At 33.1% G+C, this 288,358-nt stretch overlaps 3 protein-coding genes and 1 long non-coding RNA gene across 4 annotated transcripts; 1 reads left to right on the top strand and 3 right to left on the bottom strand.

The window, feature by feature from the left end:
* The first annotated feature begins 52,524 nt into the window (after positions 1 to 52,524).
* On the top strand, positions 52,525 to 65,563 carry LOC129231595 (uncharacterized). The gene is made up of 2 exons (XR_008581273.1): positions 52,525 to 52,651; positions 65,290 to 65,563. It is a non-coding gene; the product is annotated as an uncharacterized LOC129231595 (long non-coding RNA).
* Positions 65,564 to 72,435: 6,872 nt separating this feature from the next.
* Positions 72,436 to 74,119, bottom strand: LOC129231168 (nicotinamidase-like). Its single transcript, XM_054865416.1, has one exon. It carries the CDS (start codon positions 74,117 to 74,119, stop codon positions 73,064 to 73,066), a length of 1,056 nt encoding a protein of 351 aa, XP_054721391.1. The 3' UTR covers positions 72,436 to 73,063.
* A 16,864-nt stretch (positions 74,120 to 90,983) lies between these two features.
* LOC129231167 (organic cation transporter protein-like) lies at positions 90,984 to 126,900 on the bottom strand. The gene is made up of 10 exons (XM_054865415.1): positions 126,561 to 126,900; positions 126,150 to 126,253; positions 118,086 to 118,240; positions 111,056 to 111,224; positions 110,089 to 110,224; positions 108,226 to 108,395; positions 99,100 to 99,311; positions 95,277 to 95,455; positions 92,751 to 92,920; positions 90,984 to 91,198 (listed from the first exon to the last, which is right to left on the bottom strand). The coding sequence occupies exons 1-10, from the start codon at positions 126,879 to 126,881 to the stop codon at positions 91,093 to 91,095; spliced, it is 1,722 nt and encodes a 573-aa protein (XP_054721390.1). The 5' UTR covers positions 126,882 to 126,900; the 3' UTR covers positions 90,984 to 91,092.
* A 17,401-nt stretch (positions 126,901 to 144,301) lies between these two features.
* LOC129231556 (solute carrier family 22 member 13-like) lies at positions 144,302 to 267,594 on the bottom strand. Its single transcript, XM_054865909.1, has 9 exons — positions 267,495 to 267,594; positions 229,410 to 229,564; positions 221,222 to 221,390; positions 206,877 to 207,003; positions 174,549 to 174,673; positions 167,984 to 168,198; positions 160,022 to 160,203; positions 152,910 to 153,091; positions 144,302 to 144,508 (listed from the first exon to the last, which is right to left on the bottom strand). The coding sequence occupies exons 2-9, from the start codon at positions 229,480 to 229,482 to the stop codon at positions 144,379 to 144,381; spliced, it is 1,203 nt and encodes a 400-aa protein (XP_054721884.1). The 5' UTR covers positions 229,483 to 229,564; positions 267,495 to 267,594; the 3' UTR covers positions 144,302 to 144,378.
* Between the last annotated feature and the right edge of the window lie 20,764 nt (positions 267,595 to 288,358).

Genomic DNA, 288,358 nt, shown 5'->3' with positions numbered 1-288,358 from the left:
AGACAAACCATGCCATTATGTTTTATAATATTTTTATGTAATTTTGTTTGCTTAACTTATTAGAAAACTCGATGACGGCAGGTCAAACTAAATTTGACCTCATACACAAACCTTGTCGAAGAAGTATTTTACAACTTTATTCAACGAAAAACAAACAACTTCTTGACCCACAAAGTGTATTGGGATTGGGACATGAAGGGCTTCAAACTTATTTCGGCACATACAGCTCTTTACCTTCCCACGCCAGTACTGGATTGAAGGATCGATTTGACTGAATTAAAGAAATTATTTTTACAAAAATTGTAAAAAAAAAAACATAACTTCTACTGATTGAAACTGCCTATATATTTTGTAATAGTAAAAGCAACTGTGGGCAAGAGAAATTTTTCATTTTCGAGTCTCAAACCTTTTTTTTGGGGGGGGAGGGGGGAGGGGGCTTTTTTTTTGGGTTATTTATTTATTTTTTGCGATTTTTTTTTGTGTGTGTGCCGTATATGAAAATTCCAATCAAAATTGGGACTCAACTGACGACGTTATTTATAAAACGAGTGCGAGGTAGTATCTTCAAGTGATGACAGGGGCAACCAGTTGCGAAGTCACTGTGACCTCCCAAAAATTTCCGAATTCGGGAAATTTTGTTTGACTATTCGGCAAAATTATGAGCACTTGGTTTATTTTGATTTCGAGAAGCAATTCCTAGTTATTTCGTAAGTTTTTGGGTTTATTTTCTACCTGAGACTTTTATTTTATGCGATCCCTATCCACAATAAAAAAATATTTTTTAAAACTATGTTGCGAAAACTATTTTTTATAGCTACTCGTGAAGTTTCAAACTTTCTTTTTTAATGCGATTTTTCTCATGCGGTCCCTAATACCGCACGAAAACAGGTTTGAGTGTACAAGAAAAAATTCATGATTCTGTAGAAACCTCCTAAGATAACTTAAGTTCTGATGCAATAATTAATGATTTACAGCAGAAATACCATTTGTTGGCAGAAAGATCGACTATGGGCAGTGTAGGCATTAAAAGAAAAAATGAAGTTTTGTTATTTAAAAAGATTTTTACCCGACTGCGCGTGCGCGACGCAAAGGAGGGTAATGTGTTTATCAGTCTACTATGTATGTATGTCCGTTTCTATGTGGCGTTCTACAGGCTAAACGCCTTGGTCAATTTTGGTAATCTTACGTCAATCAATTTGTTTTAACCTTGGGAGTGTCACTAAACACATGACAGTAATCAAAAGTACCATTTGAAAAACCAATTGCCATTTTGTCAGTTTGGGACTGGCGCACGCTGGGTGTCGCACACTGTGTCGCATGCTACCTGCGTGCGACAAATGCAGGTAGTTTTCACAGCCTGAATTTTTTGTTTACTAAGTCTATTAATTGGGATCTCAGTGGGCGAGTGGTCTAAGCGATTGCTGCTCCCACTTAAGGCGGTGGGTCAAGACACCCTCGATCCGTATGTACTTTCCCCTCTATGTGATGTAAATTCTTTCATGTGTTCTTTCTATGTATTCTGTACTGTAATAAAAAATATATCATGCGTAATGAAGGCAAGACATTCAGATTGTAGTCCTCATCACAATGAACCCATGCAACAAGCACCAAAAAACAAAAAATTAACTAATTCGATTTTCATCGCTATCATATGTTGCATTTGTTTTTGCCTCGATTCAAAGGATTGAGTTTCGCGACGTGTACTTTATTGAGAGGCTTTTTTAGTTTTGCGAGATAGATTTGAGTGACGGGGGGGGGGGGGGAGGGGACGTCATCATGAGTTATACAGACTGTTTATATAGCTGTGCTGTGGTTGATTTAAGTTCGCGCATTTTTGCGGAAGGTCAAGCACTTGTAGCTTTAAGCCTATTTAGGTCCCTAGAGGAACTAATTATCAGTAGTTTAGACCGCCGCAAGTTACTTAATAAACCTCATGATACAAACTCTCAATGAAATGACAAGGTTACGAAATGTACCGTCTTATAATCATAATAACTAAGTCAATGAAAATTAACTAAAAAGTGTAAAATAAAAAATTATCAAATAAAAACAAAAAACCCGACTGCGTAAAAACCAAAAAAACTAAAAAGAAAAATGTATAAGCACAGTAGTTTAAAATGTAATAAGTACTACTGAATAACTACACCGTTGAAATAGTTTTATAACCGTACACAGATAAGACAAATCATAAATTCAAAAGCAGAATAGAAGAATCAACAGTCGGGGCCCATTCCTTTCTGATTCAAGGAACCCCGTAAAATTTGAATGGGCCCCGACTGTTGATCCTTATATTCTGCTTTTGAATTTATGATTTGTCTTATCTGTGTACGGTTATAAAACTATTTCAACGGTGTAGTTATTCAGTAGTACTTATTACATTTTAAACTACTGGGCTTATACATTTTTCTTTTTAGTTTTTTTGGTTTTTACGCAGCCTGGTTTTTTGTTTTCATTTAATAATTTTTTTTTACAAATACATATTTATATAAATTTCTTTTGACATCCTCGTATACCACATAGTTAAGTCCAATTAAAAAAGTAATGATGATAATTAATTTCAGTTGCGAAATGGAACAAAATTTAAGGTGAAATAATGATTCTGCTCATGGCTAGATTAGGCATAAAAATTCTTGAAGAATTTCATTCATTTATGGATGAAATAACCACTTTTAGTTGAATTCTGAAGAGTTTCATTAGTGGACTAAGCCCTTTCTAAAACAATGGATTCATTTTTTAATGCATTTATAAATACGGTTTTATTTTTATTTCTTTTTGCTTTAAAATGTCATCTCTTTGTGATTACTGCATTTCGATGAGCAAGAAAAAGATTATTATTCATTTGCTGAGTCTATATGCATATAGAATTATATGTGTTTAAGCTTATTATTCCTTAATATGCTTATTCTTAAGAACTTAATAAACACCTAAGTAATGAAAACCAAAAGATAATAAAGCACAAGGAAGCTCTTTTTCCATGAAAAACAAGCGAGTTTATGGAAGAGAGAAAACATGACTTTTATGGAATGATTTCTCATCCATAAGCTCAGTTCGTTTGAATTGAAAATGGCGCTATTTGTAAGCCCGAAACGCGTGTCTGCAGTTTTCTGAAACTTTGCGCACACAATCGTTGTTGAGTCATTTCAAAAAAAAGGCCGGCATTTTGTCCTGCACGTGACAGCTCATATGTATTTTACTCAGCTCATATGTATCTAGGGAATGCAATACCGGACCAAAAAATTCAATACCGGTATTCGGTATTTTTAAAACGTAATACCGGAATACCGGTATTTGAAATTTCTTAAAAGATGTTTCAAAACATTTCGTTTCGTTTGCCAAATTTTATAATTTTGTACAAAAATTGTATTATTTATCAAAACGTATTGTGGACAAATATAAAATGAAGGAACAAATGTCATAATGAAAAATCAATAATAGTAAAAAATATAGTGCATCTATTGAAATATCTCTAAGCATGGAACTCATTTTAGTGCTCAACTTTCCTACAGTTGAAAATACTCTTTCAGAATTCACTCAGGTCGATGGTACTGTTAACAGTGCGTGATACAGGGGTGCCCACAGGGGGGGGGGGGGATTGCGCCATCAAAATTTTCGGGGGGTGGGGATTTTTTTTCCAGAAGCTTTTTTTTCTTTAGAAAATGAAATTTTTGAACTTTGGAAAGAAAAAAATATTTAAACTCATTCAACAAGAAATTGACGCATTAATAATACTTTTTTCATGTACTCTTCAGGGCCTTCACCGTAGCATCTCCCCCCCCCCCCACCCGTTTTACAGAAGTGGCGCCATTAATTTCATTTTAGCGATGCAACTAACGAAGAAAAAGGGAAACTCTTCGTTGTTTTCCAAAATTAAAATAGTTATTATAAATGAACAATTAAAATAAGTGACAAAAAGTCTTTTTGTAAAATTTGAATAGAAAATGTAATCTTAAAATACAGTTTAGGAACATCCATGATTCTCTTTTTTTAAGAGTAAGTAAGGACCGCGGAAATGTACGCTTCAAACACTTTTATTAACTTTTATTTTAAAAACAAAAACATAAATAAATAGCACAGCTTCATTAGGACAGCCTATAGGATAGGGGTCGCCGAAACATTCCCATACGTATCTTTTTTTTTTTTTTTAAATGTTGTTCTGAAAATCATTGCTAAGTGGAGAAAAATGTATGGGTCGCCGAAATAAATTTGAGATAGAGAGAGAGAGAAACAGTTAAAAAATGCAAAGAGAGATTCAAAATATTTTGTAATGAAGACTCACATCAAAAGTTCTAAATGTTTGAACGTAAAAATCGTAAGTAAATCAAAGCTTGATTAAGAGATGCAGGTGGCATATTTAAAATAAAATGAAGTGGAATAGAGACCCAAGGTATCGCAGAAAATTACCATATCTGTTAAAAATGTTTAAAGTCCTTTTTCTAAGGCCGCAAACGCTTGTATTTGCAAGAAAACAAAAATATTAGGTGGGAAATTGAAAACTTTAATATGGAAAATCCAAGCAAATAACCGTGTTTGGCAAAGGAAAACTGGAAGAAAATATTACCACAATATATTTATTAATAACTAAAATTTACAATGAAGATAGGTGGGACGAAGCCAAACTGAAAGGAAGAGTGGGGAACTCCAAACCCTTTTTTATGCGTCCCCAAAGCAGGCCTGGAAGTGAGTTTTTAAAACTCAGGTTTTGAAAAAATCCCAGGAAAACGTTCTCAAACCCCATCCCTTACCCTAACGTCATTAAAGATGGCCTACACCTGAGTATTTAGGACTGCAATTTTGAAAAACCTGAGAGTGCTTGCTCCCAACGTAACCTTCGAGAAACGCCCTCTCAATTAATCATCATTCAATGCCGAATGAATTTCGTCTTTGTACTTTTATGTTAAAAAAATTCCCTGAGGTGTCCCGAAACTGTCGTCCTCCAAATTTTACCGAAAATCCTCAAAAACTTCATTGTTAAGGCTTCAATTCATAAAATTTTTCGGGGGAGATCTCCAAAACCTTCTACAGTATTTAAAATCGCCCACGATTGCGTTAATTAAATTTCACTTTGTAAAATTTGACAGGGGAGGATTCTAAACTCTCCACCCGTTAACATTACCAAAAATCTTCTAAAACTGCGGTTTCAACAGATTGAAATTTTTTCGAGAGAATGCTCCCGCCTCCCTCTCCCTCTCGCCAACATCATCGAAAAATGTCTTAAATCTGGCTTTTAGTGCTTCAATTACGAAACATTTCTGGTCTTGAGCCCCTTCACCCCCCCCCCTTCATCGATGGTTGGCTTAAATTACGTTTTCGAAGCTTTACTTATAAAAAAAACAGGTGGTGCAGTAAATTTTAACAAAAAAAGTCTACAATTTTTCCAGGGGGAGAGCTCTTGGAACCCCCTTTACTTGGCACAATGAGAAATAATTCACAATTGGGAATACGAGCTTGAACTTTGCATTTTGAAAAATTATAGATCGATGACCCCTAGTTTCTCCCATCCTTAACATCACCATAGATCGTCTAAAACAATGTTTCAAATAAAAATCTTGAAAATTCGCGGGAAACTGCTCCCGGACCCCTCTTCTGAACATAATTAAATACAACGCACGATTGTATTGTGAACTTAAATGTGGAAAAAATATCGGGAGAGGCTATCCTGAACCTCCTTTCTACTTCCTCCCACACTTAAAATATAGTCTAAAACTGCGTTTTTATGTCTTCAGTTTCAAAATAATGAAAGAAGGTAGCCCTCCGACACCCCCTAATTTTAACTGAATATTATCCTTACGATTAAATTTATATTGCTAGTCCTAAAAGGTCTAGTAATATGACTATCTCTGCTAAACCAGAAGCCAAATCTTCTCTCTCTCTGCATATTGGAACATGCGTTTGAATCAACTAAGGGGCCGCCAAAAGCGTACCCCCCCTCCCCAGTTTTTTTTTCACTTAGCGACGGCTCTGGTACTCTTTCCAAAATTTAATGACCGTGTCTCTTTTGCATTGAAGGGAACATCACAGACGGCATGGAGTTGATGTCCGTTTCAAAGCTGAATCAGACAATTTGATTTTTTTTTCAATTTTTCATAAATTTTCTGGAAGAAGCACAATTTCGCATGATGAATACGTGTGACAATGATGAGAGGGAGAGAGGTTAAAAATGTTTTATTGTTTGTAATATTTCAGATCAGTATGCTCTACTCTTTCACTGATTCATTTGACAGTTGTTAAGATCTACCTATAGTTTTGAAGTTGGCGAATAACATATTTTTCATCCCTCCAATCGACAATCAATATATTTTCTTCATTAACTAGCTTAAGCTTATGAAGAATTTTTTATTTCACTTTTACCCGCATCTTCTCTACCATTTTTAAACTGATTGTCTTAATTTATCATAGATGATTTTTGTTAAAACTTTCAGTGATGTTGGTTTTTGCTAATGGAAGTACAACAGTCTGTTCTGAAGGTGTTTAAATTATTTTTCGTAAATCATATTTAGTTTTTTTCTATATATGATATGTGTAGAAGGATATTTGATTCGTTAAAATTCTCGAGTTCTGATTTTCGATGTATGCTTAATAGCTGAATCCATTTTTGAGAATTTCCGAAAAATATCTGTCATGGTGTGTGTGATTCATCTTTTTTGGCTGTGCGACTTCAGTTTTGGAAAACTCGCATAAAACTGCGTTTCTAGTACTGCAATTTTTAAAAAATTATAAGAGAGAGCCCCTGATTCCCCCCCTTTTTCCTTAACACGATCAAAGAGAAGTCTAGAAATGCGTTTTTGGAGTATCAATTTCAAAAAAATTGCCGGGGGAATGGCACCGAAATTCACCTTCCACTAACATTATCAAGATATATCAAAACTGCGTTTTTAAAGCTACAAGTTCGAACATTTAGGTGGAGCGCCCCTCCCCCCCCCCCTCCGCAATCTCGTCAACTTTATTAAAAATTTGTTTTAAAACTGGTTTTCAGGTTTTCAATTTCGAGAAAACTTTGGGAGAGCTTCCGAAATCTCATTTTTTAACGTCACATAGGTCAGCTACAATTGCGATTTTAGAGCTTCAATTTCAGAAAACTGCTTTTCCCCCAACTATAGATAACGTTTTTAAGACTTAAATTTTGAAAATTTCCCTGGGGCGAGCCCTAGTATATCTTCTTGCCCTAACATTATCACAGATAGCCTAAAACTGCGTTTTAAGAACTTCAATTGTGAAAACAAAGGAGGAGCTCTCCTTAACACAATGTTAGACTATCTACAATTGCGCTTTTTCAAGTTTCAATATTGAAAAATTACCGGGAAGGGGGCACTAAACCATTTATCCCCCTAACATCACCAGAGATCGTCTGAAACTGTAGTTTTAAAACTACAAATTCGAAAATTTTCGGGGGAAAAACCCCCGGATCCCCTATCTAAATGAAAGTAAATTTCCGTTTCAAGATTCATATTGTATACATCTAGTAATGATTCCATCCCAAGCCAGAATGTTTAATCCACTCTCCCTGTAAAACTATTCACACGTTCGAAAAAAAAAATAAAAAAGTAAGGTGTAGCAACATTCAGGGGTAACCAAAACTTGTTTAATCAAGGTCCTCGTTATAAAATTTGGGAGGGCAAGGTGGGGTCAACAATCCAACAATATTTCAGTTCAAAAAGGTATTTGTTAGCGCTCCCCCCCCCCCCCGTGAATCTGACTGGAAATTAAACACTCTAAAAACTGCTATGTTTCATCCGATTCGAAAGCGAGAAAGTTTTTTTTTTTTTGGGGGGGGGGGGGGAATTTGTGCCATTGAGCATGGGGGGGGGAGGGATGGGCACCCCTGGCGTGATATACCTACTCTTCCTCTAATTGTCTAGAAGTCAATCTTCAAGTAATTTGGTCTCTTTCGTGTTATTTTTAGATAAACCCTTTTTGCGTGTGTGTTTCTTTTGTATCATACATATTATTATTTTTAAAAAATGTATAGCTAGCTTTAATTTCTTTCCGAGAGACGACACTAAATATACTAAATATTCCAATTTTAACATCATTTTCTCTTGAGGAGGTGAGGTTTCTGTTCGCTTTTTATTAGCTCTTTGGTTTGAAATTTACAGTAAACTTGACTAAATCTGATCTTGTTAGTTTCTCTTTTTCTTTTTCGCTTTCTTTTCAAAATTCTTTGTATTTATAATTATGTCTGAAAATATGTTTCAATTGATTATGCTATCATCTAGGCAAATTTTCAAGGCACTACATAATTCCTAAATATTATATTGCCAAGTATAAAGCCAAATAGTGAGACAAGACAATAAACCAATGCTGGCGCCAACAAATAAGCATTTGTTATGCTAATAAAAACAAAGTTTCTCAAAATTTAGTACAGTTGAGACAAATTAAAAAAGAAATCATAAAGTATCACTACAATTGATGGTTCGAATAAATTGCTCATAAGACATAGGACAAATGCATTCAAAATTACACTCGAAATTAACTTTCACAATAGGGAAAGTGAGTGATCAGGGAAATGTAAAAAATAAAAACATGGTGCACAAAAGAGCACGAGAATGTGATTCATCTCACCATCTAGTAATGACAATATCATTTTGCAATCTTTCGCTACTTTGGGTTAATGATATTCTATTAGTTTCTGCTTTTGAAGCCTATTTTTTACTTCATTAGATTGATTTTGGATCTGTAGCATTGAAAAAGAAACGCACATTAAAAAATATAAGTAGATATTTAATAAGTTAAATTGAACATTCTTTAATTGAAACTATTTATTAATGTTACAAATTCTGTAAGTAGTAATTATTTTTGTGATTAATTTGTCGTAATCTAGCTAAATTTGGCGTTTATTAAATTATCTTTCATCTAAAATTATTGTAGTAACGTAACCTGTAAATAGTTTCTTCTAATGAATATACAGCCCCCGTACATTCGGCTGAAGTATACGGTCCCCTCATTTCTGAATGATAAAATTTGTGAATGAAAGAAATAAAATAACGGTCTACGATTTTCGGGAATCTTTTGGAATATTGTGGAAACTTTTCGATGCGTATAAATAGCGGCCCGCATGATAAAAAGTCAGTTTCGAGTTAGTTTTTGCTTGTGAATCGTTGCAGCGGTGCGCTGGAGAACATTTATTGCTCGGTTTTGTGAAGCCTTTTGAGCTGTATTTTTGCTTATTTGGATGTAAATACGTGTGTAACCGTTGAGTTTACGGTGTTGATTGTTATTTGCTTAATTGCTGATGATTTATTTAGCAGTTGTCAACGATCTTTCCTGTACATAGTGTAAATAAATCCCCTGTGTTTCTCTCAAGAACTGTGTCGTCCTTTCAAAAAAGTTGGAAGTCGCACCGGACCCGTTACATTATTTTCAGCTAAAACCGAAAATGCCGGTAACCTCAGCAATACCGGTATTTCGAAATTGCAAAGTTGCTTGAAATACCGGTATTTGGTATTCCGGTACACCGGTATTGCAATCACTATATGTATCCTTAAAAAGTAATAATTGAAAAGTCATGAACAACTTTTTCAACAATCACAAACGTATTTGTGATATCTTAAGAAACAAATTTTTTTTCATTATCCCTTTGATCTATTATTTTTAATGCAATATATGTGCCGTCACCTGTGGGGCAAAATGTCTATTTTTCCGTGGAATGGCCCTGTACTATTACCTTTTACCGTGCTTAACCTTATCATTACTGTCATTTTGTAGAGATGAAGACAGTCGGGAAAAAAAACGGAAAATTTCTGAAAAACGAAAAAAAAAACTTTTTTTCCCGAAGGGATTTATTTCCACGTCGGAAAAATTGAAAAAATGAATTTTTTTCAACTTTTCAGGAAGTTTTAATTGAAATTTTCAGCAAAAAGTGATTAGAAGTTTCTCTTACTTAAATTATGATGCAATTTCCTCCCCCCACCCCCTCCTTGTAGGTTAAAATAATGTCTAACTTTGATTCTGCAAGTTGGTATGATAATATAATTTGCATATAGATCAAAAAATATTTAATACTTTTCGCAAAAAAATTAAACCAATAACCTTAGTGAAGAATTTATTTTCATTCTTCATTCAATAAACAAGCATAATAACTTTAAGCAAGAACTATGTTTTTGCGGACTGTGCAAACCAAATGTACAGGGTGAGCCAAAAAAAAAAAAAAAAACAGGGAAACCAATTTTCCGTGTAACTTTATTAAAAATAAATAAATTAACAAAACACGAAAAATAATAATATGAGATGACCTTCAGCAAGGAATAAATTGATTGGTTTCAAACTAGCCGCCTTTTGAAGCAAAACAAAGGAGCAACTGATTGAAAATTTTCATTCAAGTGCCGCAAGTTCTTTAATCAATCCTATTCCCGATAAAGCAATTGGTTTAGACAGTTCAAACTTATGTCTAGTTTAGGGTAGATTTTTGACTCTAAAACAGGTCATGCAGTGTAATATATGTGATTGAGGTCTAGCGAGTAGCGCGCCCACTCTAAAGATGATATCATGTCGAAAACAATGCGCCTTGCACCACTCATGCCTTTTTGGCAGTATGAACTGGTGTGGAGTCAAATTGAAATGTCCAGTCTACATTGCTGTGCTGAAGTGCTCTAAGGTCCACAAAAGTACAACAGCTTCTAAAATGTCTTTCTGGTACACTTTTTATTTCATTTTACGGCCCTGATCCACCAAAAAGAAAAAAAAAAAACAAAACAGATTTTTCGTCGCTTGTGCTGATTCCATCAGACAAGGCCTGACTTCGGATTTTGGCGATGTTTTACTGGAATGTTCACTGTTCGTTTTTGTACACTTTCCGGACATCGACTATAATTTCTAAGCCACTTGAAGCAGCATACCGCATCAAATACTGCTTGTGGAGGCACAACAAGTAAACGAACTGTCATTCTATTAAACAACTTTAAAATAGCAGGTCTTTTGCTTAAAATTGTAAGAAAACCGAAAAGCAATACATAAACTAGAAGATATATTGAAAATTATTTTCTAATAATGTGAGAAACAAAAATAAATAAGACACTCAATACAATTAAATTACTTTACTTCCATTTGATGATGCTATCTTTGTCCGAGGTTTTTTTTTTTTGCCGCCTCCTGTTTACTGCTGTGCTAAGCACAAAAGTGGAATCTGCAGTTGAGCTCAAGCAGAGAGATTGTTTTAAAGTTTGGCTCTTCCATATGTCATTCAGATGTCTTTTTTTTTTTTTTTTCAGAATTTATTAAAAAAAATAGTTCTTGATACTCACACACACAATGACCCTAAAACGTTTTATTTAATAAGTAAAATACGAAACAGAGAAAAACTTCATTATAATAACTCAGTTTTGTTCAAAAGTGTAGGTATGACTACTTTTACTACTGTGCTTAGCACGACTGTATGAATAAACTCTAGTTTAAGTTCTAGTTCAGCTTTAGAAACCATTACGCAGTTTTGGTTTGGGGTTTCTGTTGGAAAGGAAAAGAAGAACCAACTTAGTTTTGATTTAAACTTAGATTGGATGATTGGAAAAAGTCGAAACTCAATAGCTTTCATTTTCAGACAGTAAAGTTATATAGTAAGGAAGGGAAATCATACTTATTTTTCTTTCAAACAATATCAATCACGTTCGATAGTCAAAAATTACAATTATTATTTCAAGTTTCAAAGGCAATCTAAAATAGAAAATGTAATTGTTATGATTACATACATATTTCCCAATATTATTGGTTGAACGACGACTTGACTTATTTCTGGTGTTTGACCAAGAAAGCTCTCAGTTATAAAACAAAAAGGTATTTTTTTCCTAATTAAACTTACTGTTATGTGTATTTCTGTCAATCAGAAAAAGAAGATGAGTGGATTGCATATATTTTTTAATGCTTAACCTTTCATATGTTCCAAGAAACACAGAGCTATAAAGAAAAATCCTAATTTTATTAATAAAAAAAAAATCAATTTTTCCATTTTTTCCAATTTCTCCCGAAATAAAAAACAGGCAAAAAACCGGTTTTTTTCCACCACTTCAAAATTTCCGGAAATTTTACATCTCTACCCGCGCGTGACGGCTCATATATTTCTTTTAAAAAACAATAACTTTAATGCTAATGAGCTTTTTTTTTTTTGCTTTAAGAAATCACAAACACGTTAGTGATTTCTTACGTAACAGAATATTGTTCACACACCACACATTACCCATTTGCTTTATTATTTTTAATAAAATATGTGAGCCGTCACCTGCGGAACAAAATTCTTTCTGACTCTTCAATATTGTCTTTTATTATTGTTAACATTATTCTAGCATAACATGCGTAAAATTGTAAAACAAATAATACCTATACAGCCGAGTAACTATTTCAATTCGTGCAACATAATCATAAAAATAGGAAATATAAATCATTATAAAAAAAATAACAAATTTTGTTTCAAGGGGTGGTGCATTTACTTCCTTCAATAAAATAGATTACCAAACAAAAATGCTTTTAAAAAATTTGATGCCATAAACTGATTAACTCCAAAATGACTGGAAACAAAACTTTCTATAGAACAAGACTTTTGAAATTTTCCTCAAATCCTTCCTCCAGAGTAATATGCATAAGCCATTAAATTAATCTTTAAAGACAATAGAAAAATGTTTCTGTCGCCTCTAACATCGTTATCATAAAAAGCGTACTTGTCAGTGTTTGGTAATTAATGAAATTTCATAGAACAGTTTTTTACTGGACATGTGCCTTTTTTGAAATGCTAAGCTATTGTCCTTTCCTAAAGTATAAACACGTAATACAACCCGTCGCTTTCGAGAAGTTAAGTGTTTGTCGCAACAATAAGGGACTGTTTTCCCTCTAAACGAATTACCCTTAATTGAATCTACAGAGTGTTGGTTTCTTCCTCATTACCCAAAGGATCTATGACGAAGCAAGAAGCGGCCTGCACGTAACAGTGCTTCTTTGCGTTACTGGTGAAGTTAAATACTTTCCACTGGCCCAAATAACGACATAAAATTAAAGTGAAAAACCTACGTAAATAAAGCACAAATATTGAAGAAAATGCAGCATATAGCTATTTCAAGGCTACAATAGAGCCTCTTCATCCATGGCGCTTTTCATTGCAAGTCATAGGGTGCATTCAATGGGCATCTTGCAATCTTTTACTTCATGCAGTACAAATTAACGAAAAAATTTCTTTGTACTGTAAACACTACAGCTCTCCTTAAACCCCTTTCCAGTACTATTTATCTTAAATTCGTCTTTAAATTTTAGCAGTGCATGGCAAATGCAACAAAGCACGTAAACAATATTTATGAAAGAAAACAAGAGGTAGCAAACGGAATATTTTCTAGCAAAATGACAAGAAAGAGCATTCAAATTCATAAGCCCAGTATCAAGCATTAATTTAATTTTAAAATATCACTTAAATTTTTTTAATTTTAAAATAAGTAATCTGTATCAAAGTTAACTACCAGTGTTCTTGAATAATAATGAAGATTTTTCAGATATTCAGCAATTGAAAAAGCACAGTCACACATACTTTTTGAAGATTGGTTTATTAAAATGCCGTATGTGGTACAGAAAAATGAATGCTATATCACAAAACTGAAGAAAGTAAATAAAATAATAAATGAGTAAAACAAAATACGATAAATGAATGCGTAAATGAACAAAATTAATCGAACTTCTTTAATACTTTTAGAAAATATTAATTTACAAGATTATGTTATTTCAACTGATTTAACAATAGAAACTTTAAGCTGAAAAATAATGAAATGATTTCTTATAGTTGTATTCCATCGTGTTCTTGTTAATTCAGAACATTACATTACTTAACAAAAACTGTTAACATCAAACTATTGCTTATACATGTTTTTCTTTCATTTAAGAATTAAAAAAAAGACTACTTTAGGGCAATCTAAACACAAACTGTAAATGAAAATCAGTCGACTAAAAAACTGTTCGTGTCATTCACTTCACTAAAACCTTCCGAGAACTTGTAATGGGTTTCAAAAGTTTGCTATACAGTTGAATATTTACCAAAACTTTTTCATATAATTGCTTTTGAAATGTTTAAAATCGAAGAAAAAAAAGGCCAAGAAAATCAACAACAAAAGCAGATTTAAAGCTTTTTGCCAAGCCAACAAGCATTCTGTACGAAATAATGTTTCCATTTTATTACAACTGGCAGAGAAAACCGATTTCCAAACGCACCATTGAGCAATCGAAGCAATTGTTTAACTGGTATAAATAAGCAAAAGACCATTTCTGCCATTGTGGGCTCATTGTCATGAAGAAGTTACGAGACTGAAGTAAAAAATAGACCACCCAGCAAGTAAAAATCAAATTTGGTGGCTGTGGTGTGGATTGTGTTACGGTGTGCAGGAATCAAATTTACTACCATAATAAAAGAAAGACATGCCTCCCATTTCTACGCTAAGAACTAAAGTACTTTATGTTGGGAGCTAGAGGGTTGCATCTCTATGACAACATATGACCTCAATTACAGGAAGTACTAGAAACGCAAACATTTTCTTCAGAGTTGCACTGATGGCTTACGAAGAATGATTGTATTACCACAGAGGATTATCTTTTTCCGTTTCTTTGGAATATTAAAAGCAAACACTCTGCTAACTTCTATTGACTATTATGACTATAATCGATGGAAATCTAAGAGTAGCGAAAGAGGGAAAGACCGATTTAGCATCACTGTTGGGAATTGCAGCTCCTATTTATTGCGCATACGTTCCGTAAATAGACAAAAATATTCATAGGTCTGACGGAATAAAGTTGAGATATTTTTTAACACACACTATGCTATACTGCTATGCATATTGATATAGAAACATTTATCATAAGGTTTGGATTAATAGAAGTAAAGACAAACAAGAAAGAGTTTTGCTAAACAATTTTCCTTCTACACACACACACACATCGCATAATACATTTATATAGAATATTTTGTCCTATATTTGTTGCGACATAGCTTAATTTAAATAGTTTTGTATTAAATATCAAAACTAAGGATTTTAGGCTCTTATTGAAACATTTATATACTGGTTTTTGAAGTAAAATTTAAAAAATAATAATAAAAATTTAAAAAAAAAATTAATAAAAAAAATTGATGCCCCTGATTTTTAGTGATGTTTATTTTATTTATTTATTATTTTTTTATTTTAATCGATTAACTGAAGTTTTCGGAAGAATAACTCCTTCGATAAGTCAAGAATTCCGGGGGGGGGGGGGGGAAGCAGTGGAAAGTTGTCCAAAATGAGGAAGCTAACATATTTTGGCCTAACGAAAAAAAATTTTTTTTAAAGATAATAAACATTTTAACTACTCTATTCTTAGAATAAGCTTTAGATTATCAGATTGCGATGTGTTTATTTCAAAACAATAATTAGGATAAGGTACAGAAATATTCTTTTTAGAAAATGAGCAAGGTCCACGTTCAGGACAACTGGCTGGAAGAAATTGAGAATTCATTTAAAACAATGAATATTCTATTTAGCTCTTTCAGCTTTCCTCCCCCCGCCCCCAGAGTTGTTGGAGTAGCACTGAAGGCCTGAGATGTTTTTTCAACTCATATTCCCTTTCAACACTTATTTAACTATTCGAGTTACATTCTTCTGATACCAGTTTCATCTATCAGTGTTTCTTTGATTGCACCCCATTATCAGAAATCTGATTAGAAATTAAAGTGTGACGTAAACGTTGTGTTATTATATTGTTAAAATTTATTTGTAGGAGTTTTGTTCTTAAGCACTAATGTATCACATAAAACAGTCAATTGAGTTGAACAAAAATAATACCTTAAGAACATTTCTATCATATATTTGTCTTAGTATTGAAGAACAGTTTAAAATGTTTTAATAATATTCCATGGCGTTCGAAACGGGAACGTCCCCGTTTTAAAAAACTATCGATGTCGCCATTTAAGCTGCCCAGTGACTTTTTTTTTTAAATGACTCCTCCTTTAAGAAGATTTGGAAAACTGATCCTAAATTTTATCAGTATTTACCTTGGAAGAAACAATTCTATATTTCCAAAATCAAGATGGCTTAGTTAAAGTCAAATTCAATAAAAAATGAAAATCGGAAAGAAATGTTAAAATTTTTAAAAGGTTTTAACAAAAGAATGAATTGTCAAATCTATAATTTTGTTCAATAAGTGTCACTCAAGTCTGAATATGCGAAGAAAGTTTCATACGCTGTAACACACCGTACAGTGAACTTTCATCTTTATTGTTGTTCTCATTATGAAGTTGGCTTTAAACTTTTGTAGTTTTTACAAAAATAAGTACAATACATTATAAAATACTTAGCATTCTGTTTTGACTTTAACATTTAAAAACAAAGAATCAATGTTCCAAAAATTTAGGGGCAAACTTGAAAAAAGTTCCATCAGCAGAAATCTGTTATGGTGATCTTGAAGTGATAATATTTAACTACGCGTAATAAATACGGAATTAAAAATTTAAAAAACCCAGACATAAATGAATAGTATGATCGATCACGTTTCAAAGAAAACAAAATGTAAATTTAAATTTACCTGGTTCCAATACATAATTATTGTTTGTAACATTGATAATAACAACGAGCCACAAAAATTAGTTTCAAGGTCCCAATACGGCACGCAAGCCGTAGGATAGGCTTCAGTGGCTAAGAACGCTCTAAATCAAGTCATCTTTCAAACAATAATAGGCCACATGAATCATTTTCGTGGGTCCCATAACACACAGCAATCATTGGTACAGCTTGACCACGCAGAGATGGTGGATGATCTAGAAGCGGAAACATGATTTGTATCATTTGTAATGGGTAGACTGAATCAGGAAGCGCCTAGTAGTAGGAGGTGCGCTCTTGCTGATCCTATCTATTACTATATCATAACAAACAACCTATTACAAATAATAGAAATGATGTTTCCGCTACAAGGTCGTCCGTTAACTTTCCATTGTCAAGCTTCACATAGTTTTCGAATTTTAAAATTTAACACACCAGCAGGGCACAAGGATCAGCTTCACAGGTCCCATATGGCCTGTGGGCTGTTTTTTAGGATATCTGCACCTAAGAACTCTCTCGATCAAGTTCCTTTTTAAGTAATATCAATGTGAGTCGTGAATCAGCTTCACGGGCCACATATTACCCGCGGGTCATAGATTGGGTAAAACCGGCTAACACTTTGAGTCAAGTTCCACTTTCATCCGATTAAAAAAATCCAGATCCGTGCATTTGTTATCTGTTCGCGACGTTGACCATGACAACAATCCACAAGCATCAGTTTCGGGTGCCTCGTATGAACCATGGACTGTAGGTTAAGCCTCAGTAACTAAAGATTTCATTCAGTTCACATTTCAAACAATAACTACGGATCTCATATGATCCACGGGCTGGGGTGAACTGGATCCCCCAAGAGGGTGCCAACCTTAAAAACCGAAAGCGCACTCTTTTCGCGAGCGCAAAAGAAAAAATAAATAAATCGAGATTCTACTTTAGTTATCAACCGGAGCATTTACTTTTCTAAATGAGCATGTCCTTCAAAAGGCGAATAAAATGACAAACAATGCATAATAATGCAAAGATTCGTCTTTAAGTTTAAAAGCTGCAATTTGGACGAGAACGAACGAAATGCTGCCAGATCAGGGATTAAAAGCTGTATTTTAAAAATTTTAAAATATAGCCAGGCTTAAATTTTTTAGGGGGGGGGGACGGAAAATCTCAATTTGTCGAATGGAACTATTATATTTCCAATTACTAAAATACGGGTGCATGCACACATTAGTACTATATCCAATGAAATGGGACATTCGAGCATTCAAAAATTGCAACATCGCACTTATGTCCCCAAATTTGCCGACTCGTCAGACAAAATTTGCCATTGATGGAAAATTTTGGGAGGTCATAAAAACCTCGAGTGACCTTCCATCGGATGCCTCTGAGTATAATTTCTAAAATTATTTTTATTTTCTGAAGTTTCAATAGTACTAGTGCATTATCCTGAAGTAAAACTTTGAGTTCCTGCTGACGCAAATATAAAGCTTTTAACAGACGAGCATTTCGTGATTGTTTCTTTAGATGCTTAGTTTTTATTAGTTTTTTTGGAGTGATTCAATTACGATTATTTTTTATTATTTTAATTTTGATAGATAAGTATGAAGGCTGGCTCCAGAGTTCAGAATATATTGAGTCGTTTAAACTTCAGTGTTATATTTCTAGAGTGTTCTGCTGAGCAAATTATTCAGCAGAACACATGCAAACTATGTCAGTAAACGTGATGTTGTTTGTATGTCTTTCATTCACGTTTTTATTTTATTTATTTATTTATTTTTCATTCCTTAAATAATGTACAGTATATAAAAGTTACTGACGCTATCTGAATTTTATTATTCTAAAGTGTATCATGAAAATGCTCAAATACAAATTATTCAAGAATTTAAAATTGAACATAAGAAAAAAAAACAGGAAGAAAGAAGTAATAACGATACGCTAAACAATTACTAGAAAACGTAAGGATTTCAATGTTAAGTTCTGGCAGTAGCATACTAAGTAACACAAAATATAATCGTAAACAAAGTTTAATAAGTTCTAATATTTTTAAATACTATCAAAAAAGGAGTCGACGGATTTTTAAATCTAGTTAGAGTTTCAGAAAATGTTTTGAAACAATCATACGCACAGTAAAATGTTCAAAATCACAAAAAGTACCCGGATTTTTGCTATAAAGAAATCGCTTCAACTTTGCACTTGAAACAAATTTCAAAGTCAACACCACGAATACTGGGATACGAATTACGATGTCAAAATAAACGCCGTTATTTTACACACATTATAGATGATAAAAAAAGCTACATTTTAAGGAAAAGTGAATGAATAAATATAACTAGTACTAACCTTGAACGTTAATAATAACTTAGCTGGCCTTCCTCAATCAACAAAAAATCAACAAACATGGCTGTTGATGTGTTGAATTCGTCAGATTCTCTTTGAAATTTCCCATCTAAAAGGAAACACCTTTTGCGCATCGTTATGAGCAATCTAAAGAAGTTTTACAGCTTTTCTCTGTTATTTAGCAGAGCAGTATTAAACTGTCGGAAAAAACAGTATATTACTGTAAAAATAACAATTATTTTTTGGAGTGTAGCCATCATGTCAGTATGCGCTTGTAGTTGTACCTTAGCCCCAGCTTGAGGATGGTAACTTAGAGATTGATTTAAGGAGGAAGAATAGTGTCCTGAAATCCGTAAACAGTTCAAGCAAAAACGCAAAATCATCAGTATAAATTATTAGTGCGAAACTATTTAAACGCAGCTGCAAATTTAAGGCGCAAAAAGTAATATGATTTAAAATAAGTCCAAGTGCGTGCTTGCGAAATCCCGTTACAGCGAATAGAAACACAACGAAATCGCGATTCGAATCTTCCTCGGGCCAAAAATAGTAATTTTTTAGTTCTCTTATTTTTTTTCTACAGCAAATTTCCTTGAAGATTCTTTATAAACTCATTTAACATAAGTAAGGCATCATTATAAGGTTTTTTTCCACCGCTATCGGCAAAATACGAAAAAAAACTCACATTTTTACTTTTTTTTTAACACTTTAAAAGGCCGAATTTTTGAATTCTTGATGTGGAGCGTGAAAATTCGTGCAGGTCAGCTGGTTTCAATACATTTTTTTAAAGAACTTTATACGAATAATTAAAGCTTTCTTTTAAACATCTAACTTTTCTTCTGATAGTTTACCATGATAAAGAATGCACCATTTTGAAAATTTCTTTACCTTTTAGCATGAAGTCTTTTTTGAAATGATGCTAATAGTGTACTCATACAAATTGGATAAATAGTGTTGATTCAGGAGAGCTTAGTCGAAGAAAATGTATGGCTTATAATAACTATTCCTCGTCTGTCAATTATTAAGATTTCGGAAATATGAAGCATTACCATAAGATCAACATGTCTATTAAAAGTTAGATAAATATTTAATAGTTTAAAATGTTACACCATCATCTGAAACTAAATGGGGGGGGGGAGTGTTGACCGGGAGGATAAACTTACCAGAATTGATATGAGTCAAACCTCTCCCAGTAGTTGAGAAGAAAAAAGAATTATTAGCTCATTAAATTAAAAGGAAAAAAATAAGTCTTATGTAAGTATATTATTCTATGTGGTACTCAATAAATGGTGTTTCATGTCCTTTCAATATGAATGCTAACTGGCACTATAGAAAAAGATTATAAAAAAAAAACCTTCTATGGAGGATAATCAAACCCCATGTAATTAATTCTTCATTATATTTGTGATTTATTAAAAAAAATGAACAACGTTACGATTCTGCTTTCTACCATGTAACTACATGGTGCTCCTCAGCTAAATAAATTAATTATATGAAAATTTGGGTGGGCTTGTCCCCCACCTTCCCATCCATAGCTCCCATGCTTCCCTTACACACTGATTTAAAATGAAGCATGGTATGCTCAATTTGCACGGGAGCCCACGGGAGCAGGCGTGACGAGAGGCCATGTCAGCCTAGTCGGAAACTAGGGACCTGGGTCTTGGGGGGGGGGGTGGCGGCACTGACACAAAAAAAGAAAGAAAAAAAGAAAGGAAGAAAAAGAAGGAAAGAAAAAAAAGAAAGGAAGAAAAAGAAAGACAGAAAAGAAAGAAAAAGGGGAGGTGGGGACTCCGAATCAGCGGAAACGCAAAGATAAAGTTAAATTTACTCTTTTGGTATTTACTGATGTGGCACTAGAGTAAGTTATTACTTTTAAGTAAGCAGTTTTGATTTCTTTTTCTTTCCTCTTCTCCCCTCCCCCTTTTTTCTCTTTTCTCCCCCTTTTTCTCTGCTTTTCTTCTCCCCCTTTTCTCTTCATTTTCCCCCTTTTTTCTCTTTTTTCTTGGGGGGGGGGGAGCCCGGCGACAAAACTGACAAGGGGCCCTGCACGGGAGATCTCCTCTTATATGGTCAGTTGAGACAAAAGTGAACAGAATTTCAATGTTTCAACTTTAGATACATCGTCCACTTTTGGATGAATCGAGAGAGAAAGTTTTGCCCTTTGTGTTCAAGACACTCTCTTAGAGTAACTGGGGGGTGAAAATTTGACTTCATAACTGTTTTGTTAACAAATGAAATCATGTTTCTTCTTAGAAACTAGGGAATAAAAGGAAACTTCCGTTTAATTTTCCCATGGCATTGATGAAGGTAGGTAACCGCACTATACACATCAGTTTTGAAGCTTAAAAAATTCTACACCAAAAATACTCAATCGTAGGCCACGACACCCGCATCTTCCAAATGCAATCTGAAATCATTTTAAAAAGAAAATTATACAAAAAAAAATAAATTATGTTAAGAGTTAATGAAAAATACACTCAAAGTGCAATTTATATTTAATCTTCCAAAAAATATGAAGAATGAAAATGAATGCTTCCATTTACCCCAGAGTACAGAAAGAATGGGGTAAATGGAAACACCTGAACTGCACATCAGAAACACCCGAGAAGGCGAAATTCATAGCTAAATGTCTTAGCGATTTTCCACATGGCAAATGAAACTAGGTGAAATCAATTACTCATCATATGTAGACCTGCTGGAGAAGAAAACGTAAAATTACTAAAATTTTAAAAATAAGTTTTCATAGTCTCATCTTTAAACAAGGATGACGTCTGCGCCATTGCTTAGAAATACGCGGAACCCTCAAAATATCTTCTATACAAGGTGCGGTACAAAAACTCGGACAAAGTTTGCATCATCGAATGGAAGTAAACTAATTTATTTTTGATGACAGTCTTTATTTATTTTTGTCTCTCACTTTATTAGAAAATAATTTACAGTGTATCTCCTGGTTTATGTATTGTTTTGCGGTTCTCTTCCAATTTTAAGCAAAAGACCTGCTATTTTAAAGTTGTTTAACCAAGAAGAACGTCAGTTCGTTTTCTTGTTGTACTTCGGGAAACAGTATTTGATGCAGTATGCCATTTCAAGTGGCTTGGTAATGATAGTCGACGTCCAGAAAGTGTACAAAAACGAACAGTGAACCTTTCCATTAATTGTTAGGCCATCCAAAAGTGAGTTCAAGATATCCTTGGGATTTCACGGCGTAAGTCGTTTGTGAGACGGGAATTTGTGACCGATAAGTGTGGCTAAGGGCAAAAACAGAGCTGTGACAGAAGCCTTACGAGTTCCAAAAAGTTCAGCCTTTTTGTAAAGAAAAGAAATTTGTATGACTCCAAACATGCCAGAAACGTTTAAGGCGGGCCGCAAGTTCGCCTTTCATTGTTTTACCGTTCAACCAACTCATAACACCCAAAATGATATGATTTGGTCTATAGATACTCCAAGCACCTTAGAAAATATAAAACATCGCCAAAATCAGAAGTCAGGCTTGGTCTATGATAGAATCAGCACAAGCGACAAAAATGTCTGGTTTTCTGGAGATGAGGGCCGTAAAATGAGTCAAAAAGTGTATCAGAAGGACATTTTAGAAGCTTTCGTACTTTTGAGGGCTTAAGAGCACTTCAGAAATGTATGGCCTATTTTTGAGTCAAAGGTCTACCCTAAACTACACAAAAGTTTGGATTCTCTAAATCAATTGCTTTAGAGGGAATATGATTGATTAAAGGTAAAAGACTTGCGGCCTTTGGCTTAAAATTTCAACAAGCAGTTGCACCTCTGTATCACTGCAAAAGGCGGCAGTTTGAAACTAATTAAATTTATTGATTGCTAAAGATCTACTCATATTATTCTTTTTTGTGTTTTGTTAATTTATTAATTTTTTAAAAAATTACATGGAAAATTGCTTGTCCGGGTTTTTTCACCGCACCCGGTATGTTACCTATTCACATTGTTTTCCTTAATACCACTCGGACAATCGAACTCGAGTAGCTATTGCTAGTCGATTTAAGACAGAGAGGGACGGCTTCCGTTTTAACGAGCACCATTTAGATAGAAGTTCAAATTAGCTCAGACAGCACACGATAGATGGTCGAAATTTAGAACCAAACCAGAAGCCGTACAACTCCTAGCTCAGCATCCTTAGAGATATTGATTCACGTAGAGAACTTTATGACTACGCTATATATTTAACGTACCCCAGTCATCTTCAGTGAACACGGAGGATCTTCGACCGGCTGGCATCGAAACCGGAACTCTCCTGTTACGAGCCCGGTGACTAATGGCTAATGAGACCACCTCGGTCCACACCTATTCACGTACATTCAGTTTAGTTTTAACAATCCCCAACAAGTGTTATAATAGAATTTATTTCGTTTTTCTCAAACTGACCCTACTGAATTTCAGTTTTATACTAAAGTTTACATATTAGACGAAATTTAGACCTGAATGAAATAAAATTTGAACACTATAAGGGCGACTGGGGATACTTGATCCCTGGGGATACATGATCCCACAGCCAAAAATGTACCAAAATTATTAAGTAGAGATTTAAAATCTGGCAATTATGTTGCAGGCATATTTGTACATAAAAACTGGCAACAATTTGATTTTTTCATCTATTTTGTTTTAGCTCAAGAAATGATTGTCTGAATGTGTCAAAAGAAACTTTTTTTTTTAGGAAAGCTTTCTGAAGTACAACTTAAAAAAATACCGAAGTGTAAGGTTAAAGTATAAACAATCTTTAATAATTGAGATATTTTTAGTAAATTGCCACTGATTGTTAGTAATAGAACAAGTAGGGGAAAAGGGAGCAAATGTGAACATTTTTTTTCATTTTTTAATTTATCAGAAAATATTTTCAATTTCTCTAAGAAAAAGAGTCCCCATGATTGAATAGTCTTTTCTTTGTGCCGTGGAATTTTTTTCATATTAAAAAAAAATTATTTCTGTACTTTACGGAATTTTTAAAAAAGGTCTTCAATTGTTCACATGTGCCCCTATAGGGAGGCAGATGTGAACAAGTTTGGGGCACACGTGAGCACAATTGAAAAATGCAGGACGAACATCATATTTCAACGAAAAACTCGTTATAATGAAGTACATGTACGTATATACTAATTGCATTCAAAGGCTTGTAACCTATACTGTCAGTTTGAGTTGCACAGTAGCTGCTATTATTTTTTTTCCTGAATTACAGAACTTTACTCACTGTCAAATTTTAAAGTTTCATAGCATGTTCTAATCAATATATCGACAGGAAAAAATCTTATAAATCTACCAAACAATACAAAGAATATTTTATTACGTAATGTATATTCTTGTTATATAGTACGTTTAAGCTTCATACATAATATGATGATTAGTTCAAAAAATTTTCTAAACTTCATTTTGTAGTTAAAGGAAAGTACTTTGTCTTTATTTTCCGTGCAAATGTTATATACCACTAAATTTTTAGCCAACTATTTAGTAATTAACGAATTAAAAAAATAAAAAACAATAAAATAAATATTTAGTAATGTAATAATAATTGACAATAAATTTACAAACTGATTGCAGCAAAACAATAATTATAAATCTCTACATCTCTTTTAACACTTATAATAAGCCTACACTAATATTTATATTTGCGGAGAGGATATGAGAGCTGTTGTTCACATGTGCCCCTACATGTTGCGTTTACAAATGCTTCGGCATCTACCTTAGAACTAATTTTCACAAGTAAAGGATTTTTAATTTAAATACAAAATTTAAACACTGGCACAAATTTACGTGAATTGTCTTAGAATAGTTTGCAATAATTAAATTTAGCTTATTAATTAGTTTAAAATATGTTTTTACACGAAGAAGACAGTGATAAAACATCAGCATCTGCTAAAACAAAAAAGTTGTCACCACAGGAACATAAATTGGCTCCTTGCTCCGAAAGTTCGGTTAAATAGTAGGGCTGGTACGGCTATTACTTGAGAATTTTTTGAGATTTTTTTACTTGACGTTATCCTAGTCAAACATACCATGATCACATTTTCCCCGTGCTCACATGTGCCCCCTTTTCCCCCTATGTTTCTAAAAATCGCATATTGGGGATACGTGATCCCTTCGTTTAGAGGGATACATGATCCCAGGTACTCAAGTATCCATATGACAATGTTAACACAATGAAAACAATATAATTGTTGTTTATTTAGTTGACATCAACTTCAAACATTCAAAACCATGCTATCATAGTAAAATTTATCATAGTATGAGGGATAGATTTAAACAATCACTGCCGTAAATATGCTAAACAATTAAAATATCAGTTCACACTAGTAAGCCACATAACACCCCTCAAACATCTATACATAAACTAACTCTACTGATGATTTATGTTCTGATCATTCAAATGAGCTTGAACAAGTTGAAATAGATGTCAAATCCTTGTTTGAATGAAAAAAATGATTTTGATATAGTTAGATTTACAACAAAAAAGTGAGTTGTCCATTATGTAGACCCATTAGCGGATCGAATGCAAAGTTGGATTTCTAGAGTTTGAAGTAAGTTTTCTGAAGCGAAAAGATAATATGCTTAATCAATCCATTTTTCTTGAAAAATTGACGAAATAGTAGTAAATAAGAATGAATGTGTTAAATTGCACACATCCAGTTGGGTTGAGCAGAACTTTAAGAACAACAACAAATGAATTGTTTGCCTTTGATTTCTGAGGTTTTGAAAACATATGCTAGGATTTCTTTTCTCTTTTATAAGTATACTGTGATATTTGCACTTTTCTTCCCTCTTTTTTTAAAACTAATTCAGTTGATAAAACTCTTAAGTTTATTATTGCCAAGAAAAGAAACAAATAACTTAAATTTTGAGCTTGACATCCTATTTGTTTATTTGTTGTAATTTTAGCTTCAATACACTACTTCTAAAAAATTGTTTGTTTTATTTATAAAATATATTGTTCACAACTGTATTGGAGTAAAAGTAACTGATAAAAAGCATCATAAGTTCATTAAAGTTGCGTACGGTTTTTTTTATTTTTTCTTTTTTTTTTTAACAAATGTCGTAGTTTAATTTAACAGTGCTATTTCGTGTTCACATAATTTTCATCTAATAAAGAAAATTATAAACAGTGTTATTTTTTAGAAACATTACATAGAAAACTAAAATCCATTAATAAATTGCGGATCAATAAAAAGTCTATATTTTCTCAGTCTGATCAAGTATCCCCCATGAAGGGATCATGTATCCCTGATGTGGGGATACATGATCCCTTTATAAAATTATTGAAAAAAAAATTATTTTACTAAATTTAATTTCAACTAAAAAAAATACTGTCATATAGAGTTAAAAAAAAATTGATAATTTGCGGCAGAGAAAAAAAATTAAAAGTGGAGATCAAATATCCCCAGTCTCCCTTATAGAGCTCTAGTATATCTTTTAAATAGTATCTTTTAAGCCGTTCTTAAATGATGTTTTTTCAAATGCCTTTTATGTCTTGATATTTCAAAATGGAAGTCGAAATTGCGTTATAATTATGTTTTGAAACCGAAATAAAGTAATTATTTCTTCCAGCTCTCAGTTATTCAGTATATTCAATTAAGCAATTCGGTTAGCCTGAGAAAGGTTTTCGTGTAGAAGGGAAAGTAAAGAATTTAAATGTAAATGTTAATCCTCTTTTTGATCTCTTTCGAAAGAATTCTTTCTTAGTTCTCCTCATACAAATGTAAAAATGCATTTTTTTTTCAAAATTTTTTAATGATCGGGAATGAATTTATATAAAGTACTCTGTAAATGAGTTTTAATCATTTAGTTCAGCATTGATAATGTTTTCAAAAAAAAAAAAAGTTGCGATTAATTTATTTCTGTTTTAAGTCTTTTGGGAATTGACTAAACAGAAAACTGTAGCAATTCATTTTGTTGAAAGTGCATGCAATGGCTTATTCTTTAACCAACAAGTTACACTAATAAATTAATCTTTTTTATTTTTTTTTACATTCCATGCAGCATATTTCTTAATTCTTTTGCATTCAAAAAAAAAAAAAAATCATATTACAACTAATTCAAAATAATTTGAAACAATTATCAATATCTAATTTCAGATATTATTTTGGCGTTTTAATCTACGGCTGCAAATACATAACTTTTTTTTTTCAATCACAAATTACTTAATGTTCTCACTTGAATATAGTTGATGTCCTCTCCTTTTATGTTTTTTCGTTCATAATACAGGGTGAGGCAGCATAACTTTTTTCAAAACTTAATAAAACCCATTTTATGAATCAGAAAATCTTTATTTTTTTTTATAATGTAGGTGCTTACCTAAACTTTTGTTTTACGTAGTTTTGAAAATAAAATCTGGTAGGTTACGTCCTCCATTCTCCATAGACTGAGTAAACTGATTTCTGGCGTTTGTCATGGCTCTCACGAGCATAGCAGGCGTCATGCTAACAATTTCTTCCTTGATGTTGGTTTTCAAATCTTGTAGGGTCCTTGGACGGTTCACATAAACACGGGACGCTATAAGATTGTAAAACCAACATCCAGGAAGAAATTATCGTGCTTTTGGTTGAAAGAATTATGGCAACAAATGAAACTCAAAAGTGCAACCGCACTGAAAAAAAATTTCTTAATGAACGCTGGATGAGGTTTGTATCGCCAATTTCTCCCGATCCAAGTTATGATCATTCCCCCAATAGTTGCTTCAAATTGCAAAAAAAATCCACCAAAAAGAAAATTAGGTTATCAAGAAGAAATCCATTTTATTCAAATTGCATTGAGAATATTTGTTATCAATTATTTTTATATGTACGTTAATCGTTCTTAGAATAAAGTAAACTAATTAATTTTAACCACAAACGGTAATGAACAAAACCAAGGGATGTCACTAAAAAAATACCAGCTGAAATAAAAGTATAACTGAATCGAATGTTTCAGAAAGTGCGTTAGTCAAATGGACTTCCGTAGGACTGACACCGTTTCTAAAACAATCGATTCAACTGAATTCTAAGCCATCAATGCTGCAGACGATAAATATTGGTTGGTTCCCAAGAAAGTCTTTAATATATAAAATGTTTAATATGATATATAAAACAAATAAGCAATATGAAAAGGTAAACCGAAATTTGCGTAACATTAAAACTTTTAGAAACAGAGTAAACACCTGGCTGCAATTCTTGACTGCAAAAATTTAAATTTGTAAGAAACGATTTTTTTTTTCAATTGCTTTATCTTTTCAACTTTCGAACACATTTGTTTACATTGGAATATAGTAACCTATTGGATTGTAGTACAACTCCATTTCAAAATATTGGAATAATGGGAAGAAAAACACACATTGGTTAGATATTCGAAATGGTAGAAAACATTTGTAAATTTTGAAAGAACTGAGTCACATTTGACCTATTTTGTAGATTAACACACTCAGTAGTAGGGAAGAGTTAGACAGTACTTGTAAGATATTGTGAAGTGTTGTAAGATATTGTAAAAGATTTCTGTAAAGTGTGTATAAAAGATTGTTTTATATATATATTTTTTAATTACAAAAAATTCGAATATTTTTCATCTCGGTTCAGAAAATCAAAGTTCCGAAAAATTGCTGCAGATTATTTTGATGAAAATCGTCAGTATCTTGCGGGATTTCTCTTTGGCATAATTTTGTCACGTCAACTATCTACAATCTATGCAAACTATATATTAATGCCCACGCAACTTGTTTCAACCATTTTCGCCGACAGTTGCCTGAACGGGCTTTAACAGAGTTATTTTGTTCTTTGGAACTTAATCCTAACGGCGTTTATGATTATAATTTGGGGAATTATAATAAAGATATTAACTTATGTCTTAAAATGAGGTTCATTTCTTAGTCACGATTTTATTTATATTAAGCCAATATCGGACACGATGCAAGCCTTTCTTGAAGGATAAATTAATCCTTAAATGCACTTTCCGATGAAGGAATTGTATAAAGCTGACGCGTATATCCCTTTATATCCTATAAAATATCTTTCTGGATTAAATGCACAGCTTTCTTAAGTCATTAGTCATCAACATACTCCCTAATGATAGAGCTGTTCAATTTCACTGAGCGTTTCAAACAATCTATATTAAAAGCTTCTTGTTTCCAAAGTCAAACATAGATATTAGTATAACCGGGATCTTCATAAAATATCGATTCATCTCTAATAAAATGTATCCATACTGCAGTCTTCAAGTCGCCCCAATGCAACTGGTGTGTTCGCCCCATTGGATCTTCGCTCGTTTTAGCTTGCTACTGCTTTGCCTCTTTGGAACACCCAAGGGAGTATTCATGTTCAGAACTGGAAACCAAAGCGGGTATAGCTTCTCTCTTAGCCTACTGCAAGAAAACATTTTTAAAAAGTTCGGAAGAAGGCTCAAATGCATTTTAAAAACCGTTGTTGAAAAACATTTAAAAATATATATACATGTGTAATGAATAAGCAAAATATTAAATAGGGTAGAGGATCTGGAAATTAAACACTTAGGCACAGCGTAATTTTCAACAAAATTCCAACTTCGTTGAAACGCAGGCATTTGGCACATAAGAGTAAAAAATATTTAATAGATACATGAAACTAAGGTAAAGTGATTAGAGATACTGCAAAGAGGGGTTCGGGTTATAAAATTTGAGTAAGCACGTAGAGACTTCATCTAGATATACAAGAGCAGTATATTTCCGTGCGCAGATCAAAGTGCTCGCCGGTTGAGCGTTTACGATAAAATATCGCTACTTTGCATTGTTTAACCAAACTGAGTGCTTGAATTTTCATTAATGTTTCTCTAAATTTTATAGAATGACAGTTTAGTTCTATAATTTCGACTTAAACGGTTTCTCATGAAGCAACTGCCCTAGACAAACATTGTTAGCACCAGTAGTTCTTTACAGTGGCCTTGTTTAATGAACAATCTTTTGTAAATTTTCTGACATTCCTTGCTTCATTCTTTTTTATGTTTTTCTTAAACAATAATTTTTGCGTCCATTCTAAAAATTCTTACTATAAGTAGACATGTGAACAAATACCTTAATAATGACAATAATGTTATTTTAAATGTAATTATTGTTGTTTACAACTTTTTTATAATTAAAAAAGAGAGGAAGAAAATCTATCACAAAAAAATAAGTGCACAGTGAAAACGCATTTATAATACACTTTTACTTATTGTTAACTAGCGTTTCAAGAAATGATATTATGACGCTTAATATCGAAAATAAAGTTTCTAAAATGCATTGCAAAATTCATAATTACTTGAATGACGATTAAATTTTGAATTTTTTTAAAACATCCCGAACTTTCTTTCAAACACTTGATCCTTAAAAATGGAACTTAAGGATGATAGATTGAACTCTTCAATCCTTTAAAAAAACTACTTATGATTACTGTAGATCACATTTTTCTTATTTATTTCTCAATTAATCGTGAAATTTAGTATATCACTAGCGGTACCCGCACGGCTTTGCCCATTGTAGAAAATTAAAAGGTCATTTGGTTCGCCTGTATAGGGGAGAGCGGGGATAGAAGTTCCGTTTTTTAAACAAGCTCAAAATTTGTTATGAAAACGTAGTTCTAGAATTACTATTCTGAGATTAAAATAGAGTAATATAAGCCCCTATGATGTAGCAACTGTTTTTTTGTCTAGTATTTCGTACGATTTTTTTTATAATTAATTTTATAGTACCAAAAGTCGAGAAGGAACAACTTGCCCCTTCGTGGGACTAGTTGTTCCGCGGGTGGGGCAAGTTGTTCCGATAGCAAAACGACGATGTTAAACGACGATGATTTCGAGATAAACATTGTTTCGAGACAAGTATTTGTTAAAGGTCTCATTTGTGATAAAAAAATAATTGTGGATTAAAAACAAGTGTTTATTTAAAGATTAATAATCAATATTGTCCGAACAATAAAATGTCTTTCTTAAACTTAAAAAAAAATAAAATAAATAAATAAATTTAAAAAATAAACAAAAACTTGACTTTTTTTACATTTTAGCATCGATAATTTGTATTTAAAGGTTCAGTTATTACACTTTAAGTACAAATACATATGTTAATGCACAGTTAATAAGCATAGTAATATTATATTAACATAGTAAAATATAGTAGGAATAGAATAATGTAGTAAAATGAAATAAAATATTTAACAGCTTCTGTAGCTAATAAACTACGATAACTAGTTCAGTCTGCAACTATAACAGAAAACCATCTTTGATTTAAGACTGATACGATATTTCGCCAGACGATCCATAAACGAGGTTAGTGCGAATGATAACAATGAACTCCCAAATTACTCACGGGCGGATATTATTTTTGAGGATTTGTTTATTTATTGTTTATTTATTTATGCGTTTGTAAATTACTGAATATGACTAGAAAATATTCAGTTTAACTTAACATGTGCAAGATCTATTTTTAGACATTCCAATATTTGTTTCTTTCTCTTTTTTACCAAAGACATCAAACTCTCCTCGGTCATTGAAACCTGACTAGTTGAAACCCGATTTTTACATCCAAACTCCTTATGCCTGTAAACGCCTGACCGAGCCAGTTTTGCTCGAAAAAATTCTCCTGTTTTACACATTTTTGGCGTAACCTAAGTTGATTTAATTTGGTTGATCTGTTTGCAGGATTTTCTGTGTTCGTTTGCAGTAATAAGCACCTTTTTTTTTTTGCATTTACGTACATTTTCTACATAGTACAATTGTCACTTTTAGTGTTACTAGTTTAATCTTTTGTTTCTAGCGTCGTTTTGCAAGTTTGAATGTATGTCAGGGTTCTTGGTTTTCTTTTGCTCTTGTATGTACTAGTGTTGTTTTTCTTACCTATTGTGCAACATCAAATAAATGTCCGCGAAATTCGCTTATCCGCGGTTACCGTGGCACCCTATTCCGCGGGTAACCAGGAGTATATTGTACATGCATGATATTCTAACTACCATTTTCATTGACTTTTGCAACTACCTTTCTCTGGATTACGAAAAGGAAGGTTACTAGCGTTTTTAATTTACACCTTCGATAATGAAAGTTCTGCACAAGTTTGACCAGGACGGTAAACTCTTAAAGGAGAAGCTACAGTCTCTGGCTGGTAACGGCTAAACAGGTAAAGCCTAGACAGATCCACTTGCGTAGGATATGGTCTGTTAAATGAGACATCTGTCTTCTCTGAGCAATATTGAACTGCTTTACTTCTTTGGCTACTTTCTCAAACCACCGCAAGGCGGCGTAATCAGGCACTAGAACAACAAATTTCGCAAATTTCATATTTTCATATGAAAGTACGAAAGATATTTTGATTCGCATTTTGATGTTCAAAATTTTCATATTTTTCTATCTGTTTATAAGTAAACAACGAAATATTACCGATAAATCAGCGGTGAGAGTCGACATTCTCCGATTTCTATATTTTACAGTAACGAATATATACATATAATGTTTATTTATATGTGGTTTTATTTACTGTACTGCTGCGATAGATAAATAGGGGCAAGGAGTTTCTTGGGGCTAGTTGTTCCTCGGAACAACTTGCCCCACAAAGAAGAAACAACTAGTCCCACAAGCACAAGTCCTTGAAAAATTAAATTTTAGGTTAGATAACGAAACTTAAATCATTTCAGCGTAATATTTCAGAATGCACAATAGATATTTGCATAAAAACACCAAAGAACTAAACTCTATCATTTAAATTTCGTGAAAAAGACCAAAAAGTTCAAAAGCGAAAATATTTTCAAAACTAGATCAGTGATGCACGTGCTCAGCTTTTAATATACTGGACGCCAATGGCCTGGCTAATATGACTGCCATCGGTGCGCTGAAACATTCCATTTTACCAGGTATTTACAAAATACATTTATCTTTTTTCTTCATTTAGCTATTTCAAAGGGAACAACTTACCCGCGGAACTCTTAGCCCGCCCTCCCCTATTCACAAGAAATGGATGATGAATTTCTCGCTAATTTGCTATGTTCATTTGCTCGCCCATGTTACGGTTTCACGTTATGATAATTTGGCAATTTACTCGTCCACGTTACGATAATTTGCACGGTAAAAGGTTCTTAAAATTGGAATAGAAAAAGAAAAAAATCGAATTTTCAAAAAATCGCTTCGAGGTGTTCTTTGCTCTGCAACGAACTAATTTTGTTCCAAATTTCATGAAAATCGGCCAAACAGTCGAGGCGCTGTGCGCGTAACAGAGATCCATGCATCCAGATATCCAGACACAGACTTTCAGCTTTATAATTAGTAAAGATTAAAGGCTTGATCCTTCAGAAGACTTATTCCCTTCTCGAATCTCGACTCCCCCCCCCCACAGCTATAACGCACAATTTTAATACTGGTAACAATATAGAGCTGATTGGTTGATTTACATCCCCAAGTGTCACAAGGTTCGTTTTGAGCATCCTTTTGAGGTTATATGAGGCAGTGAGAAGTCAAGGGGTGTAAGTGCCAAAATTGAAAATTTGGAGATAATCGGAAAAAATGGTAGGTGAACCTCTCCTTTGTTTTGGGGCAAAAGATGGTACTAGCATTTTTTCGAAAAAAAAAAATCAATGATAGCTTACCTAAGGTTTAAACTTGAAAAGCGTTTTAGTCGAAACTAAAAAGTCAACTTACATCCCTTTGCTTCTCACTGCCTCATATGTCTTTGTCAGTTTTCAAATATGAGATTTTTTTTTATTTTTTTTTTTGACTGTGTGTGTGTGTGGATCAATGAGGTTGCTAGCTTTCTTGAAGAAGCTGAGCAATAGATACTTTTTTTTAATTTTTGATAGGGTAGAAGAAACAATGTCACAAGCGTGAGAAGAGCGAATTTTTTGCTAACTTTCGCTGTACTTTTGAACTACGTTTTAAATTATATTTGAGGATACTTGAACTTTTCGAACCAAAGAGACTTGATTCAGAATCAAGTGTTTAATGTAACTATACACATAAATACATACATTTTATTCCACTTATTTTTTTTTACACTGATGCCGTGCGTTTCAAAAGAAAGTTAATCGCTGAAATGAAACCCCGAATATTAGCGAAAGCTTAAAAAAAGCTAACTTGGGGGAATTGTTTAGTTACCACGTTATAAAAATCTCCACACCGATTTCTACGTCTATTATTAAGCTTATTGGATGCTTTACTTTTACAAAAATATTTTAAAAAGTTGAAAATGAACATTTGTTTTTATTTTCATGTAAACCACTGATTTCAGCTTATTCTCGGCATCAATTTAGAAATATTTTTAACCTTTATGAAGTTAAAGTATTAGTTTCCACTTTACTTATAGTATATACGATGTGAAAGTTTAAATGTGCTTTTTAATATTTACTTCCCAGTTTTAGCTGCGTACTTGATCAAGACTAATAAAAATATTGAGTTCCTTCAGCAATGTCAGTAGTTTACTATTTACGTTGATGTTGTTTTCTAAATATTAGTTTTATTAGCTATTGCTTTTCTTTTTTCATTTTTAAAATTGATGCAAATTTGTTCATTAAAAACTAATTAACGGATTGCAAAAATAAATGATTTGTATTTAGAACACTTATAAGGTCACTTTTCTCCTCAGAATGGGGATCAAGTGTCCTGCAGACCGGGATCAAGTCTCCTCGTATAACAAGGCTTGAACCTTTTCCCTAATTTGGGATTTACTTTAAAACATTTCGTGAAAATTAATAAAACAAATAGCATTTTAAAGGAAAAAAGATGTGAAAAAAAATCTTTTTTTTTTTTGATTATGCAATGTAACCACCACTTGCTTCGAATGATGGCGTGCGTAATGTGCCTTAAATGTGGATGCCACAAGTGATATGTTGAATCAAAGAAGTGTAATTCTTGTTGTATCGCATACTCAGGTCATAAAAAAACTAATGAATATTACATAAAACTAGTGGAAACTAAACAGACTAAAATAAGAATTATACTTAATTCAAACGCAATTGAAACTCCAGGTACCACAATATCCAAACCCAGAGATCCGGGGAGGGGGATAGGTTTTACCACACCAGGTGACAAAACCTAAGGCATATCCGTTAAGAGGTGGAGTGAGGTGGAGTAAGGTACCACCATATGAAAAAGATTTTAAAAAAATCTATAATACGAGTCAAACCATTAGCCAGGCAACGGTTTTCTGTTTCAAACGTCAAACGACACAGAATCTGGTCGAATTAGTGTAACTGAAAGGTCTTTTTATAGAATAAATCTTAATAATTCCGGATTTTTATACTGTTATTAGAGACTAGAATAATGATTTAGTGACTATGGGAACTTTTAGACTAACAGCTGATCAGGGAGGAAAAAACCACTTACCGCATAGAACTAAAATTATTGCTATTGCGCCAACCAATATGTGCGTCAAACGGCCCGAGTCTCCCCTACTGTTAAAAGTTTTACAGGTTAAAATTTAGTTTGTGATTTGTTTATTGCCACTTAAAACTGGGAGTGGAAGTTGAATCAAATTTCAACGAAGCTCAATGGCCCTTAGTAAGATGCACATGTTACTTAAGCTAGGTAGTCACTCGAAGCAATTCTTCGGCAAAAAACAAACATATCCATTTATTATAAAATCTGTCAAATCTAGAGTTACCAAATTTGGCATAGAGAAAGCACAAAAGCTGTCTTGCTGTATTTGCTTTAATTTTATGTCTAATGCAGATATAAATTTAGTTAGCGCCTAAAAATTGTTTTATAGAACATTCTTGGGCACCCAATGCAAATAATGCAATGGCTATTTTTAGCATTCGTAGCTAAATGGGCACTATTTACTTATTTTACTTATACTGATATTTCTGGGTTAAGAAGAGGGGGAGTATTCTGTTGCATAAGTATTCCGGGGAAGAAATACTTATGATGATATTTCTGGGGGAGATACAAATTTGTTTAACGTAAAACAACTTCAACATTCAAAGATAAATTCAGATGAAGTATTTTTGCGCAATTTATAAGTAATATTTATAACTTCCATGTCCAAATTGATTGCACGTCTTATAATGAATCACTTGACTTATAAGAACTGAATTACTTATCCTTTTTTTTTTCGAAAAAATCGGAACTTACAACAAAAGGATTATTTTTTAAATGTTACTGTTTTTATACGTTTCTGCACTTAATTTCAAAACATAAAAAAAGTAATTTTTCTTCGCCCCCTCCCCCTCTTCTAACCTCTTTTAGTCTCTAACACTATTTCTTGCAACTTTTTTTTTTTTAAGATTTTTGGAAAAAAAATTTGTTTTTAACTACATCACTATATCATATATAACTTTACAAAATAGTGTGCAATTTTCCTTGGACACTAACAAAACTTTTCGAAAAGTTTTAACTTTCTTCAGATATAATATTTCCTAAAGTTTGTTTCTTTTATTCATAGCCTATACGAAAATTAAAGAGCTAATTTTTATGGTTACGCAAAATGTTTTTCTGTTGCATAAGATAGTAACGGCTTATATTATTTGAACGATGTAGGGGGAATGTGGGGCAAAGTAAGAAAGTTAAGATGACTGAGTTTTTTCAAAATGAACAAATCAGAAATTTGCTTTGAAAATTATAGCGCACAAAGAAAGAACATTGTATTTTATGGCAAAACTTGCGTTGAAACCGTATTTTTTATTTTTAGCCGTTAGTTTCAGTCTTCAAAAAAAAAAAAAAGTGGAAAAATTTCACTTTTTTTTCACGGAGCTAAGTGAAAAATAAAATATTCTTCTAATGAAATACTTTCTATTCGATTTAAAACATATTTTTGACCAAAATATTCCGTAAATAAATGGTTGAATGAATAAACGAAAGGATAATGAATCAATAAACGAATAAGTAAATGAATTAATTTACATATATAAGACAGAAGATGTTTCTTTGTTTGTTTCTCTCTTTGTTTGCTTGTACCCGATGACCAGAAAACCCCATAGCACCTACAGCCCTGAAATTTGGCACAAAATTTGAACGTACTCCGGAGTCGTGCACCTCGAAGCCAAAATTCTAAATTTCAAAATAATTTTTTTAACTAATTAAGCTAAATATTGCTTAATTAGGGGGTAAAAAATCTAGCCACCTCCTAACATTATATATCGTTGTAAAGGGTTTTTTTTTTCTGTTCAAGAATGTGTTTGTTTCATTTCCCTCAATTAGAACCGGAGATATAAGCGATTCTAATTGAGCCAATTTTCAAGGCTTCTCTTTCGAGAAAAAGCTATAACACTAGCTTCACTTTCCAGACAATTTTCAACTATAACACTAGGTCCATTTTCCAGACAATATTCAATTACTTCTTTTAAAACATTTTGGGGAAAGTTGTCATTTTATTTTAAATTCATTGTGCGGTATGTTAATTGGTTTTCTTTTTAAACTTGAATGTCGCATGGCGAATTTGGCAATGAACAACGGAGTAATTTTTCAACAGGTGGTACATGCAGGGCCGCGAGGTTCCTATGTGCAAGGAGCCAAAAAGGCGCCGAGCTCTACCGATCAAAAATGCTCCAAATGAAGGGGGAAAGAACTGTAACCAAAAAAGTAAAATGGAATTCTTCATTATATCTAAAGGCGGCGGTGAAATTATATTGCTCATTGAAACAATTCATCCGTCTCGCTGAGAAGCTAAAAGGAAATATTATCGAATTGTTGTGTCTAAACAAGCTATTTAAAAGCGATATCTTTTACACTGAAAACAAGTGACATACGTTAGCATTTTCCTTCTTAATGTGGAGCCGCGAATGCTATTTCGGTATGTCTATATTACACCAGGCTAATCATACGAGGTACAAGAAATTGCTAATCCCCATTTTAGTTCTTGCGGTTAATATCTTGTATTATAATTTGTGCAATCATAGTCTTGTGATTTCTAATTCGTTGTAATCCCACGGTTTCGTGTTATCATACATAGAAAAATTTGGCAAGCACATTTGCATATTATTTAGATGTGCATAATATTTATGTATTGTAGACAATTATATATATAGGTTAACATTTTAGTTCCGAAAAGTAACGATTTGACCATAATTACTCGATTCTCCCCCCCCCCTCTCCCCAATTTATTTCTTAAATTATTTGTGTATTAAATTAAAAAAAAAAAGAATCTTTGGAGAGACTATGTACGTATTTGTTTTGGATCTTATACTCGATGCCTTTTAAAACGCTTCCGTATTTTAAAATTTTTGATTTTACCGGAAATAATTTCAGTTTCAGATTTTAAAGGAGTCTCTACATCAATTTAGAAATCTATGTAGTACTCTGTTATGTTTTGACAGGCATAAAACTTTGAATAATTATTTATCAATAAGAGATTAGAGATATTTAGAGCAGTGTTAACTTTGATATTTAAAACATTCTTTTTTTCAAAAAGACATTAGCATATTAAAGGCAGGCTTCGTCAAACCAGGCCCAGCCCAAAATTTTTCGGGCAGGCATACTTGAAAAAAACCCACTATCTCGGCAAAGTGTGTTGTTTTACAACTTTGAACATTTTGAAACATTTTTTTTTCAGAAACAAACTAAATATTGATCAATACGAAGTCCAGAAATAGACATCTTGTTTTCTGGACAGTATGCCAAATATTAGAAATTTAAACTGCGTAATAGCGGTCCCCCGCTCTCCCTCCCCCCTTTTTTCTGAAGTACACATGTTAGACTAAAATAAGCAGTAATTATTTGGATCAAAAATTCCAAGACTTTTTTTTTTTAACTGTTGGGGTAAAATGGTTTGATTAACTAAAACTGGCCATCTCTTTTTTTACCAGCAACTCAATGCAAGGTTTCCAAGAGAAAAACTCAGATTCCAAATTCAATTTCAATCACCACTCTCTTACATCCGCCCTTACTCGGAAGAACTTAGAGATAGGAATTATAAACGTAATCTGTGTTCCATTTGTTAAATTAAAGGCCAAACATATTTTATTCCATATCACATTTGTCTACAAAACCTCATCCCAGGTGTAAACTATATTTTGCTCGAACGTTACTACATAAAGACGCTGAAAAGACATTTGCACGACGGCGCTAATCAGGCTCGGCGCGGGCCTGGGTACACGTACCCTATAGGGCAATGTTTCTCAACCTTTTGACTGCTTCGGACCACTTGGGACCCTTCCGAATCCCTAGTGGACGACATACGATAAAAATAATATTTTCACACCAATAAATTATATTTAGTAAATGAGATAAATCTAAAAGTTTTCTTTAATGAATTTAATTACAACTATATAAATTATATAGATTAGTTATCACTAGCTGTTCAGGTTGAGGATTACTGTCTTAAGTTACTTGAAAATAAGTAAGATATACGTGGTTAACGACCGAAGAGGAAAAATTTCGAAAAAGCCGAAAATGGATTTCGAGTTTAACTCGTGGGAACCCTGCAAGCATCAGAGCAGTATGCAATCGTGGAGAGACCAATTGTGCAATCAAGTAAATATCTGCTAGGTTTGAGCCGAGCATGTTTGTCACTTAAAGAGTGAAGCAGTAGTTTTATGCAATAACTAGGGCTTGAATTGTATATAGTGTTATGTGGTCAATTAACATGACCACATAATGGTGACCCGAACGTGATAGCGATGAAGGTAGAATCTTGGCATTCCCGAATTTCGAAATGGTTCGCCTTGAGCATGATGGGCCTCCTTTCGGTCTCTAAGGGGCAGATGAACAAGGGAAGCTCGAGAATGAGACATCTTCCGGTCGCCACAAACTTACCCTCAGAACATGTATGAAAACAAACTGAACACCGAGGATGATTTACGACCAAGCCGGAGCAAAACTTTGATGAGAAAGAGCAAATTCTGTTTCTAAGCAATTATTTTCTGAGAATTGTTTTAATTTTATGTCGGGATAATAAAATGTCCTTTAAAATGTACTTTCTTGTTTTTAATTAAAATTATCTATTCTTAGTTAAATTTCAACAGTTTAGGAACAAAACCAACACGTTTTAATAAAACTAAAGAAATTTTGCGGTTGGTAGTCAATAAAAATCCTTGATTTACATTGATCCGAAACCGAAAGTAAACAAAAGGGTTTTTCATCTTCCCTATTTAGTTAAGAGTGCATGGATATCGAAATATGTATTAAAATAATGTATATTGAAACATGTATAATATTTTTTTTCAGTGATACAGTTTGCAGGAAGTTATTACCTTCGAAAGCTCAAGGTTATATATTTTTCAGCGATAACATAGACTTGTAAAAATTTTGTTCAAAAATTTAGTTCACGGACATGCAGGAAAAAAATTTAAACCATTCTCCTTTTAAACGTTAAAAAAAAGAGATGGTGTCGAAATACTTGCGAAAAAATTAATGCCATGTTATTTTTTTTCTCTTGATCCCAATGTTTAAAAGATCCCCCGTTCTTGAGTTTTAAAACAAAAAACCTATCAATATACTAATAGTAAAATTTTTTTAAATAATTTATTATTATTATTATTTCGTTTTCTACTGTTTGTAAAGCAACTTGCCTTATAACATTTTCTGTAGTAAATTTTGTAACTTCCTGTATTAGTTTCTTCTTAGCACTAGATGGCAGCACGAAACAATTCTTTCAAGTGCACTTCTTTTGTAAAGCGATTTGACTTTTGACATTACTCATCCCCCAGACGGATGATTGACAACCAGAAAAATGGGAAATATCTCTCGATATATTTTGTATAATCTTATTTGTTCATAAAAAAGGGCGATTTTTTTTTTCTCTGAGAAATAAAATGTTTAAGCACTCAAATATTGCAGCCAGGATTTAAAACATTTTTTAAATTTCTTTTTTCTTTTCGATTTTCTACCTCTTGCCCTATGTTTCTAAATTTGCAATTTCGCAAATATTTCAGAGTGCCTTTTTATATATTTTTTTCGAATAAGAAAAAGGGCGCTTCCCCCGCAAATACCACGAAGCCCCCCCCCCCCCTTCTAGGAGGATCCCTGCTTCATTAATCATAACACTTCAAAAGCTATACCACACATCACAAAACAGAAGATCAAAAATTAAATTATCTATGGTGTGCGAAATGCGTAAAATGCATAAATATATATAATATGTATATTTTTAGTTGTTAAAAAACCAAGCATCTTAAGCAAACAAAAGGAAATTCGAAACAATATTCTTAAAGAATTCAATTAAATATTATTGGAGTATGGTACAAAAATATTCTTTATTTAGACATTTATTAAAAGACATTATTTTTTATTTTTGGCAGTAACTTTGTACCTCTAAAAGAGGTTGGAATTTTTTTTTAACTTTTTTTTTCATGAGGCAAATTGAAAAATGAAATTTTTTCTAATGAAATATTTTTTTATTATTATTAAAGATATTTTTGATTAAATGAATGAGTAAATAAAATAATGAATGAATAAATTAAAAAAAAGAAAAACTCGAACAAATACAAATGAATAATTAATTAATAAACGAGAAAAAAAATAAATGAGGGAATAAAATACTGAATGCATAAGAAAATAAGTAAATGAAGGAATAAGTAAGGGAATTATTAAGGGGAACGAAGGAATGTAAATGAAATAATTGTTAACAAATAAGCAAATGATTTGTTAAAGGATTGAATAAGTAAACAAAAGGAGCTATTTCATTTTGCCCCATTTAAAACATAAATAAGCTTAATATTAAAAAAATAAATACTGCACCGAAAGTTAATAGATCTCATTTAATATTTAAAATGTTAATAACGAGAACTTTATCATTTTTGATAATAAAAATAATTTTTGACTTGCAACAAAATATTACACTATGAGTATCAATTTTTGAGAATTGCTTTTGTTATCACATTCTTTGATTCTCAGAGGTAACTTTTTCTTGACTGAAATAGACTACATGTATTGCTACATAGTTAAAATATTATCAGATAGGTGGCGCTAAAAGCGTAAATATTTGACCATTTCACTTTGCCCCGCTATTTCACTTTTCCCCACGTTCCCCTATTTTTTATTTGCATTTAAAGTTAAATTTGCTTCCGAAAATAGAGGAATAAGGAACAGAACGAAATATATGCAACTTGAATCCAAAATAGGAGGAAGGGAATGAAGAAGTAGATTTTCTAACGCATAAACAAAATGATTGACATAAAACTTAAATCATTGAATTGTATAAAATATTTGCGAAAAAGAAATGGTATCTGGTAAGCGTTTGCACAAGAAAACAGCCTCACATTGTGTTAGAAAAGATTATCAAAAGATTATACCCAAGCTTGGCCTTCAATTTTCGAGTCGAACCGAACCATGCTGCGGTCACTAGCTGGTGAGATAAATTTTCAAAACCTACCAGTTTGTTTTCGCTCTCAGCCTCAATAAGATGACATCTGCATCCAGTTCGGTCATTCACCGTTCCGTATTAATGAGTTCTACTAGGAACGTAACTGCAGTCTCTAGATGGAATAACCGGGTTTTCAGGTAAATTGCATTATCACTCCCCTTCTAACTAATCTTAGACGCTTCAAAAAAATTGCATCGTATACAAAAAAAGAAAAAAAATCCTTCCTTTCCATTGCTATCAACATTTCAAATGTGCTAGTACGTTTTCATCCCAAATTTTGAGAAAGAAAGCCTTTTTTATTATTATCTCCATATATTAGAGTTAGAAAAAGATGAGACTAGACTAAATGGGTTACTTGAAAAATTACGAATATTTTGATAGTACCTTGATCCTAAATCTTGATCGTTTCCGAAGAGACAGCATACAAACTCCTGATGCGCCGATAAACAAATGAATCGACTGTTGATAATCGGCCGTATAATGTTCATGATAATTTTCAGTGCTAAAATTTCTCCATTACCTTTTTTTTAATATAATATTTCAAAATTTCATTTCATTTCTTTGAGCGAATTTTCCTATTATTGTTGAAAAAGTTATGTTGTGTAAACTAGGCAGAAAAATTCAAATATTTAGTTAGTTTCCTGTATTCCACAGACGTATTTAACTTGATAGTTACTTTTTTGTTATTAGTAGTCACTTAACCTGAGGCTCTTATTCTTCATGAAAATTATAAAGTAATCTTAATGCACCAAGCTAAAGGTAGAGCGTTAAGAAAAGTATTGATACATGAAGCATGTTGAAACACTGAAAGCACGCATATTTATTCAAAACAGAAAAAATAAATTAACAAAATTACCATTACTTCAAGCATATTTTTTTTAATAAAAAAAAAACTTCAAGTATAACATAAACGTTTTTAAAATCAAATGATAGGTCAAATAATGAACTAAAGTGCAGAATTATTTAGTATAGGAGGAAAGATTTATGAATCAGCAAGAAATAGTTTAGTCAATCCTGAAAGTATTTAATTCATCATAATAGTGTTACAAGGACGTCAGCTGGGGGGATTATTTACATATTTCATTCATTTGTCTTCATGTAAGGAAATAAATTTTACACTTATGTTGCATTTTCCCGCCTTTTTACTCAAATATTTTTTTCTTCAGATTAATCGGCAAAACGGCAGATTATAGCCTATTACCGATCACTGCCGATTAATCGGTGCATCCCTAATACAAATATATGCACTCTCATACCTGCTTTTGTGCGGTGGATATTGACCTCATAAAAAAAAAAATTGTTAATAGCTTTCGCAACAGAAATTACCGCTAAATCATACCAGACAAAAAGATTGCACTAAACAAAGAACAGGTTTGAGTGTATGCGTTTCCTTATTTAAAAAATGGTTTTTAAAAAGGGTGCGAAACGCCACTATGAAATAACAAGGCGGAAACTGTAGCCTCCGGATGTGATAAACAGGCTGTCGGTATTTTGCATGTTATTCAAGCTTTGTTTTCTCTAGTAATTTGATTTTTTTTCGGCTTAAATTGTCCTATGCATTTAACGCTTCTGCTTTTAAGTGTCAAATTAACCAGCTTTTACTTAACAATAGATTACAGGGGAAAACAAACTAATTGAAGGCATGGCAAAATGAAAAAAAAAAAAAAAGTTAACGTAATTTAAGAGTTCAATTTTCAGCTATAGTTTTTCTCCGAATCACATTCGTAAGAGGAGAAAAACAAAAATTTATTCTTGATCAAAGTGAAAAAATAAAAAAAGCAATTCGCTCCTTTCTTTTGCGTTTATTGTTTCGATTCAAGAAGGAATGATTTTTCAAGTATGGCGTCTCAAAATATTTCATAACATAAAAAAGAGATGACGAATGAGAATCAATCAATTGTTGTCAAGACTTGTCATTTTCGTGGACAGAGCTTTTTTAAAAGAATGAGCTGTTTTTAATCAGCTTGTTATCTGCAAATCAAATGAACTCCTGCATTCTTTTTGTGATGAACTCATTTTTCTTGCTTGTTTAACCATTTGTAAGAGAAAATTCACAAGCACTACCAAAAGTTTTTTTTTTGTTTACAAGTATGGTTTACGGACACCAGAAAATATTTTGTAGATATTTTTAGCTTAGAATGTAAAAAGTTCATTTATTCGTAAAATATGTAAAAAGTTCATTTATTCGTAAAATATTGCTATGGTGCTAGAAAAAAGTTTTTTTTTTTCAAAATAGTTAATAACAAAGAGTTTTCGAAGCAAAATACTGTTTACTTTTTTTTTGTGAAACCGTATTTGGGGGATCCTCAAATAGGAGACTTTTTCAAAAAATAAAATCTTAAAATACAATTTTTAGTAAAATTAAAAAAAAAATGTCATTGAAGGGTTTTATTTTCTTAATTTGTTGCCAGCAAAGCAAACCATTTAAATTTTCACTAAATATTTAAATGTTCAAAAAATAATTTATCTTTTATGAACCTATTTGTAATTTGCATGGTTCGATTTATTCTGCATTAAAATGAGAAACATTTTCACTTTGCTAAAATATTTTAGCTGCCTGAAGATATTCCCCAAATTGTTTAAGAGGTTTTTTGCTTTCAGTTCTGTTACGAACATTGTTTTTCCAGACTAATGAGCCTAAACATGAGTGAGATTGCAGTGTCTGGATGCTGTAACAAACTGTTCGGAATTTCGTTGTAATTTTAACTTTAGGAGCCCTTATCTCCAGTCCTTTAAGGTATAAAGGAGTGAGACAGGACGGAATGGCTTTCCCTGGATGTCCTGCATCCAGCAGTATTAATATTGACCTGGTAGGCATTTACAGTCTCATTAAAATTTATTTAAAATGAAAAACTTTTTTAAATTTTAAGTGATTTATTTAATACTTTGACAATTTCTTCGTAATAAAAATTAATTATTAATTTTATGCATTGAAAACTTCTTTGCTTATTAAGTTGATTATTCATTTTGTTGACAATTTGTGTCTTATTAGCTTTAATTTTTCACTTCATTCATTAACAACTTGTAGTTCTTTTACGCTGACAGTTTTGCTTTATTATTTGAAAATTTGCGCTAACGACACTGATAGTCAATTTTATATAAACTTAACTTTTTCTTCTATATTCCATGCTTGCACATTGTTCTTATATTACTCTTCGGGTATTTCATCCTCCTGGTCAAGACCTCAATCGTCCATTGGTACCACATATTTAAGGTTTCTTATTAGCCAATGACAGCCCTAGAAACGTGATTAGTTTTCTTTTGATAGTTTTAGAAGTTTTCTTTAGCTGATCAATGAGTTGATATTAGCAAAAAAAAAAAAAAAAAACATCCGCATCAAATCTATGCTCATCGATTTTATCAGAATTAAACTTGAGTGTGTTCCCATAGGAACCAAGTAACAACACTACTGCTTCCGATGTGTTTGTCACCGACTTTTTTCAAATTCCAAGGAGTAATCGCATAGAAATTGCTCTTTCAAGAAACACTGCTACTCTTTACAGAAAATGTTTTCTTCGTTGGTCTTTCTTTCCGTGCTCACTCACTGAAAAAAAATTCTATTTTAATGCACGTTTATTTTTTCTTTATTTTGTAGAAACAGGAAATTACCTACTTTCAAAAACTTTGCAATTGGAGATGTTTTCAAAAATCTTTTTATTTTAATAGAATTAACGATAAGCATGTGTAATGTACAGAGTGCTCCAAAAGTGGGGGTACCGAGCTTCACCCTTTTTATTTTCAACATTATGTTAGTTATTGTTGAATGTTGCTTTGAAGTCTTAAGAGTCATATACATTAGCAGAGCACCATCCATGTCGTAACAAAGCTGAAGTCTGCGCCATGTTCTCATAAATGTTTTGTGGAGCTTGGTGGTGCAGTCATGGAGGAGGTTTTTGGGTCATAAACATTGGCAGAACACCATCCCTGTGGTAACACAGCTGAAATCTGAGTCATGTTCTGATAGATGCTTTGTGGAGTTCAGTGGTGCAGCCATGGAGGAGATTTTGGGGTCATAAACATTGGCAGAACACCATCCATGTCGCAATACAGCTGAATTCTGCGCCACGTTCTCAGAGATGTTTCGTGGAGTTCAGTGATAGAGTCAGGAGGAGGTTTTAGAATCGGAATGCTTGATTTTAAAACATATTGGCAACAGTAATAAGGTAGTTTGTATGCAGATAAGGGTAGTTATGACCAAAAAGATAAAAACACGCATAAGATAATTTCTGGCTACTCTACTGGAGGAGTTTCGGGGATTCGGAGATGTTTCGCCACAAAACATCTGCAAGAACATGGCGCAAAATTCAGCTTTATGACTCTTAAGACTTCAAAGTGACTGTGTGTATTAAACATTCATCAATAACTAACATAAAGTTGAAACAAAGGAGGGGGGGGGGAGAGATATACTACGTGCTGTCCACTGTATATTTAAATTATTTTGATCTATCCCACGGGTCGGCAAGTAGTTTCAGTTGGGTTCAGGCCAATTTGGAGTAATTTTATCTACCCCCCCCCCCCCCCCATCATATTTGACACTAAAAATTAAAAACGGAAATAAACCAAGCTGTTACTTCCGAAACAATAGAAAAAAGTGATTAAAGTACCCCCTAAAGATATTGTTGCCAGCATTTTTTTTAATAAATAATACTGGTAAACAAGGTTTTTGTTCCTCAATAAGTAAGTGGTCACTCTTACATTTTAGGGGGTGTTGAAAAAGAATAAGACAATAAAAAAAAATCCATCACCCGCAGATTTTTGAAAAATCCAAAATCTTTAAAATCTCAATTTAATAACATTTATCCAACTCGTGTGCAATATTTCTGTCATTTACCATTTTATATAAACAATTACAAAGCTTAAAACTAATATAAAACATAAAAAATATATATTGTTTAAAAAGTTGCAGAAGAAAAAAAATATTTTTAAAGAAAAATAATGATATTTGTAAAAAAATTCTAAAATTTCATACTGGAAATGCCTTAACTGCAGATACACTCTTATAGGCCCTATCACAAACTTCTCTAATAATATTCCAACAGTCGTAACGCGCATATTAGGGATGAACTGTCCTTGATATCGTGCTTCAATTGCAGAAATATCCTGATGGAAACGCTTCCCATGCTCGTCGCTCACAACTCTCATACTTTCAGGGGAAAAATTTAAGCGAGATACTAAAAAAAAAATCAATGCCAATGAACAGCCTAATTTTCTGAAACTTTTTAACAAGTCTGATTCCTTTTTCATATTTAGGACTTCTATTATTTCCAAGTATTTCTTCAAAATGTGTGACAGCATTTTAAAAATCAAGCCATGCTGTTTTTTTCTAAATCATTTAAACTAGCTTCAAAATTTTGGTCCATCATAAGCTTTCTAATTTGTGGGTCAACGAAAATACCCTCCTTGTGAGTGACAGGAGCTATTCCTACAAATATTAAAATATACACCCTTTTTTTGTCCACTGCTTTAACAAAATTCTTCATTAATGCAACTTTATGTGTGAAGGTGGGAGACTATTTTTTTTTAATCAATAAGAGGAACGTTTTGGATTTTTGTTTTCACGAGCAATATATTTTTTGCGCTCTGGCCATTTCTTTTTGATGTAATATTCATGTTTTGCCCTGATGTCCTACTCCTACAGAGAATAGCAGTATTTTATATAATCGAGTTACAGACCAATGAGAATGACAACTACTTTAGAACTGCCCATATGCTCCAATTCTGATGTGAGTAGTCAATTTCATGCAGCAATATCTGCATATTTTCGTAAGATTCTTTCAATATGCAAGAATAAGCTGTGGGAACAGATGGCAGAGCATTTCCACGCACCGAAACACAACTCCAACTACCGTGATCTTGCGTGAAACCGAAATGATACGAAACGCCTAGGGCCATCTGCTTAAAATTACAAAAATAAAACTTTTCAAAGTGAATTCGGTTTCTACTTTCTTGTTACATGTTCTATCGCTGTAATGAGTAAAAAAAACATGAGTCTATGAATCCAATGCATCCAAAAGAAAAATGTATTAAACGTGTAACTGCTGTAAGATAGCCTATACAATATAAAACTTATAAACGAAATTCTTTAAAATTGGAGGGTGACAGAAAATTTTTGCAGACATATTCTTTTTCAGCACCTTTAAATCTATAAGAAACACCCAAAGCACATTGAGGAACAGAAAATTCGTTAAAATTTGTTTTTCAGTGTAATTTGCGTAACTTATATTTAAAAAAAAAAAAAATGTCGGCCCAGTTTGGGATCTTTCGTTGTCCGGATATGGACTGCAGTCGGCCTTTGCCGACTGCTGCATCCTAACAAAAATACATATATGTTTATGCTACATAGTATGTTTACGAAGACAAAAGGAACACTAAGGAACAAGGTTGCCTTGCATATATCCATTCCGTATTAAGTTGAGTTGGTTGAGTTACAAATGTTGAACCCATGAGTAATGTTGTGCAGCACCAGTAGAACAATCAGTGGGGAGTGGGGGGGGGGGGGGGAGAGTAACCTCTCAGAAACCTTGCTTTTGTCATATTGCCAATCCTAGTGCATTAGTACATGTTCGTGTAAGGGCTAATAAACTAATCTCAGGGGAGTTTTGTGGTTGCTTTAGTGTGAAACACAGCATTCTTATCACGATCAAAACTATGATATAAAAAAGCAAAAGTATCCTATTGGCATAATATCTTATTTTCTATAAAGGGATTTGTACGCAACGTATGATTTTGTTTATACGATTTGTATAATCAAAACTTGAAGAAATGCCGTTATTGGAGTAAGCTTTGTTTTACGGAAATGAAAAGAATAAGGCAAAAGTGAAAATATATTCTTTACTCTGAATTGTTACAAAAGAAATAAGGTAATTTTGTATATATTTTTCGAGCTCCATTTTTAAGTGTATTCGGATTTGAACCAGTAAATAGGCAGACCTTTTCATATTCGATTCAAGAGGACTCAACTGTTCTTTTTCTAAGGGGCTGATGTCACACTTTTATTTAAATCTTTTGTTCCCATCCCCTTTTTGTCACAATGTGTAACACTTCACCTTACCCCTCCCCCTTTATTACATGTCACGTTATTTTTCATAAATATTCTTATATAAAATACGTGATGTCCCACTTCTTAATACCTCTTGACGCAAACTGCTCCAATTTCAACCCCCCCCCCCCCAACGCATGACATCGTTTGCAGAAAGCCCCTAAAGCTATTTTTTAACGAAGAAAGTAAAACTCACCAGAAAAGCTAATTTTTTTTTGTGCACATTACTCTTTGGTAAGATTATCCTGCACTTTGCAGAAATGGCTGGTGAAAACGACGAAGAGCAAATTAAACAGTGAGGCTTCTATTCATGTCAAGCAGATATTTTTGTGTGAGCTTTAATGTTACAATTTTCATTGTTGAGGGTATCCACTACAAATCCTAAAATAACTTCACGATCTTTAAGAACAGACGAGCCTTTGATTCCGTCATAACATTGTGCAAAAAAAGCCCTTTTTTTCCTGAACAGTCACACCTTTAAAAGCTCCATCAGAATTTTTCTGTTCATATGACACTTGACCGAGTTCAGAATCATTAGCGCTTTGATGAACAAGAGAATGTTTGAAAAATGATATGGATGTTTTAGTTCCTATGCTAATGACATTCATAAAGACTTCTTTGTCGATCACATGCATTTTTTCTCCCACGGATAGGTAAGATTGTTTGGAAGACAGAATAGTTTTAAAGTGAAATAGGAAATAACATCGTAAAAAGCAAAAATTGCAGTTCCTCGTAACACCAAAACACGTGTCTGCAGTAATTTGCAGTTTGTGCTTTTTGATGTTGTTATTTCTTATTTTACTTTTCAGCACATTTAACATAGTTTTAAAGTGGTTTTTTTCTTCAATCGAATATTCGTTTGCTTAAAAAAATATCAATGTATATATATATATATATATATATATATATATATATATATATATATATGTGTGTGTGTGTGTGTGTGTGTGTGTGTGTATCTTATTTGGATTCTGACACTTTGAATTCGAATTATGTTTTTCGCAATCACGAGTTGCGACAGGAGCCTACTCATCGGAGTCTATTGTTTCTAGAAACGGCTCATGTCCTCGCAAGCCTGCCCCTCCTCCCTGGCGGTTACGTGTGTGTATGGACTTGTTTGTGTGTAGAAGTGTGTGTATGTAGAAGTGTGTGTGTGTGCAGGACATGGACGCCACCCCCTATGAGGAGGGGATTCCGGTGGACAGTGCTGCTAGTGGAGGCTAGGACCAGAGGAGCAGCTCCATCCTCCGGTGGACGGTGGTGCTGCAGAGGCCCCTGGTCCATTCTGACAAAGGAACCGGATATCAAGGACGGTCAAATAAAAACAATAAGCAATCGTGATTGCTCCAAAAAAAAAAAAAGCTTTTTTCTATAAGAGCTAAGCACACACTGTTCATATTCAATTCACATTCACTAAGGACTTAGTTCTAGCACTACTGAAATAGATTATGCATCGAGAAAAACCTCAATGGTAGCATTGGTCCCCCCCTTTTTTTTGCTACTCTCTTTTTCCGTTCCCAATAGAATACGTATGGGCAATTCTCCAAAAAGTGTTATTATCCCAAATGTTTCAATTTCTCAAGTTTTCACAAAGGGTGCATTTTGGCTTTTTCAAGAAAGACAAGATAGGTATTTTTCTTAACTGCAAAATTTCATTAAACAATTTCATTTAATTTTGAGGTATTGAAGGTTAAATTTGCAAATTGTAGAAAAGAGCAATTGTTTTCTAAGTGTTAGTCAATTTTGATTCATAGATGAATTGATTAATTAATTCTCCATTAAATGCATCACCTGAAACCAAAATAAATGCACTAAAAATATTTAAATATTGAAAAATTTAAAAAACACTCGTACTACTAATTTTTCTGACAAGTTTCAATTAATGTTATCGAATCATCATTAGTTTAAAACATTAACTTTCATGAAATCAAGCCTCAAAAAGCTTAGAGCTATTGCACTCAGTGTCAAATTGTATCCTCGGTCTATCGTTGCCATCAACCAGATGCTGTGCTGAAATTTTTTGCGCTGGATGGTAATGACACGGATTGAAATTACATTAAACATATTTCACCAGTCAAGACATAAAATATGGCTACCTTGGCTAAAATTTCACATCTTTTGGGCAAAGGCTCCCCCTTTAATATGAATACAAAATAACAAAATTGCCCGATAATGTTAAAAGTAAAGTATGAATGATAATGACAGCTGTTAGTTTTTTCTATTCACTTTGACATTAAATACACCTACCTAATCAAGATACAGAAAAGTTTCAACGAACAAAATTTTTACTCTATCAACAAAGTTATGATGGCTGCTACTAAAACTAAAAGATTTTTGAGCTGTCAGTTGCAACTAGTGGTCATGAATGCTTGTAAAAACTGTTGGATGGTGATGACGCAAAATCCTGGGGAAAAGTTTAAATTATGCAATACATTAATGTATGCAATCAAGTAGAATAGAAGATTGATTTCAAATAAGAATACTTGAAGCATTATAAAAACCCATTTAAAGGATTTCTTTTTGTTTTTATTTATGAATTTATTTTGTTCTGTCTTAGCAGACCATTAAAGAAATAAATTCTGATAAACGACAGTGGACGATAATGTTATCTTAGAACTAATTTTAATCCTCCACACAAATGGGCATTATGTATCACAATTGAATGCCTGTTATCTAGTTCTTTAAAAGGGGACAAATAAAAAATAAGAAAAAAAAATGGAAAAAGCTTTTATTAGAGGTTGCTCTGAGCCTGGGACTAAAAAATGCACCTTTCTAGAAAATTCTCCATATATATGTATGTACTGAGCTTTTTACGACCATTATGAAGAAAAAAATATTTTACTTTGAAGAACGCGTTTATTTGATTTCAGTGGCTACGACACGTTTGAAGTAAGAATAGTAGTAATTAAAAATGTCATTTTTGTTAATTTGATGGGACTAAATGCCTAAAAAGAGATCTCCACCCCCCTCCAAGACATACCTCACCCTGTTTTTTTTTTTGGGGGGGGGGTGACACAAAAAAAAAAAAAAAAAACGTAAGACTACACGAGACGTAATTGCACGCTATTTCGAAAGCGCTACTCCCCAAATTTAATACATTAATACAACAAGGCAAAAAGTCATGAGAAATGAAACCTGTTTTGCAGATAGAAATCGGCCGATATCTTCTTCAGGAGGGGTCGTCCAAAAAATATCATCATTAACACTAAGGTTCATTATAATTAAAGGCATGATTTAATTATCCGTAACTCATTTTGAAAATTTGAAACTGAAAGAAGAACGCGAGCAAGTTGTCGACTTCATCAAGGTGCTTTACAAAAATCGAATAAAAACAAGGGTAATTTAGAAGCCGGAATTGTAGCCAGTTAGAAAGAATCAAGCTATATACCATTCCCTCAACGCGACGGTTGTTTTAGTGGCGAAAAAAATCCGATCGAGAAGGTGAATACACGTTTCTTTTCGAACAAGTGAAAGCTTTCCTCTTAGAAATTACTTTGGAGCTATTCTTGGGAAGGATGGGTGAAGATTTTCGTATCATTTTCGCTATTTTGGCATTCTTCGCTGTGGCAGGTAATAAAATATGGTTTCTTATGATACATCTGTTAAAATGCGTTTTGGGTCATTTCTAGTCTTTTGATGTTCGATTACAATACCTGAAAATTATACCATTTCTTCACGGAGGCTTGCAACATTATACAACGAAATATGCTAAGGAATCATGATTATAATAATCTCAATAATAATATCAAGGAAATTGTGTGCAATACATTTTTTAAAAAATTAATTAATTTATTTATTATTATTATTATTTTTTGAGTCCTTTTTTTGACTGCTGGATTTGAAATGACAATGCTCATGGTTTATAGCAGCGGTTCTCAACCTGAAAGACGCGCCCCCTAGAGGGTTGTATAAGAATTTCAAGACAAGCGAAGTGTATTCAAAAATAAAGTTAAACAGTAAAACTAACTATGATTTACTCAATTTTGAGGTCACGTTTAAATATTTCCGACCGTTTTTGAAGTTTTTTCCACATATCCCCGTGAATCTGTATTTGCAGCATTAGCAGGCATGAAGTCAGAATATCGAGCAAGGAGAGACATTAAAGGTGATCTAAAGAACGATTTTTCACAAGTTACAACCCAATATTCAAAAAATTGTCAAGAGGAAATAGTAATTATCTTCTTTTTAGTGGCTCACTTAGATCCTAGATTACTCCAAATTTTGTTGTACTTAGTTCTTGGAATTCATGTGAAAATTACGTCCAATTTTTTTCACCTACTCCTGTGAATTTGTATTTGCAGCATTGTCAGGCATAAAGTCAGAATATCGAGCAAACAGACATTAAAAATGACCTAAAGTCAGCGTTTGCACAAGTTACAACCGAATATTCAAAAACTTGTCAAGAGAAAATAGTGGTTGTCCTAAATCCTACGTAGATTACTTCAAATATAGTTGAATGTAGTTCTTTGATTTCATGTGTTCTAATAAGAACATGTTCAAAATAAACGTACGTGCAATAATATTAAATTTTTGTACGGAATTATCTATATGTTCTTTTATACACAAATTGCTGCGGCAAAAGTGTTCTGGGATCCCCGAAACACCACGTGTGCAGTTATTTGTAACATTGTGTGTTTCTTTAACATTTCTTTCATCAACTTATTGATGATATGTTCAAGCATCTATGTTTTTCCTGTGATAAACTGCCTACTCGATATTTATTTCGCTTCGATGGTTTTAACGCTATAGATGCTTTAGTGTGTATAAAATTTTAAAGTAAAAGGACACTGAAATTATTATGTTTAAGAGAATTCAATAATGACAAAAAAGTTTCGCTAAAGCACTAATGAAGACATCGTCGCATTAGAAACAATTTTTGCAATCTGTTAGTGAAAGGAGATCTAATTTATAGATAAAAGTTATTATTCGTTTTTTAAATAATAAGTAGAAAGTATTTTAGGTGTACAATAATTTTCTTTTACGAATACATTAAGTATCTTTAATAATAACTGTTTAATGTACCTTATTGTCATGCGCTTGATATTTCAAGTTGCTGGAAAATATTTTTATTTTTTTTTAATTCAATTTAATTTGGTTACTCAAGAATTTTTATTAATTTGAAAAGATCGATAAATATATTCATTTGAAGTGTATGTGTATTTAATTTGAACTATATTTATCGATTTAAAAGCTATATATATTTATCGTAACATGTGATTTCAATGCACATTACACAAAATATGCTCGTGTACATTTCTTGCTTATGTTTTAACAATTCGATAATCTTAAAGTTTGATAAATCGAAAGTTATTGATTTTAAATCTCTGCTCAGATGTTGATCTTCAGGTCTTGTCGAGTCCTTTCACGATTGTCATAAAAGGGAGATTTAAAACTCCTAATGAAATTTCGCAAGGGGGATGCGGAATGGTGTTGAAAAGGCCTGCCGAATCTTCCTTTATTGACATAAGGCACTCCAGGAAATTGAAATAGGTCGCAATCGAAGAGTATATTGAGACATTTTTGACGCAAAAATTATTTGCCCTCGTGCCCCCGTTATTGAGATATAAGGTCTCATAGTCTTAAACTTTAAGCAAAGAGCCAAATTTAAAGGCTTGGTGAGAAATTGAAGATCCACACTATATCACCTCCTGCATTTGGCATGCCATCCATCTGCAAAATGTGTAAAATATGTCTTTCATTACTCGCCGAAACTCGTTAAATTTGGCGACTTTCTTCAATATTTCAGCAGAATTTAAATCCTTGTATTTCGAAAACGGGGTCACGAGGGCGAATAATTTATGCCTCCAGAAACATTGCTTTATTATTTTACTACTTGCTGTATTATTGCTACAATAGTTTTTTTTTTAGTGTATGGGTGGGGGGGGGGAGGAATCACCAACCTTATATGATTAACACGATTGTGTATAACAAAACTTGAGATTTGTATCTACTCTATGAAAAAATTCATGGATTTTAATAAAATTTGTGTTATTTTGCATTTTGCAAAAATAACTTTATGATGCCGGACACTGTATAATTTCCAATCTCCACAATAATAATCACTATGAGCACTCAAAGCTTCATTCTATAAGACTGCAACCATCATGTACTGACACAAATTGAAACTAATCAGATCGAATACTAAGAAATCAATATTTTGCTTAATTATTTATTTTGTTGACGTAAAAAATTAAAATTCATTAAAATAAGTCTTGAAACAACTGGTACTTACAGCAAAATTTTGTTTAGTTTCGGTATAGTCCTTGCGCTGAACGAGACATATAGTCTGGCTCTGATAAGTCGACCACCAATAGGCTAAAGCTTAAGTGATTCCATTCGTTTAAAATAGGGTTGAGCCGGTTTGCATTGCCGATGAGGATTGTTGGAATTGTGCTCTAATCAAAGGCTTTCTCCTTTCTCCATCAAGTTAGCAAAGACTGACTATAGCTGTGAATGTTCGATGTGTTTTCTCTTCTTATGGAGATAAAAGCGTTTGATGCACTAAAAATGTGTGCTATTCATTTTAACCTTTCGGACCGGACATCCTTTTTTAATTTTGTTTTAAAATCTGTTATGAGAAATATTCGTTTCTAAGATGCGTCACTTTTTTTCTCTGTCTCTTTTTTTTGTTTCTGATTCATTGTTTTTTTGAGCAATCACGATTGCTTATTGCTTTCATTTGACTGTTTTTGGCGTCCTATCATTTTATTTTCTCACCGCCACCCTCCGCACCATTACCGTCGACCGGCTCCTCACGATGCTGCTCCTATAGCGAAAGCCGTTTCCAGGTTGCAACAATGTCCTACATACACGCGCATACATACACAACTACACACACACACGCACGCACACACACACAAACACATACACCTACACACACATACGCATACATACAGACACCTACACATACACACACAAAAAAAAACACACACATACACACAACTACCCACACATTCATGCCTACACACATACACATACCCCCCCACACACACATTCATACACACAACTACCCACACACACATTCATACACACAACTACCCACACACTTATGCCAGCACACAGACACAAACACACATGGCTACACACACATACACATACCCCTACACACAAACACACACACTCGTGATTGCTAGAAACATAATTTGAATTCAAGTTGTCAAAATTCAAATTAATTTTTTAGAGTGTTTTTTTTTTTTTTTTTGGTTCATTCAAAACACAAAATGTCAATTAAAAAATGTTTAAATAATATCTTTTGCTGCTTCATGTGTTCTGGACAACTAAACTTTCACGCGCAGAGCCACCTCTTTAAAATGAGTTTACGCAGCAAATTTGAACTTTCTAAATATTAAAACAATAGAATTTTTTTTAAAAAAACACCAAAATTCTGAGAATAAATGATTGGAAAGAAAAAATATTATTAGAATAAAAAGAACATAAAAAATGACTAAAGTCACGTCCGATATAAAAGCAACGGCTATGAACACTCCCATAAAAGATCCACCAAAAGAAAAAATATCTCCAAAATGCAATTTTTTCAGTTTCTTGCTTTTTTTTTTCTGCACATCGTGGTGTTATTAATCCCAGAAAAAAGATATCTCAAAACTAATTAAGGGTATCTTTATACGTATTCCTTTTCCTTAAATTACACTACCTATTTATTGTAAGCTAAAAAAAAAATACAATAGCGTCTTTCAGTTCAAAATCCTACGAATGACTTGATTTCATTTTTATTTTCCTTTAATGTATCGATTAATAAAAATTTTCCCCTTTTAACCCACGAAATTGAACAATTACAATTTTATTACATGTCAAATAGGCATGCGATGGTTGAAATAAAGAGTCCTTAATGCGGAAGTGACTATTGAAGTGCGCCGCTATAATGGCTTCCTAATCGTCCCCCAAAATGAAATTCAACAGCAAACTCATTGTAGCAAAATAAAATTCCTCGTGAAACATCAAAGCCATAATTGGTCATATTTTGATTGCAGAGTCATGTAGTTGTGAAGAACGCATTGTTGAAATGTTTCCTGTTATTAATCGGTGCATTTTTCCATTAAATTTTCGTCAAATATTTTAATGTATTTTTCTTATAGGCATTGGTGCTAGGCAGGAGAAAAAAAAAATAAAAGAAGAAAAAGCAAGTGAAAGAAAATAGCGCTAACAATAACAGAAAGTAAAATAAAACTTTTAGATGTCAGATCGGAGTTTGCTTTGATACACTAATTTGATCTCTAAATTGTTTGTTACGATTCACATTACTGTCAGAATTTGAAAAAAAATGATATTTTTTAACCCTTAACTGGTCAAGTGTCGTACACCCCAGAAACATTTAATACTGATCAATATATTTGACCAAAGGAGACATTTTAACGCATGTATTTTAACTTTCTTCCCCGAATTTCCTACTTCAGTTTATACGAATATGAGGGGCCATTATGTATGATAATTCATCAACTTTCTTATAAGGTTTCTTGTATTTAAAAAATAATGATTTGTACGTCGCACACGTACAAACCATTATTTTTCAGGTACCCCATGTTGTCGCACGCCCCAGAAGAACTTAATACTGTAATACTGCATCCATATGCAAAAAGGAGACATTTTTACGCATGTATTTTAATTTCATATCCATAATTTCAAACTTCGGTTTTTAAGTTTTATGTATTCGAATATAAGGAGCGGTTTTATGTTTCATAATAAGAAATATTAACTTTTTAAAACGTTCTCTTGTGTTTCAAAAATAATGATTTGTACTCCGCACACGTGCGAATCATATTTTTCAGGTACCACAGGTTGTCGTATACACCAGAAGAATTTAATACTTCTTAATCCATATGCACAAAGGAGACATTTTTGCGCATGTATTTTAATTTTATTCCCAGAATTTCAAAAGTCGGTTTTTAAGTTTTATGTATTCGAACATAAGGAACCGTTATGTATTATAATAATAACTATCAGCTTTCTGAAAAGTTTTCTTGTATTTAGAAAATAACAGCTTGTACTCCTCACACGTACACATCATTAATTTCCAAGTATCCCAGGTTGTAGTACTCCCCAGATTTTAATTCTGTTCAATCCATTTGCATAAAAGAGGCACTTCTACGCATGTATTTAGCCTTTATTCCCGTAATTTCAAACTTCGGTTTTAATGTTTTATGTATTCGAAAATAAGGAGTCATTATGTATCATAATATGAAGTATAAACTTGCGAAAAAGTTGTCTTGTATTTAAAATATGATGAATTTTACGCCGCACACATACAAATAATTTAAGTACAGTTTTTTTTTTAAAGATTACATTCCAATATTGTCGATCAAAATACTCAATGCTTTAAGTTATATACAAAAAAAAAAAAAGGTTTGAAGTAAGTTTAGTAGCGTCACTTTTATCTCCAAATTACAAGCAAAAGTGATATAGTGACTATAACTAAACTACACAACTTAAAAAAAAAAAAGAAAATTCATTTGAATTCTAAAGTTTTGAATTCAAATTATGTTTTCCGCAATCACGAGTTGCGACAGGACCCTACTCATTGGAGATATTGTTTTTAGAAACGGATCCTATCCCTCCTCTTGGGCGGTTACGTGTGGATAGTTGTGTATGTGTAGGCTTGTGTGTGTGCGTAGACCTGTGTGTATGTACGTTGGCCTGTGCGTATGCGTGTAAAGGCGCGTGTGTGTATGCGTGTAAAGGCGCGTGTGTGTGTATGCGTGTAAAGGCGCGTGTGTATGTGTGTGTGTATGAGCGTGCGTGTGTCTAGGACATGGACGTCACTGACCAGGAGCAGCGGCTACCGGGGGACAGTGCTCAGAACCTGAGATACCGCGCCTGCAGAGGACGGTGGGGTTGAAAAAGGAACCTCAACATAAGGACGGTCAAATGAAAACAATTAGCAATCGTAATTGCTCAAAAAAAAATATATATATATATATATATATACAAGATTTATTATTTAAAATGAAAATGGTGGAATCAAATATTGAACAATGACATTTATAGACTTAGAAAACCAAAACTACATTTTCCTAGTGCAAAATATGTTTTTAGAAAGTTAATACTGTATATTATTATATGTAATTATCCCTTACATAAGAATACGCCACAATTAAGAGCTAAAGTTTGAAATTCTCTGTAGAAAGTGCGTGAAAATTATACCCAAGCAAATAGTTTGAATCTAAAACGCTGTTAGTTGTCTTGAGTGGAGTGCCATGTGAGTAAACCTACTTGAAGCCGCCTGGCTCAGGGGGAGAAACTAATTTTCCGATAGTAGATTGTATTTTAAGATTTTTTGACTGCATTGATAAGTCTTTGGTGAAAACTATGTATTTATTTATAAGTTCAGCATTAAATGATAATAATAGAATGCACTTGTATCCTTAATACAAATTTAGAAGGGAGCATGAATCCTACGGTTGCTTCCTCAGATCTTCGCAAAGCATCTCACGAACGGTGGTTTTCCTTCACCTCTCCGAAAAGGGGGGGGGGGGGAGCTTTAGGGTTGCTAAAATAGCAATCGAAAGAGCATAGTAAAACATGTTTCTGGACGTATAAATTATTTCTTTGTGTCCCTGTTTTCGAAATGCACGGTCTTCAAGTCTGCCGAAATTTTGAGGAAAATCACCAGATTTAGCAAGTTTCGGCGAGAAATGGACCACACTTGACACACGCTTTGCAGGTAGACCTATTTTTCACCAAGCTTTTAAATTTGGCGACTTCTGCAAAATTTCGGCCTTTAAAATTTAAATATCTCGGTAACGGGGAACAAGGGCAAATAATGTATGCGTTCAAAAGAGTCTCAGTCTGCTCTTTCGCATTGCTATCCATTGAACCGTTTTTTACTATTACACTATTCCCGTGGTTTTCTGATGAGTAAACAGAGTAAGTTAGCATTGAATGCACTCCATTATTTTACAGAATGTGTTATAAGCTCCACCGCGCCAAAACTGAAAGAAAAAAAATGCCACAGTGATTTTTACTTATTTTTCATTTATTTGTGCTTTTGTTTATTTATTTTTGTAGTTATTCTTATCTAGTTTATAAATACATTATTTTCCTTCAATATGACGTAGTTGATTTTGTATTTTTTTCTTTAAATATTTTTATAATGGAAATTGCATACTCTCCATATTTGCATGCAAACTTTTTTATACTTACATACAGGGTGTTCGTTTTAATCTGCAAGACCTCTATTATCGCAACCGTTAGTGCTAGATGCATACTTCCAACTACAAAAATGTTCAAAATCAGATGCAGAGTTAATGCAGATGCAGAGTTTATTGAAAATTTAAAGTAAAAATAAAAATGAGTCAAAAATACAAAATAAAACTATGTATACGGGCCTTAGGTCTCCTAACTTATCTTTAGGGAAATAATCTCCAATTAAATACAATTCCAGCACAAAAAGTTTGACATTAATACGACCAATATTCACCGAGATATGAAACGTAGCATTTTGTGACTTACACCACTTTACACTCGCCGTCAATAACACTTTTTGGGGGAAAATATAGCAATTAAAAATGTTTAAAATTATATATGTGTATAGAGTGGCTTCTCAAATAGTTCGAGGTTTTGCAGTGCGTTTTTGCGCATCACGGCATTAATTGCATTAATTTTGGATAGCAATGAAAAATATCAATGCCTTGTTTTTAAACTTCCTTTTACAAAGGAGCTGATGTGTGCATCACATGACTTCCTTTTACTCCAAATTAATGTCATTTTCCCATTACTGGCAATTTTAAAGTGATTCAATAGTTTACTCTCTAAATATCACCAACAGTGACCAAATCAAAACCAGATTTAAAAAAAAAAATCGCCCAATTTGTCGCCAAGTTGGCGACAAAACTTGGCTACCAAAAGACTGCGATAGATCGCCAAGTGTCCGCCAAATTATAACACCACTTGAGTTTACATCGAAATGAATAATGATTTCCCCCCAAAAAGGGGTAAAAGACCCCCTTAGGAACATCCGAATGCAACCAAAAGACAAGGTGCGCAACTAGACCCCACTAGGATTCCACGAAACAAATTTAAACTTTTTAGGACATACCGTTTTTGGTTTATGCAAGATACATACACACATACATACGTACATACAGACGTCACGAGAAAACTCGTTGTAGTTAACTCAGGGATCGTCAAAATGGATATTTCGGGTGTCTGTACGTTCCTAGGCATATATCCACGTGTGGTCGAGTCGAAAAGAAAAAAAAAACCAACATTCATTCGAGGGTGAGCAAAATAGAAATTGTGGCCGATTTTTGAGAGAAATTTTTTTCGCGAATTCAATACTTCTACAATTTTTTGTAAAAGGAAGTGAAAAGGAAGTATTGAAATCGCAAAAAAATTTTCACTCAAAAATCGACCTTAATTTCCATTTTACTCACCCCCGAATGAAGAGGTTTTTTTTTTTCGACTTGACCACACGTGGATAAGTGCCTAAGAACGTATAGACACGCGAAATATCCATTTTGACGATTCCCGAGTTAATTACAACGAGTTTTCTCGCGACGTCTGTATGTACGTGTGCGTATGTATGTAGTATAACTCAAGAACGGTATGTCCTAGAAAGTTGAAATTTAGCACGCAGTCTCCTAGTGGGGTTTAGTTGTGCGCCTCCCCTTTTGGTTGCATTCGGGTGTTTCTACAGGGGTCTTTGGCCCTTTCTTGGGGGGGAATCATTGTTAATTTCGATGTAAACTCAAGTGGTGTTATAATTTGGTAGACACTTGGCGATATATCGCCAGTCTTTTGGTTTCCAAGTTTCTCGCCAACTTGGCAACAAATTTGGCGTTTTTTTTTAAAATCTGACTTCACTTTAGCCACTGTTTGTGATATTTAGAGAGTAAACTATTGAATCACATTAAAATTGGCAGTAATGGGGAAATGAGATTAAATTGGAGTAAAAGGAAGTCATGTGACGCACACATCAGCTCTTTTTTTTTTTTAAACTTTGACAACCTGTCATTCTTCCGAAAGGGCGATAAGTTCCAATCTTTTCTTCTGTATGGTTCCTTAAAACTTCGAACTAAAATATCTCCTTGAGTTTTAGTCGCACAAATGTTAAGTTTTTTGGGTCAGTAATAGTTTTTAATGGAGTTTATTTCTCTAAACATCAGTTGGGGGACCTAGGGCCCGTGTAAAAAGTTATTATTTTTATTTTTTGATTAATTTTTATTTCTGCATTCAATATCTTAAATCCGCATCTGATTTTGAACATTTTTGCAATTGAAAGTACGCACCTAGGCCTAACGGTTGCGAAAAAAAAGGTCTTGCAGGTTAAAACGGAACACCCTGTATATCGCACGATGGCAACAAAGGTGACACTACTCAAAATTTCGGGGAAACGTACTGATTATTGATAGAAAATCTAAATGTAATTCCCGCAAAAACCATGTAATCAAAAGATCATAAATTGGATGAAATATTTTCGAACTTTCAGTATGCATTATTAATTTTGACAACAAAGACTAACCACACATCACAACATAATTTTTGTGCATATTGTAAAAATTGAGGCCAAACAACTCAAAAACTACTATTGCGTAAAACCTTGATTTTCTCCAACTCTGTATTTTTGAGTTGCGTCACTTTTGTTGCCAGGATGTGACATGGCTTTATACATACATGGATGTACATTTATGGCCTTTTTCCATTCGTATTTACATAAATAAATAAAACACTATTCGAAAATTTCCTGCTCAAATTTGTAAAGCGCTCAAATAATATAATGGTGGAGTCACAACTTACCTCACCTATCAAAAAAAAAAAAAAAAAAAAAAATCCTCACCACGCAGCAAAATAAGTAAATAAATATTCATAATGCAACAGCGATTAGAATTTCTAAGCATGCATAGCAATAATTTATTTATTATAAGTAATAAATAAATATCTTTGTACGGGAAAAAGAAAATATAACGTTAACTTGCATAAATTTGCAGATAACTGGAGTCACGTGTTTCGGGGTTTCAAGAAACCCCTCTTTCTGTGCCAAAAAGTGAGCTTTTGAAGTTATTTGATAAAAACAATGAAAATGAACAGTAGCCAACTCAAATAATAAAAATAGCAAAATAACAAAACAAACAAGACAAAATGAAACTCAGGGTCAAAAATTATAAAATAAAAACCGTAAAACAATAAATTGATTATTACGGTTTGTGTTGAGAAGTTTATTGTTTAACTGTTTTTCTTGATGGGGATTGGTATGTAACCGAAATAACAAATTTCGGCTCTGAGTTTCCTTTTGTTTTGTTACTTTGCTATTTTTGTTACTTAAGCTATCTACTGTTCATTTTCGTTGCTTTTGTCGGACATTTTTATATCCAAAATGTCACTTTTTTGCGTTTAATAGGAGGTTCCTTGAAATCCTGAAACACGTGTCTGCAGTTAGCTGCACATTTGTTCAATTTAAGTTTCTTATATTTTCCTATGCATATCGCAGAAACTCGGCTAATATATCTGTCTCGGCCAATCGCAGACACACGATTATTCTTTAAATTTTTCAGAATCATCTGCCTCGATAGTAACAGCATTTTCTGATAATTCAACATTTTGCCCTAAAAGGATGTACAGTAGGAGCCGCTTAATGTGATCACGGTTAATGTTATCATTCGCTTAATGTTATCAGAATCACGAAGTCCCGGATCACTTATATGTTAGCACACGTTAAAAAAGTCGGATATTGTAATCAGCGACTTCGTTTATTGTTATCACTTTTTCATAATTTTTCAATTTTTTCCCCGTTTTTGTTCCTCAATTAAAAGAAATACATCGGCAAACCCTGACGAGACTAACTTTCTGTGTAGCATTTTGTGATTTTCAATAGCAGTTCAAAATTTTTCTAGGAATGAAGCTACAGAAAGTTCGCCCCCAGTGACCACAGACTCTCCCTAAGAAAACTTTCTTTTGCACCTAAAAAAAATCAGTCGCTGGACATGTTGCAGACATTGATGTAGGACCTCCATTGTTGCCATTACTTTGAAAACTATTAAAGAATTATGTCGAGATTGAAAACAAAGCGAAGTTAAATTAAAATTTAAACAACAAGCAAAACCATGCTGGAAAAGATAGAAAAGCTGAATGTGCTTTGAAACTGGTTTACGAATGTCAGGGGAAACGGTCATATTTTACTTTCACCTATTACTATGTGATTAAAAATTGCATAATTCAGCTTTAACTTTTTATAATTCAGATATTTCCATTCTGTTAATTTAATAATTTATAATTTAAAACTGTGTTCATTTGAGTCATTGTGATTTTAATTTGAGGTTTTTAAAATAAATGCACCTTAATTGGGAAAAAATCATTATTTTGTGTCTCCTGGATTCTTTTCGGTTATTGTTATCAGTCGGTTATTGTTATCAAAATGTATTTGTCCCAAAGTGATCACATTAAGCGGCGCCTACTGTAGTTTTTACGCTCTTTTTTTGTCATTAATATACTGATTGCAACCCTCACTAACAGCGCTTGCAGTCATTTATAATCAAGGAAATGAGATTCTTTATTGTAAAGGACCTCAGAGGCTGGACACGTAAAAATTTGACGCCAAAACATGTCCTTTTCAATAACATTTTTTGCAAGAAAGGTAGCACGAAAAGCAGAATCGCGAGGTAATCACTTTCGAATAATTTTTGTGATATTTTTTTTTCCAGAGAAACATTAATTAAAGCAACGCTGACACTTCTCCCTTCCAGTCCTTTACAATAAATGAAATAAAACTCTTTATTGTATAGTACATGGGGGGACCCCACCCCATCAAGTTCAATGACGCATATCCCAGCTCTCCCCCCATTTTTTCTCAATCCTCTTTTCCTTTTTAGCTCTCTTTTATTAAAAATTTATTTCTTCTTTAAAAATATATCTATTTATTTATTTTTAATTATTATTATTTTATTGGAAAAGTTCTGTGCTACTCCAATAACATACACACAGACTCACAAACTAGATAAATAAAGGAAATAATGTATAAATAGAACAAAACAAAATAAACTATTTAAATTAAAAATAAATCAATTAATAAATTCCAATAAATAAATTTAAAATGCCACTCAGCTGAAATTAATGCTATCAAACCGTCTGTCAAATACAGTCAATTTCTTAGACATTAAAAACATTGTTATGTGCTTTATTTAAACTTCAAGTTCCCTGCCTGTAAAAAATACACCCATTACCACAGAAAAGTTTACTTAATGTTTTGCGTCAACTTCCAGAAGTGGCATTTGCTCCTTTGGATGGTTGTTTGGCCCCTAGAATATGCAGACCCGTAAACCGCTGCTGTTTTCCAAGAGATGGAGACTGCCCTGCTGGAAGAGTCTGCTGCCAAATGTGGAGACTGAGTAACAGATAATGTGCAAGTCCTTTTTCATCACGATCTGACCATTCTTCGTATTCTCCAATGAAGAAGAGCTTTTGCATGTTTGAATTGAAGTTGCCTTCAACTGTCCGGTTGAAGGATGGAATGGAATAAACCGTCTTTAATCATAAGTTTGTATGTGATTATTTTTAATGCTGTAGCATTTGAAACTATTCTACATGTTTTCCAAAAATGTCGAACTCAAAAATCAAATCAGTATTGTTAATCTGATATTCGTGTACTACTTCTACTAATAATTACAGAACCAATAATGTTAGTTCTATATTATCAGAACAAATATCATTAGTTATGTAATGTTAGTACTTTGACAATATTTCTAGTAGTTTTTTGACTACTAAAAATATTAGGCGTACTAATAATATTAGTACTACTGAGAGTTGACTATTAGAGCTTTGCTAGTCATAATATTTGTACCTCAGATCCAGACTGACGTGCGGCCGAAAATTGCGATTTTCCGTTTATTAGTGCATTGTATGTAGAGGTCTATTCCGCATCGAGTCATGTGAAGGTAGTTCTTTAAAAAATAAATAATAAAAATAATAAAGTTTTTTTTTAGGGTTAAGAGTGCGCGCGTTCCATCTTTTGCATGAGCAGAAAAAAGTTATTCCTCTCTCCTGTAAAATTACCATAATGTCACTTACATCCTTCTGACACTGAGGTACAGGTATTAGCGCTGCTACAATGACACCTTTTGCGTACCACAAATTTTATCAGAATATCGCTCACTAGCGACATTTCATACAACAACGTATTAGTATGATTTTATTATACTGTGTTTTTAAATGAAAACTTTGATTTGAAACAGAATATTTAAAAAAATATTTAAAAATGAATTAAACCAATAGCTGCAGATATATAATGGCTTTTTAAGGGAATCAAACTGTTTGAAATTAAACGGGATTATTGTACGAAAACATGCATAAAAATATCCAATCCCATATGCTTCATAACACATACTGCAGTAAAATATGCATCAGAATTATTTTTCGTAATAATTTTATCTAACACTCTTTAGATATGTTAATACTAAATTTGCTACAGTTCATTATTTTCCCCGCAAAGATTCTTTTGACCAGTGCAAGGTTTCTATATTTGCATATATAGACCGATGACAATGATGATTCATCCAAAAAGTTTCGAAAAACTCTTTAGTTATTTATTTAAAACGTATATTTAATGCTCTTTCTTGACATAATACTGGCGTACTGTTAGTTTGAGCAAGAGGTTCGTAATGTCATAAAAACAAAATAATGGCGAATCATTAAAATTTCCCCGTATTCAAGTAATTTTCTTCAGACTTTAACTATAAGGTAAAACACCAGTAGAGGGCAGTGCTACAGTAGTGGGCACTTCAAGGTTTATGTTTGAAAAAAAAAATAGGATTCCAGGTCTTAAAATGGATTTTAAAGTGCATCGCACGTTTGAACGAACTGGGAAACCTGCAATCCTACTTTTTAAAATATAAACCTTCAAATAGCCACGGTGTGCTTACCTTACTTCTTCAACTTTTAAACTACAAAAACGTAACAGTAAACATAACATTTTAAGTTTTTCGCTCGAATTATAATATATGAAAGGAAACTTGTTAAATGTAGTATTATGTAGAATCTTGATTTTCTCCAGTTCTTTGATTTTTCTCTCTCGAAATATACCACTATTGTCACTATCGATACATTTCTCCACTCTGCAAAAAAGTTGCACAACTGAAAATTTTGGAAAAACGTACAAATTATTGATTTAAATTTGAATTTTATTGCTCTCCCCCCCCACCAAGGAAAAAAAAACTTGCTCGAAGTTAGCTTGAATAACTAGTGAATGGTAGCACAAAAACGATTCAATCAATAGTGAGAATTCATCAAAATGTCGTAATTTAGAAGGAAATTTTTCAAACTTGGGGTGTGCATCATTAATGCAGGTAACAAAAATTAACCAGTAAATATCACATCATATTTTTTTGAGCGTATTATACAGTGCAGAACCTTTTATCCGGGAACCAAAAAACCGGGAAACCAGAAAACCGGCAACAGTTTGCGGATTTTCCCGCCATTTTTTAAAAATACGCATTTTCGGCAATTTTTGAAAAAATAAGTTTTTTTTTTTTTTGAAATACCTAAAAGAATATGAACTGTTTCTTAAAAAATATCATATTACTAACGCAAAAACTGTGGAAAATGTTTACAAAAACGAACTTCAAAGGGTTGACCTTTACGTGGGGCAAAATTTCCGAAATATTTTCTTGAATTAAGAAGTACACTCCTAAGTCGGAATTTTTCGTGTTTTATTCTAACTGAAAACTAAAGAAATAAAGAAATGAATATTGTCGAATTCTAATGCAATATTTTATTGAATGGCCTTCAAAATTAAAGCCGTTTAGAGCGTCAGTGATGTAGCGAAATTGCGGGAAACGCCGAAAACCAGATTCGCGAATTTTCCGGAGAGTTAATGGTGGAATCTAGAAATCGTTAAACTTATGACTATAATAATACTGCAAGAACTCATAAATCTAACTCCTATTGATATTGCAAAAAGCAATAGTTATCAATAACCGCCGTAATCACAAACACAAAATCTTTATAAAAAAAATTTAAAATAAAACGCGTTCATGAAAACAAATTTTTTCATACAGAATAGCAGGAAATTCGCCCATTTCCGTTCAAAAACTTGTTTCAAGCCCTTCCCTTCATTTTTTTTTCTTTTTCGTTTTTAAACATCGAAAAGTGGTATTTTTTTTTTTTTTTTTTTCTTCTTTTTCAGATTGAATGTGAGGGTCTCAGGTCTTATGAATAATTTGAAGTTTTTTTGTGTTAATTATTCTTTCACTAGTAGTTTTTAATATTTCGATAGTATTTATAAGCATTTCTGAACTGTTTTCTTCTTATTTTAATATGTATTACTATTTATTATAGTAATTTAAGTTTTATAAACAATCGGCTAACAGAGGTTTTTAGCGATTCAGAAAACCGGGAAATTCAGATATCCGGGATAGCGATGGTCCCAAACTTCCCGGATAATTGGTTCTCTACTGTATTACTTGAGAATAAATCACTTAAAACTTCTATAGCGCAAAACTTTTATTTCCTTCAACGCCGTTTTTTTTTTTTTTTTTTTGCTGCTGGCGAGAAATCTCTTCTAGTATACAGTGGCTCCCAAAAGTGTTCGTACACTTTGAAATTTTTTAATAAAAGCAAAATAACTCAAAACTGAATTTGAATATAAAGTCCAATATTTTTTCACATCATTCCTATGTCATTCTAAATATAACCCATTGGATTTTTACAAAATATTGACGGATCTTCTTTTTGAAATGGGTCAGAAAACGAAGATACAGAGAAATAACACGCCACAAAAGTCATCGTACACTCAAATATTTTCGAAAAAATTCATGATTAAAATTATCATATGCCGTTTTATTAGTATTTTTGCATTGTGTTGACCCTTATAAGTCATTTGGCTTTAATTTTTTTGTTTATTTATTCCATAATATATTGCTTATTACTAGAAAATGGCTGGTATTCGTAAAAAACCGCAAACTCCATTCAAATTTGAATTTTTTTCCCACAGTAGTGGTAAATTGGTTTGAAATGTCTCTAAATTAGTTAAATTATTTGTTTGTATAGTAAAGTGCTTGATAAAATGCTTTAAAGAAAGGAATCGGACCGAAAACAAGGTAAGAAAAGGTCAACCGGCAAAGTTGACAAAACGTGATCGTAGATTTAAAGTAAAAAAAAAATATGAAAAATACACATTTGAGTACTGTAAAAGTTTCTGCAGAGTTAAATGAAACATTTTACATTTAATTTTCACCTAAAGTTGTTCGCCAAGTTCTTTGATTAGCTGGATTAAATGGGACCTCTTCCCGCAGAAATTTTCTTGGTCGTGCGAAAAAACAGAAAGCTTACGCTTTTCGTCCCAAAATCAATGACAAATAAGCTAAAAACAGTTTAGAATCATGTCTTACTTACAGATAAAAAGTAATTCAACATTTTTGGTTGAATTGTTGTATAACTGTAAGTAGGAGAAAAAATTAGGAACTTAATCTTAAGAACTTAGTTGGATCAGTTAATCAGGACGGTGAAGGTGTTTTAGTGTGAGGGTGCATATCAGCATCAGGACTTGATAGTTTGTAATTTTTTGATGGAATAAGGAATTATGCTGTTCCTTTAAATATATTAAAAACCAATTTTGAACTCTTAGCCAAAAATTTGGTTATTGGAAACAACTTTGTTTTTTATCAAGATAACGATAAGAAGCACACGGTTTTCAACGTTTGCGACTAGTGCCTCGAAAATTGTCCTAAATTTTAGAAAATACCCCCTCAATCTCCAGATTGTAACTTAATGTAACGTATTTAGAGATATATGGAGGCTAGATTACGAAAATAGGGCTTTAAAACGAAAATAGAGTTAGAAATAGTAATACTCGAAGTGTGGTAGAACACTTGCTCAATTACGCTAAAAAAAGAAAGAAAAAGAATGAAGACTATTCCCAGAAGTTTAAAAGGTGTTATGAATACTGTACGATATTCTACTAATTAATAACTTAATCAAAAGTTAGATTATTCAATAATATATAGCCATTTTATAAAGTGTACGAAGACTTGTGAGATAAAATTTCCGGCACTTTTCGGTTTTTGATTTTTAAAAAATTAAGTTTTAATATTTTTTGAAAACTTTTCCTGTAGTTTTGTTGATAATTGATCATAGATCTTATAATTAAATACCTATTCCGAAATATTAATTCTAACCAATGATTTGAGGCCTATTTCTTTGAAGGTCGTAGGTGTACGAAGACTTTTGGGAGCCACTGTATATAAGCTGCGTGTAAAACTTTAGAGGCTGTTTTCTCGGAATGTTCTGGCTAGTGCGCTTTATTACTTTACTGTGTGGATACTCTCAAGGGTTACTACTAATCTGCTGAATTTCATCCCGATCTGAATTTCCGAGACCGTAATGTCTACTTGGGAGATTCAATGATGTATGAGTTATAGGCATTTTAAAGTATAATTCTCAAATTCGATATTTGTTACTTACAATACAAAGATCGTTTTCTTCATTCCTTTTTTTCCCAAGTAGTAAAAAACTTAGCCTATTGAATGCCATACATTATTCAAAATTACAGTTCCGACGTGGGTGTTCAATGCGTTGAGTAAAATGTATGAGTTCAGTCAAGTTATATTTCAAATTTCAAAAAAATAATTCAGAGCCTTTGAAAAGTAGAGCAAAAAATTTTCACAAATGCTTTGTGCAAAAATATAATTAAAATAAAATTAAAAAAAAAAAACAACGTAAATAAATCACAAATTGTCAAACAGAATCTGCAAAATAGCTATTTCAAGACTGCAAATAAACAAAAAGCTATGATACAACTTCATCAGAGCTAAAAAAGCTGAACACTCAACAAGAAAGATATGAGTGAATTATGCTTTATTTACGTTTTTAATTTTAATCATATTTAAAAATATTACGGCAAAAGAAATAATTTGATGAAAAAAGATAAAACTCTGTATCAGTTTTGTCTTCTCGTAACAACTTGCTTCATATAATTAAAATTAATACAGAGCATACATTTTAATTTCGGCTACAAATGCGAGAGAACTTTTTAAGTATTTTACGTTATATGAAGTTACGTTTTTATTGCATCTGCGCATCATTTAATTTTATTGCTCTACACACTGATATAGGATTCCACCAATATGCTTGATAAAAGAAAATTTTAATTCAAGTACTGATTTTTTCTTTAATTGAGTGAACTTGTAGCAGTATCGGGGGAGATAGTGTCACATCATATGAGGCAGTGAGAAGCAAAGGGATGCAAGGGGACATTTTCAAGTTTTGAGTTAAACGCATTTAAAGATAACGTCTTAGGTAGCTTTTCATTGAATTATTTTTCTAAATCATGCAGTACAGCAGCACCTACCAGGGCTACTAGTACTATTTCTTGCCCCAAGACAGAGGAGAGGTTCACCTACCATTTGTACCTGTTATCTCCAAATTTTTAATTTTACCATTTACATCCCTTTGCTTCTCAATGCCTCATCTGTACCAATGCAAAAAGGTTCACTTTAGTTACACAAAAGAAAGCTAGAATACAGCACATTTCAATTGTTATAAATATAGACTCGTACCTCTTTTTCTATGACCACAATCTATGTGGCACAATATAACCCCTGCTGTTACAAAATCACCCCCCATTCGACGATAGTATATAAGTATCACTGTTGAAAAATTATTTTCTATCGCATCTTAAAATATATTTTGTAAAATAATTGACTTCTTTGATTAACCACAAATGTAATCGTTCATTTCAAGTTTTACACTTAAAAGCCATTGTAAATTTTTAAAAAAAAGTAACAAAATATGACGATTTTCGAGACTTGGAATTGTTGTGAATCTCGTGTTATCGACATCATATGAACCAGTTTAAGAATACTGTACAATTTTAAACTATTAAATTAGGCATTTATTGTTAACACAAATGAATCAGATATTCCTGACAATTCACCAATATTTTGCCAAAGATTAAGCCATTTTGAAAAAAAAAAAACTATGCAACATACAACGAAGACAACACAATATTTGAAGTAATTTTTTTAAAAATAATCAAATTTAAAACCAATTGGCATAGATTTCATGAAGTTCAGATTTCATTTTAAATTTAGGTTACAAAATGCCAGAAAATTAAGTTTTCTTCAACGAGATACAGAACATTAGTTCAATGAAGTATGTAGTAATTTCAAATTGTATTTACTTATAGTTTCTTTTATGCAAACTTAGTTTTTTCTGCGTGATATTGCAGTGATCTAGTTTTGCTATAAAATGTGATTTATAGGGGTTTACACCAAAATATAAACTAATATTCCCATTTCAGAAAAACTAATTCTTATGATTTCTAATTTAAAACATACAAAGAGTGTAAACGAAAGATGAAAACTAAAGGAAAGCCTCGTTTGACCATAATCTTCTACATTATTTATTAATCAATTTTCATAAATGTTTCCGACTCTTCATGACATTTTGATTTCAAAATCTGGAGTTTTAGCAGTAAGTTATATAAGCATAAACTTTTTTTTCTAATCTATGTGCATATCACTAAGGATATAGCAATTTCATAATGCACTGCGTAAATAAATCTGATAAAATTAAAATGTTTTCAATTTTGGGTGAAACCATGCACAAAATGTTACATCTTACCTATAAAGTTCAAGTTAACAGCTAGAAGCATCTAGTTTTTATATTGTTGTAATCCGTGAAATTACCGACTGGTGATATTTACGTGTTAGACAGTCTTAAAAATTGATTCGACTAATATTTTACTCATAGAAATTCACAATTCTTAACATTTGCTCTTCAGACAGTCGAATATGAATAGATTTAACATTTTACTCTGCAAAATTAACAACTGATAACATTTGTTCTAGAAATAGCTTTGAAAATGGATTGCTCAAGTTTTTTGCAAAATTAACTACTGGTAAACTTTGTTCTTCAGACAATCTTGAATATAGATCGGTCTAATATTTTACTCTGAGAAATTAAAAAATGGTAACATTCACTTCTCAGATCATTATGAATATTGATCATATTTTAATCCACGAAATTGTCAACGGGCAATATTTACTCTTCAGATGGATTAGTTGCTAACATTGCCGTTCGATATCCAAGTTCAGGTCTCCTATCACGTCCCAACACCATGTCTTTCACTTTATCGGATGACACCACTGCGCCATTACCTTCCTTAAATCTTTCCTTCATAATTTCGATGTCTTTGACATCAACTCCTCTGCAAGCATCTTCGATAAGGATGGTGCGATATCCGTGTTCCAGAGCGTGCATTGCGGTCGAACCCACACAATAATCTGTTGCCAAACCAGACACGAAAACATCTGTAACACCACGCTCATTTAGTTCGTTTGAAAGACTGGTCTGGGAACGTTTTTGATTGTCCCAGAAAGCTGAATAACTATCAATGTCAGGACACGTACCTTTGTACACAAATTGCGCTTTCTCGGCTATCGTCAATTCAGCATGCAACTCTGCTCCCCAAGAGTTCTGAACGCAATGTCTCGGCCATAGTTTCTGTTCAATTTCTGGGGGACCTTCAAATACGACAGTGTCGAAAACCTTTGCGTCTTCAGCAACTACAGGACTAGTTTCATGAATATTCCTCAAATGGACATTATCTATGAAAGAAACGTGATCATCTGGATGCCAGTCATACGTGTAGTATATATAATGAAATGGCACGCTTGAAATCAATTCATTAATTACCGGAACTACATCTTTTCCTTCTTGTCCAGCCGGGCAGTTTCTTATCGCTAAGGATCCGTCAATAAAATCATTTTGAACATCTATAACAATTAAAGCCGTTTTGGGCTGAATTATGGGTACAATGCACATTTTCCACATTTTTTGAAACTCGTCCAAACTTAACTTGCCGTCTCGGTCTTCATCAAAAGCGTAGAATATTTCAGCACTTCTTCGAACCGGAACATCATATTTCTCGCCTTTAGAATCTACAAAGAGTTCTTCCATCAATGTACACAACTCTTTCAAATTAAGAGTGCCGTCTTCATCTTGGTCAAAACGCTGCAAGCATTCCTCGATTAAGTCATCGCTTTGCAAGTCCAAACCATTGCTGAGGAGGTCAGTGAAGAAATTCGTCTTGCTCATGACGGAATCTTACTTGCCGAATGAAGTTCTAAAACATTCGACGAGGCTTTTACACGCCGTTACCTTAGCAACACTCTCCGAGTTTTAAAGACGCGATTCTTTTTTCTTTTCTTTCAAGAAAACTTATGTCCATGATGACAGCGAAAAGAAGGAAACGAAGTAATAATAAAACTATAGCGTGGGTGCAAATGTATATGCTAGAAGGGTAAACTAGTTTCTTGTTCATCGCGATTATCATAAATTCTATGTAACTTGCAAGGCATTTTTGCAGTGTCTTGGGGCTGAATAAATAAAAAAACCTTTTTACGCATGTTTTGAAAGTTCTTCGTGAAACGAGTTAAAATAAGAATTTTTGCTTTCAAGGTAACAAAAAACTGGAGTCAGATGGTCTCATAAAAAAACAGTGTGAGCTATTCAATGCTACCTTTATTCTTCATAATATACACGATCAGAGATATTTTGGACGCCTTAACAGGCGTATTTGACGCATTGAAAATGAGAATAAACCTCAAATATATATTCGAGCATGATTTCAGGCTTTTAATTTAAAATGAAAATTTAGCGTCGTGTAAAATAGGAGGAAAAATACGAATTTTAAAACATTAAATAAATGTTTGGTTATTTTTTAAATGCAACAGTTAAACTTTCTTAACGTTGAAAATGAAAGTAATGCGCATCTTCTTTCCCTGCTGTTTTAGATTTCAACTTTAGAAAAGAAGGTTTTTTTTTTTTTTTTTTTTTTTTGATGGAGTTGCACTGTTTTCGTATATTTCACTCCTAGAAAAATGTCAAGGAGTACTTTCCAGCCCTGAAAAGGAAAAAAAAAAGAGCTCAAGTTATATTTCTGTTTACTATAGAACCTAGCTCTATTTTACATTTTACGATATATAGTACTTCATATTATGTAAGTGGTCCCTAACCTACGACCCGTAGGGCATATCCGACCCGCGAACACACAGAACCCCCCCCCCCCTCAGATTTCCTTTCATGCATTTCTTAAGAAAACTAAGACCAGAAAATCAGGAAAATCATCACTGAGCGCCTAATTGAAAAATAAAAAAAAGAAAAACAACTTGAGTAATGGAGGGGGGGGGGGGTAGCTTTATTTAGATCATATGATTTGAAATACTGTTGAATTGTTGGTTCGCCTCGCAATACAATGTGGTCCTTGAGTAAAAAAGTTGGAGAGCCTTGATTTATAGGATGCTTCTTTTTGACAGAAAAAGGGTACAAAAGTAGTGAACAGCTAACATAGGTATTTTGTTTTCTTAATGACGTAAGTATTTTTAAATGCATAGTTTTGTTACCACATAAACTTTAAGTGTACATTGTTTTTAACCCTTTAGCGTCTTCACAACTGCATCTATCCTTAAAAAGTAAACAATAGATAAACGTACTTATTTAGGATCTTCGTTTACTTTAAGTTTGCCATAATTTTTCTTTTAGTTTTATTGTTTGGTACTGAAGAGTGAGTGTCTAATAAATCAAAACCACGTGTATGCAATCTTCATTGCAATTTGTCGCCTATTTACATCGCTTTAATCGATAAAACACTTTCGTTTCACTTTACACTAATTCCATTCTAACATATTGGGCTTAAAAATTGTTAAAAATGATTTGTAGTAGCAATCAGTGTTAAAATAGAAATATTAATATCATATTTCTAAAAATTGAAAAAAAATTAAAACAGGCATAGGAATTATTTGTGCGAGAAACTGTACAAAAGTATCTTGCTAACCAATGTTTCTAAATTGATTTCAGTTTTTTTTTTTTTTTTTTTTTTTTTTTTGCTTTTGAAACTTTAGATTCTCTCGAAATAACGTTCAAGTTTCTGATGAATCTAAACATTCGATTAGGATTTAGATTGTCATCAAAACTACTAGAAATAGTTTGTTAAAGTTAGCTTGTGATAGTTGATATCTTTATGAAAAAAAGAGGAAGTTTCTTCTTAAATCTGTCTTGTTTGTCCTTGAGTAGAGATTAAAAGTTTTGGGTAGAGAATATATAGTGCTAATATATTGATCGCTTTGCTTCTAAAACAACTATGTACTCATGTTCTGTTGGTGAGAAAGTTGGTCGAACTCAAGCTGTACATCCATTCCCTTCAGCGTTGGCATGCTCAGAGCTTCAGAAATGGGGGGTACCATCTCTACCGGGAGTTTCAAATTACTTTCAGGAAGGCTGCGACCTCACCCGCAAAAAATGCTTAAAAACTATGAGGAAGAAAGCATTTTTTAAAGCATTTGAGGTACGAAATTAATGAACCAAAAAACGTAAAAAAGTTTGCATGTTTCGTATTAACATTGCATGATGACACCCCTGCCTACGCCTATGCTAGTCAGTCGTGGGTTCTGATGGTGCTTTGTGTCGGTTTTGACTTCAAAACGGGCTGAAAACTGTACAAAACTTTCTAAAGGTGTATATCATAGTTAAACTTAATAGTATGTAACACAATTATTTATGTCACACAAAGAATCTTAAAATTGAGAATGAATAGGGTAGGTGGGGGTAAAGCCCCGCGTGGGGTAAAAACCCGCACCGAGTTTTTTGACTGACCTCAATCGAGTAAAAAGTTGATCCTCGGGTGATAGTTTTGTCTTATTGAAACTAATTGTTCCATGAAAGTTTGACCCGGTGAGTTACTCTCGAGGTGAGAAAATGAAGAAAGTCAGTTTTCTACTACTTACATGTAACTTTTCTGTATCATTATTTAACCAGTATAAACTGCTGGATTTGAGGAAAAGTATCAGCAAATTCCTTGATGGTACTGCTGAATTTAAGCTTTACTTTCGGGTTAAAATAATTTCTTCGGCTGGCTTTTTAAAAACAACATGGCTCGTTTCTCCCGAAAGTGGCTAAATGGGGTAAATCACCGCAGGAGTTTTGGGGAAAATCCCCGCAGCTCCAAAAGTGCGGGGATTTGCCCTACTTGACCCGAAATTGACCTTTTTCACTATTTAATTAAATTTTTTTTAAGAATGTGTTTGAACAATTGTTTTTAGTTTTAAAAAATATTCGGTTGTTTGTATTTGCTCACAAATTTTAAATTGAGTAGGATTATATGGGTATTTTTAATTATAACAAACTTTCACGCTCATTTCAGTTAAAACATATTTTTAATTTTTGCAATTTACTGCAGGATGTACAAAAGAAAAATAGATTTAAGAGCAATAAGGGAGGTTTAACTCAATCAAGCGCTTAGATTAATAGAAGAATGCTCATCAATTTGCATGGCAGCCGTTAAAATTGGGTTAAAATCTGGGGATCGACATAAGAAACGGGGAGGTGAGAAACTTTGAAGATTTCGATCAACCTTTACTTTACCCTTTAGAGCAAGAAAAAAAGTTTTGGTAATTTTTTTGTATTCCTCTCCATCGGAGATTGTTTGGTCTTACTCTAAAATCTCTAAGGTTTCTTCTTTATAAATATGCATAGGAAAACAAAAGAAATCATCAACTTTGTGTCCAATCCCAACTTGCTGTTAGGGATTTTGCAAGTGAGTTCATGAAGAGAAATTGGCTGTCTCTGTGAGTTCTAAGCAAAACCAGCGTAGCTAGAGCCATGGGTTTCAAATAGGGCTTAACTCTCACAATACTTTGACAATTTGGAATCCGCGTTAAAAAAGTATAAGTTCAGCTCAAACCAAATATTTAACATGGACGAAATTGGTGTTCAGACGAACACCTAACTTCCTCTATACGTTGCCCCTAAAGGAAAAAAGAAATATTTCCAAAACTGTTGCAACTGAGTACTGCTGCGTATGCCATGAACCCACTTGAGCACTACATCCCACAGGATTTATTTACGCAAGAAAAAGAAAGAATCCTCAATTTCTTCGAGGCGGTCCAGTAGGATGAATGGAAAAGCCATGGAAAAAGAACAGCTTGCTATGGGAAGGGAGAGGAAAGGCGTGCGAAAAACAGAAAAGAGCATGATATGGAGTCAAAACGACATAAGTTAACTTTTTTCACAATACCAATGTCAAAAAAAAAAAAAAAAAAAAAATTAATTTGAATTTTGACATCTTGAATTCAAATTATGTTTTTCGCAATCACGAGTGTGTGTATGTAGGCGTGTGTGTTTGTGTGTGGGGGTATGCTGCCGTGCTAAGCGCAAAAGTCGTATCTGCAGCTGAGGTCAAACCGAGAAACTGCTATTTAAAGTTTTACGCCTCCATGTATTTGATCCAGATTTCACTTTTTTAGATTTTTTTAAAAAATAGTTCCAATTCACAAACGACAATAAAACATTGCATAGGGGTAAAACATGTTATAAAGAACCACCTCGTGACAATAACTCAATTTTGACAAAAAGTGTAGATACCACTTTTGTGCTTAGTACGGCAGTATGTGTGTTTGTGTGTGGGGGTATGTGTGTTTGTGTGTAGGGGCATGTGTATGTGTGTGTAGGCGTATTTGTATGTGTGTGTAGGCATATTTGTATGTGTGTGTAGGCATGTGTGTTTGTGTCTGTGTGCTGGCATAAGTGTGGGGGTAGTTGTGTATATGAATGTATGTGTGTGTGTGGGGGGGGGGTATGTGTGTGTAGGCATATGTGTTTGTGTCTGTGTGCAGGCATGAATGTGTGGGTAGTTGTGTGTATGTGTTTGTGTATGTGTGTGTAGATGTATGTGTGTGTAGGCATGTGTGTGTGTGTAGTTGTGTATGTATGCCATTACCCCTGAGGGTCCCCTGTTCCTGTCACTGACGTGACATACCAGATGGGAGTCCCTCGGTGTGTATGCGTGTGTGTAAGACATGGATGCAACCTGGAAACGGCTTTCGTTATAGGAGCAGCCGGTCGACGGTAATACTGCAGAGGGTGGCGGTGGGAGAATAAAATCAAAGGACATCAAAACAGTCAAATGAGAACAATAAGCAATCGTGATTGCTCAAAAAAAGAAAAGAAAACTGGCCATAAAGCCAATAAATTCAAAAATAGAAAAAAAAGAAAAGAATCAGAATGAGACTTTTCACTTTATTCGATAACTTAAATACAGATATGGAAACACAACTAAAAAAATCTAAACCAATAAAGAATGTTACAAAGAGTTATTATCAGGTGTTTTAAATGCAGTTATTCTTTTTTATCCATAATTATCGTGACTGGGGTACGGATCCGCATTGCGGTTCTTTACCCCTACAATGCGGGACTTTACCCCATTTTGTGGGGTCCCCCGCAATTATTTTTTTCGGTTCATTTGTAAATTTCTCCGTAATTAATGATCAGACTGAGCTAGAATTAGGAGAGGCAATAGCTAATAAACCATTCTACGGTTTTAATTTGAAATAGTGAGAAATTCTTCTCTTTATTAACCACAATGTTACATAAACTATAAACTGCGGGGCTTTACCATCACTTACCCTATCATTCGACAACTATACTGCCATGCGTAGCACATGTATGCACTTTTTGTCAAAATTGAATAATTGTTTCCAGGTGGTTCTTTGTCTCATATTTTAACGAAATACATTGTTTTATGGTCATTTGTGGATGAGAAATATTTTTCTAAAAAAAATCTGAAAAAGTTTCATCTGAATCCAATGCGTGGAGGCACACAACCTTAAACGGGAATTTCTCATTTCGAATTAGCTGCAGATACCACTTTTGCGCTTAGCACGGCAGTATACAACTACAACAGATAAATATGGCCAAATACAGTAATGCAACATCTTGTTGAAATTCCTTTAAAAGGTTTTTCTTTTATAAAGAGAAATTTCCAAAATTTCAAGGCATTTGTGACAAATTAAGCAACTATTCTATACATGTCGATGTTTTTCAGTCTACGCAGTGCCACTGATCATACTTTTTCCGCACTATCATCGAAAATATAAATAAAATAGCATTTGACAGAATCTTTTTCGTATATGCGGGAAAATAATTATTGTTTCAACAAATTAAAAATTTTTATGTGCAGCCAGCAAATTATATTCAGTCTTATTCACTATAACGAGTTCCGTTGATAGTTAAGAAATCAGTTTGGAGCATTTTCAAAATATTTTTGACAGTTTAATTCAATTTTAATGGTAGACTTTGTTTCATCTGTCTTTTTTTTTTCTAGAACCTTCTAGACATTCATTTGAAATCGTTAGCAGTTTTACGTACCTTGGGTCCTGTGTTAACAACAAAAATGACACAATCTCAGAAATACAGAACCGAATAACGTTGGCAAACAAGGCCTTTTTTGGACTACGCCCCATCTTCAGATACTCTTTGATTTCAAGAAAAACAAAGATCTTGGTTTATAAGACTCTTATTAGGCCAGTTCTAAGTTATGCTTCTGAAACATGGCCTTTGACTAAAACCAGAGAGCGTAAGATATTAATTTTTGAGAGAAAGGTTTTAAGAAGCATTTTTGGAGGCATCAATGAGAACGGTGTCTGGAGACGACGATTCAATTTTGAAATTTACAGATTGTTTAGAGAACCTGACATAATAAAAAGCATAAAAATTAGGAGAATGAACTGGGCGGCCCATGTCTCTCGAATGAACGAAGAAAACCCAGTAGAAAAAGTTTTTGCTGCAAAACCTGTGACAATTCGAGGAAGGGGACGACCAAAAATGAGATGGTTGGATTCTGTTGAATCTGACTTCGATATTCTCAAAGTTAAAAATTGGAAAACCCAGGCAAAAAGTAGGACGTCTTGGAAGATTCTCCAAAGGAAGGCCTTGGCCCACCCTGGGCTGTCGAGCCAACTATGATGATGAGAACCTTCTAGACTTTCTTCAGAGGCGTGATACATTTCATGGGGTTTTATCACGTGATCTAAAAATATACCCCAGTTATAAACCTAAGTAGGACATTATGACTAACGGCTAAAATACGCATGAAAATTTCGACTTTTTTCCAATCATACTTTGTCGATAGCAGTTTCCTTTTACTTTGTTGATGAGCTTTTACCTTGTTTCTTTCCTAAAGTGAAGCTATATGATCTTCTCCAACCTTGTTCCTTACGTAAAGTGAAGCGGCTACAAAACTTGTGAAAGACGCCAGCGGGGCAACGTAACAGCGTGTCATCAAATCGTTTATTCCAGCTTGCGTGATTCAATTCATGATTCATGCTCACGGACGTACAGCTGATTTCGAAGACATTTTTAATCTTCGGTAACCAGGAAAAAAATCGAGAAACATAAGAAAGTGGATTGGAAATATTATCTGCTTTTTTAAAGTACGATATTGTCTCTTTAAAAAGGAATACGCTTTCTTGGGTTTAATTTAGTGGCTGATGGATAAGAGAATTTTTGGAAACTTTTCCTGAAATTAATTCCACTCCGACATGGCATTCGCATGCTAGTCTGAGGAGACCTTTTTTCTTTTGCAACAGACAGAACATTGTATGTTATGTATTCGCATATTTCCAAGCTTCTTCTAATTAGTGAAATCTGAAAGTTTAATTGGTTTTATGTAAATTACTATCTTGTTGATTCTACCAGTAACTACTAAATTTCACGATACTGTTCCGTAAAATTATAATCAAATCTAAGATAAAACTTCTGAGATCTTTTTTCTTAAAAGCTAACGATTTATCATCTATTTTGACCCTTAACTGGGAAGTTAGTTATATGTAGCGTAAATAGCGAGGTGGGGTGTATGTAGCCATAGCATTATACTGCCGTGGGCAGGTTAACGGCTGCATCTGCAGAAATGAGTTTTCGAGATATTTGAAGAAATACGTGTTGGATTCAATACTAACAACAGGGAAAGGTTGGAACTAGACTTTTTTTCGCTCCTTTATCTCAGCTTAAACCAGATAAGCAAGCTTGTACAATACAGCCAACGTACAATAGATGGCACAAATGAAAAAAAAAAAAAAAGAAAAATGGAAAATTTGCAGTTACTGACTTTTACCTGCCCACGGCATCATATATCTTGCGCATTCCACAAAACTCAGTAGGGTTGGCTGGGGTAAGTGGGTCACCCCCTTCCCCCCAAACTGAAATATGGATAAAGTTTCCAAACTTTTTTTGCACTCATCATGTTAAATTTCTTCACAGTGATTGGTTTTTGCATATATTTGGGATTCGTAGAATGTTTTTCTTGGCCATAGCACCGAGTAAAAAAAAAAAAAAATCTGAAATTCTTTTTTCAAGTTCAAACAGCATTTTTCAAAAAAAGTGTTTCCATGTTAGTTTTTATTATTTTTTTATGATAAATAATTTTTCACGTATAGTTTAACTTGAAGTTAATACAGCTACAAGAATTTTTATATAAAATATTATTAAGTGTTTAAGAAGAGGGCTCCCACTTACTCTGTGCATTTTTGCTATACGGGGTAAATGGGTCCCCTCACTATGGGGTAAGTGGGTCCCCCGATAATAATGGGGATTTCAAAATCAAAAGCAACTGATTAAATATTTGTACTGGCGAAACGCAAGACAACTATGATGACTTAGTAGGAAATGATAGTTCAGCTACAAAAACCGCAACAGCTGGTGATTATGTATTTGTGATACATATATGAAAGAAAATTATTAAGATTTCAATAGGTCTAATGTTAGAAGTTGATGATACAAATTAAAAAATACTGTTGAATTTGCAAGAACGAATAGAAAAAGTGGCACTTTTTATTGGCATAGTGCAAATGATGTTGGAATAATTACTTAGGATGAAGCGATAGTAGTTCTTTCTTAGTCAACTTTAGATAGATGCAGTGTGTTTCCGATTTCTCTTTCAACTAATAGTTTTGCCAATTTTACTCAGATTGATCTTAATCAACTGTATTACGTTCATTAATGTAAAAGTAAAATACATACCTTTAGGCATTCAATCAATTTCACAAATGAAATTGTTTTGTTTTTCGTTTTAAAGTTTTCTGTGATACAGATTTAAAAGACAGTAAATGTCTCATAAATAAATGCATTTACAAAAAAAAAAAAAAAAAAAAATCCACACTTACATACTTTACCTTGTAAAACCAGTTTTTTAGATACGTTTCCATTTAAATTTAAATAAAAGGGGGGGGGGTGACCCACTTACTCCTTAATATGGAGTATGTGGGACACCATTCCGATTTTTTAAAAAATTTAATCGTTAAGAATATTTAAAGCATTATTTGAGAAAATAAAGATGAACTTTGGTTTATTAATAATGGCGAAGATAAAATAAGACAATAAGTTTAAAATTTTTTGTTTCAAAACTTTTTTATAAGGTTTCAAAAACAAACTTCTCAAAAGGGGTCCCACTTACCCCTACCAACCCTACTTTAAAGTAGGAAAACGTTCGATACATTTTGTATTGTCTATTTGTATAAATACAACAGAAACAGTACCATAAGTGACATTTATATACATATAGAGTCATATATGCATGTAAACGTTGCAATACATTCGAATTGAAAAGTTCAGGTATTCAATGGTGCAAGACACCCCACTTCTCCAGTTAATAGTTAAAACATTTCCCTCCTGAATCAGATCTTCAATGATCAGTTTTTTTTTTTTTTTGCAACGTAATTAGGTAGTGAGGTAGGGTTTATGTAACCCCAATAGTATATTTTTTGTACACACCACGAGCATTACAAAATTAAAATAGGAAACAGTTTAGTGATTTTTGTGTCCTTTATATATATGCAACTGAAACAGTATGGAAAGGTATATAGATGTACATATAAACACTTACATGCAAGCATTACAAAAGATTTGTAAGCAAAACTTTCTAGGGTAAAAGACACTTCACCTCTTCGGTTGAGGATTAAAACAAGAAGTTTTATTAGAAGCTAACGACGTATATGTATACAATCAATAATTTTCTAACTTCAGGATTATAATTCTTAACTGGATAATGCTGAAATTTTTTTTCAAATATGCCCTTTTGACATTTAATTTAAATTTATAAAAGTAAAATAGCTTTTGTGGCGAGACAAAAAATTGTTAGATAATCCAAAAAAGATACAAAATTCGTTATCTCGTACTATGTGTATAGTGTAACAGATATAAATAATACTTACCAAAACCCTCTGTAGGCGGGAGTGTGAAGTTTCATAAACATAGACATTGCACTTTCAAACTTAAAGAACTACATTTCTTTTGACACTTGATATCAAAATGTACAAATACAGTAAGTGGGCTATATAAAAAGAAACAAAACACAATGCAAAAGCCAACGCATAATAAGGAGAACATATCAAATGCTTGCCACTCCAATTGTGTTGCGCAGTGATACAGGAAAGATAGTTTTACACAAATCTTTGTTAACAAATCGCCAATGGTTTCACAAGAAGCTCTATGAGAATATCATAAAATATCGCCAACAGCGTAAAACTGACACTTCGATTTGGTATCTCATTTTTCGCATTCAATTTCACGATCTATCGCCAAGATGTCGCTAATGACACCCCTTCCGTTTCGTTAACTTCCCTTCTTGTTGAATATTTACCTCCATTGCAAAAATAGTATTTTATTAAAATATTTAGAATATCTGTAACTTCTTCGACTTTTCATTGTTTAAAAATATTCATTTGAGTGTTTCTTTTTTTTTTACAAAAAAAAAAAAATAAATAAAAATAAATAAATAAATAAATAAATAAAAATAAAATAATGGTTTGAATTTCTCCCACATCGTAAAACGGAGTTAATTGGAGCGAAACTTCCCAACCATACAAAGAAACCCCATAAACTTACGTTTTGATATTTTTAGCTGAGAAATCTAATTTTGTCAACCTGGCAACAAAACTTGTTATGAGCAAGACAACAGGTGGAACGCCGAATAACCTCAAGGTTTCATCATTTGCAAAGCTTTCAACGTAAGTACAGATTCTTTCGTATTCTAAGTACTTAAGTCCAGTATTCGTAACCTAAGACCACTATTTTTATGTTAGGATCAGTTTTTTCACAACAGTTCACAGCATTAGAACTGTTACAATTTTTTCAGCAGATTTTTGCAGTGGTTTTTCTTCCATATAGGACTATTTTTCTGTCGTTCATGAAAATATATGCATGTAGGTGAGCAAAAAGGGGAGGGGGGTCAACTGCGAGGGACATTTGCTTTAAACCATATTTTTCTAGTGCTAGTATGGCAGTTAATTTATTCAAAATTATAAGGACAAAAAGAAAAGAAACAAATCTTCGCTTCATTTGGGCGAAATGTTATGAACATTTTATGACTACTAACTAATAGTAAAGCGATTTTTTTTATAACTTTCATTGGAAATACAAAGGAATGTTTTATTTGTAGAAGGAAGTTTGAGCTTATATAGACATCCCTACGATATGGACAAAAATATAAGGACAATTAGATTTGTGTGTTCTAAAAAGCGAAACGTGCATGTCTTTGTTCTACAAACTGCGTTACATAATAAAAGCTTAGTAAAAGATTAGGGGAGTCACATTATATTTGTACAGTCTAGGTACAAAATTTAAAGAATTTGAGAAAAAGAAAGTGGTTTCTTGAAAAATTTCAAAAAAAATGTCAAATCATAAGAAACTTGAATAGATAGAGATCGGTCATTTAAAGCTTTTTCAAAATTTCCGGTAAATAATGTCGACAAAGACGAAGAGGTAGGAAAACTTCTGTTTCTGAATATATGAAACTAATGATAAGATGAGCTTGCTCCAAAAAACAAACATCAAGAGATATTAGATCGCAGTTCAGGTAACGATACATGGTCAATCCACGGAAAACGGTCGTTTTGTTCCGCACGTGACGCCTCATTTATTTCATTAAGAAGAATACTTAAAATATTAATGAACAAACTTTTTCTGCTTAAAAAATTAAAAACTTATGTGTGACATTTTAAGCAAAAAATTTCGTCATTACCCTTTAAATGTACCCTTTTTTAATGAAATATATGAGCCGTTACACACGGTACAAAGGGTTGACTTTTACGTGGAATGGCCCTACAATGCTCGAACTGTTCAACAACTTTTACAGAAAGAGAAAAATTTCACTGCGTGAAACTAATGTCATGTCTGTGACTCTTAAAAAAGCCAAAAATGCGTTTTCATGTTTGAAAAGTTTGATAATGTAATGTAATTTTTTTCGATGAGAATGAGTTTAATTAGGATGGACTAGATGGCTATTTCTAGTAGCATCTGTGTGAATGTGGAAAAAAAGAAAGCGTACATTTGGAAGCGGCTAAGTAATGGTCTGAGAAAGTTTCACAACGGACGGAAACAATACCAATATTTTTGTGCACGGCAGAATAAATTCTGAGAGTAATGTTAATGATCTGAGAAATATTTTTTTTAAACCAAAATCGCCGTTAATTACGAGTTTAAACTATTTGTTCCAGCAAAATAATTCCTAATTACATGTTTCTCAAACCTTAAAACCATTTTGCTTGATGCTGATTTCGTGGACATACTGTACTCTCCGGACAAAAGGCTAGATCTACTTTAAATGGAAACTTGAGTAAGGCATTCTGGAACCCGAAGTATGAAAAAAATGCTATTCAATATGGAAACGAGCAAGAACTCATTTTCTCCATTGAAAAAGCCAGGATAAATTTTTTCAAGAACTTTTTTCAACTTCCATGACGTCAAGACTGATAAAAGTGGTCGAAGAAAAAAGGAGGATATTATTGACTACTATTGTTTTTGGGGCAAAACGATTGTAGTCCTTCAGTTTTAACTATGACATATTTTTTATTAGTCACGGCGAAACACTTATATTTAGTGTTTTCAAATATTCTATTTTCCACAATGATTTCTAACATAAAAAGGCATTTTGTGTGTAAGTTTAATTGAATTGTTTCAGTTTTTTTTTCTGTGCAACTTTTGTCTGCTGTCTCCATAATTCTGTCAATCACTGTATGCATGTAACTACTGTTATAACCAATTACCATACATACCCCTCCTTAGAAAGTAAACTGTCTGTGCTAGTGCAGGTAAAAATGGTTTAACTCGTAAAAAGGAAAATAAGAAAAACAAACTGTGCACAAAGTCATCATCTTAAGATTCCATGTCCATTTTTTTTATTTGAAGGAGTGTCGCAGAGCTCACATTTTCTATAGCATCTGAATATGGCCCAGATTTTGAAACCATAGAAAAAGTCCAACTTCCAAACACATTCAACCCAAAAATCGTCAATTTCTACAAATCGAGACATAAAATTTTCATGAATTAGTATTCCGTAATATAACCTACTAATAATCAATATTTCAAAGATTTCAGCTCAGTGTCAATTGTGTCAATTTAGAGTTTACGAAAATTTGAAATGAATTAGTTTTGAAGTTTCATTCAAAGTAATTACTCAGTAAATTCAAAATCCTACAACTTGCTCAATTTATTTGCCCAAATAAACATTTTTATACATATATTTTCACTTCATTCCGGGAATTCCAAGCGTTGGCTTTTAATTGTATTATACTCGAATGAATATAAAGAGACATTACTTATCACAATTACCAACTTTCTAAAAAGTTTTCTTGCATTTAAAAAAATTATTTGTCCAAATCATCATTTTCCCAGTACAAACATTATTTTTGATTGTTGATACTTCAATGCAAATATATCTCGTTTGTGCAATTGTGTGGATCAAACCATCGAATATTGTTTCCTACCAATATCAATTTCAGTACTGTAGTGAAGTCAGCTTAATAATAAATACATATGGCCACTTAAGTAAACACTATTACAATCAATAACTCTAAAAATTAGTTTAACAAAAAGAGAGTAACAAAATTAATAACTATACTTGAAAATTGTTGAATATTTTTACAATTGTTAAAAAAGTGTTATAATTTTTTATATGGTTGCTTTTTTCAAGTGACGTTCAATCAGACGCTTTTCTTTCTTGTAGTTTGCATTTCCTTTTATAAGCTGGTCGTTTAGAAATAGATATGGGTACATCATTGAAGGAGCTTTGACTTTCTTTTAAATTTAGTTCGGTAAAATGCTTTTCGGCGTAACTTGTTCGCGCAAATATGTTGTTGTTCTTGCACTCTCTAATTGACCAGCAGAGCTAGACCAGATCCATGATATCGTGCACCATCAAAAAATCCAGCACCATTGAAGGATCGTCAGTTAAATCTTGTTTGAGAGTCTCAAGCATGCAAGAACGTGTTCTGTTGTTGTTGTTGTTGCATGCCCCCATGGTCAGCAGAGCTAGACCAGAGCCATGAGTTTGTTTATCCTCAAGAAATCCAGCACCGTCACTGGGTCTTCAGTCAAATCCCTCCTGGAGAGCCCGAGGCACGACAGTATATGGTCAGGCGAGGCCTGCTCAACCGAACACTTGAAACAAGTCTGAAAGGTCTTTGACCCCTCCGAAAATTTTAAAGTTTTAAGATGTCCACTACGAAAACGGGCAAGAGTTGTTTGTTCCTGTCTGTTAAACCCAGGGGTCAGGGAGCCACCAGGTCTACATGGGAAGGAATCCACTGCATGTGAATTTGATGAGAGACGGAAAGGTGTTTTAGTTTGTTGAGTATTGAAACTCCTACACTATCTCTCACACTTTGCCATCTGGTCAGGTGCTGTATTGCACTTCTGCTATCGGATAGAATCCAAATTTCGGTTCCGTGGGGGAGAAGCTCCAGAGAGTCTAGGGCTTCATCAATGGCTATTAGCTCACTACGGAACACAGAGCAGTAATTAGGGTTTCTCCTCTGAATCCTCAAGTCAAGATTTTGCGATTTGATGTAAATTCTACTACCAGAGTGGTTATTATCGTCTCTACTGCCATCCGTGTAGACTCGGATAGCGTTAATTGGAATCTCTCCAATTCTCTCTAGAGTGAGAGAACGTGTTCTGATGAAGCCTGCTCAGAAAAACAGTTCGAACACATTTCTAAGTCCTTGGACCCCTCTGAAACTTTCACTGATTTCAGGGGACTACTTCAAGGGCGCGCAAGAATTGTTTGATTGTCTATTAAAACCCTGAGTCAAAAAGGGATCCGCCAAGACGAGAACATTGATACCAATGGTGCTCTGGGGGGACAATCCAAGTGGTCTCTATAGCAAATATAGTTTACTTAAATCATTTCTAAATTAAAAACCTTTTCATTTTACTTATTCTGAATAAAACATCGCAGAACAAAAAACAACTAAAGATTAGATTCCAAAATTGTCGGCTAAAACACTCAATGTTTTAAATTGTATATTAATCTGTTGAAGATTGTTTATTTAAATTGGTTAAGATTGACAAAAGAAATTTATAGGAATTTATAGACTTTTAAAATAAAAAATACGTGGACATAAGTTCTTAGAAAACGCTATTGAAAAGAAGCACTTTATCTTTTGCAAATTTGTAGAGCTAAAAAGCAATAGTAAAACTTTAAAATTGTTTCACTTCTCAAGATTTATCACATTTCGAAATAGGACTGTTTTCAAGACTACTTTTTCATTCGAAAATGTCACATTCTTAATGCAGAAATTTGTAAATGGAAGGAGCAAGGCCAATCATTGGCTTAGCAAAAGCTTAAGCAAAACCCCAAGTCCCACGACTCAATAGCGACGAGTTGACACGTTTTGCTTGAAACTAGAGAAAGAACCCTGATTTCTTCTTATGCTTTTTTTTAAATTTATCACGTGACTTGGGCTCCCTGCTTCGCGAATGAAAGTCTTCACTCTATCCATTTTATCTCTTCTCAATGATTACAACTTTAAACATCACTTACGTTATTTTACAGAAACTAAGCGAACTTTTACGACGTGATTGCGCTGCATTAGAGCCGTCAAGGCTAACAGTTAAGGTTTCCAACGCAGTGCAATCGCAGAGATAATGCGCATCAGTGAACTACCAAATATTCTACGTAACTTGCATTGGTTTAGTAGGCGACATCATAAATTACTCCGTTGACATTACATTGAAATTAAAGCGCATTGCATTTGAACGCTTTCATAGATCACTTTTAAACGTTAGATCAATCCATTGATAATTCTAACGCAGCGCAAAACCAACCGGTGAACAGGCCTTAAAAATTAAACAATCCTTTGATTAAACGAGCTGATGTGTGCATCACATGACTTCCTTTTACTCCAATTCAATGTCATTTCCTCATTATTGGCATTTTTAATGCGATTTAATTGTTTACTCTCTAAATATCACCAACAGTGGCCATATTGAAACCAAATTTAAAAAAAACAAAAAATCACAATTTGTCGCCAAGTTGGCGACAAAACTTAGCGACCAAAAGACTAACGATGTATCGCCAAGTGTCCGACAAATTATAACACCACTTGAGTTTACATCGAAATTAATAAAGATTTTCCCCCAAAAAGGGCAAAAGACCCCCTTAGGAACATTCAAATGCAACCAAAATTGAAGGTGCACAACTAGGTCCCACTAGGAGTCTACGTACCAAATTAAAATTTTCCAGGACATACCGTTTTTGAGTTATGCGAGATACATACACACATACGCACATACATACGTACATACAGACGTCACGAGAAAATTCGTTGTAATTAACTCGGGGGTTGTCAAAATGGATATTTCGTGTGTCTGTAGGTTCCTAGGCACATATCCACGTGTGTTCGGGTCGAAAAAAAAACTTAACATTCATTCAGGGATGAGAAAAATGGAAATTAAGGCCGATTTTTGAGCGAAAATTTTTTCGCGAATACAATACTTCCTTTTTTGTAAAAGGAAGACAAAAAGGTGTACTCCGAATGCCCCTTCGAGTCAATATTTCAATTTGCAACACATCGAGATAATGAATAGTCAGAAATACACACACACAAAAAACAAAACAAAACGTGTAGATTTCCATTTATTTCCGAAACCACAAGAAAAAAAAAAGACAATCTAACGTATAATAAGTTCAAAAATATGTATATAGTTTTATAAAATAAATTTATAGTCAACACGTAAATAGAGTTAAAAGCAAATAATAGTATATGCTCAACATCAAACTTATTGTATATGCCTTGCTCATTAAATGTTAAGTCTGTAGTGCCGGATTTTCACACAAGTATAAGTACGCATAGTTATAAGAGAGAAGTAAAAATCCGAAACTTAGACTTAATCACAAAGTTGAGAAATGAGTGACACATTTAGGTAAGGGAGCTCAATTCACTAAGTTGAGAATTAACATATCAAAACTTTTCTTGGTTGTTAGATGCAGGACAGCTGACACTTTTCTCCTTTCCAGTTTCCAAAGAAGGTTGCAAATTAGTGAACAGGTCTTTATTTCGAGATTTCCTACAAAAAACGTAAAATTTAATTTACAATAGAATAAAGCTTAAAACATAGGTCAATGAGACGTTGGGACTCAAATACAAAGTTATTAAATGAGTGATAAATTTGTGCAATAGAGCTCAATTCGTTTTGAATGAGCAGCTAAAAAATTTTCTTAAATTCCAAAACATAGGTCTATGTACCGTAGAAACGTTATCACAATTGTCAAATGATTGATTTAGGGTAGATTGGGGAAGACGCCGTAGTTTTTAACTTTATTTTACACTAGCTGCATTGCCCGACGTTGCATGGTCCACCTCAAAAATATACGTATATTCGGCGTTCAAAGCATTTTACATAATGATGTAAATTTTTCCGTTTTCATTACATTTCTTATTGCTGCTCCACTTCTATTAGTCAAAGCGTGATGTTATATAGCCTATAGCCCTCCTCAATCAATGGACTGTTCAACACAAAAAGAATTTTTCAATTTGAATCCGTAGTCCCTGAGGTTAGCGCGTTCAAACAAACTCTACTGCTTTATATTATTAGTATAGATGAAATGCCATATTGGCTTTATTTTTATTTTATCAACAATATATGTACTTTTGTGATTGGTAAAGAAATAATAGAAAAACTATTTTGTTATCTTAAAAAAGGAATCATTTGTAAATGTTTGCATATCGGCGCATCTTACCCCAATCTTGGGGTAAGATGACCGATACGTTTGTGCGACGATCCAATTCATTTAAATGAAATACATTAGTGAATATATTGCATGTACATCTAAACAACATTGCTTTTTAATGTTTTCAAGTGTTTCCTTTTCTTTTTAAGGAAATATTACTTAAAAGGAAATTCTCCACTTCCACAGAGTGCACATATGTTTTCAAATGTAGAACACGATTCACGGAGATACGATTCATTTTATCCAAACACATTTACCAATGCTTCGTTGTATTTTTTTTTAGTCACTCAAAACACGCGTTTTTATAAACGCGTACCTCAAGATATGATTCTTGGCATGGAACATCACGTTTATTTATTCTTCTGCCGAATATTCAGATTTGAGGATTTTCAAATAATTCTTCCTTATACGTCGTAGTTGGTTTAGCTGACTTGAATTTTGTCAGCTTTCTATTTTTCTTAGAGTATAGTTTTCCGTCGGCCAAGTTTTTTTTTGTTTTCTTTGTCTGCATGTTTCTCACGTCTTCTTCTGCTTCTATGTGTGACTATTAGCGCTTGAGCATCAGAGTCTAATATGGGTATTATTGGTTAACGAAAGCTTCGACCGTCCGTTAGGCTGTTTGACAAAAGATCGAATCAACTAGTGAATACGAGCGGTGTTGATTGAAAAAGACTTCGACTGGCTGTTCGACTTAATGGCCGAGGGTCGAATCGTATGGTGAATACGGGCGTGAGTTGCTGAACGTTTTGACCGGAGAATGTTAGAGTGGTAAATGCCTTACTAGGGATTTTATCTAAAAATATGCAATTACATTTAATTTTAAAATTTATCCTCTTTATCATAATAGAGCACTTTGAAATAACATCAAGATTTTAAAGTCTAACTTACTTTTTGTTCGGACAAAACCAAAATGGTTGGTCTTTGCCAAAGTTTTCTCCCTCTTCTAAAGTGTTCGGAAGGTGCTGGTTTGCAGTTTCTGGTAGAAATAACGTTAAAATTCCAGCAGTAAATGACATAATTCCAAAAATTAGGAGAGGCAACAAAACTTCCTTTTCTGACTGTAATATAAGAGAAAAATACAAAACAAGTTTTAAAAATTGCGAAGTAAGTTTCCTACGTTATTCAATAGTGTTTATATCGCATGTCGGCAACTGAAGTTACACTCGGAGAGATAATCAGTACCTTCAAATTGGCAAATAAAAATTTCATAAATTTGTTTTGGCATATTGTAATGCATTAATACGTATTCTGCAGAGTAAAGTTAAAAGGCAGTATCTGCAAATTTTTCCTTTTTTTCATTTTTTTTTCTTTAGCGACATTCTGCTAGTTTGTTAAAAATAAAGCCAAAAAAAAAAGAAACGTCAAATTCCAACATGTCACTATTTTTAGTGGGGAATTCAAAACGCGTTTATTCAAATATCTCAAAAACTTATTTTTGCGGATGCTGCTCTTAACCTTTCCACGGCAGTATTATTCCTAGTACTTCAGCTCTCAGAGGTGCAGTGAGATATACCACATATCGCGGAGTTCCTAGATCGCACATAAAGGGGTAAGCTTCCAGCTGAGCTGACGCCCAGCAAGGGGAGCTTCCCCGGCGCTAAGGCCCCTATAGTGGAGGAGCCGACGCATCCGCCATTTTGGAGCAAACTTGATCCAGTGCTTCGTAGCGTTAGCATTGCTGCCGATGTTTACATTTCTTTAGCATGTGTTAAATTGAGTCAAATGGGTGGTTGTTCGGCTGTTAATTGTGTAAACAGCTCCAAAAAAGGATTTCGGCTCTTCAGATTTCCAGTAGATGCAGAAAGAAAAAAGAAATGGATAAATAATGGCATGCGAAGTGACTGGCAGCTTGGAAACGACGCCAACTGTTTCCAAAATTTCGCCAATGTTCACCTTCGCTCTCCGATTCTCTCGTTCCCTGTTTGGCGAAGGATTGCCAATAAAGGTAGCTTTCCCTGTTGTACTCTTGCTCCAAAATGGCGGATGCGTCGGCCTCTCCAGTTATAGGGGCTCTACCCGGCGCAATAAGTATCATACCGTCCGTGGTAACTATACGACTTCCGACCGCAGATCCCCACCGTGCAGGGGGGGGGCGTTACGCGTCCCCCCCGGGCGGTAATACCCAAGGCGCATCGCTAAGATGTGGTATTATGTGGAGAAAAGAAAAGTACTTCAGCTCCACAACCTAAGGCTACATACATGCTGAAAGGTAGGATGAGGTGGAGAAAAGTTCTTTAGCTTCGTTTCATCCGTTATATTTTTTAGAAAAATATATCATTGCTTTTAATATGCACTTAATAAAATAGTTCACAAATTTCAACTTTTAAGCTGTGTCCTTTCTATTGCCGGGATGCTCCAGTTTGATAACATCCAAAATTCTAACTGTTAGCTGTAACATTTAGAATCGTTAGAGTTTTAAAACTTTAGATTTTCTTTCTAATCAGTTATGTTTTAGTGCTATTTATTATATTGTTACCTGTGCAAACTGTTAGAACTAAATAGCTACCTATTGGTTAAAATTTTTTAAAAATATTTTAGTTTTATTTTTCTTTTTTGAAACTACTCGTAGTTATTTTGTTACGTAGCGGCAATTTAATCGCATGAAGAATTTTGAAATATATCTCTTATTGTAAGTTAGGGGTACTTAGTGCAAAATAACGTTTTTAAAATGCTTATTCCACCACTATGTTACACGAATTGGTCAAAACATTTAAAAACTTATATTAAATTATTTGTATACCAACCACTAATAGTTTATTATATTATTATACACAACTAAATGGTTAATAGTTTTAAAAAAATGCTCGGTTGGCCGAAATTCTTTAAATTTATATAAAGAAAGTTCAAAAGTGTCGGACAAATTTTTGTACGAGTTTTGTGAGAATGACTCACATACAACAGTTAATTTATAGTATTTAAAGGGCTAACTATAGATAACACGTACTCAAAGGTAGTATGCACAAGACAAACTAAGTCACATCTTCGTAATAATTGTGGTTTTATAAACCAGCTATGCTTAGTGACTGTAGAGGGAAAAACCCCCAAAAGAATAGATCTGATAATCTCTAAGGCTAATTTATTTATTATTATTATTATTATTATTATTATTATTTTGGTTTCTCATTCTTTTTAGAGTTCGATAAGATTAAATAAAACTTCTATCTGCTGTTTTGAAGATAATGTTTTCTACTTTACATTTTTGCCAAGATTTGTGTGCGTGACTAGCCGCCAGGAAGGCTTGACAATGGTCTAAAGAGTCATATGTCTTTCCGTAAAAGAAAGACTCACACTTCTTTAGACCATCTTTTGTTGGGTTACTAGGACATTTAAGATTTTAAAATAAGGATAAATATCGGCCAAAATTTAATGAACAATAATCAGTTTTTACTCTGCAATGCAGAAGATAATTCTTACCAATTGTACAATGAAAGGCGCCAAGAGGCTACCCGTAAATCCAAGAGCTCTGATAACAGCTAGAGCGCGTCCTCGAATAACTGTTGGAAATGATTCACTCACAAAAGTAAACGTTATGTCAAACGCTGTAGAGTAGCAGCATCTCATTATTAAAGCGAAGATCATAATTAAGGTAGCAGCTGGAAAAAGAAGGGGAAAAAACCCACTGTTCAGGTAACTAGGAAATTCAAAGCGAAGAGCATACATGTATACTATTGCACATAAGTATTGTAAGTTTGAGTAGTCTAGCATTTTTCAAGCATGATACTCCAAAAATATTTTTTTCTCTATTTCGACTTTTACTTATTTGCGTCAGAATCTTAAACTTGGTTAAGGACAAGATATGATTGAGCAATTGCACACAAGTAATTCTTCAATTTCATGAAAAATATAATATAAAAAATAAATACTCTTTTTATTCAAGTTCGTCAAGGAATATATGTGTTATGTATAAGTTATCAATGTTTTGTGTCGCCTATTTTGTTAAATAAACACCTAATGTTAATAGTTGGATCTGAGTCATTTCTTATATTCATATCATTATATACAGGGTGTTCCGTTTTAACTTGCAAGACCTCTATTTTCGCAACTGTTGGTCCTAGACGCATACTTCCAGTTGCAAAAATGTTCAAAATCAGATGCAGGGTTAAGATATTAAAAGTTTGAAGCAAAAATAAAAATGAGTAAAAAAATACAAAATTTAACTTTTCATACGGGCTCTAGGTCCCCTAACTTGTATTCAGGGAAATAATCTCCATTAAAAATAATTCCAACACAAAAAGTTTGACATTAGTACGACCAATATTCACTGAGATATGAAACGCAGCGTTTTCTGACATACACCACTTTACACTCGCCGTCAATAACATCTTTTGGGGGAACATAGCAGTTAACAAGGGTTTAAAATTATATGTGTGTATAAGAGTGCGGTTTTTAAAATTGATTGAGGTTTTGTAGTGTGTTTTTGCCTACCATGGCGTAATATTTGCATTTATTTTTGAATAGCAATGAAAAAATATATTTTTTTTCACTTCAACAACCAGTCATTCTTTTCAAAAAGGGCGATGAGTTCCAATCTCATTTTCTATAAACCTATATTTCCCTTAAAACATTAAACTCTAATATCTTCTTGAGTTTCGGTCGCACAAATAGCAATCTTTTTGTGTTAGCAATATCTTTCAATAGAGAATATTTCCTTGAATACAAATTAGGGGACCTAGAGCCCGTATAAAAAGTTAAATTTTGTATTTTTTGACTCATTTTTATTTTTGCTTTAAACTTTCAGTATTTTAACCCTGCATCTGATTTTGAACATTTTTTCAATTGGAAGTATGCATCTAGGACTGACTGTTGCAAAAATAGAGTTCTTGCAAGTTTAAACGGAACACCCTGTATATACATATCACTTAAGCACTTGAAGTACTTTTTCAATTTTATTTACGTGAATAAATAGTACAAAATCATTGGAAATTGTTCCACAAGAAGTATGTTGCGGTAAAGTGACCCCACTTAACCACTCAGTCATACAAAAATTATCTCACCAATCAAACGTTAATTAGGTAACTGTTAATTAGTTACAATAACAAAATATTTTCACACAAAATGTTTTTAAGCTTACACCAGTCAATTACTGTGAAAACTGCATTTAGTTTTAGTTAAAAAATGTATCCCAGTATAAAATACATCCTTTTGGTAAATCGGAACTATCGCACGAAGATTTCAAGTACGTAAATTCAAACGCCTTCACTATTTCTGAATGCCCAAGAAATACATATTACCTTCTCTGGAAGCTATTACTGCATGACCTCTCGCCATCTCTCTGGTAGGGCATTAATCTTATGTTGATGGAAGTCCTGAGGTTGGGATCTTCGTTGACCTGTAGTAAGCTAATGTGGTGACTTCCAAATGATCTCAAATTGGTGGTAAAACCCATCGCATCCAGTAGTCTTTCGACTGTTTTCAGATGAACATTTAACCCCTTGGCGTACAATAACGTTTTGGAGGTGTTGAAGAGTCTTTTTAATGGCACATGAAATGGATGACGTCTCGGAGACGTCAGTTTACAATAGTTTTTGAAATGAATGATGTCTGGCACACATCGAAGTCAACAATTGCACGAGTGATTAATGGAATCGCCCAGACGCTATTGCATGTTAAGAGGTTACTGTATTGTTATTGTGAGTGTGAGAGATTTTATTTGTATGTTGTAGGATTAAACCTTCAATATGTGATGTAGCATGCTCTCCAAAACTCGACGTGTGCGAAGACCAGTATAAAAGTCGTACGATAAATAATGCCCATGGTGCTCTTTTTTAAGTCATTTTTAAGTTTTCAGACTTATTAAAAGCACAATATATCCTATCATAAATACCATGCATTTATGTGCTGACTATCAAAGCGATTTGATGGTGATCTTTTCCAGCAATCACAACATCACCAAGTTAATTTAAGTTTAAATTTGAACAAAAACCATAATTGCTTTCGCATATATATATAAAAACGAGATTGATAGCTAAAACTTGTATGTTTGTTAGCTATGTTAAACACATCCATTATTTGAACGCGTAGTTCAAATTTGGAGCAGTCATTAATAATTTTTAACTGATAATAGAACTTCCTCACATCTTTACGAAACTTAAGTAAACACTTTAAAAATTGGAGCTAAGCACATTTAAAGTACCTAGAAGGAAAATGGTATTAGTGTCAAAATTAAAACTGTATATATAGCTAGGTGCAATCTATCCTCTATTTTGGGACAAGAAATGGTACTAGTAGTCCTGGTAGGTTTTGCTCTACAGCATGATTTGGAAACCTTTTAAATGAAAACCTACCTAGGATTTGAAAACTGCCCGTGTTTTACTCAAAGCTTAAAAAAGTCCACTAACTTCCCTTTGCTTTTCACAGCCTCAATTTTTTTGCATCATTTAAAACTTAGTCGAAATCACTCTTAACGATCCTTGATCTAACGAGAACCCGGTTTCTAGCTAGAAATCAGAAAGATTTGGTTGCTACGGTGTTAATTCTATTCGGGGGGGGGGGGGGGGGGTAGGGGGGCAAAATTAGTTTGTAACAAGCAAACCTCGCCTAAAGCGAATATTTTTGTGATTTATAAAATTTCTGCTGATTTTAAACCCAGCTTATCCTTGAATGAGAAACCTAATTTAAAATTCCTAAGAAGTTATTGATAAGTCAGAAATCTTGAGAACTAGTGTTGATGGCCTCTGCTTATATATATATATATATATATATATATATATATATATATATTGGGAATTATGGAAAATAGAAAGATTTAAAAACTATATATTTGTAAAACCAGTGTTATCACTTCCCAGATATACTTAAGAGAACTTTGTAGCTGAAATTCAAGCTTATGCAAATGAAATAAATAATGAAAGCTACAACGAAAATGACGAATGTGAAGAATTTGAAGCTGAACACTCCTCAACATACTCGATGACTTTTGATGCACATAAAACGTTTTCGGCTTAAATGACAATTTCTTCCGAGCCTTGACTACTCCTCGAAAACAATTATATCGCGATAATAAGAATTTCAAAGAAAGTAAACCAACTTTTTTGGTACTTAACCGAAAAATAATAAAGTATGTGTCAATGTCCATGTTTCTTTACATGAACTCGTTTTAACGAGCACACGGGTATAACGAGCAAATATTGCGGTCCCTTCGCGCTAGTTATGAGTGAGTTTGGCTGTATTTAAAAACAATTACTCTTGTTTCTGATACTGTTAAGTTGTAGTAGACAAATGAATAAGAAATACATACAGCTGGTAGTCATGGTGGCGATTCCTAAAATCCCTCCAGAAACTAAAACTCCGGCATTTGTCCATCTCCTTCCAAACCTATCGATAGTTAAAATACAGAACACATTTCCTGGAACTTCTATGAGAGCTCCGAGACTAAATGTTATGTATAAACTAAATGGTAAATTGCTGGACTGCAGGTTGATTCCATTGTAGCATGCAGCTACAGTCATCCTATAAAAGAAACGAGGCACACATCATAAAATGCATTGACTTAATTCTTAAGTTAATTCTACAATTATTTCTAAATTTTCCCTGTCAGTTTGGTCGCCGGGCCTCCTTCCCCCCAAAGAAGTATAGTATTTATATTACTCTAATTCCAAGACGGGCCCCCAAAGAGCCGAGTTCCAAGTTTCCGACGAGGCTGACATGGCCTCTCGTCGGCCCTGAATACTACTGATATAATCCTTAGTTATGACAACAAAGATAATATTAATCCTTCCTGTTGGTTAAAGAAATGTATTTGCACAATAATTTTATTTACTTTTTTCAATAACACATTAGTATGTTTAAAATATTTTAAAATTATAAATTATTTAAAACCAGGTAAAAATAGATGTTCTAAACAATTTATTTTACACAGACTAAAACAAGTAAAAAAAAATCAGTATCGGACATTACAAGGAAACTCTAAGTTTTCAAATGTTAATTTATTCATTACGGCTATTTAATATAAACGTTTAGCTATACGGTGATCCTTTTATTTATTTTCTTCGTGTTTGTAATGCAAATTATAATGCATTCAACTCCAACGTGGAGACGAACGGTAAGGCGTTTACGTAAGCTTATCAATACAAAACACCATCTCTGATTAAAACCAGCACGAATTGGTGAATCTCAACTGTGTGGTTATGATGATGATCCTGATGATTTAATTTCATTTGAATTGAATATGTAGACATAAGTGCGATGTTTTTGTGGAGAATTCGGGATAGATAATGAAAGGTGATTTTGCCGTACTCAATATCTGGTTACCATAAGTGAAAACGTGGTCGCAAAAAACCTCATGGGCTGCTAACTCACATGTAGGTGTTTGAATAGCCCACGCAATTTGATTCGTGGCTCTTATCTTAGTGAAATGTTATATCCAAACTTAGAGCGAATTTATCCTGCGTCGAGCATTACCGCTCAATGTATGGTTTAAATAAATAAACGACAAAAAGAAAAGTTCCCGAAATTTTGACGCAAATTAATCCATTGCAAACAGCTCTTTAAGATTTGGATTTATACTCCTTTAAAAAATATTTTAATTTTTTATGTCAATTTAACTAGTTATTTATGTTTCTCTTATAAGTGAGCGTCATCACCCGCATTTCACCTGCTATTTTTTAGACATGAACATGCTACCAAAAAAGAGCAAATTACAAACGAAATAGATTCAACTACATTGGGCTAGTGCAAAAAATATATCAACATTTTGACAAGGGCTGGACAACTTCAAACATGACGTTGGCAATCATGCTTTAGAGATCAAAAAGAAAGGAAAAGATGCAAGATAGCTAATATTTTTCGCAATTCAGCAGTCAAAAGAAAAAAGAACTTTGAATTAACCAACATTTCCTCTGAACCAACCACCAGCTCGGCAACTCTTTTTAGAGAGACAGAAAAATTCATGTCATTGTTCTTTTATGACTTTCTTGACATGTCGGTGCCTTTAAAAATATGTCGTGAAAAATATTGTGGAACGCTTGAGCGTTTAAAAAAATCGTCTAAAAAATGTTTCTAGTTTTTCGTCATAGTGCTCTACCGTCCACCATGTATTATCTTACGCAAAATAGTCTTTAGTACTTGTTTGTTTAAAATGGTACTTGTTGGGGGAGGGGGCTGAAATTCCATCATGCTTTTCCTACCGACAAGAAGCAGTGGGAAAAGTTTCATTAAAAGTGATTACGGCCTGGGGGGATTCATAATGTCCTCATAAGATACTAGCTGCCTTTTGCAAAGCATTTGCGCTTGACAACAGCATGAATTCAAAGATCAGATTTATTATGAGTAACCTTTCAAAAACACCCAAAATTGTGAATTGTTTGTCTATTCAGCAGTGGACAAAATTGGCAGTTCGGTATATATATATATATATATATATATATATATATATATATATATATATATATATATATATATATATATATAAACACCCTGCGATTTACCATGTTAAAATAATTTTTTCTTTTCTGTTTTTAATGCAACAACACAGCCGTAGTTCAAAATTCTGCAGTGAGTTTAGATTAGATATTCATGGCAATTTAGATCAGAATTTACCTTACGAAAAAAAGTTATTAAAAAACAAGATTCTTCTTCCAACGTTTTCTGACTCATGGGGTATCACACACTCAGCCTTCGTGTTATTAGCACATCTCTCTAACCAATTTAGCTAATTTCCCGTGGGATGCTGTACGTTAAAGCAATTCTTAAGAAAACAAAAGAAATTGATTTTTGGAAAAACCGTCAGTACAAAGGTTTTGGGAAATACCGCCACAATGTGAATTGTTTATTTTTTGTTAAGAGCGGTCAACAAAATCTTCAAAATGATGTCATACTTATGAAGTTTTAATGATTAATTAAGGAATTTATGACGTTCCCACAAAAAAGCAGAGTTCAGAAATCTATACCTATAATAAAATAAGATGTTTGTGTGTGTGTGTGTGTGGCGCGCTTCCCGGGAAAACGGTAAGGCCTAGAAAGATGAAATTTGGTATACAGGTGTAGGTTTTGCTGAAGTTGTGCACCTCGGGCTTCGATTTTTGATATTTTAATTAGAAAAAAAGTTATTTAATGTTTTATGTGTTTTTTTTTTCACTTTTTAGTACATTTTACCTCACAGACCCCGAACCAATCGCACCACACAAATATTTTTTGTACTATAGTGTAGGAAATTTAATTTTAAATATGATGAATGAAAAAAGTTTGAAGATAGAGCAATTTTTGTATTTTTGAAGAATTTTTGAAAAAAACCTTTAATTTGCATTTTTTCCTGGGTTTTATTTTTTTCTAATATCATCCTTCGAGTAGTATCAAAGCCTCATTCCTAAAATTTAAGTTGGTAATAGTAAAATCATTTCGTCCTCTTCAAAAGAAAAAATTTCTTAAAAATCGCAATAGTTTTTTTTTTTTAGAATTTTTTTAATGCTGAACGCATCATGTCTTTCCACGCATCGGTCGAAAAAAGCGTTCTTCAATCTTTCATGCCTCTGACATCACTACTTGGATTTCGATTCGATATTTACGATGGAATCTCAATCGCAAACAATGTTAATCTTTTTTTTTAACGGTCTGGTGGGGGAAAGTGGTCAATGGGGTAAAGTGGTCATACATCAAGTAAATGGCTGTAGCTTGGAAATAAATGCTCGAATAAGTATAAAATTTTTATTTTAGAGTAGGGAAGTTAGAAACTACAATTTGAATACAAAATTTTACAACTGCCAATATTTTATTTAGTAAAAAAAAATATTTTGTGTGCATATGAAAAACTTAAAAATCTAAACAGCTCTTTTAACTTCTCAGGGAAATTTTGTTTAAGTGATTTTCGAACAAACTGACGGCACGGGAAGCTTCCTACATGTCTCAAGAACACTTACTCTTTAACAGCTATTTGTATTTATTTTACATAATATTTTAGAGCAATTCAAGTAAGATGGGTAAAGTGGTCATATAATTAAGCTTAAACGTAAATCGTTGCTCTACTGTCACTCAATCTTAACGTACAAAGCAGATATTAATTAAATATTCATTTCACTAAACATCTATTGCTTTTACAGTAAATGGTATGAAATAAAGTTTAATTTACGAACATATAGGTGTGATACTACTATATCTGTACGTAAACACGTATAATAGTATATAGATGCACATGTCCGAATAAATACGTTGCTTTACATAAATACGTATATGAGCGCGCCGACACGTGTATATACTTGTATATACGTATACTATATATTTGTATACAAAATTGTATCCGGGCATGGAGAAGCATAAATGTAACTACATGCATACATGAGTATGTATGTGGGTATACATGTCGGCCCGAGTATATACTCTTATTTGCGTGTGTGCACGAGTATAAACTTGTAAACACGTGCTTTTACCTGTATATAAACGATTATACAACGGTATTTAGAGTTACAAGTATACTAAAAAAATTCATTTACATAATTGTACCAATAAATACCTACATGGGTGTCTACAAGAATATTTCTATATTCATTAATTTCTGAGCGTTTCTGTCTGTGGCTGTAATCAAATCTCCTCCGGGCTGGCAACGTCTACCAGTCAATACTGGTTCTGTTGGATGTAGGAGATTCAGGGGAAGCCATTCCGCCTTGTCTCACCCCTCTTATACTTAAGTAACCGGAGATAAGGGGCCGGTTATTAAGTGCACGAGTATGAACTTGTAAACACGTGCTTTTACCTGTATATAAACGATTATACAACGGTATTTAGAGTTACAAGTATACTAAAAAGTGCATTTACATAATTGTACCAATAAATACCTACATGGGTGTCTACAAGAATATTTCTATATAGGTATATATTCGTCTATACACGTATATACTCGTTTATCTTTACAATTATTTTCTTTGCACGTCTGTCTGTTTGTGCGTCTCTAAACCTATTTTCTCCGCACTGGCAATGTCTTCCATGTCAATGCTAGTACCGTTGGATGCAGGACGTCCAGATTAAGCCTTCCGCTCTGTTTCACCCCTCTAAACCTTAAGGGGGCGTATATCCGGGTGAAGAAACTTTAAATTAATGATTGTCAATTGCAGTCGTTTTCGAGTCACCACAGGGGACGAACGGGGTTTGCGAACGAAGCGAGCAGGGGCAGAGCTCCCTACTCTATAGCATTAATTTCTGAGCGCTTCTGTCTGTGGCTGTAATCAAATCTCCTCCGGGCTGGCAACGTCTACCAGGTCAATACTGGTTCTGTTGGATGTAGGAGATTCAGGGGAAGCCATTCCGCCCTGTCTCACCCCTCTTATACTTAAGTAACCGGAGATATGGGGCCGGTTATTAAATCATCAAAAACATTAAAGACATCAATTGTCAGCCGCCGCTGGCGGGGTACGGGGTTGTCGAGCAGAGCTAGCAGGGGGTGGAGCCTCCTGAAATGCGTAACACGTAACACGTAAATACTTGGACACATACCTATATACTCGAGTATACACGTGCATAAAAGCATCTGATATATCCATGAATATATAATCGTGAATACATACACTAGTTGACGCCTACATACAAGCACTTGATGACGCGCATATACTGGTGTATACACCTAATTTACGTATATACAACTATATGTACTTATATACGTCTATACTGGTGTATACAAGTACATATACGCATTAGACATATAAACGTATATACATGCATACTCGTGTATACCCGTATATGTACGTATGTACACTTATATGTACGTGTATACTCGTATATATTCGTATACATACGTATATTCTCGAGAGATATACATTCATGCACATGATGTTCGTCTATACAGGTATATATACGTCTATACGCGTAAATACTCGTTTATACTCTACCAAACACATTTCCACATGACACATATATACTCGTGAAGACTCGTGTACGCACGTATATGCTCGGGTATACACGTATATACTCGGCTAGACATGTACATAAATCGCATCTGATGCATAGATGCATATACTCATGTATATACTTGTATACTCATGTATGCACGTATGTACTCCTGTATACATGCATATGCTCGTGTTTATAAGTGTGATCATTAGAAATAACAAAAATGTATAAATAATATGGTTATTCATACTGGTTTTGCATCTTTGTTTAGGTATGACCACTTCCCCCACCCCATGGGGTAAAGTGGTTATAAATATATAGGGAAAAGAAAGTGGTATAAAACTACTTAAATATTTTTCTTTCTAAAAGTCAATGTACCGTGTTCTTCATTAACGTCATGTAAAATAACAACAAAAAAAGTTTAAATGTTTAAGGAATTTCTTTTATTTGTTATCCACTTAATTTAAAAAACCTTGATTTTATGACCACTTTACCTCACCAGACCCTAATATATAGCTTACTTCTACATTTTATGACATGATGACCACATGTTTTTCCGGCAGCGCTTCTTTTTCCATACCCCCCCCCCCCCTAAGCTGGACGTTTTGCTGTATCTATATTACGTTACATTTCATAGTTGTGCGCATTTAATTCAATAAAAACATTTTTCTTTTCTTTTTCAAACGCTACTTTTTGCACACTACAAGGAATTTTGGAGATAACTTTTTTTTTGTTCTACTTAAATTAAAAAAAAGCGGTTTTTTGAATGATCTTTGTTTTTATTAGGAAATGGGCGGGTAGGTTAAAATAAATAGAGATGGATAAGAAAATTTAGAGATAGATCGTAAAGGTAGATAGCCGCCAAAGGCGGCAATCTTGGCGTAAAAATGTGAATGGCGCAAAAAAAGACAAAGATGGATTAATACTGCTGCCAAATTTATTCAAGCAGCTGCCGAAGGAGGCTGTTTAAATAGGCAGCAGTATTGAAGTAAAAAAGTAAATGACAAGTTAGCCAAACAGCCGCCGTAGGTGGCTGCTTGCATAGAAAGGCGAATGGCGTAAGAAGGCGAACCAGCTGGTCGCCGCAAGCGGCTAGTAATAAATATGATGATAAGAGCTGTATAACCCTTCGGAACAAGACAAGAACATCCATCTTTCAGAGGGATCTAGTTTCGCGTTGATAGTTATAAGTGAAGCTTTGCGTGAAAGTTTGATCTGAAAACTCGAACACTTGAAGCATATTGTCAAAATTTAAATAAAAGTATCATCAACACATATCCAACTCTAAATACCAGTTCATGTGTGCAATATGCAAAGAAAAACCTTGCCTCAGTGACGATGGTTTCTCTGTGATATAAAAATCACCGAACTTATTAGTGACAGAATAAACTAAGCGTGGTAAGATGTTTTAATGTTAATATTTAATTAAATTAGAATCTCTTTAGCTCAACAGGACGTTTTGAACTGTCAACCAATTTATCAATCGACTTTTCAAATTCGGTTTTGGAAATGTTCCTTAGCATCAGTGTCATATCATGCTGCGTGAATGGTTGGGACATCTCCGTAAAAAAATCCTTTCATTTCAGTTTTCAGTATCGGTAACAGAGAAATACATTTGTGTCTACCCCGTACTCACCTCAGCTATCACCGTGTGACTATTTTCTGTTGCTGAAAGTGAAAACTTCAATGAAAGGAATAATAACCATTACTGGTTATTAACTGCCATAACATTTTTTTCTCATTTCTCCGCTCTCCATTTACGAATGTAAATTTACTTCCCAATGCTTTTCGACAACAGGCGATTTTACTGGAAGTACCCAAACAAACTCTAGTTAAACTCTCTTCAAAGAATCACATTTACAAATAAGTACTTTACATCGGGAGAAAACATGTTCGTGCTTGTTAACATTTACAAGTTAAAATTCGTGCTTCCAAAATGTTGATAACTTGTCTCTTTGAAATAGCGCACGAATTACACCTTTTCTTTTATTTTTTCTGGAACGAATGCATTTCTGAGCGCATTAAATAACATATGTTTCAACGATGCGTGGAATATTTCTTCCATTTATGATGAAAAGTAAAATCTTCCGTAAACGAAAACTGACATTGAGGAGAAATAATTTGCGCCAAGGAACACGCATATACATAAGCGAACAACCCCTCTACACGCAACCAGGCATCATTTTACATAGGTTAGAATTTTCGTGAAAGAAATTATACTTAACCCAACAAAGGCTTTGTAATGATCAAACGTTTCGAGAGAATGTAATAAGTATTACCATGTAACAGTTTCGCTTCAAATACCCCGTTAATATTTCCCAACAGAAGACCTATTTTAAATTATTTACCATTTAATGTCATAAGGTCATTCACTTTTCCGTGTTTTTTAAAATGAGATACTGGCTCTTGTCTTAAGTTTTTTTGCTTCTAATATGCCCTTTCCAGAACGGAAAATCCATGTTTTGTGTCTACCAATACAACGATAATCATTGGAAACAAACCCTTTTTTTTAGAAAATGAAAGGAAGAAAAAGGTGATGAGTCTGGACTATTTTTTTGTCATTTCATCATAAGTCTTGTCTCGGTACATTTAGTTTTTGAGTAATTGGTTCATGCTCAGTTGTTGAAGTCGTTTTGCGATAGAATGTGTTTTACTTGTTTTTTATTTCTTTGTTCCTGTCATTAGTGTAGCCAGAATTTACTTTTTAGGGGTGTTGGTTTGCTCAGAGCATTCCTTACGTCCATATAAACTACCGCATTAGGACTTTCAATATGTTTTAAAACTGATTTGGATTGACAACCCGCCCCTCCCTGAGCTTCTGGTTCTTCCAGAAACATTAAAACGGTAAATGAAAATATTCATAACAATAAGCAAAATAAAAATTAATTTGAATTATGACATTTTGAATTCAAATTATGTGTTTCGCAATCACGAGTTGCAACAGGACCCTAAAATGTTTCTAGAAATGGCTCCTTCCCCCAAGTCTGCCCGTCCTGTTGGGCAGCTACGTGTGTATAGCTGTGTCTGTAGACTTGTGTGCGTGTGTGTAGGCTTGTGTGTGTGTGTGTGTGTGCATAGACCTGTGAGTGTGCACATAGGCGTGTGTGTATGTGAGTAAAGGCGCGTGTGAGTGCGTGTGTAGGACATAGCCCAGTAGGAGCGGATTCCGGGAGCACCAGAGGAGCTGCACCTGCAGAGGCTCCTGGTCCAAGCTGAAAAAGGAATCACAACGCCACGGACGGTCAAATAAAAACAATGAGCAATAGTGATTGCTCAATAACTTAAAGTGCAGTAGAATAATAATAAAACCTCATTACTATTATGATATTACTTTTTAGAGTTCTTACTTATACATATCATTAATACATTATCTGATTTCTTTGTCAAAAGTATTTTATTCACACTAAAAATCCAATTTGGATCTTTACTTAAATGCATAAAAACCATCATTGCAACTTTACGGTTGTGTTAACAGAAGGTTTATATACATTTACAGGAAGTAAGAAATAATAGTCTGAACAAATTAAAAAAAAAGCTTCATATACTTTACCAAATAACCATAAAACTGAACATCTTTTTGCGAAAACTAGGTGATTTTAAAATAACTGTAAGAGCTTCTAAGAAGGAAATTTCTTCTAAAGTGTCCGTTGTCTCCTTTCCATTACTCAGCGAATCGAATCTTTTTAATGATCCATCATATTTTGACTGTTCTGTGCTCTCCTGAAACATAAGGTGATCAAAGTACTTATCTTAACATGATAAAATTATATTTTAGTAGGTTCAAGGGTTCTTTTAGCAAATTTCAATTATCAAGGATTGGTTTTCCTATAATATATCTATATATAATTTTGATATTTTTGTCATATTTCAGTTTCATGATAATTTATGTTTTTCTTGAATATATATCTAAATATATATATAAGTGCGTCATACGAAGAGCACAGGTAAGAAACGAAACGTTTAAATGTTAAAATCCCCAGCCTTTACTGTAGAGAGTAGAATAAACTTTTTGGTGTTTGCATTGATCCTTCTCCTTTCTTACCTGTTTAAATGTACATGTGATTAAAATAGTTTATACTAAAACTCTAAAACCTAAATTTTCTCCCTTTTTTTTACCAGGAAGACATACAGAAAACTCCCGATTACAACCTTTATAATAGATTAACTGTCATATATATATATATATATATATATTCTGTTATTACTTCATAAGCCCCTTATTAACGTTAGCCAACTCCGCAATGTAGTTTTTTGGAAATACGAAGTCTTTTTTAAGATGATTGTTACGATGTGTTTAATTTTCTTAGCTCAAAATTATGTGAAAAAACAACAATTAAATAAGTCTAGTATTGCTCAACATTGTTGGGATTCGAATCACTCTTTTGATTTTAACTCTTATCAGATTATCCAAAAATGCCCCAATTCATCTGATCTTGACTTTTGGGAATCTTTTCACATTTTGAGGAACAGTTCTAACTTAGTTAATGATTTTAAAGCAGTTCCATATTTTTCCAACATTTGGCTCCCATATCTTTAATAATGTCCTTTCCCCATCCCCTTTTTTCCCATTCATTTTTATCTATCTTCCTTTGTTTATTTTTACCTTTTTTGTCTTGTTGACATCCCCCCCCCCCCCCATTTTCTTCTATTTATCTTTATTTTTCCTTTTTTCGAATATTTTTGTTTCTGTTTATTTTATTTCGTGGTGTTTTTTTCTTCCATTCAGCTTTTCCTTTCTTGCGGTTCACGGTTACCGACATTTTCTTTTCTTTTTGTTTAAACTTCGGCTTAATCTTTTTCTAATTAAATTCTTTCTTTCTGGGTTGCGTACCTAAGAGAAAGCTCTTGGCCTTTGCATGCATTCCTATTGGTTCCTGATCGGTTTATAATTTTCTCATTGGTGTTTGGCTAATCCGCTATTTTTATCTTTTAAGCTGCATGCTTATCTGCTCTTGGCTTTTGTCGGATGTCTTTTCATCCATAAGCTCATTACTTTTTGCATTGAAAAAGGCGTTCCCTGTAACGCCGAAACACGTGCCTGCTGTAATTGGCAAATTTGTGCTTTTTTTAACGTTGTTTTTCTTATTTTACTACCGATCGTGTTAATTTTTTTAATCGTAAAAAAGTGGTGCAGCATAAAATTTCACGAATTAAATTATCACATGGAAAATGATCAGTTTAGACTCCAATGAATTGATCAGTAAGTTACCACCCCTAAGCCAGGGCTAAGGCAGAGCTACGTGCAATGTACCGTCCATCCAGAGACTGCAGTTTCGTCAGTGTTATGGACTCATCAGTCAGGAATAGGGAATAACCTTCTGAGCAGTATAAACTAATAAATTCCCAAACTACTTGTTTTATTTCTGTACATTAATTTATACTATTTATGCTTCTCAAAGAAAAAGATATCTACCTTTTCTAGCAGTTTGGCTTTAATGTATTTTTTGCTTAGTGTCTTGCCATTAATTCTAGCTATTCGTTCCACACTATTCACTGCGTCGTCAACTCTGCCTATGGATATTAGCCAACTAGCTGACTCTGAAAGGAAACTAAAAATACATGTTCTATGATATCACAGAATATTACAGAGTAAAATAATGATTATACAGAGTAATGCTGATTACAGATTGATTTTGTAGACATTAATGCTAATTGCATATTTGCTAATAGACATTAATGCTGCTGATAGTTGATTTTCTAGACATAAATGATGATTATAGGTTGACTCTAGGCATTCATAATCATTAATCTAGGACTTACAGATGCATTTTAGATTAATGTTTTGACGATTTTTTTTATGAAGTTTCCCGTGGCATATTGACTTGACGTTCCTAATACATTCATTCAGAGCGAAATAAATCCCCAATTTCTGTATTTTTAACTTTTCCACTGATATTTCAATAGTTTTATTGCATTTATTGTAATAAAATACAAAAAATTAGTCCTAAAGTACTATTTAGTAAGCCTTTTTAATTATTATTTCACATTTTCAATATTTTTAAAGGATTCGTTAACTTGATTCAGAGAGATTCTTCTATTTTGGGTAATTTGAGCAATGTGAGAAATGTGATGCAAAATAAGTTCTTTTAATAAACTAAAAACACATTCTAAAACAAGTTTTTTTTTTTTAATGGTATTTGAGTTTGTCTTGTGGTGACTGGATACAAATTCGACCGAATAAATTACTGTTCACATGCCGGGAAAAAAAACTCGAGCTACTGACGGTTGTTTCCAGTTCGTGGACCATGTAAAATAGGCAAAAACTTAAGAGAATTTTCTTGAGTAAATTGTAAAATGTTTTAAAATATCTAAAATATAAAAATAAAATTCAAGCCCCCTGAAAATATTTAAAGAAATAATAAAACTCAAATGTTACTTACAAATAAAAACCAAAAGCTCCAATCGTTGGAATCCATGTAACCATGAGAATGTATTTCCAATCGTACAGCACGTAAGCTAGCCAAGGAAACAAAGCAGCAAAGATGGCGTACGAAAATCCAATGGTAAATAAACTGGTAGATCGCCATTTAGGACCAGTGTACTCAATAGCTAAAATAATATAAAACAGTGGCAAGAAATCGCGGTAGCAAACAAATAATTTTTTTATTTTAACATTAGCAGTTTTTTTAGGTGAACTTCGACTCGGAGAGAAATTAATAACATAAAAGTGATCAATCGTGTTACTTAACGTAACTTTTAATTAGCAAAATATAAATTAATTTAAGATTTTTCGCTTATTTATTGCATTTGGTGCTTAATCAAGCACTTGCAATGCATGGATTGGAATTCCTGTCCCTTTTAATATTCGCAGGTCTCTCAGAAGGAATATTTTTTTGGTACGCAATTGGTCTTGCCGACTTGTTTACGTTCTACCGTGGCCGGAAAAAAATATTACGGGGGTTCGGGAAACATTTTGAAATTTTTTTATTAAGATCTTTAGAGTTTTGAAATTTTTTGCACTGATTCACCATCTATTTAATAACAATATCATAACATAAATACTAAAAAAGTTTTTTTTTATTTGAATTTAATTTGTATTTTTTTTAAATTTTTTTAATGGGGTTGCTTTAAATTGCTATAACTCAAAATATTCTTGGTCAATTCTCAATTTTTTTTTTCAGAAAGACTATGCACAAATATCTAAGCTTTAATTTTTATTCTGCGATTTTAAAAATATTATTTCAATAAAAAATGAAAAATATTTGAAGAAAAATTCCGAAAGATTCGAAGATATTTTTTTTAATTATTTTTTTTGGCAGTATTCTTTTTTTTTTTTTTTAATTCACCGAATAAAAATTAATGTAAACTGTTCAAAAGGATATGCTCCTAATTTCAATACTTTATCTTTATCGGTTCCTGACTTATAAATGTTTGAATGAATGGAATCGGGAAAAATTGCATGATGGAGAAAAACGTGTTTGAAGTTTTAAAGTTAAATGCAATATAAATTAAATGCATGCAACAAAAATAATTATACTTTTCGTTCTAATTAAGATAGAAACAAGATTCAAACGTCCTTTTAAGCAAAATAAAACTGAGTCGTTTTTAAAATGATATATAAAAAAAAAAAGCAAAATTTTACGGTTTTTGTGTTCCGAATCCTCTTAATGTTTACATCCTGCCATGTTTGCATCACTTTCTTTTTGCTTTTGTTTTTTGATAAAGCTTTTAATATTCATTAATGAGTTGATATATTTTTTCACGGATTGTTTTAATCGAACGTTTCACGGTGTTTAATATGGTTGTTTTTAAAATTTTGTGAAGCATTTTCAATGATTTGTTTGGCTTAAAAGTTCAATAAAAGCACAAAATAATGTGTGTTATTGCCAACGAAGTGATTCAACGTTGACCAAATGAACAAAATGAAAAACCATCGTCAAGATTAAAAATGTGCCAAGTGACGTACCAATAACGGAATAGTACAAATGTATTTTCAAATAACGCAAGCACCTGATAATCATGTTTCTTTTTAACCATGAGTTCTTACCTGGTTGTGTGTACTAATTGAGCTATGAAATGAATGAACGAAAGTTAAAATATATAATCAATATTAAGAACAATTACATACATTGCCTTTAAAACATTACTAGTAGAAACACATTTTTTCCCATCTTTATTGCTCTTAATTTCAGCAATGCCGTTTTTTCGTTAACAGTTATCCGTGTGCTATTAATTTTTTCACTAATTATTTTGATTTGTAGCCAATCAAAAGAGATGCCCTCTTCTCTTTTTTGTTTCCGTAATAATTGTAAAACATAGCTAATAATATTTATTGCAAAATTAATATTAAATATTGCAATTATTAATAAAACGCAATAGTAATTATTAATAAAACGCAATAGTAATTATTAATAAAACGCAAATTCAAAAAATTGATGGCACAAAGGTAGTTTACGCAACTGGTGCGTACTGGCATAAAAGCCAGGGCAGTGGAGTCGAAGGAAAAATGACCTATTCCGAATCCTTTGCTTAAAATCAGACCGACGACTATTCCACGGTTCAGACTTTTTCTTCGTAACCTTCACAGAGTTGAGGGTTCGAAGGAAAAATGACCGATTTTGACTCCGACTCCTGGCATTGTAAAGCCCCCAACTCCTCTACCCGAAAAACAGTCCTACTCCATTGGTCTGTTATAATATGCAAACATTAAGTATGAGTGTAAACTGCAAAAACCAACCAGTAAACAAACATATCATAAATATTTATGCGTAAAGCATTGAGTATAAATCAGTTAAACTTAAAACAAAACTTAAAAATTTGATTTTTTTTCAATTTTTTTTTTTTTTTTGTTTGAGATGTACTTATGTCTGACATGTACATCATGTTCAGGTCAAAAAGAGATAAACATTTAAGACAAACTTGGGGTAAAAGGTGGAATTCGTAAGGGCCACCCAAGTGCCTGCCAACAGATCTGAAGATTCACCATTGATAATAAGCGAACAGTTGCAGAAGACAACGTTAATAAGAATGGAAACAAAATAATGAGTTAAACAACTCAGGAAAACTTCCCAACTATTGATTTATTACCGTGGTTAGCTTAGATTTCCGTAATTGGATGATACATGAGGGAAATATTTGTACCATCGTTTCATGCAAGAAAACGAACAGATATAATTGATATTTGACTGAAACCAAGAACACAAGTAGACAGTAGGAATGCCTAGAAAGGCCTAGCCACTCTTCTTTATTCTTTCATTTTCGCTTTACTTTCTTACATGGCAAGTGCCTTCTCACAAAACAAATCGTAATTAGTTTACTTTTCTATTCATCGCGAGCAATTCTCGTTTTGTAGCTGCCTGAGAGCAGTGAACCTCTTTTTTTGGTTGTAACAAAAAAAAGTGAATGCTTCGAAGATCCTCGTTAAATGGTTGTTTCCTCCAATGAAAGAAGTAATTATGCTTCAGGATTGTTGAATCAGTAGGCATGGTTTGATTGATTTTTATAGGATTGAAATAGATCATTCAATTCGTAGAAGGCCGGATTTGTTACTTAAATGAAAAGCAGTTTATAAATTAATTTGCCTTTTTCATTCACCTTTCATTTTTATGATTTCCGTTACTTGAATAAATTGTCGAATAAAAAATACTGGTGGTTTCTCGATGTTCTTGTAATTGAGATGCAAGGAACACTTGGAAGATTAGTTCCATCTAAATTAACTTAAAAAAGTAACAAATTAATTGTAGTTAGAAAAAGTAAAATTAGATCATCAAAATTATAGGAATGCTTTGAATATTATGGCTGAGAGCAAATTTAGATTTGATTAAATGAATAGATCATAAAATAGTTTTTTTCTTTATCTGTATTTTATTTTAATCTTCCGGGGAAAATATATACAGGTAACCATTTGCATTTATCGCATACTAGTTCTTCGATTTTTAATTATTTTTGTTAGTTCAAAACAAATAAAATACAATAGAGAAAACATTGTTATTTATATTTTGTCTTGCTTGAAGTGTTCAGGAAAACGAAACTTCGACGCACAGCAGCTATATATATATTTGTAACTACCAAACCGTAAACTAGAACCACCTAAGAAACGGATCTTCCGCCCAAAGGGTTAATGCTGATTTACTGGGATTCTCCGAAAAGTGCCCTTCTGTAAACTGGAGGAATATTTTTGCACTATAAATTTCAAACTTACGAACGTTTCTGGGAACTTTTCACGACTTTCTTTACACAAAAAGCACGAAGCTTTCAACTGTAACACCTTTATGTGAGAGCAGTTCTTCAAGTAAACCTGTGTTTTGACAACTATTCCCAAGCCATTACATCAGCAGAAAGTTCAGATTTATGCCACCTGGAAAGTTTCAGTTTCTTTTATTTTACTTCACGTCACTTAAAATAGATCTTTTGTTTACATCAGCATTAGCAATGGGAGGCAGTATCCGGCGTTATGTTTGAAAAGATGTATTGGAACTTAAAATCAGAGTAGTTAAAGATAATGGCATAAAAGTTTATAACCGTAAGTGATTAGTTAGTTTGATGATACAATCGATTGTAAAATTGAAACTTATGTTTTTCATTCAAGGTACCTTCTTACACAATTTCTGTATTTTAAACTGCCTTATTCATATATTAACATTTTTACAAGGGCGCTCCGCCTCATGCTCGCTTCGCTTGCTAACCCCCGTTCACAGCCTGCGGAAGGTAACTATGATTTCATAGTATTTTTATTGATTCTTGGCGAAATAGTTTTCCCTGGATGACCTCCATCTAACGGTACCAGTATTGGCTTGGTAGATATTGACAGTATGGAGGAGATAGGTTTACAGACATACACATACAGACGTGCACTGCTTTTAAAAGTAAATTACATTTGTCGGTACAAAACGGAATAATTACTCAAAGGCAGTTAATAGTTTTACAAAATTTAAAAAATAATAAAAATTTACCCTTAACTGGTAAGTTTTTTTTTTCTTTTTTTTTTCTGTAACGGTGTAAGTGGTGAGGTGAGCTATATTCGACTCTAGCATTATATTCCTTATGCACTTCACAGAGTTTAGTAAATTAATTTCAGAACATTTTCAATGATTTATGTGTTAGTATTTTATATAAATACTTGCGGTACCCGCACGGCTTTGCCCGTAGTAGAAAATTAAGAGGCCATTTGGTTAGCTTTTATATTTACAAATAATGGATGGTGAATTTCTCGCCAATTTGATATGTTCATTTGATCGCCTATGTTCCACGTTATGATAATTTTCTCGTCCACCACGTTATGTTAATTTTCTCGTCCACCACGTTATGTTAATTTACGCTCGTCCACGTTATGATAATTTGCTCAGTTAAATGTTCTTAAAATTGAAATAGAAAAAAAACAAAATCGAATTTTCGAAAAATCGCTTCGAGGTGCAAACCCCCATGCTATAAAATAATAGTGTGCCAAACTTCATGAAAATCGGCCGAACGGTCTAGGCGCTATGCGCGTCACAGAAATCGAGACATCCAGACAGAGATCCAGACTTCCAGCTTTATTATTAGTAAAGACAACTGAACTAGCAAAGTGTCATATATGTGTATATAAAACTATGTACGTAAACATTACAAAACGTCCAATTTTCAATTTCAATTTTTCTGGGGTAAAAGATACTCCACCTCACCGCAAGTTAATAGCTAACGTTTGTTTACAAGAAGTCAAGTCTTCAAAGTATGGGCCTCCTAGAGTATGACAAATTCCTTGCGCATTTTTCAAATTTTGGATTCCTTCCTAGAAGATTATATGCTAATTAGAAAACTACTACTTTGTTTCACGAAATAAGTTGAAAAAAACAGAAGTATCAATAAAAAAAATATCCTAAAGGAGTTAATACCAACTTAGTTGTTAACGAAGATGCATACTAAAACTAATACTTATCAAATCAGTAACTTTGATGAGATTACAATGAAGTCTTAATTTCTGACCTCTTACAAACAATCGAGAAACAATTTTATAATTCAGCTTCTTTTTTCAATGTGAATATATCATTAATGAAGTGATCGCTTGTCAGTGGTTTGTGTAATGACTAAAACTGCCCGCAGTCGAAATAGCTCATTACATTTTAGATTGTGGCACACTTATATTGCTGGAGATTAGGACTGATTGAGATTTCAATCGTTAATTAGTAGACAAGAGGCTTATCAGTATCGGGTTTCTTATCGTGACATTCGCATTAGAGCATAATTAGATGATTCATCATATTGGGCTTCGTATCTTTCTTCATTTCGTAGCCGTAAATATCTTCTGTTTAAAGATATCTGTACCTTCCTTCAACTCATTTCAAGTTTACTTATTGCAAAAGTTAACACTTCATCAGTACAATTTTCTTGTTACAGTTTCAAACACGGCAATTTCTCGTTTTCGAGATCATAAGAGAAACGAACACCTGTAGATAATTCAAGTTCGTAACCGTTTTCCGAGTTATTTAATGAACTTAATGGGCGTTTGTGTTGGTCCTAGTACTTTTGATGAATGATACAAATTTAATCCTCTAATACTACGATGTGCACACCTATGTGTCTACCCTACATTCCTACATATATTTCACCGCTATTTTAAAAATCTTGGACCTCCTTCAGGCTCGGGTCTGGGTCAACAGGTTTCCCTTCTCTCCATTTTCCCTGTGCACGCCCCTTGCTCTGCTACCAAAGATTTTTCTAGCACTGAGTACCCACTAGGGACAAATATAATCCCAATAGTATTTTGACAATTTCTTTCAACTCGTGTAATAAAACCTTTTCGAAATTATATATTTAACTTTATTAAGATTAAGAGCAGCAATTTACCTGATATTTTTTAGAAACACGTGATATTCATACCTTAAAACGTTCATACCTTTATTTACAGCTAATTTATTAAAATGTTTAAATGAGTTAAGGAGTAAAAACAGAGGCTTCAACGTCGTAAATATAAAAGCGTTAGATATGAAAAACAGAGAATGAAACGCGGTAGTAGTATTTCATCAGAAACAGTCAATACACATTTAAAATATTATAAAGTTAGAGTTTGAATAGGACATTCTATTTTGGAGGAAAAACGAAAAACGGACGGTAACTAGCGAGTTCTTAAGATGATGGTAAAAATGGCATGGATTAGGAAAAAATTCAAGACTTATTAGGTCGAATGCAGCAATGGACGACAGTTACAGCAAACATTTACTACATATAAAAAGAGCCACCCACATTGCTTTGTGAAACGTAAAACATATTTGAAGGATTGAGAAATTACATTTTGTTTCCTTACAAGCCTAAATAATAGCAGTTCAATTATTTGTACATTGCCATTGAATTAACCTTCAAAGGGTAATACAGATTTTTCTCAAAGCTACAAGTTTCACAAGAAACAAAACTCATCCGGTTACAAGCTAGCGTACAGATATGTGTTAGTTATCGGTTTTAACCAGCAAAAGGATATCAACTGAGATTTTTAATTACCAAGAACGAAAGAAGTGACTACGATATTTCCATAACCCAGTCCAGAGCCGAATCTAGCAGCAATGAAAGACAACTGACTTGTGCAAAAGAACGTGCATATGTCCGATGTCAGGCCGATGAGGAAAGCCAGCAACACCGCTCTTTTGCGACCGTATCTAAAAGCAAAACAAATGTGCAATAGGATTTGAGCTTTAAAATCAGAATCGATGAAATACAGTGGCGAAAAAGAAAAAAAAAAAAAAAACTGCATCACATGCTCAAATTAGATTTTTAAAGAACTTCTCGGTAAATAAGAGAACATCTGTTCTGTAGCTTCTGTCACATAACAGTTATGTTTCAGCCGACATGATTCAATAAAAGCTAAGTCCCCCATGCATTTAGGCGACCAGCAACAAATTGAACAAACCAAAAACTTATTTTGGTCAACCTTCATCGAAAATAGCTGAAAATAAGCTTACCAATCTTTTAGAAAACTTGACAGCACACAAAAGAATCATTATACTAAAATTTGAAATAAATATTTTGAAAATTTTATAACATGTGACATTTAACTCAATTTCTCACTGCGCATGCGCGAAAACTAGCTATTTATAACCTTCGAAATTCCAAAGCCAAACAGATTTGGTATTACTTTATATAATAATTCCAGTTGAATGTCATAAAACTTTAGAGGTATTGGTGAGCCAATGAGCCGCATTTCAGTTACTCTGGATAGGCGATGAATCGAATTGGATCGTTCGCAAATTTGCAACTTTTACCTGCAATCGCTCAGAGTGATCTATACATATAATAAAATAAGATGTTTGTGTGTGTGTGTGGCGTGCATCCTGGGAAAACGGTAAGGCCTAGAAAGATGAAATTTGGTATACAGGTGTAGGTTTTGCTGAAGTTGTGCACCTCGGGCTTCGATTTTTGATATTTTAATTAGAAAAAAATTTATTTAATGCTTTATGTGATTTTCAGCACTTTTTAGTACTTTTAACCTCACAGACCCCGAACCAATCACGCCAGACAAATATTTTTGATACTATAGTGTCGGAAATTTAATTTTAAATATGATGAACAAAAAATTTTGAAGATAGAGCAATTTTTGTATTTTTTATGAATTTTTGAAAAAACCTTTAATTTGCATGTTTTCCAGGGTTTTATTTTTTTCTAATATCATCCTGCGAGAAGTATCAAAGCCTCATTTCTGAAATTTAAGTTGGTAATAGTAAAACCATTTCGCCCTCTTCAGAAGAAAAAAGTTCTTAAAAATACGCAGTAGTTTTTTTTTTAATATTTTTAATGCTGAACACATGATGTCCTTTCACGCATCAGTCGAAAAAAGCGTTCTTCAATCTTTTATGCCTGTGACGTCACTACTTGGGTTTCGATTCGATATTTACGATGGAATCTTAATCGCAAGCAATGTTAATCTTTTTTTTTTACTATATAGCTTACTTCATTTTCTGACGTGATGACCACGTGTTTTTTCGGCAGCGCTTGCTTTTTTTCTTTCCTTTTTTTTGTTTTATTTAGGGATTGCATTTATTTCTTTTTCCACCCCACCCCCCCCCAAGCTGGACCTTTCGCTGTATCTATATTACGTTACATTTCATAGTTGTGCGCATTAATTCAATAAAAACAGCGAGATTTTTTTTATCTTTGTCAAACGCTACTTTTTGCACACTACGGGGAATTTGAGCTTTTTTTTTTTTTTGCTCTACTTAAATGAAAAAAAGCGGTTTTTTGAGTGTTCTTTGTTTTTATTAGGAAATGGGTGAGGAGGTCAAAATAAATAGAGATGGATAAGAAAATGTAGAGATAGATTGTAAAGGTAGATAGCCGCCGAAGGCGGCAATCTTGGCGTAAAAATGTGAATGGCACAAAAAAAAGATAGAGATGGATTGATTAATACTGCTGCCAAATTTATTTAAACAACCACCGAAGGCGGCAAACTTGAAGTAAAAAGGTAAATGACAAGTTAGCCAAACAGCCGCCGTAGGTGGCTGCTTGCACATTGAGTGTCAATGCCCCCCTCCCTCCCCCACATACACCATGACTTTGAAAAAACAATGCTTTCACATAAAAGTGGAAGTGCTTTTTGTTATTATTCGACAAAATTTGCATGAAGAGTACGTCGTTTGTGTCTCCCCTCCCCTTCCTTTAAAAATATTCCAAACGACGAAACTGGAGACAGATCTAGAAAATATTTTATTCAAATTATTAATGATATAGATAGATATAGATTGATTGACACCGCCACGAAATTAATTTAAGCAGCCGCTGATGGCGGCAACATTGGCGTAAAAAACGAATGATAATACTGATTTATAGAGAAAAACATTGATTAATGTCGTCGCTAAATTGTTTAAGCAGCCGCCGAAGGCGGCACCCCTGGCGTAAAAAGGCTGACCAGCTGGTCGCCGCAGGCGACTAGTTCCTAATAAAAAAGATAACTTGCGTACTATCCACTACGATCCGTCGCTTTTCAGAAAATAATTGAAATGCGGCTCATTTGGTAACCGATATCTAGTTTTTACGATATTCAACTGGATTTTTTTAAAATGAGATGCCAAATCTATTTGGCTATGAAATTTTCAAAGGTTTCAATTGCTATCTTTAGCGCATGCGCAGTGAGAAATTAATTGCTTTAAATAATAGACTTCAAATGTTTTTATTCCGTGGACCACAGACCGATTTTTCCAGTTTTGTCTCCCCCCCCCCCCCACCTATGGAAAGTTCTAAAACTAGTATGGCAGTGCAATGTTTAAATTCGATCATTACAAAGCAGTGACCTAATTGGTTGAGTCTCATTCAAAATTTCATAAAATATCAGATAAAAGTGAAATGTACGGAAATGTCCCGGGAAAAATTAAAAATTTGCACGATAGTATACAAATTTTACGTTGAAAGTTTTCGAATGCTCCTAATACAGTCGAACTCACTTATAACGAGCCCCGATTTAATGAGAACTCCGTTTTAACGAGGAAATCAGAAAGGTTTGGTCGGTACAATGTTAAGTCTAAGAGAGCAAAACTTGCTTTTAACGAGCAAACCCCGCTTGAAGCGAGCAATATTTTTGTGATTCATAAAATTTCTATTGATTTTCAGCAAAATTATGATTCTTAAATTTTTAAAACAAGTGTTGACGGCAATTGTTTTTAAATTGTAGTTAGAGAAGCGTTGAAAAATTACATATTTGTTGATGTCAATGTTATCACTTTCGAGATTTCTGATTATATTGTAGCTCAAATTCAAGCTGATTCAAATCAACAAAAAAAAAAAAAAAAAAAAGAATGAAAGCAACAAGGGTAGCAAAAATTGAAGAATTTGAAGCTGAAATATCATTAACATACTGAATACCTTTTGACATGCAGAAAAACTTCAACATTTTTTCGAAGTCGTGCTGAAAACCGGCCAACGAATATTCCTCGGAAGACATCAATAGCGCAGAAAGCGACCATAAGACAGTTCAAAGGAATTTACCAACTTCTTTGACACTGTGCAGAAATTGAAAACAAGCAAAGCAAGTATGTAAAAATTGTAATGATTTTTAACCGACTTCAAAAAGGAGGCGGTTATAAGTTCATACCGTATGTATGTTTTTTTTTGTTTGTCCACTCATAGTGTCTCACCTAGTGAACCGATTTTGATGATTCTTTTTTTAATGGATAGGGGATGGCTCAACTTAGGTCCCATTATTTTGTTTGACCATATTTGTTCTTTAGAAAAAAGGTTAGGGGCAAAAAACAGTAAATTTTATGCAATTAAAATGATATTGTAGCGAAGTTCGCACTTTTCATCCGTGCATAACGGTGGCTCAGTGGTAGAATTCTCGCTTCCCACACGAGCGACCCGGGTTCAAATCCCGACTAGGACAAAGTGAATTTTACTAAAATTTCGTTTCTACTGCTTCCCGTATTTTCTCGAATGTTCTATTAATTTCTGTTTCTTTCCAAGTCTGGAAAGTTCCAGCACTTTCTCAAGTATTCGCTTTATTTGGCTTTCACATTGTCTTCGCTATCTTCATCTACGCGACAATATGAAACTCATTGTTATAAAAGTTTGGTGCCATATAACAGTAACATTAATAGTAATTGTAATGATAATTTTGAATAAAGGCTTTTCTAAAGCAATACAGTGATATAGAACCGAACTTCTTACTAGGTAATTTCTTACTTTTACTGAAATATCTACATTTACACTAAAAAGAATGAAATAAAAAAAATTTGAAAAAAAAATAGAACCGACTTCAAAATTGCTCTAAAAAGTGAAAAATAATTTTATTCTTTAAACACCATCGATAATACTTTTAAACATAATTTTTGAAGTTGGCGCAAAAACAAAACGTAAAATCCATTGTAACCATGCTTTGTTCATATTTTAATCAAAAAATCATCCAAAGTTTGGAACGAAACATTTATATCGCTACTTAAATATGCTATCATCAATGCGTAATGCATGTGGTAGTGAAGAAACTGGACCTGGTAAAATTTATAGTTGTAGTTGAGTTATGGCTGTGAATGATTTTATCGATCGTTTTTGCGCCAACTTCAAAAATTATGTTTAAAAGTATTATCGATGGTGTTTAAAGAATAAAATTATTTTTCACTTTTTAGAGCAATTTTGAAGTCGGTTCTATTTTTTTTTTTTCAAAATTTTTTAACCCGTTTTTTACGAGCACTCGGTTATAACGAGCAAATACCGTGATCCCTTCTCTCTCGTTATAAACGAATTCGACTGTACGCGTTTAAATTCCGGTCCTAGGTAGGCTATCATTGAAAGGTTTTCTAAATCACGCTGTATAGCAGCACCTACCACGGCTACTAGTACTATCTCTTGCCACAAAACATAAAACATTCTTTTGCTTCTCACTGCCACATATTACAATTCTGGTAGTATTGCAACACAAAATCTGTACCTCAGAGCCAGACTAACGTAAGGTCGAAAAATGCGATTTTCCGTTTTTTAAACCTATTCCGCATCGAGCCACGTGAACGTAATACTATTTTTAAAAAAGTAATTTTCAATTTTTAACAGGGTTAAAAGGGCACTAGTTCCATCCTTTGCATGCACCAGAAAAAAAGCTTTTCCTCTCTCTTGTAAAGTTGCAATTATCTAACTTACGTCCGTCTGGCTCTGAGGTACAGAAATAAGTGCACAAAAAATGTTTTTAATGGAAAGAGTGAAGTGAATGCTTCAACACTACACTTATTATTCTTGAGTTCAAACCTCGAGCTAAAGGGGTGACGTTTCCCTTATTAGTTTTTTAGACTATATATATATATATATTGGAAATCTTTGTATGAATGTTTATTTGGCAATCAATAAATTGTTCACAAAGATTAATGATATTGCCTACTTTTTTTAAATTCAAGAAATATTTTACATTTCATTAAAAAAATACTAAGCACTTTTTTTTTATTTTGCGCCTATTTCCTGCCAAAGAACCACATTAATCAACTTTACAAATCTATGCATTTATTTGTTTATATATTTAAAGCACGATATTCTGCAGTCAAATACGTCAAAAAACAAGAAAGTTCTTCCCTATATTTTGTCTAACATGCTTTAGTAATGTACAAAATGCTTATCAATTGTGCAGATTTGTAAAATATACACTACTGACTTCAAAAAGTAGTACTTAAAATCTGTATCCTTAATAGAAAAAAAAGTTAGGGTCTTAAAAACCATACAAATACAAAGGAACACAAAATTTTACAGAGGGAAAAAAAACGCTTAAATTTTTGTTTCTTCCTTAGTTTAAAATTACCTCAGTCTTCTCTTAACGTAAAAACAGTTGAGCTATAGAGTGATAAAAACCTTTTTCAGTGGGTTTGCAATGGTTTGAAGTTAGGAAATGAGCGAATTGCATATCAGTGCCCAAATGGATACTGAAGACAGAAAAAAGTAAGCCACCCCCCCCCCCACCCACCCACGCAGAAAGATAACGAAAAAACTTTATTTTTCCCCAACTACAAAATAACATTTCAAAATTTTGGAGGAATTCCTTTTCTGTTACGTGAAATCTTGTATGCATATTATGAAAACAAATATCATGAAAGTACATACGTAAAAAAATATGCATGGTATAGTATATCACTTATAAAGTGCCTAAATTTTAGGTAACTTACCTCAATTGGATCCAGGCTCCTGGACCTTTATTTACATCTAGACCTTTTATTTACATTGATATAGATAGACCCCTTAGAAACCAGCGTGGACCCCTGGGGGGTCCCTGTTTACCACTTTGAGAACCACTGCTTTAAGTGCTCACATTTCATAAAACTTTCAAAATATTTAATTCAAATTTTAGTGTGTGAGCCAAAAATAAAGAACGAAATTAATATTTTTGAAATAAATGTTCATATCTTCCTGAATGAAAGTAATACTATCATGAAAATTTGTAAAATTATCTAGCTGTAGGAAGGTAAAGCACAGTATCTTCTGAAATGAGGTTTTGAGATAAGTGAAGAAACTCGTTTTGGATGTTATACTAACAATAGAAAAAGTGCTGGAATTTGATGGGTTTTTATTCTTTTTTTTTGTGTGTGTGTTCTATTTTCAGTGGAAACCAAATAAGCAAGCTTGTACGATAAAACTAAAGTGCAATAAATAATAAAAATGAAAAAAAAAAAAAAAACTAGTAAAAATAAATTTGCAGATTCTGCGTTTTACCTTGCCATGGCAGCATTGTGCACAGTACAATTTCCAGCTATGTACGACGAAGGGTGATTGAAAAACGTTTTTGGTTTCTTGAATTTGTTGCTGGTCCCCTAAATGGACAGGCGATTTATTTATGTATTTATTGAAACGTGTTAGATGAAGCATACCTTTTACGTGGCAAAAGTTACAGAACAATTAATCTCTTATTTCTCGAGAGATTCTTTAAATTGGGAATTGTTGCAAGTGATGAAGGTTTTTTTTTTTTTTGGTTCTCTACTACAATTAAATGGAAAGTTAAATGTTTCACTGTGAAAGAACGGAAAAGCAACATTCTTTCAACCCTTAACTGGTGAGATATTTTTTTTCGTGAAGTAAGTATTGAGGTGCAAGGTGAGATGTATGTTAGCCAAGCATTATATTTCTTGTGTACGAAAGTTGTAGCTAATTTGAGTATGTACATTTGTAATGAATTGTGAATTTACTTGTATTAATACAACCGAAACAGTACCGTGTATGAAATACAAATGCATATGGTCCCCTCAGAGCAACAGTAGGACATCTTACTATTATTTTCAGGCTTAGAAATTTTGCTGTTGCTCTGAGGCGACGATATAAAGCCGTATATGTAAACATTACATACTATTTGAATGCAAAAACCACACTGAATTTTTCTGGGCTACTGTTGAAAATAATGCTAGTAGCATTTTAACAAAAATTAACTAATGAGCTTTTGTTTAAATGAGAGTAGAATTTCAAGATAAATTTCCTCCTTATTTCCATACCCCTCAACGAAAAATGAATAGCCTTGAAATAACAAAGAGTTTCTCCTAACTTCAGAGGTTAATCGGGCCCAGCAAGGGGCTATTTAGTGGTTGTTAATTTTAAATTTTGGTTTTATCTGTCAGAATCCTGAAAGAAAGTAAAGCTTTCTTTCTTCGAGCGATTCCACTATCGTCTCTTTGGAAGCTTATCATCATAATGCAATGTTTATTTTTTTATGCTTCATTATAATAAATCACTATTTCTAGGAAACGGATATCACGACGGAAAAAAACATCACGAATAAAAATAAGAGTGTGAATCCACAAGCAATTTGTCAGTGGTTCAGACTTTCACCGTTTTGTTTCTTTCCGTTCGCTCAAACCCGAACAGTGAAAAGGACATCCTAATCCATGGCAATAAATTACCGGATAGGCCATAAAAGAGATACCATCAATAAATTTAGGATTTCGGTTCCAACACTTTTAGTTAAGATTTGTTACGAGAGTAAAATGGGGAGTTTTTATATGCGTCTTCCCTTAATGAGGAAGAGAATATTTTCAGTTTGACTGCTTTAATGTGAGATTAGGTTAAGCGGTGTCGCTTTTATGTCTGCCGACAAAGTATGAGTTTTTTTAAAATAAAGATACTTACTTGTCACTGATTATTCCAAAAGAGACTGCGCTTGCTAAGCCACCACAAAAATAACACGTATGAACTAAGTACATCCGCCAGGAATCTTCACACACCCAGTCGTTCTAAAGTAGACACAAAATTACCATTTGCTTGCAAAGAAAAGGAATATTTAAACGGATTTTGTATTGTAAAAAAAAGGAATAGCTACACTGTTAAACCTTCCGGTTGGATATGGCACCTTTTAGGATGAAACGATGCAGTACCAGTGGCACACCTTTAATGGTGCCATTTGGCTCTTCGTTGCACCTCTATGGCACCTTTAAGCATGCCATAGGAAGCCGAATGGCACCCTTAAAGGGGTAAGATAAAAGTTAGAATCTTATCGTTCCAGTTACAGAATCAGTAATTAACACACAAAGCAATATCTACCTGTGATGCAAAAGTTGGAAAATTCTCCGAAAAGTCATAAACCATTCCATATTCACACCCGGTGTGGGTTTCATTACTGCTATTGCTTACGTAAAGGAAACATTTACTTCCATTGGCCAAAAAACTTGAATCGTTTCCAATGAGCCATTCATTATCCAATGGTGATAATTTACAACGGTGAGGTGGGATAATCAGCATAAAAATCTGAGCCCAGTAAGCGCAAGCAACTATAAGCATAACTAAGATTAGAAATCCAAAATTCACAACTTTTTGGTAGAATCCAAAATCGCCGCATTCTTTTAAAAGTTCGTTAAAAGCCATAATTGAAGTTTGTTTTTGGTTGAAGTAGCTCTCGAACCCTTCTCGCTCCGAACCTAGAGTTAAAAGACCTCTGTAAGCAGCTTTTTTGCTTCCGTCTCCGCAACATTGACTGACAACTGGCAATGTGTGGTATATCAATCAAATTTAACTCATTTCTCGTAAATCTACTTAATGAAGATAAGGCGCAGAAAGTGTGAAGTTATGACAAAAAGCTCCAACGGAAGCAAAATGATATCGTTCGCAGACTGTAATCTAATCCATATCGTACACATCAAACTACTAAATGCAAAACGTAAAAGAAGAAAAATATTTTTCCATAAATTTCAAATTATTTATTTAGCATATTTTGTTAGCATGGTTCGTTTTATACACACGCGAGTCAAATTGGAATACCTAGAGAGTATAATTAAACTAAATAATATAGTGCAAAATACAATGTCCGGGATAGTGAAACAAGTCCAACCAAAGCTGCAAAGACGTCGCTACAAGTCACGACGATCACAGTCACTAAGTAACACAATTGTGACGTCCCACAAGAGTCCCAATGTGACGCATTTTGTGGAATTTTGCTGCGATGCTACGGGAACAATTAATTTGCAACCAGTCACTTTGTGACATATCATGAAACGTTAACTAAATTCATTTTAAAATGGTTGTTAACGTTTTGACAACGATTTTAAAACGCTTATGAAATGTTTAAGCGTCACGTGTGCTACCTGGAGAACTGCTGCGTTTTGCTGATGACTCTACGCTGGTGCTTTGTGCTGTTGGGGTTAGATAGCCACATTGCTTAGTGATCTGAGATCTATGAATATTCTGAATATCACGCAAAAGCAGTTTATTACAAAAGCAAAATTGATCAAAGAAGCGGAAAATTTAAAAAGTTAGAAAAACAAATCTAAGCAAAATTTTTCTAGAACAAAATTATACTTTATAGCACGTTTTATTTGCGTGATTAATTTAATTTAGTTTAAGGTAATGAGTTTTGATAAGAGGCACTTCCAAATGTGAATGCAATACTATCAGCTCAAATCTCATAGGGTAAGGGCACCAGTCACAGACATGCTTAAGACATCGTTTTCAGGTTAAATCAATATTCTGAGCCAGTTAATGAATGTATTTAGACTTTTAAAACATTTTTTCTTTCATGCAACTACATCTCATCTAACGTTTGGCTGCTTCTGGGTCCTCTGAATTCGTTAATCTTACTTTTATTTGCTCAATTTCGTTAAAAGGTCCAACCCCTAGTAGCAGACACCGAAAAATCAGATGGAGATCAGACACCGACAATTTTGATACCCCGTGACAGATAGGATGAGGAAAGGATGAGTAATGGAGAGATTTCCCCTTCTCTATTCAAAATGTGCAAAAGTTCTTTATTTTTAGTTCTGAAGCCTTAATATGTTCAAATTAACATGAAACACCAGCTGTCCTCTTGGTGGCTATTCATAGTCTTCCACCACTGCCTTGTAAATATCATCTGGCTCATAAAATTTAGTCTGATAAACTAGATGGTAGCACCGTATTTATGAGTCACAGCAACATCAGTTTTACCCGCCTAAAAGGCTTATTATTTAAATCCAAACTTATGACTGTATGTTACAGAACCCTCTTCTGTTACTGGTGACTTTACCCTATGCCTCGAATTGTCTTCGATATCATTTTTGATGCAACCAAGTGATGAATTCGAAGTCAATAGGTGAATCGGATGTGATTTCGTCCTCGTGACTGGTTGAAAACGACAGGGAATCGACAGATATATGTATTCCAGAAGGAACAACAGAGCGCAAAGTGTATAAAAGTGATTAGTGAATACAGGTCAAATCACATTGCAATCTTTTCCATGTGCAATAGCCATCTTTCACAGTAGTAAAGTGACGCAACCGAATGCCAAAATTTTGAGTCACTCCTTACAATGTTTGAGAGGCATATCATATATGCATTCATTGCCAGGGCCCAATTTCCCAATAGGCAAAGTAGGCAGTTGCTTAGGGCGGCAAACTTTTCAGGGGTGGCAAATTCTGCTTTAACCACTTTTTTTTTTTTTTAAATTATTCTTGAAGCTAGTATTCTTTCATTTTCCACAGTGACATATTTTTCTTCGAATTTAATAATGTTTACTTTCACTCATCTTATGAAGATGAAATATTTTTCAAGCATGGAAATAATTGTGCGTAAAACAATAAGTGTGAAGACGAAGAGCGGTGTCGATTGAAGAAAAGCAAGTGTCATTGCGTTTGACTAGAAGCTCCAACAAGATTGGAGTTTGACAAAGATTTTTTGTGCCATAGTAAAGTTTATTCAATTATGGTTTCTTCAGTGATTGACGTGCTTCCTTCTACATTATTAATATTTAAAAACTTTTCGCTTAATAGTAGTAAGTCTGGGCGGAAAATGAAATTGAGTGACGAGCGAAAAAGGCTGAATAATTTTAAATGAAGAAAGCATGCTTAGTTAAAAACCGATGAACAAAAAAGAGTCTTCAAAAAGTTTTTAAAAAGTGATACATATTTTTCAAGTGAGCAGTTTTCAAAAGCAGAATCTTTGAGCTTTTTATATAATACAGTAGCAATTTACAAGTAAAATACCATCGAGCAATGAGGATTGATTAGAAACGTTACGTGAGTGAACGTGATAAAACAGGAAATTATTTAAATCCTTAATTCACAGATGAAAACAATTCTCAATTTGCCGAATGATAAAATACGAGCATGCACGAATATCATACATTCAGAAGACCTAATCGGATGGAATGTTAAGTATCATTAAAAAACAATTTAAAAAATAAAAATAATAATAATCTCAATGTTGCAATTTTTTCTCTAACTTTTGCAAAGAAGTAATTTTTGGGGAGGTCATATGCGTTTTTTTTAATTCACGAAACTTTTTTTTTGAGGGGAGTGGGCGGCAGATTTCAGATCTGCCTAAAAGCGGCGTAGAGCTAAATTCGGCTCTGTTCATTGCAATAAAGACGAATGACTTTAAGCCTTATCCTTCAGTTACGTAAGATTAATGTACTTTTTTAGAAAACTGTGCTGGCCAAAATAATTAGCAGAAATAGTAGATTCATACAAAATTTAGTCCATACCAAAGCATTACTATCTGTCAAATTAAAATATTCCTTATATTTTTAGTTGTAATGACATTTAGAGTAAATAATATTTACGAGGCTTAAAATTTCCGTATTCTTACACTCCCCCCTCCAAGAAAAAGGGAGGGGTAAAAACAAAAACCAAAGCGGAACATCCTCATTGGTCAGTTCGATACGCGTTTTTCAGCTTCAGTTATACTGTGCATTTGATATTCGTTAAATGTATATATATATATATATATAATAAGTCATATAATGCGAAAAGTTCATTATGTGTGAGCTAGTAACAAAAGATTTTTTCAATGTTTTTGCCGAAAACTCTCATAATTTTTTTGATATGGTTCTTGTTTGCAAAAGATAATGAATGATTTAAAAGTAAGGTAGCATTCACACATTCAAGGATACAAAACAGAAAAGCTTTTTTTTTTAGACTCTTTCATAACATTTGGCAGGCTTTGATATCTTATCAAACTCCTTTTGGAAAAAATGTTAAAATGTAGAAAACAAAACAGCGTTCTTACATCATTGTATTAAAAAACATACATAACTAAAATTGCTTCGTTAAAACCACGTTGCATTTATCTCTTATATTGGAATGTAACTAGTTTGCTACTATTTGTAACTAGAAAATTGCCTGTCATGGTATGACAGGTGGAAATTGCTTCTACATCTGAACGAAACAATTGCCTGTTTGGTGATGTTTTAAGAGTTGAAATTTTCCCCTTAACTCCAGTGGATTAACCCTAAATTTCAGTAGATAGCGTTCGTTGTTGACACTTCTTCATTTCTTCATTCTCCAAAAATTAGTCTTACCAGTAAAGTAGTTAAGTTACTGGATCCAGTTCAGCTTTGTCAAAATATTTCCCTGCATGTCAAACAATTTCTAAAAAATATCATCAAATTATCATACTATGGCGCGAGATTTATTGTTGGTGACGACAGCGTTACTCGATCAGTGAATTCGCTATTATATATATGAGGCTATTCTGTTGGATGAAAAGCAATGGTTAAAAGAGTTCAAATATCTTGAGGAAACTTCGCGAAATCAGCTTCTTATTTCTATTAAAATAAAAATAGTAAAATTGGCTTCTATCGAAATAATGTACTATATTGAAAATTATATTTTTAACATCGTTCCACTTGATATTGAAACAATTCAATTTATTTCAATCTTTGGCATTTTCTCACTTGGCACTCTATAGAATGTCTAGCAAATGTTTGAATATGAATCTTTTCTTACATTGCAGGCTAGATTCGGCATTCTATAGAAAGCCGCATCTGAAACTTTGCCGCTAACTATGCTATTCTCACGACCATAGACGTATCCGGAAAGTCATGGCGAATGAACTGCCCAGGAAGCACGCGTAACATTTAAACGTTTTAAAATGGTTATCAAAACGTCAACAACCATTTTACAACGTTTATGAAACGAAGTGTACCTGGGTGACTGATCAATCCACAACATTTATTATTATTTCAAAAGAAGCTATAAAATTTCAGATTAAACAGAAGCAGGTGCAATATTTATATCGCTGCTGCTCGAGACTTCTAAATTCTCTTTCGAACGCCATGTAAAAACAAAATCTGAGATATTATCCTAAAACTGTTATTTACCAGGAAACTATACGGTAGTGTAATAATGAAAAAAATCCAAAAAAGGAACAATCAAAAAAGCATAGTAAAGCATATTTCTGGACAGATAAAGCTTCAGTATATAGTCAACTTGGAACTCTTAATGCGATAGTTGTGGAATAAAGGAGCTCAAAGTTTGACTCAAATACATCTGACAGTGTTAGTCTTGCTACAGGTTCGGACCTTAATTTGCTTCTCTGTGTGCGTTTAAGTCCTTTTTTACCTTCAAACATTGCCAAAAAAGGGGATAGGAAATTTTAAAAAAGTATTTTTCTGACACAACAGTATATTTATTAGTAATACTGAATCTGATGTCAATTAAAGAATCTTCTTTGAAAATACCTTTTAGAAATTATCCGTTTAACAATATGGTATTTTTTCTTGTCTTTAGTCGTAAATTCTTGTTTTAGTCTTTAAATTTATATCTTTTTTTAAAGGACTATAACTCTAGCTGTGTATTAGGAATACACTGCACACATTAATCATGTGACTGCGATTTCAAGTTTGGGTGCTGAAAAAATTTCTTGTCCTTATGCTAAAAGTGTGGTATAAAATGCGTCTTTATTTTTATTTTATTTTTGAAAATTAATAGAAACGCTTTAATTAATTATCAGATATTAAATAGAAGGTAGTTTCTACCAACAAACATATTTTTATACCCACTTGTTAAGAGTAACTCTTTCTGAACAAATTTTAAGAATTCCTTTTTTACAAACAGCGCAAATCAAGTCGCATAGTTGAATTACTTTGAATTCTTTTATTGCTTTATTCACTCATCACACTACAGCGAGTTTCACCCAAGATTTTTTTTTTCAGTAAAAATATTTTTTCACACTACCTGAAGCACTTTTAGGTTGCCAACCATTTCTTCAATTTCTCATCAATAAAAGCTCAAAGGAAATTATTGTTTAGGTATTACTGCTGCTAAAAATACTGCAATAACCAGCAGCTCCTTGTCACATTTTAATGGTGAAGCAGGCGTTTGTATATGTTCTATATAAAGTTTCCATCAAGTTTAATCAAATTTTCCGATCAAAAGCTTCTGAGAAAACCAAAGCATTTATATGTATTCAACTTCCTCTACATTGTATCCAAAAGTGTAACTTCTTCGGCACTCGATGAAAATCCGCGCTTTGCAAGAGACAAATGAATAAATGATAACAAAAAACACTTGAATCATAAAATTCCGCCATTACACTATTCTTTTCACGAACCCCTAAGGGTTCGCGAACCACTGGTTGGGAAACGACATCAATTTCTCCCAAATCTTTCTATTTGGTGAAATTATAAAAATTGTGGCCAATTGAATCTCGATAACGCGGGCACGAAGGCAAATAATACATGCATCAAAAAATCGCCTTTAATATGCTCTTTCGATTGCTACCAGCTTTAAGCTTTTTCATGATTGCGCTATTCATTTCGTGCTCCGCCGAAACTGAGACACAGAATGAACAATTAGCGCTCACCCCTTGCTTTTAGCATCTCATGAAATGAATATTTATTAAAACTATAAAAAGTAACATGTACAAGCTTATTATACTCTAAGGGTCCCTATAATTCTGTAGTTAGTTGATGGTGACACATATATAGGATGTACACATGCATCAAGATTCAAGTTACAGTTAGCGCACATATGCAAGTTATGTAAACTCTATTGAACATTGCAAATGAAACAACTGCCCATGAGACTGATACTGTGATCAATACGAATGAATAAACAACGGAACTCTCGGTGCAAATTAAATCGTGTTTAGCAATGCAAAAATCATTGGACATATCTTTCAAAGCTGCAGCCCTTGAGCAAAGACCAAACATGAGTCTCCCACGAAAAGAAAAATATTTTTCAGAAGGAAATAATGTTAGTAGGCATTTTTTACAAAATGTGACATTATTTAATCTTTACAAAACAAAGTACAAAGCTCGTGTTCATCTAGAACGTTGTTTTTACACAAACAGTGGAGGCTCGTGCCTTGAAAAAGTGACGGGGTCAGATAATGGGTGCACTCGCACCCCCCCCCCCCCCCCGCCTTCCCGCATTTATACGCAGGAAAATACGGTAAAATCCTTTTTTTTTCAAGCACTTACGCACAAAAAAAAAAATGAAAATAAATAAAAAGTTATAAATTACTGTCTGTAAAAGTGAGGGGGCCCGGGCCCCTCCCACGAGCCGCCACTGTACACAAAAAAACATTCCCGTAGATTCTTCTTTTTGTGACGATAAATTTTCGCTACTAATGAATAGTTATTTGTTCAAAAATGACTTTTTAGTAATCAAATAATATGCGTATTGAATTCAAAATAAAATAATTCAATCACGAAAAACAAATTTCTAATTCAAGCATCAAACATATCTTATTTCACATTAAAACACAACTTTCAAACGAATAAAACCCAAACCCGCTGAGTTGATTCTACACAATCCCAAAATCCCACGGATTGAAATCAGCTCGAGATTGAAACCCCTAGTGTAGTCAATATTCGAACTTCAGCAGAACCTCATTAATCCGCACTCCGGACCAAAGGGGAGCCCTGTCGTCCTAATTAATGAAAGTCCGGAATAAGATATAAATTGAGCCAAGCTACATAAACTATTGTCCACAGCTAACATTTTATTTTGAATTTAGTCGAATGAATTATAAAACTGCATATGTGGTGCATATATTAAATTAAGAAAATCCATAATTTTGCTATCTCGCCTACAGTATGTACATCTAAATGGCTGTCCGGGTTCAGTGAAGTTCGGTTTAACAGGGGCCGGATTAATAAGAGTTCACTCAAGTGATTGTCTCTACTGCCGCTCAGCCACTTTTTTACTCTGAAAAGGTAATTACTTGCCAAGAACATCTTCGTAGTACAAATAAATATTCCTAACATCCATTAATAAGTAAATTGTCCAACACTAAGCGGTTTCTACAAAGCCTGATCATCAAGGATTTTTTTTAGTGCAAATCAGATAGCTTTAATTTTTTTTAAACTTTTGCGTATGTCATTGATAATTCCATACGTTTAGCTGAAACAGTAAATTATATCCTTCAAATGAAAAAAAGAAAAAAAAAACATTGTAAGAAAAAAAATCCATTTAACTTATTATTTTGCATTTCACATTAGCACGGCAACCACTTGCTAATTGACTATTCGTACAAAGAGAGAGGTCATTAATTGCATGCCATCAGTTAAAAAATTGTAGTTTAGCGGCATACTGCATTTTTTCCTGCTCTCACATTATCATTTCCTCTATTAGTCCTGGCCCCACAATGTAGTCCCGTAAAAATTTTTAGGTCCAGAGAATTTCTCTTTAGAATCTTGATCTGTGGGTGTTCTAATGTGAGAATATCTTGGGTAGACATGTTGAATCCTGCGCGAAATAATTTTACAGGCCATCAAAGAAAGCGACCATTTTGGTTCACTTGCTCATTACATTTTTCTCAACGGGCGTACCTACAAATTTACTTTTAGTTTTGAACTGCAGTTTTTGGAGTTTAGGAAGTCAATTAATGTATTAATTATGTCATTAAAGCCGCTCTAGCTGTTCACACTATTTTACGTGGAGATATCTCTGACATTTGCTGTTGAATATTCTAGTTACTAAAAAGTGTACAAAAATTAATAACTAATCCAAAATGCTCATTTTAAACTCATGTTTATCACATACATGTTTCTTCAACAACACAATAAACGAAAAATACAAGATTAGTTACTTTTAAAAAAAGGTTACGATCTGTTTTTGCATTGCATGTTATTGCACTACGACGGACATCTGTATCATTTGATGCCGCAACCACTCCTTTTGAACAATCTGCATCTTATAATGAGTTATTCTAATTAAGCTCTTCAATTATCTGTCTCAAATCTCCAATGAAAAGTATTGCAGATTGCTTTTTCATTAACTGTTAAACCGCTAGTAATCGCTGGAAATGTGGCATTTTTGGACATTTCTTCTATTTTTTTTTGCGTGCTAGTTATTGTAAATTTTCCTTATTTGATACTGAAGACCAGAAATTTTCTACCTGCATAGGTACTAGTGTTTTTCTGCCAATTACAGCAAGGTTTGTTGTGCCCTTAATTGGTTCTCTTCTCACCCTTTCAGATTATTTCGCAAAATGCTGCAAATAACTATCGAACATGACATGAATTCATGAAAAGAGAATACAGAAATGAATCCGTGCAGAACATTGCTGATAACTTCGCTAAAAGTTTTCTTTATTCAGCGGACTTGTCACATGAAATATGTAACGAGGGCAGTTTTTATTGGGGATACTTTGCTAAATAAAAAATGTTCCAGCAATAGATGTTTCTGCAATCTAGCTTGGTAGGTGAATCACCATCACCAGGGGCGTGAAAAGAGGGAGGGGAGATGAGAAACATGTTGACCTGGGCCTTAGACTGAAGGGGGCCCAATATTTTTAAAACTAGGGGTGAAATATATGGGTAAACAATATGGAACGGGGCCCGGAAAAGTCATTTGTGACGGGACCCAAAATTTGTGTTCACGCCCCTGACCATCACATAATGTGTTCGTTGGAAATAAGCCGTTAGCTAAAATATTTTTAATGCATTCTCCCCTTTCTTTCGCTATTTCCATGTTTCTGCACCCTTGTTAAAGTTGATTCTTTCCCATTAGCTTAGAAGTGATATTTTATGAAGAACTGTGCGCATCAAAGCATGGTAGGTTGACTGTCGAAAGTAAATCAGACAATTTTTGAAACAAAATGTATCCAGTCTAAACTGACGGTACAGTTCTAATCAATGATTCACGATATTCATGTTGCTGAGAAGGCGAATCTTGACACTACCATTCACAAGTCGTTTAGTGAGAAGGCTGTCAAGTTGCTGTTTCAGAAATCTCATAGGGATTTATATAATGATACATAAAATCAACAAGTCTTTTGGCATTTTCATCAAAATACTGGCTACGATTGCCTATAAAAAAATGAAGCGGGATACTCTCACAGTGATCCATTAAGTGAGAACTAGTAAGACCACGAAACACATTGCATATCATTAAAATTTCATGATACTCTAAATACCACTCTGCAACATACTTTTTCTCGTCTGCCCTGCAATTTCTCCGACACTTTTCTGTGACCGTTGAATCGTTTCTTCCAACTTAATCTCTGTTTTCAAAGCATTGAATTTAATATTCTGTTTTTTAACAACAAATTTACCTTGAATGATTTTTTCCCACAGGTAGGGACGCTCATTTTCTAGCGTCCTTATCCTCTCTACGTACCATGTTGCATAGTAGATAAAGGATGCAATCAAATACACGAAAGACTGGAAACAGTAATTCAACAGTCTGAACGTATAATTTGTAATTTTCTTCGCGATCAGCAATAATCAAGTGTTTTACAAGTGATACCAGTGAGCGAAACACTTCCCAATACCAGCACAGTTTCGATTTGTCACTACATCCCTTAACAAAAACTCAAGCTCCGTTTTCAAGCTTTCAATATTTGTGCGTAGCGATTGAATCATTATTTGACATTTTTCCTCATCATTTGACCCAAGAGCATTCAGAACCATCTTTACTCGCTTAGCAGAACGTCTCTTGTAGTCTAAATCCAACATCTTATAATGATTTTCTCAAGATTCTCAATGATTTTCTGCAGCTTCTTGTGAGCTAAAAGCAGCAGCAAGTACTTTTGGAGATAAATGTCTAGAAAAAACCAACAAAGATTCATTCTTTCTTTCGGAAGCCCAGAAAAGAATCCTTTCATTATACTTTGTTACGAGAAATAGTTTTATTTCATTAATATAAACCAATGCATTTTCATCTACATTGAACATTGAGCATCAAGTCTTTTATTTCTGAAAGAATAAACCCATGCCCAGCATTTAAAAGAGGCTTTAATATTGCACAGTTCAAATTTTGAGGATAGATGTTGCCCAAACTGTGTATTGGTTTCTCCCTCATACTTTCGAATATAAGAACTTATACAGTTTGGATGTGCATATAAACTCGCAGCAGAAAGATTCATATCGCTGTTAAGATCTACTACTCTGTCAAAAACTTCGTCTTGATTTGGTCCTCCTTCAGTACTTTCTGATTTTTCTCAAACATTGTTTTCACTTTCCAAATAACTTGTCTGTGCATTTTTTTTCTACCATTTTTTAGCGTTTTTCCTCATGTGTATTTCTTGTAGCACTAGTTGCTGCAACGACACACTATATTTTCTTGCAGCGTTTTTCAATATTGCGTCTTTGCGTATTTCAGCAGCTTCACGAACTCGTTTTTGTCGGAGAACTTAATTTTTCTCTTGATTCCTTTTGACAAACTACATATTCGTTTGTTAAAACTGTCCCCAAGATGCCTTTAATTGCCCACTAAAAGTTTCTGAACTCAGTTTAGAAATATCCATTGCTTAAACAGTTATTGTCACAGAAAAACATGAAACAAAAAGTTTTTGGAACTGTGGAATATTTTTACTCGGAAACAATTACTTTGATAGCAGACGATAAATAACCTTGAACAGTGGTGGAGCGAGGGGGGAGGTTGGGGGGTCGGTCGAAAAAAACCCTATAGCCACTGGTTTTAACATGAATGCAAATTTTAATACAGTAGCTTATGCATATGAAAGGGCTGTTTTGATCAACAAATCCCTTAATATGGATTTTAATTAATCCCTTAATTAATTTTTGATCAAAAAGTCCCCTTCATAAGGTATTTTCGATCAAAAAATCCCCTTCAGAATGTTTTTTTTTGATCGATAAAACCCATTCAGAAGGCTTTTTCATCAAAAAAACCCCTTTCAAAATGTATTTTTGATTGTAAAAAAAAAAACCTCCAGAAGGTATTGCTGGCTGCGCTGGTGACCTTGAAAAATATTGATTTAAACCAAAGATTTTACACTTTAAAATCGTTTGGTTTCATTAAGAGTTATTAATTTTTGTACACTTTTTAGTAACTAGAATGTTAAAGAAAAAACGTCGGAAATATCTCACGTAAAAATTGTGGAAATAGACAGAGCGGCTTTTATGACGCAACTATTACATTAATCGACTTTCTAAGCCCCAAAAATTTCAATTCAAAACTAAAATTAAATTTATAGGTACGCACGTTGCGAAAAATGTAATGAGCCAGTGAACCAAAATGGCCGCTATTTTTGAGGTACTGTAAAATTACTTCGCGCAGGATTCAACATGTCTACCCAAGATATTCTCACATTAGAAGACCTAGAGATCAAGATTCTAAAGAGAAAATCTCTGGACCTAAAAATTTTTACGGGCATACATTGTGGGGCCTGGAATATATTATGTGATGAAGTTAAATTTATGTTAAGTTCACCGATTGTCACGATAGATGGCGGAACAAGCAAACTGAGATCGCGGTTAGTCATGGGATCTCATTAGAGAATGAGAAAATAACACGAAGATTGAAAAAGTTATGAGATTTTTCTCCCGCGACAAATAAAATGGAAAATAACTCAAGGCAGATTCAAGCAAACATTTTTTCAAGAATTCTTCAAAAATTGTCAACTTCGTTTTTTTTTTGATGCTTTGACAACCAGTCAAGCCAAAATTGCAAATGTTCACCACGGGACCGATTTTATTTATTTTCTTTTTTGCAATTTGTGTTATTTATGTTATAAATTACAGTCAACTCTCGATAAATCGAAGTCAAAAGGGACCGCTAAAACCTTCGAGTAAGCGGTAGTTCGAGTAATCGGAATTTCCTTTCCCAGTTTTTACAGAGTATTTTTTTCTTTTCTTTTCCAGGAGTAGTGCCTAATGGATAGACTAGAACACTTTTTGAGTAAAATTAACTATTAGTACTACGTAAAGATATCATCAAAGAGAATAAATTTTAACAAAATATATTGAAAATGGGAGTTGTTTTACTGCTTACATTTTTTATCGCATCTTTAAACGTCATTAAGTTTGTATGACGTAGACAAATTTCCTTTCCCTTGATCACTTTCAGCCGTCTTTCTGTTTTAAAAGCAGATTATTTGAGTCAGACAGAAAATTAAGGCTACCTTTTTCAATGTCTCTCAAAGATTAGCCGACAGCATAATTTTAGGTCACCAGCAACCAGTCACTGCAAAAAGTAGCCCAAGTGGCTAGTTCTAACTCTTGCAACAGTGTGTGTATTGAGGAGAACCCCTATAGTGAATAAATTAATAAATTATTCTTTTCACGCAAGCTGATAAGCAAAAAAACGTGTTAAAGAAGGTAAAAATGCTTTTTTTTTCTTATATTTCTGCATTTTTATGCCTAAAATAGAAACAAAGCTCTCGAAAAAACTTCTATTTTAAGGAATACATTCGAGCTAGACACAACTTTGTATTGAAAACTAAATTATTTTGAGACCAAATGAGATCTTCGAGATAAAGGAATATTCGCATTATAATGCTTCGATTTATCGAGAGTCGACATTTGACTGTATGCATTTTTATTTAAATAATTTATTTTATATATTATTTATACATTTATTATTTTTTATTATTTAAAGATAGGGGAAAGGTTGGCACGTGTGAGTACAGGGCACTAGTGGTATGTAAAGAATAAATACCTTTGTGCTGAAAAATTAAAATGTCAGTAATCCAACGTTATTAAGCACAAAACTTGCAAATGATTGCAGACACGTGTTTCGGTGTTACAAGGAACACCTTTTTCAATGCAAAGAAGTGTGAGCTTTTGGATGAAAAGTCATCCGAGAAAAGCCAAGCTTTTGAGCTTTTCTCGGATGACTTTTCATCCAAAAGCTCACACTTCTTTGCATTGAAAAAGGTGTTCCTTGTAACACCGAAACACGTGTCTGCAATCATTTGCAAGTTTTGTGCTTAATAACGTTGGATTACTGACATTTTAACTAGTGGTATGATTTACTAGGATAACGCCAAGCAAAAGTCTTGAAAAATTCTCAAGTAATGGCAGTACCTATCCTACTTCTTGGACCAAACTTTAAGAGAAAAGAGCCAGTTTATGTTTGTGTGATGGCTTTGTTTTATTAAGTTTTGTATGTAATTTTATCGCTGTCTTCTTTACGTGAAAGCATGTTTTAAACTAATCAATAAGCTAAGCTTAAGAATTGCAAACAATAACCTGAACATTCAAGTAAATTTATGACAATGTTTAAAATTTTAAATTAAATTAAGTAATCCTCTATTTTTGAAAATCAGTTCTAAGGTAGATGACGGTGCACTTGTGAACACAACATCTAGGGGCACATGTGAACAGTTCCCATATCCTTTCCGTAATATAGGGGAGACTGGGGATACTTGATCTCTCATCCGAAAATATACCAAAACCATTAAGTAGAGCTTTGAAACCTGACAACAGTGTTCAAGTTATACTTGTATATAGAAACAGGCAAAGCTTTGTCTGTTTTAGCCATTTTGTTTTAGCTAAAGAAATGATTGAATGTGTCAAGGGAAACTTTTTTTAAGGACATCATTCTGCAGTTTACATTACCTGTTATATATAGCTTGAAGAAAATAGCGAAATGTAATTTTAAAGTATATACAGTCGTATATACTATACTTTACGTCCCCCTTTCCCCTATACATTCTTATGTTGCGTGTTACAAATATTTCCGTTTCCGCAAAACTTAGCTTATAGATTCGGCAAATACCAATTTGCACAAACCACGTATATGCCTAACACATCGTATGGAACCCCATCAATTAAATTCTAATTCGATTTTCATGTAACTGATTGTTTTTGAGAGCCGGTGCCTGATGTGTTAAGCACTATGGCTTTCATATCTCTGTCCCAACGAAAACATGACTGTATGCTATCCTCATACAGTAAAAATTCGATTTAACAATACCCGATTTTACAATTCCTCAATTTAATGAAACATTTCATTGGTCCGGGATTTAACGATATCCTTGATTGAACGATAATTTTTTTCCGGTCCCTTGACAATCGTTAAATAGAAGTTATACTGTATATATAACAGCGAATGATCGAGTAACGTTCCTAACGTCATCAACAATGAAACTCGCTCCACGGCATGATAATTTGATAATATTTTTTGGTAATGTTTAACATACAGGGAAATGCTTTATTTTGACAAGGCTGGACTGGATCCGGTATCTTAACTGTTTTACTGCTAAGAATGTCATTTTAGGAGAAGGAAGAAACGAAAAAGTGGTTAACAATGAACGCTATCTACGGGAGTTGAGGGTTAATCCACTGGAGTTAGGGTTAACATTTCAACTATCAAAAAGTTCAAAAAACAGGCAATTGTTTCGTTTAAATGTAAAAGCAATTTTCACCCGTCATACCTTGATGGGCGATATTCTAGTCACTTATAATAGCCAGGGCAGTCAAAATGTTTGTCATTTTCTTAACCCGACTGAAATGTCCTTTTCATGTCCTCATGAAAGGGACATGAAACGAAAGCTAGGTGGAAATTAATTAAATTGAAAAAAAATTGATCTAGTCATAAAATAATACATATTTTCAGATAAAGAAAAAAAATAGCAACGACAAAATGATACGTGTAACAAATTTAAAACAGTAAAAGTTTACTTACCAAATTATAATTACACTTACAAATTGATTAAAATAAAAAAAATAAGAAAATTAAAAAAAAAAAAAAAAAAAAAAACTTTCCTATGGATATTATTGCTTTAGTGTCTGATAATGAAAGGATATACATGATGTAAAGTATACATGCTAGGGAAAAAGCATAGCATTGTATATTTAAAAAAAAAAACTTTGTTTTATAAACATTGTGTTAAAAGTATGAAAAATGATGGATGTTTATTAATTGTATCTTAAGCTGTAAGCATTCATTAGCGCTGAGCTTATTAAGATTCTAAGGAAGCATCAACCAGAACGAAGATAGTTCAAGAATAATTATCTAATGTTTAATTTATCTCGTGCAACATTCAGGGGCACTTCATGAGGGAGGTCACGGTAGGTCGCTGGGACATCCATTTTTTTTTTATTCGGCAACTTTTGGCTTAAGATTCGGCAAATATGGGAAATAATTGCAATATTGTAATTTTTAAAAACCCGAATGTTCTTTTTCATCAGATGTACTTATGTGTGCATTAGGGTGGTTTAAAAAAACTTTTTTTTTTACCTAGAGTCCAGGACATCCCCTATTTTTTAGACTTACTAATAGTATTATGCTGTAAAAGTTTTAGCTTCTTACTCAAATTTTAAGACGGTGCTCAATGACACCTCAATTTAACATTAGCCGTAGCATTGAAAATGTCAAAAATTTAGAAACATTTAATTTCCCCAGCTGTTTTTTTTGTAAATAATTATTTTATTGCAGTGTATATGCATATAACTCGGGTATATTATAATATGTAGCATTGTTTTTTCAGTTCAATGTATTTTTTAACCCTCCTCCCCATACTGATTACGTTTGGGGGAGGGATTTGAGCACCCTCTTTTAGTTGAAATAGGAAGCTAAAATTCTACCCATATATTACTATCCACAAGTCTAAAAATATTGAGGGGTGCCCCGTTATCTAGGAGAAACTTTTGTTTTACATGTATTTTTGAACCACTCTAGTGAGCATACCCTTATTTTATTGTTCGGCAAAATTTTGAGTTCAATTCGGCAAATTGAAGACATCCACCCTCCCAAAGGTTTAAGTTCACTGCGCCCCTGGCAAAATTATAAAGAGCCTTAAGTTAAAATTATTTATGGCTTATGATATTTACAATAAAATGACATTATGAAAAAAATAGAAAGTCAGTTCTATACAACGTGAGTAGTTTCTATTTAACAAGAATTACGTTCAGGGGTGCCAACGGGGGCGGGGGAATTATGGCGCAATTTGCGCGATCAAAGTTTTTTTTTGGCGGAGGGGGAGATTTTAAAATTGCATAATTTATTTTTTTAAATTAATTTATTTTATTTCATTTTATTTTGTTTTAATTTGTTTTCATTTATTTCTCCAGTTTGTGTATGTGTGTATGTCATCGGCATTGCACAGAACTTTTGTAATGAAAAAAATGAGAATAATAATAATTAAAAATAAATAAATAATAAAAAATATTTTAAAAGATAAATAAAATTAAAAAAAAGAGCTAAAACATAAAAAAAAGATTTTTTTTGGGGGGGGGGATGAGCACCCCTGCTTTCGTTAAACTGACATACTAGTAAAGTTAGCTCTAATAGCTAAATCCTTAAATATTCTGAGAGCATATTTGAAGTTAGTTTTAAAAGATCAAAATTGCATTCACCAGTACCATCTTTGAAAATTTTTAGAGGCGCGTCTCGAAACTGTTCAAGAAATTTCAATCCAATAATTTATATTGGCAAGACTTTTATGCAGAAAATGTATGGGCTTAATCAGCATGTATATGGTATTTTAGAAAGTATTTAAGAAAAAAAAATATATCATAGATCTATTTTATTAATATAAAAAACCGACCGTTTTAACTGAATAATTTAAATTTGAAGCTATTCAAACTTTTTCGCCTATTTACAAAACTTAAAATCTTACAGGCAGGCATGTTGCATAATATTTTAGCTCAATTCCGTAACTAGTATTTTGTTTTCTCTGAATATTCAGGTTTTGTGATTCATAATACAGTTTTGAGATTTTTAAAAAATTTTAAATCGAGTATATCATTTTAAAAACATAGAAACAGCTGTGATGATATTTGAAAAATAAATAATTTTTTTTTCCCAGCATCTCTGCAGAATTTTTTTCTTGCGTTTGAAAGTACATATAAATGAGCTGTTAAATGACTGTCTGGAAGAAAACGAGAAATAGACACAAGAAATAAAACTTTATTCTACAAAAAAACATAGAATTCGTACACATTAATAAATAAGTAGACACTCTAGGCAGAGGGTCATAGTTTCCCGGCGGGTTCTTTGGCAGTCAAAATGAAAACACCTTGTGTGCCTTCCGGCACATCGGCAGCTAAATTGTCCCTCCCGAATTTGGCCCCATTCCTCCATTCACTGGAATTGTCTTCTTTTCTGCAACGAAGAAATTGGTCACATTAAAACTTGAAAGGATATGAAAGACTTGAAGATGGTTAGTCATGGTAATAAAATTAATGACTTATCCAAAATAAAGGGTCGAATAAGACTCTTCTCTCTACTTTTATAGCCTAAGCTCCAACTTAGGTTGATTTACTCTCATTGAGTTTCCTCATAAATTAAATATAAAAATATAGATAAAAATATGACAAACACGGTAGTATACTGCCGTGCTAAGCACAAAAGTGGTATATACACTTTTTGTCAAAATTGAGTTATTGTCACGAGGTGGTTCTGTATAACATGTTTTACCCCTATGCAATGTTTTATTGTCATTTGTGAATTGGAACTATTTTTTTAAAAAATCTAAAAAAGTGAAATATGGATCAAATACATGGAGGCTTAAAACTTTAAATAGCAGTTTTTCGGTTTGACCTCAGCTGCAGATACGACTTTTGCGCTTAGCACGGCAGTATAGGATTGTCTAAGCAAAAGTTGTCAAATCGTAGGATTATTGCGTTTTGAAATTTCAATATTTGAGCAATTAAGTTGATTTTCAGCAGGTATCTTCAAATCTTGCAGTATAATCTGAAAATTTTCTGCATTTTTTCTTTCAATTAAAAGTATATCGCTATTCCCCACAAATGACTCATTCTCGATCAAAACTCGACATTTTTGCAGTAAGAAGATCATGTGATGTTTTTACTAACTTCTTCATATTTTCATGATTCTTTCATATTTTGAAAATATCTGCAAAGTTTGTTTTTAATTGAAAGATACCAGCAGAAAATTGCTGTATTACCTTTTCCCTGTATCCGCCCTGACATTTGTAGCCGAAAAAATAATTTCTGAAACCCCAATTACTTATCATATTTTACATTAATGACGGCTGTTGTTTTTTCATATTAATTTTCCCAAACGAAAATCAGCAGATTTTACTATAAAAAAGTAATTAGTGTCACAAACTGACTTGTACAACTAATATCAGTAATTTAAGCTGCTTAAACAAACACAAAAGCAGAATTATTCGAATCTTTTTTTTCTATCGCTTCTCTTCGTGCTCTTGAAAACAATCACATCGTTCAAATGATCATCTAATATATTATCGAGACCACTAACCATTGGTAACAAATCCGTCATATCATCCATCTAATCCTCAAGACTGCTGCAGAGAAGTATTAAAACAGTTGATAACTTTATAAACCAAGTTTCCGCCTTTTCTTTTGTGTTGTGTTTTTGATGAGATACTTTGACATCTGCTTTCGTTTCTACCGCAATTGTCAAATCCTGAAACATTTTAACTATCCAAGCGTTGGTTGAATTAATGACATATTCTTCTTACTTTAAGGTGTTTTCGCTCTTATACTTAAGATCTATGTACCCACAGTTTTCACCCAAACACTCGCTCCACCAAACAAAGGGCAGTCAAAACAAAACAAGCTTTGTTCTAAAAGACTGACAGTTAACCAAGATTTCATTGTGAATCAGCCACAACAAAAGGTTCCTTTCTTGTCTTCTGTCTAAGAAACGGAAATTTCATGAGGTACACATAGTTCCAGTCTCTCTTATTTCCAGCTTCTCTTTAAGCGTATATACGTTTAAAAAATGTGTATTTTAATCAATAATTCATTTGATTTAATTACTTGAAAGTTTGAAGAAAAGCACACAAATAAAAGACTTGGGATATGTAGTGAAATACCTGTATAACTAGTCATTAACGTCTCAAAAAATACTAGGACACTATCAATACCCCGATCACATTGCATTAACTTTTGCTTTTGCATACTTTGTTAAGTCACATTACGAGGGTGATCACGGGACGCGGGAGCGTCCCGCCCCGCCAAGGAAACCAAACGTCAGCAGCCAACAGAAGCAAATCCACCGCCAAAGACGAAAGAAAATAAAAGCGACCATGAACAAGATTACACGACAAAACAAGTTGGGGTTTTTTGGGTTTTTCACCCCTCTGTAACTCAGCCCCATGAAGACCCCCGGAGTTAATTTTTGGTACACTCAATCTCTAGTGGCCCCTGACGCCGTAAACCAAAATACTATCTCCTGGACCATCAGGGGGAGGAGGTATTAAAGTTATAAAATCGCTGTTCAAAAAAGTTTTCGCTTTCTTTGACAGGGCTACAGCCCAGACGAAAAAAGGAATCAAGCTGAAATTTCGCACACACATTCCTTGTGTCCTACTGATGTGCCTTTTGTGCCATTTGACCCCCCTCCCCTTCCCCCCTTGTTTTTACCCCCCAAATTGTACCTTCCCGGGATTCTATCACAGCCCCCCGGGGGGCTACGGTAATGATTTTTTGTATACATATTCTTGGGGGGGGGGCATTGAGTACATATACAAAAATTCAACCCTCAAGGATATCATGGGCCGGAGTAATTGAAGTTTGAAAATCACTAATTTTCCCTAAATTCTTATGTACTTAGTCTTAGCTCATAGGGTTTGTTTATCTCGGATTGCAATTGCAAGGTTGGAACAGATCTAACAGTTATTCCAAAGTTGTCTTAGGAGATGAAATTCAATCAAGACTAAAACATATCTAACAGTTGCAACTAGACAATAAATCGCGGATATCACAAATTTGCAACAGCGACTGCGCATGCGCGCAAACTTAGCTCATCGAGCTTCTATTTTCAGATTCTATGTTGTTACTTAAGCAGAGAAACAAATTAATGAATGAGATTAGAATGCTGCCCCCCCCCCCCAAAGTTTTGCCGATACGAAATTTCCTTCCCCCTGTTTTTCAGTTTTGATATATTTATGGAGGGAAGAAATTTTAAATGTCGGCGCGAAACTGGGGTTAAACCATTACAATATTTTACGTGACACATTATATGAAACTGTACGCATATGAATACGGCACATATAACTTTTTAATTGAAAGCGAAAAATAGCACTTTTTTATTGGTTTGCTTATTTTCTAAATTAATGGATTTTCCACAAACAACACATAATGAATTGAAAATATATGAAATACGTGTGTGGATATCCGTGCTTTGCAGTAATTTGTTAGCTGAAAAAATTTTTGCAATTAATTTAAGCAAGACTTTTAATGAGCTTAGTTTGAGCGCAACATGCGCATTCGCTATGGCAAATTTGGGATATCCGCGATTTGATATCGAGTAAAGTTGTATGGATCTTCTGACACATTCAAATTAAAAATATTTAATGGCTTAGTTTTTTTTTTTGCTTGGTGATAACATGCGTTATTTCGTTTTTTAAATGAACTTTTAAACAAAACTAGGTATTAAACAAGACAAAGATTTCTATCAAGAAAAAGATAAATCACCAAACAATTAAAATTATCCCATAAAACGTAAAATAATCCACGATTTAAGAAAAAATGTAATTAAACAAAAAGTGAAAAGCTAGATTAAAATAGCCCTCAAGCTGTAAAACATTTAAAGAAACCTTCATGAAAATGTTGAATAATCTGTCAAATAAAGAAACTGTAATAGAATTTATTGCGAAGTTGTAAAATACTCGAAAACAATATAATTTAAAATATAGTATTTTATTATCCAAAAAGTTTTCTTTGCAACAGAGAGGATACAAGAATTGCAATAAAATTTAAACCGCCCAATTCTCGCAAAATGAACATAGAATCTTAATAGTCAGAAAATAACTTGACGTAAAATTAGGCTAGCCATTATTGTTCCTTAAAAACACAAAACAGCGTTGTTTCAATTGAAAATTTTCTGACTTGAAGTTCTCAATTCTAAAAATACAGACAAAGTAATAATATCAATGCAAAAAGATGTGATATCTCATCAAAAACAACCCTGTTGTAAAAAATTCTCCGCCAAGAAAACCTTCAACTTTTCCGCAAAAAAAGAAAACCTGCATCCTAAACCCAAAAACCCTCAGCCATGAAAAGTTATGATATCTAGTTTGCCCGCCAAGTATCTGCCAAACTATCATCCTCCCTCTACTCCTTTTTCAACACAGCTACTTCCATTAGAACCTCCTCCCACCTTCAACTCCTCAGAAATATGGATAGATCTTTTAAATTGTTTATCTTGTTTGGCGGGAAGCTTTTCAAAGTGAAGTGGTTTCTTGGTGAGCAAAAAGCTTCCTGCCAAACAAGATAAACAATTTAAAAGATCTATCCATATTTCTGAGGAGTTGAAGGTGGGAGGAGGCTCTAATGGAAGTAGCTGTGATGAAAAAGGAGAAGAGGGAGGATGATAGTTTGGCAGATACTTGGCGGGCAAACTAGATATCATATCTTTTCATGGCTGAGGGTTTTTGGGTTTAGGATGCAGATTTTCTTTTTTGTGCGGAAAAGTTAAAGGTTTTCTTGGCGGGGAAATTTTTACAACAGGGTTGTTTTTGATGAGATAAATAACACAGGCCTACATTTTTTTCTTTATGAAAAAGTGTTTTAAGTTTAATAGGTGCCCGATAGTAAATGGGGTGCACTGATAACGAATCTGAGCTGAGTTTTTTTCCAGCACGTCAAGTTTTCAAGAAAAGTGTGTTTGAAATTTTACATAGAAACTGCCAAAAATACTGAGAGAATATTTATTGAAACTATATTTAATAGAAAATTCCTACAAAATTGAGTTGTTCATAAAAAAAAACAAAACAATGCAGTTTCATCTACATTAGAAAATCGTTGGGTTTTTTGAATAAAACCTTTTTCTTCGCTTTTCCTTCATCGATTCTGTAGTTTAAACTTTCATCTGATTGTTGATGGATGGTTGGAAAAGGTGGCGGAATGGGAATTCCTGGTCCATGAAAGGTACGGGTCGTGAAGCAGACGGTAAATCAGTATACTGAATTGTATGTTTATTTTTCGAATTGAAGCCCTGGACATCGCAGAAGCAAAAACAACAGTCGTCTCCATGGCTTTTTGGTTCCCTATATACCATAGAAATGTCAAAGGGTAAAGATCTTTGTATATGTTATGCAAATTTTTTTAGTAGCAAAGCACATTTTGTGCGGAGCTCGACGTTTGTCCTGATCACCAAGTTTTACACTGAAGTAAGCGTGATATGCTTTCTTGATAAATACTGTTATGTTTCGTTGATGCTTGATTATCGTTAAATCCTCACTCACGCAACAAAATGTATTAGAACTTTTTTCACTTTCTTGATATTATAATGCACTAAAAGCTCAGAAAACAACTCGATGCTACAAACAAATGACAGCAACTATTTCGTAAACAACTGCCGATGCCGTCAAGTTGACTTTGACAGATGGGAAAATGAAAAAGGGTTGCCACTGAAATAAAATAAGCATAACATTATGATAAAATATTTTTAATCGATGCATCAAGACTTTGTCAATGGCCACTAGAGATTGAGTATACCAAAAATCAACTCCGTGGGTCTTCATAAGGCTGAGATACAGAGGGGTGAAAAATCGAACTTGTTCTGTCATGTAAGCTGTCCTTATTAGCGTGTTTATTTTCTCTCGTCTTTCTTGGCGGTGGATATTAGGTTTTGTTGGTGGCCGACATTTGGTTTTCTTGGCGGTAGGACATTTTAAAGAAATAATTTCAATGCAGTTTAGGAAACATCAATAAGGTACTTTTTTGCTTTGGTACAAAATATATCATAAGGTTTTTTTTTTTTTAATTTTGTGAAAAATCTTGACGTGATGAGCTCAAACCAAGTTCATATTCGGAATCAGCGTACTCGTATTAGCTAAGGACACTTATCAAATTCAAAACGCCAAAAAAACATGTAGGCCTGTGTAATTGCTTTGGAAACAGAAACCACTTATACACTTACAAATATAATTTTTAAAACCAAATTGTAATTACCTTTAATTTTTGTTGTTTAAAACGCTCATAACCCTTTTAATACTGCAATTACTGTATTAATACCCAAATCGAAAAAGAAAAAAAAAGAGCCATTAAGAAAACCTTAGCGTAGAAGAGAACTATAATAAACATATCGTCACCTCAGAGCAACAGTAAGATATCTAATCGCAGAAATAACACTAAGATATCTTACTGTTGCTCTGAGGCGACGATATTGACAATGAACACTGATCATAATAATCAAGTATCAGTACGAAAAATAAAAATGAAAGCAATTTACTTAAATGAAGCTATTGCGGCGAAATTCTTTTAGTCGGGATTAGTATCCATAAAATATGAACTTCAAACTTTTATTATTAACACGACACTCGAAATCAAACCAACGAGCTGCTTAATTCAAACAATCGAACAAAATAGTAAAACCCGTATATATCTAAAATGACGAATTATTGGTTAATGTACTTCATTTGATTTATTTTCATTAATAAAATGTAACTTGGGTTACTAGAAAGATAGCGATGCATTTACTTGACACCGTTTCTGCTGTGCTTTCTTTAGAATTTTTTCTTAGCGTTTTGGCGAACTAATTGCCAAAACCATGTGACGGGCAGTATAAAGAAAATTGAATAAGGTGTTTAATAGCTGAATAAATCAAAAAGTAATGAGTCTCCTCCGTAACTGAAACCTGCGTGATGAAGTACTTTTAGATAATACAGCCCATACTTGGGACAGTTTTGAACTTATACTTTTAATAATTTGAAGTATTCTATTTTAAGGAAGAGCCTCAGTATTTTATTTCAGGACAAAGCTTAGATGTGTAAATATGTCCTTTAAAAACTATAACAACAAGATATTCCCAAGATAGATTCAGATCCTCCTCCGTAACTGAAACCTGCGTGATGAAGTACTTTTAGATAATACAGCCCATACTTGGGACAGTTTTGAACTTATACTTTTAATAATTTGAAGTATTCTATTTTAAGGAAGAGCCTCAGTATTTTATTTCAGGACAAAGCTTAGATGTGTAAATATGTCCTTTAAAAACTATAACAACAAGATATTCCCAAGATAGATTCAGATCCTCCTCCGTAACTGAAACCTGCGTGATGAAGTACTTTTAGATAATACAGCCCATACTTGGGACAGTTTTGAACTTATACTTTTAATAATTTGAAGTATTCTATTTTAAGGAAGAGCCTCAGTATTTTATTTCAGGACAAAGCTTAGATGTGTAAATATGTCCTTTAAAAACTATAACAACAAGATATTCCCAAATTGGGAAATATCCTCCCTGATTTGGAACGTTTAACATTTTGATTAGTATTTTGTGTATGTAGCAATGTATGAGAACTTCGGACATCTATTATCATTTTAAACTAGTTTATTTTACAACTTAATACATAAAAAATAACATTAGATAAAAATAATACAGTCTTGTATAATTCTCAGATTTCAGAATGTTTGCTTGCCCCTGAGAATATTGATTGTCTCTCCAATCTTCTTTAATCCTTTGAATATACTGTTTCCCCTTTCCTCTCTTTATTTTGAAACCTAAAAGTATTTAGAGGCCCAAATATTTCTTCAAGAAAGTAATTCTTAGCTCTCTATGTTCCTCACTTCCCATCTTTCCACATTCATTATTATTCCTTCATTATACGTGAAATTTACTTCAAATAAATTAGTCTTATCTATTTTAAAAACACTTCTGTTCATCGACATTTCCGATTTTTTCCCGCGACAAATTTTCTGCTTTAACGGTATGGTGCATTTATTTTCATCAGACTGGTCATCATTTTTCAACCATATTAAGGTACAGTACAATTAATTCTAATAACATTATACAAATTATTTATTCATTATTCCTCGTAGATAATTTTTCCGCCTTTGTACCCAAACTTGTAATAGTATCCCAAGTTTGGGCTATTTCTCATATTTATGAGTAGATGAAATAGACTGAATTAAGCAAATGGAAATGAATGTGCCCGTATAAAGCAAAAGTGCGTACCCGAGAAAAAGTATAACTAAAATTCAAACTAATGCCACTCAGCTAACGTAGTTAACCAAAATTATGTCCATGCTTAAAAATCTCATATTTTTCTGAAATTTTCTTAAGAATCAACTTTGCCCGTAAAGTTGGAGTATTAAAATTTAACTCACATATAACCTCAAAAGATAAACGGTGTTAAAAGAAAAATGAATCGTATTTTTTTTACTGGGAGAAAACTGACAGGTGTCTAAACAATCAAAACAAAATTTGTCAGCGTGTCCTAAGTTAGGGTATTGTCCCAAGTATTGATACTTGATTGTATGCCTTAATTGCGTCATTGCCAATATTATGCAAACTGCTGAAAACGCTATTTCATTGCATTGCGTGTATGGGATAAGTTTTCTTATGTGTCATTTTCAAACACATGTGCTAAAAATGCTACTTCATTATATTGCTTGTAAGGGGTACGCCTTACAATGACTCATTTCCAATCACATGCATACTGCTGCAAAAACTAATTCATTAAATTGTGTGTATAAGATACGCCTTCCACTAAAATGCGTGTAAGGAATATATCAGTAGTATACTCATAACTCTCAATTTAAGAAAAAAAAGCTAAGAGACTTACCTTACTTTTACTTTTGGTGAGAAAATCGAGCAGATGTGTTCATGAGCTCCAAATTTTTCGCCTTCTTCTAGTGTATGAGGTAGCTGATGTCCAGTTGTTTCTGGGAGGATAACAATCAGGGATCCAGCAACCAGCGACAAACTGCCCAACACTAGCATCGGAAGAAGTCGATCGATTTCCGCCTGTAAATATCCTAGTATTAATAACATTTTCAACATAGAAATTTATTGACCTTGAAAAAGCAATAAAATTACTGGGTACAGCCAGCTGGTGTCAAATTAAATCGGTGACTACAAGCGTATAACAGAGATGCTGAGGTAATAATCAAGAAAACTTGGCTGAAAGCTACGATATTTTCAAAGATGTCACATAGACGAATTAAATTTACATTTTGAGTTAAGTCTCGAATTTTCAGCCTTTATGAAACTCTTAAATATGCTTCTCGCGCTCTAGAGCAGGGTTGCCAGACGTCCCGGATTTCAAGGGACAGTCCCGTATTTTGAAAAATTGTCCCGCGTCCCGGGGAACTTCCATACGGGACGGCTAAAGTCCCGTATTCTGGCTAATAACAATATTTTACGAAATGAGACATTATTTTAAGGGAAAAAAATAAAGTAAAACAAAACATGTGAAATAAAGAGCAATAAGAAAATCTTGTGGCAGCAAACGCAAAAATTATTTTCGTTTTTATTTGGTTTTTGTTTTGGCGGCAGACCATGAGGAGCCGAATGATTGCTTCCTCTTTGCTCATTGACCAATGTTGGAAATATATCAATGCGCATGCGTCGTCAATCACAATTAAAACGAATTTTATACTCTGATCGACAATTTGTAAGGTTTAATGCTCTGTTAAGATTGAATTTTATAGATTCATCATGAAGAGACATTCTACGTCGGAAATCACCCCTTAAAAATACCCAGTTTTTGCCTGCAACCTCAAAAATCCCGCCCCCCTCCCTTCGCTTCCAGAAGCCTGTCCCGTATTTCCTGTTCTTAAATCTGGCAACCCTGCTCTAGAGTGTCAAAAATCTTCGCAGTCTGAGATCAGAAATTTGCGAATTTTATAATTTTGCAAATTTCATATACATAATTTATTGCATCGAGTAATTACATAATAGTAAATGTGTTAAATATGAAGAGAAAACATTTATATTTGCTTAAAATTACTTTTAAAACTGCAATCATATTTTAAATTATTGAAATAATTCAGTATTAGTGCTTTGAACTATTCGTAATCAGTGCATCCACAGTTTTCTGTTTCATTCTTATATTATCCTCAGTAGCTAACAATATGTTCTTTACTTTAGTTATGACATTAAAAATAATAATGTTTTAAGATAGTGAAATGCATTATAAGACATACAGGGCGTGTGAAAAGTCCTAGTACAATTTAAAAATTCATAGAAAAGCACAAAATTGTCGTATGAATCTGTGGTTTACACCATAATACTTTACAGGTTCAAAAATTTGTTATGACATCGTAGAAAAGAAACGAGCAGATGTGTGATTCACGTGACTTCCTATTACTCCAAGTTAATGTCATCTTCCCATTATTAGCAATTTTAATGTGATTCAATATTTTACTCTCTAAATATAACCAACAGTGGCCAAATTAAATCCAGGAAAAAAAAGCCAAATTTGTCGCCAAGTTGTTGACAAAACTTGGCGTAAAAAAAACACGCGATAAATCGTCAAGGGTCCGCCAAATTGTAACACCACTTGAGTTTACATCGAAATTAACAATGATTCCCCCCCCCCCCCCAAAGGGCAAAAGACCCCCTTAGAAACACCCAAATGTAACCCAAAAAGAAGGTGTACAACTAGATCCCACTAGGAGTCTACGTACCAAATTTCAACTTTCTAGGACATATCGTTCTTGAGTAATGCGACATACATCCGCACATCTGCACATCCACACATACGCCATGCATACGTATATACAGACGTCAGGAGAAAACTCGTTGTAATTAACTCGGGAATCTTCAAAATGGATATTCTGCGTGTCTATACGTTCTTAGGCACTTATCCACGTGAGGTCGAGTCGAAAAAAAAAAAAAAAAACTTAACATTCGTTCGGGGATGAGCAAAATGGAAATTAAGGTCGATTTTTGAGTGAAAATGTTTTCGCGAATACAATACTTATTTTTTTGTAAAAGGAAGTAAAACGAGCTGATGTGTGCATCGCATGACTTCCTTTTACTCCAATTTAATGTCATTTCTCCATTATTGGCAATTTTAATGTGATTCAATAGTTTACTCACTAAATATCACCAACAGTGACCAAATTGAAACCAGATTTAAAAAAAAAAAATCGCCAAATTTGTCGCCAAGTTGGCGACAAAACTTGGTGACCAAAAGACTGGCGATATATCGCCAAGTGTCCGCCAAATTATTACACCACTTAAGTTTAAATCGAAATAAACAATGATTTCGCCCCAAAAAGGGGCAAAAGACCCCTTTAGAAACACCCGAATGCAACCAAAAGTGGAGGTGCACAACTAGACCCCCCTAGGAGTCTACGTACCAAATTTCAACTTTCTAGGACATACCGTTCTTGAGTTAGGCGACATACAGACTTCACGAGAAAACTCGTTTTAATTAACTTGGGAATCGTCAAAATGGATATTTCGCGTGTCTATACGCTCTTAGGCACTTATCCACGTGTGGTCGAGTCGAAAAAAAAAACTCAACATTCATTCGAGGATGAGCAAAATGGAAATTAAGACTGATTTTTGGGTGAAAATTTTTTCGCCCTACAGGTGCACAACTAGACCCCACTAAGAGTCTAAGTACCAAATTTGAACTTTCTAGGACATTCCGTTCTTGAGTTATGCGACATACATACACACATACATACGTATATACAGACGTCACGAGAAAACTAGTTGCAATTAACTTGGGGATCGTCAAAATGGATATTTCGGGTGTCTGAATGTTCCTAAGCATATATCCACGTGTGGTCGGGTTGAGAAATAAACTCAACATTCATTCGGGGGTGAGAAAAATGGAAATTAAGGCTGATTTTTCAGTGAACATTTTTTCGCGAATACAATACTTCCTTTTTTGTAAAAGGAAGTAAAAAAAGGGGGGGGGGAGGAATCCATCTTCGCTTGGGGCTCAGTCAATTGGTGTTCTCTAGCTTTGGATACCACAAAATTTGACTCCTATCGGATGGTGTCGTAAAGAAAATCCTGTTAACAGTCATTCACTTGAAGTAGATTTTCAAAAACTAAAGATCTAATGGACTTTAACTGCACTCGTGCTTATATTTGCAGATGTTTCTTGTCGTAGGGACACATTTTGAAAAAAATGTTTAACAAACAGTTTACAGTTTTGAAATTTTTTGCATTGATTCACCATCTATTTAATTAGCAAAATCCTAACATAAAAAAAAGTTCTTTTTTTAGTGAAGTATTTATATTGCTAAAACTCAAAATATTCTTGGTCAATTTTCAATTTATTTTCACTAAATTATGCACAAATATCAAAGCTTTAATTTTTATTCGGTGATTGAAAAATATTAATTCAATAAAAAACTGAAAATATTTGATCAAAAATTTCGAAAAATTCGACGATGCTTTTTTTTTTAAATCATATTTTTTTAAGTAAACATTTTTTTTTTCAAATATGCCGAATAAAAATTAAAGTAAACTGTTTGAAAAAGATATGCTCCAAATTTCATTACTTTATCTTTATCAGGTTTTGACTTATAAGAGTTTAAATGCAAAAAATCAGAAAAATTACATCATGAACAAAAACGCGTTTAAAGTTAAGTATAATATTAGTTAAATGCATGCAACAAAAAGAATTATGTTTTTCTTTCTAATTAAGATAGAAACAAGATTCAAACGTCCTTACAAGCAGAAAAAACGGAGCATTTTTTATATGATAAAAAAAATTGCAAAGTTTGACGATTTTTGTGTCCCGAACCCCCTAAATTAATCAAGTCATACGATAGTGAAAGAATGAAAAAAATTACATCTTGCAATCGAACGACAATAGTAAAACATGTTTTTAGGCGAATAAAATATTTGCCCTCGTGTCACCGTTATAAAAGTATGAGGTTTTGAATTTGCCGAAAGTTTAAGAAAAGTTGCTAAATTTAGCGAGTTTCGGTGAGAAATGGAAGACATCTTTCACACGTTTTACACATTTGATGTGTCCTGCCATTTGAAGACGGTGAAATTGCGTTTTCATTTCAATTTCTCACCAAGTTTTTAGACGCTTTTTTCAAAATTTCGACAGATTTTAGGACTTTCTATCTTGACAACGGAGGCACGAGGGCAAATAATGTTTATGTCAAAAAATTTTCAATATGCTCTTTAGGTTGCTACCTATTGTATTTATTACAATATTTGTGTGGCTCCTGCTGATAATAAATACCTTTTGGGATCTTTGAAAAATTACTTAAAGCTACAAATTCCTATCAGTGTACTATTTAGGAAAATAATAGTAGTTCGTAAATTTTTCACATTTCAAACAGCAAATGTTGAGAACGTATAAGTTGTCAACTTTCAATCAAAATTTAACGAACAACCTCGATTTTTTTTATTGTTCACGTGGTAGGTTTAAAAAGAAGCATTCTCTCTTCCCCTCTCCTCCCTACATTGATTCTGTACAGCTGAATGATGATTCCTCCGACCAGCAATATAACTCATTGGAATGACTAATGAAATTTTTCAAAAACTGCTTGAGATCGGGTGATAGAAGTTGAAAAGAAAAATGCCATAAAGGAAAACAAGAAAAATTCTGGGCGACAGGTGCGTTTGACAATGGTGTTGGCAAGGTTGCAGTGATAAGACTTGCGAGACTGAGTCTGCATTCTTAAAACGCGCTTACAAAAAAAAAAAAAAAAGAAAGAAAGAAAGAAAAAAGAAAAATCTAGCCTTCCACTGACTTATGATAGTTTCAATTTTGTTTTGTTTAAATATTTTCTGTTTGCAATAGAAGCCGATATTTTTAGCGTATCTACAAGCGCAGTTCACACTTTGAAAAGAATAAGTATGCGTCAAATATCGAGACAAGCGTATTTCTAAATAAACAATTAGCATCATGAAAAAATGAAAAAAAAAAAAAGCTATAGATTTTCTTTAAATATTTCATTTGAATTTTTTTTTTCAAAAAGAGTCAAGAATTTTTAATATTAAAAATATACACACCTCTTCTTTCCTTAGCATCTTCCGTTTCATCCTTACACCCCCCCCCCCCATTTAGTAACTATAAGACTTGATCTCTATTTGTGTCTACACTTTTTCGTAAATTTCACTAATTCAAAATATTTTTTACTCCTTTAAAATATATTAAGGAGGATTTTTGAGCTCTAAAATGAAGCTCAAGCTATATCTCTGGCTGCTATATACTGACAGCCCAGTCATGTCATCTAGAGGCTAGGCTGTAGTTTCGTCCTATGTTATGAACTAATCAATCTTGGAAGGAGTAGTCAACAACGAAGCTGGAGGCATATGATGCAGTGAGAAGCAAAGGGATGTAAATGACAAAATTAAAAAATTTGGAGATAAGCACAAATGGTACAGTAGAGCCTGCCATTGAGCTGTAACACTAAGAGGAGAGCGAACTAATCGGTCCGTTTTTTGCCCAAGCGAGTATGGCAAAAGAATCGCACTTTTAACATTTAAACTCAAGTTTTATCATGTAAAGCCGTTTGCCATGCAATTTTCAAATCCTTAATGTGTTCAAATCGTTGTGGCAAAAGAACCGGTCTTTTGCCATTAAACAAGATGTTTTATAATGCAATTGATTTTGCCAAACTCGCTCGAAATTCAGACCGTGATCCTCAGTGTAGAAGGAGAAGTTCTCTCTCCTCTTAGTGTTATAGCTCAATGGAGCCTGCTTAGTGGAATAGGCAATTTGCCAGGAAAAATTATTCTAATAAGCGGAATATTCCATTATCCGGGACAAAGATAACACACATCTACGATGTGTACATTGGAATTTTATTACATTAAGCGGGATATTCTATCATCCGATATTCCAATAAGCGGGCTCGACTGTAATTGAATATCTTGTTTGTCTTGAGGTAAGAAATAGTACTAGTAGCCCTGGTAGGTGCTGTTATACAGTATGATTTAGAAAAACTTTTAATGAAAGCCTACCTATAGGGCCGACACTTTAAACGCGTTTTACTCAAAACTTGAAAATGTTCACTTACAGCCCTTTACTTCTCACTGCCTCAGAAGTTCTCTCAACTGAAGCTGAGATTGCCAACAAACTGGTAGCTAAAACTAACTTAGGTCACCAGCGGGATTTGGCAGCTAAAATTAATTATTAAGCACACCAGCGAGATTAGATAGCTAAAATTAATGTACATGATTTAATTTGAGCAACCAGTTTGATAGTAATCTTAGCTTTAATGGGGGAACATCTGTCTCCAGCTTCGTTATTGACTACTCCTTTCAGACTAATGAGCCCGTAATAAGGACGAAACTACTCTATCTGGATGTCATAACCGGGCTATCAGTATATTGCATGTTAAAATGATTTTATTGCCACATGCTAACTGCCCCAGTTTTTCACAATATTATGAATTTCAAAAATAGAAATGGCACTATTGTGTTCATTGAGTGACGGTTAACCCTATGTCCTGTAAATCGATAAAACATTGTAGATCACTGAACATCTTAAAAATTCGAAAAAATAAAGAAGCTATGTTTCAAAAATTACATCAATGATGAACCGACTCAACAACTCCACTCGTGATACGTGAGCATCAATTATCCTCAGTATTTTAAAAAGCGCATTGATAAATCGCGGTGCAGCTAGACAATTTGACATTGCAGCAGCTATATAAGAAGCCTTTCAATCATGCATACATAATTTTCTATATAAGAATGTAATATATCCTGTTTGAAATCAAGAAAATATTCTTAAGGCACTACGCTACTCAAAAACTGTCGAAAATATTTTTCAAACCTATTTTTCATAAATTACATTTATGATAAACCGACTCAACAACTCCACTCATGATGCGCGACCATCAATTATCCCCGGTATTTTAAAAAGGGGATTGATGAATCGCGGTGTAGCAAGACACCTCGACATAGCAGTAGTTATATAAGAAGCCTTTTAAGAGGCAGAGCATCGATCATACTTACCAAAAAGACGACGGTAGGGGCGAGACAACTGCCGACGGCCCCGAACATTCTCTGAAGGGAGAGACCTCTGCCACGTACCTCTGTGGGGAAGAGTTCGGCAGTGTACTGAAACGTGATGTTGGTCCCGGCCGCGAACGTGATGCGCACCAACATGGCCATCGCAAATACTTCGTGGACTGCGTCTGAGGAAGAGAACAAAAGAGCCGGTTTAGTTATGCTAAACGGTTTATCTGTAACACTGTGAATTCAGTTTTGACTCTAATGGAGTCATGATTTCTTTCATGAATTTCATGCGTGGGCCGTTAAGGAATAATCTTTGAAACATTACCCACTCTAAATTGATATTTAACTAAAAAAAATCAGCAATTGCAATTATATATATATATATATATATATATATATATATATATATATATATATATATATATATATATATATATATATATATATATATATATATATATATATATATATAGTCAGTGGCGTCACTACGGGGGCGATCCGCCCATGCTGTCACCCATCCTGTATCCCTGTGGGTTACACCCACAGCGGAATTGAAAGTTTTTGAAAAATAAGAATCTAAAATACATTTTTAAGACTACAAATTTGAAATTTTTCCGGGGGACAACCCCCGGACTCCCATTCTTAATAAATTGTTTTTTTACATTAGCAGACTTAAAAATTTGTTCTAACACAAATGTGGTTGTTTCCTAAAAATTGTACGACTTTCTTGTTTTTAATAAAAAATTTAATTAATGTTCTTTTGCGTTTGTAGGGGGGAGGCACCAAAAATTACAGCCCCGGGTGTCACCCTTGCAAAGTACGCCACTGTGTGTATGTATATATATATATATATATATATATATACAGGGTGTCTCAGTAAAAAGTTTCAAAACTCCTAAGAAGAGTAGACTGCATCCTGACGACTTGAAATCATATAGCAATGCGAGATTGCGAGGTAGGAAAAGCTTTCCTGAAGCTGTGAAATACACAGAAGAGCCATAAAAAAAAGAGACCGTAAGTGAAATACCTTTTTATTAACACATGTAAAAAAGTAAAAGGTAGATAAGTCTAAATAAGTGTTCGAAGTTTTTTGCACTGGCTACGATGCACACCTCACATCTTTAGTATATGGAACTCCAGAGAGATTGGAATACTCCCGGCATATCTCGAGTTTCTCGAGTTGGAAAAGCATTTCTCATCCCGCATTGCAGTATGATTTCGAGTCATCAGGATGCATCCTACCTCTCTTAGGAGTTCTAAAACATTTGACTAAGATACCCTTTATGTATACTACCACCCGCGTTAATTGCAAATGCGGACATAGCTTATTTATGGCTATAACGTTATAGTTTCTGTTCCTCTTAAGACTAACTGTGTATCATTTAAATTTTTATAACGAAATTAACGCTGTGATGAAATTTTATTTGGTCCCTTCTACTTCACTATAACTTCGTAGCGGCTGCTGATACATTCATAAAAGTAGTATCTCGGTAGAGTAAATTAGGTACTAAATAAATCCACTTACGCCGCCACCTGGTAGAAAACTGCAAAGATCGCATTCCAACCTCGAGAACAGAACGAGATAAGTAGAAAAAGTGATTTACAAACTTGCGGAATATCACCGAGTTTGTGCAAAAAAAACCTTGAGGTCATTAATGCAAGGAATAGAGCGGTTAAAAAGCGCACTAGTTTTTTTTTAACGATTATCTACATGCGACGGGAGAAAACAATCTGAGTGAGAAAAAACAACAAGGTGTCGTGTTTGGATTGAAAAATAATCGTTTCTCCTTGCGTTCAAGTTTCGTGATGTTTCACGAAAGTGAATTGGAGACTTTCCTGAAATCCCGAAAAAAACGAATGCGCGTTTTAACCGTTCTATTCCTTGTATTAATACCCAGAAAGTTATCGTTTTGTGAAAAACCAGTGATGCTCTACAAATTTGTAACTCACATTTCCCCTTATATCGTACCGCTTTCCAGATTGATTTCTAACTCCCTAGTTTCCACGAAGAGGCACCTTAAGTGGTTTTGTTCAGTAGCGCATGGTTGCTGTACTGTACCTGGACACCGCTTCTATGATTATTGAAGCAGTCGTTCCGAAGTTAAGAGTGTGGCAGGGGACTCTTTAGTGGGCACATTGTATATCTGTGTTTGTGTGTGGGTGCGTTGAATACACTGCTCGAAATTGAAAATACAACACCAAGAAGAAGTGTTAAAAAATTTATGCGAATTTTAGAGTAGACGTACATTACTGAGTTATGTAAATGATGTGAAATGCGCAGCTCTCCGACGCACGTAAAGTAAGATATAAGGGAAGGAATTTGCAGAATGGGCAATATTCGTGTCGTTATTTCTGAGTGGAGAATTATCGAAGAAATTTTGTTTTTGTCTTGGAGGATACGTGTAACACGAGAAAATGCGAGGCCGCCGTCAACGAAGGCACCTCCAGCAGATAGAAGATTTGCGAGGGGTATGGTGATCGGATTGAGAAGGGGAGGTTGGTCCGTACGTCAAATCGTACCTGATACCCACATGGATGCGACCACGGTGCATCGGCAGTGCCGAAGCTGGTTGGAACAACGAAATGTGGCAAGATTGAGGGGTGCAGGGGCCGCCAGAATTACGTCAGAACGCGTGGATCGACGCATCCACCGACAAGCTGTATCAGACACACAAGCCACTTGTTCCTCGATTCTGCAGCAGGTGCAAGATACCCTGAATGTTCCCGTGTCAACCAGAACCATTTCCCGTCGTTTGGTCGTCCGTGGTCTGCAATCACGGCGTCCGCTAAGAAGACTGCCATTGACCCCACAACATAGACAGCAACGTTTAGTATGGTGCCGGATTAGAGCGACGTGGATGACAGAATGGCGAAACGTCGTGTTCTCTGATGAATCCCGCTTCTGTTTATCCAGTGATAGTCGCCGCATACGTGTGTGGCATCGACGTGGAGACAGATCTAATCCGGCAGTAACTGTGGAACGTCCCACCGCACGACAACGTAGCATAATGGTTTGGGGCGCAATTGCGTACAATTCCATATCACCTCTAGTTCGTATTCAGGGCACTATGACGGCCCAATGATACTTGGATAATGTGCTGCGGCCGGTGGCAATCCCTTATCTTCAAGGGCTACCTAATGCAATTTTTCAGCAGGATAACGCCCGACCACATAGTGCTCGTATCTGCCAACATGCTCTCCAAGGCACACAGATGCTTCCCTGGCCACCATACTCTCCTGACCTGTCACCAATCGAGCATGTGTGGGAAGTGATTGGACGTCGTTTACAGACTCTGTCCCTGCCTCGCTCAGAAGACGAAGTGTGGCAAATGGTTGAAAGGGAATGGAGAGCCATCCCTCTGGATACCATCCGCATCCTTATCGACTATTCCTAGATGTGTTTCTTCGTGTATCGTCGTCCGCGGTGGTCCTACATCCTACTGAGCCGACGCCGTTCTCGCTCTGTATTCTGCCTATCATTTTGAAATTAAGATCATTTATTATTCCTTGCTGTCTGTCTTTTTTCCAAATTTCATCACTTTCTGACCACTCCTTCTTGGTGTTGCATTTTCAATGTCGAGCAGTGTATTTTAGCTTTAAAAACATTCTAAAATGTGGGAATGCAAAGAGCTTAATATATAAAATATAATATTATTACAACTCCTTGCAGTTCTTAGGAGTAGGACGATAAGCGACAGATCAGTTGATTGTTTTTCTGAATAGTCTTCTCCTTTTGATGCTACAATAATGAATATACATGTATTCGCATTAATACCATATTTTTTTCGTTCTCCATTTTTCTTGATTTCAAAGTTGATTATCCGAGACAAAAAAATACATAATGCTGTTTTCTCCTAATAGTAATCAATAGACAAGCTTATAAAGCTCGAAAATAGGCTCCTTGATCGTCAACGGGCAAAAACCATTAAATAAAGAATCGAAATTAGATTCTAAAGCAGCCGATTCATTGTATATTTTATCTGAGACGATTGCCTGAAGCGGGCCATTTGAAATCATTAAGTCACGCCTTGTTTCTATTACAAATACGTTTTGTTTCATTTTTTCTTGCTAGAAAATCATTCCGGCGATTTCATTGATATTTTATGATCAGGAAAATCTCCCCGATCTATTTTCATTTTTTAAAGAAAAGCTTCAACAATTGTTGCATGAAAAATCTATTCTAGTCATTCAATTACATCTATGTGTACCAAGGAGACTTTAAATAAACCGAAGTCATGAAGCAAAATGAAACGAAAGGTGCTAAGCAAACTGAAAACCTACTAAAATTGGGAGTACAATTTATGGTTCAATTAGTAGTAATAAACCAGTCATTCAGTTCTATCATTAGGTTTGTTCCTAACTTTATGGCTGCATATATGACAGTGTACACTGTTAAAAAAAAGTATTCAAAAATGAAACTCTGAATGTATTCTTTTTTTTTTGAATACAATTGATTCAAAAATGAGTAAATGTGGCATCAAATACAAACATACGAGAAATACGAGTCATGAAATGAGTACATGTGTTTCTCAAAATTGAACCTTTTTGATTCGGAGCTATATTGAGTAATGAAAGTATTCAAAAATGAGTAAATTTTCATTATTTTTGAATACCCATTTTTAACAGTGTATACCCAATTTTTTGTAAGCGAAATCTGGAAAAGATAGATGTATAGTATGACTCTGATAACATAACATTTGATCATGGTCGAGTTCATTTACGCTTGAGTTGAAAAAGAAAATCTTTTAATGGCGCAATGTCAATTTCTGTTATTGGCAAGTAACACAGCTTTTCTCACCCTTATTTTAGCAAATTAAGTCGTTTAATCCTTCGCTTGTTGGAAGTCACTAGAGTCAATTGAATATTTGCATCACATCATTAGCAGATATACTTAATTACTTAGTTTTAAAATTTTAACTGATAAGTATCATCATGTACAAAAGGTAATTAAAGGTAATAAAAGGTATTAAAGGTAATTAATTTATCGTCACTGTTCTAATAAAAGCAATGATGAAAATGTAGCTCGACAATTTACAAAGGCACATGTTTTTCTAAACTTAAGTGATAATTTAGATGAATGATGTACAACTTTCTCTACCCGGAAGGGCAGCATTTCATAGAAAGATGAATCTCGCGGGTCAAAAGACACATAAAAGTTAAATTTACTTTTTTTCCAGATAGCATGAGAAAAAGCTAAAAAGGACCGAAAATTTCAAACCAAGAATTACTGTTAGCATTATTGTATTCTACAATTGCCAAATGAAGATGATTGGTTACATTTTTAGAAGCTTACAGAAGATAGATTTTGATCCCTATATAACATTGAACACATTAACGGGCAACATTGATCAGCTTCACGGTCCTTATATGGCCTGCGGACCGTAGGTTAGGCACCACTGATTTAGATCTTTCTGAATCTTGGATAAAAGAGACGATCTTTCAGCACTATTTGTTTTTGACAGTAACTCGAAATGCGCTTTTTGCTGATTATCGTCAAAATGATTTCATGATTTTTGCTCTGAATGTCAGTCGCAGAGCGTTATAGGATATTGAATTTGAAAACGCAATTACAAATGCAGCCTCTCTTCCTTGATCTCAAACTTTTATTTGCATGAACAAATAATTAAGTACTTGAACTGGATGAACTATATAGGGTTTAATTTGAAACCGCTCGTCGTCAACTATCAACATATTGATAACGTTAATAGGGCCATTCCACGAAAAAGTCAACCCTTTGTCCCACGTGTGGCTGTTCATATATTTCATTAAAAAGTAATAATTTTAAAAGGTAGGTATTGATGAAATTTTTTGCTTAAGAAATCACGCATAAGTTTTTTTTTTGTTAAGCAGAAAAAAAAACAATTTTCTTAAGTTTTTAATTTTAATGAAATATATAAGGCGTCTCGTGAGGGACAGAATGGCCATTTTTCGCAGACTAGCCCAATAGTTGAACTGAAATAGTTAACTCTGATTTCCTGTAACCACTCAAAATTTCTTCCTGAATTCAGGGCAGAAACCTCTCTTTGTGTTATCAAACGGATTTGTTATAAGTTTTGATGGGTGCTGAATGTTTTTTTGCCGTCCTTCCCTCCATCCTCCACAAGATAATTGTTTGGATTTTCCATGAAGTTATGACGGCTCTTCGATCTTGTTTACCGTCCTTAGTGCAGTTCTTTACCATAAATTTGTCAATATTTTTCAATAATTTTTGATGGCTCTTATATCTTGTTGTGTATATCCTAGCATTCACTATCAGATTTGTTTATAACAAGTCTGGATGGTTGCGTTGATTCAGTATGGTAAGGGTCCTCAGAAATTGATTTCCAGAAAAAAAGTTTCTCGTTTAGTTTATTTCGACAGTCACGAGAAGATTCTTGATGGTAAAAGGGCAATTTTATAAACCATTAGAGAAAACTTTAAGAAGTCATAATAGATTTCCAGTAATGAATTGATCATTTGCACATCTTTCATATGTGACTATAGTACCTGTAATTGCAATTTGCACTTGTAGTTGCAATATCATTTGTTTTAAGCGCAAAATCTATGGCATTTTTAAATCTAAATATTATGATATTTGACTTTAGTTTTGTCCGAGGTCAAGCAGAATCCTATAGCATTGGACATTGTTTATATAGAATGAGGCGCTGTTGGGTTGCCTAGTTGATTTGTGCTGAGAGGGTAAGCAACTTGGAAAAACGCTTCCGGAGATGACATTATTTCATAGTTATGAGTCTCTCTCTCAAAAATATAAATTATCTCCAAACAGTATATTTTAAGAGCTAAAAAATATATTGCGCTTGTGAAAAATGACTGAGCTGACATTTCAGAAGCATAAACCTTCTAAAGTATTGTTATGGGTCATTACTCTAAATGACTGGAACCAAAAAGAAAATGTATCACTTTATATTACGGCACGAATTTGAAAACCTACCTTGTAACAATGGTGTCTACTTCAAAATTAACTCTTAACGTGTTAATTTGACAGTTGAGCTTCTTGTGATTTATAATGATAACATTAAATAATCCAAAGCTATCGCCATTTTCCCAAACTCAGCTTCGTGGTTTTACTACCACACCCTGTATTTTAAAAGAATGAAAATGGCTCGACAAGAATTAATGGCACTTTTAGATTCTTTGTCATGCATAAAAATGCAAGAAAAAATTTTATTCTTCGTCTAACGAGAGCATTTTAGATCGTCATTATCGGTATTTTATGATTTTTTGAATGAACGAAGTTGTTGATAGCTTTTCATCACATCTTCTCTACCGGAGACTGAAACTAACTTTTAATAACGCTTTAATAGCAATAAATGTACTAAAAAGCGGAAGTTCTTTTTGAGAAAACTCGCTTAGATAAGTGTTGGAAACAATAGACCCTTTTGAAGTTTTTCTTCTTGAAAAAGTTCCATGAAAACGTCGGTCATTTGTCGGTTTAAGTGGTATTACTTTTTACATCTTTGTAATAGTTTTCTTGTAACTTATCCATCTTTTTCTCAACTTTTGTAGACAAGTATTTAGGATGCACGGCGTGTCTGCGAAACTCAATTATTTGAAACTTTAAATTGCTGCAACATTACGAATGGACAACTTTACCTTAGACAAGCCGAGACCATTCGTGCTTATAATATTTTTATATACATTTTTATACATAACTTAGGAGAACCTCTATGAGGGTAGGTTAACCTAAATCACACATCTTAGATTCTCTCTCTCTATTTCTTTGAAATGGATTTAACTTTTACCCAAATGGAAACATTGCGAAAGTAAAAGTAGATCTGCGAAATAAATAAATAAATAAATGTTTTTAAAAACTAAATTAGTATGCATTACTTGATATGCAATCTATATAGGATATTTTTACGATTATATATCATATTCATGACTAATGAAATGAATATTAAGTAAGAAATTCAAAAATAAATAAATAAATAAATAAACATTCAATAAATGATTGTTTACCTTTGGACAAACATCCGCTAATAATTCCCAGGACTCCTCCAATGTAGAGACATATGACATCTGGCCATTTTCGGCCAAATCTGTCCAGGGATAAAATGCAGAACATATTTACAGGAATCTCCAAAAAAGCTCCCACGGAAAAGGAAACGTAAGTATTAAATGGAAGATGACTTGTTTGTAAACTGTTACCATTGTAGCACAAATGAATGATTAACCTGTAATAAAAATTAGTTTTATTAAGAAAATGTGTTAAGTAGGATAAAGGTTGAGAACGGAAGGAAGAATTCAGCTCCTTAAAATGATAGCTTTCACTTATAAACTCAAACATATTTGACAGTCCACTGTTATTATTTTGTTCGGTCTGAAGAGGATTTTAGTTAATCATTTTCGTCCTGGAAGGGCTCAAATGTGTAGTAAAAAATAAATGTACGACAAATAATATATATAATTGCGAATTTGCCATTTATTCAACTCTATCAAAAGAAAAAAGGAAATCTTATCTTAAAATTTGGCTCCTAGAGCATATAATTTCAAAGTCGGATGTCCTAAATTTGGAATTTTCCAAAGCTCAAGGATTTCTTTAACCGTCGTTACTTTATTTGTGATTTTTCTACAAATTCCTTCTTTTTTTTCAAGGATAAAATTGCACTTTTAAATCAAAAGGTAGTATAAACCAACAGAACCTATAATATAATCCATATTCCAGCTGAATCTGCAGAATATGAAGCACTTTAGAAATTTTAAAACCCCTCCGCACATCACTGAAATCTCTAATTTCTAGCGCTACTCACCAGAGATTCCCGTCTTCATGGTAATATTTCACACGTGTTTAGAAGAGACAGAAAACCTATTTGCGCTTGACTTCGCTCCCACTGAGTCGTACAGGCAAAGATGAAATATCGGGCTTGAAAAACCGCTCTCTTAAAAACAAAAGCTCAATGGTGCGCCCGCTTCCTTTACTTTTTGAATGTTTAATTTTCATTGTTTTGGTTTCACTTCACTTTATACGCGATATTATATTTATTTTTTGAAGAGTTTTCTGGAGTTTTCTTGATCTAGGACTCACACCTTGATGTCCCAATAAATTTCTTAGAAATTGAAAAGATAATGTAATTAAAGAAGTAAAATTCGGATATTCCAAAATTCGGACATGCCAAAGTCCCGAGATTCCTAATTCCAGAATGTATACTGAATATATGCGCTCAAGGGAAACATTTAAAAGTATAGGAAAGAATGAATTAGAACTCCTACATGTACTCAGGCCTAACTATCCGCGATTTCGGATCAAAAGAAAGATTGAAAGATTATCGCGTTATACGTGTTTTTACTTCCTTTCACCTTCATTTTATGCTAGCGTAATGCATTACTTTTTCTCCCAATAGAGAATGAGATTTTAAAAATAATTATCATACATTATTTAGGTTCTGACGGCATGTAATATCATGTATGAAGAAAATAACCATATATTGTCGTCTATTTGTCTTTGGCCATATTTAAATATGGCAAAAGAAAATAAACCTTCATTCTCCCAAATTTATGAATGTTTTGTTCTTAAAAGAGTAAATTTTTGTGCATATCATGCGGTTTTAATTTTTGAGAATATTTTATACAGAAAAATTCTATGATGCTTTATTTGGAAATTTCTGCAACATTTCAGAAGTGAAAAGTTTAATGTTAACATTTCGTTTTTCGAAGAATGCTACGAAGTTTATTTATTTTTAAAAAGTCTCCAAAACAACAAATTAAACCAAAAAAAAAAAAAAATTAAAAATATTAATAAAGAACAAAACAAACATCATATAATCGAAAAGATTTCAATCGACGAGATACGACACTATGATAGCTTCGGGATTACTTGTGAATGTTAGACTGCCTCGCTAATTAATTATGTAACTTTAATAACCTTTCCACATTAATAATCTTTAGTATTTAGCATAACAATGTATGTCCGCGCAATGTAGGTATTTAATTTTCCAAGAAATTGACTAAAATCCTTTTTTCAGCAATCCTATATTCCTTGGAGCTTGACAATTAGATTATTAACTGAACGAAATTTACTTTACATAAGTTAGTTGAGAAACATAATTCTTCAGGTTAAATTATTAAACTATTATAAAAAATGTAACGAAAGTTTATTCAAAAATGATTACTTCTTTCGCACTGCCGAGTTCTCGCTCCAGATTCTCAACATATTGTCAATTAACTATAAATGTCCCCCTGTTTCTTCCTAATTTTGAAATTTAAGGACACAAGCCCTTTATGTGAGCCACTAGTACAGCACACTGCACGCAGTCACTCATGCTTCTGGTCCTAACTTCCAAGTTTGCCTCTCATAATATTCCACTTCAATGGTAGTGGATAAAGAGCAGACGACTATTTTAATTCAAAATGACGGATGTGGCTACTCCCTCCCTAGCTATAGGCGCCTTAGAAAGAATGCTCGAAGAAAAGAAAAAGAAAAGGCGGATTTAACATTCATCAAACTCTAATACAAAAAGCCAATAAACAAAAGGAACTCTATTATTTTAACAAATAATTTGACTCGAAGAATATTTAGTATCCAACACCGAATAAAGCATAATCTTAGATCTGGGACCTTTCCGGATATCACGCTTTGCAGTCCATTCTGTTACATAAAACTTCATCATAAGATCACTATCGCCAGAAAAGACTTTCAAACATTCGGTTCTTACCACCAATTTGAATAACCGACCCGCAAATTCAGTACCATTAAGGTAGAGTAAGGAGATTTACAGGTGATAATCTCGGCTATCTGTGGCCTTTTAAGCCGGATTTTCTATATGCTTCTATACGCTTTTTTAAATTGTATAGCTTATAGAAAAGCGACTTGCGTGAGATTCTCAACGAAGTCATGAAAGGAATCATGTTCCGATTAGAAATTAATCGCCATTGCAGCTTAAAGATTTTTTTAGAGAAAGAAAATTTACGATGTAGTTTTTGTTGCAAGCTAATTATTTACAGTCGAAACCCTGCTACAGTGAATACTGGATATAACAATCCTCCTGTTATAGGGAATCTTTCGATGGTTTCTACTGAAAACCTAACTCGTCAAAGCATTTTCAAAAGCTTTTAATGATCACAAAAAGCTAGAGCGATCCGTAAGTTCATGACGCTTTTCTTTGCAATTGCCCCAGCTACATTCCTTACAATTGTCAGTGGCAGATTCACCATGTCGCAAGTGCGAGCGATCCCCTCTATCATAGGGATCCTGAAGAGAGTGCAAAAATAAATTATTTTTGAACTCTCTTCAGGTGCAAAATATGCTTTACATTTAATTTGCTTTACACTTCAACTGTGTAAAGCATATTAAATGTTTTACACAGTTCTATGGTAGACAAAACAGCTCCCCTAAAGGTATTGTGACGGGTCGTTAAACCTGTAATTCCGTCATTATTCCTTAGGAAAACACCATCTTCTGCAGTAGTTACAGGGCCGATCCTAGCAGGTGTGCAGAGTGTGCGCCGCACAAGGGCGGCCAAAACAAGGGGCGGCCGCAGGCCGCTTCATATAGTTTTTATAATCAAGTAAAATTCCTCAAGAATTTCTCACAAGATAACTTATAATAAGTAGAATAAATATGCTGATTTTTAAATGTTCAATTGTCAAAGTATGTGTCGATTTCCCGACAGCATAGCAGAGTTTAAGAAAAATAGAATGTTAGGGAACATTGTGTTGGTTTATTGTCCATTAATGTCTACTCTTAACAACATGCTTCATTTGGTTGCAAATTTTGTCACAGAACCGGTAATCAGGCATGGATACAGGGGAGAGGAAAGGCCCCCTTCTGAAGCATGAAATGGTGCCGTCTAAAAGGAGCACCGAGGGCGGCCACTAATGTTTACCCCCCAAGCTTTTATAGACGTAAACAATGAAGACATATTTTATTTAAATTATTAAAAAAAGAAAGCTATACTGATTAGATACTTTTGCAAGCATTTCAAACAACAAACTATGTACCAAACTCTGTGTTTAACAATCGAGGTGCGTGGAGAGAAAGTGGAAAATTGCAACTCCCATGAGAGTAACATATATGAATGACGAACAAAAATGTTGTACATTTCCCCCTTTACGACAATTTTTCTGATTAAAATCCTTAATGAACTGCCCGGTTTCAGATTAGGTAGGAGGACAGGGTCCTTGCCCCGGGAAGCAAATTTAAATGTAGCTCCAAAACGAAGATCCAAAAGGATGCCATGACCTCCTTAACGAAACTAAAGAAGGCTTAAAATGGCGTTTCTAGGACTTTACTTTCAGAAAATTTCGCTGGTTGAACCATCGACCTTAAAAACCCAATTAAATCTTTGATTGACCTCTTCCACCTTAACTTAATCAAACATAGCCTGAAAATGTTGGCTCCAAAATCCAAAACGTGTTTTCAGAGGACAGCCCTTCCTATCATCAAAAGTCATATAAAATTGCTTTGGCATTTTTAGAAATTTTTGCTAAACTACCAAAGATGGTCTGAATTAGCGGCCCTCAATCCTACCCCCTCTCACTTAACGTATTCAAAAACAAACCAAAATTGCGTTTTTCAATCATCAGTTTCAAAGAACTTTTGGGGAAAGACCCCGGATCCCCCTTTTCTCCAACGCAATCACTATACCTGAAAATTTCGTTTTTAGACGGTTCCGTGGAGACAGCTTCCTGCCTAAGCTAACCTGAAATTGACTTCAGTTTCAAAAACACAGTTCGTGAGGGCACACTGAACCCCCGCCCGCTCTTCGTCCCATCGTTATCAAACAATGCTTAAAATCCGATTTTGGGACTTATTTTTCTAAAGAATTCAGGAGGAGAACTGTCAGGCTTATGTAACTTTTTACGGTGCTAGGGCATATCCGTCAATTGTCGAGGTGAGGTGGACAAAAGTCTATAGTTATATTTTTCAGATATTAATGTTGAAAAATATCCGACCCGTAGAAGCTTTTCAGTTTTGTTAACGTCACCAAAGATAATATAAAATTGCGATTTTTGAAATATCCGCTTAAGAGCTCCAAAACCCTTCCTTCCCAAAAATAGCCTATAATGGATTTCAGTTCCGAAAAATATCTTGGTTCGGAATATTTTCACGTTTCCCCTATTGTTTTCAAATCTAGTCAAAAACGGGTGTTTGAAAAAATAGTGCCGAGAAATTCCCGGAGGATAGCCGCCAGATCCCCTACCGTCACCAAAGACAGCCTAAATTTGCGTTTTAAACTTATATTTCAAAATCTTTCGATGGGAGACGATTGAATCTCCCTCCCTCTTGCAACGTCAACAAAGGTAACCCAAAATTTCGGGTTTAAAATTTCTGTTTCGGAGATTTTTCGGGAAAAACGCCGATCCTTCCTAAGCTACGGTCTTAAAAAATAGCTTCAAATTGATTTCAATTTTGAAAGAATTTTAGGAAAGAACTGCAACATTACTTTCACCAAAAGTCTCGAAAAAATTCCAAAAACTGCGATATTTGACGTCAATTTCGAAAATTTCTCCATGCACCTTGAATATACTTGACTCTTTTGTCCCTGAAACCAAACACAACTAAAGATTAACTAAAAATATTTTTCATACGCCAATTTCGACAATTTTCTTGGAGCAATCCTCCTCCCCTGAACCCCTGACGCTTCCCCTTCCTCCGTCCCTTCTCTGATGTCACCGAAGAAAGACCATAAAATGCGTTTTTACGACTAGTAAATTTTGGTATCTATTACTTTCTTCAAAGATATAAATTGTACCTAAGAAGTTTCTTATTATAAGAAATTTCTTCTTTTTTATAAGATCATTCTTCTGTTCCCCCTCCCCTTTTTAAATTGGAACTTGGCACAGAAATTCAAAGAAAGATTTATACAGACGTTAAAGAATAGTCAAAATATGCAAATTACACTTGAGGGGCGGCACATTAGGTCTTTGCACACGGGCAGCCGACACTCTAGGATCGGCTCTGAGTAGTTATTTCTTTTGCGCTGAAATACCGCAGCCGAAACCACGTTCTTAACCGATAGGATTGTCCATAAATGATTGATGCCCTTTGGTAATGTTTTAAGCAATTTTCTTTTGCGAGAGAAACATCTTGTGGATTGTTTACAATAGTAGACAGAAGAATCAATAAACTTTACAAAGTCTAAAAGTTTGCATCTTGAAACAACACGTTTTCTTCACTACTGATTAATATAAAAAGATATTTTTTTATAATTTATTTATGTTATATGAAAATTGAAATGAGCTTCATTAATGGGGATTTAATCAGCAATTAATCGCAAAGAATGCTTCTATTACCGACAACCATGAAAATGAATAGACCTAAATAATAGCTACAAATAGGCGTTTCGATTACAATTAAATAATTAACTTAATGCCTTTAATTATAGCCGTACAAGAAGGGAAAAAACAGGCGCACGGTCATCCGCGATGATTTGATCACTTTTAGGGATGAAAACAATTATTGAATATTAGGGGTAATTCAATTCCTTCCTGGTCTCTAATAAATGGCAGGTCATTTATTCAGGGTTTAGGAGAGCGCCTCGTTTCTAATTGCGGTATTAATAGTTTTACACAGAGTATATCATACCAAGAGATTAGGAGAACAAGCGTCTTCTTCCTCATATTGGGGTATTTAATGAGCCCCAAAGAAGTCTGTACGAAAGATTCTTTCTTCTCTGGCTTCGTGTCTGTAGACTCTAGAGCAGAATCCTTCTGTAAAAAAAAAATAGTAATGTATATTCAAGCAAAGAAATGAAGTACAAACATAATTATTGTTCAATCCGTTTCTACGGGTGTGACAGTTTTACGCAAACTCGCACTGTATCCCGAAATTTTGAGCTTGGGCTTTTAATTGTGATATATTCGAATATATAAAGAACCATTATGTTTCATAATATGAAGTATCGAATTTCTAAAAATAAAATTCAGGGGTGTCCACAGGGGACGGAGGGGGAGGGATTATGGTGCAAGCTGCGCCATATTTTTTTTTGGGGGGGGGGGATATTTTAATTTTTTTTTATTTGCTTATTTAAATATATTTATTTTGATTTATTATTAATGAAAGAAATTTTTAAATTTTATTCTGTTTTCTTATATTTCATTTATTTTTTTAGTTTGTGTGTGTGTGTGTGTATGTCATTCAAAGTGAGAACTTTTCTAATAAAATAATACAATAATTATTACAATTATTAAAAATAAATAATATAATTAACTAGCTGCAAAACCCGGCGTTACTCGGGTTAAAATACATTGCATGTTTAATGGTACATAAAATATTTAAGAATTCCGTTTTTAACGTAGATAATATAGATTTCTATTCTAAATATTGAGAGACTTGGTCGACCATTAAACATGCGATGTATAGAGAGTATAACAAATTAATTAAATAATTAATTAATTGAAATAAATATAAGTTAAAATACGAAACATCTAAGTAAATTGAAAAGTAATGTTTTATTTTTATAATTATTTACATACTATATTGAACATACAACATATGACAAATATATATATATATATATATATATATATATATATATATATATATATATATATATTACATACTATTATACATTCACACTTTTTAGTTTCTTTTTACAATACTTGATTATAGACTACATTTATAGTTTTATTGTCCGGACTGTAAATGAACAAACTTCGAGGTGATCCTACTCGTGAGCACGCAACGTACAATTGGCCGTGCGCAAATCATGGTTCCTTTAAGTCAACGATACAGATTTGAAATGTTTGACCCTGTGCTTTGTTGGTAGTAACGCTGTAAGCCAGCTTCACCGGGAATTGTAAGCGTTTAAAAGTAAAAGGCAATCCATTTGATATTAAAGGTATCCGTGGTATAAATACTATTTGTCCTTTGTCTTTACCAGTCATTATACTGGTTTCGATGATGTTATTTTGTAGCACGAAAAATCACCGACTTTTGGTTTATATACCATCGAATATTGAAATTTCTAGTACCAGAACAATCTGGAATAATCAAGTAGTCTGTTCTTTCTCACTTGTCAAAATCACTTGAATTTATATGATCACTGTTCACTCGTGACTCAATCAATCTTTGCGCGACTGTAAGCACGATTCAACTGACAAAAAATTACTGACTTTTGGTTTATATACCATCGAATATCGAAATTTCTAGTACCAGAACAGTATAGAAGATTATAAATAGATCTTAGCAGTTTTCCACGTTTTAGAACTATCTAGATCATTCTAAAATTTTTTAGAACGTTCTAGATTATTCTGGATATTTCTGGAACTTTCTAGAACATTCCAAGTCGATTATAACGTTCATAGACGTTTTGAAACTTTTTAGATCATTCTAGAACCTTTTAGGACTTTCTAGATCATTCTGGAAATTTCTAGAACCTTCTAGAACATTTTAAGTCAATTATAACGTTCACAGACATTTTGGAAGTTTCTAGATCATTCTAGAACCTTTTAGAACTTTCTAGATCATTCTAGAACCGTTTAGAACTTTCTAAATCATTCTGGAAATTTCTAGAACATTCTTAGTCGATTGCAGCGTTTGCGCATGTTTTGGAACTTTCTAGATCATTCTAGAAATATTGAGAATATTCTAGAACATTCTAGATCGATTGTAACAGTTGCACACATTCTGGAGTTTTCTAGACTATTCCTAAAATTTTATGAACTTTCTCGTAGTTCTCATAAGTTAGAAAAGGACAGACATACACTTTTTCACATTTTTACCACCCACTTCCACCCACCGCGACCAAACTCCCTTATTCCCACCAGGAGACCAAGGGGTGCTTACAACCCCAAGCAGAAGTTGATTGGAATTGGTGGTGATAGAGAAAACCCTGTCTTTACGTACGCACATTAGCATTTTATATATATATTAAGATTAAAAATAAAAAATATTTAAAAAATAAATTAAATAAAAAAGAGAGCTAAAAATAAATAAGGGGAATAGGGTTTAGATTTTTTTTTTGGGGGGGGGGGAGGGAATATACGCCATTGAACTTGGAGGAGGGATGGGCACCCCTGATAAAAGTTGTACTTAAAAAATAATGATTTGTACGTACTGAACACCTACAAATCATTATTTTTTAAATGCAGGAACTTTTCTAGAAAGTTGATATTTCATATCATGATACATAAGTTTCTTATATTCAAATAAAAGTCAAACTTTGGCTCTAAAAAAGATATTTGAAAAAGGGGAGGGCTCCTAGAAAATCGATTACCCCTCAGCAAAGTTCCAATTTTTTTCGAACAAGATAAGTCAGTGAATAGGTGTTAGTAATGGAGACATTGAACCCAAAAATATCTTACGGTTAAGAACGCTAATCACTTTTGACCACAGAGAAATACCGTTCTTTGAGTCCCCTACAACCATAGAACCAAGCATTACCCTAAACTATGACTATCTTTTCCCATACCTTACAAATGTGCTACTAATAAAATCAAAACTAAAAATGTCTTCTTTTTCACAATCGATGCAATGGGAAGCAATAAATTTAAAAGCTCGAGCAAAAAAACTTTAATTTCTTATACCTACCAATACTTTATCTTAACTGTTAAAAGTACTTACTTATTTGATTAAGTCTCAGTTTAAATTACTAACAAACTTTTAAGTGTTATATAAACGGCCTCCTTGAAACTCGGGGCACGGACCAAAAGATGCCCTTTCCCTTCCATGTACACTGCCCTGTCCATCCTAACATATATCGTGTCAACTTCAGTTTCAAATCTCATTTAAAACTTTCACTTTTATTCTCTAAAAAAAGTAGATGGTTTTAAGAGTAGGTGAAACAAGAATCCTCAAAAAAGAAAAAAAAAAAACTTTGAAGTTCACGTTACCAGTCAAGATCCTCAAATTCCTGTAGCTAATTAGTATTCAGGCAGTAGCATCAAATCTGGCTTCGTTATCATTCTTGATGTGCCAGTTACACTTTCATTAATCAAAAGGATTTCTAAAAATAGGTTTGAAAGCAATCACTGCTTTCTTTTTGTTCGAAAAGGTTTTCTTACATAGGCATGTTACAGTTTTCAGGTCTGTTCAAGGTTACTAATTGATTTAACTGTTTTGAAATTTAATTATTGGCTACTGTTAAACGGATGTGTTTATGGAAACTTCGTTACGTTTTGACGTAATTTCTTTTTGCATAAATTTTCTACCTCGTTATTCTCCATCACAATAAGATTTTCATAAAAATAATCGAAGTGAAAATTCATAAAATAATTTGTTAGATAAATAGTATACTATTCATGAATCCATCAGAGAAGTTAAACAAGTTTCGTAATGTGTTTATTATACAGAACATTTTATTGCAAGACATTTGTATCAAAATGCATGTAAGGAAAACTTTGAGGAATGTATTTTTACGTGATTAATTTTAAAATAATACAACAGTCATTAAATAGAGCACTTAATCTTTACCATAGATACTTTTACATTAGCAAAATGAAAATGAATCTGTGAAAACCCGATCAAAAATTCATTTAAGAATTATAATGTTGAAGATGATTTACGGACCAAGCTTTTTTATTAGACCAAGCTGGAGATTCACATTGTTAAACTTAATATGCCAAGTTGAGCCCAGCATTCCCACGAATTATGTCCTGAGATGTTTCAAGTTTTATGTATGATTATAATACAATAATTATATCAATAAGAAATTAAAAATATATATACAGTGAAACCTCCCTTAACGGACACTCCCGAATAACGGACACCTCTAATTAACGGACATTTTTGCAAGTCCCAGTCCCTCAATATAGGCCATTCCATGTAATTCACTCTGAATAACGGACACTCCGAATAACGGACAGTTATTTCACAAAAAATTTCCCTTGCGATTGTAGCACTTCCGTTTTTTTCTTCTTTTCACAGAATATCTTAGTAACTGCTTGCCTTACAAAGATTTTCATCCTCCACAACTGATATTCCCCCCCCCCCTCCCCCATCATTTCCTTATCACTGTTTCTTGAAATTAAAAGGGTTAAAAGTTAAGATAAAAAAAGAGGAAACTGGGCGCTTTTTCTAACTGGGGCTCTCCTCAGGATATGCAATTGAGCAGACAGGCGCCGGTAGTAGTCGGCTTTATGGCGCCGTGGTTTCGTTGGATTGTTTAATTTTTAGATATGAAAAAGATCTGCCCATATTCAAAGTCATATTGCCAACTGTCCATCATGCAATAGTGATACTCGAGATAAAATAAATAAATTAACCATAAAAAAGTGTGGTGGGGGGAGGGGGGTTGCTCCGTCGAATCGCCGCCGTTGGTAATGCAAAAAAGAGATGTCAAACTGTTTTAACTGATTACTTTAATTGATTAAATGCTTTTTAAGACAAGTGTGTGCTGTCAGTATACCTTTATTAAGAAAAAACAGATTAATTACACTTGACGTAAAATGTAGTAAACCTTTCGCAATTGTTTCGATTGTGTTCTACAAAGAGAACAACAGCCCATTTTGAAAAAGGTAAATTAAGTAGTTCCTCCTAATAGCGGACACCTCCCAATAACGGACAAATCTTCTAGTCCCTTGACTGTCCGCTATTCGGAGGTTTCACTGTACATTAAAATAAAAATTAATTTAATGTAATTTAAGTCAAATTATTATAAGCATACATAAAATTATTAACTTTATGTATGATTATACATAACTTAATACATATCTTTATTATTTTCATAAATACAATTCACAAAAACTGAATTTTATGCATGGTTACAATACAATAAATTATTTAAATAAAAACTTTAATGAAATGTATATTAAAATAAAATTCCTTGCTATTATAAATATAATCTATTCGTAATAAAACAGCTTCAAAGTTCACAGCTTTAATTAATGTAACACATTTTGGTAAATCTAAAGCATTTTGTTCAGAGTACATATCGTTAGTTACACGCAAAAACGTACGTTTGTTGAATGAGGTTGAGAAACCCTGCTCTAATATGATACACAATCAGCAACGCAAAATGAAATTGATCTTTAAAACACTCAGTTAAATTATAGGGTCTGGTGGGGGAAAGTGGTCAATGGGGTAAAGTGGTCATACGTCAAATAAATGGCTATAGCTTGGAAATAAATGTTCGAATGAATGTAAAAATTTTACTTTAGAGTAAGGCAGTTAGAAACTACATTTTGAATACGAAATTTTACAACTGGCAAAATTTAATTCGGTAAAAAAAAAATATTTTGCGTGAATATGAAAAATTTTAAAATCTAAACACCTATTTTAACATTCTTGGGAAATTTTGTTTGTTAGAATTTGGAACAGATTGACTATACAGGAAGCTTCCTACATGTCTCAAGAACTCTTACTCATTAGCAGTTAGCTGAATCTATTTTAGAAAATTTTTTAAAACAATTTAAGTAAGATGGGGTAAAGTGGTCATAATATTAGGCTTAACGAATATTGTTCTTCTAATGTCACTTAATCTTTAGGTATAAGGAAGATACATATTAATTTTACTTAATATGTATTTTTTTACAGTAAACGGGGTTAAATATACGAGTATATGTGTATATATACGCATATATACTCGTGTAGACATGTACATAGACGTATTCACATAAATGCGCCAATAAATACGTATTTGGGTATCTGTAAGTATTTTTAATCCATACAGCTATACATTCTACTATATACGTATATGCTCGCTTATACTCGTATATATAAGAACACTTATATACTCAGGTAGACACGCATATACGCATACGTACTCGAGTAGACACATACAAACAAGCATGTGATATAAAGATATACAGGGTGAGTTTATATTCTTGAGCAAATTATTAAAAGGTGTTAGAGGAGAGAATAAAAAGCAAGAATCAATAAGGAAATACGGTCACAAACACAATGCTGACGCGCTACATGCACGCAAAGTGAGAAATTGATGGATGCAAAAAAGTCACAAATATATATATATATAACACAAATACAATTTTACACAACATTTTATTACTTAAGAAAGTTTTAAAGCGATTGATGAAATTTGCGGCCTTTGGCTGTAATACAAGCGTCGCATTCACAGATCCCTCTCTGTTGCAATAACGAGACTTTTGAAAAACTTTCATCAGCCGCTGCGCCTTTGTTGCGATACGTGTATTAAAGCTACTACAGACCGTAACTTTCAACAACTGCTCTAAATATTTCTTAAAAACTAAAATGTTAGGTGAAATCATCTTTGTGCAACAAATTTGTGCCCTGCTTTGCATCCATCAGTTTATGGCTTCGTGTGCATGTAGCGCGTCAGTGATTATAACGTCTTAATGATTCTTTGCTTCTTATCCTCCCCTCTCACACCCCTTTGATTTTGCCCAAGAGCTTAGATTCACTCTGTAGGCCAACATGTATATAAGCGTATATTCTCTTGTATACATACATGTACTGGTGTATACACGTAAATGTACGTATATACGTCTATACAGGTATATAATCGTGTTTACACGTATACGTGCGTATGTACTCGTGCTTCCATATTATATATACGTAAGTAGACACGTACAAAGACGCACTGGATGTATCCACGAATTAACTCGTGTATACTCGTATATGTACGTATGTACACTTATATATGCGTATATACGTCTACTATACACATATATACTCAAGCATGCACGTATTTTCTCGAGATACAAGTGCATACGCGCATATGATGTTCGTTTATACGCGTATATACTCGTATATACACATGACACGTACATATACGTAACACGTATATACATGTGACACGTATGTACTCATGTAGACACGTATACACTCCTGTAGGTAATCACGTATACATGCTTATATACTCGTATATACACGTATATACTTGAGTAGACACGTGCATGCATGTATCCGATGTATACATGTATCTACTCATATAGGAATGTGTTTACTCGTGTATAACACGACACGTATATATTCGTGTATACACGCATGTGCTCGTGAATATACTTGTAACTATAAAAGCAACTGAAATATACAAGTATTAGGGTTCTTTATAATGGTTTTGCATCTATTTTTAACTATGACCACTTTACCCCATGCTATGACCACTTTCCCCTACCCCATGGGGTAAAGTGGTCATAAAAACATAGGAAAAAGAAAGTTCTATAAAACTACTAAAATCAATACTTTTCTTCCTAAAATTCAATGTACCGTGTTCTTTAATAATGCAATGTAAAATAACAACAAAAAAGTTGAAGTGTTTAAAGAATTTGTTGCATTTATTATCCACCTAAGTTGGAAACCTACGATTTTATGACCACTTTACCCCACCAGACCCTACTTATTTTTGTGAATAAATGCAGCTAAACAAATTAATTAAAAAAAAAATGAAATTTAACTTTTCTAGAATTTTATTGTACAATCATATTTAACAAAAAAATATAATGTTTACCAAAATCCTGCTCAGTTCAATCAACTTTAATGAACTTGCTTTAACTCGCGTCACTTTATGCTCGAGGGTCCAGATCAATGCATCAAGAAGCAACAAAACGCATTTTGAGAAGCTCATTTGATATTCATGATCTGTTCCATGGCGCAACATCTGAAGAGAAACCACCCACGATTCTTTGCTTAAACTCTTCTGAAAGTTTACTTTGAGGATGAAAAATGAAAGTTTCTTTTCGAGGAAAAAAAATGGAAGCGTTAATACTCCGCCTCCGCAGATCGATTGGTATCACTTAGGGTGGGAGCAAGACTGAAGGCAAGAATTTGCAATAATGGATTTAAGAAGATGGTTTAAGAATGTTTATCGCTTTTTTTACACATAAAAACGCTTTTTCACATCATTAACATACTTAATGATATGCACGCTCTTGCATAAATAGCAATCTCATCAATTACAACAGCAAAAATTTGAGGGACTGGTGTCGTATCACGTCCGAATCTTAAACTCAACCACTTCATCATCATTGTATAATAGGTGCAACAAGTAATCGGTCATCAGGCAATAGGAATGTAGCTCATGGCCTTATGTTCTGATAGGGGCAAGCCTTTACAGTAATGACATGCCTTGGAGAAAGCTGAAGTTATTACTTGCGCTCATGATTATATTGACTGAAAATGACTCAATAGGATTTTCTATAACTTCTCATTCTTTTTTTAATGAATTATAATGACCATGACTTATTAGGCATATAGCTTACAGATACCACGCTCTTAATGATATCAAAAAGTAAGAGAAAAAAAAGAAATGCGTGGTAAATCGTCAAAGTTACGTCACTTATCAGAATTATCAGTGCCAGATACTGAAGTCACCGAGTCCAATTACCGAGTTAGCACTTCTTCAAAAAGTAATGCCAGACGCAAGGTGGCTTGTTTTACATCTGCTCTTTTGTAAAATTCAAATTGCTTTCCCGTTCGCTCCTTTTTATGATGGGGAGCCTTCACAAGGGAGCCCTTACAAGCCTTCAAAGTAATAACAAGCCTTGGTGAAAGCTTAAGTTATTACTCTCTAAACTGAAAATGAATCAGTCATATTTTCCATGCAAGTAGCCTCCTTTTTCAAAATGTAAGAGAACCACCACTTAGTGAGAATATTGTTTACAGAAATCACGTAGTGCCCTTTAGCGTATCAAAAAGTGAAGAAAAATTTAAATGCATGTTAAATTGCTTATTTTATACCGCTTATTAAAATTGATTGTGTCAGATATTGAAATCAAAGCTATTAAGCAGTCAATGAGTTCAATTACCGCCAAAGTACTTAGTAAAAGTAATTTCAGACACATGGTAGCTTATTTTGCATTTGTAGATATATAGAGCACAAAATGTTTTCCATTTTCTCCTTTTTCTGATAAAGGAAAGCCTTCAAAGTGATGACAAGTATTGGTGAGAGTGGAAATTTTTACTTTCTCTCACGATTACATTGACTAAAACTAAGTCAATCAGATTTTCTATGCAGGTTATATATTTTTAAGGAATTACAATGAACAGGACTTGATAGACACACTGTTTGCAGAAAACCTGTAATCTACAATATTAAACCTGTGTACGTCCGTGAGTGTGCGTATGTTTGTCTGTATATCTGCAACCCTGTCTCCTCTGGAGTGTCAATGTCTAATAGGTCAATGCTGGTACCGTTGGATACAGGACATCCAGGGAAAGCCAGTCCGCTCTGTCTCATCCTTTTAAACCTTAAGGGGCTGGAGATAAGAATTGATAAAAACGGTCTACAGGACATCCAGGAAAAAAAGCATTACAATTATCCACTGTCACCTGGCGCAGGCGTCATTCAGCCACCGCAGGTTGCGAACGGCAGTTGACGAGTGAAGCGAGCAGGGAGGGGGACACTCCTTTTTAATGATATGAAAAAGTTAAGAAAAATTAATATGCATGGGAAATCACTAAGCTTACGCCACCTATTAAAGTTGCTAGTGCCCGATACTGTAGTCAAAACCATGCCGTCTGTCATTGGGTCCAACTATCGCTATGATACTTCTACTAAAAGTAACTCTAAACGCAAGGAAACCTGTTTTGCGTCTGTTCTTTTTACGAATTCAAAACATTTTGTCTTCTCTCCTTTGTTTTGAGTCACATTTTTACATCAACGGTGATTTAGGAATTCACTAATAGGTCTAGACTGTGATAGGAATAACTTGATTTTTCGCACAAATCAAAGTTTGCCGAAATAAACATCAAAACAAATCCTGGTTCATTAATTTGTATTTTTGCTTAAAAAATTGAAGAAACGTTTGATTAATCATTTGAAACTATGAAATGTAAAGCGTTATATTTGGAGTATTTGAATGCAACTATACTTGGTTCTTCTGGCTATAAATTTTGCCATAACCTGTAATTACGAAATTCAAAGAAATTTTGGTTTAAATCACCAGTAATATAATATAAATAATAGTGCCTAGTACCTTGTCAATAGTATTGGTGACTTTTACGCCCGCACCACAAGGTAATCTTCATACTTTATGTTAAGTAGGTATGGAGGAGGGAATAATCTTGACAGTTTCAAGCTATATATACGCGTAGACAGGTCTGAAAGTTTATTCATAACTTTAAATTGAAACACAATTTAAAAATACTTAAGTACCTAGTACTTTGGCAATACAATTGATGAACTTTAGGCCGCACCACAAGATAATTTTAAATTGTCATGCAAATAGTGAAGGTGTGGTGGAAAAAATATCATTGCTTATTTTAAACTTTATGCGTGAACACTGAATGTCTAAAAATTATTTATAATTTTAAATTAGAACACAGTTTAAAAATGTAAATAATCGTACCTAGTATTTTATCAATACGGTCGATGACATTTATAACCGATTCACAACGTAAATCTCAAGCTTCATACTACTAGGGAAAGAGTGGAGTAGGAAATAACTTCGTCGATTTCTAAATATATACATTAAAAATATATAAATTATGACTGAATGTCTGAAAATAACTTATTTTTAAGTTGAAACATAATTTAAAACTAAATAATCGTGCATAGTTCCTTATCGGTACGATTGATGACCTCTACATCCGCACCGCAACGTAATCCACCAGCTTTACGCTAATAGATAGGGAGTGGAGGAGAACAAAATCTTGTCAATTTCAAATCATATGCACGAAGACTGATTGCCTGAAAATTAGAATTTGTATAAAATCCTGAAATCACGAAAATAAATAATAGTAACATTAAAGCTGAAGGAGGTCAGATCTTAAATATGTGTGAAGCTATCGACCTAGATAAACTCTTTCAAACCCTTTGTTGTAAAGTTATCCCAATCTGTCGGATTCTTTGACTGAAGTGATCCTTTACTGCAGCAGTAGGTGACTGCTATAATCTTAAGCGATTTAGCTATCGTGCTTCGAAGGTCAAACATCACGCAAGATTCTACGAAAGTGGCTATCTTAATCCTGCCCTTATCCGATGTTGAAAGGTCACCACAAGTGACTATAACGTGTAACTTTTAACTGCACGTCACGTCTCGGTGGTGACTTCGACAGAACCCCATTGCGATTGTTATCGATGAATAGACACGATACGCGTAGCTTCCAAACACGAGAGACATTTTTCACTCCACTCTCATTGGACATGGGGGTGGTGCTTTTTAGTAATAAGTGGTTGATGCTTGCAAAAAAATTAAACATGTTACTTGCCTAAGGCTGTTCGAAGTTTCTCTAATATCCAGAAAAAAGAATCTTCAAATTATTTGACGCAAATAAATGTTAAGATGATAAAAAACAGTGGGATAAAATGGAAAAATGATGTTAATTTGATGTTATCGCGATTCTTACCAAACTCACATCATGACTAATGGTGCTTGTTAATGGAAACAGCAATCAAAATGCCAACAGTCATGACCTTTCTGCATTTTTTCATACTTTCTCACTAGATTTTAACCCAACGTTTAAAATCTAGTGAGCTTAATTTTCTTCTCTGTATGCAGACATAAAACTCATTTTATAACGAACAATTGACACATTGCTTATCTCATTATGCTAATTCTGCAAGAAACGCTTTATGTTCATTTAATTTCACCATTTTCATGGCTGGATATTTTAGGTAATAATATTTGAATTTTATTCGTACGGTCACACTCGCAGCATATGCAAATCATAATTTTTAAGTACGTGTTTTTTTAAATAGAAAGTTGATACTTTATATTATGATTTACAATGGTTGATCATATTCAAGTGCATAAAAGTTAAAAGCCGAAGTTTGAAATTCCGGGAATAAAAAATACTTATATAAACATATCACACCCATGCGTATCGGATTAAGCATTTGTTATTCTCACTTAACACTAAACTTGGTTATCACGTCTTGATCTTTATCGCATCTAGATTCTAAATCAATCATCAAGGTTCCAGGATTCCAGCCCAACCATTAATTTACAAACCAGATTTTGAACTAGCGTTTAACCAGCATACAAAATGGTTTATTGCATTTTTATTAAAATTTCAAGAAACGAATTTAATAAAGAGCATATCTATCTATCTATCTCACCTGAGCAAATATATTGAGTATTTGTTAATCTCTCCTAAACACTAAACTTGGATTGAGTAATTTCATCACAACCAGATTTTAACCCAACGTTTAACCACATTGCAAAAAATTCTACTGCATTTTCAACGAGATTTCAAGTAACCAATTTTTTATCCCTACATTCAGACCTCTCATTATTATCAGCTTAAATTTTCTTCTCCGTACGCAGACATAAAACTCATTTTACAACTAATAACCTACTGATTGATTTTCTCTTTCTGCTACTTTTACAAGAATCGCTTTGCTAATCTCACCTTTTTTGACCTTAAACTTGGATTGATTCATTTTAACTCAATCAGATTCTGAATCAACCATCAAGGTTATCCAGATTTTAACTCAATGTTTTACCAGCAATTTGAAATTTTGATTGCATTCTGAGCGAGATTTCCACAAACCAATTTTTCAACACTACACTCAAACCTCTTATAAGCTTCAACTTTCTTCTCTTTATGCAGACATAAAACTCATTTTATAACTATCAACCGATTGATTGGTTATCTTTTTCTGCAACTTTTGCAAGAAACGCTTTGCTAATCTCACCTTCCGACACTAAACTTGGGTTGAGTAATTGAACTTAGTTGTTTCACTTCCGATAAACCTGCGTTTATGACACGGTGTACGAGCAATTAAGGGACGAAAAAAATTTACTGCCGGCACTATTTAAGTTCCTTCAGCTGTTAGAGTTTTCAAAGCAGTAATTAGATACACAGATTACGGGAATAACATAGAATTAATTGACTACCTTACAGCTTTGTTATTCGTTTCAAGAAAAAAAAATGTGTTAAGAAAACTGCTCAATTAGCGAATTTATTGTAAAATGTTTTTCAGTATGTCCCAATTATTGAACTTTATAATCATTTCGTTGTAAATCCCTTTCCGTTATAATTATAGAAGATAGGGAGGAAAATTAAGCCGTTTTGTAAGGTGCACGTTTTTCCCAAAATAAAACAGACTTTAATACTTTGATAAAAATAATGTAATTAATTAGTAATTTAACGACCACTTTTATTGGTTTCTTTACTAATATCCCAACTGCTTATGCTGTGATACAGTTTTAAAAATATTACACATTTTACGATAGCGAAAATCTGCTTTCTTTATCGAAGCTGTAGACGTGTGTGTATATGTGTAAGTACAGGAATTTAGACAGACGGCAGTGTGGTCAGCCAAGTTTGGTTTCTTCTAGAGCACGGCTCTGATCTAACACGAAAGGACATAGCCGGGGTAGCCCAAACTAAAATGTTTGGGACGGTGAAAATTCTCAATTTGCCTAATAAAACTGCAAATTTTACCAAATTATGAAAATTTTGCCTAATGAAACTCCAATTTTCACCGAATGGTGATAATTTTGCCAAATGATATAATTTTGCCGAATCGTCACTCAAAATTTGCCGAATAAGGGAATGGAAGATCACTCTGGACATACTGTAGGAATCCTTGCCTGACGCTGCGAACTATTGCACGGTTTGGATCTAGCACTATTAAGATATCGCGAAGGTCTTTTTACAACACCGAACTTCTAATAAACTAAATAGCATGATATTTGTAACCATAAAACGAAGTTGGAAAAAAACCCTGTTTGGGTCATTCTTCAAAAAATGTAACTTTTCTGTAAAAACTCCTTTTACAGTAAAAACTTTAAGGAACACTTCATTTAACAATGATTTTTAATTTCATCAAAAATATATCTATTTAAAGCTGCAAACAATTTTTTAATATTAATTTTTATTTTAGTATATTTTTGGTTCACAACATGTGAATTCTCACCTCCGTGGCATGTCACACACCTTGTGGGACTGTTTATGTTGCTTAACAACTTGTTAAATTAAAAGTATATACTTATTTATTGATTATTCCTTTCACAAGTGCCTCAAATAATAATTGTTTAAGTATATTTATTTTTTTGATATTGTGTTTTAGTTCGTTTTAGTAAGACATTTAGTCATGTCACACAATAAATTCTCACCCCCGTTACCTAAACACAAAATGTCATTCGTCATTAACACGTGGCAGTAACGACATCAAATTTTATTTCCCATGATACGAGGGAGCCAGTCCCCTTGTTTCTTTTCAGTCATAGTTGAAGTTGTGAGATTTTTTTTGGAAATCAAGAAGATAGATTTTGCTTTAAAAACAGTATGGTTATTCTGACTTCTCACCTTCGTGAACTTGGATTTCTTGATGTAAATTAATGTAAAAAAGGAGTGAACATGTTTTCATATGCTTAACATGTGCAGATTGTAGCAACGAAGAAAAGCAATTTTTCTCTGAAAAATGTATCCATTAGGCTTATATTAATGGAAAATTCCTCACCTCCATGAATCTCACCTCCATGACAGACCTTATCAATGTCATTATTTCTGAGGTGAAAATAAATGATGGAGGGGAAATACATCAATAATAAGCATTCTACTAAAATTACAAATTGCCAGTATATCCTCAAATTTACTAAATACTATTTTTTAACATACATTTGAAACTACTAATTAAGCCGTGCTTTAATTAAGAGAGCTTAATATTATATTCCCACTGGTAGTTAAAATAGCTGATTGTTTGCACAATTAACAAAATTACTACTTTGATATTAAATTGGCCTCGATTTTTAAACGTTAAAAGTTTTATTCTTTTTCTTTTTTAATTTCCGTGAACAATGCATTTTTTTATTTTTATTTTTTTTAATTTATGAGTACAATAATTGTAACTTAACTGGGCCATTGTTTATGGTTACTTCTAGTAGGTAACACTTTCATATAAGAATGAAAAAAAGGAAAATAAAAGGTTTCGAAATTGAAAAATATTTGCGTTCAAAAGTTACGTTTTCTGGAGAACAACCCGTTTAAGCAAACTTCTGATAACTTTGAACTAGAGAGAGTGCTCTTTTCTTCTGTAGCTTTAAATCATTAGATATCATGTAAAGTAGCTTAATAAAATCAAATTTCCGGAATAAAGTGCAAATACATACGGGAAAATGCCCCTTTCGTGCAAATGGAATGAGCAAATAATAAAAAGTAATACATTGCTTCATATGATTTACTAAAATAATAAAAACTTTCCCACTGCTAAATCATCCGTTTAGTTTTTCTTTCCGACAGAAAATATCGCCATAATTGCTGCAACCCTTTTGTTGATTTTTGAATACATTTCTGTACAGTATAGAAGTCGATCCGATTTTGATTTTGGATAAGGGAAAAAAAAAGTGAGTTTGAGCAGTGGAAACACTTGATTCGTATGCGGGGGGTGATAGGTTCGATTTCCACTGGTTCCCTGGTTTCTGTTTCCTTCTCTTAGTGATGTAAATTCCATTCTGACTTGTGCTTTATGTGCCGTGTAGTACTCACTGTGAAACACTGTAAAATGTCCGAATGAGTAAAAATAAACAAATTATGAAAGATGCTAGGCTTTTCTCTACTACCCAGAACCACTTATTTTTTATTAGAATTTGTATATTTTTTTGTTCTTCAATAAATGTAGTTTTGTTACAAATAAATTACGATTGTTACTTCTGCTCTAAATTTCTTTCACTTAATTTATTTCTTGATTAAGTAATTTTAAATGACGTTTAGGTTTTACCACACCTTCATGAAGATGAAATTTCGGATAGCTAGTATTATTTCCCTGTATAAATACATTTTGATACGACAACTCCAAAAGTTTTCGAAATAAATATTGAGGCATACACTTTATTTATTTATACGCATTATCTTATCTTTACCCGACGTAATTAATCTTTGATGAAAGAAATTTGTGTCTCTTACGCGGTCGAAATTAACCCTCTAAAAGTAATTCGATTGTAACAAACCACGTAACTCATTCTAGGTGTACCCCGTTTTCTAATTAATCATAGTATCTTATTTCTTTTTCTATGTTGAGTCACTTGTAATAAACCAAATTGGATTCCCAATATTAAGCCTCGTAATGACCTGAACATTTAATGTTCATCATATACTATCGCCTCTAATATAATTACACTTTAAGGGAAGGTAAGTCCACCATACTGTCCTAATGCTTTGTTTTTCAAAAAGAAAAACCCCGGGTGGTCTTCCTGAAGAATAGCTGATAAACCTTAAAGACAGATAACTGCCCCCTGACTTGAATTCAAGATGCTTCTACTTATATTTTATCACCATACCCGATCCAATTTATCAATGCGTCGCCAATTTAATTATCCACTGGCGGTTTGGCGAGATCCGTATGGACGGCTCGAAAGAAAAGTCCCCGAGTCCACAAGAAAAGCTGAATTGCCTCGGTCGACAGCCTAATCACGACTTGGAAGCTCTTTTTGGCTCATTAACGTGCCACTGGAGAGCAACCAACAAGAAAAAGCTGGCAATTGTTTAAAAAGTGATTTGCACGTCGTGGTGGCAGCACGAAAATTAAAAGAAATGGATGTAGATTTAATGCTAGGGCACAAAGATGTTTTTTCCCCTGACCTCTTGGTGTCCCTGAGTTATTGAAGTTTGGCGGTCAATTTATTCAAAAAGGAATGCAAATGAAATATTTAAAGGAAACAAGGTGTTTTACGAAGATGTTGAGCTTAAACAATCAAAGAAAAAGTATTAATTAAAATTCATGCTAAATGCTTTACCATGCCGAAAAGATTTTGGGTATTTTTATTTTTGCTAGACTAAGCTAATTAGAAAATTGGCAGCTCCTAAATTTATTCGCATCGTGCTCCTGTTTTACAGCAGTTGAACATGTTCGTATTCGATGGATGTAGGGGAATGTGGGGTAAAGTTAAATGGCTAAGATGACTGAGCTTTTTCAAAATAAACAAATTGGAAATTTGTCTTTGAAAATTACAGTACAAAAAGAAAGAACATTGATAAAACTTTCATTAAAACATTATTTTTTTATTTTTGGCAGCAATCTTGAGCCTTCAGAAAAAAGTGGAAAAATTTCACTTTTTTGGAGGGAGGGGGGATGGCAAAGGGAAAAAGGAAATATTTTTCTAATGAAATATTTTCTATTTGATTATGAAAAGTATTTTTGATAAAAGAAATCTGTAGGTAAAATTTTGAATGAATAAATGAAAACAAAATGAAATAATAAACGAATAATGAAATAATTAATTAATTAATATGTGAAAAAATGAGTTAGTTAAAGAGTGAATGAATAAGAAAATAAAAACTATAAATAAAAAATGAGTTAGTTACTAACTGAAGGAATGCAAATGAATTAATTACTAAATTAATACATATGGGTTTTAGTAAATGAGTGAGTGAGTAAACCAAATAAGTTATTTCACTTTGCCCCATCCACTTTGCCCCGCATTTAACCGACTACTTAAGCAAATATTTAAAATACAAATAACTTTAATGTCAACTAAATAAATATTGCACCGCATATTAGAAGGTCTCAATTAATATTTAAAATCTTAATAACAGGAACTTTATTATTTTATAATATCAAAAATAATTTAGACTTAAAACGAATATTATAGTAAGAGTATCAATTTTTGAAGATTGCCTGTGTTATCATATGCTTTATTCTTCGGCGGTATTTTTTCCTGACTGGAATAGACTAATGTGCAACTATATTGCTAAAATACTACCAGATATGCGGCGCTGAACGCAGAGTAAATATTTCACCTTTTCACTTTGTCCAGCTTTTTCACTTTGCCCCACGTTCCCCTACATACATAAATATAAATGGTGTACGTTTACGTAAAGTACTTTTCTATTTTACCTGCATTTGTGTTAAATATAAATAATAAAAACTCAAATTTTATACCTTTTTGAGAAGCAGCAAGTAAAAAATATAATCAACTGTACTCTAGGAATTGAATGGCAGGCGAATCTAGTCCTCGAAATTGCTACGGTTATCAGAAAAAAGATACTCATTACAGTTAAAAAAAAAAAAAAAAAAAAAAAAAAAAAACTCCCGTAGAAAGCTCCTGTATCAGGAATCCGAGTTCCAAACCCATTCAGGACACATATGTCTTTGATAAGTATGGCACCTTTTCTGATCCTAACCTGGTGGTTAGAAACCCACTTAGAGCTCTAGGGGCAAAACTGATTCATTTGTTATCGCTCTGTTTAGTCAAATATGGTTTACATGCAATACAGTGGCTCCCAAAAGTGTTCGTACACCTACGACTTTCAACGAAATAGGTCCCAATCCATTGGTTAGAATTAATATTTCGGAATAGGTATTTAATTATAGGATCTATGATCAATTTTTAATAAAACTGCATGAAAAGTTTTTAAAAAATATTAAAACTTAATTTTTTAAAAATCAAAAACCAAAAAGTGCCGGAAATTTTATCTCACAAAAGTTTTCGTACACTTTATAAAATGTCTATATATTATTGAATAATCTAACTTTTGATTAAGTTATTAATATGTAGAACATCATACAGTATTAATAACACCTTTTAAACGTCTGGGAATAGATTTCATTATTTTTCTTTCTTTTTTTTGCGTAATTTCTGAGTAAGTGTTCAACCACACTCCGAGTCTTACTGTTTCCAGCTCTATTTCCGTTTCAAAGCCGTATTTTCGTAATCTAGCCTAAAAATATCTCTAAATATGTTACATTAAGTTCAAATCTGGAGATTGAGGGGCTATTTTCTAAACTTTAGGAAAATTTTCGAGGCACTAGACGCAAACGTTGAAAACCGTGTGCTTCTTATCGTTATCTTGATAAAAAAACAAAGTTGCTTCCAATAACCAAATTTTTGGCTAAGAGTTCAAAATTGGTTTTTAAAATATTTAGAGGAACTGCATGATTCATTATTTCATCAAAAAATTACAAACTACCAAGTCCTGATGCTGATATGCACCCTCACACTAAAACACCCCCACTGTCCTGATTAACTGATCCAATTAAGTTCTTAAGATTAAGTTCCTAATTTTTTCTTCTACTTACAATTATGCAACAATTTAACCAAAAATGTTGAATTCATTTTTATCTGTAAGTAAGACGTGATTCTAAAACGTTTTTAGCTTATTTATAATTGATTTTGCGACGAAAAGCGTAAGCTTTCTGTTTTTCGCACGACCAAGAAAATTTCTGCGGGAAAAGGTTCCATTTAACCACCTTGCAGTTAATGACGAGATATTTCGTCCATTTAAATTCTGGGACTGTCCAACCGCAAGGGGGTTAATCCAGCTAATCAGAGAACTTGGCTAAATATTTTAGGTGAAAATTAAATGTAGAATGTTTCATTTAACTCTGCAAAAACTTTTACAGTACTCAAATGTGTATTTTTCATAATTTTTTTAACTTTAAATCTACGCTCACGTTTTGTCAATTTTGCCGGTTGACCTTTTCTTACCTTGTTTTCGGTCCGATTCCTTTCTTTAAAGCATTTTATCAAGCACTTTACTATACAAATAAATAAATTAACTAATTTAGAGACATTTCAAACCAATTTACCACTATTGTGGGGGAAAAATTTAAATTTTGAATGGTGTTTGCGGTTTTTTACGAATACCAGCCATTTTACAGTAATAAGCACAATATTAAGGAATAAATAAACAAAAAATTAAAGCCAAATGACTTATAAGGGTCAACACAATGCAAAAACATTAATAAAACGGCGTATGATAATTTTAATCATGAATTTATTCGAAAATATTTGAGTGTACGATGACTTTTGTGGCGTGTTATTTCTCTGTCTCTTCGTTTTCTGCCCCATTTCAAAAAGAAGATCCGTCAATATTTTGAAAGAAACCAATGGGTTGTATTTAGAATGACATAGGAATGATGTGAAAAAATATTGGACTTGATATTCCAATTCAGTTTTGAGTTATTTTGGTTTTACTAAAAAATTTCGAAGTGTACGACCACTTTTGGGAGCCACTGTATATCAGACATCCAGGCCGGTTATCACATGCGGAGACTGTCGTTTCGTTTTGCAGTCTCTGGACGTGATAGCTGGGCTGTCTCGTATACTGTATATGGTTCTGCATTAGATCTTGCTTACGGCGGTAACTTATTGTTAAATATTGTTTAGTCAAACATAGGACCAAATCGGATCCATTTGTTTTCGCTCTATTTAGTCAAATATGGGACACTTATATACAATGTCCGACAAATTCTGGATCCCACGTCGCCCTAAGCATCTTAAAAACCTTATCGACTATCGACTAGTTCTTTCAGAACAAGATCTATCAGATGTCATGCTACACTGAATCTTTGTGTAAACTCTGGGAAATAATTTGTTTGACGACTAAATTTTTCCCTTGGTTCCAGAGATTTTATAATTTTGCTGCTGTTTGCAATTATAGAATTAATAACAAGATTATCCCTGATCTGAGTTGGTTAGGACCGAAAGTAAAAAAAATACCAAAAATGATTCAAAAATTATCGGTATATTTGTTTTACAAAGGCAAGACCGAAACGTACAAAAAGTACAAAATGAAACATTGGAGATTTTTTCAAAATAGAGATAACGTCTTGACCGCGTAAAAAAGCTTCTTGACTCCCAGGTTAGGAGCTCCTCAGTTTAGACAATAATTTAGAAAACTAATTATTTAGTACATGTTTTAGTTTAATTACGTCAAAGAGGAAATAGCTATTGATAAACTATATCATTCAATCTTGAAGATTAACTTTTGTAAAAACAAAAAAGAACTATGATTTGAAATAATCAGGTATTTTTGAAAACAGAAATAGTATTTTGTCCCAGCAAAAAAAAAAAAAAAAAAAAAAAAAAACTAAAAATAAATAAATAAATAAATAATAAAAACTTCGTAACCCACAGGCTAGGAAAATATAGTTAGAAAAAAGTTAGAAACCAAATACATGTTTTCGTTTATTAGCTCTAACCCCCAAATATACTACTTAATGAAAAGATTCTCTTTCTCAAAATAATTTAGCTAACAGACAACTTTTAGCATTATTTTTTCATAAAATAAAACTTTTCAGGACCCATGTTTTCGAAAATATAAAGCTCCTTTTTCAAATAATGAAAAAATAAGAAGTTACACGAGGAAAGAAAAACCTCAAAATCACGGAGACTGTAAGAAAAAGTTACTTATAACACAAAGCGCATGTATGTGATAAATGGGAAATTCAAAGTCATGAGCGCACAACTTACTACCCATAAATATGTCAATATGTCGTTTAGGATTTACAAGAAATCCCTTAATTAATTTGAAAAGTTGTGAGCTTTGGAATGCAAGAAGTCCAAAAGGTCATAAATTTTGCGTTGATAAAGGGATTCTTTGTTGACCTCAAAACAAGTGTCTTTAGTTTCACTGTAATGTGTGATTTTAATACGCTATTTCTCTCATTTGTTGTTTATGCACGAAGGGAAACTGCTACACGATTTTTAATTAAAATTGTTTTAAAATTTCAGTTAAAAATTGCGTTTTTTACGCCGCCTGCCCGATACCTAAGACTAAAAAAAAAGAATGAAAAAATGAAATATGCATTGTCAGAAGTAGTTCTGAAAAATAGCTATTAAGAAAAATGAAGTTGCATCTCAATAAAATCTGAATTTTCTAAACAAATTATATTTGATTTGAAAATGCGTTGAAAAAAATTGTATCGCGAAAAGACTTCAGAAATAATCATTTTTGGTGTTCCCATTTTAATTTCTTCTCCTTTGATAAAACCCCTGTACAATAAAAGTTAGATAAATGATGCCAAAGTTATAATAAGAAAAAGAAAATAATAGCAAGGAGTTAGTCCAGTAATAATCATATCTATTTTCCGCACGCTATTATTTGTTGAAAAATTATTTTAAATTGAAAATATCGTAACCAAAATAAATTATTTTATGCCTTCAAATCATCTCAAGTCGACGGTTTAGTGCTCACATTGTGTTATGCAGTTTCACTTCTGATCCGTGAATATTAAGATTTGTGATTTATCCTACGGTCATTTAATAGATAAAAATACTCTTTAAATATATTTATTCACTGCAAACTTCATGGCAGTTGAATGCACTCCAAATCGAAGCTCGGTACTATTCCTACTTGCACCGTAAAGCTGTATGTAAACTCAAGCGTAAATTTACGCAACACAATTTCACTGCACGAGCTTTCGCTCTTAGCGAATAAAATGTAAGACCGTCAGCGAATGCGTAGTGAAAATCGGGAAGATTTCAAATTCACTTCTCATAGCTAGCATTATACCAGTAGAAAGATAGTTCCCTTTTACATAAAAAAAAAGTCATGTGAAGGTGTTACTTTATTGTCACCTTTCAGATAATTAGCGTAATAATTCATTAGCGATCATTGTTTTTATGTGTTTAATCATGTTAACAAGCATTGTATAAATTATATCACGATAAAAAAAAATAGCAATCTAACTACATTCAAAAGCACGACGTGGTACCACGTGACAATGAAACGTAAATCCATTTTACATTGGAGACTTAGAAGCAATCATATACGTTCTCTATTACATGTCTGATTTAAGCTTCACTTCCGTTTGGTTAGTGAGCTCTACCTTTATTCAGTGTGCAGCTTCAGTTATACGGTATTTCGAGCAGGAAGGGAAAAAAATGGAGGGAGCTGGTCCTTCGCTTAGCAAAAGCTGAGGCAAAGATATTAAGTCATGTGACTCAACAACGACGAATGGTTCACACGTTTTGCGTGAAACTAGCGAAAGAAACCTGATTTCTGCCAAAGTTTTGCTTTAAAATCGATCACGTAACTTGGGGTCTTTGCTTCACGAATGAAAGTCTTCACTCCCTCCACTTTTTCTCTTCTCAATGATACAGTAGGTTTTTGATAATTCAGAATTAGATTTAGAAGAAACCAGTCCTGATATAGCACAACATATCACGGCAAAGTAACACGAACGTCACTGAGTATCACAATGTCTAAAGTCACAAAGTGACAGAACATGATATTCCACTGGAATCACGCTCTGACACATTTGAGACATATCTCATCTAACTTTACTCTGAAGAGACTGCACCAATTTGAAACAGTATGGAAACGTCACTGCATTGTCGCTGTATGACGTCGTTGAGGGCGAACATTCGAAGTCACTGCAACATGTTCATGACTTTACAATGACGTTTCGAGACCGTCATTCGACTTTCACATAAGGGTCACACTGCAGTCACCTGAGTGTGCTTCGTCAAAAATTAAAATACATATTTACTGCAAGATATTTTTATCGCACTGAAACGAGTATTTGCTTTAACTTAGGAAGACTAAATATTTTGTTTGGCTTTGAAAATAAAGTCTTCAAAATTGTAAAGGATAGAGATCTTGACTAACCAAGAGGCATTTCTTGATTTCAACAGATGATTCAAAATTGTAAAGGATAGAGATCCTTACTAACCAAAAGAGATTTCTTGATTTCAAAAGATGATTCCAAATTGTAAAGGATAGAGATCCTTACTAACCGAAAGGGCTTTCTTGATTTGAAAAGATGATTTAAACGATATTTTTGTTATCCAATATTACCCTTTTTTTGTGAATAAACAAGCACCGGCTTCAATGTATTTCTTAATGCATAGAAATTTTCAAAGCATAAAATGGATTAATATTTTTGAAACTGTGAGAGTTTTTAGAGAAAGTTAGAAAAAAGGTAATTTTTCTGCAATACAGAAAAGAGTTGAAAATCGGGTCTGTTTTATTTGTCTAAGTCCGCTTCTGCTTTATGCCCTCCGCATGCATTGTTCTTTATCTAATAATGCGGTTCTGATTACACGCGTCACTAAAGTACTTAAGAAATTTGTTATACACCCAATAACAAGTGATATGATTGCAGTAAAATCATTTTATTATAATAAAAATATTTGAATGAGTATTCGTCATAATGAAAATAAATAAAATTTATGCCAAGCAAAAATGGCCATAGTAGTGAAGAAGTCAATGTTGTGTATAGGAAAATATTAATACAGACGTTAATAATATTGAAGCAATAAAAATGACGCATTTTTCCGAAGTAATCCACTGCAAGTGAGTTCAGAGGAAGATATAAGTTAATTACTTGAAATGTATATATTTTACGAAGAAAAATGTTACAAATCGCTTTTAAATATTATCAAATTATTTAACCCGATTGCAAACTAAGTGCTGTGGACTTTGGTTAACTTGGGAATATAATTTTATTCATAAGTCGACATCGGCAAATATTAGTGGTGATGTGAAATAAATTCAGTCACATGCTCGTAATGGATGCTCATTCCAAAATTAAACATATAAATTTTAAAGCTCACATCACTTTCTCTCCTGCAGACGATATATTTATTAACTGCATAATAATTCCCTTTTAGTTGACATTTAAAACAACTGATAATTAATAACTTTTAAAATAATATTTAATCAAGTAGAAGTAGGCGACTTTGTAAAATGGGTTGATATCTTTCGTAAAAAAAGCGTAATTGTTTAATGGTTGGATAAAAAATCGTCACTGTGAATATTACTGCTAAAATAACGCTAGAAATGGGTATCGCTCATTATCCAGTTTATTTAAACGTTTTTTTTCCAAATAAACGGTCTTACTTATTATAAGGACTTAAAATCAGTAATTTTGAACAAATTTTTATAATGACATATAATTCTTTGTATAAGTCGTACTAATAGTTTAGATCTTCCATGCAGAAAAAGTCATACCTAAATATCGTTTCAAAGTCAATTTTCGCCAAATTACATGCATCCAATTGATAGCAACCGAAGTTAAGTAATTACATACCGGTCTCAACCGTTTTTAATGCTTGACTAATTCGTCACGCAACAAAGAGCATCCTGGACGTTCACTCAAGGTCAAGAAGACATAATTTTCACCATGTCTTCGAGTACTGAATGTGTTAATTGTATCTCCATACATATTTTAAGTCAGTTATCCATTTTTATTAAAAGCTAATTCTTGTTAGAAAACACAGTTCCCAGTCCAAGACCATTAGCGTTTCGCAAAGTTTTAACGGATGATCTCTCAGAACGCGTCAAAATGCAGAAAGGCAAAAACTGATGACTTTGGAATCCAAAGTACTCTGACATCTCAATGTGAGAACGTTTCAGATGAATTCTGTTTGGTGGAGATGCAGATACTGATAAATCGCTCAGAATTGTCAGAAATTGGACTTTTTGCGACATTTGACAACATACTCGACAGAAAAGGACGACAAGATAATCTGAGTGAACATTTTAATCGACAGGAAGATAATCTGAGTGCACATTTTAATAGACAGGAAGATAATCTGAGTGCACATTTTACTCAGAAAAGGTATTCTGATGATTAGCCTGCTAGTTAAAAGATCTCCTTCACTTTGAATTAGCGATACTAATGAGTGCAAATACTTGCACTGAAGTTCCATCACTGCCAAAGCACGGAAATTCTATCTCTTATTACAAGTAAGATTCGGCTAAAATCTTACGCGATAGATAAAATCGACGATGATGTTTCATATTCCCAAGCTGACACTTCAGAAATGTCAAAAATACTCAAGATGTACTTCTGAGGATTGTAATTAAGATATTTTCGGTCTGGTAGTTGCTAGGCATTTTTTCTTTTTCTTTCATGTGTCAAACACTTCATTGAAGCAAGTCGACATATAGAGAATGCCTGTACAGCTTATAAAATTTCCAAAGCATTAGATTTCACTCCAACACCTTCTAGAATTTAAAAATAAATGTAGTGTGAACAAATATTTATTTAAAAAAATAATGTTGATAAGTATGCTTAAGGTGCTATGCAATTTGGTTACATCATGCGTGAAAATTCGTGTAGTTTGAAACGTGCAGCTGCTAGCGATAAAGTAAATTTTCAAAGCGCATGAGACCTATTTATGATAAAAAAATTTAAGTAATTAGATTATGCCTTTATTCTCGGGGCAGTTTTCATCGACCTCAAAAATATCTACCATATAGCAAGAATTTGTACCGATTATAACCCTCAATTTTCCTTCAATATCATAAGAAATTTTCAACTAAAGAAAGAAAAGAAGTTTTTTTCGATTATAACCAAATCAAGAATGATAAGCATAATTTATCGGTATGATAATTTTCAGTCACTGCTAAAAAATAAAAAAAAAAACTACCGTGACTACACACATTTTTATACAAATTTCCAATCCTCTCACACAGAAAATATTTGGCTATTTGTATTTGCAAATTAAATTATTTTTATTGTCATAATTACCAAGTTAATAAATCAAATGTTCGCAGAAAATTGTATTAGTTTTTATTATTACTGAATGAAGGTGTGGGAAAATAAAACTTTAATTTATTTTAAATACAGCATCAAAAACCTCATTCTTAAAAAAGAAAAAGAAAAAAAAACCTACAGAACTTTCTATGTTATTGACTTATTGACTTAGAGCAGACATATATTAGAGAAAGCGCAGAGTTGCTTCCACAACTCTACATGAAATTAAATTAATCTGACTGTTACATGAAAGCACATCTCAATGGAGTTGAAGTTAGGGTTTATAAACTAATAGCAAATTATCAACAATGAACTACCTCGCCAAGTTGATCACGATGACCCGTAAAGTATCCACGATGAAAGAAGCAGGTCTTCTCAGACTAACTCTGGTGAATCCAAGAAATAATAATATCGCTACTGGTTTATTATTTATAGACTAATTCTCGTGAATCCAAAAATAATAATAACAATGATATTTCTGCTGGTATATTCTTCGTGGACTAAACTAATCTTCTTCAATCCAAGGAAAAAAAACTAATAATAATAATAATAATATCTCTGCTGGTTAACTTCTGCTAAAGCTGTTATCTAGTAAAATTAATTTTGTTAGCTCTCAATTTATGAAAACTTGAACTAAAGGATACATCTCTCTGCTGGTATAGTTCTTCTGATGCTGTTCTCAAACAAAATTTATTTTGTTAGCGCCCAAATTATGAAAAATATTAACATAAAATTTTCTTTTTTTTTAGATGAACATAAAACAAGAAACAATTCTCTGAATCTATATCTGACAAAAATTTTAAATTTTAATTCCTCATTGCCTTATTTCCTCTTTTATGCTTGTAATAAGCATTTGCAACTCTGCATGGAGCCTGTAAAATCCCCTGAAGCTACACTATAGAAAGATGCGAGTTCAAAATCAAAACAATTTATCGAAATTCATTTATTCATTCCAGGGAGTACGTGATGCATAATGTGAATACAATTCAGAAACAAACATCCCCATGCTGGTGGTTTTTTCTTCCCACTGTATGTTGTCCCGGATTAAAGACGCCCTAATAAATATGATTATTTCATCCGACAATCTCGGGAATACATCTATAAAAATTCTAGCCGAGTAAAAAGTTTAATATACGGATCATAAATCACGAGAATGCTCCTTCGCAGTTATCTAAATCTATTGCTCGGCATCGAAGCATGAGATCAAAGATGACGACTCAATCTGTAATGGCTTCCATTATGAGGCGGGAGGCTTTGGCCAATAACATGACAACTGACTACACAGAAAAGGGTTGAACTCTTACGCACCACAGAAAGCTATTTGAAACAGAAGACATTTTTCAATTCTCCGCAGTTGACTCATGCATCAATAAAAAATGCCGGTTTTTTTGGGATAGATAACACCTTTAAAATTTACATTTCGGAAGAGGTTTAAGGTTTGTCTTAGCATATGTTTATCATGTTGAATTCTTGCGCTCCACAGAAAGTTATTTGAAGCATGAGACACATTTTTCAATTCTATAAAAATAACTCATGCTTCAATAAAAAATGCCGGTTTTTTGGAGGTAAAGATAAGACGTTTAAAATTTCGTATTTGAAAATGGTTTAAGGTTTGTCTTACGATATGTTTGTCATGTTGAACTCTTGCGCTCCACAGAAAGCACACATAAATGAAACAGGAGACATTTTCCAATTATTGACAGTTGGCTTCAATAAAAAAAGCAGTTTATTTGGACAGATAACACGTCTAAAATTTACATTTGGGGGAAAGTTTTAGGTTTGTCTTACAATACGTTTCTTTGCAATGTTGATGTCTGCCCCTGAACTTAAAGCTATTTGAAACAGGAAATGTTTTTCAATTCTCTGCAGCGGACTCAAACTTTTAATATCTTAACTCAGCACTTTATTTTGACCATTTTTGCAATTAGAAGTATGCATCTGGGTCTAACGGTTGCGAAAAGAGAGGTCTTGCAGGTGAAACGGGGACACGTTGCCAACCCAAAAGCATTGCAATGTGGTACAACAATGAGGAATATATGAAAATAACCAAACTCATCAAGATTCGGAATTGTGATGACCAGGAGGCAATACGAGAGACCTAACATTTTAAATTAGTAGAAGACACAAAAAGCAGTTTTGTTTATTTTTATCGCGTATGTGTTACTGGTAGCGTCTAAATGTCGTCCTGGTAAAGTAAACATTGCCGCATGTATGCTATCCTTGAGTTCTTCTACGCATTTGGTTGTGGGGGGAGGGGTGCATAAAGAACTTCATTAATGTGCTCAAAAGGCACTGTAAGAACAAAAGAACATCACGTATTAGTGCATTACACTGATCTGATTTTCGCCATATTCAAAATACTACACTGGTATCACAACCAGTTAAACTAATTCAAATTCATGATTAGTTTGCGGTTACTTCCATATAATCCTCATTGTTGTATGTGCAATATATTTGGATATATAGCTTTTCGAAAACAAATTAATCATTTGTAGTAACCCCTTAAAATATGATAAATAAACGGTATTTACTTAAACTTACGAACATAATAAAACATCCTTTTTTAATAAAAATAAATTCCTTCAATTTGATTTTCAGAAAAGATGCAATATTTTCTATTGTTATCAGCGACATAGAGTGCCCTAATGGAATATTTTTACTCTTAAATTTATCTCTGTTTTTGCGAAACATGAAACAGCTATCATCAAAATATTTTTCAAGCAGTAAAATTAATTTTATGAGCACTTGAAAAGAATCACTTAATAAGATAATTCGTAAGTGTTCTTGTCTAAAGAAATGAAACACTTACAAATTGACCCCATATCGCATCATAAAATTACTACGACCGAGTAATTCAGTTATTTCCACTCAACCAATTTTGAACGGAGTTCATAGTTCACGACTCCATATTTTTCTAAAATGTGCGTGGGCAAAATCATTGTTGTGAGGAAACTAAATGACGTCATTTTGGGCGACCATCGTTTTAACAAACAAAATATGTAGCTTATTTTTGAAAAAGTAATGGATGAAAACTTGTGTACAAAATTGTTGAATGTTCGGATAGTCAATCTGAAAGTGGAGAAAAATTTTTTTCGGAAAATTATCAAATTTTTCCTGAATTCAAACCTTAAATTACACTCATTTTCTGTTTCGCTCAAGTTGTATTATACAAGGTGCAGGGGGAAAAATATATAAAAATTTAAAAAAAAAAACACAATAAGAAAAGAAAAAAAAAAAAACACTTATCGCACATTAAAATCTTGTAACCTGAAACTCACAGCTCTTGACAATTTCGAAACGAACGTATGAAATATTTGCACAATTTGTGGCTTAATAGTGTTGATTATATTTCATTCGAGCAGAAGGCAATTTGTTTTACTTTTTCATAAACGTTACTTTGATTTATAGGTAAGAGGAAATTAATCGAAAAGCAAGTAGGTGAATAAAACAAAAGACAGTAGAACCAAAGACCCAAAGACAAAAACTACGTTAACTGTTGCTTTGAATAGTAAAAAGATCGACTAACTCTCTTGTTTATCACCTAATTTGCCAAACGATCACGCTATCGTAACTCAGCGAGTGAAGCGAAGTGCAATTAGAGATCAGATATTTTTAACGAAAACGATTGAACAAAATTCCCGCTCTCTTCCCTTCCCTGTATAGAGTATACGTAATAAAAAAACACATTAAACCTAGAACAATTGAAAAATCACGTTCGCCAGTCCTCCCTACAAAAAAGAATTTAACTCAAATACTCAATTCAATTAGTATAATATGAATATTTTAACCTCCTCCCTGCCCTCAAAAAGAATTAATAGGTTTGAATTAAACGATTCATTGCAAATACAACAACAACAAAAAATCAGTTTCTATTCAATCAAAATGTGTATATGTAATTTAACCTGAAGCAAATACAAAAAAAAAGTTTGAAAAAAAATAAATAACGTACTACAACAATAATGACAACTTTTTCAGAATATTAAAAAAAGTATAAAGAAAAAATGCTAAAAACTGTCGTTTGAGAAAAGGAAAAAAAAAATATCACTCGAGAATTTTGAAAATCGTTTACAAATTTCGGCGCCTGCCAAAAAAAAAAAAAAAAAAAGAAGAAGAAGAAATCGTAGCTGTTATTGAATAAAATGCGCAGTATGCAAAACAAAAAGGCAACAGGTAGAGTTGACCGGGGCACGTTTACGTGGTTACGCGTATTTTTTCCAAATGAATTTTCTAAATTTTATGTTTAAACTTAGGAAAATTTAGACATGGCGTTTTTATGAAGCAGTTAATGGAGTTAAAATTGATATATTCAGTTGTTGCTCAGTTTTTGTTTTTAACCGTTAAAAAAAATATTTTTGCGTAAACTTGCCCCGGAAACGGGGCACGTTTACGCATATTTATGTTGACACCTAAAGTGGTTTTGTTAGTGTTTTGAACATAATGACTTACCATCGATAAAATAAAGCAAATTTATTTCAGACAGAATAATGTATAAAATAAGGGCTGAACGGGCATGAAGACAGCACTACGTGGTTGTAAGCTATAAGGTACAAATTTGTAACTTAATTAAAAATTAAATGTTGATTTTCAAAACTAAACATCCTGAAAATACTAAACATTTTCGAGACAGTTCGGAGCGAAAAAAAGCGCCCGGGCTCGTTTAGAAGTAAAACATATTAAGAACGTGCGTAAAGGTACTCAGACGTCAACGTGTAAACTTGCCCCGTCACCAAGTTTAGATTTATTTTTAACGTGCAAAAAAACTTAATTACATTTCAGCTCATACAAATACAATTCTTAAAAAAGGATAAATTCTGCTAATTTTAATATATTTGTTTTTTCTTAACTAAATATTATTTATTCACAATAAGCTTCAAAAAGTTCAACACAATATTTACTCAACTTGGTAGAAAACAGATTATTCTTTCTGCATGCTTGACCGAAGCTCGACTGATGCTCAAAAACTTATGCGAACATGTGCTAGAGAGCAGCATCAATCTGTTATGACTGTTGGCTGTCCAGTTATAAATCGTTTTGAAAAAAAGGCACTGCGTAAACGTGCCCCGGTATACCCTACTTATATTCAAACACGTTCGTCCTCGGTTAATCAAATTTCTGCATTTCCTGCATAATGTGAAAGTAATGTGAATCGAGTTAAGCCTTGACGGTTAGCTAAATTAGAAGCACTGATATATCCTTGAGAGAAATGGAATAAACTGTTTCTAATGCAGAAAAAAAAAAAAGTTATTTCTAATTATATACAATGTGTGGGTGAGAAGATTATTGTAGGTGAGGGATTTGTTTGCTTCTTATTCGATGAAATATGAAATTTTCACTAAAAAATGTATTTAAAGAAAACTAAATCGAAATTTAGACACAAAAAGGGCTCGAAAGTGCAGACCTCCGGGATGCGTTTGAATTTTGTTAAACATTTCATGGCAGTAGATGCTATGGGGCCTCCTGGGTACCGGGCACAAACAAGCATCATCTCCTATATATATCTAGATTGTCACTGGCGAAATCCTCTTTCTCGGTGTCTAGACCAAATTTTTCATAGAAAAATAACATGCATAGTTAAACTTGTAAGAATGCGACAGGCCACACCATGACACGTTCTACTGTGGACTTGCAAATAAAATTTTTAAAAAATCTCTCCTTCGAATTCAAGTCTCGCGTTTAATTAAACCGCTGTCTAACAAGATCGTGGGAGATAAACTTGACTCTTTAGACATAAAGTATTTTTTTATTATGCCACACAAAAGAAAAAAAAAGTTTAAAATAACTGAGCAATGTCGTTGAATAGTTATTTTAGATAAAGCAGTCTAGTCGACATTTGGAAGTTGTTGAAGAAGACTAGAATTGATCATCTAAGAGAAATAAGAAAAAGAAAAAACACTTACCAGTCTTTCATAAAAATATTGTGAACTGAGGTTCTTGCCATTGACTTGAGCTACTTTTTGAAGCAGATCTGCGGCTTTTGCTACTTGGCCTTTTGTCATCAGCCAACTCGCTGATTCGGGAACCCACCTGTAACAAGGAGATAGAGTGTTAAGTTTTTTTCACGTCACTTTCTTATTGCTATTCTTAAATTGGACTAAAAATATTTTTTATGCCCTTATATTTCAAACTTGAAATTCATTTTAAACAAAATTATGTTAATAAAATTATTTTAACTTCAACAGTTTCTTACATTGTTTGAAAAAAAATAAAAGTTAATTATTCTGTACAACAACTTCTTGCCTTTATGTCTGTACCTCTGTAAATCTGAGTTTCGGTTATGATCCGCTAGATGAGTTTTCATGAACTTTGATACCAAATAGTTTGGAGTACATGACTTCTTGAAGTCATGTACTCCAAACTAGTTGGTATCAGTACATGACTTACATGACTTCTTGAAGTCATGTAAAGGAAATATCAAAGTTTATATGAAATTAAACTGGAACGGCGAAAATACGGACGCACGTTTCAAAGCTTCCACAGCCGAAAACCGGTGGTTTCTTAAAATGAACTTTAGTCGTTTTATCCCTACTGAAATTAATTCAACTTTATTTGGGTAAGGCAATGCATTTTCTAGAAGTTCATTAAAATCTCTTTGTTTGATAACTATAGGATATTTCCTCTGAAATACATGCAGTACTGCAAATATTTTTCAGTTTTCCTTTATGCTCAGTAAACAAAAATAATTAATTTGCGTTAGATTTTGTTAAAAAAATGTAATTACATACTCTGCCATGGGCAGGTAAAGGGTAGTAACTGCATTTTTTAAATTTTTTTGCACTCTTGTTTTCTATTGTACGTTAGCAAAATAGGCATAGTACAAGTTTGCTTATGCTTATTTGGTTTCCGCTGAAAAAAAGACACGAAGAAAACGTCTAGTTCCAACATTTCCCTATTGTTAGTATCGAATCCAACACACATTTCGCCAAATATCTCGAAAATTCATTTCTGGAGATACTGCCGTTTACCTGCCCACGGTAGCACTGTAGCGTGAAACCAACTCTCGATAGCTCGAAGTCCTAAAAATCGTCTAAAAGTTTCAAGAACGGAAAAAGTTTCTAGTCGGAACTACCGACTGGTAGTTCCGAGTTATTGGAAGTTCCTTTCCCAGCCTTCTTAAGAATGATATTCATTTAGTTTTTCAGGAATAATGTATAATAGATTGACTGTAACACTTACAGTTTAAATAAAGTTAATTATTAGTACTACGTTAAAATATCTTCACAGGTAATAAATTTTATTAAGATATTCCGGAAAAGTTATTTTTTAAAGCTTACATTTTTTTATCGCATCTTAAACCGTCATTTAGTTTGTGAGCACAAATCGAATTATCCTCGTTCCCGAAATTTTCCAGCTACTGCAGTAAAATATTTCAAAATATGATACTTGCTAATTTGGTGAGAGGTAGTAAAGATTCTTCTTTATTATCTTCATCAGAATTTGCACAAGCAGACCTTTCACGAAAAACTTGCTCAATCTTTTCATAGAAAAAGGATTCACACTTATTTACATTTTCCTCAGTATTCAAATTATATTTCATTTTTTCCCAGTCCACATCAACGAAGATTTCAAATATATCCCATTCATTGGTCTCTTAAGCTTCATTTGTATTGCTGATTACGAAACAAGAGATCTTGAAGCAGTTTTAAATACTGTATCTATTTTAAACCCAATTTCTTTTCTCATGATTGCAGTGCGTATTGCTTTTAAGCATCTTTTTGTCCTAAAAACATGATGTTTTGAGCCATCCAGAACATAAAGGGTAGTTTTTGCCAAAATTTCAAGTCTCTCAAAGATTAGTCATCTATCAAATTTTATGTCGTAACCCGCGGCCAAAAGTAGCCCAATTAGCTACTTTTCACGCAATCTTGCTAACTGTGCACATTAAGAAGAGCTATTGTAAATAAATTATCCCCCTCATACTAGCTGATAAGCAAACTAATATGTTAAAAGAGAAAAAAAAATAAAGATTTTGGCTGCCTTTTTTGCATAAAATGAAACTAATACTTTGTCTAAAGACTCAAACTTGATCTCAACTAAAATGATTTAGATATGAAAATCAGATGAGGTAATGAGCAGAAGTTGTATCCGCAAATATTAAACATGTAGGGAGAGAACTTTCGACCAGACAGTTTTCAATTTTAAAATGTTTTTTTAATAAAAGGAACAAAACTTATTTTACTTCCGCTAATTTTAATCTGTCGTTTTAGTCAACTGCATATTGAGAAAAGTAACACTCTGAAGGAAAAAAGAAGTTCACCAAATGGTCACATCATTTTCTCGAATGATGTGAAATTTGATGAACTAAATAGTAGTGGTAATTTTAACATCTGAAATGAAATGTAATCCGAATGTAATGTAAATCAAAGTTCGCAAAACAAAGTTAAAGGAACTGATACATTTTTATCTTCCTTGGAGAATCAACGCTACTAAAATAATTTATTTTTCAAACTCAAAATTAAAAAAAATAATGCTGTTATGATTCAGAAACTAAAAGCAGAGAGTTAATATTAAACATCCAATGAAAGATTTTAATATGCTACGAATTTCAACTTAGTGTTTACAGAAACCTGTACATTAAGTCACATAAAGAATACTTTATCTGCTCTAAACAATATCTTCCTACTAAGTATTATATAATATTTTAGATGAATAATGCAATCTTTCCTAATGTACGTAGTTTTCCACAAATCAACCGACGATGCTTGTCATGACTAACTTATGAAATTCCAACACTTTCATTTATTCAAAATGTAGTTTAGCATGTAGCGTTATATTGTTACAGAGCTCAGGAGAATCTCTTTTTACTCGAAGGTAAATTACCTACTTACTATTGAGAGCTCATGTAAAACGAAGAAAAAAAGAACGATTAGTTGTAACATTAAATGCTGTTATTTTGAATGGATTTTTCGAACTCGAATATTCAGAAATAAAGCCGCAGAAGCTTTTAAAATTATAGAAGCTTAACTGAAGAGATAAAGTTACAACTATCAAATACAAACAAATCTGTTTTTGTGCGATTTTTTTTTCTCGTGCTATATGAAAGTTTCATTCAGATTGGTACTCAATTGACGAAATTCTTTTCAAAACGAACGAAATACTATTCGAAACGAAGGGATTTGTTTTTATGCTGTCCCTATCCACCGTTTGGAGGAAGCCATCGTTGGGGGGAACCGTCACCCAACAGGTTTGAGTGTACTAAAGAACTGATCTCCGATGAAACATTAATGATAAGATACGAATTAAAATTTAGTGTTTACAGAAATGTGTACATTGATAATTATAAGAGCAAAACTAAACTGACAAAACAGCACTACACTTCATACTTGATATTGAACAAAATCTTAAACGAAATATGCAGTTGGTTTCCTGTTTTTCACAAACCACCTGATAATGTTAGTCACGACTTGCTTACGAAATTCCAACGCTTTTACTTATTGAAAATGAAGATTAGCACGTTGCGTTATATTGTTACAAAGTTCAGGAGAATCTCTTTGTACTCAAAGATTGATTACTTGGTGAGCACATGGAAAAAAAAAGTTTTGAATAGTCGTAACATTGCGTGCTGTTATTTGAAATGGAGATTCTACCTCCTCACGGAACTTGGCGAGCAATTTCGTCCTCTTGGCTTCTAAAGTGGGATGTACAATGATGGGGGAGAATAGTCTCATAAATGTCATTCTCGATATGATGGATGTTCTTTAATGCAACCGAGTAGATTCTTGGGTTACCGAAGACATGTGTTTATAAAGCGATCAATCCCTCTCGGCTATAGCTGCGAACACATTGAGAGGGAGGGTCGCTTTCACTTCGGTCAAGGTAGAACAGGTAGACCTATCCTACATTTTGGTTCCAAGAGAGAGCCTTCGTTTAAAGCATTTGAAAATAGTATGGTAGTCAGTTGCAACGTTGTAAAAATGACCTTTAAGAAGTTGAGTAAAATGTCATTTTGTCAAAACACAAGAAAGATACCTAACCTTTCCAATGAAATACTATTTTATAGAAATATTTTAAATCGTTTTCACTTCGGTCAGGGTAAGACAAACATACCTATCTTACATTTTGGTTCCAAGAGAGAGCCTTAGTTTAAAACATTCGAAAATAGTATGGCAGTCAGTTGTAACGTCGTAAAAATGATCTTTAAGAAGTTGAGTAAAATGCAATTTTGGCAAAACGCAAGAAAGATACCTGACCTTTCTAATGAAAAAACAGTTTACAGAAATATTTTATGTCATTTTCATTTCAGTTAGGGTAAGACAAACAGACCTATCCTACATTTTGGTTCCGAGAGAGCCTTAGATCCTGTCTTGTTTAAAGCTTTTGAAAATGCATTATAAATAGTTCACTTGTAACGTCGTAAAAGTGAACTTTAAGAAGTAAAGTAAAATGTCATTTTGTCACAAAGCAAGCAAGATACTTTACCCTTCTAATGAAGAAATTATATATATATATATATATATATATATATATATATATATATTCACATCGTAAAAATATAATCTTTAGGAAATAAAATAAAAAAGACGTTTTGAGCAAGAACAAGCAAGATATCTTTCAATCTATCTTTCATCAATCTTTCTGATGACATAGTTTCCCGTAGAAAGTTTCCTGAAACAAATATTTTATTACAAACATTTATTATAACGTCGTTAAAAGTTAAGTAAAAAGCCATTTTCAGCAAAAACCAACAAGGTGATCCTTACTAAGAAAATAATTGTTTATAGAAAAATATTTTACTAGAGTCATTTAGAGCAACGTCGTGAAATGACCTTTTAAGGAATTAAATAAAAAGCTGTTATAAAAAAAACAAACAAGGTAATTTAACTTTGTAACGAAACAATTGATCATCGGAAAAAAAATCCTAATATTTTGTGGCAGTAAATTATTATACCGTCATAAGAACGATCTTTTACAAATTGAGAAAAAAGCTAATTTGAGCAAAAACAAGGAAGATAATTTCCCTTTCTAATGAAATAAAAGGTTATGAAAAAATGTTTCTAAAAAAATATTTTAGAGTATAGTCACTTAAAAAAAAAAAAAAATGGGTATAAAGTCATTTTGAGCAAAAACACCAAGATGGTTTAACTCTTTAATGACATCATAGTTAATCAAAAAATCTTTGATAAAAAAGTCTTTTTTCAAAGTCACTTACTGCAGCTTCGCAAAAATGACCATTAAGAAGTTGAGTAAATAGCAATTCTGAATAAGAACAAGCAAGATTGTTTAATTTTCTAATAAAGAAATATGTTATGAAACATATTTACTGATAAACATATTTCATTACAGACACGTATTGTAAGGTCAAAAAGATAATTTTTAAAATATTGATTGAAGATCCATTTTGGCAAAAACAAGTAAGATCATTTAGTTTTCTAATGAAAAAATAGGTAATAAAAACAATTCCTAAAAAAATATTTTATTGTAATAACTTATTATAACTCCAGAAAAAATGATCTTTAAGAAGCTGAGTTCGCAAATTTTCAAGAAAATACTGAAAATAGATTATTCAAGCCAACAATGGATCCACTTCACCAGTGCAAAAAGTGCTCAACACGCAACTAGAAAGTCGTGATTCTCTCACGACTTTGATAGTTGACGTTGATTGAGTTGACGATTGAAATAAGTAACCATTTAAATAAGTAAATATATAGTAGGAAAATAATTACAGTTATGAATAAGAATACAAATGAAGTACAGACAATTGACGATCATAAATAGAATTTAATCTTATGATTTAATTTTGAATTATAAAATTTCCAATTGGAACTAGTTTTTTTGCTTTTGTATTTACTTAAAAGATTTCTTAAACATCAAAATATGTTTTCGTAAAAACTATTCTTTCGCTCGTTTTCCCAATAACTCCTTTTATAAAGTTCTCCCTAATCCAGTTTTATGAGTAAATGAATCGAATAGATACAAGAGAATTTTTCAAAAATTTTGGGTCAGTTTTTTCCTACTGTCTAAGAATATTTTAAAGCCCCTATTTGTGTAGATGTAATGTACTGACAACCCGGTCATCCCATCCAGATACTTCAGTTTCGTCTTTGTTATATCTGGAATAGGGATTAACCAAGCTGAAGGTAGAATGTCATCTCGTTGAAGCTGAGAGTGCCAACAAACTGGTAGATAAAATAAATTTATCTCTAGGACTCGACCGATGCATCGGCGCCGATGGTCCAACAATTCAGCCATCGGCATTGGCATCGGCGGCCGATGCTAACTTGCAGGAAACATCGGCCCATCGGCCTTAAAAAACATCGAAAAGCCGATGGAATTGGCCGATGTTTTTTTTTTTTTTTAAAGGACCTTTGTTGTTTTACTTTTTAATACAAAGTAAAGGGAGTTATTGTTTTCATATAAAATTGTTTACTTAAATTTCAGTATGAATTTCTATTTTAATCACCCCTGAAAGAGTTTTTAATACTGCATTCAGGTACCAAACAAGTTAATTATTGAGTTGTTTCTTGCGGCTGGATGTACGTATGTATCTCTCATAAGTCATAACTCAAAAATGGTAAGCTGCAGAAGGCTAAATTTTCGCATATGGGATGTGCGTACGTTCCAGTTGTGCTCTTCACTTTTTGTTTTCGATCGGGTGTTCTAAAAAGCCTATTTACTCATTTTTTTGTGGCTATTAATTACTTATTTCAATGGAAAATTAATATAGCGTCTCAGACTGACGATCATTTGGTGATGTATTGCCGAATTGGAGGCCATGGAAAAAATAAGAGATGGCGAAACCGGTTTAGTTTCATTTTGTTAGACTCCCGTTAAACCGACGGTAATTTTTAATTTTTCGAAATTTGTAATATGAATCACAGTAATGCAGTCTTTTCTGTATCGCTTCGACGGAGCTACAAGTTTGGGGCCCGTCGAAATACATTTTGGGGCCCTATTTTTCTATCACAGAAGTTGTAAAACATTTATCATAAGCATTTTTGTAACTCCTACGGTGCCCCTATGGTTATGGGCCTCTCGCGCAATTGCAACATTTGCTATTTTTTAAATCCGCCACTGCACGTCAAAACAAACTCGGGTGCAAGTTTTAAAAGGATTTTTCTGCTCAATGTTTATGATTGTTTTGAACTCTATTTTTATGAATATTTTTTGTATTTCCGAGAACACTTGCGTGCCCCTCCTCCTACTCCCTCAGTTTCTGAAATTAAACTCTAGGTTGTACTTCTTAGTTATTTAAAACTAACACCTTTCTTAAAATTAGAGATATTTTTTTTCAAGCTTTGATTTCAAATGTTGATATTTCGTACACAGTGTACTATGGTAAAGGGTATCTTATTGACAAAATTTTGAGTTTGTAGGAGAAAAATTAAAAGAGTTATGGCACGTCCAATATTCCTGACTTATATTTTTGAAATCAATATTTCATATACAAAAACGATAAAATACCTAACAAACTTCATTATAAAATGTTCTACAAACAATTATAAAACATAATATAAGCGTTTGAAACTATTAATTAAAGATTGTATATTTTTAAAAAAATCAGGAAAAAACCTCGCTTTTCAAATGGAAATCCATTGTTGGAAAAATGAGTCACTCTCTGTCTCTCAATCCTTATATGTCAGTTTTGTCAACCCCAAAACGAAAAATTACTTAAAATTATAATAAGTAGAATGTAAAGAGTCAACTACAAAAAAAAACAACTAATTAAATCAATTATTAAATGATTAGCAGCTGTTTAAAAGTATGTCCGGTATACCGGACACCAGGTCTGAAGGGCTTAATGTAAGAAATTGATTAAAGACGTTTTGAATGGTGACATAATTCGGAAATCAAACGCACTTTTGAATTTTTTCTTCAGAAGTGCTGAAGTAGATTCAGAAACTCTTTCGAGGCGTTGGTGGTAGAAATGAAGAAAAAAATGAGACTGAAGTTGGGGCCGAAGTTTAATGTTGTGAGTTACTCCAAAATCAGAGGGTGTCCCCCCAAACCTACCCTCGTCGTTTCAAGCATTTCTTAAATATTTAGCGATTATTTATTTTGACTAAGAAATGTCATTTTGCATATTTCTTATACTTGTTTAAATGATCCTTCAAATCCCTGACAATCTTATCAATTTATTTATATCAGATTTTTTTGAGCAATCACGATTGCTTATTGTTCTTATTAGACTGTCCTTGACGTTAGGCTGATTTTGTCCCCCCCCCCCCCGCTTCCCTCTGCCGCACTCCCGCCCACCGTCCTCTGCAGGCGCGGCTCCTCCGGTCCTGAGCAATGTTCCCCGAAATCCGCTTTTCCTGGTCAGTGGCGTCCATGTCCTACACACGCTCACACACACACACACGCCTATGTGCATACACAAGTCTATGCACACACGAGTCTACACATGCACAAGCCCCTACACACAGAGAGACATACACGCCTACGTGTGTGCACAGGTCTACGCACACACAAGCCTACATATGCATGCGCGCCTACACACACACACACACAACTGTACACCCGTAACCGCCCAGGAGAAGGGCAGTTTGGGGGGTCAGGAGCAGTTTCTGGAAACAATAACTCCAATAAGTAGGGTCCTGTCGCAACTCGTGATTGCGAAAAACATAATTTGAAATAAAAATATCAGAATTCAAATTAATCTTTGTATTTTTTTTTTTTTTTTTTTTTTTTTTGCCATCGGCCAACGGCATCGGCCATCGGCAATCGGCCATTTGGAGGAAAACTATCGGCCATCGGCCATCTTTGAACAATCGGCCAACAATCGGCATCGGCCCATCGGCCAAAAAATGCCATCGGTCGAGCCCTATTTATCTCACCAACGAGAGTCCGTAGATCTAGTGCGGTTCAACCCAAAGTTGAACCGGGTCATTCCATAGAAATGTCAACCTCAACCTTGGATTTTTTTTTTCCACAAAGCCTTAATTGTGACCTATCATTTCATTCAGCATACTTTCTAGTACATAAATCCAGTAACAGTTTGCAAAAATTTCTTTCGGTGTTTTTCTTCTGGCTCTGAACGTGCGAGATTGTAGAAAAGGCTTAGCATGTGCAAAAAACATGCGTCTACGTTTTCTTGTGTAATGTAAAACTTTTTGCAAATTTTAAAAAGAACTATGTTTATTCTAAATGATTAGATGTTGGCCCAATAGAACTGACTGTTCTTTTTGCATACATTATAAGATAGTATGTTAATTAGTTTGGTGATTTCATTGAACATATTTACGTTACGTTAGTCACGAAAATGTACTCTTTTCTGCTTAAAAACTAAACCAGATGATTGAAAAAAACAGCACTTTTTATTTTCTTACATCTGTGTCACATCTACTTAAAAAGTGCGAAATATTTATTTTAGTATCAGTAGATGTAAAATAATTAGTGTGACTAACGTAAGATTTGAGCTGTGACTAACGTAACAGTTTGCATGTGACTAACGTAACATTTTAAAAATGACTGCTAATATTTAAGACTTATTTAATTTAATGTACATTTTCATGAACAATTTTGAATATGTAGGCATTCTATATTGATTAAAAATATAAAGGGTGAAAAATACCAGTAATATTACATTATAGACCTTTTGTTTACTTAGAAAAATACTTTTTTATAGGTCTTTACAAAGATACTTCCAATTTAAAGAATTATTAAAAAAGAAAAAAAGTGAGTAAAGCAAAATGAGTACTCTGCTGAATGTGCATTCAACACAAGAATCCAAGCTTAAGAATTAAGATAATAGAAATACAGTCTTAGCAAAGGAGAACGTCTCTATTTTTTAGAAAATACTCCACCTATTATTAAAATGAAGTAATGGCTGCTTGTTGGAAAACATTTGAAGATGTTACATGATACAGTGACAATAAGCGCTGCTGCCATATATTTGAGAAAATGCAAGAATGATCATTTAGAAATTCAAACATTTGCGGTGATATCTGGAATTAAAAATGCATTCTGAAAAAACGTTCGAATATTTTTTTTCAATATTACATTTTAATTCAAAAGGATGCACAACACTTTTCGTTCAATGAATCAGTAAACCTTAAAAATTAATATGCCATTGAAAAGTACTACGGAGTTTCTTATAACCATAACTAGTATATCAGCAGAATACTAGAATTCGATGAAACTATCAACTTGCATAAAGTTAATTTTTTAAAAGAGAGATATTTAGGACTTAATTAGCCTAAGAATGATGTTATTCATGTAAAAGCAGTTTTTTTTTTATTTGTTTATTTTATTTTTATTTATTTTATTTTTTTTTTTTTTGCACATTCAAATTGAGATAATTGAACTGAATCCTTCCATTCAATTTCTTACACTAATATAGAAAAAAAAAGTAAAGAAAGAACCATAATACAAAGAAGGTTCCTAAAAAGTGTAAAAGTAATATAAGAGCAAGAAATTATTTATAAAAGGTTTTTTTATATGCATTCATTGCTTGTTATTCGATGGTTACGTTAGTCACGTTACGTTAGTCACACACAGTTTTTCGGAAAAGTACCATTTGGCAAAAAAAGATTCATCTGTAACAAATCTATAGTACATTTTTAAAAATAGATTGTTTACCTCTTACAAATATATGGACCAATTTTAAATGCCTGCGTAAGTTTCAGAAAAAATTGTCTCGTAACATAAGCATTGTTTCTCAGGGTTGCAAAAATGTTACATTAGTCACGATGCCCTTTTTGGCAAAAAAAAAAAAAAAAAAAAAAAAATCTGCCAGCGCTTATTTTGCTTGAAATTCTAGGTAGAAACGAAAAATAGTCACCTTGTACATTTGAAAATCAGCTGCGAATGTTACGTTAGTCACTATGGAATGACCCAACCGTTCATTTAAATGTAAAGCTATTCTTTAGGTTGATTTATGAATAAGAGATTTTTTAGGAATGACTTTATAACTGAACCGATGAATTCTATAACAAGTCATGTCCTTGGTGAAACCCAGGAGATGACTGGTTTTCAGACTTCTCTATTTAATTACGTAATAGTTTATTCAGAAATTCTTTTTAATTATTGCATAATCGAATCATAGGTTAGTCTTTTTTAATATTTTATTTGATTACAGTTTTGGTAAATTTATTGATGGGTTCTGTATTTCTAATATTTCATAGTAGACTGATTCTATCTGACAATTTTCTAAAAGATTGATCTCTTATCGATATATTTTGATTCTGGGTTGTAGAAATTCTTCAATAGCGGTTCTTTTTGAAATTACCAAAACGAAATATACTATAACGATTATTCTTAAGTATTCTCTCCATAGTTCTTCATTTGACTATTAAAATCATGCAATATCCAATTATTTGATGATTAGACTCTTTCGATATCGATCATTTTATTAGAACCACTCAATGTCCGATCATTCGATTAATAAAATCAGCCGATGTCCGATCATTCGATTATTAAAATCAATCAATATGCGATCATTCGATTATTAAAATCAGTCGATATCCGTTCAATTAATGATTGAATCCCTCCACCTCATCCGATCAATCAATTTTATTAGAATCACTCGTTATCCGATCATTCAATTTGTAGAATACCTCGATATCCGTTCAATTGAGGATTGAATTCCTCCACCACATCCGATCTATCAATTTTATTAGGACCACTCGATATCCGATCATTCAATTTGTAAAATGCCTCGATATTAGATCATTCGATTAATATAATCACGCTCGATATCCGCTCATTCGATTAGTACAATCACACTCGATATCCGATCATTCAAATATACTAATCTCTCCATCATCCCTATCATTAGGTACTCGCTTTTCATACTGCCAATTTCTATTTCTCGAATTGAAGCAAAAATATTCAAAACGTGTTTCCTTTTCATTTTTCCATTTAATCTCGACTGCATTTTGCAGAATATCTACACGTATTTGGAAAGGAGAAAGGATGCTAGGAGCGGGCTAGTCTCGAGGAACCGGTCCTTTTTATAACTCGCTCTTCAAGTGTCACCGAAATATATGACAGCAGAAGACGACGACCCATTTTCCACGTTGTTTTCCGTGCCTTTTTAATCTTATCGGAACTTTTTCGAAGAGCAGATTCCGAATTCATCCGAAGGGCCCCCGAATAGGAAAAGAGAAGACACCTCATCTTCGAAGTGCCGGATGAATAAGCACCATTGAGCCAACTATTTATATCGGATAGGAAAAGCCGAGAACCATTCGGTTTGGAAACAACAGCGTCTGGCCTTTGTGCGAGAAAAGAGAAGATGCCAAGAGAAGAAAAAAGAAAAGATTGTCAACACGAGGAGCAGCTTCTTGTCGTGATTCAGAGTTTACTAACAAAGGGGAACCGTTCTTCTGAACGTTGAGTAAACTTTCAGTTTTGTTAAAAGAGTTCTTTGAGGAGGTGATAAGAATTCACTCTTTCGACGGTTTCAGAGAGCTAATATTTGCTCTTGACATTTATTTCGAAGCGTTTTAATGAATGACGCTTTATTCATACTGAAATGTTCATCTCTCACTCCTTTTCTTTCGTTTCGATTAACTTCTCAATTGCTTCAAAGTAGCATTTTTATGTTTAACAAACTCATCTCAAAACGAAGTTAATTCAGATTAACCTGTTATGCAATCGATATCAAATTAATTTTCTCAATCTATAAAGCGTCATTTTATTCATTTCCAGCGATAAATTTTCAGAAGGAAAATGTTTTAACCATTTCCATCTTTTCAATGTGTAGGAAAATAGGAACGGAAACTCAGAAAAAATTCCCCTCGCAATACAAAGTTTCATGACAGAATAAGTAAAATGAACGAAAAATTAAAGCAAAAACAACTTTTATTTAACACAATGCAGAGGATTTTAATTTTTAGCAGAATATGTAAAATTTGAGACAGTTTTAATAACTACAAAAAATGTTTTTCTTTATAATCAGTGCCAAAAAAATCTTTTTCGAAGCAAATCCGTCTGATAAAGGAGCAGCAAAAATTTTAAAGGATCCAACGTTTTTTGAAATTTAAAATTTATTACAAAAAGAGCAGAGAGTATTTCGAAAGTATATTTTTTAAACTATATTTTTCTCTTCTATGTTTCAAAATAGATTGCTCACTCAAAGGAGTGGAGGCGGTAAACGACAGAGACCGACCGTAGGGCCGACAGATATGCGTTTTCCCCTCTCATAACTATACTATCTAACTTTTTATTTTTAGGTCATTGTTGAAATAATATGTTTTATTTTTTGACTTTTTTTTGCCTTAAGATATATTTTTAAGAGATTTTAAGCCACCTTTCACGTTCATAATAATAATAATAATTATTATTTTTGCTTGTACAGGAAGTATGCTAAAAAGCAAAACAAATGCATTGCGTAAAAGGTTAAGGCAGCATCCTCTTTCAAAATGCTGCCAAAATAAATTGGTAGATGTCCATTACGGGTTTAACACAAAGCAATGTAATGAAATAAAACAAAACTTTTTTTTTTTTTTTTTTTTGCTAAGAAGAGACTTTTCAAAAGTTATCCGTAAAGCACCAAAAGAGAAAAAAGCGAAACTTAAACTAAGAGAATATGCTCTAGACTTTCAAGCAGACAAAAAACAAGCGCTATAAATAATTTCTGAAAATATGTATAAAGAACCTGAAATATCTGGTATATTACGTAAATTCGCCTTAAAATGCTAAGAATCTAATTTTTCAATGCTTCTCTAACTCTACAAATAAAGAAAAATACCAACATCATTTGCTAAAAAAAAATTTAAGACTCGTCATTTTGCTGTATGTAACTCAATAGAAATTTTAAGAATCACAAAAATATTGCGCGCTTTAAGCGGGGTTTGCTTGTTAAAAGCGAGTTATTCTCCTATAGACTTAACATTGTACTACCTAAGTATTTCTGATTTTCTCTTTAAACCGAGTTCTCGTTAAATCAGGGCTCGTTATAAGCGAGTTCGACTGTACTTAAAAAAAAGATTTGAAAATGTTGATGGTGTGATCGTAAGGTCACGCGTGCAACAAGTACAAATCATTAATTTTGAATGCAAGAAAACTTTTTTGAAAGTTGATACTTCATATCGTCTCCTGAGAGCAACAGTAGGATGTCTAAATGTTATTTCTGGGATTAGCTGTCGTAGTGTTGCTCTGAGGAAACGATATGATGATACATAATGATTTTTAGGTATTTGTTTAGTTTGATATTCCGGGAACAAAGTGAAAATACGAACATAAAATGCTCTCCTTTTTGCAAATGGATTGAACAGACTATGTGAAAACTTACATGAATGAACTTAATCAGTAAAATCTTCGAATAAGTAACCCAGACTGGCAAAGTATAAACTTTCCTTACCATGATACAAAAAGTAAAACAGATGCTGGAAGGAAAGGCACACACAGCAGCCACCTCCAATTTCGCAAAACATATGCGATCCATGGAAGAACCGCAGCACAAGATGTCCAGGATGCTGCCCAAGTGCACAACACTATCGTCCGATTAGAAGGGCCCGTGTACTCCATAACTAGAAAAAGAAGATTAAGAAAGGATATTACTTACTTTTTTAGCAATAAGAACATCTGATTGCAAAAATCTTAACCTGCAGTTTTGCATGCTAATTTCTTAGTTAGGATCAAGATATTTTTACTTACATGACAATATCCATGGTCCTGATGCAACAGAGTGCTTAAATATGCACGGTTTAATTAAAAAAAAACCTAATCTTACCTAATCTTTCTTTTAAACTCCAACTATGGAAACTAGAGACTTATTTTTCAACTTGAGTAGTCTAACCAAGTGACTTTTACTGTGAAAGGACATATTTTGAGCTTCTCTGATTATTTCGAAGTTGAAAAAAGGATATTATTTACATTTTTAGCAATAACAACGCCTGATTGCAAAAAAAAAAAAAAAAAAATCTTAATCTGTATAGTTTGGTATGGTAGACCGGGGCATGTTTACGCGGATTTTTTTCAATGAATTTTCTAATTTTTATGTTTTAACTTAGGAAATTTTAGGCATTGTGGTTTTATGAATAATGGAGTCAAATTGGTATATTCAGTTGTTTTCTCAGCTTGTGTTTTTAACCGTTAAAAAAATTATTTTTGAGTTCAAGTCGGTTGCGTAAACGTGTCCCAGATACGTTTACGCATATTTATTTTGACACCGAACGCGGTTCTGTTAGTGTTTTGAACATAATGTCTCATCGCTAAAACGAAGCAAATTTATTAGACTGAATAGTGTATAAAGTTGAAGCTGAAGGGGCATGAAGACAGCACTATATGATTGCAATCTATAAGATGCGAATGTGTGACTTAATAAAATATTAAATGGTAATCTTCAAAACTAATTAGCCGGAAAATACTAAAAATGTTTGAGATAGTTTGGAGTGAAAAACGTGTCAGGGGCACGTTTAAGTAAGAGCAGTAAGAACGATCGTAAAGGTACTCCAACGTTCAACGCGTAAACTTGCCCCGTCGACAAGTTTGAATTTATTTTTTACATGCAAAAAAAAATAATAATAATAATAACATTTCAGTTCATACAAATACAAATCTCAAAAAAGGATATAATTCTACTCATTTTTATATATTTGTGTTTTCTTAACTATTATTTATTCATAATAAACTTCAAACCGTTCAACACAAAATTTACTCGACTTGGTAAAAAACAGATTATTCTTTCTGCATGCTGGACCGAAGCTCCACTAATGCTCAAAAACTTGTGAGATTATTTGCTTGTCATCAATCTGTTATGACTGTTGGCTCTGCAGTTATAATTCGTTTTGAAAACAGGCCACTGCGTAAATTTGCCCCGGTCCACCTTATGTTATTTTCTTAGTTTGGGATCAAGATATTTTTACTTACATGACAATACGCATGGTCCTGATGAAAACTATTGTTTAATAATGCACGCAGGTGATTTTCACTGTGAAAGGGCATATTTTGAGCTACTTACCTCGAAGGATACTGTCTAGAAGAAAATTCCTATATATATATATATATATATATATATATATATATATATATATATATATATATATATATATATATATATATATATATATATATATTGCATATATTGTCACCTCAGAATAACAGTAGGATATCTTGCTGTTCTTTTGAGGCTAGGTGTTTTACTAATGCTCTGAGGCGTTGATGTACTCTTTTACAAAAATTCTACGCACGAGGGGGGGGGGGGGGCTATGAAATGTAGCATTGCTGTTCAAACGTATGCTGCATAGTTATTAAATTGATTTCCATCGTTGAAGAAAATATAATGAATAAATAAATACAAAAAAAAAAAAAAATGTTGTTGTCATATGATTCGCATCTGAAGACAAAAGTGCCAATTTTACATTTCTCATAAAATCTTACTTTTTCTCATTTGATGGTTGAAGAGTAAATTTGAAATAGCTAGTATATAACTAACATATAAAGCTTGTAATTAAAAGGAAAAGCGATATTTTTCTTCTGAAATTTCAAGTTCTGGTAAGTTAAATTAAATGTGGTACAATTATAATGTCGCTTTCTCTACTAACAAACTATAGTTTTAATACTATAGCCTGCAATGTCTCTAGCCAAAATAGCTGTTATTTTTTAGGTAATGATGATCGCAAATAAGAAGTCTAAAATTCCTTAATAGGCAACTATTTTTGTAAGTTAAATACAATAAATTAATGAATGTTCTAAAATGCACAAGTGTACAATTTTAAATGACTGAACTAATTTTCATGAGGTGAAATATCCCGTTCTCATGTCACCCTTTGACGTACACTGTTACCCTAGTGTATTATGTGGCATGTGATCAATCACATTGCCTAGACAGTGGTATAAATGAGATTCATGAGTTTTCCCAAGTAAGTATCGTATGGCTCGTGAGCAATAATACGATCAGTGGTGCCCGACCTACGCCCCTTGATGATGATGATAGGACCCGTTGATATATTCAAAATTACTAATCAAATAATATGTTCTGGCAGGGTTGTTTATTCATACAATCTCAATGGTGCAACCTCCCCCCCCCCTCCTATGCACACACCAAAAAAAGAAATTCACAAATATAAAAATATATATCAAAAATTGAGAAATAATTTTACTTGAGATTAAATAAAATAACTACAGATACGAAGCGAACTGCATACGTATACGACAGCAATTATATATGCAAGCAATAGCATTGTATAATAAATCTCGGATCATACGAATAATCGCAGCTACTACTAATAAGTTTTGTCGTTTTCTCGGAGTTTCAAATTGGAGTGTATCGGCTACCAGATTCGCGTAATTTGACTGTCTCGGTCAAATTTGTAAATTGTTCAGGGCTGTCGCGAGATCAAAAAACTAAGGGAAAGGAGTATGAGTTTTAACAAGTTCTCTCCTACCCTCCTTTTACCTCCTAATATATGTAAAAACGCAGAAAGGGATTCAGCTTTTGATTTAGGAAAGTGTCATTACTAGATCAAAGCAATATGACCCATATCGTATTAAAAATGATTCCGCTGAAAAAGTTTCAGGGTTTTCTCCACAAACAATGTTTTGAAATTAAAATTCCAGGGACTCAATTGTGGATGAATTTCAATTACCGTTTTCAAAAAGAGCATTCGCGGCTTTTCCTCGGATTTTTTTTTTTTTTTTTTTTGAAATTGAAACCCTATTTTATTTTATTTTTTATTTTTAGACGGCCTTTTATGATGGGCACATTTTTCGAAACGTTTTTTGAAATTGAATCCCTAAATACGCATAGTCACAAAAAAATCGGTCACACACAGGTATACAGATATTGTTATTTTTCGGAAATGATCAAAATGATTCATCTGTTCAGAACACAAATTTGGAAATTCGAGAATGTTTATGGATAGAATGCTACTGTCTATGCATTATATATAGAAGAAAGTAAAAATGAATTATGAAAAATAATTAAGATATTATAAGATCAAACTGATCTATTTCCATCAGCGGAGTCCACCTTTATCGACAGTTTGATAAAAAAAGCATCTTATGGTTGATTTAAAGAACTGTCAGTTGAAAAATGATAGTAAACACGGCAGAGAAATGAAATAAAAAAGTCTACATGAATCGAGCTTGTTTATAAAGAAAATATATTAATATTGCCTAGTCAAGGACTAAAAAATATGCGTTTAAAATACTCTAAAGCTAGTTCTTATCGAATTTTCCTGCTGCTAATCAATTCATGAAAGCATAGTGGTCAAAATTCTTCTAATAAAAGAAAACAAAAGAAAAAAGGAGAGCTTAAAAAAAAAAAAAATCCATTTTTGACCCCCTCCTGTTCGTCGCTGTCACACGTATTCATCGTACAGAATTGTATTAATTCCAGAGCTATAAATTTAAATGAAATCAAACCGTCTGAATCATTTTTCCAACAGACACTCTAACCTTATCCCGTCTCAGACGTGATCTTCATTGAAAAAGAGACACGGCTACTAAATTTTGGAATTAGTACGTCAAAAAAGTAGTATTCATCATCTTACTATATCTTGTTGAATGAATTTAAATCTTTATCTATTCACCAAAACTTTCCTTCTAAAAAAAAGGAACTACCTTAGCTAACTGTTAGTTTCTTACACTGATTTATTTCGAACTTTGGTTTCACGACTGTAGATTAAACGAACTGAAAAAGTCACTGGGACATTACTGTTCTCAAAAGTAGTTTATTTCCCTATACAATACATACTGCACCAATAAATAAGAAGAAATGAACTTATAAGAGAACAAAAATAATTTCTTTTAGAAGTAAGAAAATGCATGTTTATTTACATGTAATGGAAGTTATAATCTTTTGCGTAGATCATTTAGATTTTTGAATGAATATTTTTTTAACAGCTCTTATTTTCGAAAAGAAAAGGAAAATGGAATAGTTTAGTAGCATCAATATTTTATTATATATCACTAAAACGAAAGTTTTAAAAACACACATACCATTACACACACACACACGTACATAAAGATAGATTGGAAAAAAAGGGAAATTCGCATACGGCCTCCTAACATAGTTTCCAGTTACAGAAGGTTATGTAAAAGGACATTCGGCATCAGTTTCGGTTAGTTTCTAATTTTTGTCTGCTCATACAGGGCAATAAATAGTAGTATTTTTGTGCACAAATTGTAGACTAAATAGAGGAACTAAAGAGCAAAGCAAATTTATGCTTTACTCAATTTGACAAAAAAAAAAAAAAGACTAATTCTACTTATCGTTCCAATCCGTCCATCCAGAGCCGTGTCCAAGGGGAGGGTTTTAGGGGTTAAACCCCTCCCTTGGGGAAAAAATAAGCAAAATGAAGAAAATGTATATTTGACTTAAATTTACTTTAATGAGAAAGTTTGCGTTCAGCGTTTTTATTTTATTTTAATTTTCTCTCTGAAGTTTTTTGCGATTTACAACTGCTAAAGCCTTACAAACTGATGTGATATTTCGGAAAAAGTATGGCGGACGAACCGCTGAATGATCTACCAATGCAAAGAAAGAATATTGCTTATTGTAAGGAGCTTATGGTGAATTTGGCATATGTTACATCTATGAAGAATAAAGATGCATTAGTGATTGTGCTTGGCTACGTAATTTGAATCTGCAAAGAGCTCTTTCTTGTTTAGTTTATTAAGCATTATTTCAGAACATAACAACCTGATATACATTCTACATTGTAAAAGAATTAGTGATGAGTTTTTAATACTCATTGCAATATACTACATAGTAAACAGATTTAATTAAAAAGAAGCAAGCAAAGTTTGATTAAAGCGAAACTGTGAAACGAAGGAATACTTTGGTAACTTGTACAGCTAGAGGTATCTTTCAAGAATACAGCAGTCCTTACATGTGAATAAACGCCATACTGGGATCGGCAATTTGTCGTAAAAATAAAAGCTGTAAGGGGGTTGAATTCTCCCCCCCCCTACTGGTAAGATTAAAACCCCTCCCTTTATGAAAATCTGGACACGGGCCTGCGTCCATCTATTGTTTTATGTATGAAAAAGGCAAAAACAAAAAAATAAAGGAGTTGTGAAGCCATTTGATTTTGTTCGAACCCAGCAAGAAAACAGCTAATTCTACCATAAGATGTCTAATCAAACTAAAGGAACACTTACGGGCATGCGCGCGACAATTTGCAGCCTTGAAGAAACCAAGTTGCATTTGAAATTAAGTAAAAAAAATCATAAGTTGCCACTTAAGCAAATGATTTAAGTTCGAACTTCATTTCAACTAGGAACACGAAATTCGTGATGGGAGCATTCCTGAAAAGCTTCCTTTCCCCGTGACGATGATTTAAAGACAAATACTTGTCTCTGTCCATCTTAATGAGGTAGTTATCCAGCGATGAGAAAATTCCACGCCTTCCCTGCAATTATCCCAGTACCTGTATGGATTACATTTTAGGATTCCATTTTTTCAGATTCGAAACGAGCAGCCAGTCACCGAGTTCTTGTTATTTATCGTCTGATGTGGTAACTTAGGTGGATTTTGCCACAGGAAAAAATAAATAAAATGATTGTTCTGTTTTGAGCTCTGAGTGTCTCCTTAAAAACCTCCATCCTTAATCAAGACATTCTTTATAGGAATGGTTGTTTTTTTTCCTTTTTTTTTTAGAGTTTTTCTTAGCCGTCTATGATATTTTTTCGATTTTTTTTTTTTTTTTTTGGCTATTTATTCTCAGAATCCCTTCAAAAAGAAGTTAGCTGTACCTTGGGACACTTTTCATATTTTAACTTTTAACGTCAATTATTTGAATCAAATTTAAAATATAAAAGTCACATTGAAATTCCCTACCATATTTCTGTGCAATATATTTTTACAAATTCAGATATTTTAAAAATAAAATATTGCCAGCCGTTTAAGTAAGAGTTCCAAGCTGTCCCAAAGTACAGCATTCTTTTGAACCTTGGGACACATCCTGTTATACTATGGGAAAGTCTTCATATGGTTCAGGAAACAGCCATGTACTTGAATCAAGTTTGCACAATATATATATATATATACATATATATATATATATATATATATTCATGGTAATGAATTAAATCATGTATGACGAATAATGAATTATGAATAGTGAAGTATGAATTATTATCTAGCATTAAATGTGTTTCAAAGACTGCATAAGATTAGAACATTGTTCCATGTCCATAAACATATCTTAATTATTAAGAACCATGCACATTTTGTACCTTGGAACGTGTCCTAAGGTACAAAATGTTTAGCTGTCCCAAGGTAAAATCACCACGTGGTTTAAGAAAATCCAAAATAGTTGTCAGTCTAGATGCACTATCATTTTTTTCTCATGACCAAACGATTTAAAGTACTTCTCTTTTATAACAAAATAAAATTCTGTTGATTAGCTTTTCAAATACAAAGATAGAAAATGAAATAAAAAGAAGAAAATATTTACTTTGGAGTCGTGAAATTTTCTTTCCCTCACAAAATCTTCAATTTTCCTCATTTGATGCTGATTTTTACTATGGCACCACTTAGTGGTGAAGGTTACTATTAGAGATTTAAAAAACATGGCTGCTAAAAATAGATTCTTAGAAATTCGCAGAGTCCCAAGGTATAACACTTTCACCCTATGGGTATCTTTGATAAAAATGAATTTTTTTTCTGTAAAATTTTTAAAGAAAACGAAATTCTAAAAATATTATTTAAATCTATCCGCAAACATGTATTATTGCCTCTGAGGGGCAACAGCCAATGAGGCTGTCAGATGTTCCGTTTAGGTGGTCAGCCGAATACGGACTGTGTAATATTTTAACTCACAAGTTTTAAATGTTTTTTTTTCTTTTTCCAGAAATGCTTGGGGTTTGATCTAAAAACTCATATCAATGAAATACACCTTGAAACATTTTTGGAGAAAATAATTATACATGTGTTTGTATTTACTGTAAGTCAAATTCACGTTTATCATCTTCATCGTGCTAAAACTTCAAACATTTTGTGAAAGTCTTAAAAATTGAATCACTTATTACGTCAGCGTAACGTCTTATTCATTGGTATATTAACGTGATTCACGTTGGGTATAGTTGATACAGTTTTTGTATAGATAGGAAAATAGTAATAAATAGCATTGCAGGAAGCTGTTGATGCATAACATTGGAAACAAAAATTTTAAATTTCAAATGTAACTTGTTTATCAACTATACTCGGTGTACCTTATAGTCAACGTTACTTTTCATAAAATGTACTATCACATGGTGCGAGCGCTTACCCTTTTTTATTCTATAGGTGCGTTTTGTATTTGGTAGCCCGGGTATAAATAAAATGTTACTGCCCAAGCATTTGTTTTCAAAAACGTATATGGTTATTTCTGTACTTTAATCGAGTGAAAGTTGAAAGTTACGCATAATTTATCTATAAAACATAAAATAAATGTGCTAGGGATATCCATCTCTGGTTCTATTTTTCAGCGCGGGTAAAATATTCCACTGATACCGCTTAGTTGTGAGGTGAGAATGTCATTATTTTTAGTATATTTTACGATCAAAATATCGGAAAAGAAAAGGAAAATAATTGGCTAAGATCATTGTATTTTACTTACCAATCATGAATGATGTGGTTGAAATGGTAGCTATACCAAAAGCTGTGAGGAACCGTGCTGCTGTAAATGTCATGTGGTCTGGAGCTAAGATGGTTGCCAGGTTTGAAACCACAGACAGAAGGACAACCCAACAAAACGTTTTCTTTCTGCCAAATCTGTTGAAGAAAAAGAAAATGAGAAAATATTAGAAATTTTTCTAAAATACTAAAATATTAGAAATTTTTCATGAATAATTTAAGCTGCTAGTTATATAGCTAATAAGGTAAGAAATTGCAAGTTCAGTGACATCTTAAGTCACTTTTTCTTACTGATAGTCAAAGCGGAGTATATGATCAGCAACAAGAGGATTCAGTACCCTAAGTTCAGATTAAGGGGAGTCAGTACCCTAAATACTTTCAAAAATTTGATTTTTTTGATTTTTATATATTTTGAAACTTCACTTCAATACCTTTTAATTAATAAAAACTTCCTTATCGTGCTCATATTAGAAGTAAGTTAAAATAAACTTTAAAAAAAATGTAAACCTATTTTAATGAGGTAGATTTTTCCCTTTAAATTGCAATATCTCGAAATGGTATTTTTGAAACTAAATGTTCCTTTTTCTCAGTAAATAAATTGTGTTAGGCTTTGAAATTTTTACCACCTATTCCATACATCTAATTGCATATACTGAAGTAAATATTTTCTCATATTCGAAAAATATTTTTTTATGGAGCTGATTTCGTGTTGCAAAATGGCATTTTTTGAAAAAAGTACAGTGACTTACAGCTTAGAATTTTTTTTAAAAAAAGTAAGATTTCTTTCTGTAAAATTTTAATTCAGTATAGAGAAAAGAGTCTACTTAAGATACAGAAAAAAATTCATAATTGCATCTTTAATAGATTTTCAGAGGTACATGAACATGAGCAAATTAACATTGACGGAACAGGGGGGGGGTACTGATCCTTAATAAAATTCGAGTAGAAAGGGAGTGATGTAAAAGAATCTCCGAGACTGATATATCTGGTGAAGGCGAAAATGGCTTCACATTCTCAACGAAAGCGAAGAATTGGTACAAAGTTCCCATAAGCAGACTTGCAGCAACAGACTTATTCATCGCTGCCAATCTGAACTGCGAACCATCAATGTACCTAAGAGTTGGACTCACACCCGTATTCACCAGCCGAGTTAAGCCTGCGACAGGCACTCGAGTTATCTATCAAGGCCTTTTTCAACCAACCAGAAGACTTCATTTGGCGGATCGGGTGTGGGATGGAAGAATCACAGACACGTGTGTTTGAGTTTCAAGAAACCTCTTTTTCAATGCAAAGAAGTCAGCTTTAGGGTGAAAATTCATCCAAGAAAAGGATTGACTTTTCAATCCACTTATTACATTTTTCATGAAGAATGTACAGCAAATTTCACTAGCGGATTCTTAAATTGTGATCATATACATGAAACCATCAAAATATCGTATGTCTTTTGAGTCAAAAACGAACATAATTTACCAGATTATAACCCAGGCAAGATTATTTTACGAATATTTCTAACAGTAAATGTGCTTTTAAGTTTTTTGAATGCGTGCATATGGTGTATCATGTATTTAACATGATACTTCTCCAAAAAGAGTGCTTCGTGGTTACCTGCACAAACCATTTAGATCTTCATTAAGAAAATAATACAGCAACACATTAATTACAGGGTGGAGCATCACTGCCAATTAGCCACAGCTATTTGAAACCCACTCAAACCTCACACGAAAATTCCCTCCTTATATTGTAATCATAGTTTTTAATGAACGCCATGCAAAATATTCTACGAAACTTCACGTATGATCGTTGATTAATAGTCTTCATGTCCAGCTAATGCTGGTTTTGAGCAGTGCCGTGACCACTATAGTTCATTAACATAAGAGTCGGTCGGTCAGCGTGTTTTCGCTTACGCCAAAACAAATTTAATTATGTAAAGAATTTTCATGGAGATGTGGAATGTGATAAACAGTCTGGAAACGGAATTTTATTCGATAATGCAATTATTATTCAAATTTTTAATAAGTTAACTTTGTAATTAACGTAATTCGCTTTCTTGTCTGACCAGTAGATGGAGACTGAAAGCAAAATTTCACTCTCAGAAGTTTAAAGTAACATTAAAACTGATACCTTTTGGTATATGAAAATAAAAATACTTTTATTGATTTTCGTAATTGGTAATCTGGTGGGTAAAAGGCGCTGTGTGATTTTTTTTTCTTTTTAATTGGGATTTAAGCACCATTTTACTAAATTTTTCATTTTTCATCAAGGGGGGGTGGTTTTCTCCAAAATTGGTCAAATTAATGTCTCAAGTCTATCCTTATATATTATTTCTGTAGCCTGTTTTTGGTTTCTACGCCAGATTTTCCTCAATTCTTGATCGATTTCTTTGATTTACACTTTATTTTAAAGCTTATGGTGCTGGCTACTGACGAAAAATAGACCCACGGTCTAAAAATTGTTTTTTTCAGCCGAAAAACCAGTTTTAAAGAACCAGAATGAGGTTTTCGGTTAAACTTATAACTTTAACTTGCACTATGCCCAACAGAGCTGAATAGCTTGATTGGCAGCGCGTTCTCCTCGTAACCAGGAGAATGAGCGTTCGGGCCCACGTCCGGACAATCTGCATCAAAAAACTAGAGAAATATCGCGCATTGCATGAACACTTAATGAAGTGAATAACAAATATGAGGGAATAGAATAAATGAGAAGGAAATGCTACTTGCTGTTATGAAAACTTGATGCGACTTTGTGCTAAATTGCTTCTTAATTGTACGTTTTTTTTTTTTTTTTTAAAGCTTTGGCTCTGGTAAGAAAATTAAAGCATAATGTAAGCGAAAATATAAGTAACAGGTTTAAGATTTCAGACTATAATAGAATTGTTTTTTGTTAAGAAAAAAATAATAAATCATATATTGAAATATATATTCTTATAATGAGTTTTTGACTCTTTGTACAAATAAAAAATATACTACCTCAATTTAAAGGGTAAAATATATATTTTTTCTACTTTTTGCAAAAAGAAATAGCTTATCACATTTTTACTACATTCGAAAAGCTACGCTTAAAATAGAGCATAGTTCAATTTATTTTGTATTTTAACCGTGCTGTTAAATGATGAACATGTGCTGCCATCTAAGTCATAACGGTTCAAGCTGCCTGCGGTAACGAATTGTAAAAATTTTCAACAATAAAAACATTTCTCTTCAATATCTTATCTTCTATATTGTTCCCTTCTCATTTTAAAACTTATCAGGCTGGCTAATGATGAAAAATAGACTTACGGTCGAAAAATCAAGTTTTCGAAAACACCCCTTGCTGTTTGAAAACCTTGATGCAGCCTGTAGTTCTTATGCATTTTTTTTTTTTTTTTTTTTTTTTTTGCAAAGTTCTAATGCAGTTTTCCAATTTTTTACGTCGCTTTCGGCAAAAAAAAAAACCTGTGTGTGTGTGTTCATATTTTAATAAAGTTTAAAAGCACCGGAATTAGTTGTTTGGTTAAATTGATAAGTTTTTTTCAGTAGAGCGTTCAGCTATAAACTATATGAACTTCGGGCAAGCTTGGGCTCTTCGACATAATATCAAATTTATATTAGTATTACGCATTACATGTACTCATAACATACACACGTAAAAAAATAAATGAAGTGGGAATGCTACTTGGTGTTTCGACTCCATTATGCAAGTTACAATTATCATTAAGATAAGTTGACTGTTAATCGAAGGGTATTCTTCCTTTTTTTAAAGCTCTGACTACATTCAGATCACTCAGCATAATATAAGCATAAAAAAAGTATTAGATTTACCTAAAGGAAGTCATTTTTGTACAGAGAAATATTTTCATTGTATGCTGAAATGTAGATGTTTCTAATAGCAGTCTTCAACCTTTTGTACAAATGAAAAAATACTACGCCAAATTAAAACTACGAGTTTCAACCAGTAAATCTTTAATTATTTATTCGAATACGATATAAAACATTAAAATTATTATCAACTTCATTAGTAAGATGTCATTTTCTACTCCTCTGCTTTCGGCTGAAAAAAAAAAAAAAAAAAAAAAAAACACATTTTGTCTACGTTCGAAAAATTACACTTAAAACGGAATCAGTTCAACTGGTTTTGGTTTTGAATTTTAAGTGTTCGATTAAAAGAAAAAGAAGTACGGGCTTTTAAGCCGTACAGGTTAAATAAGCCTATTATGGGAAATTGTTGAATATTCAAAAATAAAAACACTTATTTTTTCAACCCAATTTATTGCTTCTCTAGAATTTTTGTTTCAATCGCTACGTGAGGTCTTCCTCATTCTTTAATCAAATTCCATGTTTTACGAATAATTTTAAATAGTATCATGCTGGCTAATGAAAAAAGATAGACGCATGATCTTATTATATTTTTTTCGGCGAAAAGCTTTTTTACTGTGTTTTATTACGCATTCCTTCAATGAATAGCATTCGAAAAGGAAGGCACAGTTGCTAGGTTTGTTGGAGCATCGTACTGTTAATCAGAATGGCGCCAGTTCGAATCCATGCCACTAAATATCTTTAATGTTTCTTCTTTTTCCGTCAGATGCTCACATGGGCTGGACTGTATTTGCCACAACCTGTTTTTTCACATGCAAAATTACTGATTTTTCACGTGTCACTCAGCCACACTTTTATTGATATTTATATTTGCATTGAAAATACATACAACCAAAAGGGGAGCGATGATCAAATTATCACAACGTTGTATTTAACGAGATTTTGTTACTGATGTCTTCAAATTACATGCCTTCTCTTGTGCGCTTACTTTTTTCCGTTTACTTTTTTCGGTTTTTCTTCATAATATTCAAAGATAAAAACACTTATTTTCAATCTAATTTATTACTTCTCTAGAATGTTTGTTTCAATCGCTACGTGAGATCTTCGTCATTCTTTAATCAAATTCCATGCTTTACGAAAAATTTTAAATCGTATCATGCTGGGTAATGACAAAACATAGAAGCATGATCTTATTATTATTATTTTTTTTTTTTTTTGGCAAAAAGCTTTTTTGCTGTTTTTTACTACGCATTCCTTCAATGAATAACTTTCGAAAAGGAAGGCGTCATTGCTAGGTTGCTAGGTTTGTTGTGGTGCCGGGCTGTTAATTAGAATGGCGCCAATTCGAATCCGCGCCAATAAATATCTCTTTAATGTTTCTTTTTTTCCCGTCAGATGCTCACATGGGCAGGACTGTATTTGCCACAACCTGTTTTTTCACATGCACAATTATTGCTTTTTCACGAGTCACTACTCAGCCACACTTTTAATTATATTTAAGTTTGCATTGAAAATATGTACGACCAACAGTTGAGCGATGATCAAATTATCACAACGTTGTATTTAACGAGGTTTTGTTACTGATGTCTTTAAATTACATGCCTTCTCTTCTGCGCTTACTTTTTTTCGGTTCTTTTTCATAATGTTCTTCCTTTGAAAATTTTAAAGAAAGAAATGCCTTATAAAGCGATTCGAAGCACAGTGCGGAGTTCCGCACGGGTCGACTAGTATCTTATTAGTTTATCATTCTAAAACTAAGACTAAAATTAACATGCACGCATATTATAATGTTTAAAAGGTGTTATAGTAATTTGATATTTAAGATATTTATAAGTTAATTAACACTGTAATTCAAAGTAATTATTTGTCACTCTTTCATACTCTCCTCACACAAGATTTCAACTTTAAAAACTAATTTTTGCATTTTTGAAATATGGATGCATTATTAATGTTTTAATAATTTTGTTTTATGTTCGAATAGGGACTACTTTTTTAATTTATTATTGAAAATATTAACTTTAGCACAACTAGACAGCACATAAAGCTAGTTTATGGAATTTGAAGATTTTGGTAGCTATCACAGCACATCACATCAAAAGAAGATAACTTGATTTTTAGTTTTTAGTTCTATCTTTCTGGAGGACATTTTGACAGAGAGGTGGACTGGTTTTTCTTTTTATCTCATCACTCCCTCATCAGCCCCTACTGAATACCGGTAAGGATTATTACCATTAATTTATGAGTATTCAGGTATAATTAAAGCCCACTAAGCCTAGTTTTAATTCAGATAATTGTAAAAAATTAATTGTCCATTTTGCTAAAATTCATCACTCCCTCATATCCCTTCATAAGTGAGGGAGTGATATAACTTATGAGAGAGAGATGAATTTTGGCTATTGTATTATGGGATTAAGATTAAATTATTGCTGTTGTAAAGTAAAAGCTTGTCAACAGATTTTTTTTTATGTTTTCCAAACAAAATAATACAAACACCAAAGTTTATGATAGGCATCACTCCCTCACTTATATGAAAAGAAAAAAAAATGTTGCGCAAAAAATAAGCATGATTGATCACGGCCAATATTTTTCCTAATATAGATGAGTTCATATTAACTCATAAACAATTAATCGCGTGTTTTTAACAAAGATGATGTAAAACATTTTCTTAACTCTTACTTGGCCGATTTGGAGAGAATCACCCTGGTATAATGGGCTATGATTTCAACACACGTAGACACATTTAACTTTATAAGCCCATATGTAACAATCCAGTTAGAAGTTGTCCATATAAATGATATCACAACTTTTTTTCCAACAACTTTGACCCCCCGTCTCCCCTGTTTCACAAAGAGTCACACTTCGCCTCACCCCTCAATCCTCTACCAGGGCCGCCGAGAGCCTAGGCCTCTTTTCAGTTTTGTCGCCGGGCCCCCCTCTTCAACATAAAACTTGTCAAACTTATATTACTGCGATTCCGAGCCGAGATCCCTGAAAGGACATGCACCTAGTTTCTGACTAAGCTGACATGGCCTCTCGTCGGCCATGCTCATTACCACATGTCGCACTGTTTTTTATAATTACAAGGTCTTTGATACATTTAAAAAAATCAAATAAAGCAACAAATTGTAGTATGAATTTGCGATTTGCGTTAAAATATTTTACAAGTTCAAGAATTTCTTATGGCATCGCTGTTTTTTATGGCAAACAGAAAAATAAAATTTATAAATAAATAAATACTACATAAATAAATAGCAAAGGGAAAATGTTTATAGATCTATTCACGGCAAATTAAGTATTGTTGATGTAGAATTTTTTAACCTTCTGTATACTGCAATTATCAACCGACATCAACTCAAGGAAAAAGAAATCATTATTTCGATTTTCCTAGTTCATAGGGTAAATGAAAACAAGCTGGGGTAAATGGAAACATGATTTTATTGGCTAAAAATGTCATGATTCAAATTTTTGAAACTCTGTTACTCTCAGAGAGTGTAGACTTAGACACAATAAACAATTTTTTTTCACTCAACTAATAAAAAAAAGGGGAAATATCAAAAGTTGAATCATTGAAATTCTGTTTTCACTCGCCTCAGCGACTTTCTTTAAAACCCCCTCGTTTTAGTAACGAAATCAGGCAATGCAAATTCCGTGAACTCATTAGTAAAAATAGGATTATTCAATACGAATGCAGAAGAAATGGTGAATTCATGGTCAATTTTTTAAATATTTCTGCTTTTCTCAAGATTAAGGGGAATACATACACACATACTGAAATAAATTAATACTCGGTTCGGCCAAATTGTTTTTTTACTTCCATCCTGATGAATCAAATTATCGACTTAATACAAAGAGATCATTTGTTAAACTCAAATTTCTTGAACTTCAACAGAAGAGTCTTTGATAAGTTCTTAAAAGTTATAAAGTTGGATCTCGGATTTCGTCCACTTTTCTGTTTCCTCATTTCTTCTTTTCCAAGAACACTAATGACCAGTTTTACTCACTGAGGTTCACAGTTCGTTCTTAGAAATCTTAGAAGCATTGTTGAAAAAACCAAACACTCAACTCACGTCATATTTAATCTCATATTACTAATTTTGTAACAATTTGAAGTATTCTAGTTTAAATAATTTGTCATATATTCCTAGGATGAATATTTACACCAAATTTAAACATTATTACAAATAAAAATTAGATTTCAATGTGCTTAGTGAATAAAAATGGGTCCGTTTAATTGCAGAAGTGTATGGAAAATATTAATTCAAAAATTGAAAAATCGTTTATAGTTGACCGATAATCTTCCGAGAGGAGTTGACCGAGCAGAGAAAATAAACATTTTCTTTTGTAGGGTATATGTATAGATATATATACGAAGCAAAGAAACTATCCCATCATTTTAAACTCACACACACATATGTTTACTCTGACAAATTTTAAAACACAGACCTGCAGTTTAATGGGCTTTTTCGGTTCCATGAAATTGTACCCCTTTCATATCTTTGCCCTGACTGAAGTGTACCACTTATCTAAACCATTTCCTAAAGACACCATTAAAAACCGTTCCAAAAAAAAAAGTCTTAAGAATAGACCTAAGAATCTCACGGAAAACAAAAGTGCCCCACCCCATTATCTTAATTTACATTCACACTATTTTATTTCTGTAACTTTAGTAAACACTTTAGAGATGTTCGTGAGAAGAAAGAGCTTATCTGACCCGATTCATATAAATAGAACATTAGAGTTTCTCACTGATACAGCTATCGCTTAAGTGTTCACTTCCTTTGCTTTCTAAATGACCACGAAAACGTTTTATCTAACAGACTTTAATGACAGAATCATAATGCATTAGTGTTATCTGGTAGTCGTGATGAACTTAAACCAAATACCAATTTAAAGTAAAGTGTTTCCCCTTGTGTGATAGAATGAAATGATTAAAACAGAGTTAATGTTGCACAAATAGTAATAAAAGTGGTACAGATATGTTTAAGGAGCACAAGCAGGACCTTATATTATATCAAACAAAATGAGTGCTGGAGACACATAGTCTTTAAATTTTTTTTCCACACTTAAATAACCTCAACTCGGTTCAATGAGAAAATTTTTATATGAATTGAAAAGAAGTATAGGAACTGAGCTCCTTTAAGCTCCCATGCAAGAAAATCTTTTCGGGACCAAATACGATGTGGTAGAGTGTAGAAATTCTTTACACTTAAAGCTTTAATTTTGAAGTAAATAGCATGTACTTCAAGGTTTGTGAAGGATTTAGGTTGTGTTTTAGGATTAGAATTAGGGCCTTATAATCTATCAAACAAAATGAGTACGGGTGGCATATAGTCTTCAGAATTTATTTTCACACCTAAATCACTCGGTTTAGTGTGAAAATTTCCACATCAATTTAAAATAAGTACAGGAACTGAGCTCCTTTAAGCTCCTATGCAGGAAAATATTTTAATGGCAAATGCGTTGTGGTAGAGTATGTAAACTTTTAAAAAATAAAACTATAAAGTTGCAAATTAAATAGCATGCACGTCAAGTTTTGTGAAAATAAGTTCTGTAGATTTTGTGTAAATGGATGGGGGCACATGAGTCTACAATACGGTTCATAAAAGATGCAAAGTTACAGCTATTTTTCAAATTTGATTAATTTAATATTCAACTCAAAAATACTTGGATTATGAATGACATGACCTGCATTACAACTATAATTTAAAAAGTAAACTTAATAAAATTAGAAGCATGAGAGAATGAATGCAGTATTCCATTTTTAGTGTTTTCAGGAAAAAAAAGAAAAAAAGAAAATTACCGGATATATTATAAATAAATAAGTATATAAATGTTTATTGATTTATTAATTGATTGACAGATCGCTAGTATATTAAAATTCAAATGCCTCAATAACAAAGAAAAAGTACATTTTACAATAATATTTAGTCAATAATATCTAAAATAAAGTTTAAACCTAATTGTCTTTAAAATGTTAAGCCTTGGCTACAAGAAATCTCTTTTTCAATGTAAAAAAGAACTCATGGACGGAAAGTCATTCGCCTAAAAGACATTTTATGATTGTATTATCATACATATTTTGTTTCAAAATGAAGTTTTCGGTTCGTTAATAAGCCGATTGTGTTTTGTTGGAATGATCGAGCAGGCTGAAAAAAAGGAAGGAAAACATCGATTTGGCGATGACGAATAACTTGGCGAGAATAGAAATGGATTTGGGAAAATGAGTGGCAAGCGAGAAAGAAATTCTTGTCACGTCCGAGCCCAAAGAACAATGGTTTTGAACGACCGTTAATGTTGATGATAGTGCTTTGATCTTATCAGTGAAGTCCTGTCGAAGCCGGCACTCAAGAAACTGGTCTCGGGGAATGAGTTACGCATGTATGGGGGTCGCACCTTATACAATATTACACTGACATTCCAAATCATGAGCCAGTAATTTGGTTCGACGGCTTGAGGTTTTGTCAACTGACTCGTTTTCATTTTCATAATTTGTTTCTTGTGTTGTTTTCTGCCCTAGAGGTATTTAGTGGTTTCATGGTCTGCCAACTAGGATCATACATAAAAGAGAAGTCTTCATTCCTTTGCTTTCACTTTTTTTTCACACAGTAGGAGTTTTTCTATCCGGCTTGCGACTATCCGGCCAAGTAAAATGTAAGGAACGTTGGAACCAACCTTTCTTTGTCAAACCTCGTCGTGTGAGGGGGAGGAAGAAAAGTCTGCGTAGAAGCTGAGAAGCATAACCAAAACCAAAAAAATCCACAAATAAACAAAGACGAAAGAAAAAAATCTGATGAGATACTAATATGTGATACGTCGCACTTTCTATCATAATAGACTGACATTAGAAATCATGAGTCATTTATTCAGTACGACGGCCTAAAGTTGTGTCAACTCTGACTCGTTTTTATTTTTATAATTTGTTTCTTGAGTTAGCTACCAGCCTCCGGGCATTCAGAGACTTTATGAACTGCCAACTAAGGTCATGTTTAAAAGAGCTTTTGAATATTAAACGTTTTTAAAGAAGCTGATTCAAGCAAGTTCCCTCGTCTATCCGACTCGTGAATATCCGGGTTTCCATACTATCCGGTATAGTAAAAAATAGCGTTGGAATCTTTCGTTTATAAAACTCTCTGTGGGTGGTAGTGGGTGAAATGTCTACATACAAAGTGAAAAGCATTAAAAAAAGGAAAGAGACCAACAACTAAAGTGGAAGCGAGAAAACATCAAGCTAGTTATACATCTATGGGGGTCTCACCTTCGACCATATTAGACTGACATTGGAAATCATGAACCAGTTATATGGTACGACGGCTGGAGGTTTTGTCAACTGACTAGTTTTTATTTTCATAATTTGTTTTTTGAGTTACTTTCTGCCTGATAGGACTTCAGAGATTTCATGGACTGCCAACTAAGATCAGATATAAAAACAAAATCCTTGACATTTTTGACGTTCAATTTTTCTTCTTATTTTGTTAAGAAGTTGCTTCAAAATATGCATAGTAGGCTCTCATTAATTAGGCTCGCGGTTTTCCGACTTAAAGAAAAAGGAATGATGGAACCTTCCGTTTTCAAAATTCGTCCTGGGAGGTAGAAGAGTAAAAGTCTGCGTACAAATTGGAAAATATAACAGAAAAGAGAGAGAAAGAGAGAAGGAAAGAAAGAGAGAAAGAAACGAAGAAGATAAGAGAAATAAACGCTTTTCCGATTTTTTGCATAAATGGAGGGACCAGGGACATTGCATGATGTCAAAGAGTTAAAATGAAAGAGCAGGACATAGTTTATTATAGACTTTTTCTTAAAGTAGGAACTACATTTGGACTACTTTTAGTAATAATTTTTCACACTTGTTTTTTAATTAACTATTTGTTTTTGCTTTTTTTGCGTTAGTGTAAAAACACTAGTGGTTTACACTTCCCTGGTTAGGTAAAATCAATAAAAAAAATAATTAATAAGAAAAACGGATACACCAAAAGATCTGCTAATAATGAACTTAAAGGTAAGTATCGCAAGTTTAAACACTATCATATAAGTTTGTAAATATTTTTGTATCTCTTGTTGATTTATTTTTTCTTTTCGGAGTCAACTACTAGGAACGTGTCAACTATTAGTGCATTTTTCAACTACTGGTGGTTTTACCTCAATCTGTTTTCCTAAAATGCTTTTTAACTTACACGGGAAAGGTGATTGTTAGGCTTTTTTGGCATCTGGCCTACTTGTCCGTCACATTAGACTGAATAGTCAAGAATCTACTGTATTTCTATGCATAGAAAACTAATGTAAAACAATATGTGCTAAATTTACGCAACTAAAGTCAGAAATAACACTTAGCATGATAAATCTCACAACTAAGTCCTACTTTGCATTCTTTGCAACAACTTCGAATTTCTTTACTAATTTTTTCTTCCAATTTCAGTTTTTTATTTATTTATTTTTTTTAAGCATCAAACAACACACTTAAGTGATACTCTTTTTGATCGTATTATGAGAGGCGTGGCTTACTAAATGACAAGCTGTTTATCTTTAGGCAGTTTCCATACAATCGCGGGATTAAATGTAAGAAATTCTGTAAAAATACGGTTAACGAGTTGATTACCGATGCATAAAAGGCCTCCCATAGTCACTTTTTCTTTATTTAATACTCAAACCAAACTTTTTTATATCTCCCTCGTTCACTGTAAAAGCGATTCAGAAACGGTCCTGGAAAATAATGGGAAGCAGCAGTGCCCAATTTCTGCCAGTAACATATATTGCAAAAATAGGAATGCTTTCCGTTAAAAGTCAATAACCTTCCTAAAATCATAATTAAATCTTTCTAAATAATACAGAACTATCTCCGGTTAAAGCCAGTCATGTTTCTGGAACTTCAGAGAAAGTTTAAGTAGGTTTTAAGTTGTAGGTTGGCGTCTTTTTGATTTGTCATGATAGCTCCAAGAGCATTATTGCAACTAGGGCCAACGGTAAGACAGAATTGCAAGTACCAAGCGTGTCACTTGCTTAAAATTCTTTCAAACCTGCGGAAACTAGAGACTTATTCGCTCTCATTGGGACCTTAGTCAATCTGGTTGGACCGTAATCGCTCTTAAGCCGATACAACTAGTATATACGTTCAGTTAATCTTTAAACTGGTAGCTAAAACTATTTTTCGCACCAGTGAGAAGTTTGCATTCGTGCAATTTGGAGTAATTCGGGAAACTTTTTGACAACGATACTTAATTTTCACAGGAAATTGGTGAAAACTTGTGAAATCTCGAAACGTTCTATGGCAATTACCAGCAACGTTTTGGATTTTTTTTAACAATATTAACAGCATTTTTGTGATCATATACATTCCCATTTCTCATCTAAGTAACTATAACTGATCATGAAGCTCAAAATGGTGTGTTGTGTTGCAAATCTCCGGTGTTTAGCAGCGCTAAACCAGGTCTATGAAATTCGTCACTCTCCAAAAATCCAACAACAACATTGGATCAGCCAAAAGATCCAATCTTGAAAGTCCCAGACAATTCAGTATATGTTCGGGGGTGGCCTGATGGTCGGCACACTTCACACAGGTTGGAAAAGTCTTTTTTCCATTGCAATAAGTCAATGATTTTAGGTGCCTACTAATGAGCCTAGTGATGGTCGTCTGATCTCGCCTACCACACTTGAGAGATAATGCACCTCCCGGGCACTTCGCCTGGTACCAATTATGGGTAGGAGGGACAGTCCAGGAGGACTTTGCATCTCTTTTAGCCTTAGAAAATAGCTCCAAGTAAGTCAAAGAATCAGGTGTATATAATGGTTCACCAGTCCCTTTTTTAGCCAAGATATCGGCCATCTCGTTACCGTGTACATCAACGTGAGATGGAATCCACTGAAAATGCACCTCTCGAAAAGAAGAAATATGCTCCAGTTTGTTAATAATAGAAACACTAGTACCATCACCCACTTTATGCCAATTAGAGAGGTACTGGAGGGAACTTCGGCTATCTGACAGAATCCAAACGGCTGAAGAGCCGGGAGAAGACAAAATTGAACCGAGTCCCTCATCGATAGCAATAAGCTCGCTTCTAAACACTGAGCAACAGTCTGGAAATGGTATAAAGCAAAAATATGATTATCTTACAAAAAACTACTGTTCAGCTATCAGAAGAAATTTTTTGTTTGAATCTTACTTTCATTTAATAATTTTAGGGCTTGCTGCTAAAAAGAGGTAGATCCAATTGGAATGATATCAAAAGGTCTGCATTAGAGTTTAAAACACCGATAACTGCCCTTGTATAATTCTCAGTCCAATTCTACATGAGAAGCCAAATTTGTTTTTTAAATTTAGAATGTGATTTGGTGTTGTAAGTTTTAATGCGGACCTTTTGAAAATTGAAATTTGGAGGTACCTCCTTTTCGCAACAAGCCCATCAATTTATATACGGTTAAGTCATCTGACAATGAATTATTGCACCTTGTTTTTCAGAAACTCGCAAAGGTAAAACCTCTTACCTTTGAAGGGTGATTATCCCTTGCCAAGATGCCATTAAACATAATCTATCCACGTATGAAACTGTAGCGACATTTTCAAAAGAATTATTTACGTGTTCCAGATTTAGCATCCAAAAATAAATGGAGAATTAAAAAACACTTGAATGATCATCATCATTAAGGATTTCGTTTATCAGATTGTGATATACATTTTAATTCAATTCTGCAAGGCATAATCACACTAAATGTAAAATTAATGCTAATGATGGTCTCCCCGAAAATATTTGCCACACAATCGCTTACATTTAAATATAGTGTGTACGTAAAACTGTCTGCCGGTTTGTAATTTGGTAGATCTTTTTTCCACTTATAATATGAACTTAACGGGACTTGGTAACTCTGAAACGGCAAAAATTAATTAAAAAGTTTGTTTTCAATGTTTTGCTTAAAATATAGTTTGATAATTTTAGCACAACTCAAAAGCGTTTTTTTTTTCCTTTTTTTTTTTTATAATGGGGCTGGGTTACAGGCACTACCTTTTGCAGACCAAGTGAGATCCCCCAATATAGCATCCATTCTTTCATGTAGCACCGCTATCGGCAGATGAAATTGCAAGGAGAATTTCGACATCTAGTTTCGCCAGAAAATGGAGGCACCAGGGCTCTATTTGATGTGAAACTGCACTAGGAATTTAATTTTTGCTAGAGCATCCTAAGATAAACGAGTACTTGAAAGCATCATCATGGGCACTGTCAAATTTCTGAATCTTGAAAGTCCACCGACTGGTACCCGCATCGAACCTGCGCCTTTGGGCGTAAGAGTATAGCGTAGTGGTTAAATCCAACCACTACGCCACTCTCTTTCAAATACTGATCAATATAAATGTAGGGATATTTTACAGTAACAGACCCATCAATGGTTGTTTAAAACACCCTACAAAGAATCTAAACATGTTAGATTTTTGTTTCATGGTATGAACTAGGAGAAGAACATGGACTCTACTTCTAAATAATGCAATTAAATTTTGAAGATATCCAGAAATAAAATTTTAATAATATTTTTTTCTTTACTAACGGACGCATCTCATATGTCCGTTACTGAATCAAAAAATGCTATGTAAATACGGCGCTGAGAAATCTTCAAAATATCATTTGCCAACTAGAGAAGTTGAGTCCATGTTTTTCATGAAGCTCGTTCAAATGAAACATGCATGTAACATACATTTGAATTCTTTATAGGATGTTTTGAGCAACAATTAATGCATTTTTAAAAATTGAAATATCCTAAGGTAAGAAGGTTATTTAGTAGAGGAATATGGGGCAAAGTCCAATAGCAGGGCAAAGTGTTCAAATATTAACCCTGCTTATTGCGCCACCTGCCTTGTAATATTTTAACTATATAATAACACATGTAGTGTATTCCAGTCAAGAAAAAATTACCCCTGAAAATCGAAGAATATGATAATACAAGCAATTTTGAAAAATTGATACTCATAGCGTAATATTTGTTTTAAGTCACAAGTTATTTTTGTTATTTTTGAATGATGAAAGTATTGTTACTAATACTTTAAATATTAATTGAGACCTACCAATATGCGGTGCAGTATTGATTTGCTTAATATTAAGCTTATTTGTACATCTCAAATGTTTTGTACTGTTAGTCAAGTGCATACGGGGCAAAGTGGATGGGACAAAAAAGTGAAATGTAGTATTTCATTTACTTCTTTGATCTTTTATAAAACCATTTACGTATTAGTAAATTAGTTATTCTCCATTCACATTCTTTCATTTAAAAATTCCGTTATTTGTTCATTCATTCACTTATTTTCTCTTTCATTCGCTAGTTTATTCATTCGTTTCTTTTTTTCTCATATATTAACTTTTTTATGTATTTATTTATTCTTTCATTTTATTTTCATTTCTTCATTCATTCTCTTATTTATTCATTTATTCTATCAAAAGTATCTTTAACAATCAAATAGAAAATATTTCATTTAAAAGATATTTTATGTTTTACTTTGCCACATGAAAAAAGAAGGGAAAATTTTTAACTTTTTTTAAAGGTACAAATTTACTGTCAAAAATAATGTTTTAGTTTTATCATAAAATATTGTGTTCTTTCTTTATGTGCCGTAATTTTCAAAATGCATTTCCGATTTGCTCATTCTGAAAAAAGTTAGTGATCTTAACCATTTCACTTTGCCCTACCTTCCTCTACTTCAAGAAAAACTGCTTTGTTTCTCTAATTGTTTCGTGCTCTTTAAACACTGTTTTCTCAGTCTGGGTTTTCCTCCCTAATCCTAGTGTTTAAAGTCTTGAAGACGTATTCATCAAAAAGTATGAAACTTTTTTGCAAGTTCAATATAATCTTCTAACTAGAATTTAGGATGGGTTTGGCTACATCTTGAAAAAATTAAATATTTAAAACAAAAGTAGCAGAAATCATGTTTTTTCTACGTCTTTCCATAGATGCAAACCTTCTTGTCAAAACCTTTTCTTCAACCGATAAGAAGGCTTCAGTCTGTGTTTCAGGTGTCTAAACGAAAGTAGAATAGTCTGATGGATGAGAACATTAGTGTGCAACTGGCCCCAAACTACCAAGTACCCCTACTATAACTGAAAAAATTCCTAACAATTTAAGAGATAAGTTATAAGCAAGCAATTAAAAATGATATTAGAGTAAGTATCAAAATTTTTGCTTACAGGAAAGTTTTGTTCAGAAATAACTACAACTTTTGTTTTTCCACATCGATTTTTCAATCAGGAAAGAAAGCAATGATAAAATTAAATTTACTAACCACCACTTCAAGATAATGAAATTGTAACTAAAGGTCTTAAAAGGACCAAAACAATAATAATAATAATAATTTATAAAACTGATAAATAACCAAATAGTAAATACTTGTTAAACGTTTGGTATCAAAACCAGCTTTATCAATGCATTCTAGAAATTGTGTTTGTTTGTTTTTTTTTTTTCTTTTGATAATTTGGTACGTTTTAGTTGACATTATCAAGATGCAAATCAATTTCAATTTGCAGTGTACTCAGCTGAATAGAAGTAAAATTGCTGTCAAAAACCTGTTTTCTTTGGGAAAAAAAGCAGAGACCGTGATTGTGTTTTGTCTCTCCTGTAAAGTTTTGAAAAAAATACGAAGTTGGTTTTAAAACTTAATTCCGTAAGTATAGAGAAGGTGTCTATAATAAAACCTAATATAGCTTCATCGATTAAAATTTAAGACTATATCGTATAAGTACGCTTACTATTACCTAATTTTAAATAAATCATTTAAAGCAAATTGTTCAGAGAAGTTTAAATAAAGTTATCTAGAGGATTGGGAATAGTTTTTAAAATTTATTTGAATTAATTGGAAAATTTGAAAACAAAAAGGTTTTTGTGAAAAAATATTTTGAGAAACATTACCTGTAGCTTTTGTTTTTTATTTTTATTTATAATTATTATTATTTTTTAAGAAACCTTTTTTTTTTTTTTTTTTGAGAAAGTTGTGTTCAGGAACGATTTTTTAAATTTTGCTTGCATTTTTGGGAAGAATTTTCAGGCGTGATTTGATACGCAGAAACTATTAAGTTCCTTAAAAGGAAATTCTGAGATTTATTCTTAACTTTTTAAACTTAAACAAGTAGAAAGAATTGAATATTCCTAATTTATTATTATTTTTTTAAAATCTAAACTTGAGAAAAGAAGAACGAATTCATAAGTTTAGATGTCTGATGGAATAAAGAAAAAGATATTCCTCTCCAAAATGGATCACGAAAGAGTCATTCAAAAATTTAGTTACAACCCTCGATCCATGATAACCATTAAAAGCAAAAGAAGTCATTTCTTATAGCTGTCAAAAGGGCCCAGTCTCCGGGTTCGGTAATTTTAAGGGTTAAAAAAAGAATGCCCTGAATCATTTGCTCATGAAACATTTTAATGCGAATCTTACGTGAGTTTGACTCCGGACTCCTAGGGAAAAAAATCCGGATTGCAGCAGAGTTACATGCGCTGATAGAATCTGAAGACTTTCTAATTGTGAAGCGGATATGAAAAGTACCTTTTTGGATGGTACTGGATGTATTTCAAGTTCGTAATAATTACGGCTGATTAATTGCTCAGAAAATGAAAACTTTATGCTACTTCACTGATGATAAGTAAGATTATGGCAAGATATTTTTTTGAATAATTAATATTTATTTATGGATGTTACGGGGGGGGGGATTTAGGGGAGGTAGGTGGGTAAATATTCCACCTGGAGTCGTGGGCAGGTACGGTAGAGACGACTCTATCGGAAGACAAATAACTGCTGCTATCGGCGATTGTAGTTGAAAATTTCTTTTGTACGATGGAACTAAAAGGTTTCTCCCTAACCACCCCTGCAAAATGAAGAAAATTTCTATTAAATGATATATTTACTTGATCATGTGATTTGTTTTCCCACCCGCTGTGCGCATTTTCTGCCTGTTTCTCCTTGCATTTTTGCTAATCTAAACTCTTGTCCAAAATCGCACTTTAATGCAATTTCAATTTTTTCTTAAAGTTTTCTTTAGAAAACGTGATAAAAATGTGCTCTCTAATATTAAAATGGATTATTTTTAAGAGTGCTCTAAATTTTTACTAACACCAATTTACGTGAGGTTTTTTTTTTTTCCCAGTGATTCATAGCATAAAGGTTATATAATGAATTTTGCCATATTTTTTTTTCATTCAACTAATTAGGTAAGAAATTTGACTTACGGTGTTTAAAATATGTTGAAAAAAAAATGTATTAAAAATTAAATATTTAGTGATTTGACATAGTATATCAGTGATATGATACTATACAGGGTGTTCCGTTTTAACCTGCAAGACCTTTATTTTCTAAACCGTTAGTCCTAAATCTATACTTCCAATTGCAAAAATGTTCAAAATCAGATGCAGAGTTAAGGGATTGAAAGTTTAAAGCAAAACTAAAAATGAGTCAAAAAATACAAAATTTAACTTTTTATACGGACCCTAAGTCCCATAACTAAAATTTAGAGAAAAAATCTCCATTGAAAATTATTACTGACACAAAAAACTTGATATTTGTGCCATCAAAACTCAAGGAGATATTCCATTTCAAAGTTTTAAGGGACTATACAGAAGATGAGATTGGAACTTATCGCCCTTTCAGAAGAATGGTAGGTTGTCAAAGTAGAAAATCAAAGTATTTATATTTTTTCATTACTATTCAAAAATAAATGCAAATATTATGCAGTGATATGCAAAAACATACTACAAAACATCAAACATTTAGAAAAACCACCTTCTATGCACACATATGATTTTAAACCCTTGTTAACCGCTATATTTTCCCCCAAAATGTGCTATTGAAGGCTAGTGAAAAGTGATGTAAGTCACAAAACGCTGCGTTTCATATCTCGGTAAATATTGGTCGTACTAATTTTAAACTTTTTGTGTTGGAATTATTTTTTAATGGAAATTATTTCCTAAATATAATTTAGGGGACCTGGGGCCCGTATAAAAAGTTACTTTCTGTATTTTTTGACTTATTTTTATTTTCACTTCGAACTTTCAATATCTTAAAACTGCATCTGATTTTGAACATTTTTGCAATTTGAAGTATACATCTAGGACTCACGGTTGCGAAAATAAAGGTCTTGCGGGTCAAAACGGAACAGCCTGTATATTAGTTAACATGCTAGACATATTGTCCTTTTACAATTATATCTGGCTAAAACTATAACTATCTAATAATGCAATAGCGTTATATACATTGGCGAAAATTGTGGCACATCTAAAAAAAATTTAATCAACGCAGCAATTATTGATTGAAAATCTGCATGTAGTGCTGTTTCTTGACATAGTGCTGACACAAAACCACACAACTGAAAACAGAAAAGTATGAAAAACAGAATGCCTGAAAATAAGACATTTCATCTTTGAAAGAAAGAAAAACAGAAGATTTAGGGAAACTATGGTGTTGTTTGCTGTTCTGAAGAAATATCTTGACGAATTTCTAGGGGAGAAAGCAAATTAAATTCATCCAAACTAAAGATCAGGAGATCGAAACTAAATTTGTTGGAAGAGGAAAAAATCTCAATTTGCCGAATTAAGTTTCAACTTTACCGAATGATAAAATACGAGCGTGCACACTTATCATACACACATAAAACTCAATGAGATGAAACATTAGACATCATTAAAAAACAATTTAAAATTTAAAGGAAAAAAAATCTCAACGTCTCCAAATTTGCCAAGTAAGGGAATGAGAAAACTCTTCTTTTACCGTTTATGAGAACCAAGGATTAATACTAATGGGACCTCGCAAAGAATAATGCTGTTGTCCAAAATAATAAAAAACAATGTGCAGTTTTGCTCAGTAACGCTTAATATATTTTCTCTTTTTATCGAATAGTATCCGTATCATGTCCTCAAAAACGAAAAAGATACATTGATAACAAGAATAATATGTGCAAATCTAAACCAGTGGACGTCCAAACAGCTTTGAAACTATCTTCCTGGGAGTCAAAATTCAACATGCCGAGTATTAATAGCTTAAGAAGCGAGCTATCATTTTCTTGTCACTAACATGTGTGACAGTTCGATTGAACCCTGTACTTAAACAGCCCTTCGTACCACTCTAACAAAGTGCCTAAGATGTGTTAAGACTATTTTCGACTTAATTAAAGATTGAAAACTTGATAGATTGACTGTCTTTCAAATGTGATTGTATTTATTTTCGAAAATGAGGCTCTGATGGGAGGGTATAAAATTTTTCTCACGTAGTGTGAGTGTGACGCTTGAGTTTCGTTCAGAGATGGGTTTTAATCAGTTTTTTTTAGCCTTCTAGAGCTCCTTCCGCGAGAAAAATACTCGCGCCAAGCAGAAAAAAACATTTTGTTTCATGAAATAGTTCATTTTGTTCAGCAAGTATCGTTAATTTTTACAACATGTGTTGTTTAGAATAAATAATAAATTCAATATCTTCAGCTCAAACAATTTTTTAACATTTTTATGAGGGATGTGAGAAAAATTCATACACGTGCGAGTCACTCATTTTGACACGAGTACTGAAGGGTTAAAGAGAACCAAACAGGATATGTACTCAAGGTGACAGACTCTGAAGCGTTACCTTTAAAATTAATGACTGAAACTTGATTTACTATTTTTTTAACACTTCCTTTACAAATTTATTAAAAAATGTTAATTCCAGGTTATTGATAATGTTATTGATGTTTAAACATAAGCGAAGATTTTTTTCCACGTAGTCTATCCAGAGAAACATATCCAACGTTTGATCTTTTTTAGTGTTTCAAAAACAAAAGTTTTGAATAAAAATACTTTAATGATTGCGGGCAAAAAAATAATTTAAGGACTTCCTACCGAACGCTTGATTTAATTGATTCCTTCTTTTAAATCGTTAAAAATGCTTTAATTTATATAATAATGTAAAATCAATAATTAACATTTTTCTGAACTAAATATTTTTGAAAATTACTGAAATTAGTTACCAAATTGAGTAGTTGCAACTAGCGTGTATGTATGTGTTTGTGAAAATGGAATATTTCAACAAACCGTAAATATCGAATAAATACATTTGTGTTTGAAAATTAAATGAATAAATTAGCCTACGTTTTGATGCACAAAAATTGCAAATTACTGCAGACACATGTTTCGGTGTTACAAGGAACACCTTTTTCAATGCAAAAATGTGAGCTTTTGGATGAAAAGTCATCCGAGGAACACCCAAAATTAAGTTTACAGCATCATGAACTTAATATCGTAATAATGAGACACGTGTCTGCAGTAACTTGTTAATTTTTGTGCATCAAACCGTTGGTTAATTGATTCATTCATTAACCATAAATATATTATTTTGTTTGAAATAAAAGAAAAATTCTCCGAATTAATTTTATGTAATATTTTTAATTGCCGTTTACTACGCGTTATTAGGACATTAAGTTCGAAATGCTGTTAACTTCTAAAAACTCCCATTTCAATGTATTTTACGTATTGGTGATAAAATTAAATAGAGGAACATGGGGCAAAGTGAAAAGCGGGGTAAAGTGAAATGGTGAAATATTTACTTTGCTTTTAGTGCCACATATCTGGTAATATTTTAGCTATCTCGTAACACATGTAGTCTATTCCAGTCAAAAAAAAATTACCTCTGAAAATTATAGAATATGATAGTACAAGCAATTTGCAAAAATTGATACTCATATTGTAACATTTTGTTGTAAGTCGAAATTTATTTTTGGGATTATTAAATGATAAAGTTCTTGTAATTAATAAATAGTTGAAATATTAATTCAGACCTTCTAATATTCGGTGCAGTATTTCTTTAGTTAATATTAAGCTTATTTGTATTTTAAATATTTTGTACACGTAGACAGGTACGTGCGGAACAAAGTGGATGGGGCCAAGTAAACTAGTTAATTTCGTTTAATCGTTCAACCATTTATTAAATTTCTCACGTGTTCTTTATTAATTACTTTATTAACATACTTTAATTTAGTTATTCACTTATTTATTTATTCATTCACTTATTTTCTTTCGCATTCACAATTTTACTCCCTCATTTATTTATCCTCATGCATTAATTAGTTAATTTATTTAATTGTTCGTTTATTCTTTTCAGTATAATTTCATTATTTCATTCAACCTTTTATTTACTGAAGAAGAATTTTTAAGATAAGAAAGAAAGAAAAAGAACTTTTTATAGTAAAATAGAAAACATTTCACTGCAAAAATATTTCATTTTTCACTTTGCCCCATGAAAAAAAAAATTGAAAATTTTCCACTTAGTGCCAAAAGTAAAAAAAAAATATCATTTCAATGAAATTTATATTTATAGTACGGGCGTGTGGGGCAAAGTGAAATGGTGAAATATTTACTTTACTTTTTACGCCACTTATCTAGTAATATTTTAATTATATAATAGCAAATGTGATCTATTCCAGACAGAAAAAAAAATATTACCAAAGATTAAAACATACGATAATGCGGGCAATTACAATATTTTTGTTGCAAATCAAAAATTGTATTTGTTATTATAAAATGATACATTTCTTGTTATTAACATTTTAAATATTAAACGAGACCTCCTAATACTCGGTGAAATATTGATTTATTTAATATTAAGTTTATTTTTCAAATACTTTCTACTATTATTCAAGTACATAAGGGGCTAATTGGATGAGGCAAAGTGAAATAGTTTATTTTGTTTACTCGCTCATTCATATACTAAAGCAATCATACATTCAATTATTAATTCATTCATTTACATTCCTCCATTTACTAATTCACTGATATATTTATTCATTCATTCACTTATTTTCTTATTCATTCACTCTTTTACTTGTTCATTTATTTTTATTCACATATTAATTCATTAACTAATTTAATTTTCAGTTTGTTTTTTCAGTATCTTTTCATTTACTCATTAAACCTTTTATTGATTGATTCATATGATCAAATATATTTTCTATAAATGAATAGAAAAATATTTCATTTTTCACTTTGCCCGATAGAAAAAAAAAGTTGAAAAAGTTCCACATTTTTTTTTGAAGGCACAAATTTACTGACAAAAACAAAAAATATTGTTTCAATGTAAGTTTTATCATAAAATTTAATGTTCTTTCCTTAAGTACCTACTGAGACACTCAAAATAATTTTCCAATTTGCTCATTTTGAAAAAGCTCAGTCATTTTAACCACATCACTTGCCCCACATTCCCCTACAATGTTCTTTCTTCGTGCACTGTAATTTTCAAAACGAATTTCCAATTTGTTCATTTTGAAAAAGCTCAGTTATTTTAACCATTTTACTTTGTCCCACAGTCCCCTACAATATTTTTTCTAATTACTAATTGTAAAAGAAATCTAATAAGAAAGGTTGAACGAGTGTGATGCAAAATATTATTTTTACATTTGCAGTTTTGTTTATAATGGCGCTCGGTTTGTATAATAAATGAAGCATGAACATAGCACATTATGTGAAAGATCACGAAAAACTTTCCAGGTACTTAAAGCTATTTTTTATCACTTCAACTTTGAATACTAAATGGCAAGTTACCTGTAACACTGAAATCACGATATCTATTAATAATACAGTCCGTTCAGACATTCTCAGTAAAAATAATGATTCAATTGTTTTTCTACAGCAAGGAATTTAGCTTTATTCAGAGCTCAAAAGTAAGGAGATAAATCAGTTTTATTTGATAATTCATATCATATTCTTGCAAATAAGGCATGAGAGCTGAAAGGTTTGCCTCGGTAGATATGAATAAATCTTATAGAATGTGTAGATAATTGCCAATTTTTTTTTAACCTTTTGAGGATCATAAACTTCGTGGTGGAAAATCGAAGTTTTCGGTGTTTTTAAATGCTACTACTACTTCTACTAATAATAATAACTACAATAATAAATTGATTAAATAATAATTGTTGTATATCTTTCAAACGACTTTGAATTCAATAAAATATTAGAGTTCCGATGGCTCAATAGCACAAAAAATATAGGCTATAAACATCTGATACAATACTTCTGAACGTGTTTTCTCTCTCTATATAATACATAGAATACAGTTGAACTCTCTTAATAAGACCACGGTTAATACGAAATCATGGCTAAAACGAACATTTTATTAGTAAAGTTCGGTTTGTTATTTGATTACACTTTATTAAACATTTCAGGCATAACACTTGATTTAAAATGCAAGTTTCGGCTAAAACGAACAAACATTTCTGAGCTGCTCTTCACTAAAAATTTTCATGATTGAATAGCAAAATTCTTTTTTTTTTTTTTTTTTTTCAGAAATATTTCAGCATTTTATGTAGTTGTGAAAAAGCCCAATAGATGCGGCTATGAAAAGGTCGAAATACGAATTGCACAATCGGTTTTTTACCGAGATTATGTAAATGGTGAAATTTCGCAGGCGTAAAAATAACTGAAATATAAAGGATTTTTTTCCAAAAATATTAAATTTTAAGAAGTAAGAAAATGTTTCTTAATTTAATTAGACTACAGTGCAAGATGTGTATTAACAGTAATAAAATAGCAGGAATACTTTTAAATATAGGCATGTGTATCTTATTTTTTCAATGTTTTATTTATTCACGGTTGTTACGAATAACGTCTATAAGGAACAAATTTGTGAATTTTTGAAACTTCGAATTAACCGAGTTCAACTGTAGTTTCTCTTTCTCAGGGAAATTTATCCCATTCCTTGATAAACTGTGAAAAATTAAACTGCAAGATACATATTTACTTTTTTCTTCTTTCTTTTAAATTTTTGGGTAACTTGTTTTTAGATGCCCCTTTCTAGGTGGAATAAACAATAATAATAATACTAATAAAATAATAATAATAATGAAAAAAGGGGAAAAAAAATCAGAAAACGTGTCTTCTGAGCAGAGGAATAACAAATAAAGCAACGAAATTATTAAAGAACTAAATCTATGATATCTATAGAAACAAATTCTCATGAGTAATTAAGGAAAATTTTCGATCGAATTGAATATTAACATAAAATTATTTTAGCTAAATTATCTCAATGCGCATTTGTAATCAAAAACTATCAATAGATTTTTTAATAAGAAATCAAAATACATTGCTTATTGATGCCAATTTGAAATAAGCATTATTTGAAATAATCGTAATTTTTACTCAATATTGATTTTAACAGATTTGTTCTGAAATATTACAATACGTGCGAAATATATAAGATGATATGTTTACTCCTTGTAGTGTTTTGTAAAAAGTTTGCACCAAAGATGAAGCAACGGAATAAAACCACAAAATGTAATATGAATAACGTATTACAAGACATCCTATTTTCAATGTTAAAAAAAAAAGTTTATGAAGGATATCGTTTCCTCCAGAAGCTCATTTTTCAAGTTGAAAAATTATACCTGTTAACTTTGGCAATCGTGTTAACAATTCTTAATCGAGCGATTACAACATTGTTTTTACGATTCAGACTAGCATACATTCTTAAACAGAGAAGCTTTAGATACTCCTACGATCATCAGAGAAAAACATCATCATTGCTTCTTGCATGAAAATCTTCCACTACTACTCCGTTGCTTTTTGCTCATGTGAGGCACCCCATCATTAATATGCTACAAGAAGACAATTCTTTGTAAAGTGAAAAGCCTATTTTCTGCTCGTTCGACTGCCTCAAATATGTGTTATGTTGCACGAGCCGATGATGATCTGATATTTGCTTCGAACAGCACCGAAGATGAAGCAACCGAAAAAATCTCCGAAATGCAAGAAGAGTTGCAGATACATGTTTGAATATAACAAGGTATCCCTATTTCAGTGATTAAAAAAGAAAGCTTATGAATAATATCTTTTCATCCAGACGCTCATTTTTGCGTTTCACCTTTGTAACTCCGAAAAACGTGTAAGTAATTCTTATTTGTTCAATTTTAACAGTTTTTTCGGATTTTGAATACCTCTGAATAATCTCTGACCCTTAACGATAAATTTTATTACAGCTTATCTTTTACTTTGCATCGAAATATTCTACCACAGCACTGTTGCTTTTTATACATGTGTGCCGCCCCATCATTAATCTGATGATTATGCTTCAAGAAGACACAATTATCTGGAAAGCGAAAAACTTAATTTCTGCTCGTTAGCCTGCTTAAAAATTGTATAGTTAAGTAATCCCCCTTTTCAATGCGCAATAATGAAGTAGATTATGGAAGATATCATTTAACACACACACATTCATAAGCTCAGTTCTGCATTAAAAGAAGGGTTTCTTACAACGACGAAGCACGTGTCTGAAATTCATATTTGTGCAAATTCAACAGTTTTTACGATTTTAGAATCTAACCTTCTTCTGAACCAAGATTTCTTGAATACTCCAATGACCTTCAGAGATAAACTTCATTATTACTTATCTTGTTCCTTGCATGAAAATATGCTACCACAACTCCGTTGCTTTTTTTTTTTTGCATGTGAGCCGCCCCACCATTAATCTGATGGTTTTACTCCAAGAAGACAATTCTTTGGAAAGCGAAAAGCCAATTTTCAGCTCGTGCGCCTGCTTCAAATATGTGTTGAGTTACAAGAGCCGATAATGATCTGACATTCCCTCTGGACAGCACCAAAGATGAGGCAACAGGAAAAAAAAGGTACTCACTCTCTCTCTCTCATCTTTCCTGCTTAGAATATCAAATGACCGAGTGGAAAGTCAAATATGGCAGATTGAGACCACTTGGACTAGGAGTGTTTGATAAGACAGGCGACATTCAAACCCGGGTGGAGGGTTCTAGAGCAGGTTTGGTGGGAAACGCAGGAAGTAATAATGGTGTGTCGGTTGATCAGCGGTTAACGTACTAATCAGTGTTGGGATGACACGTTTCCTCCCTCCCTTTCGAAAAATGTAAATGATTGGCGATTTCATTCAAGTGGGCGGGTAAGTAATTGAAAAGCAGCTTTTAGTATGCTTTTGCTCAGTTGTTATCGCTTATATATAGGCTTACCTACCATGCCCCCGTGACGGTCTTGGGTTTGTTAGGTAATATCCGCGGATGCAAAAATGTCCGGAGTCTTGGAAATTTTCTGACCGGCATGGATTTGTGTTTTAAACTTTCGGACATACCTTTTGAATTTAAAAGCATACACTAGTAAAAAATTCAGGAAACTTTTATGGTAAATATGACTGAAATGAAGTGTTTACAGTGCAGAAAAAAATTACAGTAAATTGTAGCGAAAAAAACCGATTGCAGCGCCAATTGATACACCACGTGACTTACAGTGTGAAGCACATAACACTGTACTTCCCCTCACGCGATGTGTCCGAACTCGTAAGGTTGGCTGCAAAGTCGCCAGCCGGTCCAAAGGTCCCGAGATCAAACCTACTGCTCGCATATTCCGATTTTTTGACTCTCGTTTATTGATATATGTGGCTATTTTTTTTTAATTGGAAAACCTTTTACTGTTCTACGTTATATATTTAGAGGGTTAAAACAAAAAATAAATAAAAATAAAACCAGCCTAGTGAATACTCCCCCCCCCCCCCCAACCAGTGGAGGAATGTTGTATTTTCTAATCCCCTTCAGTTCGGAAATGTATTTTTCTTATAAATTTTTTTACAGCACAAAAGTATTCTTTTAATTCTCTTATTCAGTCTTTTAGACTACAATCGAGAAAGCAAAGAGCAATAAAAATTAAGACAGGATCAAGCCTGTCTGTGGGCCTTGCCTGGGTCATATATTTTATGAATGAGCCAGTTTGTTCACTGCACATAAAGCGATCTATAATTTAGTAAATACATTTTACGTGCCTTATACTCATGATACACGTAACATACGTTTAATACTTTAAACAGCTCAATAATGTGTAACATAACGTTTACTCATTGAAAGAGAGTTTCATTTTTAGTATGATCAAAATTATTCTGTGTCTTAACTATCATTAAGCGTATTCTTTAAAAATGCTCAGAAAATCAAAAAACAATTTTACTTTTCACAGCAAGACTTTAATACCTTGCAATGTTTTGTGTTAAAAATTATTTCGTTAATTAACCTATTTATTATTATTATATTTTTTGTGAAACAAATGAAGGGAATATCAAATCATTTCTTTTCAGTGCACAATTCTCAGAATTGAAGATAAGCTGTATTGATATAAAATAATGTTGGAATTGGTTGTAAGAGTAAACTGTATCGGTGCACTAGTTCAAGATTGAGGCATCTTAATAGTTGCTATTTTGAGAAAAACAAATTGTTACACTTATTTTCCGCGCTGTAATTCAGGAAATGTGAAAAGAAAGTTGAAATGAGTGAACAAACAGGAATTCAACACATATTAGTCTAGATGCTAATAATGCTTAAATTACTCTATATATTTCTCTAGAAATTCCAAATCACTTTTAAAAGATGTCTTAATATTTAACTACATTAGAAATTTGACTTTACTGATGTTTGAAAAAAAGGACAATTATTTCTGAGCTGAATACCAGGCAGAAAAATCCTTAAAAATATGTAACAAAAAGCTAGCTGAAAATTGTTTTAAGCATTATTAAAACAAAATTTAAATTTTCCGATTTTTCTAAAATTTTATACAGAGGTAGTGTTTGGTAATAAAAGTAAAAACCCAAATTTTTAGATTTTTAATACAAATATTCTTTGATAGGGGGTCATTACAAATAATCGAATATTGTAGATGGTGTTGCTTTTGAACACATATAACTTTTGTTCTAATTGCACTACATGCAAAAACTTGATACCATTTTAAAGCTCTTAAAACGCGCTTTAAGATGATATATTACATGATACAAAAATGCAATCTTAAGTTTTGAAAGTCATTCAAAATTACCTTTGACCTTGAATATTTCCAAAAGTTATAATTTTAAAAATCTGAAAAAACATATTTTTTATAAACACTATTATTTTCTTTATTTGTGCCAAGTTTCATGTTGGGACAACGCTGGGATCATGCATAATTTAAAAATTTTTCATTTTGAAGGTCATTTGAAATTGACCTTTGACCTTGAGTATTTCCAAAAGTTATTATTTTAAAAATCTGAAAAAAATATGTATTATACATGCTACTGTGTTCTTTATTTGTGCCAAGTTTCATGTTGGGACAATTAGGTTATCGGTTATAATTTAATGTTTCATGCGACGGATGTTTGACGATAAAATGAAAAATGATATAGCAACGTTTGGCAGACGACAAATTAGAAATGTAAAAATATTTTGAAATTATATTTGCTCTATTTTAAATATCGTCTGCAGATTGACTTACAGATGCTATTTTTCCTGCCTGCCATGGTGTGGTCCCGGGTTCTAATCCCGGCTCGGGCATGGATGTACTTTCTCTCTCCTGTCTTTGTCCTTCCTTTGTGTGAATGTGTTGTTTTTCTGTGAATGGTTGCCTACCCTATTAACGGGTCCGTATGGCATGTGTGTATTGTGGAAGACGGACTTCACACCAAATTACGGCACAGTTGGAAAAGTGAAGCAGCGCACCCCAAATTGCCAGCCTTGCTGGCACCCAACAACAACAACAAGGTTCTCATCCCGATGAGTTGAATCACCTTTTTAGTTGATTTAACTCTTAGGGACATTGCTAAGCATTCGCTTTACACACGAGTAAATTTGTTGAGTCAACTCGGTTCAGTTTTAACAGCGTTGTGGGGTATTTTTAGAAGAAAAATGGAATCTACGAAGTTGCCTCGTGTGAAGACAATGGAATGCTCCAGTCAACGACTGCCATAACATTGTGTGCGTGAAGACTTGAGACCAGTTTTTACTCAAGTGCAGAAACTGGAAGGAGATATAAAATTGCAGAAGCAGAAAGCAACCCAGCAAAGCATTGTCAGGAAGAAGTATATAACTGTTAAGCCAAGTTTGACTGCATGGATAACTTGTATAATTATTTTATGTAATTTAATCATTTTACATCACAGTGAATGAATTTTTCATTTTTCTAATGTTGTATTATCAGCATGATTATGACACATTTGGGCACACATATTTGACTTTCAAATGATGGCAATTGGTTTTTGGACACTCGAAGTAACATTAGTTTTAAATTATGCATGATCCCAGTGTTATCCCAACATGAAACTTGGCACAAAGAAAGAAAATAACAGTGTATACAGAATATATATATATTTTCAGATTTTTAAAATTATAACTTTGGGAAATACTCAAGGTCAAACGTCAATTTCAAATGACCTTCAAAATGAAAAATCGTTAAATTATGCATGATCCCAGTGTTGTCCCAACATGAAATTTGGCACAAATAAAGAAAAAAAATGTGTATACAAAATATATTTTTTTCAGATTTTTAAAATTGTAACTTTTGGAATATTCAAGGTCAAAGGTCAGTTTCAAATGACCTTCAAAATGAAAAAGTGTTAAAATATGCATGATCTCAGTGTTGTCCCAACATGAAACTTGGCACAAATAAAGAAAATAATTGTGTATACAAAATATATATATATATACAGATTTTTAAAATTGTAACTTTTGGAAACACTCAATGTCAAAGGTCAATTCAAATGACCTTCAGAACGAAAAATTGTATTTCTGTATTAAGTAATATATCATTTTAAAGCTGTAAATGTAGACTATCAAAATATATAAAGTTCAAGTTCCTAACTTTATTTGTTCCAGAGTTATGGTCAGGCAAGTATGAGCCGGTGGAGCAAAACATTAAAATTTCTACCCCTTATATCTAAAAAACTACAACAGCTAGAGGGTCAAAATTTATTTTTTTTTATACCACTTAGTAAATGGGTATGAACCTGCAAAATATTGTTAAAATCTGTGCGCACTCACTTTTTAGGTGTGTGATTTGACATGGAATGACCCTGGTTGCTGTTACGCATTGATTGTAGCTCGTTTTAGGCTGTAAATATTGTTATTGAAATTCACCATCATAAAGAAAATCCTCTTAGCTGCAAAAATTAAGTTTAACGTTTTGGATTCTTTCCTCACTCAGCGCTAAAAACCATGCCAGGAATTTGCTCAATTTTGGTAAATATCTTATCCCTATATGTAATTACATTTTTTTTGTGATTTGACATTTTTCTGTAGAATAATAATTGTTTGGTCATTCATAAAGTCAATACTATTTTGGGGAACTCACTACATGTGTTTCTATCTTTTACTTCTGTAATTGATAGAGAGAGAAATACAGCTTAATAAAATCGGCTCATCTCTTTTTTGAAGCACCCTCTATGTTAAAAAATTGAATTTCACGGTAGGGATTCCTAAGTTTTTTCTTATGATATATGGCTTAGATATCATGGGAGTTCACGGGGGCTCAGCTCCAGCACCTCTTTTCATTTTTGTGTGAATTCATGCTTATCAGACGGAATTCAGGCTATGTACGTATTGAAATAATTTCTGGACACTGTAGAGCTACCACGCATTTTTTTCTAAAAATTAAGACCTGTCATCAGTAAAATGACATGGTTTACGTCAAAGACACGGCATTTGGCAGAAAAGAAGAAAGAGAAAGTAATAAGGTATTTCTGTCATCGAAGAAGAAAATAAAAAATAATAATAAATATCAAGACAAATAAAACCACAAAAAAAAAAAAAAAATGTCATCCTTTTTTTTCTTAGAACTCCTTTTTTTATTCATCTAAAAAACCTCAATAACTCATAATTTTAATACCTGCTCTTATCTGCATTTCTTTCTACCACAATAAAAAAAGCGAAGCTTTAGTTACTTAGTTTTTGTCACCACTTATAATTTTTTTCTTCCTAAGTTTTTTTTTTTTTGGCAGCAACTGCCAACAATGTCTTTCACAAGCAAGTGAAGGAGTCCGTCGCTTGGATGGTTCCCCACTTTCCTGAGGAATTGCCGAATGACCTTGAGCATGAGCAAGCAAACGATGGACCGGGCTTCTTTGCCGCAAGCCTCTTACGATGATTGCTATTATTTCCACAACATGTATCTTGCCTCGCTCTTGGCACGCAATTTCGACATCTTGGGATCGTGGACAACTTATCGAACGCAATCCCGTCACGACCATGTTCTTACAATTTTAATGCCTTTAAATTATCCAATTAAGGAGTCGCCCCCTTTTGCTTTTCCCAGTCAAAAGAAGCAAAAACTGTCATAAACATTACAAACCTTCAACTATTTTCACCTTCCCATGTTTTATATGTTGGACATGTGACAATAGCACGTCGTTAAAGATTTCAGTGTGCTTGAAAATGTAGAAAGATACAATGAGTTTGTGTAAGCTATTTTTTTGCTACCCGGTATGACATTTACTCACATCAATTTCTCGGCAAATTGATATTTCTGTCACTAATTATGTTGCTACATTTATTTTTGGTTTATATATGCTTCATACTATTTTTAGTATTTATAACCATATTTTTTCTGCCTAAACTTGATTAACCAAGTAATTGGCAAGTGATGGAGTCTCTCTTTTTTTTTTTTTTGTCCTGACTTTCATTATTGATGGCATGTGACAGGATATATTTGTCTAAACTAATACCCCGTCACATTCCTTATGCTATAATGCTTTACACACAAAATTGTGATCGCATAAATTTTTGAGTTTGAAGAGAGATATACCCAAATACAAGTACAATGCATTAGTATGTTTTTTAAATTTTGGACATTTTAATAAAATATCAACAAAATGTACCAGATATGGCACAGTGAAACAGGGAATACTTTAACTAGCAAGATAAGACAACGAAAAATATTTTTTGTCTATTACTTTGCTGGAGTTGAAGCAGCACAACAGCAACGTTGAATAAAGTTGAAGTTGTTGCAAATTTATTAAATTGCACTTTAAATACATTTATTTTCTAAAAGTTAACAATGCACGATAATCTAATTTTTTGAATAACTATGCTGCCTTGTTAAGCAAAAAATTCGTATCTGCAGCTGAGCTCAAAAATGAGAGAAACTGCTGTTTAAAGTTTTACTCCTCCAAACGTTTGATTTAGATTCCACTTTTTCAGAAATGTTTAAAAATACTTTCCACTCACAAATGACCATAAAACATTAGGTAAAATGTGTCGTAAAGAACCATCTAGCACCGTTTATTTTATTTCACATAATTTTATTCCACATTAACATTCCACATTCGCGACATTTAATTTTGAAATTAGGGAGTCCTTTCGTAAACACCTTGTAACTACAACATACATTTTCCTACTTGTTTTTAACAAATAGCAGATTTACTACTAAAAAAAGGGGGGAGGGGAGGACGCTCCTTTAAAAAAATTAAATTACTACTGTTGTCTTCAACAAAAAGTTATTACTGTTTAACATGTTTTGATTTTTCAAAGAAATTAAGGGGTGAAGCAATGTTATTTTTTAAATTAAATTTTATTACTTTATAAATGCATATATGAGGCAGTGAGAAGCAAAGGGATGCAAGTGCCAAAATTAAAAAATTTGGAGATAACCAGAACAAATAGTAGATGAACCACTCCTCAGTTTTGGAGCAAATGATGGCACTAATAACTCTGGTAGGTTCTGCTATATAGCGTGATTTAGAAAAACTTTTCAATGCAAGCCTACCTAGGACCGGAACTTAAAACGCGTTTAACTAAAAACTTGAAAACGTCCACTTACATCACTTTGCTTCTCACTGCCTCATATGTTCGCCTCAATGAAACAGAAGGATATCTTAGTGATGTTCCTGAGATTAGATGTTTTACTGTTGCTCTGAGGCGACAATAAATAGTGTTTCGACAAATCTAATGTTTCAGTATTTCTTTCTGCTATTCAACAGCTAGCATGGAGCTTTAAGATTTCCTTATATTTTTCATTAAGAATGAAAGTCTTGGATTAAGTGCCTATTTAAAATAAAAAAAAATACTACTAAATAGAAAGTGTGTGCTGATCATGGGCAAGTAACTAAATATTTAAATTTTAATGTCGAGTTAACAGAATTTACTTTTGAAAAAAAAAAGGTTTCAAGAATGACTCACAAAATTTGTATAATTTTTTAATAATGTTAGAAAGCATGAAAAAACATGAAAACCAGAAAGAAACAATGCACTAATTAATTTTGAAAGGTCCAAATTATAATTTCATAAAGAAAGAAAAAAACGGTGACATATAAATTGTAGCATAAATCATTTTCATTGGTGCTACTGCAAAATCTAAAAATGTATTTAACTTTTATCACAAACAATTATTGTTCTCAAGAAAAGATAATTAACCGAGTTATGTTTAGTAATGCTCCAAAAATACAAACTACAATTTAAAAATATTTTACGGAATCATAATGCAGTTTTTTTATAACCTAATAAAAAGTGTTAAATCTTCATACAGATTCCAATTAGAGGATTTTGCACGGTTAAAAACAACTTTTAAAAAATACTTTACTTTGAATCCATTTCGAATCAAAACGGAAGGGTTTAATAAATAATAATTGTAATTTCAATGACTGAAAAAACTTTAAAATTCAACAGTTCGTAACTGATCTTAGAAAAAAACTACATTTCAATCGTTAAATAAAATATTTCGAGAGAATATTTAGAAGTGACGACTTAAGCTACTGTAACGCCTCGCTCCCCTCCCGTGTTTATTGCTGTACAAATTTAGAAATAGCGATAAATAAAAGGGATGTGACTTTACGAACTCCTGAAAAATGTGCCAAGCTTTTCTTTTCAAGAATAAACGTATGGTTGTAGAATGAACTGATTTATGCACAGAATGAAGTATTTATTGCTCACGGAGAGCTTTATTTTTATGTATGAAGATAATCATCTTTACCGCTAGCACTGCATAACATGAAAAATTAATATTACACTGCCTTTTAGATGAAAATACGTGTTTCTTGGATATTTTGGGCTGAAAGTAACAAATCTGTTGTATTTTAGTTTTTCTTGTTTACCATTCACTATTTTGTCAAAAATCTACACTTTACGTAGTCATTTAGGGTAGCGTTGCTCCAATTCAAATTTCTCTGTATTTTTGACTTAAAAAAAAAAAACAGAAGGTCCAGTGCTACACCCTTCTGGCAAAGTTCTGAAATAAGTTTTCCTTTCTTTTCTTTCTTTTTTTTTTTTTTTGAAAAAAAAAATGATGAAAATGTCGCATACAGCCAATTTTATTATTCCACAACTCAGGACTTATTGTTTAAAAGTTTTATTTTTTGGAAATTGTGGACATTGCTTTTCTACGTTGCAATATTGCGTTATACATTATAAAGGATAGAAATCTTGGAAATATTCTGAAATAAAAAGTGAGAGTTAACTTTTTTTTACTTTAAATTTGCACTATTTTTACTAAAACAATTATTTTACATAAATGGCTTAAGTTATCCTAAGTGGTAGGATAGCTTTGAACTAGGTTAATATTTGGTTTCTGATGGTTTTCAAAAGCATTATTTCCTAATTTTTGATAAAAATACAATGCGTTTTATTTTTTTTCTTCCGTTATGAATAAACAAATAAAATAAAACTATTAAAATATGATTGGAGAAGTTTAGAAAAGGAAAATCGTAGGCTCAAAGTTACGGAGAAAGAGTTGTTTTCTTTTTTCTGACGAATTTAGAGTTTCCTTCAAACAGTGATCTACAAGAGAAAAACCTTCATTCTTGAACCCCAAAACATATCACAAGAATTACTAGTGAATCTGTAATGTACTTTTCTACCACCACTGCACATAAAAATTGGTTTGATGGAATTGTTTGCAAAATTTCTGCACAGAGAAGACGTCGCTTCCTTACTTCACAGAAAAAATGAAAACAACTGAAGTAGGTAGCTGTCAAATAAAGAAATTAAGACTTTTTTGAGACCTTCGTATTGGTAAGCGGTGTTGCTGACCACCACACCTGTCCTGCCGTGCTAAGCGCAAAAGTCGTATCTGCAGCTGAGTTCAAACCGAAAAACTGCTATTTAAAGTTTTATGCCTCCATGTATTTGATTCAGATTCCACTTTTTTAGATTTTTTAAAAAAATAGTTCCCATTCACAAATGACAATAAAACATTGCATATAGGTAAAACATGTCATAAAGAACCACCTCGTGACAATAACTCAATTTTGACAAAAAGTGTAGATACCACTTTTGTGCTTAGCACGGCAGTGTCGGTACACGTAGAGTGAGGAGAAACACGGTTTTATCTGCTTCGCACTGTAAGCCACGTGGTGTATCAGTTGGCGCAGCAATCGTTTATTATTATTATAATTATTTTTTTTTTTTGGTACAATTCACTGTAAAGTTTTTCTGTGCTGTAAACACTCCATTTTACAGTAATATTTTCGTAAAATTTTCCGGAATTTTTAAGAGTGCACCACTTTATTTTTTCTAATTTATTTGACTTTAAAAATTGAGGGCTAAATGCTGCACCTTGCTGGTACGGTGCAGCACTTATCCTTTAATTTTTATCCAATCAATGCTCTAATCATTATTTTACACAACCAATTGTATCACCATATGGTTCTGAAGTTACTGTTTGGAAGCTATATTCATTTGAATTTATTGACATCTTTCCTCGTGCATTACAATATTCTACTCACTATCATAAATGATTGAAGCCTTGTCATATTTTGAAATAAAATGGGCATTTTTAATCATACTCCAAAATTTCATTTTCCTTGCTCAAATTTGTCCTACTTTTATTTAAATAACTTATTTAATATCATACTTCTGACATGGATTAAAATTTCGGATAATTTTGAACCAGCTGAATAATTCATTTTAAATGGTACTTATAATTATCATTTATTAATGTTGAATAACTATACAATATTTAAAAAGTTTTCTTAACATGCAATAGTATCTTGTTAATTGATACAACACTATTAAAACATGGAATGAGGTAGTTAAAAATAGATTAGTCATGAACTAGAGATGGCAAAGAATTTTGACAATACAAGAAACTTCATCAAGTAAAACAAAACTGCAAGATCCTGGAAAGTTAAATAATCCCCTTCAAGTTTTTGAGAATACTTTTCCGTAACATTTTAACTTGCAAACATACTGTCAAAGACATAGGATAACTTTTGTGATGGTTTCTTTTGTATTGTTCTGAATGAAACTTCTTATTAGAAAGAGATTCAAGAGCATCCGTATTTTGTTCTTAGGCCTTCAATGTTCTTTAAATACTACATGATTGCTGGTGGGTTATAGGATCGCAAGCGTGTCTCTGACCTCCTATCTGAAGGGGTCTTCCTGCACCAGGTCAACTTCCCGACCCCGTAAGCCCGCCCACGAAAATTAGACTCCATCAGCCCAAAATAAATGCAGAGCTCTGTCTTTCTGAAATCATTTGAAAAGCAACTAAAACAATTAGGAAATGATCATTGCCTCGCGAGTGGGCAAAATGGTCTTTTAGTGAATAGTTTGAGAAGGAAACTAATGAGTGGAACTTACTTGTCTGTAAGGCAACCGAACAGCAGCTGGCCAAGGATGGAACCAACCCAATAAAAGGTATGGACTGCGTACACCCGCCAGGCATTCTCGCAAACCCAGTCATTCTGAAAGAACCATTAAGCACCATTGAGAGATCAGACAAAAAGACAACTCACAACAGAATACACATAAGAATTAGGAACCAGGACCATAGAAGATCTATCTTCTCTGGTTCTGATTATGAAAAACTTAGGATTTTAAAGGAACGAGTGTTTGTTTTTACAAAGTATACGATTTTTTACAACAGAACAAAAATTATAAGAAAAAGGTCATTGCATAAGGTTTCACAGCTATTACAGTACACAATATGTTTTATAAATAGAAATGCTGTTTAGAAGTCCTGTGGAAAAAATGAAAAACTCCGAATGAATTCGCCATTATACGGACTGGGAAAATAAATAAGGTATTAATCGACATCAATTGAAATCTGCTTTCTTAGCATTGCAAAACAAATTTTGATTAGATGCAGAATTTTTACAAAAGTAAGCACGAGCTTCAAAATTTTTATTAGAAAGCCCTGTTTTTGAATGAAAAAATAGTCACAATTTAAAAGGCTTGTGGTTTTTTTCCTGAATGTACGTTGTTTATGCATGTTATTCATAGATCGAATACTTCTTATTCAATCTCAAAGTTATCTGTATACAAACACAGCAATATTGGTTACTTAAACACGGTAAGTAGTCAATAATACCACGCGTGCAAAATGAAATCTAATAAACTTTCTAGATTTCAGTAATATGATTATTTCAAGTTTTGTTAATGTCTTCAAAACGAAACGAAATGTTTGGTACTGTCGAACTCGCTTATAGCGAGCGCATAGTGGCAGCGATATTTGCTCGTTATAACCGAGTGCTCGGAAAAAACAAGTTTAAAAATTTCCCGAAAATTCACACTTGCTTATTTTCTTTTCTGTTTAATTTGCTTTGAACTGCCCTACTGTCTGATTGTATCTTTTTTGGGCACTTGAAAAAAAAAAAAAAAAAAAAACGACATTTGCACCTCTGTAAAGATTAAAGTTTTTCCGCACATCGAAAGTCATTGACTATTTCTTTATATTTGTTATTATCGTCAACGCTTTCATCATTTTTTTTTCATACGCATTTGCTTGAATTTGATCTACAATATCCTCGGAAGTATACCACGGAAGGGATTACATATGGGTGACAACAAGTATGTAATTTTTAAATACTTCTCTATTCCACAAATTAAAAAAGGAAAAAAAAGAACGTCATCATTTTTACTCAGGATTTATGACTTATCAGTAACTTTCGGTTGACTTCAGAGTGTCAAAGGAATTTTTCTGAGAAAAGATAAGCTGAACTTAAAGTCATAAACAAAAATTTCAGGAATTACAAAAATATTGCTCGCTTTAAGCGGGGTTTGCTCGTAAAAACCGAGTTATGTTCTCATAGACTTAACATTGTACCAATCAAATATTTCGAATTTCCTCATTATATCCGGATTCTCATTAAATCAGGACTTGTTATAAGCGAGTGTGAATGTAACATTCAGTTCAAAAGAAATGGATGTCGTTCAACCAATAGTGCTCTATTGTATGACTCCTACCTACCCCTTTATGCTTTCACCATATCAAAACATAAATAACTAGTTTTGTCTTGTTATGAATGCTAACCTTCGTTCAACACATGTGTTCTTTGCAATTACGTTTACGTTACTTCACATATACGAACACGATAATCTTGCTTGTTACAATCAATGTCGAAAAACGCATTTGTATTGTATAATCAGTGCTAAATAGCAATCCTAAATCTTCTCCATTGTTTAAACAATTCTGAATATTCAATTGAAATCATTGCGTTCAAGAGATTGTTAATAATAGATGTTAAAAAACGGCCAATAAACCAAGACATGGTAACAATCGCTTGCGCATTTCTTATTTCAATTTTTAATCAGTGTTAATGAGCATACCAGTGTTTTATCTCGTTCTTCATGGGTATAAATTAGTACTTATGTGTCACTTTTAATCGCATTAACAAAACGAGCAAGCTTGAAATTAGTGCGCTGTTAACAAGAGGCTATTGTCTTGACAAGGTTTTAGCCCACTTTATCTTAGCTTTAATCACTTATATAAATACCTTAATAAAATAATCTTGGAGAAAAAAAGAAGCAGTCACTGATTCTTAATCGAATATAATTTACTCCAGAGGCAAATGAAATGCTTAAAATTATCCGATTCTTAAATTTAAAAAGAATAAATGTAAATTTTTAAAGGAAGTACATTGTTAAAAAAAATGTGTAAGGTTACCAGTACTAATGAGTGTAACGTTACACGAATTCTGAAGTGTGTAGTATCATTGTTTTAAAAGCTCAAACTGTTGAAGGAACCTTGTACTATGGTTTCAATAGAACTCAAAGGGCGTGCGTAAAGATTAGAATCGGTGCAGAGCAGGTAAACTGTTATTAGCGAAACGAAAACCGGCTTTTGTGACCGAGTGGTAAAAGCTCTTGCTATACGACCTGTTTGTGAGATTAGCGTTGTAGGTTCGAACACTATTCAAGTTATTTCCTCTTTTAGTGCAATAAAAATGTCGTTTGTAAATTAGTAAATTAATAATTGGTGTTTATTGGTTCCAAAAAAACATGAACTTGATAAATATTGATTAAACAAGTAATTAAAAGCAAGAGCTGCAAAGAAGGGTTTTCTAGAATGATTTTTAAAAAATACTGTTGTTGTAACGAAATTTCAAGTATTGTAACCTACTAATTTTTTTTAACTTCCAATTTAAAACGTAGAAATTATTACTCGATCATTCAATACATCTGAGTAATTTAAACCACCGAATAGTTAACTTGAAGTATAAGAGTACTTACAATTAAAAATGAGTACCCGTTCAAGAAAGTCAGATAAAAACTGAATTTTTGCTAATGTGAAACCTCTCAAGCAATTTCTCTGTAAGCATACAGAACATTTTGGTGTAACTTAACGTAGACATGAGTGAGACGCTACGCTATAGTTACATTGCCATGGTGTAACATTCCACAAGCAATATGTAACTTCACACTAGTTATATCAGTTAATTTACTCCAGAACACTGCAAAACCAATTTTATGGAGAAATGTCACAAAACTTTTTACAGTGTAGAAGTAAACACGAATTAAAAAACAGTGTATCATTGTAAAAAATGGCAGCGTGGTGAAGTTATAGTCAGGGTGTCATTGCTAATGAAATAATTGTGGGAGCCCTATAGTCTTTGAGGGACACTATAATGCGTAGAAAGTCTGAACTTCGCATACTATGCAAAAAGTCACACACAAGTGAAAATAAGTATAACTAAGCTCCCGTAAGCTATTATGCAAATTAATCCCTGGTTATAGAGGGAAAATAGGAGTTTGTCTTTAAAATTATTATTTTAAACTCTTTTATGTTTCATAAACTTGATTTCATGAAATATCGAAAAAAATAATCCTTAAACTTAAATTTGAAACTGTAGTGATAATACATATGCCATAAGTGTGTAAATACAGTAACTGTAGCTACACCTTGCTTTTTGTATGAACAAAGGATAAAGACAGCTTACAGTGTTATAACACCAGCATTTTTGTTTAAATTATTTAAAGCATACTGAATGTTCTTTTTAAAAAACCTTAAAAAATAACTTTTAAAATAACTTTTTAAAAATATTAAGATTTTAAAAATAACGAGACATTTCTGCGAGAATATTTTTCTGAGTTCGTATATAGTGAAGGACAAAAAAAAAAAAAACTGAAACACTTGAAAAAATTTGCATTATTAAGGAATTACTGGAGAAATAAGAAAATTGTTTTGTATGAAAAGGTATGCATAAGCTGACATGTTTCAATAAAAAATAAAAACCGATGCACTTGGGGGTACAGCAAAAAATTGAAGAAAACGAAAACGGTTTTCGATCCTCCTTTATTGCAAAAAGCTGGGGTAAAGCTTCAAATTTCAGCAGTTAGAATACTTACTATCTACAATAATTTTATAAATTTTCGCAAAAGTATATCACTTATATTCACCAAGATATATGCATTTTTTTTTAAATATCAATTTTGTTTGCATGTTTTTGCCTCATAATACACAATGTTATACGTTGGAAAATTAAGCATAAAAAAATCCCCGTCAAATTCTAAAATTTCCCTATTGTTAGCACAGAATCCAAAACGCATTTCTTCAAAAATCTTAAAAACTCATTTCCTCAGATATTTCCCTTTACTTCACACGGCAGATTATGTTTTTGCAATCAAAAATTTTCCGATCAAAAGTTTTGGAATACTTACATGTGTCGCATACGGTACTGTTACAGTAGTACAGTGGCCGCCGCTTAGTTGAATCACCTTTGTTCTAAACAGTTTTGATTCTATAAAACGACTGATTCACTGAAGTGGCGAATTCAGTAAAGCTGGATTTTTTCTGTTTTAACGATTTGATTCATTAACGCGGTTGATTAAATTAACCATTGATTAAAGTAACCGGCGCCCGTGGTATTTATATAAATGATTAATACAAAATAATTGGAAAATTTCCTACTGTAAATGGCTAAGTTTCGTAGAACAAACAAGAAATATAATATAAGGGTTACATGTGGGATATACCCCACATAGCTGCTTACGTTACAACAAAAAATTACCCCACCAATGGTAAACCGTTTCTTAGTTCCCAACCAGTTCGGATGCCCCCCCCCCCCCAGCAAAGAAAGCACTTAGTCCGCAACTGGTCAATTTTATCAGCTGGTGCATTTACAAATTATTTTAAAATGGGTGTAGAAACATACAAAGCTGCAGGTGGAAATACGTCGTTAGAACTGATGCAACAAATTATATAGCGCTCAAACCTGCATTTCTATTGTTTGAAGCGATATCTAATGTACCGGAAATCTCCGATCGGAAAGGATATAAACGTGATGATTTTTCCTAAATGAAAAAAGCCATTTTGTACTGATTTCAGAAACACGAAGAACATGACTAGTAATGGAGAATGAAATGGTTATAATCTTCTGAATATCAGCAACATGCAAAAAATGCTGCATGAAAAACTATTAGAAAGTAGAACAGTTTATCAACTGATAACGTATCTCTTCATAGGATGAGCATTCTAAGCTTCGGGTATTCATTTTTAATGCGCTATTATGTAAGTGAAACTCTTGCTATTTTTTAGTTTTTGCACTCTTTCATGGCAGAAACTGTTTTATCTTGATAGATATTTTTGTCTTCCCAAACAAAGCTTATTTCAATTTAAAATATTCCATGGGAGAACAGAATTTTAATCTTTGAAACTGAGTTCAGATAGTAATCGAACTAAAATATGCCACCTGGGACTACTAGCAGAACTAAAATGTAAGTTATGTAAATTAGTGAGGTAAATCGTTCGTAGCTATTATATGGACGGTAACACGTGTCTAAGGTAATTGATCGAATAGTCGAATAGCTACTATGTGTCGTTTTAGTTGTATGTTTAACATCAATAAGGATTTTTTTAATGCTCAACCACGCTCTGTTATCACCATCGTTCATCGATTGATGTTGTGCAATTAGTTATATCCTCTAGACGATATTAAACTTGTAAATTTCTTTTGAATGAGTAGAAGTTAAATATCTACTTCAAGTTGGCATTCACATTTGCCAGTTTCATGTTTATCGGCCTGCCTCACCATTTTCTCGGGACGCGTCACAAAGGAGCGGTCCATAAATGACGTCAAAAACTTTTTTCAACGTATTTGATCCCCGTTTCCATAGTCACAAAGTGTCACACTTTACATCGTCCCCTCTCCTCTCTCCTCCCTTTGTCACATTTCACGCCAAATTTTTTACATACGTATATAATATATACAATATTTATCCTCATTTTGCAAAGCTGTTGGTGATACCAGTTACATTTTCCCTAATTTCTATCTTGGTAACACAAGGATGCTCGGACAATACTTCTATGTGTTTTGCATTTTTGTATTTCTTAACACAAGGAAAATTCCAAGAAAGAAGGATAATCAAAAAGATTTTCACAGTGCGGAAAAACTCTGCATACGAATAACTGAGATATCAGCGTATTTTAAATGCTATGAATATTAAAAAGTTCATTAAGTTTAAAGTTCGAAGTTTATTTTCGTTGCCATGGTAAGAACCACAAATAAACTATAGTCATATCAAGAAATCATAGCGAATTTCAGAAATTTTTTTTTACGTATCTCTTTAATATCTTTATTCTTAAATTAAAGACGCAAATACCGCTGAAGCCGACTATTATCTAGAATCTCCTGCATTCAAATCAAACCACATCTTTTTTGAAGAATGCTCCATTTCCTCATGATTGCCTGATTCTCCAGCTATGTGGGTGAACTGATGAGCGAAATTCCCTCGAAAATAGGCTGCATACTAAGTACGATTGCGATCCAGAAATATATTTTGTTCCCGAAGAAAGTAAAATTGGGATCTAAATAACTAATAAGAGTGAGGAATCTTTCCCTTGCCACGATTCAGTGAGGTCAATGGTTTTCTCTTTCGTTGTCCCTTTCATCGCTTTCGCCAACTTGATCGTCTTCAGCGTCCGAGCCGAATACCAAGTGTCCCGCTTTGAATCGCTTCTCAAAATTGTGTGTGTGTGTGGGGGGGGGGGGTAGTTCTATACGACACATAGCACGCTTCAATCTCTCCATCAGATAAGTTCCATTTTTCAAGTCACTTGGAAAATCGGCCGGCCGTCACACACATCGAATTACCCAGGGAAGTGCTTGTTTTTCAACTCAATGACACTTTCTTTTTGAATTCCTTACCGCGAACTTCCCATCTGAATTAATTTGCTTTTTCGTCTGAAGGTTTAGCTTCTTTGGGAACTTAATGGAATCTAAAGAAAGAGCGGGGACATTTTCCGTCGGAAAAAAAGGAAAACGTGTGTTATAGACTAAGTAAGTGTCGTTCACATACGAGCGAGTCCAAAAGACCGACTCCTTAAAATAAACTGTGCAGTACGATCTCCAGAAAAATGAAAAGTCATTATTTTAAACAATGGCATTTATTTTATAATTCTCTCTGACTTGTTTAAATTTATTTATTTATTTATTTGTTTATTTTTTGTTGTCTTTTGATATACACTCAAACCTATTTTTGTGCTATTTTTTTTCGTGCGGTATATGATAATTTCATTCAAATTGGGACTCAATTGACTATCTTATCTTTAAAACGAGTGTTTAGTAGGGTAATGCTGAGTAATTTTGTATGCAATTTTTTTATGCGGTCCCTATCTACCGCACAAAAAAAAGTTTAAGTGCAACTTTCATTTTATACACATTCAAAACATTTTTGCGTTTTCTTTTCATTTGTGACAAGTTCTAGGAATTAAGATATATTTCTATTTAGAAATACTGCCATATTTTACGCAAGATATTTTTTGTTCTTTAACACTGAAAATATTTTATGGGACCGTATTCAATGATTTTTTAGAGATATTTTTTGACGTCACGTCAACTTAACTAATTTTTTAAATTAATTAAAATTTAATTATCAATTTAACATGTTGGACTCACACCTGCGACTTTTGAAATGGAAAACAGATGTCATGTCTTACCTAGCTACCGTTCGGTCACCGAAAAATATCTTGAAAAATAAATTTTAATTGCTTTCTACATCTTAACGTAAATAAACTACTCTTTGATGCAGTTTTTGCTGACATATTTTCTTACTGTTTGGTAATTTTACTTGCTTTTTCTTAACAGAATATTACTAGTCCAATGAAGCATTTTAAAAGTACGTGAGTGGTTTTTGCAAAGAGATCAGTTGCATTTTTAAAAAATAAACCAGTTCAATGAACGGGTTGAAAAAATAAATAATCCTCTTATGAGCGGATCACTAAAAAGGACGGCAATGCCCATCTCTTTTATGTAAAGATGCAGAGTTTTTTTTTTCTAAGGTTTTGAAAAAAAAACCTTTCTGTTTTTTAGAGGAGTGAAATTCATTTTTGAGCAGTAAATTCAAAAACAATAAAGATCATACCATTCGTTGAAAATTCCATTCTACGGATGAAATTCAAGACGGAAGTTAAAAGAAGTGATGCGTACTAATTGGCTTTTAACATTTAGAACGTTTGACATTTCATATAGATATATATTTTTTAAAAAGCGCTTAATTTTTTTATTTTGAAAAGTCCAATTGCTTAATTTTTTCACTTCACGTGGCTATAGTTTTGAGGCATATTTTCGATATTTAATGAGTGGAGCACGTTTGCAGAGGTGTAAACGACCTCTGGTTATGTATGTGCATGCGTATTTTCTTTACATACGAATGTATATTTTCTGTCCAATCTCAATCTAATAAAATGGACGAAAATTGAATGATCCGAACCACTAAGACATTAACGGAAGAAGTTCTACACCAATAATGACACATAGCTCTCGGCGGAATTCAAACCCAGAGTTCAGTAATTCAACGCTCTGCGGACTTGACCACTAGGAGTCTTTTTGAATTTGGTTATGTTAGTTATTGTACGTTCAACACAACACCAGAAAACTTTAAAAAAATGTTTAAAAAAAAGGCTATAAAATATGATTCTTAATAGTAAAAAGATGTAGTTCTGCAGTTGACTAATTCAAGCATTTAAAACATGTATTATTTAAGAGTTTAATGCGTAACAGAAAATTACCGTCCATAAGACAAGGCTAAGGCAAAACTACATGAAAATGCCAGCAGCCCGGCTATGACATCCAGAAAATGCAGTTTCGTTCTTGTTATGAACTTATCAATCCGGAATATTTAATAATAGAGCTGGAGGCAGATATTCTGAAGCTAAGTTTACCAGCAAACTAGCAGCTAAAGTTAATTTAACGCACCAGTTAAAATCCGCAAGCAATACGGAAGTTGTAAACACAGCAACCCCCTCATCTTGGTCATGCAGCCTGTGTAGTGAACTGCAGAGATTTCGTGAAGGCCCTTCCACTGTTAAACTCGATGACCCAGTTTGTACTTTGTTCAATGTGAAGCAATATTATCGGAAGATAATCGAATACAGAACGAAATTCATTGTATACTAAAAAAAAAATCTATTTCACTTAACGTTTAGATTAAAACATATAAAGAAGTTCCGACGAATAATCCCTCGCATCAAAACATACATCAAAAAAGTCAGTAATGTCCAACATATGAATATCAGATTACAGATATTTTATGGAATAATACTGTAATTTTTAAACAGGAATGGCTATCGCAAAAAGATTAAAATCATATAATGGACATTAATGGTCAAAAAATAGCCATTTTGTTCACTTATCGAGCAAAATATTGATACAGTATTCGAAGATTGAAGAAAATGCTTCAATAAATCGCCGATTGATGATTCTTCAAGATCGTCGTTCCCTTACTTCCTGAACGAAGCAATGCTAAGTAAAATAACTCCCTCACATAAAAGTTTCATTTGCCTTACACTTACAGCCAAATAACAAGCATATCGACAAAATAAATTGCTCTTCCCGTCAAAAAGAAGTGCTTAATATGGCGAGGCAAAAAAAACTCTCATGTGTTAAGAAATGATATTAGAAGAAGAGTCTTCTGCGCTCACCCAAGCGGAAGGGAAAGTAAGGGAGGGGTAGATCACCAAACGCGAAATTGCATACACACTGTAGAGAAAAAAAAAAGCAAAGTCCAAGACGGGTCATCGGAAAGAAACGAAAATTCTGATAATACACCTCCACGAGCGAATCGCATCATTATAAGAAAAGTGTCTACCAGATGATCCCCCATCTTTTTTATCGCACATTCAAAGATAGAAAGCAATTTTGTTAGATCCCTAATCATTGGTATTCGAAAATATTTTTCTTTGGGGATCCAGGAGTGGAAAGCAGCAGGTGCTATTAACAGTTTTCTTCCGCAAATGAGGCGTCACCAGACGTGTTTCTATCTTGGAGGAGATCTGAGGGAAATGAAAAACAGCGTCAAGATGGATGGGTGGTGTCACATTGTTGGGACTGGGAATGGTCGAGTTACACGCCTTCAAGAGTTTTGGCTTTTTGTCTCATTTTAGGATAAGCATCTGACGGATTTCAGGCAAGTATGCACACGGGTTTTACGTCCACTCATCGCAACATGCAATATTCATTCGACATGATTCATATAAACCGCAAATATATTCATCGCGCATCAATTTATCACGCAGCAGTTCATCGATTATCGATTTATAGCTCATCAATTCATCGGTTTTTAGTTCACAGCGCATCTATTCATTCGCACAGTAATTGGTAGCACTAGCACATCAGTTCATTGCGAATCAATTCATCTCGCATCAATTCAAAGCGCATCAATTCTTCACGAATCTAACCTTCTTCACAAACTAATACTGAACTAGAGTAGTGATATATCGATACAACATTCACATACTCAAAACGTTTTCGCGTCTGTGCCCCTCCCCCAAGTTCAATGACACAAATCCCCCCCCCCCACATACAAATGTTTATCAAGCCTCTTTCCCTTGTTTTCTTTATTTTTTTAAATGTTTTTTAGCTCTCTTTTTTTATTAAATTTATTTTTTTTTCAAATATTTTTTATTTATTTATTTTTAATTATTATTAATAGTTTATTAGAAAAGTTCTGACTTTGAATGCCATGCACACGCACACACAAACTAAATAAATAAATGAAATATAAGAAAACGGAATAAAATAAAATAAATAAGTTATATAAATAAAAGTAATAAATTTTAATAATCCCCCCCCCCATTTTGATGGTGCGATTTGCGCCATAACCCCCCTCTCGTTGGCATCCGTTATTTTTTTTACATACATTGTTTTTAAAGCGCTGTAATGACACTACGCTTGAACTACGTCGAGTTAATGTTTTGGTGCAACAGCGATTGTTCAAGACCCTTTTCCAATTAAAAAGAAACTAAGTTGCAAGTAAAACAATCCCGGTCAAGAAGCTTCTCTTTCTTTTCTTTTCATTAGTAATGACATAACATGGCACTTAATAACGCATTTGAATAAGGCTACAAGGTCTTGAAAAGTGAAAGAAATAAAGAAACGTCATCTCGAACTGTGAAAGAACGCTTTTGAATGGGACAAAACATGTGCTCCCAACGTTTTTTGTTTGGTTAGAGATAGCGTATTGACCTTTCCCTTGACGCCTTTCTCGGCTTGTCACTTAAAGTTCATCGCGTTTCTTCATTTGCCCTCAACTCAAAATTAACGTGTCGCTTGATGACGAATCTTCTAATGGCACCGTCCATTCACGTAATTCCAGCTACGATTTTAGACGGAAAAGATTACCGGAGATTCTTTTATGGAACAGCTTTCGGCTGCGCAAACTTTATTTTATATCACGTCATTAACGTAATTTCGGAGCGAGGGGCATCAGGGCAAAGAAGGCTTCTTTTCTTTGGCGGAATAGTTTTAATTTTGACCCAAATTAAGAATAACTATCGCCAAACGTATACTTAAAAGTTCTAAAAGTGACTGAAAAACTGACAGATCCGGATCTGAAATTAATGGAAATAAAGGATAGAAAGGTATGCCGAAAATGTGCGTCGCTCTTTTTGTATTGATATGCAGAAGAAAAATAGTAAGTAAAAATTATGAACAGAGATAATTATAACTATTTCAATAAAAGCAGCGTTAAAAGCTAATACTGCAATAAACAAAAAACAGTTAATGATATGTATTTATAATTAGTTATAGCAATTAGTTTGTAGTTCTCTCATTTGAAAGGAAAAATTAACAAAACAGAATATTTCTATGTAAAACAAGTTTTGCGTTTTATACTTGTTTCTTAAGCAAAAAAATTTTGAAGATAAGAAATTAGTCAAATAAAAATGAGTTGCAACTGCATGCATTTAAGTCAACTGTAGGTCCGTGAGAGTTTTACAGGGTCTTCCGACCATTGAATGAACAACACACCCCAGTGAATTAATAGTTCATATAAGTATATTTTCTTAATAGTGCTTTAATTTTTTGTCTACTAATTACGCAACAGTATCTTCCTTGAATACAATTACAAAGACGAAGAGACCAGGTGCCCGTCCTGTCCAGTGGTCAGAGAAGTCTGATTGTGACGGGACAGTTAACAACAACTGGCGCAAGACAAACGAAAATATACAACGAAGAGACAACGAAAGATACAACGAAAAGAACAAAATACGTTGTGTATGTGCACTGGTTAAACGTGTTCATTTATTGAGTTGCAGTACCACTTTCTGTTTAAATTTCCCAAAAACGTAAAGCAGAGAAGCTATCCCTTTCTTTTTATTTTAAACAACTACACATGTCAAAAAAAATGTCTTTAATGACATATACTCATATACTAATGTTATACAGTACTTAACAATATTATGAATTTTTAAACACTTAATTGTGCTCTATTGTTCATTTCAAGGTCAGACTACGCGTTACATGTCTCGGAGTTAAAATAAAGCGTCGATTCTTGAGACCAGTGGGGAACGAAGTAGATCCGATTTTTAAAAAATCCAGATAATTGGACTATTTAAAGAATCGGCTACAGCAATGTTATTTAGGTAACTTCCTATCTTAGGCTTAGAACTGGTAATTGTAGTAAACCGTACTACAAATGGCGTGTTAACGTCTTATTTTAGTAACAGAACTTTTTTAACAAGTGAAAATAGACATTATTACGTGTAATACACACACTACACAGTCCATATTTTAAAAAAAAGAAAGAAAAGAAAAGAAAATGGGGAAATAAAACGCATCGGTCTTAATCGATCTGGATAATTGGACATTCGGTTAATCAGCATCTGAATAATTGACGAAAATTGAAGTACACACATTTCTCGTTAAAATTTACTTAGCACTGCACAAATAAATTAACTTATTTACTTTTCAGGTACCTTTTTTTTCATAAAAAAATTTGTCAAATAATGTAATTCAATAAGATAAATAAATACCTTTGTGCTGAACAGTAAAGTAAGACAAAACAACTTTACTAATTTACAAATTTGTGCTTCTTCTAACGTTGTTTTGTCTTACTTTAATGTAATTCAATGCCTGAACAAGTACTTCATGTGCGTTAAACCTATGTTCTCTCAATTTTTTAATCAATTAATCAAGTGTATAATTCCGTCAAATCAAAAATTCTTGAATACGGTGGTTAAAGTTTAGAGCCAAAACATTTGATGAGTAAGCAATACGATTCAGGTGATAAAAAGATAAGAAGTTAATTTACTGGTCGTTGTTAATTTCTTTCTTTCTCGTGCTGAGACAAAAGAGATAAGAGGGAATGATAAGATATGGCATTTACCATTCTTTGTGCATTAAATCAAAACTTTTCAGCCGGTGGAAAACAAGTAATTACCCTTGGATTCAGCAGGAATATTGGTAAGAATAAATAAATCTTCAAAGTAGTCGTAAATTCTATTTATTGCTCTTGGTGGAATGCAATAGAACTGCATGTATTTATTGCTGCATAATGATTTAAGTTTTGAAAGATACGTTAATCATGGAACCGGACTACACTATTTAAAAGCAATATTTGGCTACAAAGCAGCATACCCTTTTATATTATGTAGATCCTAGTCGCCAGATAAGAGCAATAAATGGAAAACTAATAATTGCTTTGTAGTGGTTGTCCTAAAGCAGCAGCACATATATTTCTGTTTAATGTTTACTCTTTTTATTTTTTCAAATTCCGAGCTTTTAATTTATGATGAGTGTTTTGAAAGAAGATGAAAAATGGAATGGGAATGAGGGACATATTCAGTAACAATAAACCGGAAAAGGTCATCAATCAGTAAACAAAAAAAATTCAATAAGTATTCAAAATTGTTTCGAGCTCTGCATATGTTTTAATGATAGTACTGGCAACCATTTGTAACATTCATATTTTTAAGAAGCCAGCCATTTATATAAACAATTTTAAAAACTCTATTTTTCATAATTTTTGAATTTCGTTAAAAAACAAGCCCCTTTTTTAACTTACCAGTAGTGGATTGAAATTTTAAAACTCAGGTTCGTCAAGTTTGCATTTGCATATACTCTGGATACTAGTTATAACTCTTGTTTTAGACGAGATACAGAGCTGTATAATAGCTTATTTTTAAACACAATTATATGCACTATCATTTGATATGTAACTTGAATAATTATTGAATAAATATTTTAGAAATTAAATGTAAAAATGTAAATTTAAGAAATTCTAATGATAATGTCCTTTAAAATTTTTGAAAAAATGCATGTTTTACAACGTATTTTAAATAAAACATCCAAAATTTTCAGAGTGGGGCCATGAATAGATCAGCATTTACACCAATAAAGCTACTTATTGCTAAAATTTTGCTTTAATATTTTCTAAAGCCTTTTCTAGAGCTCTTTCCAGATTTCTGATTATATGAACAATGAAACCACCAAAATACGTATGATAACACACACTAAATTTACCTAAAATATGCATTAAAATTGTTAAATATGCACTACTATGTTTTATTCATGCAAATAAGAGTTTTCACATCTCAAAAAACCACGAACTTCCTTTCTATTCTTTCATCTATAAAAACGTGCGTGTCGGTGTGTGTGTATGTGAATTTTCATATTCCGTAATATTATAGAGTAGATAAATTTAATATTTAATTAATCTGTAATTAAAACTGTCTACGAACATTCTTTATTTGTTATGTTTACCTTACACTATAATAGTTATCTTCGCTAAACGTTAATGCAGAGAAAATTATAAGAAGTCATTAATAAATATTAGGAAATGAAATAAGAATTACTTTATTCATTACTACTACATTACTACAAAGCTATTTTCAGATCACTAGAATCTCATCAAGTTAACAAGTGTTAGTTATGTTAAGCAGTGTAAATTTGGGACACTTGGAAAAAGCAAATTTCAAACTGTTACTGAGCTACAGAACTTTCTCACTTTTTGCGTCCAAGCTGCAAAGAAAATCAACTTACTTTAAAATAAAAATAAATAAATAAATAAAAATTAAAAAAAAACGCAAAACGATTTCCGCAAATAAAACTAACAAACAAAAACCAACTCAAAAAATACTTCTGAATAGCAATATAACCTTGCAAGAATCGAAAAAGAAAAAAGAAAAAAAAAGGGGGGGGGGAAATTGCAATCTTTTTAATTACATTTGAATGCAGAATATGTCAAATGTTAAAAGGGATTCAATCCGACATATTTTAAATTATATTTAGAGTGCAATCATGAATTGAATATTAACTTTATAGCAGGGTGCGAAGAAGTACTGAGTTGTCTTTTTCCCCTTCCATAAAAGTTGTTGCTTCCAGTAGGGAATGTGAATGTCCCGTTGATCCTTTTTCCCCAGATGCGCCTCTAAAATTCCGACGTGTTTTATGAGACTCGCCCTAAAATAGAAAACATCTTCTGAAGAAACTTATGAAATTCTCATCGTTCTTGACATGTGAAATTCTTTTCCTCAACAACCTTCCAAACCATCTCTATCTTATGCAGAAATAAATAAATTTGTCGAAAGCATTACAGTTTAATGATGAATACGTTTCGGAAATTTAAAAAAAAATATCAAAATTTTAGTTGATTCAACTCATCGGGACTTTGACTAAACTAGCTGAGTCGACTCGGTTTTGTTTTAACAGCGTAGTAGAGCAGGTGCTCGAACAAGTTCGGCTTTCTGAAGAAACGTTGATTCAACTGAGTTGTTTCGTGAGAACACAACAGAAAACGCCTGTCGACTATCTGACAGGTTCGAAAAGTTGCTTCAACTAACCGTCTCGTGTGTAGGAGGACTAAGAGACTTTTTTTTTCTTTTTCAGTGAGAGCTTTTGCTTTTTTTTAATGGTCAAAGTTTAAAAAGCATTCTCTAATTGTAGTTTTCAAGGCATTCCATATGTTCTCTGTATTGTAAAGTTCGCATTAATTTCTCCCAACCACTTACAAATGTTGATTGTACAAATAATTTCTATGTTTTATCTTTCTAATCTATCGTAATCTTGCTTTTTTATTAGGACTGAATCATCTTTCCAAGGTCACCTTCAATGCAGAGACGCCTCGATGGAAAGTCACGGAAAGTGACCAGGACCTTCCAAAAAAAAAAAAAAATTCTCACTCTACAAATTTTATCTGACGATTCAAAAAATTTGGACATAAAATTACAATATTGAAATTTTGAAATGACCGAATGTCCCTTTTCATTACATGTACGTATGGGTGCCTACCCGTGTTTTATCGATCGGAAAAAATAAGAGTTTCATTCAGGGAATGAAGAATTTCAACCCTACCTAAAAATGTGCAAAGTGCCTCTGAATATAATGTTTCGAAAACGTGGTCCGCGATAAAACTGCACGCTGCAGCAAAGTTACATGAATGCAACTGCGACTCACTATCTTCACGAAGTGACAGAATTTTGACGTCTCACGAGAGCAACATGAGTCACGGTGACGTCATACTGTGACGTCGCTAGGCTGCGAATCTAAGTTTCGTGACCACTATGCGACTTTCTCATTAAAGCCCCATTTCAGTCACTGTGCCATTAGAGATGTGGTAAAATATGATTCAAAACCAGTTGAAGCAATAACAGTGAGCTTAAAAGTTGATAAAATTACCCCTGGCGATTAAATTTTATTCCATAGTAGCAAACATATCTCATTAATAGTCTAGGCGTGAAGCGTATTAATATTTTTTCCCCTTCTTTTCAGGTACGCAGCTCATTAGACAGATTTAACTAGTCACCAGAGTATATCTCATTGCAATAAGCAAATGTCATAATTTTTCTTTATTTATTCATTTTTAGAGAAAATATGTATGGTAACACGTACGAACATATTAAATTAAACCGCCCTTATGGTATAATAACTGTACAACGCGTTGCATACTAAACCACTCATCACCAAAATACTTGTTTTTCTTTCAAGGAAAACTGAGCTTTCTTAGCTGTTGTTAATGTCATGCAGTTCATAGTTCAAAGCTCTTAAATTTTTGTCAAATCTCCACACTAGTTTCACGGTTTCATAAAGTGATACTGAGTTGTAAATCAGGACTCTGCACTTGGTTGAGCGGCTCTCTAAAGAAGACTCATTAACTCTTGCCCCCTACGTTGGGAGCCCGTTTGCAACCATCCAAATGCAAAGAAACTGAAACTTTATGACTTAATCGGATGATCGAAACTCAGCAAGTACTACGAAGTTTTTCCTCGTTCGGGTTTTCACTGCATTTAGCTAAGAACACTGTTAAGGAAAGAAACAAGTTTTTTTTTTTTTTAACTAGCTGCGTTTCCCGGCTTTGCGCGGTCCATCTCTAAAATAAAAGTTTTGTCAAGTGGAGCATGTTCAACAGTCGGGCTTGAATTAAAAAAAAAAACATATACATATAATTGCCCATCAGATCCGTGACCTATAAATCTCCAGTTCCTCTTTATCCCCATCAAAATTTGGACATTAGTTCCTAAAGTTTCCCATTAGAGTGGAGACACTTCATAAATAGAGTTGAAACTCCTCTAAAACCTTCTATTCCGCTAGATTGTGAAGGGCACTGCATAAGCTATTTCATATGTTGCATTGATCCCTGCAGAAAAAAACAATTAGAGCACGTGAGCCACGAGTCATATTCTTCTTTCCTGAATAAATAAGGAGAAATATAGTTAAAATGGCATTGGAATCTAGGCAACAGTCCCGAAATAGCGGTAACAGACGCTAGAAATCCACATTAGAATTAGGACAAGTCCTATCAAATTCCCAGTACAGTTTTGACATTAGTTCCCCCAAAAATCCATAATTGAGTATGGACAACAGTTCTTAAAAATTCATATTAGAATAAAGACAACAGTCAATAAAAATTTCTATTAGAAAGAGAACAATGGTCATGAAAGCTTTCCATAAGAAAACATTCCCAAAAGTTCTCCATTAAAATAAGGGCATCATTTTCTGAAAATCCCTGCTAGAATAAGAGTTACAAATTTCAAATACTGTCAACAGTTCCTCAGGAAATATCTATCTGAATGAGGAAGAAATAAGTTTCATATACCCGTATCAGAATGAGAAAAAATTTAAAATAACGCAACCACTCTGTTTTAAACCCCATCAGATTTGAACATTGCGCTACAAAAAATTGTGAATGAGTTCAAGTTTCACTAAAAGTCCCCGTTATAATAACGATGCCAGTCCCTCAAAATCCTCATCAGCATCAACTATTCTGAAATAAAATTTAAGGGCAAATCTAAAAGTCCTGATTAAACTAAGCCCAACTGTATAAGTCTCCATTAATACGAAAAATAAACAAAGGGAGAAATTTTTAAATTCCCTTATTAAAAGAAAAGGCTTTTAGGAAACGCGAGAATTTTATTTGTTCACTATCATGCAAAAAAGGGCAAAATATATTTATTCAGCTATTTCTTTTCAATGATTTTTTTTCTCGCTTATTATCTTTGCTCATGCATATAATAAACTCCGTTCAGCTTCACCATTTGCTACTAGAGTATGTTTAAAATAAAAATTTTCGCTTACGGAAATGAATTTTTATATTCAAAATTCTACTTTTCCGCTAATTAAAATGTCGGAAATTTGCTTTGAAGCACCAAAGCCATCGGTTTTTTTTTTTTTTTTTTTTTTTACAAGAATCAAAATATTTGTAAAATGAAAAATATTCAAAATTCACAAGACTGAAAAAAATAAATAATTAAAAAAGGGACTAACATGACGACCGAAAAATAACAATAATTCTAAAAAAAGACCAAAAAAAAAAAAAGTAACAATGAAAAATGCCCTATAAAGGGAAAAAAATAACCAAAAAAGAAAAATAATTAAAAAAACCGGGAAAATATTTGCATATAACATTCTACACGTAGTTATCAAAATAATGAAAACACCTGTGAGTAAAAGTGACATCTTTGAATGTGCTTCGTACGTAATAAAGAATAAAACTAGATCTCTATTTTTTTATAGATAGCAATGTATATATTCAGGTAGTATATGGTGGCCCTATTGAAGTTCTGGAAGACTTGGTTTTTTTTTAAGCGTATGAAAGGTCGGACCTCTCAAATTTTAAAAGAGGCCAAATTGTTGGAGCACGTCTTGCTGGAGCAAGTGTAACTGAAACATCTCAACATTTTGGTGTTTCTAGAAGTAGAGTATCTAAAGTCATGACAGCATACACACAGCGCGGTAAGACAAGCTCGGCAAAGCAAAATAGTGGACGGACAGAAGAAGCTTAGTGAAAGAAACCGATGGGTATTGAAGAGAATTGTAATGTCTAAAAAGCGAGCAATAGCAGCAAAAGTGACCTGAAAACTCAATCACCATCTGGATTCACCAGTGTGAGTGATTACAGTCAAAAGGCCCTTTTTTTAACAAAACATTTACGGCAGAGTAGCGTTTCCTAACACACTTGTCACAAAGTGCTTCCATTTTAGTTTTGATAACTACCTGTATCTCTAGTTTTTCTCGGAACAAGTCACGTAAAGGCAGAAACAATAGTGATTTAAAAAAAAAAAAAAACAGAGAAGGGCAAGATTCATTGATTAAATCATAGGAAATAGAGTGCATTAAAAATAAATTATAGCGAACATGGTCTTACATAAATTCCATTTTTCAACACAAAGTTTCTTTCTTTAGTTAATTTCAACTAATGTTATGAACAGAAATACAGAAAATAGCTGTAGCACATATTTCTGATTAAAAATAAAGGGGGAAGAAGAAAAAGGGGGAGAAAAGAGAGGAAAGGAAACAAAAAATCAAAACTGCTTAGTAGAAAACAGTTACCTCTCTATTTTAAGTGCCACAAAGTAAATTTTTCGAAATCTTTACGTTTTCTCTTATTCGGATTTTTTCCCTCCTTTTTTTTTAATCCTTTTCTGTCTTTTTTTTGCGTCAGGGTCCGCCTCCCCCCCCCCCAAGGCCCGGGCCCCTAGTTTCCGACTTGGGCTGACATGGCCTCTCGTCGGACCTGCATACTATGTTGTGTAAAAAATAATCTTTCTATTGATAGATAATGATAAGCATTTTTTCACCTCTTTATTTGAGAATTTATGGAAAAATTTTGAGTAAAGAAATAAAAAAAATGGCAAATTGAATTTCAGAAACATCCTTTGAGGTGCATGTCCGCAGGGTGCAAAGTAATTTTGAGCCAGCAACACAATTAATCAAATAGGGTCATTTGTGCATCGCAAATATGCAAACAAAGAGATTTGTGCATGTGAGTGTGGGTAGAGGATATACAGAAGTGCAATTTCAATTGGAATTATTTATTGGAATCACACGAGCGGAAAGAGTTACTTCACACAAAAATATGTGACATGACACTATTGTTATAAAAACAATTGTAAGAAAATCAATAACGTTAGGAAACTCATCTGAATTTTAAAAATGGAAACATATCTCGACAGGTACTGAACTTCAATTTATTATTATTATTTTAAGGACTTAGTTGCATTACTTTTGGTAACCCCGGATTCATTTTTCTTGCATGACAGAATTTCCATACAAAGAGCGTCTGGATAATTCAAACACGTTTATGTTTTCAAAAGTTTAGTTTTATACTTAAACTAATTACTTGCAGAACGCGAAAACGTTTAAAAATATTTGTTCAACAAGAAATTAATCATTTACGTGTTACGTCATTATTAAAAATGTAATATACCGACAGCCCAGTTATTCTATACAGAGACTGCAATTTCCTGCTTGTTGTGGACTCATCAATCTGGAATGGGGAGTAACCGAGATGGAGGCAGATGTCATCTCATTGAAGCCGAGAGAGCAAACAAACCGGTACATAAAGTGAATGTATCTCAACAGCGAGAGTCCGCGCACATGGTGCTGTTCAATTTGCTAATTGAAGGCAAAGCTTGGGTATATTATGCCAATTGTTTATTTGTTACTGTAACTTGGATAATCTAATGCAACAAAATTGGTTGACAAATTTCTTTTACATTTATTCACCTCTAA

The sequence above is a fragment of the Uloborus diversus genome, chromosome 10 (genome assembly GCF_026930045.1).
Source record: "Uloborus diversus isolate 005 chromosome 10, Udiv.v.3.1, whole genome shotgun sequence".
In the NCBI taxonomy this organism is placed as follows: Eukaryota; Metazoa; Arthropoda; class Arachnida; order Araneae; family Uloboridae; genus Uloborus; species Uloborus diversus.
The sequence above is the reverse complement of the archived record's forward strand: the minus strand, read 5'-3'. Positions and strand labels throughout refer to the sequence as shown.

What these genes read in the sequence shown, in the direction of transcription:
- LOC129231167 (XM_054865415.1), bottom strand. Translation starts at nt 126,881, where the DNA reads ATGGCTTTTAACGAACTTTTAAAAGAATGCGGCGATTTTGGATTCTAC. An exon ending in GGAGCTTTTGGTTTTTATTT is followed by an intron (nt 110,225 to 111,055) that starts GTAAGTAACATT and finishes ATGTATTTTTAG; the next exon opens with TTTCCTTTCAGAGTCAGCTA. An exon ending in CGCCACCATGACTACCAGCT is followed by an intron (nt 95,456 to 99,099) that starts GTATGTATTTCT and finishes TTCTTTTTCCAG; the next exon opens with CTGCTACCTTAATTATGATC.
- LOC129231168 (XM_054865416.1), bottom strand. Translation starts at nt 74,119, where the DNA reads ATGAGCAAGACGAATTTCTTCACTGACCTCCTCAGCAATGGTTTGGAC.
- LOC129231556 (XM_054865909.1), bottom strand. Translation starts at nt 229,482, where the DNA reads ATGACATTTACAGCAGCACGGTTCCTCACAGCTTTTGGTATAGCTACC. An exon ending in AACCACATCATTCATGATTG is followed by an intron (nt 221,391 to 229,409) that starts GTAAGTAAAATA and finishes TTCTTTTTCTAG; the next exon opens with TTATGGAGTACACGGGCCCT. An exon ending in AATATTTTTATGAAAGACTG is followed by an intron (nt 174,674 to 206,876) that starts GTAAGTGTTTTT and finishes TTTTTTTTACAG; the next exon opens with AAGGATTCTGCTCTAGAGTC.